This window comes from Gopherus flavomarginatus, chromosome 6, assembly GCF_025201925.1.
Source record: "Gopherus flavomarginatus isolate rGopFla2 chromosome 6, rGopFla2.mat.asm, whole genome shotgun sequence".
In the NCBI taxonomy this organism is placed as follows: Eukaryota; Metazoa; Chordata; order Testudines; family Testudinidae; genus Gopherus; species Gopherus flavomarginatus.
In genome coordinates, this window is record NC_066622.1 from 9,014,390 (window position 1) to 9,249,557 (window position 235,168).

The following is a 235,168-nucleotide window of genomic DNA, read 5'->3' on the forward strand; positions in this document are numbered from 1 at the left end:
AGAGACTCTGGTTCAATCCCCTGCTCTACCGCAGGCTTCCTGTGTGACCATGGGCAAGTCAGTTCAGCCTCTCTGTGCCTTGGTTTGCCGTGAGGTCGCCCATCCGCAGAATGGGGACAATAGCAGCCCTTTACTTCACAGGGATGTTGTGAGGGTAAAACCCATTAAAGAGTGTGAGAAGCTCAGATACCATGGTAAAGAGGACCACATAGGTATCTAAGGGCTCGTCCATACGGTGAGTTAGTGCTGACTTGCCATGTAGACAAGCCCTCCGATACGTTATTCAGACCATCTCGGAGGTCTATCTGAGCTTGAAAAGCTCCTGAGAGCTTCCTCCTATGAGGTGCACTGCTGAGTGTCCTCATATCCCAGGGGGTCCCAAGTCAATGGGAGCTGAGTAACCTCAGCCCATCTTCCAGCTCTCTCATTAATACAGTTGAGCAACCCAGCACGTCACCTCCTTTGTGGCAGGGGCAGCTCTAGGTATTTTGACACCCCAAGCACGGCAGGCAGGCTGCCTTTGAGGGCATGCCTGCGGGAGGTCCTCCGGTTCCGCAGCTTTGGCATACCTGCCACTGAATTCCTGCCGAAACCGCAGGACTGGTGGACCTGCTTGCCCCCTCCTCACAGCAACTGGCAGGACACCCCCCATGGCTTGCCGCCCCAGGCATAGGCTTGGCATGCTGGTGCCTGGATCTGCCCCTGCTCTGTGGGCAAACACCCCAGTAGCTTACAGGTGTTGTATCCCTATTTTCTGGGTCTCCAGCCAATCAGGGTAGCATGCAGCCTTCCCAAAGCAGCAACCCAGCTCAGGTATGATACAGCGATAAAACTTCTTTGTGTGGCTCAGGCCATGGTAATTTAAGGTGATTTTTTAGAACTAACAAAGGGCTAGGCCGTGACCTTACAACCCACCTGGAGTATGAGGGACGGCAGGTCACTGCACTGCCCTGGGAGCAGATCAGGGAATGTGACTCAGAGTCACAACTTCTCCCAACCCCACTCCCTGTGCTCTGGGAAGGGAATTATCTCACCCTTTTCCAGGAGTAGCTTGCTTGCCTGTGTGAGAGGGGGTAGGGAGAAGACCCAGGTGGGGGAACATCAAATGTGTAGCCCACGCTGGAGTGAGAGTGTGGGGGGGAAATTACTCCCTGTTATTCCCCTGTGCAGCCATCCAGGGGCTATGACAGCAGAATCTAAATACAGTGCTGCTCATAGTGTGTGACTCTACCCTGCTGTGACTAGCTACAGATTCAGCAGCGCTGTGACCCACGCGAGGGGGGAGCCACAGTTCCCCTGGCTCCTGTGGAGAGCAAAGAATGCACTCTGCCATTCAAGTGTCATCTTTGCACTCGCAGTGCATTCCCAGCGGCTGCCAGCTCAGCACACGCTATGAAAATCAAACAGGGGTGCATTGCAGTCTCCGGTTTCACCGGGCCTCTTTCCTGCTCAGCCCCATGCACGCACCCAGTCTGTGTGTTGCTGCCCTCAGACCTGCTACCCTCCCTGTCACACCCGCTGGCGGCTGGACTCCTCCTTTTCCAGCTCTCACAGGTCCAAGCTCTACCCAGCTCCTGTTGCTTTCTGCTCTGTCACATATGTAATGCCCACCCACACCTTCCTGGCTTCCCACCCATCAGGAGCACTATAACCTCCTCCCACCCTACCTGCCTGCCTCTCACCTCCCTCCAGGCCCTTCAGCCCAAGGTAGCTAACACTCAGTGGCTCAAATTACCCCCCTTTTCCTTGGCTTTGACTGTGTGTCCCCCTCCTCTTCTTTCCCAGGACCCCAACCTCGCTACCCCCCAGTGGGAGTCATTTCCATTGATTTCAATGGCTGCAGGATCAGATCCCAAGTTTCTTCACTGTCTCTTCGTGCACCAAGTTCACTCCTCTCATGCTCAGTTTTAAGGTTCTGCAAATTTCTGTTCTATTTCCATCTCCCTGTGCCTCCGTTCCCCATCTGTAGGACAGGGATAATAATACTTCCCTGCTCTCCTCCTTTCTCAGTTCTGTCTGTTTATGCTGTAAGCTGTTTGGGACAGGGACTGTCTCCCACTATGTGTCTGTACAGCACCTAGCACAGTGGGGTCCCAGACCTGATTTGGAGATCTACAGGAATTCACATAATTTAATCTTTTCTGTATTGTCTGTAAATAACCATGTTTAAAGGGTGAGATCTTGTCAGTCTACCCCTTCCCCCATACACTGAGTAGCTCCTTATGCTGCCAAGAATTATCAGTGTCATTAGTTGTGGAGTAAGGCGCTATTCAACCAGAGTAAGTGTGTCAGAATGTGACCCATAAACAACTTGGAAGAGGCTTTGCAGAGCTTTCTTTCTCTTTATGTTAATCCAGTATGTGGAGCTAGAGTGACGTCTCCTAGTAGTCCATGCTAGTGTAAATTCCCAGCAATTGCAGGTTTATTAGCAGATAATGATTTCCTCGCTACATACTAGTTATTAGCGAAGACCCTCCGCTCGCGTGGTCTGAAGTACCACCAGGGTTCTAAGTCTACTCCACTTGTCCTTGGAAGAATTTACACTGTAACCAGGACAGCTGCATTACCACATCCAATTACACCCTGAAAAGACAAAGTGCCATGTGTCCACACATCACACTGGAATTAGAAGTCAAGGGAGAACTTAAAAGCGAGAGGCTCGTAATTAAGCAATGCCAATTCCCTTTCATAGAAAGCCTACAATTTTAATTTTAACACACTCACAGTGAGACCATTAGGTCAAATCGTTTCCTCGTCCTGTAAACTTCAGGGCTGGCGATCACAGACGCACCACAATAATTTCTGCCACCCTGCACCATGATTCTGTTTAGAGGCCCTTCATAGTCACTTGGTTTCCATTTCTTTAATTAGAAGAAAGGAAAATGTTGTTGTGACTTCGTCGGATGTCAGTTCTAATCCAACTACAATCCATCACATGTTGTGCAAGTGTGTGGCAGGCCTTTTTAATAAAGGATTATGGACTGCACCTGCTGAGGCTGAAAACATTATCTTTTCCCCTAGCACTGGGACGCCTGCATTATGTCACGTTCGACTCAAACATTTATTACCAGTAAGCCCTAGAATTAGAAACACAACAGCAAAGCAGGTTGATTTCAATTTCCCAGGAAGCTATTGCATTGTTCCATGAAACAAAAGAAGTGCTCATTTGAAGGTAAGCTTCGAACGTGTACCTCTTTCCTTGTCTTAGACAACAAATTTCTCCATTCCTGGATATTATCAGATAATGACTTTTATGCCAACAAGTTAATTACAAACCCAAACTACTGCAGGAATATCAAATTATAGTCACATATTTTATATAATTGCTTCAAATGTAATTGAATTAAAAACAGTGCTTTTGGGGGGAAGATTGCAATATGGAATAAAACAACATTCCTCGGCCAGTTCTTGGTGCAAATGTCACCCAGCTCACCAGTTTCTTAACACATACCCTTCCATGGCATTGGGTTTAGGCAACTGTGGTCTGATCCTGCTCTCATGCAATGGTGTAACTCCTACTGAGCTCAATGTTGCAGAATCAAGCCCTCGATGCAGCAATGTCTATTTATTTGAAACAATATGAAGCGTGGACCAGAATGAAGCAGGTGATGGCAAAGAGGAATGTGGGTTGAATTACTGTAACATTTTAAAAAATACCTATGTCCCATTTTCAAAAGTCACTTAGGCACTCCGGGCCAGATTTTTAAAGGTGGTTAGGTACTTAAAGTTGCAGATAAGTGCCTCCTGGGATTTTCATCACGTTAGACATTTGAAGAAATACATAAACATTTTGTAAATACCTATTAACAGTGTAACTGGAAAAGTGGCTATTCTGGATTATACAATCAACTATACAGCCAGGATTCAGGAAAGAACTTTGCAAGTGCTTTAACTTTAAGCCTGTGCTTAACTCTCCTTGACTACAGGGGGACTTAAGTGCATGTTTTCCTGAAGAAAGATGCTTTCCTGAATCTTATACAGGGATAGCTGTCTTGTTATCCAAGTTCCCCAGCATGTGAACTTTTAACAAAGTAGTTCTGAAGAAATTATTCTGACACTAGTTTCATTGTGTTTCCTGTATCTGAGGACATTTTAGGGGTCGAGTAGCAGTAGTAGGCATCCCTAAGTCTCAAGGGACCATGGGTATGCGCCCCTGAGAAGTAAAGAATTTACTCCGTTGGTTTTATGGCAGCCATGAACGTGGCTGAAGAGACCCACTGAAGAGAGACAATCTCTGCCACATGTTGCATTTAAAGGTGATGTTTTGACCCTTTGGGCTCTGCCTTGTGCCAGCTCTTTTCTCCTCTGCTAAGCTGGACTGCTTCTTCTCATAACTCCCGAGACCTTTGTTACGCTCTTCTTTCCAAAGGCTGCAGTACTGAGTGTGATCGTCCCAGTTGTCCACATCCATGCCCATGTCTTTGAGCTCTTGCTTGCACACATCCTTGAAACATGATTTGGGGCATCCTTTGAGTCTTCTTCCAGATGCCAATTCGCCATAGAGGGTGTCCTTTGGGATGCGCCTATCGTTCGTTCAGCACACATGCTGAAGCCAGTGGAGGCCTCTCTGTTTGAGGGGTAGAGAACTCACAATTCCCAATATGGGAGTTATTGGCACACTTTCATATATAGCCCCATTCTACAAAAGAAGAGTTAATGGGACTATTTTAGGGGTGTTCTCAATGTAAGGGTTGTGAGGTTAGACCCAAAGAATATTAAAATAATAATAGAGATATAACTACCCCCTAGAACTGGAAGGGACCCTGAAGGGTCACTGAGTCCAGCTCCCTGCCTTCACTAGCAGGACCAAGTACTGATTTTGACCCAGATCCCTAAGTGGCCCCCTCAAGGGCTGAACTCACAAGCTGGGGTTTAGCAGGCCAATGCTCAAACCACTGAGCTACCACTCCCCCCATATGCAGGCCTGTTGCAGACATACACATTTTTGGGAATGTTAACATGCTCCCTCTGAATAAATCTCATGTTAGTTTGTAGCTCATAGGTGCTAATGTGTACAAGAATATTCACTGCACCCATGCTATAGTATGCTAATAGAACAGGAAGACATACTAGAAATAGATACAATAGTGACAAGTGCAGATGGAGCTACTACCCATCTTTAAAATAATTCTATCACCACAAAATGATCTGCAGGGCCAAAGAAGAGACTCAATCTTGTGGTGCAAAAATGATGAAGTGAAAGAAAGCACACCTCGGCCTTTCCAGTTCAATGGACTCTATATTTTTAGGAGAGGAAGGTTTCCTAATTTAATAACTTTTGCAAATTTAACACATTCCCCCCTTGACTATTTAGTAAAGAGATGGGACCAAAGGTTCTGGCAGCTGAACATGTCTGAAATGTGTATTAACCTTCCGTGAATAGCCTTCTAATCCTACACCAGGATATCGAGCAAATTTAGGGACAGATTGTGGCTGTGCACGGCTGCAAGGAATGTTAAGATCCTGCCCAGCATGGTCTGCTTTCTCCACTGCAGGCATTTTGGGGAGAACAGGACTTGTGTATTCAGTACTTCCCTGCCTGCAAATGAGGGCAGCATGTGGGGAAAACTTGGCTCTGCCTCTTACCCTAATCAGGGGCGGCTCTATGTATTTTGCCACCCCAAGCACAGCAGTCAGGTGACTTTCAGTGGCATGCCTGCAGGAGGTCCACTGGTCCCGTGGCTTCGGCGTACCTGCCGCCGAATTGCCGCCAAATCCGCGGGACTGGCAGACCTCCCACAGGCATGCCCCCGAAGACTCCCTGACTGCCACCCCCCACAGCAACCAGCAGGCAGCCCTCTCTCCCCCCGGCTTGCCACCCCAGGCACTCACTTGGTGCGCTGGTGCTGCCCCGATCCCAATGTATCAACCAGGTGGCCAAGCCATCAGCGGTTTAGGGCCAGTAGTAGATTGGAAGAAGCACGCACAACCCCTCCATGTGACCTACATTCTACTCCTGGGCTAGTTGGTTAGGACTAATCTCTCCATTAAGCACCCCAGGACCACTGACACAAACCAGACCTACAGAGGAGGGAACAGGACTATTCATTGGAGAGCAATATCATAAATTATATTGCACTATTCACACCGCAGGGTAAAATATAAAAAATCTTTGCAGGTTCAAAAACTAAAATCCTGTTAATGACATAATGACTTGATGTGATGACAGAGAAATGGACACATTAGAGCAATACCAGTGACGTAGCAGCCTCACGTATATTGTACTTTCAGGAGACCTATGTCACATCTATATCAGATATGAATTCAGCAGCCAAACAGCAGGCAAGCCTTACACTGATACTTTATCTGATATAATGCCTCAACAGCTGTTTTGAAGAATCAAGCACTCTTCTGAATGGTTTTCTCCAATGCGCATTCTTTTTAATATATTTGAATAACAAAATGCATTATTTGTAAAATTTAGGGTTGGAAGGGACCACAACAGGTCATCTAGTCCAATACCCTGCTCAAAGCAGGACCAATCCCCAGACAGATTTTTGCTGCAGATCCCTAAATGGCCCCTCGTGTGAACTCACAACTCTGGGTTTAGCAGGCCAGTGCTCAAACCACTGAGCTCTCACTCTGCCACAGTAGGAGTCAAGAGGCTTTTAAATTCCTTGGCTGTCATGAGCAATAAAACAAAGAATCCAGTTGCTTGTAAACACTAATTGAACCCCTACGTGCGTGATCATTCAGGCAGAGTTTACATTTGGTAAGCATTAAGGGGACAGAAAGTGTGTGGTTAAAGCCCAGGACTAGGACTCAAGTGATCTGTTGGTTGTTGCCGTAGACCCTTTTGTGACCTGGGGCAAACATCTGTTGTTCAGTTTCTCCACCTGTAAAATTAGGATAATAATCATTTCCTACCTCATAGGGTGTTGGGTGGCTAATTAATCTTTATAAAGCAATCTGAGATCATCCAATATAAAATATAATTGCAGCATTATTAATACATCATTTGCCATATTTAAGGGTCTGCTTCCATTTATGTAATCACGTTGCAATTTTCAGAGGGCTGTAATTTTAACTATACAAACAAACCATACAACTTAATCTCAAACTCAGCCTCAAGCACAGGACTGTGGCTACTCTTAGGAAAAAATCCAGCATTTTTCTCAGGTGAGACACTCTGGTGGATGAAACTCTCTGTTCCATTTCTCTGATTAGAAACCAGCATCAATTTGGCTAGATAGTAGCATTGGTCCTGTGAGGGGATCATAGTTGCTAGGTGGGGACTAGGAGCTATGAAATGAACATTGGGTTAAAATTAGCTGCTTTCTGAAATGACATTACAAACCTCAAACTAGGAGGGATTTGAAAATAGTCTACAGCTTCATAAAAACTTGGTATTGGGTCAGTTTAAAAACCTATGGTTACTTTAAAAATAGAATTGATGGTTTCCTGGAGATATACTCCCTCACAGAATTTTTTAAAATGAAATGTAACAAGCAGTTACCCCGTAACGTAGACCAGAAAAATTGTCCCTATTTGGGACAAAAACATAAAGAGAGATTTTCATTTAAAAAAAGCATTCTTATGGCAGATGTGGATTCAGAGCATCAAATGCAGTCACACCTAAGTAGTGTAGCTGACGATCTAGTCAGAAGCCCATGCACTGTGATGGGGTAGGGGAGGAGGGGGAAGGTATTTTATTTAAAAGAGGAAAGAATTTGGTCTAGCAATGCCCAGGTGAGAATTGACGAGCTACTCACCCATCAGAAAGAACATCTTAGGTGGGCTGAGCAAGGATTTGCGTGTCATGATTGGCATTGCCCCATAAAAACCTCTGGAGTCTCCAAAGAAGTTCTTCAGGTTCAAGCCTGCCCAGGGAAAAGATCGTTGAAGAGCGTGGATAATTTGGCTTGACACAATTGCAGAGTTTTTCTGACAGGACTTTATTCCAAATATTTGTGGAACATCAGATCAATGAACCGGGAATTTAACTGCCTTGAAATATTCTTAATGCAGTGGACATTAGTGGCTTGGAATGAGGCCAGAGGGTCTATCCCATCAATGCACCTGCAGTGATTAAATGGACTGCAGCATCGGTAAACTAGCCCTCAGCCCATTAAGCCACAGATCCACAAATGGACATCCCTCTAGAAGAGAAGCAGGCTCCGGAATAACTTGACAGACTGTAATGGCACCAGCAGAGCTGTTAACTAAAGCCACATCAGAGGCTCTGAAAGAGGTCTTAGACTTGGAGATGTGTTGAAACGCTCCACTCCTCTTACTTACTGTGAATTCAGGCTCCAGTGGGGTGTTTGACAGCACTAGACAACAAAGTTGCTCATTCACAGAATGGGCAGCAACAGTGCAGCCTCCCTCCGCTGCCCAGCTGACGTTCCTGAATCACGGCGTGAGGCAGCACATCAAGAGGTAGAATGTAGTCCAGACTCTGAGCCCGTTACATCCTGGACTCACCTACACAGACACACCGTTGTGGGGGGTGATGTTTCTCATGTGGCCGTCCCCTAAGCCACGGGCCAAGGAGCTGCCACTCAAGTGTTAAGAAATCTCTAGTTTTTCAACAGCCTGTCAGTGAACTATTGTATCTTTCAACAGCTTCCACTTCAATCCCTCTGCCTCAAACATCTGTGCTTCCCCCTCCCCCACGCACACCCCTGTGCTGTCCCTGGTATGCTGAGGAAAGGGTAGACTATGCCGTGAGCAGCTGGGAGAAGGGAGTGATTAGGGATATGGGGCAATTGGGAGAAGTGTGATGGAGGCTGTGGGCCTGCCTCAGTGCACTGGGCCCATAAAATGCTTTTGCCTTGCATTTTTTCCAGTCTATTCACATTTATAGAGTTTTCTTCACCACTATGAAGGCTAGAAACATCTTTGGTTTGTGTTGCATTGGCTTGCTAAACTCAGGGTTATGAGTTCAATCCTTGAGGGAGCCACTTGGGGATCTGAGGCAAAAATCAGTACTTGGTCCTGCTAGTGAAGGCAGGGGGCTGGACTCAACGACCTTTCAAGGTCCCTTCCACTTCTAGGAGATTGGTATATCTCTGATTATTAATAGGTATATCTTGAGGCCTCCATCTGAGATCAAATTTATTGGAAGATATACATGGCAGTGTAGACAGAAAGGGGCATGATAAACGCTATCAATAGATTAAAACATTATCTGATGAAAAAATTTAAAAGGTAGCCTCTGTCTCAGATGATGCTAGTGTCAAAAGGAGTTTCATTTTTAAATCAGAAAAATTAAGATTTGTTGGTTGCTGCTAGAAAAACCCAAAAATCTATGAGACTCACTAAAGATATTTCTTAAGGTTCCCATGTGATAACCATTATTTATAATCTAATTAACAAGCTTACTTCTCACAAAGTTCCTTCTCTTCACAAAGGGTAAGTGCTATAAATCTGGAGAGGGTATACTAAATTATTCATCCATAAGAAAAGAGATGTAATCCCTGCTTTAACTACAAAACTTGATGCAAGCCTAATTACAGAGCCATTCCTCACTGCAAAATTCTGTGTGCTAAAGTGATTCTGAGATTGTTCCCTTTCATGGAATCAGAGCCAGAGTGTTAATAAGAAAATCTAACGCTTTTTGTGAGGAGACAGCAAGCATGAAATGAATAACACGAAAGATGCAGTATCTGACATGACTTCATGCAAATAGCCTATGAATCTTTATACAACCAGCCATTAGAACAGTGCACTGTATCATGGGAACAGGGAGACTGGCTTTGTTGTCATTCACAGCCAAAAATCAATGCTAAGTAGCCTTTTCTGCATGATCCTGTTACAATTCATAAATTGTTAATCCTGGTCTTTTGTAAAAAGTTCCTGTTTACAAGGTTACTCTGTAAGTTAAAATGTTTGTTTCCCCTCAGATCGCTATTGGAAAGCATCTGTGGGTAGATTTACATGATGAATTTGATAGATCTGTATTTTGACAGCGCATCTGTCATCTTCACTTTGTATGTCAAGAGATCAGGTGTGCATTTGGTATTATCAGGTAGGCCATTCATGTTTTGAGGGATATACTAAGTTCTGTTTTGCTTTATTTAAACTTACTAAAAAAAAAATCTTGCAAGGCAACATTGCAAGAATTTGCATCTCCTTTGCAATGATTTGCATTTGACTACTGTAAAAGAATAACCACAATATTACCATTTTCCAAATATATACCAATATATATATCCATAAATACAAAAACCTTATAGGAAAGTAAATTTTTCCCCCTGAATTTTATAAAGTAAATACACAGAATTTTCTCAAGTCCTATTTGAAGTTCTTAACGTGACCTGAATTCCATATTTGCACCTGTCCACCACTTGTGATATAACAGTTCCATCTTTCGGACAGTGCATTTTTTTTCAAATATTACAAATGAGCAACAGGCCTTGCAAACAAAGCATCAGTTCATTGTTAACCTGTTGCTAGTAGACACTTGTGCTCTGCAGCCTACAGGGCCTGATCCAAAACCTATTGAAAGGAATGGGAAGACTACGAGTGACCTAGCAGGCTTTGGATGCGGCCCTAAATAGAACAGAAGTGCCGTATTCCTGTAAACCTGTCCATGAAGCTTTTGTACAATGTTCCTAATGGACCTGATAATGCATTCCACTGTGTGAGATGTCTTCATAAACACACAGTAGGACAAATCATTCTGCCTTCACGTGAACCTGACTCTGAAGGGTTTGTGCAAGTCTAACTGAGGGTGGAGGGTAGCCCTGTGAATGTTAACATTATTTCACAAAGTTCCTACTTTATTTTGCTGGGACTTAGAGTAATGTATTTTACATTGATTTTACCCCTACAAAGTAGATTACTTTGAAGGACACAATTTAAAGAGTAAGCAATGAGCAGTCTATTTTGCTTGCAAATCAGTTGCTCTAGGGAATATTAAAGAGAAATGTTCATTGTAAAATGTAGCAAATAAAAAAAAACACAAGTTTTCTAAACTGGAAATTCATTGGAGGTATGCATTGGGATGCATAGATATGCAGCTGGGGAGAAGAGATATAATGTATAAAGGAACTATGTTCCTAATTTTCACACCTTACACTTGGGATGACTTTCCACTTGTTGCAAGGCTCTTCAGCACTCCTTCTTGGTGATGTTCACATGGGTAGGTTAGTTGCTTCTGGAAAATGAACGATAATTATTGCTCTAGTTATGCAGCTTTGAAGATCACCAGAGTCTTGGGTACCCAGTTACTCTATATGATCACTATAGTTGGATAGACTATCAAAGGAACATCCCACTGGATAATTACTATGGGCTAAATCATGAGCTCAGGCAGAGTACACAAAGGACAAAGTTAGGCAGAAAGATCTGTGCTCCTGAGGCCATGTAGTTTCTTGAGGCCGAATCATTCCACCAACACCTCCTTACTGCTCCTCCACCTCTCCTCCCATCCAGCTGCCATGCTCCTATCAGTTCCTTATCCATGCTTGTGCCAAACCCTTCAGAGAACATTTCTGTAAGGAAATTCCCTGCTGGTTCAGCGTGGAGACTCCCTCTCCTCCCTCTACCAGCAACTTCAGAGAACACACATGGTGTCTTCTGTGCAGCCAATAAGAGAAGGGGGTGGGGGACCAGTGTGTAGGTTACTGATCCTTCCCCCACTTCATAGATCAAAGCACAGAGGGGATAATCGGTCCCTGTCATTGGTCACATTCTGCCTTCTAGTAACTTGTGCCACCTCAGTCATGTCAACAGAGTCACGACCACAAGCATGACCATGGATTGACCAAAATCTATAATGAAACAAACCTCCCATGAGATGGGAAGCCACGTGCCTTGTTGTTCCACTGTTAACATGGCCCCCACACATTCCTTCCAGCATGTCTGAGATCAGGAGTAGAAAGCTCTAGGATATTCCCCTGGATGAGAGTTTAACACTTTTGCCTTTTCACCCTGAGCTGAATGAAGAAGTCGCAGTGCTAGTGTTGGATCCTGCATTATAACCTCTCGTCAGGCAATGTATTAGTTAAATGTGTTTTATCATAAAAACACACACCCATAGGACTGTGCAGGTATAGGGCTGAGCAAGCTTCAGCCATGCAGAGAGAGCACGCCCTATCCTCCCTCCTCCACCCACTGACCAGATGGGCTGGAAGGGGGTAGTAACAGATGTAGCGGCTAGAGCCTTGTCACCCCCACACACACACACATCCACTCCCACTATGCCACTGAGCCAATGTGAAGTGGGAAGTAACTTGCACCCAATAAAAGGATGTAATACCTGACTTCTCTGCAGGAACACAATTCCCTCCTGGCATTCTCTAGCACTAACACTTGCCCAGGGCTTGGCCTAGAAGCTCAATGTAGCCCATAGTGATTTCTCTGGCGAGATTTCGTTGAATATCATTTTGTGTCATGTGCTGTAATCACGTGATTACATTACTAAACTGTTTTCCTTTCAAGTGCACAGAATTTCCATTAGCATTAACGAGAGTCTCACAGAACAGCCCCTGAAAGGTTCTAACAGTAATTAATTTCTTCTTGTGGGTGACTTTGCCTTCATAGCAACAATAGAGCCATAGGGTTTTATAAAATGCAAAACGTCTCTTGCACGTTAATGAGGCTTTTATTCTAAACCATTACCTATGTGAATTTCCATCCAAATGAGTAAAATTGGGAGCTGACACCTATATTCATGGAACTGGATTAAGGGGACTAGCTTGTGAAAAGATCATTTTAAAATGTTGGGTGCGACTTTCAATAGTGCACGAGTGTGTCTCTTCACTGCAAATAAAAGAGATGCTTGGGTTAGCTAATTTGGGTTCATTAGCAGGCCTTTAACTCACTTAGGCAGGTTACCCTACAGATTTTAACTCATGCTGCTCATCCAAGTTTAAAAGCCAAGTTGCTGTGCTTCCCTGCTATTTTAACCTCAGGTAGGTAACACGGGTTAGTTAACATGATTTAAGAACACCCCTTTTTTTTTGCAGTGTACACATACCCTATGGAGCTCAAGTTCCATTGAAAATCAGTGGAACATGTGCTCCTAAGTCACTTAGGGTAGGTCTGCACTGCAATAAAAGGGCTGTGGCATTGCCCCGGCAGGCCAGAGTCAGCTGACTCAGACTCATAGGGATCGGACAGTGAGTGTAGACATTGCAGTATAGACATTTAGGCTTAGGCTGGAGCCCAGGCTCTGAGACCCTCCTCCCTTGCAGGGTCTCAGAGTCCGGGCTCCAGCCTGAGCTTGAATATCTACACTGCTATTCCTAGCCATACAAGCCCGAGCCCCACAAGGCCAAGTCAACTGACCTGGGGTCAGAGACTCAGTGCCGTGGGTTTTTTTTTAACAACAGCATAGACATGCACTTAGCTACTTTGGGCATCCTACCATTTATTCTTATTTATATTATGGCAATGCCCAAAAGCTACAATATTGTAATGGGGTCCTGATCCCTCAGCTAAAATGTTAATACAGATCAAGTGGAACTCAATATATACTGCAAGCATCACAAATGGATTGTAGATCTCAGCAACCTTGCTTCCACTGTAGTCAAATCTCCAACGTTAGGCAGAGTAGGTCTGGGTCTCTACTTGGACAAGAGACCTCTTGGGATACGACTACACTGCAAGAAAAGATCAGCAGCACAGCCACCACTGGCCTTGGTTAGCTGACTCGGCCCAGACTTTGAGGCTCCACAAGAAGGGGATGATCTCAGAATCCAGGCTCTAGCCCCAAGCTCGAATATCTACACTGCAATTTTACAGCCCTGTAGCCCGAGCTCCATGAGCCCGTCAGCTGGCTCGAGCTCTGCAACTCAATGGCACTTTTTCTATTGCAGTGTAGACCTACCTTAAGCCCAGGCTCTGACTCAAGTTTGAGCCCAAGCTCCCCTTCTGTCCACCTATAAATCAGTTTGACTCAGGTCAGACCCAGACCCTGCTACGGAAGGTGGATCAGAGCACCACTGTGACTCAAGTCCAACCCCTGTCATTGTGCAGTGTGGACCCAGGTCAAGCTACAGAATCAAGTCAGAAGGTCTGCACAGCGCAGCATGGACATACATGGCTGTGAGACAGGGGTCCAGCAATTGTAAACCAAGGTTTACAATGTAGTATGTATGCTTAAGCATGAGCTTGGAATGACCAAGCTCACAAGCCCAGAGCCTACAGACCTGGCTTTACAATGCAGTGTAGACATACCCGAAGTCAAGTGCTACAAGAATTAGATAAGCACTCTTTTCTTTTCTCTGAGTCTATCCAGAATCAGTGCCGCTGCCTGGTGCTTAAGAATGCTGCTGCAGGTACTGTCTTTCACATGAGCTGTTTGGTTTGTGGACATTAATTATATCATTAAGGATTTTGAAAGAATACATACGCTAATACCAATGTCTCTCTTAATTCCAATTTAAGCAACTGCATTGTGTGTACCCAAAAGCTCCGTTTAGTTTCTGCTGGCTAGAATATTCCTCATTTCAAGTCCTAAATGGTTCCGTAGTGTTGATGTGCACTACCAAACTGTTCAAAAGTTTTGCGGAGAAGTTGCTGTATTTCAGTAGTGACTGAAGTGATTCCTATTATTATAGTGAGAGTCACCAGGTGGTACTATTACACATAGTCTTACAGATATATATATATTTTTTTCTTAGTGTGTGAGCAAGGCTTTAGTCTTTGAAGAAATTCTGTATTATTCTATGTTTTTATATGCTGTGGTCCTTTTGAGAGATGCAGCAGCAGATACCAGAGAGTTTCTCTCTCTCCATTATTCTCTGTATTTGGAGACAATTCTTAGGATAGAGTAGCTTCCTAGGAGCCAAGCATTGGGGTCTGGTCTGAGATTTCTGGAAGAGAGGATCGCCTGCATGATGTTTGTGATCATCTCTGTTCCAGGATTGGTGTATATAGGTAAATAAAGCAAGTTACATTTAGAACATACCCAGGCTCTGCACTATAGATTTCTCCTCCACTAGGAAGCTGACTTGTAAGGCCCTAGAATTCTACCACTCAGCAGAGGGCTGATGCTGATGTCGGAAATGGGACACTGGTGTTAGAAGAAGGGGCAGCACCATACCTAAAGCTAGATAGATTACAGTATGTGCAATGAATCCAGAAAGCTGAGATCTGCTCTGTAAATATAAAATCACTATCATAGGAGGGAGGATGTTCTAGGAAAGCAAGCTGTACATTGCATAACCTGTGTTACTGAACTTATGTCATTGTTTTCTTCCTCTTTAGTGACTCTGAAAATGTATCTTCAGTATGTCTGAGTCTAGATACGTAAGGCGCTGTCTTTCCTTTATTCCATCCATGGGTAAGACAAATGGCCTTGTGGTTACTGGCACACAGAACGCCTGAGTTTCATTCTCAACTCTGCTACTGACTGACCATGTGTGATCTTGGGCAAGTCACTTAGGGCTAGATCCATAATAGACGTTCGGCATCAACATTGCAGTGCCTGACTCTTTGGCTATGTCAGCACTGCACACCACGGGCAGCGGCATGTAGTGTACGTATAGCTACACACCACAGTGAAAAGCAGGCTGTGTCCACACAGCCGCGTGCAGCTACACCTGTCAGTGAAAGGTCCTGGCAAAGACTCCTGGAGCCAGAAAGTAGCAGGACACTGCTCCTGGGAGGTGGGAAACATGCATTTAAGTCTCTGCTCCAAATCAGGCATAGTGGAGATTCAGCCTAAATTCCATTGTGGAATGGGGATAACAACCACTTCTTTCTACCAGCCCTTGTCTGCCTTGTCTATTTCGAATCTAAACTCTCTTGAATAGGGACAGTGTTTTATTCTGTGTATGTTCAGTGCCTACCACAATAGATAAATAATTATTAAGCCTAGGCTAGCAAGACATAAAGTAACAACAATCTTCACTTAAAACTATATCACTGGGCATGTGTGCATCCAAATAGTTTAAATCCTTTAGACGATTCTTTAAATTTAGTCTTAAATTACAATGAAAAAAAGATCAAAATGTTGAGTCCATTAGAGGGGCAAAGGCTGTTAGGTGGAATAACTATGCAGCTTTCAAAACACGTAGCAGAAAAATTCTCATTTACTTATTAACAAATACAATGGCCACCACGGTCCCAGCGGTGATCAAAGTACATAATTAAAAATGAGAAACCAAAATCAAAATAGAGGGCCTTCTCTTCCTCCCATGGGAATCAAAAGGGAGTTTTGCCATTGATTTCAATGGGAGTAAGATTGGATCAATATTTATACTCACTGCAACAAAACAAACTAAACAGCTTCACATTGTTGATGGTATTTTTCCCGTAAGCTAGAAAGCTTGTGCACAGCAAACTAAATTAGTGCAACAGTCTCAATTTTTTGGCATTTCTGGATATATAAAAAACCAGTTGTATATTAGGACTGTAATATTTACATAAAGCATAACAATGTATTCAGTAGCTGGGTTAGCAGTTAATCTGCATGATATCTGTCTGCGTCATTGCATTTACTTCTATTCCAATGCATCTTGAGCCATAAAATGATGTAACCATGAAACGACTGGCTGCAATTGCACTTCCTCTTACGGTTCTATTTATGAAGTCTGATGACAAAATAAAAGTGTAACAGTCAGGCAAGTAAGAAAAACAGAATGAGATACATCGAAAATAATATGGAACAATTATGTGTCACAAAGTGTATCAGATTGAAAATTTAGTCTGTCAAGGAACTGGACACTTAATTATTATAATCATTATAAACTAGAGCTAAATGAAAGTGAAGATCCTTTTTATATCTAGGACTTATGAATTTTAAGTAAGTTACTTATTAGAATATAGCCAACGCTATGAAAATCTAAACAAATTACCCTTCTTCCAGTAAGCTTTTCTTATGCAGTCCTAGTTTCCTCTCTTGTTTTGAAGCATCTGAATAAATATTTCTAGCTAATGGCTAAATTCTCTTTCATATCTGGAATCAAAGAGGCAAGGAATATTTACACTTTGTTATTCCCTTACAGAACGGATTTATTTAGGGCAATAAAATCTACATCTATTTTCAGGTTTAGTCTCTTCCCCGCATTCCCTCACTGCCACTTATGAATGTAAAATTTGAAATACCTGGAACTATCTAAGGAAATAAATATAATTGCACAGATTGTAAAAAAGTATGGCATACACTAAATGCTACTGATTTACGAGAGTCATTTTTTCACCTTCATACAGTATTAATATTTACTAAATCACAGCTGAAAATGCACTGAGACATGGTTTATTACCACTATCCCTTATGTTCATTTAGCTTTTAGATTAGCTTTATATTGGTCCATTGTACTGCATGATAGATGGTACCTTCTAATGAATTTATGCCAGTTCTTTCTAATGTAACCATTTTTCCCCAAGCTGCTTGAAAGATCTAAAATCGTTTAAATGATTTCACAGCCTTCAGTGCAGTAAATAAAGTCTTATAGTTGATGTGCTTCAGAAGCACAGGTCTGCGTTTCTATGAATTGCTTGCAGGTGTAGGATCCTGGAGAATTCAAGGTGTATTTTCAGTGGAGTCGTAATTATTTTTTTTTTTAATTAAAAGTCTACAGTTCTGTATGGGAAAACCCTGCATCAAGAAGTGCCACCACAGTCAAAAAGAGAAGTATTGTCCTTCTTGCTCACTAATTTTGTAAGTTTGAAGCGTAAAGTCTACAGTATTCTCAGAAAAAAACAGGACTGTGTAAAACAGACAAGCAACACAGCTGCAAATCCCATTGTTCCAGCAAGGACACATAGGTTTATCCTTTGCTACCGTGTTACCTATAAAAGGAGAGAGAGAGAGAGAGAGTTACATACATAGAAACTATCACAGCAATGGTGGTAAAACTGTTTTGTTCCTGCAAAGGAATTGTTTAGATGAACACACGTTAAATGATTAAATTACATTCAGCATATCTATGTATTGCTTATCACCAGAAGTCATAGAAACTAGTGTAAAGTACAATGCTATTTGGTACAGAAGGAAAGATTTACAAAAGCACATATTTACAGTTAGATTCTTAAGTCCCTTTTCCTGAGAATAAGATGCCTGTGTGCCATTTGTGTCTTTGAAAACCTCCCCCACCGGCATTATCTTGAATAGCACTTTTCTTTAAAATGATATCCCAGAATGCTTTACAAAGCCAGACAACATGCAGCACAGTTAAAAACTGAAAGCACAACTAGAGCCAACCTAGTGGTTTCAAGGAGAAAAGTTGTATTTTCAGATAAATGTGGAAAACAGATGGAGAGTCATTGACACAGAGAGATTCAGGAAGGTGGCTCCAGAAGGCATGAGCTGCAGAGCTGAAGGCACTTGCACCACCAAAGTGATCACGTGTAAGGGCTCAGAGAGGCAGCGGGTGCTATGTGAGTAAGGCCAATGGAGCAAGTCTATGTGCAGTTTCATAAATAAGGAGGGTCATTTTGAACTGGATTCTGGACATGGGCAATGGAAACTGGTCAAGTTTAAGGATTCAGTATCTTCATAAATAATTTGGATAATGGCACAGAGAGATACACTTATAATGTTTGCAGATGATACCAGCTGGACGAGGTTGCAAGCACTTTGGAGGACAGGATTACATTTTAAAATGATCTTGACAAACTGAAGAAATGGTCAGAAATGAATAGGATGAAATTCAATTGAGGCAAATGCAAAGTCTGACACTTAGGAAGGAATAATCAGTTGCACAAATACAAAATGGGAAATGATTGCCTAGCAAGGAGTACTGCAGAAAAGGATCTGGGGGTTATAGCAGATCACAAACTAAATATGAGTCAGCAATGTAATATTGCTGCAAAAAAAGCAAACATTATTCTGGGATGTATTAGCAGGAATGTTGTGAGCAAGACACAAGAAGTAATTCTTCCGCTCTACTCAGCACTAATAAGGCCTCAACTGGAGTATTGTGTCCAGTTCTGGGCAGCACTCTTTGGGAATGATGTGGACAAATTGGAAAAAGTCCAGAAGAGGCATCAAAAAATATTTAAAAATGAGGAAAGATTGAAAAAAATGAGTTTAGTCTGGAGAAGAAAAATCTGAGGGCGGACGTGATAACAGTCTTCAAGTACATAAGAGGGAGGATGATAAATTGTTCTCCTTAACCACAGAGGATAGGACAAGAAGTAATGAGCTTAAATTGCTGCACGGGCGATTTAGGTTGGACATTAGGAAGAGCTTCCTAATTGTAAGGATAGTTAAGCACTGGAACAAATTGCCTAGAAAGATTGCGGAATCTCCATCATTGGAGGTTTTAAGAACATGTTAGACAAACACCAGTCAGGGATGGTCTAGCCAATACTTAGCCCTGCCTCAGTGCAGGGGACTGGACTAGATGACCTTTCAAGATCCCTTCCAGTCCTACATTTCTATGATTCTGTGAGTCAGTGTGGGCATGCTCCTATATCTGTGTGAGAAGATGGGCAGCAGCTTTCTCCAGGGCTGGAGAGCGGCAACTTGAGAAGGCCCTGGAGAAAGGAGTTGAAATAGTCCAGACTAGAAGATGGAAGCATTGAGGAGGTCAGAGGAGTTGGAGCTAAGGCAATGGCAAACACAGACAGTGTTTTCAGAGAGGAAGATGGGCAGATTTGCAGACACAGGAGTTCAAGGAATCCTCAGACTCATGCATGATACTGAGATGATGGACAGTGGGGGCAAAGGGGATGCCTGAGTTCAGAGGAGATGAAGCCTTGCTCAAGAATGCTACTTCTGCCAAGGCAAGTGTTTCTGTCTTTACATGCAGTGCTTGTAGTTTAACACATGTATATTAAAGCACTCACTGTTAAGTTTCCCAGCAATTTTTCAATTGATAGCTGGTCAGCAATTAAGCACATCAAATATCTAGTTTCTAACCACAACTAGAATGTATTTTAAAACAGCTCTGTTGGTCTGCTTTCCTTCATAAATATAAACACGTGCAGAAAGTATTCCATGCATTTTTATTTGGCTTCACAAGACAATCGCTCCAAGAAGGAAGCATTTACTTGTTTCACTGTCCCTGATTAGTCATTGTAACTACATCTATAAATACACAGTAAATATATGAGTGTCTCAGACTGCACGTCTGACTACTGTTTTGATGAAATTGAAAGTCAACATAAAAAGTGATCAAAGGAACTTTCTTTCTGCAATGCATAAATAGCCTGTGGAACTCCCTGCCACCAATTATCATTGAGGCCAAGATTTTATAGGCTTCAAAAAGGAATGAAACATGTAAATAGATTAAATCATCCGTTTTTTTTATTTGAAATGTATTTAAACCTTCACAGCTTGAGACATAAGCCAATCACTAAACTGTAGGCATTAAGAAGAAACTTCTCCTTCAGGCAGGTCATTCTAGAGCTGTCTATCTAGAGGTTTCTTGTACTTTTCCCTTGGAAACATTCAGCCAGCTACTGTGACTGGATCACCCGGACAATGGTCTAATTAGATATGGCTATTCCTATGTTCTTCTATTTTATATCAACTAGCGTCCAGTTTCAGTACCACTCGCCTAACGGAGAAATCAAGATCTCTGTCCATGGAGGTGCTATTTTTGTCAATTCTACTAAACTCATTTTAAAAAAAAAAATCCTGATCTCTGATTACAGCATACATAATTCTTCTCCCACAGGGCAGTAATGATTGTAAAATTAACCTGTTTATTTTACTGTAAAATCTTCTACTGTACACAGTTATTTAGAAACTGCAGTGTCAGACTTCATAATTTTTTGTAACAGCTCTATACAATAGCTGGAAGCAGTTATACAAATGGATTTACTATATATGCATAAGATTAATAAAGGACATAAAATGTTTTATACCTTTCCAGTCAGTCTTGGTTGGACTAATAAAGTTTTATTTGAGAATTATTCTCAAGTGGCAGAATCCTAACAACTAGTGATAGTATCATGATGGCTTGGGAAACAGAGCGTAAGTAGTAATTTGTCTGCATTGTCTGCATGCAAAATACATTAAACAAAATAACCACAAAGCAGCAATGTTCTACCAGAGTTCATACTAAAAAATGTGCATTGCTGGGCAGCTGATTGGGTGGCCTTCCTTCCGAAGAAGCTATTGGCTTGCGCCCAGAAGGAAGTGCTGCCTATCACTGGTTCAAGACGATCCCAAGCTTACGTGCCATTGAAACATAATGCTTGTTATTGTTCATCTTTGTATTTATATTAAAGCAGTGCCCAAAGCCCTGAGTCAGAATTAGGGGCCCCATTGTGCCGGATGCTAGACATACACCTATAGAAAAGCAGTCCCTGTCCCGAAGAGTTTACCATCCAAAAGGTGGAGGCGGGGGAGGAATTCCAAAGGGAGAGGGAAAGGGGAAAGCATGCACGCAGCATAGTCAGAGCGATAATTCCAGCCTACCTATATCTCTGTATTTCTATCTATAGCTATTTGCCAATGTATGAATTCAGCCATTTGCCCATTTAAGAAAACAATTTTTCCCTCACTGCATTTTACAATGAACATTTCTCATATTTAAAATATGCCAGAACAAGTGACGTGCACCTGTTACCTGCATGCTCTTTCCCTTAAATGTCCCTCCAAAGTGGTCTGCTCCAGTGGGGAACGTACTCGACGCCCCAGCAAAGGAAAGGAGGGGCTTCACAGAACTACACTAGCTTTCTCAGGGACAAACTCTGTCCTCAGCTGGACCCCAACAGGTTTGGGTAGGTCTAGAAATTCCCACAGGTCTAACTGAAAGCAGAACAATTTGCCTCACTCTGCCTTTCTGAAGACATCCCCATGGCCATCACAATGCATTAGCCTATTCTTTGGTTTGACGATTGCAGGGTGTTTTACTATAATAATATAATAATATTTATAATAATATAAATGACATCTGCTGCATTTGCCCCAGGCCAAGCTTGTCATTATTTATGGGCCAGGCCCTTCAAACATTCACAAACATGAGCAGTTTCACTCACATGCGTGGTCAGTGCCACGGAAATCGACGGGAGCAAAGGAAACCAAATGCATTAAAGTGCTTGCAGCACCAGCCCTGATGTTATTAATCCTAGCAATGTTCCTAGTGGCCTTTTAACCCTTTCCTTTGTTCATTGTTAAAGCCACTGAGTATATCTAACCCATGCCTAATTTTTAAAAATGATTTTAACTTGCCTTTTTCTACATACATAGCGCTAGATTCCTCACTCACGTCAACGGGAGTAGCTCTACTACTTCCTATATATAATTTCTACTTTCTCCAGCTCACTCCTTTGTTTGAAGTCATCTCTCCTCATTCCATGTCTGACTCAGTGCCTGACCCCGTGAGGGCACTCCACTGCTACTGACTTTAACACAGGTGGAAGATAATCAGCAGTTTGCAGTAGGTGCTTAGCAACTCACAGGTATGGACCCATTCCCCTCCCAAATCCTGCAATTGACAATGCACTGTGCATGTGGACTGTCAGTTGCAAGACCAGGAGCAGAGTCTGTAAGCTGCAGGAGGCAGGGGTATGGCATGATTTAACCACGGCTATAGCATTACACAAATATTCATTTTGAACCATTATTCTAATCTTGAAAACAGCAGTGGTGTTTTTCAGACTATGAAGTGTATCTCTCTGCTTGGGTATTTAGTTAGCCCATCATCATGGGATCTGGGTTGTTAACCCCCAGATAATGATTACTCACAGTATCACATAACAATTGGCCGATACATTTAATTTTTTCTGATCTAATATAGAATGTATTATATCCTTTCACTACTGTGTGACACAGTCATTATCAAATGGAATCTGGCAGCAACATTTGCTTATTAATTCATAAACAGCTGAATCCATTCTCAATTTGAAGTGGTGTAGGGAGGAGTCGGAGGAGTCAGAGGCTATCTTTACAGGTTGTTGTCTGCTATTTTCACAATGTATTTAGACACACAGTCCACTATGAGTTGCCAAATCTTAGATCCTTTAATTAATTTTAGCTTGTTAAATAGTCAGAGGGATGAGATATTTGCCTCATATTCAGTGGTCATTAGTTATGAATCTGGGCTTCATAATGAAGACCTTGGCCAAGACATTAAAAAATGGGCAGCTAAAGCCCATAATTACTCTCCTAAGTCAGTGGGCAGACCTTCAATGCTGCAGAGAGCTTTATGGCTCCTATCAGAAATCCGTGCAGATTCTTCACACCTTCAAAAGTCAGGTCACTTGTTTTGGTCTCTCACCACAGAGTCAGGAATCAAACTTTAGTCAGTCACTTGTGAAAATCTTGGCCCTGCATTGTCATTTTGCAAATCAAGGTCATTATCCTGCTATCAATACAAGTAAGCTGTCCTTCCTCACACAAACAGGCTGATCAAAGGCTGAAGTGTTGGGCCCAAAATGAATTTAGTGGGCTTGCCTGACTGATTATTTGCCTGTGACAATGACCCTCTGTGCTGACAGGCACAATAAAGCATGCTCGGCAATCTGTCCTTGGGACAGGCCAAGCTCTGCTGGAAGGGGCAAATCCTCCTCCTGCTGTAGGGCACTGGTGAAGTCCTGCTGAAAAGGGATGAGAGGGAAGGATTTTGCTGAGACAGTGCAGGAGATGCTAACCCCATGCGGTGCAAAACTCAGCTCTCTGGGAAGACTGGAGTTTGAGGCAGAGCTAGCTATGTGATAACCCACTATAAGGATCCTAACCCTTCTCCCATTGAGATGGGATGTGCAGGCCCTAACTCTGCCCTCCACTGGATCACACTAGCACCCAACTAATTTAATCGAGCTAGGTACTGGAGAGAGGAGTATTCACTCCTCTGCTCCCAGTGAAGACATTGCTGGATCTAAGCTATCACACACATCACTGTTTAAAAAACAAACCGACCCCAAAATGTTTAAGATGGTGAGGTTGATGCTAACACCAGCAGAGCAGGGTCAACGGAAACGAGCGCACATTGTCACTAGACTGTGACCTTTAAATCTAGAGAGACAAGGTGGGTGAACCCATTTCTGTTGGTGAGAGAGACACAGTTTGAGGTGACACAGATCAGAGCTCTATGTAAGCTCGGAAGCTTGTCTCTCTCACCTGGTTCAATACAAGATATCACCTCACCTACCTTGTTTCTCTAATATCCTGGGACCAACACGGCTACAACAACACTGCATATCTTTTAAATACACACTCTCTCTATACTTACCTTTGTGGTTTTGACTTTATTTCCACTGCTGCAAGACCAGCCTGAATAGTCTGGTAGCACTTTGCAGTCCTCTCCATCTAGACAAGGGTTCATGTGACACCACCACTTCTGGATGACAATGGAGGCTAGAAACAGAAACAGAACACAGACTTTTGATAAAATTATGTGTGAGCCATTTATTTGTTTAAAAATTATCGTGTCCTGTTCATTTTATATTTAATCTAGTGTTTACCCATTAGGCAGAAAATATATTCACCGTGATTAACCAGTCTGCAAAGACCTGATTCTAAAACCGTTACTCACACGAGTACCACAGTCCACGGAATTCACTGAGTTGAATGATTTATGCTATTCAGTGAACGTTTAAGTTGCTCTGGCTTCTTGCCTATGTATGTTAGTACTTACAAGCTTGTCTACACAGTGCAGTAATGCACTACCGGTGGGGTCAATTCTAATGTGCACCAAAACTAGTATTATGTTAACAGGCACTAGGGACATTTTTGTAAACACCATCACGGTCTATACAGGCTGGTTAGTGCGCAGCACATTGGTGTGCATTAGGAGTCACACCCCACTGCTGAGCATTACTGCAATGTGTAGCCAAGCACTTGTGTAGCCAAGTACTTGCCCATGACTGCTGCATCTATGTCTCAGGATAGGCAGGATATTGGCTCCAGGATGCTAGTATGGAGATGGATGCTTAGATATCATGGTGATAGACTACCTTAGCTAGATAAACAGGTGTCAGAATGGCAGCAGGGATCATAGCTAGGCTTCAGTCCTCGTACCCTGCAGCTGACATGGTCAGGAGGAGGTTGGAGCATGAAGTAGTACCATCTCTTTCTCATTGTGATGGACTAGAAAGCACTGTAGAGACGGGAATGGCTCAAAGAACTATCATCCCAAGCAGGACGTGCAGGGACTGGGAAGAATTCTAGTAATTACTTCCTTATGACCACACCAATCTGGTCTGAACTGTTAATGAAATGGATTTCCAAGGGAGCCCTGAGTCCAGCCACAGCTGATAGGTCCAAAAACCTAGTGACAAGGTGGAGGGTGAATGTCACAAGCAGATGATGCTCACATCAATGTAATACAATCAATAAATAAGAACAGCAGCAGCTAATGAGGACAACACACCTGCTTGCTATGAACAGTTACACTCAAATGGAGTTGATCGGTTGAATGCAGGATAGTAAATGTTTAACCTGGATGTATGTGCTAGGCTGGAAGTGGTTCTGTCAGCGGGTAAGAAAATATAATGGCTCAGACCTACACGAGTTCTATCAGAGACTCACGTAGAGAACAAAGACCCAGGAGTGGGGAATCTATTGTAATACCATTGGGGAAAAAAACAAAAACATATGAATAGATAACTAAGAATCTACTTTCAATTGCATCCTGTCACTCTTACAGTAGACTTAATAATTTTCTACTCTTAACACAATTTGTCTCCGACTATGCTTTTTAGTTTTACAGATGTAGTCGTAACTTCTTACTAATGCAGACAACAACAGATATATTTTGCCACAAAATGTTACAAACTTTTGCAATGCATTCCTGATTTAACATTAGTACTGTGGGTACGATCAGTCAAATCACAGAAAACAATTTGGAAGAGATGGGTCTGCAATTTTACATAATCTAAAGTGGAGTGCAAAATACAATATGGCTACAAATGTTGATTTAATTCCTCTGCACTTTTTTACTATGTGCACAAAATACTGAACTTTATACTTAACAAGGTGCCTTGTTCTAAAGTGATGTACAAAAATAACACAGCTTACTTTATGTAAAGATAAACAATTTTTCATTAGTTCAAAGGTACTTTCCTACTACTGCAACCTTCAAATTAGATTAACTAACGGCAAGCTGACACTGGAAGATTCAGTTGCTGAAATGCTGATTCAATTACTTATTTTCCAGGGTATCCTCTCAGTCTAGGTGGCATTTAGAGGCATCCATGGATTGAAAAATACCTTTTTGGAATAACAGTTTGATTTCAGATACTCTCCATTCAACCTACTGGAGTTATAAATGAACACATGGTTCTTGTCACCAAGCATTTGCTTCTACTCCAGCCAGGGCCGGCACGTCGCGGGGGGCGCTCTGCTGCTCGCCGGTCCCGCGGCTCCGGTGGACCTCCCGCAGACGTGGCTGCGGAGGGTCCGCTAGTCCCGCGGCTCCAGTGGACCTCCCGCAGGCGTGCCTGAGGATGCTCCACTGGAGGCGCAGGACCAGCGGACCCTGCACAGGCACGCCTGAGGGAGGTCCATCGAAGCTGCATGCCCGCCCTCCCGGCATGCCGCCCCAAGCACTTGCTTGGCATGCTGGGGCCTGAAGCCAGCCCTGACTCCAGCTGATCGATTACTGATTGACTAATTTGAATAAAACTTAATTGTGCATCATGGCACTTTAGAGATCATTTCCATTCTGAGTTTATTACCACCTGAGCAGTTTGTTTTATATCTTTGCTATCTGCCAAAATTCTGATTTGTTTTGCATGCTACGTGTATTTAGGTAAACATGTATTCCTAATCACAAAGTTCTTTCATTAACTGAGCACAGATTCTCTCTATTAACATCCCAGTCTCCATGTATACATGCAATTATTTATTTTCTTTCCTTTTTCTATCCAGTTTCTTTTTTGTACTGAGAGCAACCATTATAATTAATTGGTCATGATATGTTTTGAGCCTAACAAACACTGGGCATCACTAAATGTGAGGCAATTTTCATTTGTGTTCTCAACCTACATCCTCCTCTCAACCCATTTCCAACACCTGATTGAATATCCCTTTCAAAGAAATACTTCAAGAATGAATCTCCAGTGCCAGTTGAATAATGCTGCAATATAGGACTTGATTCACCCCTGCACTATTAGAGTTTTACGTCCGAGTACCTCCGCTGATTTCAAATGGTGTAAAATCAGAATAAATAGGACAGTGAATCAGGCCCATAATTTCCAGAAGCACCCTATTCCATAAAAAGCCAGCACAGCCATTAACTGAAAGCACCAAAGAGTAAATCAGGCATTGGACCTGCAAGCTCTTAAATGGCATGAATATTTCAACTTCAGCTCTTTTCTAGTTGTGATTTTTTTCAATGATATTCCAATTTCTTTCTTTGGCTGGTTTCTGCTCTGTGTTGATACCTTTCTTCAGAATAAGTGAAACCCTTTCTTGATATACTTAATATATTTTGTTCTGTTTGATGTAGGAAACCACCAATTCTTTGCTGTAGTATAGCACCAATTCTTATGTCAATTTATGCCAGGATGTCCATAATGTCTATTTTGTAGTGCCGTATTTCTTAGCTCTCTGGGCACATTTGCTCATTTGAAAAATGCTTTCTGTATTCCTATACTAGGAAAGTTCTCGGGCTGGATTTTAGACTAAACTCTTCTTCATAGAAATAGTTACTAAACTTCTGCTGTCCCTATCACCGTTTGAATCATGGAGTGATTTAAAATATCTCCTCCCTTTATCAAATTGAAGAGTTCTTGGAGAGGTTTCAGTAACTACTTTTTCAAATACAATCATAGAAATGTAGGGCTGGAAGGGACCTTGAGAGGTCATCTAGTCCAGCCCCCTGTACTGAGGCAAGATCACATATACTTAGACCATCCCTGACAGGGGTTCGTCTCACCTGTTCTTAAGAACTTTCAATGATGGGGATTCCACAACCACCCTTGGAGTCCTATTCCAGAGCTTAACTATTCTTACAGATAGAAAGTTTTTCCTAATATCTAACCTAAATGTTCCTTGCTGCAGATTATGCTACCTACCTTATGCCTTGTCCTACCATTAGCGGACATAGAGAACAATTGATCACCGTCCTCGCTGAGTATACCAATCTCATATTCTACCAACATCTTGAGGGAATACAAGAATACTTTGGCGCGACATCTACCAACCGACTGTGGATTGCCCTACCTGGAATAAATCTTCTGCTGACACAGCTCCACAGGGAAGTAATAGTAGATTCCATTACTAGTAAATAGTATATTGCCCTGGGTGGGGGATAGTTCAGCTTGTGATGATTTACTTAGAGATACGTTTAACACGCTTAGGAAAGGTAGCTTCACCACAGACAAGAATTTTTAATGCTTTATCCTCTTGGTAGTGGCTGTCAGCCTAGCTTTAGGTACTTACTCAAGGATGTTTATTTCTAAAGAGGAAACAGGAGAAAACTAAATGTCATAATGATCACTTTGAATTTAAGTGTTTACCATTTGTTCATAGCACAAGGAGTTGACCTTTACTAAACCAAATTTTCTATGGCTCTGATCACAACTTACAGCTGCAATGCTAGGCAGTTATTCAGGCTTTCTTATTTTTTTTATTCACTGATTATGATAAGTTCTTCCTTTCATATTCTGTGCTCTGTTCTGAGCTTGGCAGCTTAATTTATCTACAGTAGTGTTTCTCAAAGCATGTGGCTGGCCTGTCTTCGGAGGCTCAAAGAACCCAAGGGAAATGAGGCTGGGGGGAAGAGATTGAGGGGGGAGAAAGAAATAGTCTTGCTTTTTTTTGCTCAAAACTTGAAAAAAACAAAAATCTAGTCAATAGCGTTCAGTACTAAAATATCTACCTCTGTATATACAGTACGCACACATAGATAGATGGTTCCTTGTTTGTGGCACTCTAAGTGCAATGACCTTAGTGAGAAAAAATGTAACGAGTGGGCTATCATGAACATGGAATAAAAATATACAGACCAAATGCCTTATTTTAAGAAAAATACCTTTTGCCCCTGCACCCTATTTTAAGAGTACTTCTGCCAAGGAATACCAGTGGACTTTTCTGCGATTGGCAGGAAAATGCAATGGAAAATCCTGCTCTATTGCTTTTCACCTTTTCACTTTTCATTTTAGACAGCTATTTTGACTTCTGCTACAACCAACATTTTCAGTTCCCTGGTGAAAGACTGTAGAAGTGCAAAGCATTTTACAAATACTAATTAAGCCTCACAACACAGATAATATTACTAGACTCATTTTACAAATGAGATCGGGTAAAATGAATGAGGATTTAAGGCTCGATTTCTTACATTCAAGGCACTTAAGGCTTTCAGTCCAGTGCATTCTCAGGATTGAATTAATGTTGCATTCCTTTCTGTAGCACATGGTTAGCTGCTAACAATCTTCTGACCAACTTTCGCCTCTCTAGGCATATTCCAGATGAAGGTGTTTTCCAATTAGTCCCATATTGTTAGAATTCCTCACCTCGCCAGATTTGTTTGGCTAATTTTAATTTCTACGTAACGGTTAGGGGCAGATCCCCAGCAGGAGTAAGTTGACGTAGCTTCATTATGGCACTCTGTATCCCCTGATACACTGGGAGTGTGGATGGATTGACCATGTATGGACCTCTGCATGCCCTGGGCTCTGTAAAAAGGGGTTTTGTGCTTGCCAAAACCAGGCAAAGGCACATGGGTAGCTAGAGCTGAGCTGAATAAAGAGCCAGAGCATCCGTGACTATGTATATCCAGAGGTTCTAATGCACGACAGAGGGTACACTGAGCAGCGGTAGACACTATTCCAGCCTATGGGTATGAGTATTTGTTGTGGATAGGCTGCATTGTGGCATTGCATTTTGCTCACTCCCAGTGTGCCCCCCCCCCACAACCTCATTTCTATATTTATGCAGGTAGGGTGATTGCCACACTCATTGACCAGAGAAGCACCAAGTTTCCATGCCTAACTCTGTAGTGATACTATATTCTAGAGCAGGGATAGGCAACCTATGGCATGGGTGCTGAAGGCAGCACTCAAGCTGATTTTCAGTGGCACTCACACCGCCCAGGTCCAGGCCACCGGTCTGGGGGGCTCTGCATTTTAATTTAATTTTAAATGAAGCTTCTTCAACATTTTAAAAACCTTATTTACTTTACATACAACAATAGTTTAGTATATATTATAGACTTATAGAACTTTTGCAACGTTCTAAGAACGTTAAAATGTATTACTGGCATGCGAAACCTTAAATTAGAGCGAATAAATGAAGACTCGGCATAGCACTTCTAAAAGGTTGCCGACCCCTGTTCTAGAGTGCCCATGCAGTATCCAGGTCTACATGAAATGCGCATGGGCACTCACCTGACCGCATAACCCTATGTTTACAGGCATGCCTGCCCATTATGAATTAGCACAAAACTGAGGCCTCGCTGAAAAATTGGCCCTACATGCCCCCATGTTTGTTTGAAAGTATTTTGAAGTCTGACCCATTAGTTCACTACATTGTACCCTATTGCTGGGGTAAGACTGCTGCTTTAATTCGACCTTCTGGAATATTCTTTAACATCTGTCCAAGCTATTTTAAAATCCAAATTACCCAGCTGAGCTGATTCTACTCAAAACGCCATCATCCTTATTTTTTAAAATACCTATTTCATGGCCTACTTACACCAAAAGCCATAACACACAGTACTTAGCAACTTCGGGCCCAATCCATATCTCACTGAAGTCAATGAAAAGGCTCCCATTTACTTCAATGGGAGCTGGGTCAAGAAACAAGTTAATGAAACATGAGAAAGACCAAACCAAAAAACAGCTCCACCCAGGAACCAGGATAATTTCACAATTTGCTGAAAAGCCAAGAAAGTCTCACTGCTGCTGGCAGCTGTGCAACTGACAAGAAAGTTAATTTCAGCCATCTGCTGCCCCAGGGCTTCCAGACTCCCAGGCCAGTTCAGGAATTGGTAGCAATTGGCCAAGTAGTCTGAAGCCCTGGAAACACACTGCAGAAACTCCAGGGTCCTGGTTCCACGGCTGGGAACCTGGAAACCCCACAAGCCCTGGCATGGCAGGACTGTCCCAGAGCTGTGTGTAGGCCTTACTTGGTATGAGTGGGCCCCAGTAGCCAAGGGCAGGGAAAGAGAGAAGCTATGTAAAAACAGGGGCAAGAAATAATTGTGTCAGAAGCAATGGCTACAAATAGGTAGAAGGGAGATAAGCACGCAAAATACAAGGAGAGAACAAACAAAATACAAGGAGGGAACTTATAAAACGGGCTGTGTACCTGTGGCATGTGAACAAGGAATGATATGTACAGGAATTGATCCTGAAAATAATCTGGCCAATCGTAAAGTTCACAATATGATGTAGAATGGAAGACACGTGTCAGTATGGTGTTTCATTTGTATATAAAGTAACCAATATTTGTACTCTTTGGATTTGTGGTATGCCCTGTACCCACCCCTACCCGTGAGTCTGATCTGCTCTGTGTAGTTTGATTGTATGCCAACAATGAAACCTGGAGTCGAGTTGAGTTCTTGGGAACCTGAGAGAAATCCCAACACAACAGAAATAGAAACCCTGGGATACACGTGGCAGGCCTTCACCAGAGCCACAGACCCTGGAAGCCTGGGATATCTGGCCCTAGGGCAGTCTGTATGAAATTATGTCCATCACAAAGACTGCTAACTATAGACTGGGACTCAGGAGAACTGGGTTCTATTCCTGGCTCTGATACTGTTTTGCTGGGTGGCCCTGGACAAGCCACTTCACCTCCCTGAGTCTCACCATCCCCATCTGTAAAATGGGGATAATGATGCTGACCTCCTTTGTAAAGTGCTTTGAGATTTATAGATGAAAAGCACTAGATAGGAGAGAGGGATTATTAAAGGTATTTTTACCAAGGGCTGCCTATTCTTCCTTAATGATTTTTCCATTCTGGCCTCATAATTCTTCCTGAACTAATACCATTTGTATCGCCCTTGTTTACGCAATGGTACATGAACTGATGTGAGTAGCACCACTGAAATCAATAGGACTAATCATGTGGAAAGTATTCATCAAGGTGAACAAGTGTTTCATGTTCTGGCATAATATGGAGACCTAGTCCTGGACCTGGACCCCCATCATGAAATTGTGTGTAAAGTCTTTTGTATTTCACTTTTCTCCTACTATAGCTGTACAGATTGTAAAGAATTTGGGGGCAAGGACCTTCTTTTCAGTATTATTATTACATGGTGTATGCGGAATGCTTGACACCAAGGGAAGTGTGCTACCTGAATATAAATAATATTAGCTAAGCTTAAAAGAAGATACCTTAAAAAGCCACTCAGAATAAGTGCTCTCAAGTACACTTTGTTTCAGTTAGAATGTAACCAGTAATACCGCGCTTTCAACAAGACCTTTAACTCTCATGTTACGAATGTGCGGAATGTGGTCCAATTAAATCTTCTTGACCTTGGTAAAATCTCTGGGAAAAGAATAATGAATCTCTTTCATTATATTTAAAATAATTAGTTATTCAAGTCAGGCCATGTTAAATATTATCTCTTTCTGGCTTGTGCACTGTTGAGGCTTACAGAAGTCTGTGAATATAGTGAAAAATATAATTTTGAGCCTGTGAACAGATAGTTATGGGTTCTGTGCAACAGCTGAGGAATAAAATGTCATTGAGTCCAGATCTAAATGCTTACAGAAATACATAAAGTATATTAAAACATCACCTTAAGGTGGGAAAAAACCAAGAGCTTCTCCTTTCATAACTAAAAATCTTGCATTCTAAATGTTTTGTCTTATTTAATCTCAAGCACACTTGAAGGAAAAGAAGCCATTAAATTGTTTCAGCAAGTGTTTGCTTTGACAAAATAAATTAGACTTCCACTGCACTTCATTCTGTCGTGAAAGCATAGAGTGTTACCTTTGTAATACTAAAGTATATTTCAATAAATGTCTAGACTTTATTATCCACCATAAAGAACAGTAAAACTGAGGCATGGTATGTTGCATAAAAGGTACAGGTACTGCATATGATTCTACAGGAAAAATTATTCAGTAAACTGAAAAATTAAGGTTGAATTGTGCCCCTGCATTACAAGATATTTCAGACATCAAGCCAAATCTAATTCCTAAATAAAACAACAGGGTCTCAGAAATAGAAAACATATAAATAGGTTAAGTAAGTACTAAAATCAGACAGTTACATTTATTTGTAGGATTTTTCCTGAAGTGAAACATTATAGAAAGTCAGAGAAACCGAGGGTGTTTTATATTTAACTTTTAAAGGTCATGATTTTGTGAGAAAAGCAATGAAAACAGAAGATAAATATCTTACTTGTGGATTAACAAAAATGTAGGGCAGTGATTTCTGTGTCAATATTAATTAGCAGTAAGCTACTAAAATTTTTCTGCTTTATTTCAATTTAAATGTAAATTTCACAGACTTATATGTAAAGATCCTTTTAATTCTTACTGACAAATAAGCTAATGAAGACTTATATTAGCCATTTCCTAACATAAAAGCATCCCATGGCCAGAAGCAGCATATGTGTTCGGAGACAAACAATGAAATATTTAGAGAGATTTCAGTCTTCGGGAGTAGATATTTCAGCTACACAAATTCATTATAAGATCTGGCTGCATTATAAGATCTCAACTCAAGAGAAAATGTCTTAGTTTATAACTTTTTAATTTATATCAGTCAAGTGTTATAAAAAGTGATATTTACCAGTGCCAACAAACTGAAGACCGTAAATGGATCTTTAAACTGTGCCATTGTGCCTATGGATTGTAAAGCTCTTCAAACTAACCGAAGGCAAGGGTGATGGACTAGATCAGTTTGTACTATGCTTTTGCATTTATTAGAACATCATAACAATGCCACCTATTGTTTGGGGCATCAATTCAATGGTACATAATCAACTCCTTTGGGATTTTTCACATGCCATCTCATTTGGGTTAGAGTGCACGCAAAGCTGAATGGATGTAGGGCAGAGGAGACACAAGGGGGGTCCAGTGCAGATGCATATTATCAATATAGGGTGCTGGATTATGCCAGCCTAGAGGAGAGTTCACACAAACCAGATGTCTCAGTACTAATCTGCTTGCCCGTGGCTACGAAGTACTGGATCGATGACCTGTCAGTGGTTTCTCTATGTCCCAATGATTCCATGGCCATGATGCTATGGCTAGAGGCAGCTGGATGGGTTAATGATTAAACTCACAATGTCTTGGCTTGTGTAGTTTTGAGGCTAGTTTAAAGTACAATTTTTAATGTGGAAAAACTAAGAAGTTTTATTGGCACAGACATGAAATGAACAAGAACATACATTAAGGGGATTAATTACACCAAGATTTATGCACACTCATTATCATCAATGAACAGAGATGTTTCCAAAACTAACAAAAGGAAGGATTATGCTTTCTAGACAGCAGGAAGTCAAACAATCAAGAGTCAAACGTCTCGGAGAGCCAAAGAGCAGTAGGAGTGAGTGGGAGATTGCTTACCTTCCACGCAAGAGGGCTGTGCCCTTGTTGTTCCAGCCACCTGCCCCGGGAAGCAAGAGCACTTGACTGTTTGCGACCGTTCTTCAATTCGGTTCTTATTGCAGCAACGATGCACTGCGACGACTTCACACGTCCCTTGCTTGACTTGGTAGTGGCCTAATAATCAGAGAGGTAGAAGTGTTGGGGGGGGGATATTACTGTTATGGTGCCAAAAGAGAATCAATGCAGGGAAAATGTAGCAATTTACTGCGGTGAGAGTGCACACAGTCCTGCAAGACACTGAGCCACTTTGAGTCTCACTGGAGCCCCTGGAGGGGAAGGCACCAAGCGCCCCCTGCAGGACCAGGCACATTACTTGCACTTCACATGTTATATTTAATTCAGATTAGTTCATCATAACAGTGCTTGGTTTTTCTATCTGCCTCTATCCACCAATTATCCAGCCCTTATAAATGCATAGAGAGAATGACAAGTTTGCTAAAAAGACTAGACAGGCAAATGATATAGACAGAAAGATCTACAAATCCATCCATCTCCAGCTTAAAAACTTCCACTGGCTTCCTGTCTCTTATCACATCAAAATCAAGCTCCTTGCCTTCATCTATGAAGTTCTAGATAATGTTGCCTTGCTCTCCTTTCTCCCTGCTCATCCTCCATTTCCTCTCACTTTTACTCTCCCCCATCCCATCTTCACGCCTCCTGTCAAGTCCCTCACTATGCATGGAAGGATTTCCTTCTCCCTATCTGCCAAGCACTCTCTCTTCCCAACTTCCAACCCCTCCCCAGTACCACCACTTCAAACAATCCCTCTCCCCGTCTCATCATTAATTACCTCCACACTCTTAATCTCCTGAGTTATTGACAAGTGCCTCGCCTTGTGTTTGTCTTGTCTTATTTAGATTACAGGGTCTTCAAGGCATTGGATGGGTCTTATCTATGTTTGTAAAGCACTCTGTCCATTACCAATGCCATATAAAAGATTTTTTTTAATGAGTTAGCTAGACACAAAGATGAGGCAGAGAATCATAAAGTATTCGCCATCAAAGCAGTTCTGGGGCTTTGTCTGAAAAGAATGCGAGGTACACACATAAGCCTCGGTAGGTGCATACTATCAAAGGCCTGGTTAAATAAAAAGGAAGTGAAACGTAGAAGAATACTGTTCAAAACAGTACATAGGATACATCAAAAAAGCTGAGAACTTTACGACGACAAGCCCTGGAGAATGATTCTGTTCTCCTACTCACAGAAAACCTCAGGACTGCGGGGGGAGAAAGCAGGTGCACAAGTCTGTAGCAGTAATGAACTGAAGCATGGACATTTCCTAGCAGCTAATGACCAGCTGGGCCAAGATGAATTAGCTCCCCAATTAACTGCCAAGTAATTCACTCCCCATTGTCCACTAGTACTCAGTGACAATATGTTTGATTATTAAGTGATCATGACGTGCCAGCAAATTAAAAAAAAACAAACAATGTCCACAATGGGAAAAATATGCTCTGGTGCATTTTAACTACACCACAAGGCTGCTCCAAGGAACTTGTCATATTAAGACATTGCCTTTTAGTGAACTGCATAAAAGATGAAGTGCCAGGAATCTGTGCTGTGCTTGTTAGAAGGCATCTCCAGGGACTGCTCTACCCTACAGCATGGTTCTGGCCACAACCATCTGACCCCTGAATCACCCCTTATTGGAGACTGTGTAGGAGAGACACATAGGCACTGACTTTAACAGGACTACCAGAAGGTAATATTCAATGTGAGTGATTGGATCAGAATCAGGCCTTTAGTGCCTGTCCCTTATTTCTAATATCAATTGAACCAAAATCACTGATCTGAACACCCCTACATTTAGGGAAAGTGAACTTTGCAGTTTTGACCGATCTCTAGTTAACGCATGAAGACAGCAGTGCACAAAGCAGACGTGCATTCTCTATAAACATGCATCAGCAAATATCAGTGAGCTAAATCCTGCTCTGCTCACTCACACAAAAACATTCCATTGAAGTGAATGGAATTTCTCCACTTGCGTGTGTAAAATGAACAGGATCTAGCCCAGAGTTTGCTAAACAGAAAGCCACCAAAAATGGCAGCGGAGCTGGGAGTATTATAATTAAGCTTCTAAGCAGGTTTTTCACACATGGAGCATATAAAAAAATTAAACTGTTTTTTTTTTTATTAGATTGGCTTCCCAGTGTCTCTTTTGTGTGTGTGTGTGTTGCTTTCACAAGTATTTCAAACCCAGCTGGAGATGTGTCTGATCTCTGCTGTCAAATTGGTATGTAGAACAATCTTAATGGACAGAAAACTAGATATCTATAATACAGAAAAAGGAAATTTACTCTTCCATTTAAGCACTAAAATGTAATATATATAAATTATTTTTTCCAGAGGGGGAAAAACACACACACACACAACTGTTTTAAGCAAAATATGCAATAGTAGGAAAATACATAAGGCATTTTATAGAATGAAAAATGTTGAACACAGCATAAAAGTTTCTCTCTTATAGTTACCACATTAGATTTATTGGCAGGCTGTGTATTTTTATGCAAGTCCCTAACAGTCATATAAGAAATAATAATAAATAAAAGCCCTGCTTCTAAGACAGTAGATGTTCCATAAGTCAGCATATATAATAAAAAATGAAACTGGCCACGCCACTTTATTCCAAATGATTGTTCTACACAATTTCTCTGTGTGGTAATTTTTAGCCACAATAAACAGAAGCCTGAAGATCTGCGAGATTTTATAAAAGCTTGTTTTTAGTTCAAAGAGCTTTTATTTATTTATTGTTAACTAGAATCAAACCAAGGCCCTGAGCCAATGCCCAGTAAAATCAGTGTAAAAACTCCCATTGCCTGCAGTAGCAGCAGACCGGATTCAATAGCTGAGGTGGTCCCTTCCAGTCTTCTGTTCTATAGGTACTAAGAAATTGATCCTACGCTCATTGAAGTCAAAGACAAGACTCCTAATGTCTTTAATTGAGCAAGATCAGGGCCTAGGTTGGGCCCAAAAAGATGACACCTTAAAAGGGAGTGAGGAAAAAAATCAAGAATTGGTACAAATACATTACATAAATGTACATATTTGAATCTGTGATATACTATATATGAAAGAGCAACTCTTAGCATCTGGTGTCCAGCAATTAATAACTAAGAAAAGATACTAACCTGTTATGCTGAGAGATGCAAACCCTCAAAGATTTGTATATCGTACAGACCAAATATATCCAACAATAAATGTGTAGCTGAATGAACGTACATTTTAAATGCCAAATCCTGTCTGTTTTACATGAGTAGTCCTGTTAAATCAATGAGACTATTCATCTAATTAAGACACAGGATTCAGCCTTAGGCATGCAGCCTGAAAAATAAGACCTGTTTTGAAATGAGTGTGTGTGTGGAGTTTCCAGCCATGACACCATGTCAGCAAAGTGCAGGGTTTAGGCCATGCTGGTGCTCAGTGACAATAGGACACTTGCAGAAAACAAAACGGAATTTTGTACCTTGTCTTGGTAGCGACTGTCACACTGTTTGGAGTAGCTCACAAGTGTGAGTGCCTACCTCAGGGCAGACTGTCAGAAAACAGGGCAGACACCCCAAACTGGTGGTATGTTCTACAATTAGATTTCACCCAAGCAGCACGAAATGTGAACTCCTGGATCATTATACTAGTCTTACCATGGAGTCACAGACAGACCCCCTTAGACAAACTGGACTTTATGATAAAAGCTCACTTAAGCCAAATATCACATCACATCAGGGTGTTCCCAGTCCTAAGAGACCAGTCACTTACCCCAGATCAAATCAGTACTCCAGATCTTACACAAAAAGACAATGCTGGTAGCCAATTCTATAGTAAACTAACTAAAGGTTTATTAGCTAAGAAAATGAAATGAGAGTTGTAGAGAAGTTAAAGCAGGTAAAATATATACACAGGTGTGTCACACTCTATAATTCCACAGGGTAGCAGAGATGTAATAATCTGTCAGTTTCCCAAAAGTCTCTCAGGGCTACGCAGAATAATTCTGGGGATCTCCATCTTCTCGTTCAGTTATTCTGCCCTGTTAACCAAACAGTCCAGAGAGACAGCTGACAAAGTAGGTATTCACCCATGAAAGCTTATGCTCCAATATGTCTGTTAGTCTATAAGGGGCCACAGGACTCTATTGCTTTTTACAGATCCAGACTAACACAGCTACCCCTCTGATACTAGTCCAGAGATAAAGGATCTTTCTTTGGATCCAGTCTTATAGCCTCTTCTCCTAGAAAACAAGCTGACAGTGTCACTACCTACGTGGGCTTTTCCTTTGATGAGTGAGTGAGGAATGACCTCCAATCATCACACATAATGACCACCTGCTTTTGGATTAGCGCTCTTCTGTTAAAGTTCTTAATTTGCATTCCACGAGGCTTCTTCCACATTTGGTGGGTTATTTAGTTACAGGGGTACGCACAATGCAAATACTTGCTATGACATTATAACAAGATACAGATAAGTGAAAACAATGCAGGTAACAACCTATTAGTTTTCATGACGTTTAAACACTAAATACACTCATACATTTAACCATTACTTTGACCTGTACTAATACACAAGCACATTGACCTGGGGCTTCAGCATGAGCTGGCACCTGCTCAGCCAGCATCACAGCTACATTATTATTCCATTTTTCATACTTCCAGACTGCTCAAGAGGGTTAGGAAACCTTCCTCAAATTGTCCTCTTGGTAAAGGTAGGGTGCTCAGCTTTGAGAGTGCTACTCTTTTCCAGTGGAATAAAAGACCTTCTTGATTGCCCCTTCTCTTCTTAGTGCAGCTCTTAAGTTCATTGGGGGTAAAGCCACTACTCCCACTCAGCAGTGGAAGTTACTGAAAAGCCAGAAGATGTCTGCTATGTGCATCATCTGCATTCACTGCATTGCCCTTGTAATGGATTTTCTCCATCCTCATGGTCATGCCTACTTTTGCTCATCCATGCACATCTCTAAGGGTATTTACTCTGATTTCTGAGCACCGCGCAAATTTCTCCTACCTGTAAGGAAATTTCTCCTACCTGTGAACAGGTGCTGAGCGAATGCTGAGCACTCAGCGTTAGCTTGCTGGCTTTCCACACCCCACTCCTCAGAGCTCAGCAGCCTGGAGCATCGAGTCTTTAGCTTGTGGTGCAGCTTTTAGAGTTAACAAAACCCACAAAACTAACCACCAACTCAAACAGACTATTCTTCTGCCTAGATCTATTGAAACATATTGCACCCGCCCAAAGGCAGAGAACCCCATGAAGGAGGAACTTAAGAATGGGGATTCCACTTTTCTGCACATTTTAATTTCCATCTTGCATTGAATAACAAACCTTCCTGTCATGCTTTTAAGGCGCAGCTTAGAGCATAAGGATAGAACAGCTCATGAATAGCCTTGAAATATCTTGTAATCAATCCACTCTCGGGAAAGCAACACGATAGAGAAGCAGTGATTAAAGAATTTTAAAAGAGTGAAGATCATAGGAAGTGAACTCTGTGCCAGAAGACTCAGGAAAGCCATTACAGAGTGAACTGCAAAGAGGGGTAGAGGAAGGTGATCTCTAGAGAGTCAGACTCTGAAGAGCAAAGCCGCTATGGGCTCTCTTATACAAATGCTCCACGTTCACAGTTGTTCCCCTATTAAGAACAGATAGCCAAGAGCTGCAATCCAAATTCTGCCCTTAGTTACACCCTGGCATGCCAACAGGGAAAATAGCCAAGCAGGGATACATTCTGCTGGTAACAGATCAAGAGCAAGGTTCTCCTCAGGGAGTTTCTTTGGCCACCTCCATGCAGGGAGGAGGGCATTCATCACTGGCAGAGAAGATAAGGTGTGAAACCCTGTGCAACCCTAGTTTCCATCCCCACAGAAACTGGGTACCAATGCAGTTCACCAAATACCTATTGCGTCCCTAGGATGGGAGGAAAGCACTGCACCCAGAGTAATTACTGAATTAGCCGTCAGGACCAGCCTTAGGGATGGGAAACCTCGGCAACCACCCAGGCCGCTGTGGTCGGGGAGGCACGTGGGGGTCAGGCCAGGAGGGGGGGCCTGGGCCTGGGATCTGGCCGGAATATGGGCGCAGCAGCACAGGGTGATAGGAAGGCCAGCATGTGGCCGGCATACACAAAAAGAGCGGGGCGCCGCAGTTATGGACACCCAATGCCCCCCGGAGCAGGGTGAGGAGTCCAGCCCGAGTGACTGTGCGACAAGCCAATGGGAGGTCCGCAGGCTGGGTTCTGACCGATCTGTAAAAGGACTAAAGCAGAGAGTCTCTATTAATGATCGCCTCTGCATTTGCAGCCTAACTGTGCCCAGTTGCACTTGTCAGGACTATGAAGTTGATGAGAGCCAGTGTAAAATTCTCAGGATGCTATTCTCAAAGAAGGACTCTGGAGCACCTTGAAACAAGAGATCAGAATGAGCCCAAGTCCAGTTGCTTTCAGGGTAAATATGTAACAATGACCTGGACACAATGAGCAAAAGATGACCTGGTGCAAAAAATGTGTACTAGGCAATAGTGGCCATTCCAGACAGCCAGGAGCCAAGTTTGTTATTCCTTCTTCTTGTGCTCCTTAAATACATAGCTGCTGCCCAGCTATTCTGCCACGATTATTGGTGCCCTAAAATTGTCTACAGTACAAAGCAAGCAAGCAAAGATGTGCTGCACTCCTAATTTATAAAACTGATTTCAAAGCCTAAGAACTTCTGAGTCCCAAAGCATTCATGTTGTTAACCCTTTTGCCTTGAGCTGCTAGTCAAAAGTTTGGGGTAACGCAGGTTGTTTCCACTATGAAGAGAAATTGATGATAGAACCAAGTATTTTCTTTGATGCAGTCTTATTTATTTACAAGAATTGTGTACAAAGTCTAGTTTCCCTGAACACAGTAGAAAATCAAATAGCAGGAGACACTTCCTTTGCTCACTCTTCCATACCTGCCTTTCCAGCCAGCTCCCCATGTCCCAAATCTTCCTCTCTTAGCCTCCTCTCAGGGCCACATTACCCAGTGCTCTTGTTACTGTTTGCTTAGCTTTCTGGCCACTCGGTCTCTGTTCTCTATCTGGGGTACATATTCAGTTTCCTGTAGGCTGTAATACTTTGGGTTGTTGGGTTTAGAGTGCAGGTGCTCGGTGGTGTTTGGTGGCCAGATAGATGATCTGGTGGTCCGTTCTGGCATTAAACTCTAAGGCAGTGGAAGTCACTTCTCTCACATGCTCTCACACAGAAACAGCTCCACCAAACCAAACCCCTGCATTTGAAGCCCCTTGGGCCCCCCACTTCAGCTTCTTCTCAAGCCTTCCACATGCCTGGGTTTTATATGCAACTGTTATTGTTTCAGCCAGTTCATTACATTTATCCTGAATGAAAGGCAGCAGCCCATAACACCAAGATTTAACCCAAACCACAACGTGAATAAGACACAAAACCTTAAAGCCTTCATTCCCTCAAATACATTTGCACTCCCGGGTCATGCAGGGTAAATGATACAAGCACATGCAAAGAACAACAAGCCAGCATTGCAAAATTCCAGCTGGAGAATGAACGTTCATTTTGGGCTAGAAGTGATGAGTTGAGGCAACGACCCCCTTCAAACAAGCAACTTATTTGTGTGGAATCCTAAGGTACAATAAATCTAGAAATGTATTGGAAAATCAGGTGTGCTCTCTCAAACCCTCATAACGAGAGACCCAAGTAGTTAACCAAATCAAAAGCACAACCTCTCAGACGTGCAGGTGAGTGGACGTGCTGATAAAGCTGGAGTGAATCATGTAGTACAGTGAATTCTTTGGCCGGTGTCAGAGGGCACATCCATATGGAGATTAAAGTCCTCTAGAATAAGTAGTGTAGGTGACCTTAGATCAGAAATGAGCTCCAAGATTTCACCGAGGAACAAAGTATTAAATCTGAGGGGTCGATAAATCAAAACAACTGTGACAGAGTAGGTGTTACAAATGGGAAAAAAAAAAGTTGCTGCACAAAAAAGGACAGTGGTTGGAGAGTGACCTGGAAGCAAATGAAGAATTAGAAGATGAACCACCCCTGCATGCTTTGGTGGTGAGCTAAACTTAATGAATACAGATTTCCCTCACCGAGGTATCGGTAATCAGTCTGGCTCAAACGTGTGTCGTTTGTATCAATGGAATCTAAAGTGTCTTGCACCTCAGAGTACACAGGTGCTAATTGTTTCTTGTCTGGAGCTTGACATCATAAACCAATTCTGTTCAGTTCTGTGAACATGTGGTTCTGAAAGAATGCAGGGAAAAGACTGCATTTTCCAGCCTTTCTTGTAGCAAATAAGCAACATTCTTCCCTACACTGCATGAATATTCCCCCATGTCCCATTAACATTCACTCTCACTAGCATATATCTAGGCAGTCCTCTTCCTGTTATTTGCCCCTTCTTTCACACTTTTATCATGAGTAAAGGGGAGAGGGAATGTGGATAGGTCCCTGAAGGGCTCTTCAGCTCCTGGGGTAAGGCACCCACTTTGATGAAAGTGGCTACTTACTATCCACAGAACACAGTATATAGGTCCTAATTTAGTCAGTTACTTAAACAGAGTCCTAACTTTAAGTGCATGAGTAGTCTCATTGGATTCAGTGCTTAAGTACCATGATAGATCCAGTCTATAATCCCTTAATTCACCTGTTAGTGAAAATTAATGCTAGGATGACAATATTAATATAATTAAGTGGACAATGCTGCTAATGTACAGATACAAGCAATATCCTACTAGAGCAGGAAAGCCGTCCCTTCATATAAAAGCACAGATCCTGTTCCTTGGGTCTGGTTCACTACCAAATTACTCCACATTTATGCCAGTGTAACACTACTGAAATTAAACATAGAACTGCAGTGAGGCAGATGGAAAGGCTTAGAAATATATTTGCTCTTTTCCATCATCAAATAGATTTCCCGTATTTTTCTATCATAGTCTCACCCATCCCACCAGTCAGCCTCAGAGACATCCTTGACTTTTATTTTATTCTTGTAATGGTCTCAGAGTGTCCTGGGAATTTTGTATCATTCAAAGATACAGTAGAGAATTCTTTTAAAATATGCTTTTATATACGTATATAATGCGAGCTTGCCCCTTTTTTGATGTAGTATTCATAATTTATTTCTAAACATAACCACTCATCCATTTCCAGGTCAGATCATATATATAGTAGCTGAGCATTATGTTATTCATAATCACGTGTCTCTTGCATACCGGTTATTTCCTTTGTGAAACACATGGCTCTTTGAAACTCAAAAAGGAAATGAAGTTCTTTTAACCAAACACATTTTGAGGATCAAGCCTTTTGGATACCCCATCACTTGCGATATCAAATGACCAGTTTGAGCCTAATTGCATTCAACAATTAATCCAGTTAATTCAAATTGTATCATCCTCCAGGTGAGCGTGGAGAATGTGAAATAGCAATTTTTAGCTCAGAAGTTATTGCTTTAGCTACCTGTAGATTAAGTAAGTGTCATGTGCTAGAAAACAGAACACATTTGGAAAGAAACATTTCCTTAATTTTAAATGAAAATCAGCCCTGTAGCCTCCGAATACAAGGAGTGAAACTCAGAGAGCCAGCACACGGCATATGAGCTAATTAAATCCCCATTAAGGACTCAAAATAGTATTTAAATGGGACTATAGCAGTGCAAAGACCTTGTGCTGGTCCTTTGCACAAGAGTGTATTTCACCTATTAAATAAAATCAGTTTGCCAAATTCAGACACAGTCTTATTAACTGAGAGATCCGCTACAGAAAAGTAGATAAATAATTACTCACTATTTAGCCATCATTTGAGATTCTGCTCATGAAAGATCTAAGAACAATGTTTGTCTTTAAAAGGTGGGGTTGTATAAAGGTTTTTCTTTTCCCGTTTCTCCTTTTATTCTTATTTTAAAAGAACAGCTTCAACAGTTATTCCCAATTGGTTTGTGTTCATTATAAATCATGTGACAATATGTGATGCCACTAACAAAACTGGTTCCTGGAAAAGCAAGAGCCGGTGGAGGTTACTGTGAATGAAAATGATACATTTGGCAGGGAAATGACATTTTAAAATGACAGTCACATATTTCAATATAAGGTGATTGGAATGTCAAGAGATGTTACAAGAAATCAGATTGGCTAACGTACTGGGTAGTGGGCCACCAACTACTTTTCAGCTGGTCATTAATCTCTGGGAAAGACCCTATGCCTTGATCATTGTTGCTTAATGATGTTCAGAGTTTGCCTCATTTTACAACGAGCTTTATATGGCTGTCACGGTTGTCGTGGGTGTATTTTGATGAAACAGACAAGCAGGGTATTGGAATTTTCCAAGTTGAAGATTCAGTTGCCAGGTAAGCAATAATAGGTCATGAAATTAAACAGCACAAACACATTTTTAATTCTGAGCGGCATGAGAACATTTTAAAAGGTTTTATCATGTACCAGCACTTCCATTTTGGTTATATAACTATTTGGACTTGGGATATTTTAGCAATTACATTTTTTTAGTGCAAAGCACAAGTGAAATTTCAAACTCACTGAAGAAAGAAACAGCCATTTTTTATTGTCACCTTTTATTTTTAACCCCTCCCCCCGCTGTATTTGCATACTATTTTATGCCACTCTGCAACTGTGAAAGAGAGAGTATATATAAAAATAAATCCCTCAAGGAGCTGCAGAGCTCTTGATCCTCTCAACCTGCCTGTTCTTTAAATAAAGGTGTAATTCCTGAAAATTTCAACGCTTCAGCTCAGTTTCAGCCCAAAGTCCGAGAGGTTGCTCAGAAGAGGAAGAATGATGTTGTAGCCCAGGCACTGGACTCAGGAGATCTAGGTTTAATACCTGGCTGTGTGTGTATGTACATGAGCCCTGATCTCAGTTGGAGCCTCTGTGTTGGGTGAGAGAGGGACATGCTCAGGTTTATTAATTCAAACTTTATTTTAAGCAAGAGCATTCCTTGAGATTATAATTACTATTAAAGTAAGAAATGACAGATGTACAGAAAAAAGAAATTTACCATTCTCCTGCAGAGCACGCAGGTAGTGATAGGTTTGTTCTAGGATGTTCCACCAGCCCTTACAATCTCTCTCTCATATTTATACATATCCAAATTATATAGTTATTATCATACTATTGAATATTATGAATATTAAGTATCTTATGTAACTCAAACAACATGCATGAGTTAACTTTATGTTTTTGCTGTCAAAGCTATTTTCATGCTGTTATTCAATTATGCATATTTGCACAAGGTTAGCAAGGTCATTTTGACCAGTTTCTCAGCAGTGGGACTTTTTGAAAATGTCCAGTCCTTCTCCACTTGTCTTCCCTCCAACCCCCCAGTTACTTCAGGCAGAACATTTTACAGATATGTTAAGCATGCCCTGTTTTAAAAACCATCACCCTTATTCCACATAGCAACTTATAAACACACCATCATCCAGGCCAAACAAAGGCTAAGCCAATAGTCAGCCTGTCAGCACATGTCCAAATTTATGCATTAAAAATGACTCTTAAAACAATTCAAAATATAGGTACTATTGTAATACAAATAATTAATTACTCTATATTCCCCTTATTCATCGGTGATCCCTCGAGGTCGAGGATGATCTTTCACAGTTTTTTTTCCCATGAGTCCTTTGGTGACTGAGGAGTCCGATCCTTGAGCCACAAGCTCGTTGGCAGACATCGCAGTTGGTGTTGGAAGACAGGGTTGTGCCCCGATTGCTGCCTGACAATTGTCTTTCCTTTCTATTCTGGCCTTTTCTTTTCCTGGTCGCCGAAAAACGCCCCACTCCCCTGATTATTCCCCGTTAACCAGAGTTCTGCACAGATTAGACCAATAACTGCATTTCTATTTTCCACTGCAAAAACCTGCCATCACTAACGACACTGCACATTGTATCCTAATTTCATTGTTTTCTCATTTGGCAAGTTGCAGTAATGAATATTTCTTGAAGTTATATTTATGTATCAGATATTTTCCCAGGCTGATAATATGACGAGTTAATACAACTTTCTATGAAGAAGGTACCATTTAAAATGACATACAAGCGTGTGTGTGCGCACGTGTGTAATTCTTGCGGTCAGATGTCAGTAGTTACTTATAGATCCCACTTGGAACACAAGAGACTTTGCCGGAACATTGATAGGTCAAAATTCTAAGCCATCTGACCTCTCTAACTCTCAGGTCCTGCACCAAGAACACTTCAGTCAGACCTCAGCATTGAGGCCTTCATGTTCAATCTCCTAATCGAAATGGACCATGACCAACAATGAGTTATTCGCATGCGCGCTTCCTCTCTGGCCCAGTGACTATTCCACTATGGATAAATACTACAACGGTCATTGGATCAGAGAAAGAGAGAGGGAGACTGGGAATGGTCAGTGCTTAGGACGCCCACCTAGGAGATAGAAGACCCCAGGTCCAGTCCCCCTGTTCCAACAACCCTTTCATTATCCAGAGTGCAACAGCTTCAACATGAGATGCCCCACATCAGAATATCCCATAGTTGAGAGATCAGAGCACTTTCCTGAGAGTAGTAGACCCCTCTTCAAATTCTTTCTCCCACTCCAGTAGAGAAGGGGGAATTGAACCGGGGGTCTCCCACATCTCCCACTGGGCTAGAAGTAAGACCTTCTCCTTGCCCACCTCTTTTGTGTTGAGTAAGGCAGGTGCCTAGTTCCCTCTCTCAAAAGCCAGCTTAGGCTCTGAAGCCTTCTGACTTGAGGCTGCAGGTTCTTGTTTGTGGATCACTAAGCTGACAGAGGCGCCTATCTCTGAGAGCGAGGCAGGGCTTAGCACACACCCCTCTGGGCAGCATCTCCCATGGGTTGGCATGCTAGGTGGCTGCCCACCTAAGTTAGCTGTTGTGGATCACATCCTTAGCTGCCTGTCTCCCCTGCCCTTCCCCCCATTCATTGCACAAGGTGCCAGGGCACCTAACTCAGCCTTAGGGATCACAAAATTGTTCCTGTGATTTTCTAGGAACCTGAGCAATAGACACTCAGCACTGCAATACTTACATCCCTTTATGGATCCCACCCTAACTACATAGTCACCCGGGCAACTCCATAATCCATGCAACAAGAACAGACTGTGGAAAGTTTCACTACCCTGTGCCTTTATGCCTGTGCTGGAGAAAGCACTTCTGGGGAAAGCCAGTATGGCATTTCACTGGCTATTCAATCCTTATTCTCTTTGCTAAAAGCACCACCAAGACGGACAACTATTGCAAATTGTGATATTTAGGAGGGATATTTTCCCCCCATAATGTGGAAATCCACTGCTGTGAACTGAGCTGAAGCAGCCAAATTCATTTCAGAAGCCAAATAGCTGTGATTACTTCTACCTACATGTGTAACAGGAAGCAATGACAGTACAACAGTAGCCAGCAGGTCAGTTGTTACCACAGCAATAGCATCTACAGGTGCAGTGGTTAAGACAAAATTTTTGAATGTCCAGATCTTGGTGTCCATTGAAATACAATGGAGTAGGAGAGTTTTCTGGAGGGAGTGTGTGAAAAACAGGAAATGGCCAGCTGAAGAAAACACAGCTGGCTCCTTCTAAGCAGAAAACACAAGGCATATGGGGGGCAGAGGCAGGAAAAATAGCAAGGAAATGGCATTTTCAAAGCACACCGTTGAGCTTCTCAGCTCTGAAGAACTTTTATTTTTCAAGAAAACAATGGGCTTCCTCACTAGGTGAATGTTCCTCGAATCCTAATGAGACTATCAGCAAGTGCAGAAATGAATTAGAATAGTCATTAAGAAGGCAAAGCATAAAAAATGAGCCACAGGAAAGGTCAGAGCAATGAGGGCAAACGAAGAGGAGCATGTGCTTTGTCACAGTCACTGCAGATGTGAGGGAAACAACTAGGAGAGAGAAGCAGATGTCACTTCTAAAGCAGTTGCACATCCAATGGCTGCTTTCAAGGAGAACGTAGCAGCCACAGGTGGCGTGAGAGGGCACACCATTAACTTCTGCGGTGCTGTTCATACTCCCCCAAGAGCCGTTGACTTTAACAACCATGCCCTGCCATCTCCCCTTTTTGAATAAGATTAAAGGTGACCTCGTTCAGTGGTCATTAGTTCCACTATCTTTCAACAAAGATGGTCCTCTAATTAGAACGGTCATTTTCCATTGTAATTTGTGCACATTACAAAAAAAAAAAAAAAGCTCTCAAAATGTTCCCTTTGGTCAGATTCTCAAAAGACGAGTTAAACTGCTCCCATTTTGTTTTCCTTTTGTTTTAATCCCTGTTACTTGTGTCTCATTAAGAAATATCAAGTTCTTGTTAACATGGCTGGGACACTTCTTCCTGATCTTAAACTGGGTATCACCTTATTTGCAAGCCAAGTGATACTAATTATAAACAAGTTCTTAGAGCCATAGGCATCTTAAGAATGTACTAGGCCTCTCTGGTACCTTATCCAGTTCAATGCACCAAAGGATAGAGTTTGGATTAAGTGAGTAGATGAGGGGGTAATGATCATGGGATATGGAGTCCTTCATTTTCACTGCTGAAGTAGGGCTGACATGGGAAGTGAGCAAAAGGCCCTGCTCCTGACAGATGTGCCGTGGTGTAATAGATGGCAGAAAGCAAGGGGTCTCTGCAAGACATCTGGTTTGCAGGTGCCTGAGATGCGCATGAAGTGCAGTTTAATTGCGCTGAATCATGACAGCAGGTGCAATCAGGGTCAACTTTGTTAACTATTTCATCGCTGATCAAAATCTGCAAGAAAGATGGAGGTTCATATTGTGAAGATCTACACACACTGCTCTGAATGAAGCTTGTTTTGGCATCTCGAGTGGGCAAGGTGGTGTTTATAGGTGAGGCTTCCCCAAGAGTACCATTCCTCCTCCTGCATCCATTTAACCCCTTCCTCCTCCAGAGCCTTCACGTTGCTACAGAGTGGTGGGGCACTTCCACCACTCTCTGTATCTAGCAGCCTCTACTTAATGGACCTTCCCCCATGAATTGCTTCACTTCCTTCCCCTTCCTCCAGTCATCACCTTTCCAAGCAGCAGTAGCAGCAGCCGCCACAGAAAAGTAACACTGATTCTAGACGGTTCTTGCCAGCTGCCCTCAAGGTTCTGAACAGCAGCAGTGAAACTGTCCAGAATCTTGTTAATTTCACACAGCTGCTTGCCAAAATTATGAGCAGCAAAAGTACTGTGTCCTGCACAGGTCAAAGGGTAGTTCCCAGTCTATCTGCACTCATCCCAGAACCTCCCTGAAGAGACTGCCAAAAAGAAAGCCCCTGTGATGGTGACTTTTCCAATGGGGCTATCTATTCACTAACAGTACTGAGAACTTCAGCTCATTTCACACCAAACACCTGTCAGAAGGCACTCGCAGTCCCTCCAATCAGATCTGGATTAGAAACAGTGATCTTGAGGTGAAAGGTTCTGTATCTCTTATTAATGCCCATCCAGTCCCCTTGCAACTGCATTTGTGATTATATAAACACTCCTCTGAGCACAGGAAATTAGAAGACTTGCTGTTGGGGGAAATCAGTTTAATTTTTGGAGTGCACACTACCAGTCACTGGAGATTAAATAATGGAATTGACACAGTGGGAGATATTGTACCATCGATTTTTAAGCAGTACTCTCCACTGTGACCAAATTAATGGCACTTATGGCCCAATATTATTTAAAACACATGTAAATAGAGACTTCAAGGAAATAATACAGATCTCTATAATGCCTAACTGTATTTTAAAAAAATCCCAGCAATTTAATATCACTGTGTAAAAAAAATCTAATAGCTTATTAAATAAGAACCTCAATTACTATTAGGCAACTGGCAAAACATTCAGCATAAAACTGCTGACAAAGTAATGGCTTTGCAAAAGCTTTTTATCTGATTTGTCATCTTATATATAGATGATATATGGCCTCAAAACTTCCCGCTGACATATTGTTAGCCCACTCATTCGTAGTAGATATAAAGTGGAAGAAAATTTTGACGTAGGTTTCCGTCTTCTTAATTCTAAAGGCATAAATATTACAACATAGAAGTCAAAGTACAATTTCCCCCGTCGTGGTTCTCCCCACCTTTGGGGGCGGAGATTGAGAGAGAAGAACAGGGTGAAAGATTCTGACACAGATAAAAACCAGTCATTGGATTTAAAACAATAAAATACAATGCAGGGTATACAATATTGTGAGTCCTTTGCTGTGATGAGGCTCTGTTTATGATGAATATTTTTGCTCATTCTGAGATCAGTGGCAGATCAGTCGGTGGCTTGGGGTTATCATAAATATGTAAGGACTGGCAGTGGACTTTGTTGAAAAGCATTCACAAGACAGCTGCATTCCACAACAGTAGCACAGAAATGGTTGATTTTTAAGCAGTTTTTTCACCCCATACAAAGTGTCCCAAACATACTGTATTTTGGAGAATCTAGAAAATAACGATCTACATTTAAGCTCAACCACCTGAAACTACATAACAGGCTCAAATTAAAAAGGCTACATATTGATGCATTTAGGGCTCAATTGGTGAAGTGCTGAACATACACAGAGCTCCTGTTGGCTTAAAGTGTAGGTTTAAGATCGTCAGCACCTTATAGAATTGGGCCTTTGGGCATGGTCTATAAAAATGAAGTTTGCCTATGTACTTCACTTCAATTATTTTGTTTACACTAAGAAGAATTAAAATTACTACCTCCCTGAGAATGGGTCAGAATCCAAACCTGTCCCTAGCAGTTACAAATTCTTGTCCTGGGATATCTGAGCTATGGTCAGCTATATAGAATCATTGTAGCTTCATCCATTGCACCCCTGCTTGTCAGTTTTAATGCGAATACATTCCAGGAGTGAGAACATAAAAATGGCATTGTCACTAAACGCAATGACAATGATAATCCACAAAGCAATCCACTCATTGGGGGACCTACATCCACCACCAGATCCTGGGCCACATCCCCCTCCTTTTGCACTGATGGATGGTGCAAGGGAGCAGAAAACAGACAAGTCCCCAACTAAGCCAGCGTTACTGGCTACTGTGGTGTACTTCATGCCCCATGCAGAACAGGAAGCATGGCCAGATGACAATGTGCTCTGGTGGTCCTCAGCTGGCAGACAGCCCCTTCTGGGGCCATGGCTCACCAATACAATTTAGAGCAGCCCATAGGCCTGGCTTCTGAACTGGCCCTGAAATCAAGGACCTGAGGATCTGGCACAAGGTTTAGTGCACACTTAACCTCCTCCCTGGGGTTTAGATATTTGTTAGCTCAAATAGCAATCATGAAAATCTCAGGCTAACTTTTCTTCCTAAGCTTGGCTGTTTCTAGGGTTTCCCCTTCAGAGACTTCTCTAGTTCCCTTTAACCCGACAGCCACTCCCATCTCCTTTATTTCCAGGGCAGTTTAAGAAGCCCCATTCAGTGCAAAGATTCAGTGAGATTCAATCACATTTCCTTGCTGGATTCCAGCATTCCCCACAGAGAACGTTGGTGGGCTGGGGGGAGCCATTTGAACTCATATTGGTGCCCCACTATTTTGGAGGGAGAGGAGGTTAGATACTGGGCTGCTTGTAGATGCCCAGCTAGTTGCTGTAGCAAAATGCACTTTTTCCATTTGTGTCGGGCAAGACATGTGTGGGCCGCTCTCTCCAACGTGAACCTTGCCACAAGAATCCACTCTTTTGTCACTCAAGATCAGATTGCCCGAATGAGCTCTACATGGGGCTAAGCCTGGGGATGGAATGCTACAGCCGCTTACTCAGGAGTTACACATTGGGAGCACGTTAAGCCCTCAGTAATCTGCACTGGCTTCCCACATGCTTCCAGGTGGAGTTCAAAATGCTAGGTTTAACCAATACATCCTTACGTGGTTTGGAACCTGGTTACCCAAGAGGCATTTCTCTCCCTGCGATATACTGTGCAGTCTGAGATCAGCAGAGGCAGTTGTACAAATGAGAGGAAGCTCTGGGCAGAGTATTCTCCGAAAAGGGTCCTTGGTTCCTAGATTCCTAGAATTGTAGGCCAGAAGGGGCCATTAGAATCATCTAGTCTGACCTCCTGCATAGCAGAACCACACCCAGTAATTTTTGCATCAAAGCCATAATGTCTATTTCAGCTCCGCCAGGTGTTTTAGAAAGACAACCAGTCTTGATTTAAAGACTTCAGAGATGGAGAATCCATCCACAGACCTTTGCCAAGTTATTCCACTGGTCAGTTACCCTCACTGTTGAACAACTGAGCCTTCTTTCTAATCTAAGTTTGACCAGCCTCAGCTTCCAACCACTGGATCTCATTAAGCCTTTTTCTGCTAGATTAGTGAGGCTTCTAGCAACAGAAATACCTTACCCATGGAAGTACTTGTAGACCATGATCAAATCACCTCTTAACTTTCACTTGGATAAACTAAATTGAGCTTTGTTAGTCTCTCACAAAAAGGCAGGTTTTCAAGACCTTGAATCATTCTTGTAGCTCTTTTCTGAACCCGGTTTTGGAATTCCCTCCCTGCCTTAGTCCAGATTTCTTAACCTTCTGGACAGCTACAAAGTCTATCTTCCCTCTCCCGTCCCCCTTCTCTAAGGTGGCCGAGGAGTGTCTGGGTTGAGGTGGATTTATTTATGGGTAGACTTTTGTTTATGTTCCTGTTATGATTTTTGTGGTTGTTGTTTTAATTTATGGAAGGGACACCAACAGGGGTATTTCACAAAACTGAATGAATACATAAAACAAACAACAAAGTGGGTCAAAAAACAACCCAGCAACCCTCCTACTGGGAGCCACCACAGTCTGCAATATGTATTCATTAAATTTCCCTAACTACAAGACACTGAATCAGAGATGCTATTCAGCAACAAATTTGACAGTTACTTTCAATGTACTCGAAAAAATAGTGTCATTTACCCCCTGCAGGAAAACTTCTTGTATTCTGCAATTAAAAAGTACACAGCATCTGTAAAGCGTGAGTTGGGTTGGTTTTTTTTAATTATTTAAAATCATTGAAATTTCTCATCAGGAATGCTTTGTAATATAGAGCTGGAAAAGACATGGAAATTAGGTAAAAGGAGACTGAAATTGATAATTTTTTAAACACTCTTGACAGTTTCAACCAGAGGTCGGTCTTTTCTTTAAATAAACTTTTAAAGTGTCTGTCAATTCAAAGCAGCAATTCAGCCCAAAAGCAAAAAGGATTAGTCTCTAAGGTGCCACAAGCACTCCTCTTTTTTGTTTTTTAAGAGATATAACTTCTAATCTAAACCATGTAAAGCATGAGAGTACTTTGGTGAAACACCGGAACATATCTGCCCTTGAATTATCTTGTCAAAGTGAAACTGTCTTCTCTTATAGGATTTCCTCACTCTTCCTTGATAATAGTAGCAACCATGATGTGACCGATTATGATTCGCAGCTTGAAGAACAGGTAAGGTCCAGAATAAGGATACATGGCAATATATTAGAATGAATATAACCTATGTCATAGATTCAACGGGTTAGCAGTCCAGCACCTTACTTAAGAGCATATAAAGGGTAATTTAAAGCATTTGAGGAGGGGTGGACTATTGGCTTGCTTATGTTTCAAGGGACGCAGAGAATCAATTAGCTTAACATTAGAAACAGAAAATATCTTTGCTCATAAGGTTCTCCATACAGCTCCACGAAATACATTCACCGTGCCTAACTGACTTCTCGACAGAGAATCCAAACAAAGGAAATGCATCTCAACCTCAGTTTCAGGCTATGGAACAGCAAGAAGAGTTTGATGAGGCACCAGTACCAGGAAAAATGAGTATTTTACAGTAACTGGCAGAAGAAACATTGCCTTACCTTCACCCAGTAAGAAGCCAGGAGACCAGATACAATTTGGTTTATATTGTGCCTTGCCCGTTCACCAGCACTGAGCAGAGACAAGCAATTGTCATACGCCACTGAGCTCGGTATGATAATTTTTGTTGTTGTTTACTATCCATTATGCTCTAGCAGGCGCTCAACAGAAACTATGAAGTCCTTTCCTAGAGGTCTTTGCCTTGCCCACAATTCACTGCAATCAAGACACAAGATCACTGCTGCAATTTTAATCCATTAAGCTACCTTGTGCCCCGTTATACAGCAAAACTTAAATAACTCTGTTTAGTATAAAGAAAAAAATCTTCCCTTCTTCCCTCGCAAGAAGAGCTACACCTCTTAGGGCCGAGTCTGAGCTCTCTGAAGTCAGTCATAAAATATCCAGTGATGTCACTAGTGCAGGGTAATGCCTTAACTTTTAAAAATGTAACATTCTAAATTATTTGATGCACATATTTAGTTCATAAGCACTAAGCGCTTTATGTGTGACCATTCAACAGTGAATACATATAATTACTGTGCAATTAGCTAATTTCATTCTAACTGCTTTGGAAAAGAGCAGAAAGACATCGACAGCTTGAAACCATGGTCAGCAACTGACACGTATTTTGCTTCTATCTGAAGGAATTGCTGTCAAATCAATCACTTAAAAAAGGTATCGGAGAGGTTTTTACAGTAACTCAGGGATAAAGACTAGCTAACAGAAAGCTTTCCATGAGTATTAGTTCTTGCTGTATTATCAAGATCTATAACAATGAAATGAAAAATATAGGACTGCCTTTGCTTATGGCAGGTATTGACAAATTTGGAAAGCTACTTATTTATATGTGACTAGTATTTTAAGAGATAAAAAAGCCATTTGAGAATATCAATTGCCAAAAACAGAGACGCAAATCTCGACTTTTTCAGCAATATTCACTAAATATTTAATAAGGTGTCCTGGAGCTCAGAAAGGTTTAAGACAATATGTTAGGATATTGAACTAACAAGCTCCTCCAGTAACCCTCTAAATACATATAGTTAAACACTATCTTGCTTATTTTAATTATTTAAATACCGAGACTGAAGGAGGTTAATATGACCCAGTGGACTTGTTTATGCTGAAAACTAATGCCTCCTCTTACTCAGCTATCTGCATACTGCATCATACCATAGTGTTACAAGGGAGAGATACTGAATAAGAATGTACGGCAATTTGCTAACATCCTAATGGTAGTGTTTACACCCACTCTGCATTAATGTAAACAACTACACAAGGTACCGGCTTGACCCGGGAAAGCACTTAAGCACATGCTTAACTTTAAGCAGGTAACTGTCATGCTCAGTGATCACTCAGTCCCAGATCCTCAAACAGATGAGTTAAGTGTGAGCTTAATGGCTTTCCTGGATCTGGATCGGGGCCTTCATCTTCAAAAGGTGATTTTCCCCTTTTGTCCACCTATGAACTGACAAATCATTAGTACGGGCCCTTGGCCACTCTCCGCTACTAAGCCAGTCTATCCTTCCTTTTTGTCTTTAGCCTCTTCCTCTGGTTAGGATGGTGGGACACGTGACTTCCATTAATGAAGCCTGTAGCTGCCACCCCCAAAACTAGTGCAAAAATAAACCCAGTTAATAAAACATATAGGACTCAAAGTAAAGCACAAAATTAAAAGGGAAAGCATTCCTAAGTCCATTTACAGTATGGCTGACAAAGGATGACATCCAAAATAGAAAGAAAGAGAAAGAGAGAAAGAAAAATCATTGTAAAAGAATCATTGCAGAACTAGACCCACAAGGGAAGGAAAGAAATCTAGCAGCATAACCTAAAATCCTTCCTGAAATATCAATTATATTAATCATAGTTTCAGATAATGCCAGCTGAGCCCCGCGTGTCCACTTGAACATCTTTCTTCCTTAACAATATTACACCAACTGCTGAGTCTTCAGCTGAGAGGGAAGGGTTTGATATTCATTTTAACTGATAGTTAATGAAATCTTGTTCAGTGATACAGCAACCACCTTGCATTCTTTTTCATTTGTCATACTATACAGCCTGCAGGCCTTGTGGAGAAGCTCTCTGCAAAACCAGTGCTTACGTTGAGTTCCACTGGCCTGCTGCTCTGTAGATACAGAACAAAACTCAAGCCATGCAAATGTTGGCATATGCCAAGGAAAAGTACAGCTTACCTCTGGCCCCGCTGAATATTTGGGAAAAACAGCCAGGATTTTCATTTTAAGTGCTGCAATCTTGTACTTATTCCACAAACAGCTGTTGATTTAAAAACTCAGGGCTAACATATCAGAGTGGCAATCCCACTGTTTCCTATGCAGTCCTGTGACTTACGATATGTCTACACTTGGAGCTGGAGTCATGATCCCCAGCTGGAGGAGACGTACTTGCACTACTTCTCATTGAGCTAGCATGCTAAAAATATCAGAGGGGTAGCCGTGTTAGTCTGGATCTGTAAAAGCAGCAAAGAATCCTGTGGCACCTTATAAACTAACAGACGTTTTGGAGCATGAGCTTTCGTGGGTGAAAGGATGAAAGCCCACAAAAGCTCATGCTCCAAAACGTCTGTTAGTCTATAAGGTGCCACAGGATTCTTTGCTGCTTTTATGCTAAAAGTAGTAGCATTGTACAGGCAGGGCATGGGCTAGCAACCCACATAAGTACGCCCGGGGTCTGGGCTTGTACTCAGGGTGGCTAACCTTGCCCACCGCCTGTTGCTACCCGCGCTACTGCAGCTACACTACTATTTTTAGCATGTTGGCTCAATGAGAGCTAGCACGAGTATGTCCCTTTGAGCTGGGAATCAAACCCCCAACTCCAAATGTTGACTACCCTTAGGGGTTCAGTTGGCAAAACAATACCATATAGTCGAGTGCTTTCATGTTGTGAAGCATTTAGTGCAATAACTTTATTTGTTCACAATGTAACAAATAATGGAGATTTCACATGTGACTTTCACAGGAACTAAGAATTTTTCATGACAGATAAAAGATCAATAAATCAATCTGGATCAATGCACCTTTGTGCATTCCTTCAAAATACTATGGGCCATATTCTCAGCCAAAGGAGCTCTGCTGATTCACACTAGCTGAGGCTCTGGCCCTAAATAAAACCAGGCGTGTAAGCACTCATAGGATTGTCTTAAAATGCTTAAGACCTCAGAGATTGTGAGATTAGTAGGAGAGAAGCAAAGGGAGAAAGCTGCCAATATTAGAGCTTGGTGCAAAATGTTTTTCTTGTCCCACACGGAGAGGAAACCAAGAACTTACTGATATGTTTCTAGAGTAAATATGAGGAACAGCCCCAGTGCAGTGGTTAGGACATGGGGACTTGAATCTGGATCTCCCATATCAGGGCCCTAACCACTGGACTACAGTCAGTCTCTTTCTTGCTTTGACATGGCGTTTTCAAAACAATTAGTATTCAATTGTTTTCATCTGCGAATAAGTCTGAGTGGTGCCAGAGATTTTTTTCTTCCCAGTTCTAAATAAAAATAATTTTCATGGGTATTTTTCCTTCCTTCCCTAACTTTCACGACTGTTTTCCCCCTAAAGCCCTCTCAAGGCTCCCTTACATGTTCTGAGAGCTTTTTAAAGGAAAAGAGCTTTCTCACATGACATCTTTTTCCAGCCTCTCTGAGCTCTAATTACATGGTAACGATTAAAAAGACTTACGAATTTTATCATCACATCCTTGGCCTTTCAGAAGGAACAAACAAAACAAAATGAAAACAGTTGAGCTTCCAATCTTTGGTAAACTGTTGAAGTCAGCAGCTCATAGTGAAGCAAAGAGATAAAATGCAATTTACGGGGAATTTCATTATAAAGCTCACATGCCTTGTGGCAGTCTTGCTTTAAGTATGAAGTTGTGCAGCATGCAGGTGACATAATTAGGTCACCAGGGGCAAGACTGCTTAGAACTGTTACATAAATAAATCTATAAGACTTCGCAAATAAGCCTCCGTCAGGTTTCAAGGGTAGACTTTTCCTTTCTGCCTGCTGGGATTCAAAAGTGAGACTGAGATATGAAAGTGCATCTCCTCTCTAGCAGCGTATTGCACTGCAGTCATCTGATTTGGCTAACTAAATACTTGTTTTCCAATCTTACTTTATTACCATCTTGAAATTCTTTATGGTATATTGTTAAATACACTTTATAGCTTTGGCACTGAACATGATGAACAAGATGTGATAGGCAAGTTGCCATCAGTGTTGCCCTGTCATTTTGGAATGAAAAGTGACATTACTAATACAATCAAAGCAGCTAACGGGGCAGATTTAGGGCTGGTCCACACTGGGTGGGGAGTCGATGTAAGATACGCAACTTCAGCTATGAGAATAGCGTAGCTGAAGTCGATGTATCTTACTTCAGCTTACCTCCCATCCTCATGGCGTGGGATCAACGGCCGCGGCTCCCCTGTCGACTCCACTTCCGCCTCTCGCCCTGGTGGAGTTCCGGAGTCAACGGGGAGCGCAACAGGGGTCAATTTATTGCATCTAGAAGTGACATGATAAATCAATCCCCGATAGATTGATTGCTACCCGCTGATCCAGCGGGTAGCGTGGCCGTACCCTTAAACAACTGGGATTTCAGAAGCATCTAAGTCATTTCTCAACTAGGGCTCTGGGGACGCTTGGGGGACTGCGAGCAGGTTTCAGGCAGGGCCGCCAAGGAGGGCTGGCATTAGACTTGCTGGGGCGCAGGGCTGAAAGAAGCCCCGTCACATGAGGCTGATGCCCAGGGCCCTGAGTTCCACCACCCCGGGATGAAGCCAAAGCCTGAGCAACGTAGCTTCGTGGGGCCCTGTGTGGAGTGGGGCCCCAGACAATTGCCCTGCTCGCTATCCCCTAACACTGGCCCTGGCTTTTATACGCAGAAAAACAGTGGTGGCACAGGTGGGCCGTGGAGTTTTTATAGCACTCGAATAAGTTATCTGAGCAGAAATCAAGAGATCTGATAAGTCAGCCACTCAGGTATTCATTACAAAGGCTTAAATTACAGAGCAGTCATAGCGGCTTCAGCTAGCTTTCCATTGCCAGTCTGAGTCCTAAACCTGTGCCGATGTCCCCAAAAGGAAGCCAACCTTTCTGGTGTTAAATATGCCCCATCTCATCTAGCTTGGGTAACACTCAGAAAAAGGGTTTATAATTTATGAGGTTTTGAAAATGGATTCTTCACATTTTTTGGAAAACAGCCTTAAATTTTTGCTTGCCCAAATACTGATACCTCCCCTCCTCCCACAAATGACAAGCCCCTGCTCTCAGTTTTGCTCTGCAACAGACCCATTTGGTCTGATGGGCAAACACTCAAGGTCCCTCCTGAATTCGTCAGATTGTTCTAGCCATTAAATCACCTGAGAAGAAATATCATCCTACATCAGAATGAACTGTAATGGAACATGTCAGCCAGACACTGGAAGCAAACAGCTCTTTTATGATAGCAACCAAAAGAGTGTCCTTCCCAAGCTCCAACCATTCCTGCTGCACAGCATATGACACCAACATAGGGAGCCTACTTAATAGCAACCTGTTCACATAACTATTTCAACTACATTAATCATCTCTTTAGAAGTGCTACTGCATCCTCTTCAAGCAAACGTACCAGGGGAATCCCAGTAGACAGCTATGTTGTGCCCTTAAAACTCCCAAGTTTTAAGCACATGCATGCCTGTGAGCAAAATAGACTCCAACTATCCTCTCCCTGGACCTTAAAACATGTGATTTCATTCTCATCAGCTATCTGGGGCATTCAGCAGCAACATTCCCACAGGGTCAATCTCAGGGCTAGATTAATACGGATAACCAGTTACCTTAGCTGGCTGACACCATTAACCCTAATTAAGAGATCTCTTTATTCCTAGAAATCCTTCTTCAAAGAGATTTTTACCTTTGGGTTTTTAAACTAACCAGAGGACCCAAACCGCTCTGACAATTTTATAAGCCTGGCAGCCGCGATTTCCATAGCACAGTACAGGATAATTTATGTAGCCGATGTATGCAGCTACCACACACACCAATAAATTCCACAAAGGTTTTTATCTCCATCTCTCCAAGCAGGTTTGGAGATAGGTTGCAAAGAATGTGTTTTGTCATGAAATTAAGGGCCAAATACAAGGTCAAACCTGTACCTTGTATAGGCCTAAAAGAGAAAAAACTCATAACATCCCCTCATTTCACTATCTATACCAGAGGTGGGCAAACTGCGGCCCACGGGCCACATCCAGCCCGCGGGACCATCCTGCCTGGCCCTTGAGCTCCCGGCCGGGGAGGCTAGCCCCCAGCCCCTCCCTTACTGTCTCCCCACCCCATAGCCTCAGTTTACCGTGCTGCCAGCACTCTAGGAGGCAGGGCTGCGAGCTCCTGCCAGGCAGCACGGCTGCGAGAGCCGCCAGCCTGTCCTGGTACTCTAGACTGCGCAGCGGTGTGACTGGCTCTGGCAGGGCAGCAGAGCTGCCAGTCCTGGTGCTCTGAGTGGCATGGTAAGGGGGCAGGGAGCAGAGTGGTTAGATAAGGGGCAGGGGGCCCCAGGGGGCAGTCAGGGGACAGGGAGCAGGGGGCAGTTGGATAGGCATGGGAGTCCCGGGGGGCCTGTCAGGGGTTAGGGGGTGGATAGGGGTTGGGACAGTCAGGGGACAGGGGGGTTGGATAGGGGGTGGGGTCCCAGGAGGGCAGTTAGGGGCAGGGGGTCCTGGGAGGGAGCAGTCAGGGGACAAGGAGTAAGGGGGGTTGGATGGGTCAGGGATTCTGAAGGGGGCAGTCGGGGGGGTGGATGCCAGGTTGTTTGGGGAGGCACAACCTTCTCTATCCAGCCCTCCATACAGTTTTGGAACTCCGGTGTGGCCCTCAGGCCAAAAAGTTTGCCCACCCCTGATCTATACACACTCGCCTCAGGTACCCTCTGGCTGGGATTCCTAACTATCCTTCTAGACTGCTACTGTAGAAACCTACCACTCTGAAACCTGTAGAATTGCAGTGAACTCTCCATTCCCTGCTGCACAGCATGGAGGCCCTGCTGCCTGTGGCGGGAAAAAAGCATGTGATTCCAACTTGTATTCCCTGCTTGGAAATATACAGCCCTACCTATATACTCTATCCACTGGACCCTTTCATACCATTTTCAGATGCCTCAGAAAATAAGATCACTTCTTCTTAATCTAGAAACCAATGCCAGAGATAGAGAGTATGATATTCATATGAACATGAATTGAAATTGACCACAGCTATTACAAAGTAATCAAGAATATGGGAGAACACATTGTCACCAGACCCACAGATGTCAGGAGACTAGAAATCAAAGGATAAGAAAATTCTCATTCTGTTGATTTAGGGTCACCCCAAAATGTTGACCTTCTCAGAAATCTCACCTTCGTGAACCTGGAGACTTCAAATCTGTCACACTGCAGAGAGCGCCTTTACTACATGAATCTCTCTCCTCCTGCTGCATGGATTGTGCAAACAAATAGACTGAAAATACACCACCAACACTGGTGTCAGCTTCCCATACTTTCATTCTAATGGATTGTTAACTTCAGAGACTATCTGGCCACCATTTAAATGCTAACACTGAAATGAAGGAGGGTGTGCACAAAATTACAGCATAAAACCTTGATGTTTAGCTATGAAACATTTTATGCTACAAATGTGTAATGCAACACAAAATTTTGTTACAGATTTTTAGTAAAGTATATTGCTTTTTTAAATCACCACATACATGCTGAAGCTGCTCTAAACAATAATGAGACTTTTGAAGGGCAAATATATTTACAAAACCAGCTAAGATCATTTTTAAAACAGTGATAAATTAAATTATTTGTCTGGGCTATTTGGAAGTAAATTCCTGCATATTTTAATTGCTTTTGATATAGCCTAATAAAAACCAGAGGGGAAATGTTCATATTCAGTGCCAGTTATCTTTCCAGGTAAAATTCTGACCTGAATGTTCAGTGGTCTGGACTGTTCATTGCTGCAGTATGACCCATGAAATTCACCCTGGTACATCTCTAACGTACTGTGTATTTACTCAGCCACCTGGGTCTTTTAACAAGCAGTACAGGATTTTTTTTTTCTTCAGATACAACAGAGGAAATTAAATAGTTGTCACTCTGAATCCGTGAGACACAACAAAGTATAGAAGATTAAATAGGAACAAAATCTCCTTAAAACTGGGGGGATATGTTCTAAATTGGACAGCTCTATATGTTATCCAGCCAAGAAGCTGAAAATAACATGTTGCTATATTCCTGTACTGCCTCCTAGCGGTGAAGATGAATTTTTTAAAATCAGTTGAGTAAAGATGGCTGACCACTATAAGGTAGGGGATGTGGGTTCTTGTTATATGCTTTGCGGAAGTTTATTGTGCATCTTGCCATCAATGCTCTGCAAAGCTGTCATTTTCAGAGGAATAAAAAACAAATCAGCCCCTAAAGAATCCTAATGAGATACAATTGCGCTTGTCTGGTGTTATTGTGTTATGATGGAAGAAGTACTTTGCTCCTCTGGCACGAGTGCGACATTGCCTGTGAGAGTCGCTCTGCTGATTCTTTCCATTTTAATCCCATGTGTTTTTCAGCTGTGATAAGATATTGGAGCTCAAAGCAGGAAATGCTGGGCAAAGTCCTATGCCCTGTATTATACAGGAGATCAGCCTATAACATAGTAATGATCCTTTCTGGCCTAAACAGATGGATAGAATTTAAAAGATGAAGTGGAAGAAAAGGCGGTTTTCTACATTAATCTATGTACCAGTGTGAGGCCTCCCAAAGAACCTGTAAGAAATACTGGGATTTATATATTTTTCCCCTGAATGAGAATGAAAAGCCTCTGTCCTAAGTACCATATCTTCGTAAAGCACCTAAATTCAAGAAGTGAAAATATCAGATTCTGAGCACTAAGGGCCAGTTTTACAACACTATTTAGGCACCTTTAGGGACTTAGGATTTTGTAAATATCTAAATACCCCTAGGTGCCTATCCGCATTTTCAGGCGCCTAAATACCTTTGCAAATCTGGTCCTAAATTCCTGTCTCTGCCTTGTTGTAATACTTGGAAGCTCCATGGCTCTGAAATACAGAGCTGAATAAAATACTAAACCTGATTCTCTGTTCTCTACTTAACACCCCATGGTAGGCAACTGAAGGCCTCTGCACTGATAAATGACAGCTTTACATTTTCATCATCCACATCATTACTGGTGAATAATGAAACAGGGACCGTGATAATTTAAACCCAAGACAAGTTTCCAGAGAACAATCTATGAAAAAGGTAAATTCCTGGTGTTAATGGGCCTTTGCAACAAGGCATCAACATGTGGGAATTCCTGCAGCAAATCATATGAAAGTGGAGGGTGAGGAGGGCTTATGTTTAGTACATGAGGATTAATTTGTCAGACCTTATCATCAGCATGGTTTTGCCAGTAAAACACTGTTGCATCTGTGTGTTATTCTCCCAGCCCTATGCTTTGTATACTTTCATAAAATGTGTTATGGAAATGCAACAGATTTAAAATTATCATTGCATCCAGTGAACCACGTCTTGGGACATTCCCGCCTCCATTTGTTCTTGTCATGGTTGGAACTTTCCCAAACAAATAGCCAGCAATCAAGATTCTCTTGGTAGTGGATCCCAAATGCCCGCTGACCCCTTAACTTCCCAGCTCCTCACCCTCACATGCTCATTGGACTTTCAGCCCACGAACAACCTTCCGCTCACCATGGTGCAAAGGTGCTATAAAGCCAGCTTATCTGGTCACACCAGATTTCCTCCTGCTTAAGGACAAGTCCCAAGCAATGTAAAGCCAGCACAGTGATTCTATGCTTCCCTCCCCTTGAAGCAGTTGGTATAGGGAGCATTCCCGGAGATGTGGAAACACAACCAGAGTGACTCTACTCTCCAGCAACTCCTAGCTTCTAGGATATTCCCTTGGGCTCATGGGCAGCTAAGCATAATTTAGAGCAGCCCGAGGCTGCCGGAAACCAAACTAGACCTTGGTCAGCCACAAGACAGGGATCTGAAAGTGTGGCCTATCGCTGCCTTTACCCCACCAGTTCTGTGTTCAGTGTCGCTTGAACTGAGCAGAAAATTGTGCCCAAGGTTGTGCTTAATTCTAACAGCACTACGGTCGAGTTAGTTTATATTTCTGAAGAGCTTTTCAATTTATTGTCAGTAAACAAATATCTTGGATTTTACCACTGAAGCTGTAGTTTATAAAAAAAACCTCTCAGAAATAAATGTTAACAAGATGGCTCTGTAATAGCAACGTCCCGGTAATTAATAAATGCATATAAACATTATACAGACAAGATTGCTACAGTGTGTAACATGAAAAATAATCTTTTCCTTGGCACGTTTTCAGTGGGTTAGTGCTTAAAATTGTTTTGGATTCCAACACTTGTTTGAAAACAGGAAAATGGAATTAACTGAAGAAGTGCAATATATTATTTAATCTCTGATTCTAGTCAAGAGGGATGTAATCACTAGAGCAGACCTATTTATCTCCATCTCATTTCATCACCCAGTAATTTAAATCTGATTTCTGATCCTCAATCCGCTTATCAAGCGCTAAACAACATCATGAGACCCTGTCTCCACTGAAAATGATTTTTTGCTTTTCTTCCCCCTTGCGGACTGTCATGTCTTGCTCACTTTATCAATCAACTTGACATTATCTCTCTTTCACAGAGTGGATAGTTTATGTCATCAGATTTATGCAAAAAAAAACACACACACAAGTAGCTCTCATAGCACAAGAGAGCTCTTTGGAACTGGATGACACTCTTTATACACCCATCCTCCTCTCAAAGTTCAGTGTTTATCCCGGTGTGTGTCATATCCCCTGGTCTTTCATTTTCATCCATTTTTTTCCCTTTACACTTTATTTACAACATGTTACAGCACCACTGACAATTTTTTTAAGTTTATTACTTATCAATTTTTAATCAGATACAGAGGAGAATAAAACCCCAAAGGGTGGAGAGAAGTGACAGTCTGATATTTAAGAAACACATTACAAGAGAATGCTCTGAAATAAGATTTGCAATGAATACATGCGAATTGCAGCCCAAAGCTCATCTCATGACACACAAAACTCTATGATAAATGCACGAGCAGCAGGAGGATTAGATCTGTGCACTTCCTTGCTTTTATACCTTTTGCCCACTACAATATCTACCACCATGGACAGAAAATACCTTCTCCTGTAAACTTGCCTCCCATTCCCCGGCCAAAGCAAAGAAGGGTGTCAGACTTAAAAACAGATTATTGGCTTTTTTAGAGCATCTGAACCAGAATCTAATTGAACCTAACTCTGCTTTCGGACCCAATTTTAAGGCACTGACTCCTGCATTAGGAGCAGTGGGGAACTGCACTGCCCCTGAAGGTGCTCTGGGAGGCAATATGCTCACCTTTCATAGATTAATAGATGCCAAGGCCACCAAGGACCATTGTGATTTTCTACTCTGACTTCTTATATGACACAGACCATAAGACGCCCTCACAATAATTCCCAGCACAGATCTTTTAGAAAAACATCCAATCTTGATTTTAAAATGGCCAGTAACAGAGAATCCACCATGCCCCTTGGTAAATTGGTCCAATCATTAATTACCCTCTCAGTTAAAAATTTACACTTTATCTCCATTCTGATTTTGTCTGGCTTCAACTTCAAGCCATTGGATCATGCTTTCTCTGCTAGATTGAAAAGTCCATTATCAAATATTTGCTCCCCATGCAGGTACTTATAGACTGTGCCCAAGTCATCCCTTAACCGTCTCTTTGTTAAACTAAATAGATTCTTGAGTCTATCACTCTAAGGCATGTTTTCCAATCATTCTCATGGCTCTTCTCTGAACCCTCACCAATTTATCAACACCCATCTTGAGCTGAGGACACTAGAACTGAACACAGCATTTCAGCAGCGGTTGCACCACAGATACAAAAGACAGAGGTAAAATTACCTCTGTTCCCACTTGAGATTCTTCTGGTCATTCATTCAAGGATCTCATTAGCCCTTTTGGCCACAGTGTTGCACTTGAAGGGGTACAGTGGGCACTAACTAACATTTCTGCTGGGCGGTAAGGTGGGCAGTCTGGATCACGGCCCCGCCTCTGCCCTGCTCTTCTGGAGCTGGCTTGCTCTGCTGTGGGCAGTAATGAGGAGCAATGCTGACAGGCATGAGGATGAAATCACCCCTCTGCAGGGGGCCAGCACAAGCACCCTTTCAGTACTATTGTGAATGGGGCTTAAGTGACGGATGGCCTTGTAGAGGCCCTCTGCACAAGGTGTAGAATCTCAGCAGCTGTGCCTATCCCAGCAACGGAAGAGTAAGAGAAGCTGAGCCACTTTGCTTCCTTCTCTCCCACACACTCCCATCCTGGGCAAACCATAGTCTGGCCCTTAATGAAGATGGTATTATCAGGGAAATTAGTGATGTCCGCTTTCTTACCACAACCATCTGCTAGAGCCGCACCAAAAACATGTTGTTGGTTTTCTCCTCCCCTACCCTGTTGTCTGTTCCCGGCTTGATTTCACCATTTCACAATCCAGTTTTTCCTTGATCGGGCATAAAATAACCTTGCTAATACTATTTACTAGGTCACAAAACTCTTGTCTCAGAGTCCCCCTGTCACATTCCATGATAAAATACAGTGAGCAAAATGTAGTCGACTGTAAACATCAAATAGTTAGCATTCACTGCAAAATGCTAATATTTCAAGAATGCCATTTCTGTTCATGGCCTTTTGGCCAACTTAGCTAATGGACTGAGGCCAAGGAAATATTGAAAATAATTTCAGTCAGCACTTACCAATCATTTGTCAGTCTGGAATTTTGTACAGCTTTGGAGCAGCTAGCCAGGAAAGTGCACTGGAGCTATCAAAAACTAGTTTGGTGATGTTATTTAAGCAATCAGTCTATGCACGTTGCATAAACACGAGCTAAGCTGCAAAGTCCAAGACAAGGCAAACTAAAAATAAGGAGGGGAGGAGTTGAGGAGGTAAAGTGAGAGTTACAGAGGGTGCAGCAGCAGCTTGGTAAAGAGGTTTCCACTTTAAAGTCTTGTTGAAGTTTGACTGATACAAACACAAGTGTTTACTCAGATCATGTTTAAAACAGGAACATTTTACCGGTATGGCATTATCAGAAAAGTGTTCCTACCACTTCTACCAGAATAAGCTTTTTCCACCATCCCCAAGTGAAACAAACTATACTGGCAAAAGTAAGTTGGTATAACTGCACTGGGGACTTTTTACCAGCACAGCTGTGTTAGTAGGGATCATACCTCTTCACATCCTGGACCGACGTTGCTATGCCAGCAGATGTCTGTGCTGCACACACATCCTTAGATTGTAAGCTCTTTGGAGTAAGGACAACTTTTTGTTTCTGTGTTTGAACGGCACATAACAAAATGGGATCCCAGTCCAGGACTGGGGCTCCAAGGAGCGTTTACATTGTAAACAAGGAATACTAAGCATTTTGCATGATTGGGGCCAAGCTGAATATGCCACCCCAAATGTTTCTCTCTAGAACTGAGCATTTAGGCAGTACCATCCCTAGGCACTGAAATAAGTGGTCTGATTCTCAAAAGGTACTGAGCACCTAAATCTAGTCCATTAGGAGCCACTGAGTGCTCAGCACCTCTGAATGTCAACCCATTTATTAGGAGCCTAAATATGGTGCTGTACTTTAGGCATTCATGGCTAAATGTTGGCCTGGGAGCTCATCCTCCAATGGTGGGTGCATGTATGTGTTGCATTTTATTTTCTTCAGTTCAGAACACTGTTTTGAAACTTAGAAAATGTGTCAAGAAGCCCATGTTTCAGTCTGTGAAGTACTGTAGCCCCTGCACTTTATGCTGCCTAATACGGTCACTGCTAGAAATGGACAAAAAAATGGACTGGTTTTGCAAAACCAAAACCAGGTCTGGTTCTGATCCAGGTCCCAGCTAATCCAAATCCTCACATTTTGTGGGAGTTGGATAAATGCTTCTGGTTTTTGTCCCACCTATAGTCACTGTTCCGCTATTTAGGTAGAGTCTTCCCACTGGAGGAGGGCATGCTTTCATAGTAAACTATAGATCTCTGTTTAGTTTGGCACAAACTACGATGCAATTCAGTCAGATAAAAGGGATGTTTCTTGACACCAGCATAGCGGAGTTATTCATATGTTGCAGACTAATTATCTTGGCTCTTCATTTGGGGACTGAGGCATCACTTGGAGTAAACTGCATTTTGCTGATGCCAGCATTTTCACACTGTTTCAACAGAATGTCTGCCTTTGGGGGCTTTTTTTTGCATTTCCAATGGAAATAAGAAAAAAAAATCACACCCCTGTCATGGTATTACCAACAGAAATACCGCACAACTACTTTCTTCTGTAGTTCAGACACAGAAACATAGCATGGGGGCAGGCTGGTAAAAATTACAGTACTCTCTCTCTCTCTTCTTTGCCCAGTTCCATGAAATGATAAAAATCAAAGAGGTGAGCACAATGCAAGGAAGTCATTAAAATCTCCAAAAGAGAGGGCATTCCCAAACTCAGACAGCTCATCCTGACATGCAGCCACGCTGGGGAAATCTCTAAAAGGAAACTTCCAGCACAAATCAAGATATTGTTTTTTTAAGCAAGATAGTCTTAGAAATGTTGAAAAAATATTGAAAGGAACAATCACTCCGGGCAATGTGAACTTTCAGAAATCTAGCAACACCAACTCCAAATAGAACAGACTCTGAAGCCAGCAGGTTCCACTCTGTACAGCCACAACAGTTGGGATGAGAAACTCTCTGAATAATTTGAATTCTTTTGTTACAGCTAGATGAATTAGCAACAGAAAGATACATCCATATCTAGGTACACACACTTTGGGCCAGATACTCAGCTAGTGTAAATCACTGGTGCAATGTGATGTCAGTTGCACTATGCCAAATTAGTCTCTGCCTTTTTATTTCTTTAATTCTCAAAAAGAAGTAGGTTTTTTTGTTTGTTTGTTTTTTGGTTTTTTTGTTTTGGTTTGGTTTTTTTGGAGGGGGAGGAGGGAGAAAGGTATCTGAAAAGGACAACAAATGCCAGTGAGGATATATGGTGCATCTCATCTGAAGAGGGCCCCACCACTTCAAAAATGTCAAGTTTTCGAAGGAAACCCATCACCTCCATTGGTGACATTTACTCTATCATTTAAAAAAGCACAAATCAGAATGTTCCCAAAGTTACTGTTCATGTGAACTGTAATCACACGAGTCCAAACACTCCTGTGTTTTCAGATGGTGTCTAGTGTACCAACTGGACTTTGCAGAGGACATCTTTCAAGGGAACAAAGAAAGCCACAACACCTTCTGTGTGTGTGTGTGTGTGTGACATTGTAAAACAGTGGGGAATGGGTGTACAAAGCGGGGGCTGATTTACAAGAGGCAAGGTCTTTGCTCTTTCAAAGGTGTCCTGCAGTAGGTTCAATTGTATCTGCCACTGTCTGACATCCAACAAAGACCTCGTAGGACTCGATTTCTGGCTCTTCAGCAACACCTGGCACTAGGAAGGGCAAGGATGTAGCTGGGCTCTTTCTGGGGAGGCTAACATTGGAGCCTGAGTCCTCGTGTTCATTTCTTTACGCTGCCTCCAGCCACTGCCCGGGGCAGGAGGCATGAGGAAGGCTCATTGTGCTCTCTACATCCTGTGAAAAGCTAGACATAGCTGAGCCAATATTCTTCTGAAAAAAAGGGACTTGAGTTATTGGGGGGGGATATTTAGGCTGCAAAAATATTCCGAATCTAAGAGATGCACTAGGCCTGTCACTTCAGTGCAGAACTGAAAATGGGGTTCCCAGTCTCACCATTGTCCAACCTTTGAGCATGTCAGAAACTCACCACAGAGCTTCCCTTGAGATGCGTGAGACTACATTAGCAAGGGTGTAGGTGGAGTAGATGGCATATGGGAGTTTGCACAATGCAGGCTTTGAGTCCGTGCTGTTAGCTGATCATCTTCATGTGCAAAAGGTTACATTAAGTCTTTTAAATAAGATGATTTTTGCCAAGCGGGTCTTCAAGCAAACATAACAGGAGACAAAATCAAATGCAAAAACATAATGAAAATACCTTACGATGAGGATTGAGCCATTCCATACCAGAAGCCTTACCTGTGACCTACTTTATATACTAGTGACTTTCGTCATCACTCAAAGCAAAAAATAAAAGCAGGATATGTATTTCCATAGCTCTTATGAGGTCTCCTGCTGCCCTTTGAGAAGGCAGCCTTTAGGATTATGGGGAGAGATGCTGATGAAATAATGCAAAAGGTACATAAAAACTCAAGAAAATCTTCCCCCTACTTCTCAGACAACTCTTTCTTAAAATTCTAATATAACCATGACAGCAATGGACATCATTGGATCCACTGATATGTGGATGATGCCCCTGCAGGAAAATGAAAGTGGAAATCCCCAAAGGAAGATGTGTCAGATACCAGGTAATAGAAATGTTGATCCTGGAGTTAGTTGCCTGCTCATAATTTTTTTTTTCCTAGCGAGTACTGTTAAAGATTGCTATCCAGGAAGATAATGAATGTTGAGTGTGGCATCCATTCTTGTGCTGATGGATATCATTTCCAGTCTGATGAGAAGATTACCCTGCTGAACCCAACAATACATGCTTAATCTCCCCATTTAGAATCCACTGTCCTCCAGGGGTTGTCACTTTTCTGAAAGAATGCAAGATTACTGCAGCAAACTAAAAACGGACAGCTGCATTTCACTTCTAAAAGCAGCACTTGGGAGAGGCTCTTTGACCAAAAGCAAAATGCCAAGGAAATCTGTTGACAGCTTCACCCGCTATCAATTAGGTATTCTTTGGTTTACAGAAATAGATGTCAGGGCTAGAAATATTCAGACAGTTGCAAAGAGCCTGATCCAAGCCCACTGAAGTCAGTGGAAAGAGTCTTATTGATTTCCATGGATTTTGGATCAGACTATAGGCTAGTATTTGTTAAGGGGGAAATTCATCCCTGTGCCGCACAAGGCCTATGCAACACTTAAGTGCCACTTGAAATTGAAGTTCATTCTAAGGCCCTTATTCAATATCCAGTGGGCTACGCATGTAAGTGCTACTCATGAGTATTGGTACCCAAATCAGGCGCTCCACAGCGATTTCCATCCTTCCACACAGCAGTGATTTGCAGAACACTGCACTACGAGTCATAGGCGCCAACTCTGTGGGTGCTCTGGGCTGAGCACCCACTGGCAACCCCCCTGATGAGCTCCTCCCTCTCCCCCAGCACCTCCCGCACACTGCGATCAGCTGTTCCATGGCATGCAGGAGGGAGGGGGAGAAGTGAGGGTGGGGGCACACTCAGGAGAGGGGATGGAATGGGGTGGGGTGGAGCAGGGGCAGGAAGAGGCAGGTGGAGTGGGGGTGGGGCCTGGGCAGAGCCGGGGTCGAGCACCCCCTGACATATTAGAAAGTTGGCACCTCTGCTACAAATTCCATAACAATGACTGGTCCCCTCATCAGTAAAGGTCGTATTGTAAAATCTAACTTTTTCTGCTGCGTGGTGTTGTCCCAAATATTCTGGGTTGTACGAACTTCAGCGAGAGGTGTCAGACAGACAGCTCTGGAGGGTGAAGTCCTCTATCCACAGAAGAGCTGCAACATGGGCACTGGCAATACAAAGCTTCTCTCTTCACCCCATAACGTGGTCAGCACTGAAGAGATCTGCCCTACAGATTCACTCTCCTTTCCACCGAGAAGCCAAGGACTGAGTAGAGACTAGCTACTCTCTATTCCTGGGGGAAGAGAGAGAGAGAGTGTGTGTGTGTGTGTGTGTGTGTGTGTGTGTGTGTGTGTGTGTGTGTGTGTCCTTTTCCTTCTCCATCTTATTTCGTCTCTTTCCTATCCTTCTCCTTTGGCCTTCAGTCTAATCAAAGACTGGCTTAGCTGATCAAGGCTGTATATTTTGCAATGCTTCTCTGAGTCGGTGACCAGAGAGGCCACTAAAAGGAATGTCCAAAACAGCCCAATGCTGGTAGAAGTTTGCCAGGTCTCGGAGTGGCTGATGAGATTCTATGTAGTGCCTGTGGTTTTCCAGCCGTGAGGTTGCAGGTGACACTCAATACCAGAGATAGAAAATGTAGCTTCTATCTTCACTGTTATTTTCTTTCCCCCTTTGTGTGTGTGTCTTGTTTTATCTTCCAGGAAGCGGAATCAGACTTCAACAATATGAGCTCCAGCTCATCCCAACTCACTTCTCCTTTCCCCAGAAAGGACAGGAATTACCATCTCAAAGACTGTCAAGCCATTTTTCCTTACAAAACCTCTCTCCAGTTAAAGGGAAAGGAAACCTAGGATGTGGTTTAAACAAAAGCCTAAATTCATACTTTATATTTGAAATGCGTCAATGCTTTTTCCATCTTTTCTGTATCTTTAATAAATGGTATTTTTGCTATGGTACTAAGCAGACCTGAGGTCTCAGTATATCAAACCCTGAACCTTGATTTAATGCTGGACAGTGCAGGGTCATGTTAAAACTTTTGACCTTTTGGGTCAAATTAAAATAAAACAACAGGTCACCTGGGAAGCCTGTAGCAGAGCCAGGAATCAAATCGGAATTGTCTGAGTTCCAGTCCAAGGCCCCCAAACCTTCCTCCCTCCCCAGAACTGTCTTCACTAGAAATACTGGGCACATTAATGACTGGGTGACTCCAGCGGCACACCTCACAAGGGTGTCACGGGTGCCAACCACCATCCACGAAGTAAAACCTGCTCCCCATCATGTTTCATTGCTACCATGCTCAGTTCATTCAGATGAATGCTGAAGATGAGCTTCCTTTCCATTCTGGCCGAAGATTTAACTTATCAAGCAGGTCCAGGCTCCAGCCACACCAGCCTTCTAGTGCAACAGAAGAAACTGCTTACATCCCCTTCATATTTGCATGAGCCTGCTGTTTTTGAGTTTTTGGGTTTTTTTTAAAAGGAAAAAGCTGTAAAGGTTATAAAAAATAGATCAGGCAAAGAGGAAACAACCCTGCTTGGTTAGGACTTTGGTCAATGAGATGTGAGGCTGTATCATTTATTGCAGATAGCTCACTTATAAAAAATGACGCTGTCAATGGAAAATGAATAAAATAAGTCTGTATTTTCACAAGCTTTTCCCAACGGCTTTAGAAGAAGGTCACCTTGATATTGTGGGAAAGAGCATGATTTCAGCCTCGTGCTACACAGACTGATACACTGTCATTGGCCATTTGTATGTTAAATGAGATTCAGTCATTCAGAACGCCTCCCTTCCTTTGAGAAAGAACAGGTTTGGGTTTTTTTCGGATCCTGAAACACGATATGCAAAAGCTACGCATTAATCAGTTAATCTGTAATTTCTTCTGGCTCCCAACAATACACAAGTCTATTCACATACAATCACATTCCACAACGCGAAAGTGCACATTTGTGGAAAACTACACCAGAGGCTATATTTCACATTATAAAAAGACCAAATTAATGTTGAATTACTCCCTAGTGGTAGCACACCCACGCATCCAAAGTGAAGTCTTTGTCAAACTCTAGCCTACGTGTACTAAGCGCCTATTGTTATTTAAAATGAATAAACACTACAGAAAATAGGAACAAGGTTTTTTCCTCCCATTTCTGCTCATAAAAAAAATTTCCAGCAGAGAACTCTGTCTTTGTAAAGGGATCCTATTGTTAAATGGAGTTTCCTTTCGCACCTTAGTACTTAGAGAGCCAGGACTTCACATTGTGGCTACATTTCTATTTGGTAGCAGTGTAATAAAACACAAACAACACTGAATAAAACATTAAGACATAGGAGGAGCTAAGTGGAACAAAGGGCTAAAGCATATTGTGCACTAACTATGTCTGACTCATGGAAATACAAAGGGCTCACAATTCTAATTAGTAAAATGCACAGTTATGACTTAGATCATTAGACAGAGCCTCCTGCCTGTCTGCTAGTCTGTATTATCAGAGCTGGTTTTTAGCATTGCAGGGCCCTCTGGTGGAACTGAAAGGCTGCTGGCATGTACGCTTTGACTAAAGCACCTCCAGCTTGGAAGGTTTTGAGATGGTAATTCCTGTCCTTTCTGGGGAAAGGAGAAGTGAGCTGGGATGAGCTGGAGCTCATATTGTTAAAGTCTCATTCCGTTTCCTGGAAGATAAAACAAGACACACACACACAAAAGGGGAAAGAAAAGAACAGTGAAGATAGAAGCTACATTTTCTATCTCTGATGTTGAGTTTCACCTGCAACCTCACTGCTGGAAAACCACAGGCACTGCACAGGGTCTTATCAGCCACTCCGAGACCTAGCAAACTTGTAGCAGCATTCAGCTGTTTCGGGCATTGCTTTTAGTGGCCTCTCTGGTCACCAACTCAGAGAAGCATTGCAAAATATACAGCCTTGATCAGCTAAGCAGTAGGGTTCTTGCCAGAAATCTGCATTATTGGTGGCATTGCATTGCATTGCATTGCATGGCTGCATTTTTTGGAATCTAAGGTGTTGTTCAAACAAACACACAGGGTGAAGTCCAGGCGCCAGTGAAGTCAAATGAGAGTTTTGCCACTGACTTCAACAAGAGCAGGATTTCACCCATGAAGTTGACAGTCCTCATGGCTGTGAAAAGCCGTGACTGCGCTGAACCGTTGTCTTGAGTCTGCAGCAAGAAAGTCTGAAACAAAAATGTGATCAAGAGAGGAGAACGTCCCTCACTGATCTTACTAGGAAGATAAATTTAAATTTCAGTTTTAGTGACAATGACATTCCAATTTCATAGGAACGAGAAGGAATCTTGGCATAGCAAACACTGTTAGACGTATGCACTGAAACACAACTTGCAGTTTTGTACCTAAGGAATGACCCTTTCTGTTTTTTGCCCTTCTGGTTACAAAGATTTCATTTGTTCTGCAGGCTGCCACTCGGCTCCCTAATCTACCCCACCATCATCCAGTCCCTGACACACACACACACACACACACACACACACACACACACACACACACTTCACTCTCAGCCTCTTACTGTGCTGCTACACTACTCTTGTCCCTGCTTCTGATCAGATTCCCAATACCATACCCCACTTTACTTATGTAATATTTCCCCACCACAACACACACACACACACCCATTAACTCCTCACAGCAGTTAGGCTGTCAGCCGTAGGCTGTTATCCTGTACTCAACTAACTACTAGAGAGGGGGACTGTAGTGAGGCAGTGTGGCTCCCCTCCGCCCCAGAGGAGAAAGAGCCCAGCCGGAGGTCAGAGTGGGCGGAGCTAGGGAGCTCTGAGCCCACCCCTCAAAAGGTCAGGCGGCGACCCGGAACTATAAAGGCCGGTCCTCAGCGCTCAGTAGGGCCCCAGCCGCCGGAGAGAGCAGACGTCCCGAGGGGAGCTCGAGACTGGGAGGCTCCTGTGGCCCAAGGCAGCCGCCCAGACTGGCCAGAGCTACCCAGCGCCTGCTACCCGGAGGAGCTGCTGGAGTTACCCAGCGCCCGCCACCCAGAGGAGCTGCCGGAGCTACCCGGCGCCCGCCACCCAGAGGAGCTGCCGGAGCTACCTGGCGCCCGCCACCCAGAGGAGCTGCCGGAGCTACCCCGGCGCCCGCCACCCGGAGGAGCTGCCGGAGCTACCCCGGCGCCCGCCACCCAGAGGAGCTGCCGGAGTTACCCAGCGCCCGCTACCCGGAGGAGCTGCCGGAGTTACCCAGCGCCCGCCACCCAGAGGAGCTGCCGGAGCTACCCAGTGCCCGCCACCCAGAGGAGCTGCCGGAGTTACCCAGCGCCCGCCACCCAGAGGAGCTGCCGGAGTTACCCAGCGCCCGCCACCCAGAGGAGCTGCCGGAGTTACCCGGCGCCCGCTACCCGGAGGAGCTGCTGGAGCTACCCCACGCCCGCTACCCGGAGGAGCTGCCGGAGCTACCCCGGCGCCCGCTACCCGGAGGAGCTGCCGGAGCTACCCCGGCGCCCGCTACCCGGAGGAGCTGCCGGAGTTACCCAGCGCCCGCCACCCAGAGGAGCTGCCGGAGCTACCCCGGCGCCCGCTACCCGGCACCCGCTACCCGGAGGAGCTGCTGGAGCTGCCAACCAGCCCATGCTCCTGGACCCTGCAGAAGCCGACGTCAGGACCCAGTAGGGTCCGGGGGGAGTACGGAAGTAGCCTGGGGGCAGCTGACCCCAGGCTGGCTGCAGCATTACCGGAGCCTATGTCAGTGTGTTGCAGCCAGGATCCCCACTGACTAAGCAGCGCATCTTCAGGGCTGGGACGCAATGGAGTGGAAGGGCCTGCGTCCCCCCTGCCACCCAACTCCGAGGTGGCAGACTCCCCTTCTCCCTGGCCTGAGGAGGCCAAAGCCTATCATTACTGCTCAGCCCTGCCTGAGGGCCTGAGCCTCCTGACCCAGTGTTTGTTGCCCTGCCCTGACCTAGGGCCGGGCTCATAACTGTTGTTACGGCTCAGCCCTGCCTGAGGGCCTGAGCCTCCTGACCCGGCAGGGAAGCCGGGGCCAGACATAACCACAGTGCAGCCGACTACCGCAAGGGCTACCGAGGGAGATCCCAGCCGGACTATTTTCCCAGACCCCTCGGTGTGTAGTGAGCAGGCGTGGCTCCCCTCCACCCTGGAGAGGGTCGAGCCCTGGTGAACTCTTGTCCAGGGACAGTACATACTTTACTGGTGTATTTCACTAGCTTTTGCCAGGCTGATGACAGTTTCTTCAGCTTTCGTTTGTGGAACAGAAAGAGGCAGAGCCGCCCGGGGTGGGGGCAAGTGGGGCAATTTGCCCCAGGCCCCGCAAGCCCTGGCCCAGCAGCAGTCCAGGTCTTCGGCAGCATTTTGGCGGCAGGGGGCCCTTCAATCGCTCCGTGTCTTCGGCGGTGGGGGGGCGTTCAGTGCTACCGAAGACCAGGAGCGACTGAAGGGCCCCCCACCGCCGAAATGCCGAAGACCTGGACCGCCGCCGGCTGAGTACAAGCACCACAGCCCCGCTTTGCCCCATGTCCCCTGAATCCTCTGGGCAACCCTGGAAAAAGGGTCCATTAAAGATAGGATTTTCCAAACATTCTCTTCTGGTGCTGCAGACAGTCTGCAAGTCCACCAACGGTAACTCTTCACTTCCTGCCCATACACATACAACACTTGCACACAATAAATGACAGGAGATTTCCCCAGATGGCGGACGATGGACTTAATTTGATGGTCCCACTGCTAGGCGGAGCTAACAACGCCCAGGAAAGCACTGTGAGAAGGGGCGAGGGAAAGCATGTTTGAAAAAGACACTTCTTTCCCTAAGCCCAGCAAGCAAGGAGGGAGAGCAGCAGCAGGGAAAGTCTTTGTTTTCGATGTGAAATGCACTCCTGTATTATTCATTAAGATTGTTTTTATACAAACCGAGCCGGTACATAGATCTGTCTTCCCTATTCAAGCATCGCTTAAAGAATGCACAGTAGAACAGTGGTGGAATCCCGGAAAATGGTCATCAATATGGGTGCAATCCTGCCCCGTCAGAGTTTGCAAATGAAAGGTGGCCCTTGCATTCACTATAAATCGTGGTTCTTATGTAAACCATACAGAGCAGGGCGCTGCTTTAAGGAGTCGCTAGAGAAGGTTGTGGGCTTCAAAGCACGGATTTTTCTGTTGCCCTCTGAGGGGATGTCACCAAGTAAGAGGGTTGGAACTGACAATATAGGAGGGTTTTCATCCACATCATCATTCTGAGCCACTGCTTTCCACTCTTGAGCCCACTCCCCAACCTGCAGAGCCGTGCATGTACCACACTTCCATAGCTGAAAGGTCAGTACCCTGAGTACTCAATAGCAGACTCTTGAGAGGGAGTGAACTCTATCTAAGGTGCAGAAGTCATTCTTACCATAGGCATGGACTCCGTGGGTGCTCCGGGGCTGGAGCACCCATGGGGAAAAATTGACAGGTGCTCTGCACCCACCGGCAGTGCCATGCCCCGCCACAACTCACCTCCGTCTCCTCCCTGAGCGCGCCACTGCATCCTGCTTCTCCCCCCTCTCTCTCAGCACTTGCACTGCGAAACCCCTGTTTCGCGCGCCAAGCTTAGGAGGGAGAGTGGAGGAGGAGGAATGCAGCGCGCTTGCGGGAGGAGGCAGGGCCGGGTGGGGATTTGCGGGGGGTCCAATGGGGCAGGGAGGTATGGAGTTAGGGCGGGGACTTTGGGGCAAGGGTGAAGTGGAAGCGGGGCCGGGGACGCAAGCACCTACCAGTGCAGAAAAAAGTTGATGCCTGTGATTCTGACCATCCCTTCATGTGATGGCAAGAACCAGGAGGCCCTGAGCACCCCAGTATGTCATTGACCAGGGATCCAGCAAGGCACCAACTTATCCCTACCAACCGCTGCCTTCCCCTGTGTTGTACTGCATCTATGCAGTGGTAGCGAGGCATCCAGGCCAACAGTCAAGTTCTTGTTTAAAATCACAAAGAGCTGAGCAGATTCAAACCCAATATAGGAGCTGGGGCAAAGCAGCAAGATTCAGTCAGATTTTCACCCTGTTCTAAATAACAAGGATTTGGTTTGGTGCATTATAAATAGGGCCCTTTGCAAAACTTGGATCCAGATTCAAAGTCACACATCCTCCTTGCCCAGATCTGTGGGTCTGATCCTGATCCATCTCTAGACAAAATCTCTTTCACATTCTGTAACCAAACCAGTATCCAGTCACCTGTCATTCCAAAAATCCAATTTTGGGGGGGTGGGAGTAGGTGTGGCGGGGGGGGAGAGAAAGAGATGGAAGAAGAACCGCAGCCCTTTCCCCTCTTGTGGGGTGGGGTGAACAGACATAGCAGTCCCTTTGCCCGTCCTGAATACAGAGGCTGCAGTTATTCCTAGCCATGGTGCAGGGCAGGAAAGGCAAGCCACAAAGGTGTGAAACAAGTGTAACAGAGTGGAGAATCCAGCCCAACAACTACTTTCGGGAGGCTTGTTTGGGGGATATAAACTATCCAACGAGAGTGCTACTAAAAATTATGTCATTCAGGGATGGTCTAGGTCCACTGGGTCCTCTTCTTACCAAATCTGTGTGGCTATTCCTTATAACCCTATTCTCCTCTAGGTGCTTACAAATTGATTACTGCAACAAATTACAAAACAGCTTTGCAGAAGCAGCAGTGGCAGGTGACCCTGTTCCTAACAAGTGGCTCAAACTATGAACCCTTCTCTCTGGCATTCACAACCCAATAGATTCTAAATGGGTATTAAATACATGCATTTGGCTTGTTCTTACCCAGTCAAGTATTATTTAGTCACAGTATCCAACCACTTGCAAACAGACCCAGGTTGGGAGCATTTCAGGTAGCTACCGTAGCAAAGGAATAAGGCATAGCGTGAAGAAAGCCAAACCTACTCAGTTGGCTTGTGACAGAGGCAGCACACAAAAAAATAAACAAATAATTGACCTGCAAATCTTGCCTATAAATTAGCTGTTACCTGAAAAAATATTTATTCTACACATCCTAACTTGTCATCTATGACCGCTAAACAAAGATGGAAATGAGACTTTACTTGTACTAAAAGTGGCCCCACCCCATTCCAGCACAGTATAGGAATGATATTTCTTCCTGTTCAGTGCTTATTTATCTCTGTTTTAAAGCACGTTTTCGAAATGTATGTCAACCAGATTACACTATTTTAATTACAAATGAGCCCAAGCCTCTATACTGGGGTCAAGATCAGGATCTCAGATCTCAAGTTTGAATGCACTGTATCTTGACAGTCTGTTCTGTGTTGCTGCCTTCCAGCAGCGAAGGATGTTTTGCAAAACAAAGGGAGACAGAGAAGTGGGGTAGTACAGAAAGTGCAAAGATTAACCCTTAGCTTTTCTAGTCTTTGTATTACTGTAGTGTCTACATCCTTTCTCTCAGACAAGATGTTTCAGGGCACCTCCACTTTGACAGCATTCCGTCCATCAGAAGCCAGCAATCAGCAGAGTCACTCCTGCAAGAGCTGTATTGGTGAAACAGCTGCAGAACTTTGTATTCTTTATGGCCCAGACCAACACCAGTGAGATCAATGGGAGTCTCTCCTTGCATCAGGGTCTTAAAAGAGAAAAAAAACTATCGGGGTTTTCCAGTTTGAATCCTACCAGCCCCTGGCATTAGGGGTTAATCAACTTCCTTAGTAATAATACTGGTATTTGGATCTATGTTTTCACAAGTGATCAGTGCTTTGGGGACTTGAGATACCTTAAGGGGCCTGATTTTCAGCGGTGGAAGCTCAGCACTTTCTGAAAATCAGGCCCTTTTAAGGTATTTCAAACTGGGCACCCCAAACCACTAGTCTCTTTTGAAAAGCTAGACCCCTAGGGGATACTATGAACATGTTGTATTGCTACCTGTTTAGTGGGCATAAGCATTTATCAGAATGTGTGCAACCTCTCCTTCTTGGAGTCTACCAAGACCAAGCTCTATGGACTCCTGTTAAAGTGAGACTATTGTTAAAGGGATACTGTGAACATTACTACCTACTTGCAAAAGGTTCCTCTTACACTATCACTTCTAAAAAACACTGGTGCTGTTTTGGGGCTGGAGGGAGAAGGTACAAACTCCTCAGAAGTTGCTGAAACTAAAGAAAAGTTCTTTGGGAGCAGAATGTGGGGAAGGAAGGTCTAATCTGTGAGTCTCTCATCGTTGATCATTCCTGGTGAACAGTGAACCTGAACACAAAACACTGATGGTGTCCAGTTAATAAGCAAAACAGTGCCATTTTAATGTTGGCTCAGATTTCCATTGTAATGTCACTAGTAGTGAGACATATTTCTTATCTCCCCATGTCAACGACACACTGCAGCTGTTTGACTGAGGGAGGAAGGAAGATTTCTGCATTGAGATGAAAGTTTGAATTTGTTCTTACGTCCTCTGAGTGCCTCCAGGGTTAACACTTTCTCCCAGCCACTTTGAAAGCGACATGCTGACAGCAGGAGATGTTTTCCTAGATCTCCACCCAAGAACTGGGTCATTAATTCTGTACTAAGAGATAAGTTTAATCACTTAAATATACAACTTTATATAAAACAAAGGTCAAATTCCAGTTGAATGGGAGCTCTGCCTGAGTACGCACCACAGATTTTGGCCTAATTTATCATAAGAAGCAAAAGTTTAAGAGTCTATTAGTTGTATGTGTCTTGGATCTACCTAGGAGTGATCTACTTAAGCAGATTTACGCAATTTTCAAGTAGGTTGCTTAAACTCTACAATAGCTGCTTGATACAGAGAGTTTTTTTGTCAACTCAGAATATGCAATTAAGTATTCTGACATGTAAAGTGAAAAGAATACCATCATTTGCACTGTTTCATAAACACCCATCATGCATACACATAATAGATGTTCTCTTCCTGTCACAGATATTTCCCTTGGGATTGTATGTAAAGTGCAGTTTAAAAGGCATGAAAAAACTAATTTTTACAAGGCTGTGATTGAATTCTTGGTTGAATGACAACGTCTATAGAAGCGTGTTTTCCAACTGCTAATTTTGTTGCATTCAAGAAAGAAAATCCAACTATGGTGTCAGATCAGGAACCCGCTGCTCAGGAATGACCGTTTTCAGGAAGGGCCTCGCTCAATTGTCTGCATCCAATCCTTCCTCGGTCAACATGCAATTGTCTGTAACCAATCTTTCCCCTGTAAGGTGTGACTCGGGCCATTTCCACGGAGGAAGAAAAGGACTATCTAGGAGACAAGGGTAGCACTAGATCATCCTCTGATGTTCAATTAACTGGAGTAGTGCTGAAACTTTTTAGCCATGTGCAGAACGTTTTACAGTGTATCTTACCTAATTAGAATGTCATCTATCAGCTGGTGCAAGCAGCAGCAACCAAGCTCCTCCAGCACATGTACTAAGCTATCACTTCCGTTTCAGATCAGATTTACATCAAACTATAAATATTAGGCCACAGCTTCAGCTAGTATAAATCAGTTCATTCCTACTGATGTGACTGGAGCTATGTCAGTTTTCCCCAGCAAATATCTGTCCTAAAATAACTAATGTTTACCGTTTCTTTGCTGTTTAATTTCCCATAAATCCTACTACTCAAAGCATCAAAGTGAGCCTGAGACCTTTTCTGTACAACAGAAAGGTTAAATTGCAATAGCTCATGAATCAATCAGTGTGCTCAATGTTTTCAAGTTGCAAAAGCAGTGCCAGGTAACACATAGCAGCCTGATAAAGATGATTCACAATGTTGGAGAGCCCCAAGTGATAACTGAGTGGCGGCTGAATGTTCGTTATTTATAGTACAAATCCAAGTTAGTGCTTTGTGCAACTCTTCAAGATGCAACAATGCTGATTAGCATGAGCATGTCAACAAATACAGCAGCTGTACGGAGTTCATATGGGACCCCGGTTGATGGAACTTGTTTTAAATAGTTTGGCAAGACCATAGGGATCCTTTAGCTTTCACCTGGACAAGTCACGGGAAGAGGCAAGGTAGAACATCAACATATTGTTTCACCTGAAAGATAGAACCTCTAACAAATGAAGCTCTGCTTTCTAGTACTGAACAGCAGAGTTAGCTAGGGTGACCAGATGTCCCGATTTTATAGGGACACTCCTGATATTTGGGGCTTTTTCTTATATAGACTCCTATTACCTCCCAACCCCCTGTCCCGATTTTCACACTTGCTGTCTGGTCACCCTCGTGTTAGCACTGGGAATGAGTCCAAGTCTGGGCATCAGGCTTGAGCCAGACTTGAGGTTCTCATCTAGAGAGAAGAGTGCTACCATCTAACATCTCAAGAAAGCAACTTCCTCTTCTGATTCAATCATATCTTTTCACTGTTTGCCTCAACATCCATGCTAGAGAAATGGCTAATATACAGTAAGGATTAATTTAACAAGAAGGGTATGGGTAATTTAATGGAAGGACTGACTCGGGTAGCACTAAGGGCCTGATCCAATGGGAATCTTTCCATTAATAAGGGCCTACATTAACAGGAAGAAGAAGTTAAAGCTATGTTTCAGAACAGAAACTATATGTACAACTGGTTAAGATTTAAAAAAGAAAAGGAAAAGGATAAGAACAAGTACCAAAAATCCTAGCAGCTGTGAAATTGCTCCAAAACTGCCTTGTGAACGGCACTGCATAAAATTACAACTCTTCTTTTCGCTGTTATTTTAACCTTTCACACTGATTATAACCATTGTCAACAGCTTCATCAATTATCCATGGCTAAAAAGTGGACTCTAACATTCTGCAAGTGTTATTAATTGGTCTCAGTGGCATGTAATGAGTTTAAAAGCTCCTACCTGTGTGCCCTCGGGGATGGTGGCTAGAGGCGGACAACAATTTACAGCACACCATTAACACATAGACCAGAAAGAGCCAGTGAGATAGAAGCATCGATTTGGCACAGAATCTCATCCTGTAGGCAGAAAAGAAAGCAGCTGAGTGAAAGAACAATATAACTAGGGAACAGTGTAAAAATGCTGCTAAAAAGAGGAAAGCTGAAAAGAGGCTGACGAGTGACTGAAATGGTTTATTACCAGGTAATACTGACAAAAATCAAATTCACACTTGGGCTGGGATCAATTCCTTGCCAACTGTGGTTCATAATTAGAAGCGCTGCAGTGGTGATTGACACACCCATGCATGTTCTTATGTGACTTCATTAGGTTCTGTGAATCTGAGGTTTAAAAGTAAGACCCTTGCACGTTCACATACTCAAAGCAACATTCAATTTAAATATATACAGACTGAATCTTACTTTGAGCGGGTAAGGGTCTTAAACTGGACCCAGGTCAGATTCAGCAACAGAACAGGAAAATCCCTCTAATAATTTTCAGGACAGATTTTCAAAACAAAGCTCAGCTCCTGTTTAGGCACCTAAGTTTTTACAACGGCTCAGCACCGAGAATAATGGGGGCTGCTGGGGGCTGAGCCCGGGTGGAAATCTGGCCGCAATCTGCTTTGCGAGCATTGCCTACCACATCAAGGTTGGGGAACTGCTCCTCCCAGCACTGCTGCAATATAAAGGGCAGATTCCCGTATTCTCATTCATGCTGAGTAGCAACTCATTCCATTCCACAGCTCATTCCGTGGAAATCAATGGGACTATTAGAGGAGTAAGAAACATTGCCACGTAAGGGTGGCAGAATCAGGCCCAGTGGAAGGCAGTGTTAGAGCTCAGGTCTTCTCGGCTTTCGTTCCTCTGCCATGGCTTCCACAGTAGCATTCATCATGTGGAAAGGTAATGTGATCATTTTCTTAAATTGAATTATGATGATGTATTATTTATACAAAGTACCCAAGAGTGCGCTTTGCACTTGTACCCTTAGATTCCATCTTTTCAGCAAATGCTGTACGCAAGAAAGTCTCAAATAAAAATAGTTTATGGATGTGCATAAATTTGAACTAAATACTGTTTTCATAGCAGCGACTCCTGATCTGCAGTTAACCAGCATGCTAGGATTTGGAAAAGTCTACCTTGAGCATTCTTACTGATACCAAAAAACGAACAAAAACAAAACTATATGGCATTTTTTTATTTTTTTTGTTGTTGTTGTTGTTGCAGATTTCAGTTCAGCTTTCCCGATGCAATTGCAAGGGAGCTCGCTTGCTTGATTATGAAGTACCTCAAACTGTTAGGCTAATCAGATCGTGCAAGTGGGTGAACATTCTGAACGTTTACAAAAAATATAAAGAGGAAACCTCACAAAATGTTCACCTCTACTGTAACGGCTTCAGGAAGCATTTCCATTTGATTTTAAAAACATTTAAAATACATACACCATCAAAAACCAGATCTCATGTTTTCTCATCTAGAACGGCTTGCCTCTCTTTCCTTTCCTGCATTATAAAGTACTTTCCTTCTCCGCTTGTTCATTAGTGGCAATATTGGTACTGCCCAAACAGCTCACAGGAGCACTTTGTAATATCACAAATTATCAGGCTAAGATCCTGTTGTAAATATATTTTAGCAACACCCATTATCTTATGATTGAGGAAAAAAATACATTGGTGAAGAAAACAGCAACACTGGCACATGTTCAGCTGTCCTTGCAGTGTCTTCCTCTCCCTGTAAATTTATTTTATAAAGCATCTTTGTTGTACGGTGACTATTTAAAAAGTAAATGGTGTCTATTGATTTGAGAAAATAGTGCTGTACTTAAAGCAGCCAGACAAGATTTTTAAATCTTCTTTAAAGGAAAAGAGATATCTGCCTATCACAAGCAACTACCTGCCTCTAGAAGCTGGTGTGTGATTATGCAGTGCAAACAAAGCTGTAATGGGGGAAAACACACAGGGCCTGAATCCCATTTACACTAAGCCCCTTTTACACTCTTACAATGGTGTAAAGGAGTCTTGGTGTAAATGAGGATCAGACCCGCAAAATGGAGGTTCACATTGGGCCATGCGCTGGAAGCACTCCACATGAGGAACTCATTCAGGACTGGGCCAGCTGTTAACTTGGAGGAGCTCCATTTCAGCAGATCAGTCTCAGCTCGAGTCACCTCTCATTTAAACCAGTCCGAAATCCAGCAACTCCATTAAAGTGAATCTGTTGTAAGTGGGACTATCAATGTTTTCGGCTAGGGCCTGGTCCTGGTTGAAGTCTATGGCAATCAGGGGGAAAAAAAATAATAGTAACCTACCCAGCTAGGCTTTGGAATCTGTTTACCTCTGCCAAGATGACTATGGGCCAGATCCTCCTCTCATTTATCCCCATTGTCTTCAAAGGGGAATCACGGCCTAACCGAGAGCAGAATTTCACCTTAATACTTCCCTTGCTTCACATGCCCCTGAATGCACGATCTGGAGCCCATGATTAACACGGAGTTTAGTAATGCACATAAAATATGCAGCTTGGATATATGCTGTTATTCTTGTCATCAACATCATTCAATTGTTCTGAGCATAAATGTTGGAAACAGACCAAACTATCTGCTGCGAACCCAATTCAGACCTCAGTTTCCCTGGTGTAAATCTGAAGGAACGCTACTGAAGCCAGTGGTGTTCCTTTAGATACACAGCAGTGAAATTAAAAGCAGAGTTAGACCTTTAGAATTTAAACATTTGGAGCCTGATTTTCAGAACTGCTGGGCCTCCACAACTCCAGGCAAAGTTAAGGGGAGCCTCCAACATCTGAAAATTGGGCACAAGGAGGCAGATTTTTGAAAAATTTTAATACCTCGCTTGGACAGCTAAATAATGTTCAAAAGTGCTCTGGGCCCAGCAGCTCCCTTTGTTCTCACTGAGGGAGGAGGCCAATTCTCCATTGTTCTCAATAGAAGCTGCCGGGTGCTGAGCGTTTTTGAAAATCTAGCCCTTATTTAGGTGCTTAAATGGAAGTTGAGCTCTTTTAAAAATCTGGCTCCAATTAGGAGAGCTGGACTCTGCTGAAAATCTGACCCCAGCAACCTGCCACATTTTCGGCAGTGCAGGGAGGAGCAGTTTGCTTCCCATGGTATCGTGCAATTGTCCTCTAAAAAAGGCAACAGTTCTTAAACGTACTGATCTATAGGGAGGAGCCTGGGCTGTAGACATGAATATGGTCAGAGGAGTGAATCCAGGATTTCAGTTCAAGGCCCTCTCATAATAAATAATAATAATTGGAGATATACCTATCACCTAGAACTGGAAGGGACCTTGAAAGATTATCGAGTCCAGCCCCTGCCTTCACTAGCAGGACCAATATTAGACAAACTCATTCACTAAGGCCTGGCCTACACATAGGGTATGTCTATACCACCTGCCAGATCAGCGGCTAGCGTTCGATGTATCAGGGATCGATTTATCACGTCTCATCTGGATGCGATAAATCGATACACTAATCGACACCCGTACTCCACCTCGGCAGGAGGAGTAAGTGGAGTCAACGGGGGAGCTGTGGCAGTCAACTCGCTGCCATGAGGACGGCCAGGTAAGTCGAACTAAGATACTTCAACTTCAGCTACGCGAATAGCATAGCTGAAGTTGTGTATCTTAGTTCAAACCCCCTGCTAGTGTAGCCCAGGCCATAGTTTTTGTACAAGTATAACTATTTTGTTTAGGGAGTTCATCTTTTACTAATATAGTTGTGCTGGTACAACCCGTATTATGGATGCAATTATACTGGTATTAAAGACACCGTATACCAGAATAGCTTATTCCTATTATCATATAGAAACAGCTGTACCAATAGAAAGCACCTTTATACTGGTATAAATGCATTGACACTAGGAGGTGTTGTACCAATTTAACTATAACTGTGTAGTTAAAGCACTACAACCTTTGCATGAAGAAGAAAATGATTAAGGTGGTGTCTACAACTCACTAGTGTAAAGACAGCAATGTTTTTCTTTTAAAAGAGAGAGAAAACTGAAGTTAGATGGACACTATGTGATAGGAGGTGAGCATTTCCCCACATTTAGCAGCAGGTGATATCAGCAGGATAACACTCTCAGAAATATTATATTTGCACACATTCATTCGCCTGTTCCCTCGGACAGATTCAAATGGACATTACTGCTAACCAGAATGGCAAATCTTCATTGCCAATTCCAAAGATAAAAAGTTGTCTTACCTTGGGGACTTTGCAAGAATTTTGTTCCAGTCAAACACAATTATTTCAGTGCGATTTTCACAGTTATTCCAAATTCCCATTTGCAGCTACAAACAAGCATTTCTGCATTTCAGAAATTTTCCTTTGCTCTGGGGACCTGCAGAGGAAACCAGATTAAACAGCAATTAGAGTTTGCAATGGTGATGTTTAATAGATTTCTGTCAACAAAATCATTGTTTTACAGTGCCATCTACAGTGCAATGAGTGTCACAAGGCAGCAAAGTATTGGAGAGCTAGTTAAACTGTTTTCAAGTATACAGAGAAAACATCACAAGGCAGTTTTGAAAGATCATTGGATTAACTCTATGCAGAGATCATTCCATTCAAAAATAATAAATGTGGTGAATACAGTATTTGATCATATATGTAGTGACTTATATCCATAAGGCTGCCCAGCCACTAAGCAAGTTCTAGGGATTGAGAATGGCTCCATACCCTACTGGGACCTAGGAATGGCATTATCATCCCATGATCACATGAAACTCATAGACTCATAGACTCATAGGTCAGAAGGGACCAATCTGATCATCTAGTCTGACCTCCTGCACAAGGCAGGCCACAGAAGCCCACCCATCCAATTTTATACAACTCCTATCCCAGGACCGAGTTATTGAAATCCTCAAAAATGGTTTGAAGACCTCAAGCTGCAGAGACACCACCAGCAAGCGACCCGTGCCCCACGCTGCAGGGGAAGGCGAAAAACCTCCAGGGCACCTGCCAATCCGCCCTGGAGGAAAATTCCTTCCCGACCCCAAATATGGCGATCAGCTAAACCCTGAGCATGTGGGCAAGAGTCACCAGCCAGCACCCAAGAAGGAGTTCTCCGCAGCAACTCAGTACCCATCGCATGCAACATCTCCCCGCAGACCACTGAGCAGACCTGTCTGGTGGTAATTCAAGATCAATTGCCCAAATTAACGATCCTATCATAACATCCCCTCCATATACTTATCAAGCTTTGTCTTAAAGCCAGGAAAGTCTTTTGCCCCTACTACTTCCCTCGGAAGGCTATTCCAGAACTTCACTCCCCTAATGGTCAGAAACCTTCGTCTAATTTCAAGTCTAAACTTCCTAATATCCAGTTTATACCCATTCGTCCTCGTGGCTACATTAGTACTAAGCTTAAATAATTCCTCTCCCTCCCTAACGTTAACCCCCTTGATATATTTATATAGTGCGAGCATATCCCCCCTCAGCCTTCTTTTGGCCAGGCTAAACAAGCCAAGCTCTTTGAGTCTCCTTTCATAAGGCAGTTTTTCCATTCCTCGGATCATCCTCGTAGCCCGTCTCTGAACCTGTTCCAGTTTGAATTCATCCTTCTTGAACATGGGACACCAGAACTGCACACAGTATTCCAGATGGGGTCTCACCAACGCCGTATACAACGGTACTAACACCTCCTTATCCTTGCAGGAAATACCCCGCCTGATGCATCCCAAAATCGCATTTGCTTTTTTAACAGCCGTATCACATTGGCGACTCATAGTCATCCTGCTATCAACCAGTACCCCAAGGTCCTTCTCCTCCTCCGTCGCTTCCAACTGATGCGCCCCCAACGTATATCCAAAATTCTTATTATTAATTCCTAAATGCATGACCTTGCACTTTTCACTGTTGTATTTCATCCTATTCCTATTACTCCAGTTTACAAGGTGGTTCAGATCTTCTTGAATAGTATCCCTGTCCTTCTCCGTGTTAGCAATACCCCCCAGCTTCGTGTCATCCGCGAACTTTATTAGCACATTCCCGCTCTTTGTGCCAAGGTCAGTAATAAAAAGGTTAAATAAGATCGGTCCCAAAACCGATCCTTGAGGGACTCCACTGGTGACCTCCTTCCAGTCCGACAGTTCACCTTTCAATACGACCCTCTGGAGTCTCCCCTTTAACCAGTTCCTTATCCACCTTACAACTTTCATATTCACTCCCAGCTTTTCCAATTTAACTAACAGCTCCCCGTGCGGAACCGTGTCGAACGCCTTACTGAAATCTAGGTAAATTATATCTACCGCATTTCCTTTATCTAAGTAATCCGTCACCTTCTCAAAGAAGGAGATCAGATTGGTTTGGCACGATCTACCTTTAGTAAATCCATGTTGCAATTCGTCCCAATTACCATTGACCTCTATGTCCTTAACTACTTTCTCCCTTAAAATTTTTTCCAAGACCTTACATACTACAGACGTCAAGCTAACAGGCCTATAATTACCCGGATCACTCTTATTCCCTTTCTTAAAAATAGGAACTACATTAGCAATCCTCCAGTCATACGGCACAACACCCGAGATAATCGATTGCTTAAAAATTCTCGCTAACGGGCTCGCAATTTCACGCGCCAGTTCCTTTAATATCCTCGGGTGGAGATTATCCGGGCCCTCCGACTTCGACCCATCAAGTTGTTCAAGTACGGCCTCTACCTCAGTTGCAGTAATATCCACTTCCATATCCACATTCCCGTTTATCATCCCTCCATCATCGCAAGGTTCCTCACTAGTCTTATTAAAAACCGAGGCAAAGTACTTGTTTAGATGCTGGGCCATGCCTAGGTTATCCTTAACCTCCATTCCATCCTCAGTGTATAGCGGCCCCACTTCTTCTTTCTTTGTTTTCTTCTTATTTATGTGGCTGTAGAACCTTTTACTATTGGTTTTGATTCCCTTCGCAAGTTCCAGTTCAATGCGGCTTTTAGCCTTCCTCACTTTATCCCTACATGTTCTGACCTCAGCAAGGTAGCTTTCTTTACTGATCCTGCCTTCCTTCCACTCCCTGTAAGCTTTCTGCTTTTGTCTAATCCCCTCTCTGAGTTGCTTGCTCATCCAGTTTGGCCTGCAACTCCTGCCCATGGTTCTTTTCCCCTTTCTCGGGATGCAGGCTTCCGACAGTCTCCGCAGCTGCGACTTAAAGTAATTCCAGGCCTCCTCCACATTTAAATCCACTAATTCCTCCGTCCAATCCACTTCCCTAACTAATTTCCTTAACTCTTTAAAATTAGCCCTTGAGAAGTCAAAAACCCTAATCGCAGATCTACATTTGTTTATCCTTCCATCTAGTTTGAACTGAATCAGCTCATGATCACTCGAACCAAGGTTGTCCCCTACCACCATTTCTTCTACGAGGTCCTCACTGCTCACCAACACCAAGTCTAAAATGGCATCCCCTCTCGTAGGTGCTTCAACTACTTGATGAAGAAATCCATCCGCTATCACATCCAGAAAAATCTGACCCCTATTGTTCGTGCAAGTACTCGTCCTCCAGTCTATATCCGGGAAGTTGAAGTCCCCCATAATCACACAATTCCCCTTTGTGTTTACTTCATTAAAGACATTAAAGAGGTCTCTATCCATATCCCAATCCGATCCCGGCGGTCTGTAGCACACCCCAAGCACTATCTCAGGGGAAGCTCTAGTTGCATTGTTTGTTCCTGTCCTGCCAATAAGGTTTGGATCAGGCCCTTTGACTTCAGTCTTTTATTCCATCAGGTAAACACCAAGGGGCAGATTTGCCATCCCACCTAAGCATTGCAGAGAGCCATTTGTTCTCTCCCTGTTCCTCAGCCACCTGGCCCCAGTGCAAGATTACAGCTGCATGGAGCATCACTACTTATATGCAGGCATAACAGAGCTCCATTCTGCTGGGCCACCTCCCCGCCCACCCATTGTCATGCCCGCTCCTCCCGCTTACAATGTGGGTGGGGCCGGTGCAGGATGCAGAAAAGACTTCCCCAGTACAGGGGGAATTCTCCCTGGGCTTCTGGAGCCCCACACGTTCAGATGCATTTCAGGAATTACCCAAACCACTGGTGCCTGCAGAATTGGGCTGGAAATCTCATTAAAAAGGCTTTCTTGGAAAATTTTCTGGTGCATTTGGTGTCCAGTTGAAACAGAAATACCACGAGAACTCCGGCATTTCCACATCTGGCGAAATCCCAGCTGTTCAGAAACAGCATCACATGTCCACACCCCTACCCTGGTTCAGTTTCAGGTTGGGGAGTGGTAAGAGATGGGTGGGAAGTAAGCACCCTCCATTTACTGAAACCAAGTTGCAATTATGACAACCTTGCACATTCCCAGTTTGAATTAGTAGTGTCACCCTGGATCTAAAGAACAGAGGTTCCGCAGGATCACATATAGTTGCATTTTGACAATGGATCACATTATTCGCCAGGTCTGCTATCAGGACTAGTCGCTGACAGTCACCAGATCTCATGCTGATAAGTGTGTGTTTTTCCAGAAACTGCATTTTCAAGAAATTGTTCTGCAGAGAAACTCTAATAGCTTTATTGACATGTGTTCCATAAAATAATGAGCTGAAAATTTCATCTCATAAAAATTCAAGTCCCTTTGCTTTTATTGTTTATATTTGTTCTCTCTCCTACCCCGGGCTCAACTTGACCTTCCACTATCAGAAATATGACACACAGTGTAATTTGTCAGTGCTCATAATAATGGGCTCTTTGCCTACTGAGTGATCAAAATGACCTTTTCTTATTTTCTACCACCAATTTTGTTATTTTGCTATGCAATGGGAACAATTAGAAATTTGCTTTTAAGAAATACAAAATTACACCCTTCCTTTGGAGGGCATAGCATCTCTGGGGTCATTAAAGCATGTTAGCAGGTGCCTTTCACTGGCTGATGCTCGGAGCAAGAAACCCTGGTTTGCAATGCTTATCTTTTCCTGTTCAGTTTGCAGAGAGAAAAAACAGAGAAATCCTTGGACTTAAAGTAATATCAGGATAACAAGCTACAAATGAATCATTTTCTTCCTCTCCCTTGTTTGACCAACATGGAGAGTATTAGCATGTGCCTGCATCCATACAATATAGCAACTCTGTTCAAAACAAGATTTTAGTGGCATCTGAAGACAAAGATCTGTTGTCTTTATTAATAAATTTCTTTTATAAATATGAGTGAAGAAAAAACAACATCTCAAAGCTTTATTTAAAAAGAAATTCAAGGATTTTTTTTTAAATACAAGAGAGAATGACTGACATGTTTTGTGTCCAATACATGTCTGTCCATTTCAGATTAGACAGTTATTTTTACATTGCCCTTTCAGAAATCAATACAACACTATACTACTTAGTTTTTAGGTCATACCTGTTTCCTACTCAAATTTACTATCTTTATTTTATATATCCTGAAGGTTTGTCTAGAAGCAAATACAATTTTTATTGTAACCTGCTCTGTGTTTACTTTACTGATTAAAGAAAAACAAAGTATGGATTATTCCAATTTGCAGTCACTAGATAGAGAAAGACCGATGACACTGCCACTAGCATAATTCAAGGCTTCCCCATGCTATCTGGATTCAAAACTTCTTGAAAGAATGGGGTTGTTTGTGGGGACGGGATTGTCACAATCCAATCACGGCGCTGAGACAAGCTGCTTCATGTCAATAAGAGAAAGAGAATAGGAAAAAAAAATCTCTCACCTGATTATGTTAAAAGAAATTCCAAGATTTTAGTCCTGAAACTGGGTTTTGTGCCGGTTTTCCATAAAAGTAATGTTCCCCTGGGCAGATTTTAATGCTGGTTCTTGCATCACCCAGCGGGTGTGGCAATACTTTCAGCAGCAGAACAATTACTTGTTTACAGATTGCACAAACAATACAATCACTCCTGACTGTCTGAGTCAAGATATCTCCTGGGGAAGTCTGGATTTCTCATGCAGCCAGTCCCCAGTGCCAGGGGCAGGTAACAATACTCTCATTGGTCAGTTACAAGCTCAGAGCCTGATCCTGGAAGGTAGTGAGCTGCTTAACAGCAACTGGCCTCAATGGGCGAGACCCTTTACTTCACTGGAGATGTGCTTCACAATAACTGGCCCATGGGCATTGTGGGTGCTCAGTACCAGTAGGTGGCACTCTGCAAGATTGGCCCCATAATAACAGGGACCCTGATACTGCAAACCTTACTTATGCAAGTAACCCTGAAGGGCTCTCTAGGGACCCCAATTCTGCCATACCTGGGCACCCTTTCAATGGGGTTTTCAGACACATATGTAATGCAAGATTATGCCCTTATTCATTAACTTAATATGGAGACCACAAAGCTCTCTCTCATGTTACATGGAAAATGAGAAGTCCATTTAATCTCTGTCTCCTCATGCTCTGTAATGGTACTACAGACCCTAATGACACCTCCCTGTTCTGAACAACATAACACAATTCATTCTTTTTTAGCCTACCCAGTAAAATGAAGGTGGTTTGTTGTTTTCTGCACAGAGTACGTATTCCATCCATCAATTAAGTGAATCAAGAATTTGACAAGCAACCTTTTTTTCTTAGATGCATATTGACAGCAATTTAAATATTGTTTCACAGAACGTAAGGTTTTTACTTCCATGTATGTTATTGTCATGTTAATAAATACTTACATAAGAACACAAGAAAGGCCATCCCAGGTCAGACCAATGGTCCATCTAGCCGGTATCCTGTCTTCCAATAATGGCCAATGCCAGATGCTTCAGAGGGAATGAACAGAACAGGGCAATCATCAAATGATCCACCCCCTGTTGGCCATTCCCAGCATTTGGCAGTCAGAGGCTTAGGGACACCAGAGCAAGGGATTGTATCCTTTACCATCTTGGCTAATAGCCATTGATGTACCTATCCTACAGGAACTTATGTAATTCTTATATTAAGCTTCCATTTCTAATGGCGTTGAAACAGATTACACAACTGTTATTCATGCTGGTGAGCACTTACTTACATGAGTAGTTCCCCTGAAGTTAACAGGACTGTTCACATGAGCAAAAGCTCACCAGCCTGAGCAAAGGCTTTGTGGGTAGGGTGCTACTCTAGGACTTGGGAGATGGGTCAAGTCCCAGCTCCACTACAGACTCTGGCAAGCCGCTTAGCCTCTCTGGGCCTCAAATTCCATAACTGAAAAACACCGCCCTGCTTCGCAGCGGGAGGATGCAAGGATAAATAGAGTCAAAGATTGTGAGGTGCTCAGACACTAATGGTGATGGGGGAGGCAGATAAATAAACAGAAGTACAAACTTGTATAATATTTTATAGTGGGGTCTTTTCCTGCCAATAGTTTTATAGCTCATTTTAACATCTGTGAAGAAGTTATTACCAGTGCATTTTATAACATCCTTTATAATGAACTATTAAAAGAATAAAAGCATGTCCAAGAATTTATAAATAGAATCTTAATTTGATATGTACCCAATATGTCCTCAATTTGTAAAAAAGAAAGGGGGAGGGAGGAAGAGAGAGACAGCGACAGAGACAGATGGCCCATCTCTTAAGAGGCTCTTCTTATGTAAAATAATTTGCATAAGTGAAATAAATTCACATGTCATATATTGTACAAGGAGATTTGTCAGCATGAGAGCTGGGAAATTCCTTAAAAGCTACTGAAGGTCTTTATTTAACCATTTGGAACCATTACATTTCAGTAAATGAAGCGCAGGAAGGGGGGGAATTAAGATCCATGTTTTACTGACCACACATTTCAAAACCATCAGTGCTCAGTGCTAAGGTCTGATTGGAAAACAGCTGATGTGACATTAAAAGAAGTGCTAAAACAAAATGTCCAAATTGTCCTAAAGAGAGACCACCCATTTCTAGAGCGAAACAAATGTGACCAGTAGTGGATATTTAGCTATTAATCTCCAAAGGTCTAATTATCTTTACTGGAGAAAAGTAAGAGAGAGAGAGAGAGAGAGAGTGTGTGAGTGTGAGTGTGAGTGTGTTTTAATTAGTCCAGGTTATTTAATTGGACTTTGTCCCTCATCTCTAATTCTTCATGTAATCTAAAGAGACTGTCAAAGATGCAATGCTCAAAATGATCCCAAACCTAATTTATTCTTCAGGAAATGTTTCCACCAGTTAAAACCACCTGATTCAGTGAACGGATTTTAAATGCAGCAAGCATTCCTTATGACTCTGATGACAGGCAATGTTGTAGCGGCTAACACACTCCCCAAGGAGTCCCAAAACCAGCATTCGAATCCCAGCTCTGCTATTAACCTGTTGGGTGACCTCGGACAAGTCATTTCACCCCTTTGTGCCTCCGCTTCCCCATCTGCAAAATGTGGCTAAGGACACTGACCTCCTTCGTAAAGCCCTTTGCGATCTACTGATGAAAAGCATCTATATAAGAGCCACATATTTAAGAGCTGATCATGAATGGTGCAGAGTGCCTCCTTGTGGAGTCAATGGGAACTGAGGGAATGCAGCATCTTGCATGGGGGAGGGCGGGAGGTCCTCATACATAAGAGATATGTCTATGAAACAGTGTGACTGACAACATTTTGCTATGAACAGAAGTAAACCAACATGCAGCATTTATTTCTGAAATACATCAAAACTCATACAAAGGTAGGTGCAATCTATTCTTCTCTCCCGCTGTATTTAAGATCATTTGGTCAGACATGTCTGCAATTGTTTAATGCCATCCACATAGATGTTATTTCCTTTTAACGTATAGTAAACAAAGTTTTTTTAAGGCAACAGATAATACGATCACTTCTCTTTCAAACCATCCTGGGGCAAAGTTCAGACTAAAAGGATAAAAGCAGGTTAAAAAACAGAGTCTGAAAATACCTTGCAGATATTTCACAACGTTCAGCCTTCCTTTAGTGTGACATGGGTGCCCCCTAGTGGGCTAGAAACATATTGCCCAAAGAATGATGTGCCAGCAAAGCCACTTGACTCTTCCATTCGCTGTAATTACAGCTGTGTTTTAAGGTATCGGAAACGGCTGAAATGGAATTCACTGCAATTTTATAGCAAAAATTAAGTTGTCCCAGGCTGATGCAAATTAAGGCAGCGCCCTGGACTGTGTATACATAATTTAGCAAAGCGATATTAAACCGTTCCAACTTTCGACATTACTGGAAAATCTCATTAACTCATCTATAGAATACACAGCAACTGTGCCTTCTGAAACCTCACTCCTTATTGTTCTAACTCAGAACTAGCCTCTTCCTTGGAGAAATCCCCTCAATGTCTCCTGCTTGCTGCAAAGCCTCTCATTTGAGAGTTCTCCTTTGTCTTCGAATGAGCCGTCCGTGCAAATTAAGTTTTGTCATTAATCATATTAATGTGCTGGTGTCAGACTCCTCCAGTCATTCTCCACCATCTGCCCCCCCCCCACACACACACACACACACCAAACAAATCTTGTCAGCACTGTTTCTCTGCCACAAGTAAGATCCACTCTGTCAATTCAGTCCTGAATGGCAGGGAGGTCAGTCACATATTCTCAGGAATGGTATGCCCCACCACCACCAGTGTGTCCTCACATGCATGGTGATGCAAGGTCACACTGGCAGGGGTGGAGCGACACATTCCATTTTGTTTCAGTACTGGACAGGAGACAAACCATCCAAAAGGAGGACTTCCCAGTTTAAAACTGGACAAATGACCCACCTCAGTGCAGGCCTTCTTGCATAGCTGGCTGTCTCTGAAGACTCTGCCCAAGACCTTGGCCTGTATACTTGTGCAGTGGCAGAAAGTGGATCAAGACCCCTGTCCCTTATCCTCCTGGATTTGGCTATGCAGGATCTGTGCATCTCGTACTCCCTGACCCTCACAGCAGGAGCCTGGGGAGCGGGTGAAGAGAGGGTAGGCAGAGCCGAGGCTGGGCATGGCAAAGGGGTCATGATTTTCAGCTAATATAGATGACTGGAGAAGTATTTACTACCCTGAGCTGGCCCTAGATCAAATGGCGCCGCAGGCAAGGAACGTCTCCAGTGCCTCTCCCCTCCACTTGTTAAACTTTTTAATACCTTAATTTTTTACTGCATTTGTAGCCTATTTCATGATGTTGAGGAACAATCTGCATGCATGATTTATCCCAGTCATATAAGACGATACAGATCCTAGCGCGCAAATGTAAGTCTGTATTTATGCAGGACATATATAAGCAAATAAAAAATATTGTTTCCTCTAAGCTTATAGAAGTTTTTTTAATTTCAAGAAAGTCTGGAAGGTTTCATGAGATTCTAGAAAGGTCCAGGACGTTCTAGGAGGTTAGTGAAAAATGAACCCACATACAGAATACCAGAAACATTTTACTTCAAAAGTTCTCTTCTTCCTTTTGTCGCTAAAACAAAAAAAGAGCACCCCAAGCCCGGCGCCACCAAGCAGTCACCTGGGTTGCCTGGCCCTAAATCCAGCCCTGTTACTACCTTCTACCCAGGAACAAGGGTGAAACAGGCAGAGGACTATGGCTCCTATTCTTTCCTTGTTATACTCCTTTCCTGAGGCCATGTTCTTGTGACACAATCTAGCCCCCTGTAGCCACCTCAACCACATTTCATAGACTTTTAAGGCCAGAAGGTGCCATCTAGTCTGACCTCCTGCAGAATTCCAGCCTCACCTGATGATTCCTGCAACAGGCCCATAACTTCTGTTAGAGCTAGAGCACAGCATTTAGAAAGACAGCCATGTGACGCCCGTAGAGGAGAGCTAGGTAGTCTATTATGATTATTGATTTAAAGACTTGAAGTGAAGGAGAATTCACCACATCCTTCGATGAGTCGTTCCTGTGGTTAATCAACCTCACTCTGAAAAATTTGCACCCTTTTCTAGGCTCAATTTGTCTAGCCCCAACTTCCACCCAGTGGATCTCATTATGCCCTGTTCTGAAAGATTAAAGAGCCCTCCCCTACCAGAAATCTTCCCCCGAACCACCACCACGTCAGTACTTACAGATGGGAATCAAGTCACTGCTTAATCTTCTTTTTCACAAACTTTAGTCTCTCCCTGTCAGGCAGGTTTTCCAGGCCACAAAACATCTTATACCTCTTTTCTGAAACCTTTCCAACATCCTTTTTGAAGGGTGGACTCCAGAACTGGCCATAGCATTCCAGTAAGCATGTCACTAATGCCATATATGGCAGTAATACCACCTCCCTGTTCCTGCGTCATATTCCCCATCTCCTGTGTCCTCTTAGCTACAGCATTGCTCTAGGAGCTCATGTTGAATTGGTTTCCTATCATGACCCCTAAGTCCTTTGCAGATGGTGCTATAATACTCTTTAAAGAAAAACGGAAATGACTCTGCTTCAGGTGATGTCTCCTTAGTTGAGCTCTAAGACATTCCCCCAATACCTCATCACTGTAAAAAGCAAACCCTTTAAAGGGACAGATTCTGCCAATGAGACTCTCACTGAGTAGTATCTTACTACATGTGTAGTCTTGTGTAATAAGACACTACTCCACATGAGTGAGGCTGGCAGGGTTGTGCCTTTAATACTGAGATTATTTCAAGATTGTGTGTGCAAGAGGACAAAAGAGCGCTGCACCCTTCATACAATCCTCTTCTCATTTTACACCAGGTAACTATTGACTTCACTACAGATACTCCTTATTTACACTGAGTACAGGAAAGTCAGGCCTCATCACTTCCAACTGCCTAGTTACATCTGACTGAAGGAAGAAAGCTCTTCAGACTACAGGAAAGTGAGGTAATACAAGCTACAAATGTTAGCATTAACAGAAAAACAAAACAAAAAACTAGGCACACAGCCTAAAATTCAGTTCCACAGAGAGATTGCAGACAGTTCCCAGCACCTTTCAGACTTCTGCAGGCACACAACAGGCTTTACCAGCAATTTTTAAAACATCTAAGCAAAACAAACCCTCTCAAAGTGCTTTTTTATGACGTCACATTCCACTCTCTGCTGGCAGCTTTTCAACCTGTCACAGCTAGTCAGTCCTTTCCACTGGAATATTTCAAAGCCTCGTTTGATGACGACTGGGGGAAAGAAACAAGACAATACTGATGAGACCTAACTAAAATAAAGCCATCCAGCCCATCAGTGCATACTACACATAGAATATGGGATTATCTATATATAGCCCTGAGGTGTTCATCCCTGTGGCATTTGGGCTGTTCACACATAATATACGCCATCTCAAACTTCATTGCAAAATTACTACACAACCCCAGGAGCGGGGACTGGGGCCTGAGCCTTAGGCTTCAGCTTCAACCCCAGACAGTGGGGCTTGGGCTTGGGCTTCGGCCCTGGGCCCCAGCAAGTCTAACGCCAGTCCTGGCAACTCCATTAAAACAGGGTCACGACCCACAGTTTGAAAACTGCTGCGCTATCTTATACCACGTGCTTGTGTGGAAAGACCTGCTCTTGTCTTCGCTGACATCTGATGTTCTCTCTCAGGAAGACTCTCTCAAGATTAGGGAAGGGGGAGTGGGTGATAGACACCTGAGCTGCCTTAATCTCCTCCTAGTCACTACCAGATGCCTCTGGTATGTGTCTGTAGTTAGTTCTGCAACCCAGACAGTTATTTGTTAGCTGGAAAATGGTCTCTGTGAATTCATGTTGGGGGAACCAGAATTGAGCACAAGGATGCTTAGCTCTAATCAATCCCCTTTTTGCCCATTTTCTCCAGGGCGCAATACTGGCAGGTGTATAGAGCAGGGCAGGAGCACTGACACTGTGTGCACAGAATACAGAGTAAATACCCTGCATCTGGCGTGCCTCTGTGTGTCTTTTTTGCTGAGTATCCAGCCCCAACATAGACCAACACCGCTTCAGACTCTGAAGACACAAAGATGCCCCCAAGGGCAGGCAAGGCAACAGCTAATACAGTTAAACAACTCCTGGAACCATTAGCATGGCTACAGAAAAAGGTCTGCTAGCATTTACCCTCCCACTCAAGAGTTTTATAACATCAAAGACCTGTACTCAAAGCAGATGTGTGGGCAGCTCCTGGTGTCGCCCTTACTCACGCTGAGTAGGACTTTACTCCTCAGGCAGTCCTGTGAAAATTGATGGGACTAGTGATGCAGTAAGGTACTACACCCAGTGAAGCAACAATGGCAGCAGTAGTCTATGGAGTATTCTGATTGCTTTTGTGGAGACAGAACAAATGAGTATGGGGCTGGGCATGCTACAGCCCTGGGAGATAGAAGACTGTTTTGTGTTATTCAACGTGGACTCCTTCTAAAAGATGAAGGAGCAATTCTAACACGCGTGAAGGGGATTCTGTGTACGTGTCAGCTAGAACGGCGCTACACAGGCCCACAGAGGGGTTAAGAGAAGGAGCAAAGGGCACAGAGATGACAACTCTCTTCTCCACACCAAGGCAAAGGAGTTGCTGAGCACCTGGAAATACATTCAGAGAAAGCTTCCTAACAATTTTTAAAGAGTCAGATTACTGCCCAAGTCTACCAGGAAAAAAAATGAGACAACAGGGCTATTCCAATCTATCTGGATTACCACATGGCAGACCAAAATGGCTTCTAACAAGCCAGGATCGTGTATTTAACCCAAATTAACTGAGTGACTGGATCAGCTTATTTTACGAGTGTTGCATATATTAGAAAGCACTTATGACCAGTATGGTCCTTGTGGAATGGGGAGAAGGACAAAAAGTCTTTGCCATCTGGCACGCCCCACACAAGGGCCGCTCACAATCACAGCTCCCAGCTACACACACGCACACACACACACACACACACACAGAGCGTAAGGACGCTCAAGAAAACAGGCCACACCATCATGAGAGTCCTGCAATATATCAGGCCAATCAGGATTTGATTGTGCCACCTAGCGGCCCCTATGGTTGGTGCAAGTCCACTCCCAACATGAGCCAGTGACTAAACAACACAACAGGGCTCTTAGGAGGGGTCGTTTCTGTGCTATGAATGTCCCTAGGAGCAATGAAGCCAAGGGGACTGAACATGAGCCTGGGGCACCTTGAATTTTTAATCCCATCTCTACAAATGCCTCATGGCATAGCCTTGGTCAAGTCACTTGTGCTACTTCTGAAAACTCTGGCCCCAGTCTTGTCATTTGGGGCCCGATTTTCCTAAGCACTGACCTGATGCAGTTTAAACCAGTGGGAGTTGTGGGATGCTCAGTACCACTAGAAATCAGGCCCATGCAGTCTCAAGGTGAGCACTCACAAATGGAAGGCCCCAAAGATGAAAACATTGTTTTTGCCCTCTGCAAAGACTCCCCAACTGAAAACTGGGGATAATAATACTTACCAACTTCACAGCAGCATTGCAAGGATCAGCTAATATCTGTGCATCCTTTGGGAAATACAGCACCGTTTTCATTGCTTTAAAACTGCAGAAGTGGAATGCAGAGACAGAATCAGGGGCTAAAGAGTGAGGCTGGGACTCAAAAGTTGTGGGGCTGTTGGAACTGGCCTAGCAAGAGCTGAGCAGGTACGTGTTTTCTGTGTACACATCATTAAGAAATTTCTATTATTCGCTCGAAGGGCTTAGTCTCTCTGTATGATGGATGCAACAGAAGGCCTTCTAACTGAAGTATAATCCCTAAACAAACTCATCCATAAGGTCAAAAACCTACCTCTTCCAGCTTGTAAATCATGGATTTAGGCAAATCAAGTAATACAGATATTATATTGACTGCCCAGTTACTCAGCAAGTCATCAATCAGCAGTTACAGCCTGTCAAAAATATTATAGACTCATGGATTTGCCTGGGGAGAAATCCTTCTCCTGTGTCCAATGGTGCAGAGAGCCGGTGAGGTTTCACCTAAAGGAGCATAGCAGATTTTGGAAGGGGAGGGCTGTGCTAGGCACACATATGCCCTGTATTCCCTTGCTCCGTGGGTGCTAACTGTGTGTGGTCATGCAAGACACTGGAGCAGGTAAAGGTTGGGGCTTGAGGGCCTACCACAATATAAATGCATCAGCCATCATCCCTTGCAGCATGACCACATTAGACCTGGAGGAGCCACTCTGCAGCCCAGATGAAGAGGATTCCTTCCCCCTTTTCCCTGCAAAGATCCACAAACAGCCAAACTTCTCAAGCCGGGTACAAAAAATGTAAGGCCTGATTCTACCACCTCAGATCTTGTGGAATAGCCTTTACTCCATGAGTCATCCCATGAAGATCAACAGCACGACTCATACAATAAAGTGCAATTCAGCATGAGGATGGGAGTCAGAATAAGGCTCCTAATTCATATAGTGTTATTTATTATTCATCGCCATCCTACCCGAGAGGTAAACATTGATAGCACAGTTCCATTGGGAAGGCTACAGAGCCAGAAATCACCAAAGGCAGAGAATCTCTCATCATTAGAGTCCAAGGTTTTAAGTCTTTCATTGACATCTATTAGGGAGATTTTTTTTTTCACTGCAGAGAGCCAAGCAAAGCTATTTCTGCAGTCTCACGCTCCTGAGCTGTGCTCCCATCCAATCACACGAGCGAGCAAGGCTTGGGTAGGAGGTGTTACAGGAAAACATAGGTGCCGCAGGAAGTGACATGGGTGATCCAACGGGAGATGCATTTCCCTCCAGATTGGTGCAGAGTCTAAGCCAAGAATATATTATCTCACAGGAAATCCCAGGAGGGATTCAGGGAATCAGACTGTAATTACACTGAGTCAGCAGGATTAACACTAACTCTCTAAGGGTAATGAAAAGTGAAGCATGCCATTAAAGTATAAATACAGCCCCCAGCTCCCACAGGAGATCTGTCAGGAGACCTGGCCATTACACAGCGAGAAAGGGCTCAGAAACCCTTCCCCACTCCCCAGTTGTAGGGCCCACAAAAGGACTGTGCAGAAACACAGTCTCTGCATTCAGAGAAGCACAGGGACTGCTTCGCTCCTACACCTAGAGACGGCAGAAAGGAGGCAGGGCCAGGGCCCATCCCACTCCACACTGAACTCAGGGCAGGACTGGTGCACAAGGAAACACAGGCGTGCTCAGGGGCGCTGGAACAATTTGTATAGTAGAGGTGCTAAGAGCCACTGAACCAAACTGTAAACCCTGTATAGGATGGAAACTGCTTCAAGCCAGAGGGTGCAGAAGCCCCACATACACACCCCAAGTTCCAGCACCTGTGGGGATGCTCCCTCTGCACATTAAAGAGGAGCTCTGCTTCCCTCAGCCAGAATGCCTCCTGGTGCTCCCCTTTGCCCCTACTATGGGCTCTGCCCAGCAGGCATGACGTAGCCCACAGTCAGCAGCTTTTGCAGTCATCACTCAGGTTTAAAAGGATGAGCCGGTTCATATCCATTGTTTGGAAGTGATGCCAGTGAGATTCCCCCTGCCTTGCTCTGCAGCTAGACATGCAAGGCAGAGTGGATGGGCTGCAGGGCAAGCTGCATGCAGCCCTCCTCAGCAGCTGCTTGGGGGCTGCTAGAACAAGCCATGGCTCAAGGAGTGAAGGTCTTCCAGTGGCTTCCTCCCAGCAATGCCCATCACAAACAAGATGTGGATGGTCACTGGCTACAAATAAGCTGAAGGGCAAGCACTAAATCCTAAAGCCAAGAGGAGGGGAAAGATGGCCCCATGGAAACCCCAGCAAGGGTACATAGAGGAATGGAACTGGAATTAGACTGTAGAGGCTGGGTGAATGGCCAGTGTACAAGACGTCTGTGTTACAGACAGGGGCATGATTTGGGTGTATTTGGGCCTCTTTTAATGCTTCTCTGGTGGCCAGATCTGGCCAGTTGAAAATTCCCTTGATGGAAGGAAACTCTCTGATGTCACATTGCCAACACACCTACTCCTGTGCAAGCCCCCAAACCAGCCCCATTTCAGGAGAGAAGAGTGTCGGGCAGGGAGGTGTTTGCCACAGGCATGGCTCTCCCACAGGCTGCTGTATCATACACTGGGGCCAGGACCAGGGCTCCTGATGGCCTCTTTCATTCAGCAGCCCCAAGTGGAGTCTCAATTCAGCACAGAACCTGGGCCAATGTTTCTCATTTTGTCCCAAGTTCTTAAAACTTTACACAAGGAGCAAAAAGCCCAGCAATAGCTACGGTTCGAGGTGCACATGCCGCAGCGAATGCATGCATCCATTCTGAGCAACAGTCTGACTGACTGAGAGCCTCTGCAGCGGAAGGGTAATCATGCCACCTGGGACTCATTAGCTAATGGTTACAAAAATGTAATGAAAAACATTTCAGAAATGCAGTGCTAAACTTCCAGAAATGTCATTATAGGCTGAAGACACATTTCTGGCAGCCATGTTATCATGCACATGGCCAGCAGCTGAACATCTCATTGCTCCAGCTCCGCTCCACAGCCGATTGCATCACCTAACGCACCACTACCAATAATCTATAACAATCCAGGACATTTTCAGCAAACCCGTTTCTGCACATGCACCTGACAACAAAAATGTCGGTTGAGCTAATTAGTGCGTCCAGCTAGGGCAGCTGGGCACCCAACCACATGATCTGCATGCATGAAGGACCCTATTTGCTGCACTGGATTCAGCGGAAGTTTTGCCAAAGTACATTTCAAGTAAGGAATGCAGGACCTGGTCCAAAGCAGATGCTCAGCCACATCTCTGTGCACAGCAGATATTGAAATGATATCAGTTTGGAACTAGCTGAAATTTCATCCCATAAAGCACCATGTATATCTTTGGCTGTATAAAACAAACAAATAATAATGAGAAATGTAATATGCAGAAGTCAGGGAAGCATGGAGTCAAATGGCTATACCTTCAACCCTCATCATCCTAATAGCATTCCGTCTAGAAATCCTTTACAATGGTTCTTTTGGCGGAACAGTAGTGCCCCCAAATGGAAAAACCAGGCCAGGCCTAAAAGAAACTGCTCCCTTAACCTAAGGAAGCATGTCCATAAAATGATTCTGATGGGGAAAAGTTTTTTAAAAAGTGTATTCACTCATTTCACAAGGAACACCCATGTTTCCCTCCCTTTACAGATTTTGCAGTTCAACAACTATTCCTGAAAAGGGTTTCGTTAAATACCACTCCTCATTGTTCAATAATCACTGACTGAAAGCAAAATACTGCTAATAAGTTAGCAAGGCATTCCTGTTAGTGAGATGAGTCAAAGTGAGATCAATAAATAATTGCATTTGAAGAATTATCCCAATCCTGTCCAATCATCTTCCTAGTTAAAAGGCTGAAAGTACACCCAGACAGGGCTTCTTACAGATCTTGATTTATTTATGGATTACCAGCATCACACCGGATAATAATGTCTAACATTATACAGGTGCTTTTAAAACCGCTGACTTACCTTAAAAAGGTGACTTGTCTTTAATCCTGAAGAAAGGGTGGGCAAACAGCGACTGTGAATAGCTGATGTAACGTGGAGATTGGGCATTCGGGATGAATACTGGACTTGACTCAGTGCCCACTTCAATTAACATTGTACAAGGCCATAGTTGCACCATGTTCATGCCATACTGTTCTGTCACTGGAAGCCTCAGAAGGTTTCCTAGTGGTGAGTGACAGTCTGCTGACAAGTCAGATATGGTGTATGGAGAATGGCAGCATGACTGGAAAGGTGAGTGATGGATTTAAGGATATAACCCCCCAAGCCAGCCACCAACACTGCCCTGCCAAAAGCATTGCCATTTTCCACCCCACTAGTGAGATTCAGGACATGTCCTAGGAGACACCCCCTCCACCCCACGGAGTCCTGCAAATTCCATACTGTTTCCTCCCCAATAAAAATAAAATCTCCCTCCCTTTCTTACTTCTCTGTGCAAATCCCTCGATCCTTCTATCCCTCCCCTCCATCTCCCTAACTTTCCTCTCGTTGGAGCCTCATGGAGCCTCCATGCAGCTCACCTACCTAGCAGCTGTTCCTCATGGTGAGTGCCCTACCATCAGTGGGATGGCTGGGAAGCAAGCCCCCCGTGGCAGTCAGCAGGTGAACAGTCATCTATTCTGGGGAAGGCGAGTATCCTTTGACTGTAGGCGGTCATCCCTAGCCAGCCTTGGCGGTCAGGTGGAAAAAGAGGGGTGGAACAACTAGGTGGTGAAGGACCAGTGGTGAGGAGGGTTTCCAGGCTTGCTCCCGGTACTGACTTTTCTAGCCCTTGGCTGGGGAATGGCGGGCAGGCAGGCAGGCACTGGCAGGGGGAGGCTGGCTGCTGCCACTACAGGACTCCCACTCAGTGCTGTAGCAAATTGGCACCATCTCCATTTCTCCTGTGCTCAGATGATGCCACAGCACCCGCTGAAGGAGGGAGTTTACAGGGACTATATAGCACTGTGATGAGGCCATACTCTATCCCCATCGTCTGATGCCCCAGAAACGGCTCAGATCCATCTTCTTTAGTATTCAGTCTGTATTTTATTCCAGAACATTCCACCACCACCAGTACAGTGCGACAGCACAGTTTTTAAACCAGACTTCTTTGAGTCCCTCTTCACCCAGGACTGTAGGAGGAAAAGAGAGCTCCTTGCCTTGGGCACGCTGGGCTCAGCTCGCCCTGTCCTCCCTCCTTTGTAACACTGCCTTCCTTGCTTTTATCAGGCTAGCCAGCTAAGGGCTTGTTAATTCCTTACCTCCCTAGCCTCTCCTTCTGATTAGTTAATTACGCAATCAGCTATCACTGGGGAAACTGAGGCTACAGCCATCAGAGAGCTGAGCCCACCCTACTCTGTCACAGGCACATTCCCCATGTGATCCTAAGAAGACAGGGGAAGCAAAAGCAGCTTTCTCCTTGCAGCAGTGACTGTAGCTGCAGCCGTGGTGGGTGCAACCCTGGCGTAGCAGATGTCTGAGGGTCTGAGCAAGCTCCCATTACTGCTGTGAGAGTGAAACCAGACCCTGAGTGAGTGGCAGTCAGATGCGTCCAAGGCTCAGAGAGGGCTAAAATTTTAAGCCAAGCCAGGCCTAATAGTTTTGAGTGAGCCTGAGTGAATTCCCCCACAAATGCATACACCCCATAGCTAATTTCATGATCACAGCTAGGCACAGGATTAGCCCAAAGATGGGGTGAAGAGTCAGCGAGAGGATTATTTGGTATACGAAGTATTGCAACCCTCAGCATTCAAAACCCATGAGTCAAGACTCTCAAAAACCAAGAGACTGCCTTAAAAAACCATGACATTTTAAAAAATGTAATTGTGGGCTCTGTTTGTTCGCTTTCTGGTTCTGAGGCTGCATTTGGGTCATGTTTTCAAGCTTGTCTCCACCATCAGGAGGACTAAACTCTTACTTTTTCTGTTGTAATTAAATTTGAGAGTCTCATCCAACCATATGCCTCCAGGAGGTGGGGCTTTATGACAAACAATAGAATGGTGAGGCTCATGAAAAGATCGTGAGCGCTGGCAACTAGCTTTCTTAGTTCTTTCACCATGGGCACTCCTGCAAACAAACAGTATGAACAGGGGAGAGAGTGATCCTTCACTCGCTCATTTTATATTGAAGACTGGGCTACACAGGGAGTTACTACAGGACAAGCCAGGACACAATTCTGCAGTGCACCAGCTTGCCGCGCAATACCATCCCATGCGGACACAGCCACAGTACAGTGAAAATCCCGTGTACGCAAGCACGTGTTGAGGCAGCGGGGGGGAAAGATGCAGCTTTAGGCCCCAGTGCCCAGCCTCCAGCTACAGCAGCAGAGTCCAGCTTCTTGTTCCTTTCAGCCCTAGCTGTCAAGCTGCGTGGGTTTCTCTCTTCAAGGCTCTCTTCACAAGAGAAAAGGCTAGAAATTTACCTTTTGGGCTTTTTTAAATAAAAGCTGAGCGATTCTCTTTTGTGGGGCCCAGACGCCTGGCTCTGTTAATGAGGAGCTTGTGCAAGTCCCCCTCCGCCTGCCAGTGCAATGAGAGACCTACCTCAGGCCTGTAATCCAGAGTGACTCTGCTTCCCTGCCACAGGCCTCTGTGGTACTCACTTCACCTCCGATTTCCAGTAGCACGCTCCTCTCGCTGCAGCCTCCGGAATTAGCACTGCACCAGCAGGATCCCGCTCTTCCATCCCTACTCTTGTTTGTTTGCAGTAGTGCCCATGATGAAGGAGTTAATAAAGCGAGTACAAATTTCTCAACTGGGACTGCATTTCCAGAGCCCTTTCCAAGGGAGCTACATTAAGGAGCACTGATTAATGACAAATATTTCCAAAGCGCTCAGGCTGATAGCTACTACCTGGGCTATCAGTCAATTTAAAAGAAACCACTGGAGCCATTCAAATCCCTAATCTTAATCTAAGCGTTCACTGACTCTCTTCTTTCAGAAACCTGTCTAATCCCATGCTATCATTTGACATCACTTGATGGGTTAACTGTGCATTCTAACTCAAGGGAACCCACACGCATGTGGTACACAGAGCAGCACAAATTGTTCACATTAGAATTTGTGATGGGCACAAAACCTTCAAGGTTCCCTAAGTACGCAAGCCTTCTGAGCTTACCCAACAGGACAGCCTTCTCCCACCTGGTCCCCCGCCAGTCATCCTGTGAAAATCCTCCACCCCATTCCTTATCCACTTCCACCCTGCTCTTACACCCATCCAGCCCCATACACTGGATATCCCTGACGCTCATCTATAAGCAAATGAGATCTGGTAACTGCACTATTCACAGCTCCCCAAAGAGGCAGTAGCATCCTGGAACTAATCTCTAACAGGTATTTGGTCTCTGGGCAGCCCAGGTCCTATAGAGGTGCAGGCCAGCCAATGCACTGCTTTTGACAGGAGGTCACAAGAAAAGGGTGTGTGTCTAGCTGAGATTGTGATGTGGAGGTTCTCATAAGAACAGCCATGCTGGGTCAGACCAAAGGTCCATCTACCCCAGTAGCCTGTCTCACAGCAGCCAATGCCAGGTGCTCCAGAGGGAATGAACAGAACAGGTAATCATCAAGTGATCCATCCCCTGTCACCCATTCCCAGCTTCTGGCAAACAGGTTTTGTTGGTGTTACTAGCCTCTTTCTCCAAACCCAAAAAGATGCCCTCCTGGAAGGCATGTGTTACTCAAACACATGTTAGTGGGCTCAAATAGAAATTTAATGTTCTGTGAAAAACTGGTCAGACTAGATGATCTAATGGACAGGTGTGGGTTTGAGTTAATTAATCACTCCCTAGTTAGGACCCTAATGTATGGATGTTTGTCTGTTGTTTTTAATTTGGCATTGGAGATTAATTTAAACTCTCTTTCAAAAAAATGATTCTTCTTGTAAATCAATCAGTTTTAGGCCCATTTGACCTGCCAGTGTCTCTTTAATGATTGATGAGCTGGAACACAAAAATGAAACCCTCTCGCTTTAACTGCTCCCATCTGAATTTCCTTCACTGTACAAGTTCCACGAGAGACATTTTTTAAAAGGCATTTTGAGTTTCTGTCACTGATTCAAATTCTAGGTTTATAGCATGCCGCACTTTCATAGCATTATAATATGCAGAGCAGACATACAAATGGAGAATGGGCCATTAGTAAGAAATGTAACAGGACTATTTAATGAAAACATGCTCTTATTAGAAATGCACCACGTCTCAGGGACCACAGCAGGAATTTGTTAGGGTCCTTCAGTTTACTAGTGGCTACTAATTAAATGCAAAATAGCAATATTGATGCAAAAAGCTATGAGGAAAATAGTTTATTAGATTCTTTCCCTCCCCCCTCTCCAAATGAAAGCATCCCCTTACAACTGACATGCTTCTTGGCCAAGATTATCAAGAAGACAGCCTTCAGATAATGAAATCTTCACTCAGCAGAGCGTGTCACTGCATTCAAAAATGGAGGGGAAGGGTTTAGTTCAGAACTGTCATCAGCCTCCTCCAATATGCCGTTGGCATGAGTTCACATGGTAACCAGTAGGTTTTCCATATCTCCCACTCCTTAACGAAAGAGCCTTGCTTGCCACCCATACAACTAAGCACCCCAACAGTTGTCAAACCCTATTCCACTCGCTCCTTATCCCTTCCAGTGGAGGTTGCATGCAATGCCCATGCAGCTCACTTTCTATCGTATGCCTTTGTTTCTTGTTGCCTTTTCTTCACTAGAAGGTTAGTCTCAAATAATGTCAACAGACCTCTGTAAGTCACTGTACACAGCAGAACAAAGCTTCCATTTTAATCTCTCTGGACGTACAAAGTCTCCTTTTCCACATTACTGCAAGGGCTGTTCTTTTAAGCCTTCTGAGAAAATCAAACCCCTCCCTGAGGGCATGCCCTGACAGTGTGATGCACCAATGGCACGAATCAAAGGGAGATGCTACCTCAGGACCATTGAAAGAGGTTCAGCAGAGGACTGTGATGTTTATGTACAGAAAATGTTTGCACTATTATAAACTCTGAGTGCACGCCTGCTCCTTCACACTTTGCTAATCAAAAGTACACAGTATCAGATGACCCTGAGAACAGACGGATTCTGCTTATGTCAAATAGAGCTGTATTATCTCAATATTGAATCCTATTATAAGAAAAGAGGTTTTTTGTTTTGTTTTTTTTGGGAAAGGGGCGTTAGAATACAAACCAAAGACATCGGTGCGTCTTGGAAAAGCCAGCTGTAACTCCTGTCCATATTCTACCATTTTGAGGACCTGCATATGCAAGTATGAAATATTTGCTAGCTTCTACAGGTCAGAAGATGCAGTTCACACTGGGAGATATGGATGTGGTTTATGATCTTGGCTTATTTTGGTTACCCACAACAAATATGTTCATTTTCCCAACCCAGACTTTTGCGTTGTTTAATTTTGCCTTTCAAATACATAAGGAACTTCCTGATTATTTCTCCATTGGCAATAGAACTGATCAACTTAATACCTTTGAATAGCAGCATCTCATGAATAGTCAATATTCTTTTGATCCTCCAAGGTCCCCACAGCTAATCTTGAAGATTATGAAAAGTCTCTGGCTCGGTAACGGAATATCCAGTGAAAGTGAACACAGTACTACTAGGAAAAAGAGCAACTTCTGCTCCATGCCATCTTCTTTCCATTCAGGGAGTTTGGCACAATCCTGTCAGGGCAGCTAATGGCAGCACATCTTCTAGGGCAGTGGTTCTCAACCAGAGGCCACAAGCAGTTTTTAGGGAGGCTGCCAAACAGGACCAGCATCAGACTCACTGGGGCCCAGGGCAGAAAAAAACCGAAGCCCCACAGCACAGGGCAGAAGCCCAGAGCCCTGCCATGTGGAGCTGAAGCAGAAGCCTGAGAAACTTAGCTTCTAGGTGCCCCTGGTGGCTTGGGGCCCAGGGCAATTGCCCTGCTTGCTACCCCTTAATGCCAGCCCTGGTTTTTATATGCAGAAAACCAGATGTTGTGGCATAGATGGGCCGGGAGATTTTATAGCATGTCTAGGGCACCTCAGAAAGAAAAAGGTTGAAAACCTCTGTTCTAGAGGAGATACCTTGGGATGGGGTCTTGACATAGTGTAGAGATCTTGGGATCCCTTATATTGAAGCTTCTTTTCCCCATAGATCCGTGGGCTCCATATGTTTTGAGGACAACACCCCCTCGGCACCTCTACACAGTCACAAGTAACTCGACCACTAAGGAGAGTATTCAACGGAAACCTGTCAGCATGAAGCTTACAAAGATCTGGGGCCTCTTCTCTCAGTGCAATAAGGCCCCAAAACAATATGAAAAGTTGAGCGTAAATCAAAGTGGGAACATCTGAAGGAAATACAAGTCCCAGCTTGTTGCTTGCTGAATTCTCACAATTCAGCAAGTTTTTTATTTAAACACTGATAAGATCTTCTGAACACCATTTAATAATGATACAATAAGACAGACCAGACTTGACAGGTTTGCAATTAATTTTCATCAGCTCTTATTTACCTCTTTGATTCTGGCAGTTTTCCTCTTCTGAATTAGGAACACTAGCTCCCATTTTGTTATTTCGAATGTAGCAAAATCTCTAGTGCTGCTGGTGTTTAAACATAATATCTGTGTGGATGAAATGAGTAATAATCAAAAATTTAAGTTCTGAGATGAACCAATAAAAAGTGGGAAAAATCAAAGTGGAGTCTGAGTCAACACTCGTTCTGTTACACTTAAATAGCTAGCCAGTAATACTTGTGGAGAGAGTTCTCTCTGCACCCTACAGAGAGTAATTGGGATGCATTGCCTCCAACTCCATAGGATATGGGGATGTTCTTCTGGGATAGGGGGATTTAGGAGGTTGTGGACTGTTTGCTCCTAACAAGACCAACAGAAAAACTGGCAGAGATTTACCACCAACTGGAACTTCACAGCTCCTCCATCCTGGAGGAATCACCTTAAAAGATGGTCCTGGGTTTTAATGGAGTGAAAAGAAACCCTGATGACATGACCACCTATAAGGTGTGGGAAGACCAAGCCAGGCACCCTAGGAAAACACTAAAAAAGGGATCCTCCCATAGTTCTCTGCAGCCCAGACCCTCTCCTGCAGATATTTTCCTAGAAAGGGAAGAAATATTCCATGTCATCCGCTGAGACCATTTTTTTTAACTTCCTGAAGAAGTGTAAAGCTATCAAAGGTCAAATCCTGCCCACCATCAGCCAATAGCTCCAGTGGCCCTAAACTTATTACTCAACTGTTGTAGTGGTTCATTACCACCGCTAGGCAAACTAGTGCTAGCACTTTTCCTCAAGCTTTTTTATGAATGGTACTCTAGGGTCCCTCTGCTATTGTAATTATGACCCTCTCTGCCTGGTCTTGAGATGCCCCCACTTCCAGTTGGCTGGGCTTGAGTTGCTGCAAACATAGCAGCTGAGAGACTGGTGTCAGGAGAAGCCAAAGCTCAATTCCAAGCACAACTGGATAAGCAGCAGTGGGAGCCAGCTGAGGTCTCATTCTAGAAAAGCAATAGATTTGTCTGGAGAGGATGAAAACCACTGAACTGCAACACTGCTTTTGGACACTGCTACAACAACAGAGGCAGTGACCCACAAACCTGAAGTAGAAGGCATTAAACTGTTCTAGTCTCGATCTTCATATATAGCTACATCCTAGTCTCATTAATAGGATATTCTTCCTTGAAAACCGCCATGACCTGGGAGTTTCTTGATAAATTGTTGTCTTATATGACCTTGGGCAAGTCACTTAGCCTCAGTTGTAAAATGTCACTTTCCTACCTCACAGGGGTATTGTGAGGATACACGCAGTAAAGACTGAACCACTTTGAGATCTGCTGATGAAAAGGACTAAATAAGAGCTAGATATTGTTACTCTCAGTAAGAAGCACTGCAGTGTTTCTACAGGATCTGGCTCGAAGGCCAAACTCAAATATTAATTACACCCTAAGTTAAACTACTGCATAAGCAATGGCATGGCATACTATTGCAAACAGCAGAACAAGCAGCAAATGAAACACCTCTAGTACACAAAAGAATATTTCACAGAAAACACTATAAAGTTGTGCTGTAAATTAAAGAAAATCAGAAATATTCCATACACTACTCTGGGTTATGTTATAGCATGTTTACATGCTTAACAAAAATAAAAACAGCTAATACATCTTAGTACTTTCCACTGATAAACATGTAGATGAAGATAAGTGACTTAATTAAAAAATTAAGAGAGTCTAGATCTACCATTATTCAGTTCTTAAAAATTTATATATCAGTGTTGTCCTGATTTACTACAGCTCAAACAGATTAGCAATATTAGCTAAGGTAAGAGTCAGAGAACAAATAATTCATTAGTGTTATTAACAAACCCTAATAAAATGCTGTTGAGCAGATGTCACAAGAAGAGTGAATTATGCATTATTTGTACATAATATGTACATGATGAACATATATGATGGAGTTTTAGAACAAGGATGATTATTTGAGAAAGGTAAAGAAGAGATGGGGGAAGTATTCATTAAAAGTTTTAAATTAAATGTTTACAAATTTTATTGTAAAACAGTACGATTCTGTATTATAAAACCCATCATTAAAGCTTGATAAATTAAGAGACTAAATCTAATCTATAGTATTGGCTGGAAGTTAGAATCTTATTTTCCCTGTACTATATATAGTTTGAAATATTTGCACATCAAAACAGACTCTGCTTTCACACTTGGGATCCCAAAGCTTTGTAAAAGAAACTGTGAAAAGAGTAAACTTTGAATCTCAATTTCTTCAGGAAGCCAAGTTTTTCTAGTCACCGTAAGTGTCCTTTTCTTCTCAGGGTGACCTTAACTTTCAGATGTGTAAAATGGTTTCCCTTTGAGTTCAGTTCTACTGTGTAATACATTTTAAAAATAACTATTTATCTTCCTCAATATATTAGTCAAATATACCAGGAGAAGCCTCTTTGGGTATTTTTGTTCTGAAGTTTGCCCAAGCTTAAGTCACTGCTGATTTAGAAGAAATGATACATTTAGTAACAAGCAAACAATCACGAATATATTTGCTGGAATGCCAGCTCTGCATTCGCCTATGTCAGCATATTTAAGTGTATCACTTGTAACTATATATCTATGTATATCTACACAGAGCAAGACATAACCTAATATAATTTGAAAAGAATGTTTTACACAACACATATTACACTGTTGCCAGCCTGATTCATTGATATTATGAAAACACATAGGCCTGAGTTTCTGAAAAATGTAAATGAACTGCAAATTGACAAAGCTGTTTTTAAGTTAAGTCAGGTTTATTTGTGAAATGCAGGAATCAATACATTACTCAAAAGGGTGTATCTGTGCAAAAGTTTTAATATTAAACAGATTTCAATGCTTTTAGATTTTGCACTGCTAATCATCATGATCTCAGCTACTTCCACTTTGTAATGACAATAATGAATAAACATGCTGTAATGAAGGACTCAGACCTAACAAGCTGATCAATTGTTAATTCTATAAAATGACTAGAACGTGTCCTTACTATCAATATCTAAATAAACATCTATTTGTGAAACTAATGTGACTAATGTATATCCTCCAGCTAGTCTGGCCCTTCTCCTTAATAATGTTATTATCATTTTGGTCATATTTAAGGAGAACTTGAACAGAATTATTTTCTTGTGCTTTTAAAAAAAAAGTAGCAGCAAAAATTGGTTTGACATTTAAAAAACAAATTGCATATGTATTACATGGACAGTGCAGTTTTACTGATAGCACTCCAATTAGAAATACAGAAAGATCCATTCAAAAACCCATTTTATAATGTTATTCTTAAATCTTATTGTTCATAACCAAACAGCAATTTTAGTAAAGTATAACTTATTACATCTTTTGCTTTAACCCTTGGTGTAGCAAAAGAAAAAAAGATTTTAAATAAAAGACTGCAGTACATGATAACTGTAGCAGAGCATGTTATCTGTAGATAAAAATGTACTTACACCAACATTACAAATTGGTTTATTTAGTACGGTGTTTTTAGCAAAGAGGAGAACCAAATTGGTAACAATCAATTTTGCAGCAAAATTAAATTATATATATTCTAAATACAAATAGCTACAAAATTATTACATATAGCTGCCATCATTTGCTGCAGTCCTAAACAAGATTTAACATTAATAGCTTATTCATTGCTAAAAGTCCAATTCAATGAGAAATATGTTCAGCTTCCACACTGCAAAAGCCTACCAGTGCTAAAAACATTGATTTTCCTCTGGCTTTCATGGCCTTTTGCAAAGAGACTAGTTAAATGCTGGTCCCCTTAAGCCTCCCAACAAAACAACAAACAGAAAGCTGGAGAATAGACTGTGACTAGAGAACAAATGTGATCTGCAGTTTCTGAAGTATATTAACATTATCTGAAAAATACTCAAATTTAGATACAACTTCTTAACATAAAGCAATTATGTTTCACCTTTACTCATGCGAGTAAGTCCCATTGCAGAATCCAATTCTGGTTGCAGGGTTCTGTAGACAGAAGCAGGGTCAGAATTCTTTTGTCCTTATGCATACATAACTGCTGCTAAAGTCTGTGAGAGTACTGGATACTGTACCTAGGGGATGCAGGATTATACCTTAATTTAACTATTTAAATCCTAAACAATTGTATTGCCCTTTTAATTGGTTTGTTTCTCTCTATACTGCATGGGGTAAATGGAATAATGCAAATTAAATCAGCTTTTGAGCCCCATTTCAAGTATCAGATGCAGAAACTGGGGCATTTCTGGATGCATTATTGGTTGGCTTGGAGCCCATGCAAAATTGTTAAGAACTGAAACTCATGTAACAAGTCATTGGAAGGAATATTTCCCCTACATTTGCAATAAGCTCTCACATTTTGACTAATAACTTTGATGTTATTTGTCAGGGTTTTGGCTGGGGGAGGCAGTAGAACAGATATGCTTCTGCACAGGATGGACATAAAGGGATCTTCTGGGGATTTTTCCAGGTTGGTGGGGGACAGGGAGTTAGTTTATTTATTGGCTGGCTGAGGTAAATTATCTCCATTGAATTATTTAATGCTGCAGGCAGGCTGAGTTAATCTATGTCTACGTTAGCATTTAACGTTGCTGGGTAGTTATCATTGTTATGGTAAGCTTAATTATTTTTGAGGTGCTCAAAGCTTCTCCATGGTCTTTTTATTGTTAAATCTAAATAAATGAATGTCCTGAACTATTAATGACATGCACAGGGAGACAAAAGTAGATTTTTTGGTAGAAGTGCTTTTAATTTACGAGGATATGCTGAATGCCATTCATTTGGGATCCATTCCTCTGATGCAGCATTCCATTAATCCTTCCATAAAATAAACCATCCCTCCCTGCATTCATCTGTGTCAGGTAGATCTAGAAATTGGAGGAGATTCCTCCTCAAATAAGACTCTCCTAAACAGGAGACTCACTGCAGATTTTTAAAGATATGTGTTTGTGAAGATATTTGGATTATGTTAATACCTACTCATTTATGCTAAAACATTTAAAACTAATAAATCATCCAGCCACTGTTAGATTAAAACTCAGTTTTTCCCATTTCTTTCCCTTTTTGCCCAGAATCAAGCAAACCCTGCAGTTGGTAAACATTTTCCCAGTAACCCACTGCAAATAAATTTCAGCTTCAGCCATGCAAGTTTCAAATGCTTTCTCATCCCATTCCTCAGAATAATGCATGTTCACCTGAAGTTTCAGAAATGCTGCTTAATGAACTGAAATAATGGAAGTGAATCCATCTGTTGAACCCCCTTACAGAAATTCTTCAATATTCCAACAAGTTATGAAACCATTTTCAGATTCAATTGCCCAAGTACTTTTATACACAAATGGGCTTGTACCGATATTTTGTTTAAATTGTATTGCATCAGTCTTAGATTCTAGGTGCTTCACAGGAATTAAGCAGACAATATTTGGTACAAAAATTAATATATCAAACAGCCCATATTCTGTTAACGCAAGCGCAGCAGATAATCATCATGGGTCCTCTACACCTGTGTTCATGCTGCATGGCTCCTCCCTCCATGAGTAGTTCCACTGAAATCAGTGCGGCTACACCAGGGAGTAAGGCACTATGCCACAGGACTAAAGGCAAAAAAGTCAGGCCCAGCAACAACAACTCTGAGTTAATCCTCATCTATCCACCATGCAGCCTGGTCACCCACCTCCTCCCACCACACCTATGAAAAGAAGTGGGGTGACTGTGGCCACAGAGCTCAGTCTCATAGGGAGGCCCTGCCAGTCACAAAGATCTCCTAAGCAGTTCTATGGACCACTTCAAATCCAGAAACAGCAACTGTTTGTCTGTTGTTAAACCACAGCTCCTCTAACAAGCAGCTAGTGGAGCCTCCAGCAACAGGCGCAAGGTATGCAGTTAGCTGCACATGGAGACCAGCAAAGCCAACCACCCCACTTTTTCTGTTCATTAGCAGAGAGCAGAAGGAACTTCCTGGAGGAACGGCTCAGTCAATTTCCTCCACCAGCCTGAGTGCCTGGTGGGTACAGGGCAACAGCAGAAAGGAGCCAAGTCCACAAAGATTTTTTTTCCAGGACTCTTCATTCCCAATGGCTGGGAGCAGGAGAGGGGGGTGAATGGAAAGGATTTGTGGGGTACCCACTAAATGTGCCCTAGGATCTTCTATTTTTTTTGGAAGCAGGGGGGATTAGGGAGATCCAAAAACTAATTTTACTAGGATGGATCCGCTATGTCATGGCTTGGATCCTCAAGGGTTATTGGTGCTGAAGATCCAAACCAAGGTTTCTTTTGTTTTAAAAAAATTATAGTTAGTCTCAGCAGGCTGAATGAATTTTACCAGGAAAAATAATTAATGATGCTTTTTTCTGAAGTTGGAAACTTGCTGTCTCCAATGTTATTAGCATGTTATAGTGATTTAAATTAAAAAGGAAACATTTATTTTATCACCTTGATTTCATCTCAGTGCAATATAACATTCTAGAAACAGGAAAATATTACAGCTCAGCATCCTAAATTCACTACTGTAACAAGATAAATCCATCCTTAGTAATGAAAACTTCTGCACTTCACTACATAAATACATCTGCAATGTACTTCTATTCACTGATCAAACTACCAGGAACACACAGACTTTTCATTGACTAATGGGAACACCACAGACATCCTAAGGTAACTAGACTCAACCAGTCATACATATCCTGATCCTAAAATACCACAACCTCAACAATGTTAAGCTGAACAATACAGCAAACAATATGGGATTCCATTCACTCACCAATAACTTATGCTAAGGTTTTAATTCCTAATACATCCATGTCTCTTGCACACCCATGGAAGAACAGAATCCTGCTATTTAATTGCTATATCATATTTTCAAGCTATCACAATTTTCTGTGCATTGCAATGTTTGCCACTGAAAGGCATCTCAATACAAAAACCAAAACTTAATTTTGCAAAGAATTACTAAACATTCAGTGCCATTCCGTCTGCTTCGAGATCTGGATTTGGCCCTCACTCTTACTAAAGCTACTGAACAAAGGGCCAAATTCTCCACAGACTTAAATAATTAATAACCCTTGAAATCTGTGTCCAAGGAGAATGTGATGCATAGTTTGTAAAATGCAAGCATAGATTCAGATATCCTGAACTGTACAAACACGAGCCAGAGGTTTGCAATTCATTTAAAAATTGTTAAAAGATCTTCTGTTAATTGTTTTATCCAAGCTTAGGGCTTGCTCTGACAACCAGAATTAGGTTTTCTTTCTTCTTGATACAGCGCGGGAAAAATTGCTTATTGCCATTTTAGAACCAAATTGTTGGTGTCCCAATCTACCTTTACCAGGTGTAAGTTGTTCCCACAATCAGAATGGCCAGGCTTAGCCCAACTGAAAACACACACCTCTTATCAGCAGGACTTTAACAACATAATTAAACATGTACTGCAGGTAGCGGTTCAGAAAACAAAGGCAGCAAAGCCCAAACCTTTTTTTTTTTAAATAAAGTACATTAACCAAACTCTGTTACCTGTAGTACTGCATGCAAAGCATGGTTTATAAATACTGTTGCTCCTAGTCTCCCAGAACACAGGAGCTGTCATTTCAAACAAGAAAAAGAGACGTTCTTTGTGTGGGCACTTTGTTGAGGAGAATATCCTACAAGACAGACCTGACCATGAAGGTTCTATTGTCAAAGCTCTCCCTTCCGCTGTGTTTCAATTACTATTACATTTTACAAAAATTAGTAGCACCACCATGAAATTTGGTTCTACTTTCCTTTATTTGGGCTGTCCACTGGCATAATTCCATTGACTCCAATAGAGTAAGTTCTAGCAAGAGAGGAATCAGGGCCATGGCATAAAGGAGTTACAAAGCAATCACTTAAAAAGTGTTCCATTTCAGTGATGTGGCTTGTGGAAATCTGCATTAACCTGCTGGTTCCTATTGGCTTTCCTGGGATTCTTTAGAGCAGCACAGATACTCTGCTTACAGTGGCACAACCCCAAAGTAAATTCCCCTGGTTTGCAAGCGCTCAGCATGCATTACAGCTGAAAGCACCATCCAGCCAATGCAGGAATGTTAGCTGGCTCTATGAACATATGCTGTGGAGAGTCTAGCATTCCTTGCTCCTGGAAATTTCTTTAATACACTGGCTTAGGCACGGACACGTACGCTGCAGGAGAAGGATGAAATGTTTGCTTTGCAGCATCCAGATGTTATTAACTATACTCTCCCCTTACAGTAAAATAAAATAAAATTAAGCATAGTTGTAAATGAAGTACTTGATCCTGCAATGGCTTTACAGCAGGAAGAACACCCATTAATGTCAAAGGAAGTCCCAAGTGTGGAGCACTTTCAAGATTTTATAGGGACCTTTCTTCAAGGAGAACCTGAAAATTGTTTACTGTCATTAACTACGTCAGCCAAACACCTCATTATTGTTTACCTGCACATACACATTTTTAGATCAGAAGCAGTGTCGGACAGCTCCAGTCCTTCTTACTCAGGCACAACCATCCTGAGAGCTTCAGTCTTTACCGTGGCAAAATGGGAGTTTTGACTGACTGAGTGAGGACTGCAAGAGTTGGCCATAGCTAAATAAAAATGATTGCAGAGGGGAATCAAGGAAGACAGCATACACATTTTCACTATTACTGATCACCAGTTCAAATCCAACCCATGTCTGCAGCTGCAGTGGGAAATCACTACCATGTCATACCTCAGGCATTCTCAGACTTTTGTACTGGTGACCCCTTTCACACAGCAAGCCTCTGAGTGCGACCCCCCCCCCTTATTCATTAAAAACACTTTTTTATATATTTAACACTATTATAAATGCTGGAGGCAAAGCAGGGTTTGGGGTGGAGGGTGACAGCTCATGACACCACCCTCCCCCCGTGTAGTAACACTGTGACCCCCTGAGGGGTCCCGACCCCCAGTTTGAGAACCCCTGCATTATCTGTTTGGTTTATGCGATGTGCAGAACTGCCTGCTGAGGGCGTGATCCAAAACTCGTTGAAAAGACTCCATCGATATCAATGAGCTGTGGAGGAAGCCCTAAGACTGTCATTTCAGTTCACATACATCACCACAGTGACCTAAACAGAGGCCAAAGATTGAATGGGGCTAGGGACAGAGCTACTATCTCATTTCTAGAAGGCAGAGGACCCCTCAGAAAGGACTGAAGCCCATTATCACGCTTGCTTTAGCACTGCTGAAGCTGATCTTGTTCTCTAATTAGGGGATTTCAACCTTCAGGCTGTCCACCCAACACCCTTCACAAGCACTAAATTCACTCAAAATAACAAATTGTATTAAATTTAAAACGGCAAAGCAAAAACTCTGCAATAGTGTCAACTAAAAAACATTACAAAAATTACATTTCACACAGATGAAAATCATTACAATTCTCCAGAGACTTCCCCTCTCTGCAGTAACCCATGTCACTTCCTAGCTAGTAAAAAACATGCCACAAGATATCAAAAGACTGTAACGTTCTTCTAATTTTAATATTCCTCTAATCAAATAATGAGTTGTTTACTATCTTCTAATTTAAAAGTAATTCATTAATTGTATTCTGTCACGTCTTACGGGTAGCCAAGGCATGAGAACAACACACACTCCTGGGGAACAACACGGGCAGTGTGGGAATACTTCATGCGGTTCACAGAAATGTAATGCTTCCTACATATATTATCACTTCAATTTGAATATATTATTTAATAATTGCAAAGAAACAATATAAATGAAACACCCCAGTGACTGAACTTGGTGCTCAAAATATTTTTAAATAGGCTCAAAAGTGTAAATTCTAGGGAATGTGAAAAAATAGTGGAGGAATGTATACCAGTTACAAGCAGACAATATTTGGTATATCCACAAGTGGGTTTGATTCAGCTTCCACTGAAGTCAATCAAAATCTTTTCATTGGATCAGGCCCAAAATGATAATGTAACAATAACGTTTAATTGAGTGTCATGAAGTGGAAGAGAACAGACTGTACGTAGATATTATGTGCATTGCAAAAGTTGGGTCAGATTCAGTAATATCGGCCCAATACTGCAAAAGCTATGGAAAGTTATTGTTTGTTTGTTTTTATTGGGATGTAGCAAGGTAGTAAAAACATAGGGGCCAGGTCTGCCACCCTTCCTGGCTACTCATGTAAAGGTTGCAGTAGGATCACATCCAAAGTACTAATGGTATTTGGTGCCTGCAGATATATGATATATATAAACATGATTGTTCAGATGACAACTCATGGTCTGGATAGAGAACTCATCAGGTTGGGTGTTTTTTTTTTTAAATAATCAGGCAGCAGCACACTGTACTAGTGTCTGGTTTATTGAAAACTAAGGTATCAACATTCAACCCATCTCTTAACCAGAAATCTTTGAAAAATTCAACTTCTTTGGGGGCAGGGGGCAGGCAATCCAAACTTGTTAAGAATTGGTCCATTCTGTCAACACTTGCCCTATTCATCAGAAGCAGCAATACAGAATCACTAAATCCGTTTTAGATTACAGTTTAGGTCAATGTGTGTCCAAAGCAGTCACCTGATTGGCTGTTGGTGATGTCATACCCCAGTGACTGCAGTTTTAACGTCATGCATATTACCCCAATCATCTACATAGCAAGTATCATCAGCGTAAGTGCTACAGTAAATCACTGGAACAGAGACTAAAGCTACTTGTTGAAAGGGAGTGAAAGAGATCGGGTGCTTTAAAATGGTTATCTTCAGGTTTTATTTTCGCAGTGGAATGGGGTCAGCAAAGAATGCCTGTTTCATTGAAAGCAATGGGGACTGTAATATCCCTAGCTAAAATAAAGTGTGTGTGTTCAAAAGGTCCCGTTTGAAAATGTTAAGAGGTTGCCAGTGGTGAGACAACAATTGGTCCAGGAAATAAAAACTATTTCAGGAACCATAATGTTTGGCAAAATGAAGTCAAATCCATTTCTCAGGAACAAATATGTAACCGTGACATTTTCACAGGTAGAAGAGCCATGAAAGTACGTTGTTTACATGAAATATTGATACTCTCTTAGTACTGTAAATTGACGTGCTGGTACTTTCTTAGGGGGGTGGCAAGGCAAGTCAAATCTGAAGGCAGATGTACTTAAAAAAAACCACTGTAAAATGCTACGTCTACCAATGGAGGTCCTGCTTGGTAAATTGATGCACATGTGAAAGGCAGCTTGCCCATACGCAGCTGGTCACTCTGGGAACAGACAAGTCATTATTTATCCATGATTCGGATAACTAATCCATGAAGTGACTTATATTCATGAACGCAAACCGTACCATTATCTGTCTGAAGAATAAATGTTGCACTTCGCTAATCATTTAGTGTAAAAGTGTTATTAACAAAGTGCAAATTCCTATTGCTCCCTTTAAATATACAGAGCAATTATAATTACAGACCATGCAAATATGCGCTGAGTGCATGCTATGAAACACGGTGTCAGAAAAGCACACATGTCAAAGCAATTCCGCAACGCATCTGTGCTCAGGCTGTGATGCGGTGATTCAGCACACACCTTGGAGGATTCTCAGCGGCACCCGAGGAGTGTGCTGTCAGGAGTTAGCTATTCCCTACCGCTGAGGAATCCGTGGGAAAGAGTCAAACTCTAATTTAAATTGGCGACACAAAAAAAATCCTATGAACCTTCTTCTTATTTTGAGTATTTTCAGCACACACAGCCGGGCAAAACGGGGCGCAGCTGACAGCGGACCCGCTCGGGACAGTTCAGCGCGGCGCTCGGTGAGTGTCCCGGAATCAGAGCAGTAACTCCGGCTAAACAAACCCAGCCGTGCTTAGAAGCGAGGGAGGCTCATTTGCGGGAAGGCTCGGCTCTGCAGCCCTTCGGACACAAGCGATCCCAAGGAAACGCAAAGCTCCCGACACTAGCCGGCCCTGGTCACCCGCGCAGCCGGAGTGGGGGGAAGAGGACTCCGGGGAACCACATTGAACTCGGGGGGCTGACGGGACCGAAACTTTGTTCAGCCCCTTCCCTGCCTTGCATCTCGAGCGCTCGGGGGAAGAAAAGAGGCGGAGCAGAGGGGCGAGGAGAGCCCGGCTAACCAGCGCTGCGCTCCGGGCCAGGAGGAGGATGGATCGCGGCTGTCCCAGGACCCGGGGGTCGAAGCAGTTGTCTCCCCGCGAAATGTCACGCTTTATTGATGAGCCACCCGCTGTGATTAAACCGGGACCTCAGGAGCGCTTCCTCGGCGGGCCCGGCTGCGGGGAGTCAATAGGCAGGAGGAGGGAGGGGACTCTCCTCCTGCACCCCACAGACCAGGCACATCTCTGCCCTCCCCCCAGCAGATCCGTTCGGCACCAGCTGCACTCGGGCAGCTCCCCCCGGCCGCCGCTGCTGCCCCGCTAGCCGCAGCAGCTGCCAGCCACGGGGGAGTCCTGGGGCAGAGCCGCCCTCCCGCCGTGAGCAGCCTCTTCGCCAGATCGCCCCCGGGCACAGCACTAGCCATCGCCGCCCCCGGCTCGCCCGGCAGCCACTGGCCCGGGCTCCGGGCTCCGGGCTCGAGCTCACCCCAGGTCTCCCGGGCTCTCCCCGGAGGGAGGGTGACGGGGTGACCCGCACTGGGGCTCTCCCCCTGCTCGGGGCCGCTCACCCACGCACCTCGGGGTCCCCCGAGAAGCGGGGAGCCGGCACCGAGCAGCCCCGCCGCCGCGGGATACCGGGGGACAAGCGCTCCCGGGTCCTTTCGGAACAAGCCCCTTCCCCGGAATTAGGGGTCCCCGGCCCCCGCAAGGAACCAAAGGGGGGGCCCGGGGCTGGCGAGCCGCTCGCTCCCTCCTCCCCGAAAGTTGGGAGACCCAGCCCGGGCCCGGGGCTCACCTGCAGCCGCTCTGTCTGCTCCAGCGACTGACGGACGGAGCCAGCCCTCTCCAGACCCGCCGTCAGCCGTGCGCCGGGGGCCGCCGGGCGCTCGCCATGTGGCCGAGAGGCCGAGCCCCCGCGCCCGGCTCCGGGGCGCAGCTGCAGCCGCTGGGTCCCGGCGGCCACTCACCCAGGCTCATCGCCCATGGCCCGGGCAGAGCCGCCGGCCGGAGCCCGCCAGGGAGGGAAGAAGGAAGTTCCGAAGCGGCCGGATCGGTGGGGCGGGTCGCGCCCCCGCACCCCGGACTCCCCCCGCGGCCAGCTGCGTCCAACTCCGGGGCGAGCCCCAGCGCGGCGAGGGGAGACTCAGCCGGGGAGGCTGCAGCTCTGGTTAGAAACTCGAGTGGCCCAGAAAGCCACCCCCCTGCCCATGGCAGCCGGCCCTGATTGGCCAGCCCCGCTCCCTCCCCCGCCGCTGGCTGCGGGGGGGGGGCAGCCGGCCCCCAGGTCTCCCCGCCCCTCCCCGTGCTTTCCGGGCGGCCCCGCTGGAACCCCGCGATCGCCGCCTGAGTCCCAGAAGGGGAAGGTTTCCGAGCCTTCATAACGGGGCTGGGGGAGGGAGATTTCAGAGGGAGCTGAGTCCTGAGACCTACCCGCGCCCGCTGTCCCCCATCCCCTGCAAATACTGGGCGGGCTTGGGGTAACCAAGACTGCGGATGCTGCCAGCCTTGGACCAGGGCAGTCTGCGCGAACAGCATAAGCCGCGGGGGCTAAGGAACCACCTGGGAGCGATTGCAAACTCATTGATCTCGTACGCGGACAGAGACCCAGGAACCCACATTGGCGGGGAGCAGACCTCGGACATCATCTTCTCCCCTCTCCCATCCCCTTGTTTATGTATCTGCCTTCCAGTTACTGTTCCTTACCCAGTAAGTATCAGAGGGGTAGCTGTGCTAGTCTGTAGCCACCAAAAAAAGGAGGAGTCTGATGGCACCTTAAAGATCACCAGGTTTATCTGGGCACAAGCTTTCCTGGGTAAAAAAACCCACTTCTTCAAATGCATGGAGTGATACAGATACAAATTACAGACACAGGCATAGATAGATATTGTTTCCCTCACCCCACAGGAGGACCATGGCCACATTTTGACAGGCGGTCACATTCTCCATTACCCGGTCCCTGCAACATAAAGAGGGATGCCAGAGTGCAAATGCTCCTCAGCACAGATTTCTCCACTTTCAGTCTGGCAAACAATTCCCAGGTCAGCCAGGGATGTGGGAACTCTGAAGACTCAGAGCTCAGATTATCATCCTGGAAGATGGATGCGCCTCAGCTGACCCCACAAAGGCTCCAAGCAACCTTCCCAAATACACTAACCCTTCCTTTAAACAGAACTCGGGTCCCTCTGCCTGCTACCTCTTCAGAGGGAGGGAGGAAGCACAGTACTTGTTGTTCTTTCTTTAGCATCTTCCTACAGCACCCCATTCTCTTTCTTTCCCCCTCTTTCTGCTCCATAAGGTTCCCAATTCCTCTTGTCCCTGTCATCACATGACAGCACATAGTAAAAGTGGAGACGCCTTTTGTTTCTGGGAATTCTATGCCTGCTGCATCCCCAGAGCCCTGCAAGGGAGGAAACACAAGTTGTTTGCAGTGCAAGATCTTGATGTTTTTCCCAGGTTGCATGGCACACGCTGCTCTCCCACTCAGCCCAAGCTTTTAGCTGTCTAGCAGAGCCACTGCTAGGATCAGAGACCTGGGCGTGCCCTAGCTGGGGGAAGAGGACAAAGCCAATTCCCAAGCAAAGGGGTTGGTCTGCAAATCCAATCAGCATCTTCTTTTGAAAACACTGGCAACTTGGCAGGCGTGATAGCACGCCAGAGGCTTGACCTGCCAACCTTCCTCTGGTCACAAGTCTGGTCAGTAATATGCTGCATCCATAAGAAAATGGACTGTCAAATTTAGGAATTAAAATTCAATGACATTTAGTGAAAAATGTTTTACTGGCAGTTTTCTAGTGGTTGGATGCAGGGGTCCCTGGGTGACCTTGGGCAAATTCACTGCTCACTTTCCTCTCTCCCCCTTTGACTGCCTTGTCTATTTAGACTCCAGATTCTTTAGGAAGGATTTGTCTCTTACTGTGTGAATGTATTGTGCATAGTACAATGACACTCTGATTGTGGCTGGGGCCTTTAAGTGCTATTGCAGTAGCAGCTATCATCAGCATGTAATGCGAAGAGATAGTGGATAAACGGAATGGACCACCACAGGTGTTCTGAGCAAAGCTGAAAAGGTTATTCGTATTGTGGATTTCAACCAGGTATCGTCCTTCAAATTGACTTTTGCCTAACTTTTCCAGCATTACTGTATGCAAGACCTTAAAAATCACTGTACCTTCTCTAGCGCAATCTGTTGTATTATTAAATTTACAGTGGCAACTGCAACCCATTTAGGTAATTTTGTTGAGAATGAGAGAGAGGGGCCCACAAAATCCAGTTCCACCAACAGATCCCATGCCTCTGCTCTTCCTTACGGCCCAATCCTACTCCTAGGAAGGAGGGGGAATCAATGGTAGTTTTAACGGTCACTTAAACTGGAGCAGGATAAAGCCCTTAGTATCAGATTTCATTTCTTCCTCCAGGCTGCCCTTTATGAATGGGACTCCATGCTTAGCTTAGTGCCTCCACTCTCTTTTTTTCAATCCTGCCTCCAGATTTTTGTGAAGCCTTCGGACAATAGCATCAAGAAAAAAGCCCTTATTCACCCATTGTACATATTTTAAAAGATTTGAGATAAAGCCAGAGGAAGGCTCTATCTGGGTGGTTTGTGTTGTCCTCCTGCTTCAGTTGTCAGCTCTTCAGGGCTGGGGCCACATCTTTTCCTCTGGCTCATACAGTGCCAACTGCACTGGCAGCATATGACAAATAATCATTATTGTAATGGGGTTGCACATCAGTGCACAATTCCACATATCCGGGCTGGGGAGTGGTAAGAGCGTTTATTGTGTTATCACTGTATTCTAGGTGAACTGTTTTATATAGAAAGAATTTACATCTTCTGTTTAAACTTTTTTCCTGCTTTTCCAACAGACAACAATGACATGCCATTTATGGTTTGGTCAGTGCAACCGCACTTTGCACCTAATTGCAAGTTACTTTTTAAACACACACACACGCACCATCCAATATCTTACACAGCTACGATGATTGGTGCACTGGATATAAACTGACACACCTAAATTTTCAAATGCAGCTAACGGTCTTGGTTATAACAATTTTTGGGTGCCTACCTTGAGGTCGATTCAAGGGTCTGCTTTTTAAAAGTGCTAACCACCCACCTTCTGAAAATCAGGTCTTTGTGAAAGGTATTTTACATTGGTGACTCGAAAATGGTGGCACTCAAAATCACTAGGCATTTTTGAAAATTTAGGCTCAGACAGTCTGTTTTTCTTCTCTTGGCTGCAGAGGTGCTATTGTGGTGTCCTTACTATCCTCTTAAGGTGAAATTCACCCCTGCCCAGAGGAAAAGCACACACCCATGCATTGCTTACATTCCATGTAGGCCTTGTGCTGAATTTCACTCCGAGTGTGAGGCAGCCATATGGACAATTGATGACTGCTCAGAGCTACAATTTCATTTATTTACAGCTAGGCTGTGTGCGATTTACTATTTAGTCTTCATCTCATTGCTACTTCACCCTGCATAAGTCTGTACTGCTTCAGACCTATCTACTCTATGCAAAGTATTAGAGTACTAGGTTATACACAACATTTATGTGAGAGGCGCTTTAAGCATGATACAGGCCTGAGAACTCACCCCAGCTCTGACGAAGTCTCTGTCTTTGAACAAATCTCTCACCCCAACTCAGTTTCCCCATCTATACAATGGGAATATCAATACCTATCCCATAGGGGTGCTGTTCAGCTAAATTAGGTAATGGCTGTAAAGCATTTTCAACGCACAAATGCTGAACAGATGCTCACTATTTTTAGTGTATTGAGAGCATTTTTCAAATACCATCTAACTGAATCTTTGAAACACCCCTGCGAGGGGAATTATAATTCCCATTTTACAGATGAAAAACTCAGCAAAGGGATTAAGGTCTTAATCCGGCACCATTTAAATCAATGGGAGAGTCCCTGCTGGCTCTAGCCCTACGTGATTTGCCCAATGTGAGCAAGACAGTAAACCTATAGGAAAGGGTTAGAACTCAGTAGTCCTGGTCCCCAGTCCTGTGATCAAACCCCTTCCTCTTTCACAAGCCCCAATCCTCACAGCTGGAGGCCAGGCCAACAATATTCACGCTGCCAATCATCTTTTAGCTTTGCAGTTACCGGGATCCACTGCTTCCCTTCAACAGAAGTAGGCTTGTACCTTTTGACACCTCACCGGACTCTGTGACTGTCTCACCAAGATGAGCTAGAATAAGTCCTGGATACGTTTTAAGTCTTTTGATGATTAGAATAGTTAAAAGGCTCATTATTTCTAAATATGTTTAACCATTTTCTTCTATTTCTGCTTGCAAAATTAGCTGATGCACGTTTTAAATAAACAGCTATTGTGCAGTTAAACAATGATTAAAGAAGAGTTCCATTTAAATTATTAAGTGGTTAGATAAAAATCCTCCCTTCTCTTTTGTACACTACTTTATTCAGAAGTCAAACTTCTTTAGTCTCAGGGAATGCTAATGAACAGCATAATAATGCACAAGGGCAAGAGCAGGCTGATTAATTAAAAACAGAAGCCAGAAATCAAAGGTCTTAAAATAGGCTTACAAAAAAATTCAATTATATGTTATGAACCTAGGATAACCAAGACACGTCCCACACTTTCATTCATCATTATACCCCATTTTAATATCTAAACTGGCTTGCTTGTACATGGGAAGTAGTGCTAATTGGGTCTTTCAGGTGTGAAGCTTACATAACGAGACAAAAGCAACCTGACGCTCACGTCCAATTTTCATCATTCTGTACCTTGAAAATGGCTACAGTTGACTGAGTGTATTCTCAGTTTAACTGATTTACTAATCTATTTACTAAACTGATTTACTTGAACTGGTTTACTAAACTATTTTTAGTTGTGACCCATTTCTGCAGTTGTTGAACAGTCCATTGCACTATCACTTTACAAATTAGTTAATTAAAAGCTCCACACCCATAACGTTAGCCTCATCCCAAATCCACCTCTGGTCTCTCTACTTGGTTTCACCTCTTCCTACAGCTCTGCATCTTCTTTCTTTACACCCTTCCCCAGGCCTATGTGTTGGTCTTGTGAGCAGGATCTTCCTCTTTTTTTTTTCTTTTTTTTTTTTGGAGTTTGCATTACTTCACATATCCACAAGGTCCTTCATATTCAGTTTTTATTTTCTTTAAAATTTCCCAGAAGTATATCAGTTTTTGTTACTAAAATTTAAAAAATGATGAAAATCAGTGCAAAAAATGTACTTCACTGTTTTCTGGCTACATGTTGGGGTTAATATTAGGGTACAGGAGGACAGAAAAAAAATCAACAAATAGAGAAAAGTAAGTATACTGAAAGTAAAAGCAATTTAAAGCTGTAGTTCATTTCATGAACTGTTCATTAACAGTTCATGCACACATATGTGTGTGTGTGTGTGTATATATCTTCCACTACACTGCCTTACTTTAACAGAAAGCCTTCCATTTACACTTGGACTATAGATGAACATAACCACATCTACCTACTGTAATGTATTGCATTTTGTTAACAATCAGTATTTTCATGTAATTGAGTGGTCCAAAATTTGGGCAAAAAAATCAATAAAAATAATAGTTTTTGTAAAATCCAGGCATTTTTCACTGAAAAAAAATTTGCAAAAACTGCAAACAAAGGACCGTAAGCACAAGAAAGCTGTGTCTAGCAATGGTGTAAATCAGGTCATTAATAAAGTATCTTATCCTGGTGGGGCAGTTCCGGGAGCATCTGAGGTCTTGAGGCAATGCAGTAATTTAACCAGAAAAGCATCATGTCGCCTGTGGTAGGAGATGGCTGTTCTGTTAGTAGGATGAAATTCTCCCTTGTCAGAGGTCCAGCAGCAAAGCCAATGCACCTTTTAAATCCTCAGAATAGTGCTTGAGTGGGATTTAGGTGGTGCACAGAGAGAAAACAAAGGAAGAAGACAGCAGGCTACCACCTGGACTTGGAACAGAGTGAAAGAGCCTCAAGTAAAAGCTTTGACAGCAAACACTATCTAAAGAGGGAAAGGGCTGTTAGGTAGCAAGAATGGATTAGGTTGTCATTGCAAAGAGAGGCATATTCTTTAGGGGTGGGAGAAGGGGGAAAGAATATGAGGAAGGCTAATCATAGGTGACATGAATCAAGCTGCACAAATCAGTGAGAGTTGGATCAGGCTCTAAGTTAGTGCAAAGCTGGAGCCTGGGGACTGACGTAGGTTGCCAGTATAGATTAAAATAAATAAGGGAAAGCTATGAAGAAAAGCTCTGGGTGGCTCAAACGCTCGTCTCTCTTACCAATGGAAGTGGGTCCACTATAAGATATTACCTCCCCCACCTTGTCTCTCTAAGGAAAAGACAGACATTCTGACTCTGTTTGGAGGGCCAAAACCGAACCCACGTGGGTATGCCTAGCACACTGTTGGTGCAATAAATAATAATAATAACAACAACAACAACGTGTAGTCCCAAAAGAGGCCATCAGCCACTCCAGGGACACCACTGCAGGTGACACAATAAAGAGGCAGCATGCCCTCTCATCACTAGTGTCATAAACAGATGGTTAAGGGTTAATGTCTCTTTTACCTGTAAAGGGTTAAGAAGCTCAGTAAACCTGGCTGACACCTGACCAGAAGACCAATAGGGGGACAAGATAATTTCAAATCTTAGTGGAGGGAAGTCTTTGTTTGTGCTTTTTGTGTAGTTCGTTCTTGGGGCTAAGAGGGACCAGATGTACACCCAGGCTTTCCCAATCTTTCTGAATCAGTCTTTCATGTTTCAAAACTGTAAGTAATAGCCAGGCAAGGCGGATTAGTCTTATGTTTGTTTTCTTAACTTGTAAATGTGTCTTTTTGCCGGAAGGATTTTTATCTCTGTTTGCTGTAACTTTGTATCTAAGGCTAGTGGAGGGGTCCCTCTGAGCTATATGAATCTGAGTATCCTGTAAAGCATTTTCAATCCTGATTTTACAGAGATAACTTTTACTTTTTTTCTTTCTTTAATTAAAAGCTTTCTTTTTAAGAACCTGATTGATTTTTCCTTGTTTTAAAATCCAAGGGATTGAGTCTGAACTCACCAGGGATTGGTGGGGGGAAAGGAGGGGGCATGGTTAATTCCTCCTTGTTTTAAGATGCAAGGAGTCTGGATCGGTGTGAAGCCTCTCAAAGCAACCCAGGGAGGGGAAAGTCTGGGGGGGAAAGAAGGGGGATGGTTAATTTCTCCTTGTTTTAAGACCCAAGGGGTTTGGGTCTGGGTTCCCCAGGGAAGGTTTTGGGGGAACAGAAAGTGTGCCAGACACTAAATTCTGGCTGGTGGCAGCGTACCAGATTTAAGCTAGTAATTAAGCTTAAAAGTGTTCATGCAGGTCCCCACTTTTTGTACCCTAAAGTTCAAAGTGGGGGAAAACCTTGACAACTAGCAACAAAGTCAAAGGAGGAGGTAAGACAGGAAGCTGTTTACCTAAGAGTGTCTACCATTGGATCCCCAATCGATCATCCATCAAGCACTATGAAACAACAGAGGAAGTGAGAACAGACCTATATCATTAATGAGAATGGTGCTGTTCAAAAAGTTTGCAGGTACACAAGCAGTTTACCATTTTGGGCACATAATTATGGCAGCTTCAGACAGAAATGGGTATGAATACCTGTGTACACGCACCATTTTGTTAATTGTGTATCAAACCTCAACTTTCTGAAAATCAATCTCCATCTTATTTGGAATCTTACAGATTTATGGCCACAAAAACTCTAATGAGCATGAAAGTTGAGAAAAGTTCCCCTGTATCTCACAGACAAAGAATAGACTATGTCAGCACAGGGCAAAACTGAGTCAAACAATCATAACCCCAAGAACCGCAGGGTCAGGTTTTCCCAAACTGCACAACTCACTTAAAATAAAACTTATGACTTTAAAAGATGGGTTCCAATTAGTAATGTCATTTCAGGGCTATTCTCAAGATTCAGTGCATCTGCAATTTTCAAAACCCTCTATGTTAAAAGATATGACTTCAGTGACTTTAAGATCTCAGGAAACCTGAATTTTTAAATTTTCGTCCACTGTAAGACAGCCCTTATGCTACTTCCAAAAGTTAGGCTCTAGAATTAGTTTATCTTCTAAAAATAAAAGACCTGTCTCACTTGCAACAAAATGTGAATCTTTTCAAAAAATCTTGATCTACAGCAGCATCCTGCAAAAGGAAAGTGGGGACATGTATACATCTGATGAGCAGACATTTAACAACACGCGGTGGGGCTGAAGCAGGAGTCCCTCAAGTTTCATTTTCCTGTAGGGGAGCTTTCAAAAGCTCAGGAAACACCCAGCTATAATCTAATGTTATTGATTTTCCAATGGAAGGAAAAATATCCAAGCACAGAAAAAATCTGAGTCCCCTACTTTCTACGTTCTGTCATCAAGTTCTGTGATGAAATGCACTAGGAGCTATGCAAGTGACATCCTTTTGAACAGTCAAGTGCAGTTAACTAAAACAGTGTAAGTCAGTCATAATGAACATCTTTCCTCAACATGGATCAGGTCTCTCTCACTTTACTAACATTGTATGGTCCCTCAACTTCAGTGGGACCACTCACAGAAGTAGGGCAAGCAGCTGTGGCCTCTTATATCCATCTGGCTTCAACCATATCCTAACAACTGGTGAATGAATTACATTTTCTTAAACATATAATTAATTATATAGCAGGGGTCGGCAACCTTTCAGAAGTGGTGTGCCAAGTCTTCATTTATTCACTCTGATTTAAGGTTTCATGTGCCAGTAATACATTTTAACATTTTTAGAAGGTCTCTTTCTAGAAGTCTATAATATATAACTAAACTATTGTTGTATGTAAAGTAAATAAGGTTTTTAAAATGTTTAGGAAGCTTCATTTAAAATTAAATTAAAATGCAGAGCTCCCCACACTGGTGGCCAGGACCCAGGCAGTGTGAGTGCCACTGAAAATCAGCCCGTATGCCGCCTTTGGCATACGTGCCATAGGTTGCCTACCCCTGTTATATAGGTTAGATCAGCAGTTCTCAAACTGTGGGTTGAGACCATAAAGTGGGTCACAACCCCATTTTAATGGAGTCACCAGGGTTGGCGTTAGATTTGCTGAGTCCGAGGGCTTCAGCCCTGGGTGGTGGGGCTCAGGTTACAGGCTCTGCTGCCTGGGACTGAAGCCCGTGGAGCTTGGGCTTTACCTCCCGCACCCAGGGTGGTGGGGCTTGGGCGACCTCAGGCTTTGGTCCCCCGTCCTGAGGTCATGTAGTAATTTTTGTGTCAGAAGGGGTCCACAGTGCAATGAAGTTTGAGAACCCCTGGGTTAGATCGTATGAGTGAAACCACAGAATAACTCCAGTGAAGCAACTGTGGAGTTATCTTCTGATTTACACAGATGTGAGCTCAAAATATGGCCCTACAAGTTAATGTCCCACCATTTGACAGATTTGAGTAAGCGGTGTTACTTCTCCTGACTCAACCTCTATAGCAAGACAGTTGAATATTCTCTCTAGGAGCAGCATCTTATCTTAATATTCTGTCTATCAGTAAATAATGACTCTCAAATGAGAAGAAAAGATGGCAGCCATACAGCTTTCATTCAGTTCAATTTTGATAAGCAACCTGGCACATTGGAAAGGATTACATATGTCTGTATATTTAATTCATGACTAAATGCAATGCTTAGTATCCTTTTGCACTTGGGAGTTCATTATCTAACAAGCAAATGAAATACAATCTAACGGTGATATTTTCTGTACTCTGGATGCGTGAGTGACATTCGTGCACCTCACTCATGTCAACATTGGATGCTGAGGTCTGTACTTAATTTTCTCAGTAAGAAATTAATCAGAATCCATCTGTTTCCTCCTCATTCTGGAAAATTTCATTACAACTAAACCAAAGATTATAGGATTCTCATGTGGTGGTTTGTTTCTCCCACAACACACACCAGTTTTGGTGCTGTCCAAACTGAATGATTAAAGCTGCTTAGTTTAAGTAAGATTGGAAACAATCTTTCTTTCTCGATGGAAAGGCATAATGACAGCAAGCAGGGGCTAAAGTCTGCTCTGTTACACTACTATAAATCTGGAGCAACTCCACAGAAGTGGATGCAGTTCATTCAGATTTATTCCAGAGAAGCTGAGGGAAGAATCTGGACCTTAGTCTTTCAGTACGTGCTTCTGATCCAGCGATAGGCTACATAACGGTTCAAAAACTATCACTCTGCAAGTCTTTATTATTTATCTTCTACATGTGTACAGGTGTCTAGCACAATGGGACCCAGATATTTAATTAGGGCCTCTGGGTGCTACCCCAATATAAATTAACCTGAAATTCTCCCCTATATTCAAATATCCAGCCAAATCTGTTTCTCAAATGCTTTAACTAATTATTCACTCCTTCCTGGATCTTCTAGTGGATTGCAAGGGGAAAACTGGACTTTAAGATTCCCTGAAGTTAATCTATTTGTAATGACAGCTGTCACATACTAATGGATGTGCTTGCTTCAAGAGCAGTGATGGGGAAAATGGAAAAAATTATTTGGGTACGAAACACAAGGCATGAAAAACAAAAAGCGAAATGTCAATAAGAATCTGCTACTGGACGGTTGGGTGACAGCTACAGCCAAACAAGATTCCAAGAGGCTCCTAAATGACATAGAAGCTAAATCTACAATCCAGAAAGTAGATGCTTCTACCACAGAAGCCATCCTGGCTTTCTCCCTGATAGTGGAACAATGAGAGACTCGGGGAAGTTTAGTAACAGGGGACATGAGCTCGTACAAGGAATGATTTCACAGACAGCTGCAACACCATGGTACTAATGCCAAGAAGGCAAAAAATCTGGGAAATTAGGAAATCTGGAGCCCTATCCTATTGCTGTTGTACGCACTGAAATAAATAGGAATCTCACGTGTACTTTTTGGTAAACGGGGTGCAAGCAAACAACATGTCTTTAATGAGGCTAATTGTAAATGTATACATCTGGGAACAAAGAATGGCAGCCATACTTACAGGATGGGGGACTCTATCCTGGGAAGCAGTGACTTTGAAAAATATTTGGGGAACATGGTGGATAATCAGCTGACTCATGAGCTCCCAATGTGACGTTGTGACCAAAAGAGCTAATGAGATCCTGGGATGCATAAACAGGAATCTTGAGTAGGAGGTTACTTTACCTCCATATTTGGCACTGCTGAGACTGAAGCTGGAATATTGTGTCCAGCTCTGGTGCCCAAGATGCAGGAAGGATGTTGATAAATTGGCGAGAGTTCAGAGAAGAGCCATGAGAGTGATCGGAGGATTAGAAAACATGTTGTATAGTGATAGACTCAAAGAGCTCACTCAACTTAGCTCAACAAAGGGGAAGTCAAGGGGTGACTTGATTACAGTCTGTAAGTATCTACATGCAGAACAAATATTTAATAATGGGCTCTTCAATCTAGCAGACAAGGTGTAACATGATCCAACGGCTGGATGCTGAAGCTAGACAAATTCAGACTGGAAATAAGAGGTACATTTTTAACAGTGAGGGTAATTAACTATTGGAACTATTTACAAGGGTTGTGGTGGAGACTCTATCACTGACAATTTATAAATTAAGATCAGATATTTTTCTAAAAGGTCTGCATAAGGGTCATTCTATCACCCATGTTATATGGGAGGTCAAACTAGATGATCACAGTGGTCCCTTCTGGCCTTGGAATCAATGAATTCCACACAAGACCATGAGTCTTTGTCCCCATTTTGTCTGGTTGAAATTAGAGGATAAGAGCCTACTAAATCTGCCAACTAATGGAGTTACTCCATTAGCTCAATCAGTGGAAGCTGATGCTTATAGCCCTAGACCCTAATTCAGCAAGTTACTTACGCATGCGAGTTGTTCCATTGACTTTGGCTGCACACCCGTGATGCCACTTCCTCTGTGTGAATGGACCTCTCACTAGGAATGGTGACAGCAGGGATCACTCTCTATCAGTGAAACAAGGGCAGCAGCATGGGGTCTCATTTCCATCCTAGGAGTTATAACAGCCCTCCCACCCCCACATACACACACACAGGACATGCTCAGTATTTACCCAGCAGCCAGGGTATATCTGCTTGGAAAGGTGAGTAGGCCTACTGCAGTTTTTTCCTCTTGTCACACACAGTGTCCTTTGCTGGTGAAGCCCTGGATTTAAGACCCCATCCAGATGCATGGTACAGTTCACGCTTTTCATAGCTATTGTTTCAGGTTGTTTGCAGACTCAGGCAAACATCTTGGCTTCAGTTTGCACTCCAGTCCTGTTCTCATGCCTTTCTTTTCAGTCATGAAGGCTAAAGAATTACTTTTTTTTTCTTCAACAAGAGCTGAGATTGTGATGTACTCACATGATGCAGGACCTGAGGCTCAAAATCCTACAGTGCATATGCCTTAATTTGGCCCTGGTGCAACCACACCTTGTGCATTGCATTGAATTCTGGATACCTGATTGCCAGGAAGATATTGACACGTTAAAGGAGGTTAAAAGAAGAGAAGACATTTGCATAAATTAACTAGGGATATTTATAGAAACTCCAAATGAAATAATATAGCAGCAGTCTATCCAGGGGACCATCTGCTAATCCATGTCCCATGGCAATTAAGGTCTACAAGGGTGGACCTGTTTCATATCTTCTCTGTCGAGGGCTGAGATTATGCTTCCACATAAACTAGAGCATGCATCTGTGGTATTTTATATTTCTGTCTAGATTTTCATAACATGGATACCACAGGGACAGGCAGATTGCCTTCCATAAGCAGGGCAGGATCCCAAACTATTTGGATTTGTTATCTTGGGGATGGGAGAGGGTGAAAAAAGGTTATATCAATTTAGTTAACTGGTTCTTGGTGATTCTTCTGTTTTAGCAGTTATACTGCTTTTGTTAGTATAGTTTTGTTTTAGGGATCTGTGGTGCTGTGGGGTCAACCCAGACCTGTAAGGTGTTCTGTCACCACCTGCCCTGTAACCTTGGGGGACTCTGTGCTGTGCCACTTTGGCTCAGAGCCCTGAAAGTCTGGGACCAAACAAAAGGAGAAACAGGTTTCCTGTCAGGAGGGAAGAAAATGTAAATTAAACACTGTGAAACCAAAATAACAGGCGCCCCTTTGATAGGTGCAACTTTCTGATGTGCCAGAGGGTGCTCGACCCCTGGCCCTGCCTCTTCCTGTCCCATTCCATCCCCTCCCCTGAGCACACCACCTCCTCTCTTTCCCTTGCTACTCCCTAGAGCCTACTGCACATCTCAAAACACCTGATCATGGCAGGTGGGAGGCACGGAGAGGAAGGGGGAGGCGCTGATAGGTGGGATTCAACTGTTGGTGGGAGGCACTGGGGGAGACAGGCTGATGTGGATGCTGCTGGTGGATGCTCAATACCCACTATTTTCCCCCCAGGGGTGCTCCAGCCCCGGAGCACCCACAAGTGGGCACCTATGGCCCTATTTACATACAAGTCAAGAGGGGAATGAGAAGCCAGCAGCTTAGTGAGCACAGCAGGGATAGTCTGCACCTCCTTTAGGAGTCTCCCTGGCTGAGTCAGAGACCAAGGACTTTGAGTAATATGGGGGAGCCAAAAAACCTTTAAGTCATCCTGCACCTGAGGAGACAAGGCCAACACGCACTTTGGACTCTGTGTGGGAGCCTGGCTAAGGACTGGCCAGCCCTGCTGGAAGAATGACTGGGGTGAGAATACTACTTTGAACAAGAGCCTCTAGTTTGTTAAATTAGCTTTTAGTCTTGGAAATCTATTTCCTCTTTTGGTTGCAGGTAACCGTTCCTATCCCAATTCTTCTAATTGGTATCACTTAAACCTCTGTTCCTTGTTAATTCACTTACTCTTGTTTTACGCCACAACCCTCTCGACGCTGCATTTCAAAGTGAAGAGCGAATTCCTCCGGCACACTAGCAGGCGGGTGCTGCGTTCTGTCTCTCTAAAGGAGCAGCACACTGGATAATGCTTTGCGAGGATTCCAGTGAAAGGCACTGGACATGGCAGGGCTGACAGTTTGGGGGAGACTCAGGACTGGAAGGGCTGTTGGTGTCACCCTGCCAGGAATAACCAGGATGAGGGAAGCCAGTGTGAGGCCATTGTGCTGCCGTGGTTTCAGGGCTCAGAGCCAAAGCTGCACAACATGGAGGGACCCAGGGTTACAGGGCAGGTGGTGCAGAACCCCTTACTGAGTTGACCCCCAGAGTGTCACAATAATTATTCGTATTTATATTATAGGAAAAACACATGATGACTCCTATAGCTAAGGTTGCCTCATGCCCCCGGTTAATATATTACATAGACTTACAGACACACACACACACACACACAAACACTTTTATGGCCTATGTTTTCAAAAGTGACTAGTAATTCTGGAGGCTTTCATTTTTAGGCATCCAATCCCAATCTGAGACACTTTAAAGGGCCTGATTTTCAAAAACTGTTGAGCAGCCGCCCTCTGAAAATCAACACCCATTAAAGTGTCTCAGATTGGATGTCCAAAAACTAAGTCCCCCAAACTTTAGTTCCTTTCAAAACTCTCTCTCTCTCTCACAGACACACATATGCAAATAATTCATATTTAACTTTATTTTAGATACCAGTGGGATTTGCAAAAGTAACTTAGGAGCACAATTCCTATTAACTTTCATTATATTGTTTTATATATTAATTTACAATGGCACCATAATTGTGGCCTCTCCATTCATCACAGTTAGTAACAAGAATGAATACGTCTCAGAAAAGGTGAAGAAGATACAGAGTTTTAGATTAAAGGAAGGGTTGGCTGGAAAGACAGACAGATGTTGGCATAGAAAGTACGCTTATTAAGTTTGCGGACGATACCAAACTGGGAGAGATTGCAACTGCTTTGGAGGACAGGGTCAAAATTCAAAATGATCTGGACAAATTGGAGAAATGGTCTGAGGTAAACAGGATGAAGTTCAATGAAGATAAATGCAAAGTGCTCCACTTAGGAAGGAACAATCAGTTTCACACATACAGAATGGGAGGAGACTTTCTAGGAAGGAGTATGGCAGAAAGAGATCTAGGGGTCATAGTGGACTACAAGCTTAATATGAGTCAACAGTGTGATACTGTTGCAAAAAAAAGCTAACGTGATTCTGGGATGCATTAACAGGTGTGTTGTAAACAAGACACGAGAAGTCATTCTTCCGCTTTACTCTGCGCTGGTTAGGCCTCAACTGGAGTATTGTGTCCAGTTCTGGGCACCGCATTTCAAGAAAGATGTGGAGAAATTGGAGAGGGTCCAGAGAAGAGCAACAAGAATGATTAAAGATCTTGAGAACATGACCTATGAAGGAAGGCTGAAGGAATTGGGTTTGTTTAGTTTGGAAAAGAGAAGACTGAGAGGGGACATGATAGCAGTTTTCAGGTATCTAAAAGGGTGTCATCAGGAGGAGGGAGAAAACTTGTTCACCTTAGCCTCCAATGATAGAACAAGAAGCAATGGGCTTAAACTGCAGCAAGGGAGATTTAGGTTGGACATTAGGAAAAAGTTCCTAACTGTCAGGGTAGTTAAACACTGGAATAGATTGCCTAGGGAAGTTGTGGAATCTCCATCTCTGGAGATATTTAAGAGTAGGTTAGATAAATGTCTATTAGGGATGGTCTAGACAGTATTTGGTCCTGCCATGAGGGCAGGGGACTGGACTCGATGACCTCTCGAGGTCCCTTCCAGTCCTAGAGTCTATGAGTCTATGAGTCTACAACAGTATGCTCTGAAAGTGATGAAACTTGTGCTGACAAAGCATCAGAAATACAGGTTCTCATGGACAGGAAACTTAGACAGAGCCATACATTACATGTGGCCCAATACATTTGGTTAATTAAAAAAAAACTAGTTATCGTTATTCTTCATTTTAAACTAGTATGCAGATCAATGACATAAATAATTTCACTTCAATTAACTGGGGATGGATCACTTGATTATCTGTTCTGTTCATTCCCCTTGGGGAACCTGGCATTGGCCACTGTTGGAAGACAGGATACTGGGCTAGATGGACCTTTGGTCTGACCTATGGCCGTTCTTATGTTCTTAACTCTTCCTCAAGGAATTCTCTACCTTTTGCCATGAGCTGATGTCACTGATAACAAGAGGAGGGTTTTGTTTGTTTGTTTGTTTGTTTAGCAGAAATGTAACAGAACATCTATTATAATCTGGAAATCTGGTCATAGAGACCACAGGTTTGTATCAATTTATTGCTTACTCCAGGGCAGAGATCTCCAGTGTTAAATCCTGTGGATCACTGTGTACAAATAAGGTGTTCTAGAGACTCACACTTCCCCTCCTGACATTCCCAATCTCTTCCTCCACTATGTAAGTCTCAGAATGGCTTCCTGAGAAGGGGTATGTGGCCCCATCAGTAATCCACAGGCCATAATCTGAGAACCTGGGATCGAGAGTTGAATTCCTACCACAATAAACATTCCCTGGAAGATCTAAACTAGCTGCTCCAAACCTAATGGCTATTATGCAAAGTCCTAGAAGAAAAAGTGTTTTAGTACCTTCCTTCACTACCTAAAAAGATACAATAAATCATTCCTGGCTATGGATATAACATATACAGAGTGTACTGTTGTATAAAGCTAAGCATTTGCGGAAAGTTTTTAAAGCTGTTGCTGTCCATTTTTGCACATTAAACCCCACAAAGAGATTTATTTACAACATTAAATCATTTCTTTGCTCTCTGGGTAGGTTTTTAACTATTAAAAATTCATCACACACCTCAGCGCCAACTGTTTTTTAAAACAACCCTTTAAAGGAATAGTGTCTTTAAAAATACCTGCAGCTGCAGCTGTCTGTCTTAAAAGCGTGAAAAGAGCATGCTGTAAAATATCAAAGGGCTAAACAAGACATTAGTCACTGCAGAGAATGATCAGGAGATCCACTCATTAAAACAGACATTTATCACAGCTGTTCCAAATAGGGGGATTCTATGAAACAAACATTTTAGCAGAGCACTAGAGAACTTTTTTTGGAAGCTTAAAAGCACAGCTCTTCCAGGCTGATACAGGTCGATATAAGTTCCAATTTTCAACAATCCTGAATAATTGTTTTTACTGCAAAATGTACATATATGCCAAGAAACCCCCATTAAATTTGCCCTGGACCCATGCAGATGTTCAGGGTGTAAACAGCTGGCACCCAAAGTTACTAGTCACTTCCAAAATTCCAGCCCATGTTGGTCACCTTCTTATTGAAACAACTGGTTACTGTGTCCATAATCTCTGACCCTCCTGCAGGTGTAGCTAACCTTTTCCTTGCACAAAGTTAGACTTCCTTTTTTTTCCTTCCTCTTCCCATGTAGGAAGAGCTAGGACTCTGAGAACTAGGTCAGAAGCTGCATAAGAGAATGGTTGCTTTTATCAGCTACTCAGATATTTCCTCTTTAAGGCTCTCTAGCTACTGAAACTCCAAGTCAGCAGTTTCAGGCAGTTTCACACACAATTTTGTTCCATTGTGTTGTCTAGTTTCTATGTTCAAAGAGCTTTATTTCACACAGATTTTGCCTTCACCACACTTAAATGGACACACAGGAAAGGTCTCTTGTTTATTATACATGATATGTTTGTAAATTACAAGGTATGTGTTTATACCAAGTTTTTCCCCCCCCCCCATGGAAATGCTGAGTGTGTTGCATTATAGGCATCACGTTCAGTGAAAAAGGATGAGTAAATATTTATTTATAGGGAACTCCAATGACTTTCTTTTGGGCATGACACTTCCTTTATGTGATCATCTGCATGTGTATCAGTTAATACCAACCTCCTAGAACCTGAAAATCCTATAGCACAGAAGCACCACAGAGTGGGCATAATCAAAAGCTAGTGCAGTTAGTAAAAAGAACAGGAGTACTTGTGGCACCTTAGAGACTAACGGCTGCTACTCTGAAAAGTGCAGATGGTGTCTTTTCTAGGTGTAATCTGGATTGCTGCTGTATGCTATCATTTCATGAATAACAGTCAGTGCAGTAGAACTAGAATTCAGTACTCCGGTCTTATAATGCTGATTTGTTTGAGTGACTGCCACAGCACTTTGTATGCTGGGTGAAATTCACCTTCACACAGGGGGCCTATGTACAATGAGAGGCAATGTGCAGATTGCTGTGTATATATATATCTCCAGTGTTAGATTTACTTGTTTTTCCTCCTGTGTGGAGCATGATGTGTGGCACTTCGGTTCTAATTTAGTTCTAATTCAGATTGTGGTAGATAACAATTCTGAGGGAGGAAGTTTGTTTACATAAGGGATTGACTTAGGCAGATATATCAATTTCTCACAATACCCTGGACTAACCATAGTAAATTAAATTAAACCTTACTGAATTAAGTTTAAGTTTAGTATTTTTACAAGCTCATTGTATTAAAAGTGCAAATATTTATGCATTTTTGTGGGCCAGGGATTGTCTGCAAATCCATGGGGAGGGGGAACACAGTCCTCCAGGAACTAAGAACAGTGGGGAGTGATTAGGCAAATTCACTCAGATTGTAACACCTCTAGAGAGGTGTCACCACCAGGGAAAGACTTGCATCTACTGGTTCAAACTGGATTCTCTAGAGACCAGCATACAAAGAAAAGGGCTTTTGAATAAATAGCCTGAGTTTAAATTGACTCAGGGCCCACTTTCTGATCACATATATGGACAGCATCTTCAGTCCAAAGGCGGGGGCAGTTCTTCCTGGGAAGGGTTGGAAGGACTTGGCCCTCTCTGTGCGCTAGTTCTGAGCAAAGGCTCAACTTGTGACTAAAGGAGAAACCCTTGCGCGGGGTTTGAGGCCTTGCTGGCATGGGGGGGTGGGGATTGCTGGTAAACTCATTAGCAGCCCTCTAGCTTCTTTTGTTTTTAAAAGGTTTTCTCTGTAATGCTTTTACCTTAAGAATAAATGTGCTTGCTTAGGAAGGTAGTAACTTAACTGTGGCAATTGCACTGTTTACCATCACTGAGGAAAAAAATTACACAGGCCAGCTTCAGGCATCTGACTTTGCTGGGGAGTTCATAGTGTAGGCAGGGAGCTGTGCAGCCTGAAATTACCCAGGCCAGGAGAGAGAGGGTTTTTTTTGTTTTGCATCCCCCTTTTAGGTTTGTTTGGTTTCGTTCTTTGGGGTTTTTAATGGGTTTTTGGAAGCAGGGAGCTTGTTTGTGTGCTCCCTGCTTGATCTTGATCAGCAGATTCGCTCCTTATTTTCGAGTTTAGCTGAATTGTCGAGTGAACCCATTCCTTTCTCCCTTCCTCCCCCTTCGGCCTCTCGCAACCTGCAAAGGAATCTTTCACTCCACACTCACTCCTTCAACCCTTCCCAAAATCCTTTTCACTGCATCTACAAGCATTAGCAATATACAATGTGGGTGCTTACCCAGGGGATCTCATGGGGTTAAATCTGACCTTGACAATGACAAGAAGGAAGACAGTGAACGCTGAAGAACCAGAGCCTACACTGGGTGCCCTTGCAGGACTATAGAGGGGGAAATAATGGTGCAATTGCCCTGAACTTTAATAGCTCCAATAGGGCAAAGACTGCCTGTGATAAAACTGATGGAAAAGGAGTAGTCCCACTGAAGTCAATTGAACCACAAGAAGCATGTAAAGTTAAAAATGTGCAAAAGTCTTTGCAGGATAGGCCTGTAGGGTGCAAGGGGTCAGGGTCATCTTTGGGGTCAGGGCCATCTTTTCAAGATGTGAATGCACAGTGCCCAGCACAAAGAGTGTCCCAGACGCTGATGGGGCTTCTCCATATTGCGATACAAATATATAATAAATAAATATTTCCCAGGACAAATATTTTTACATCTTTTTTTTCCCCATAGCAAACCTTCCAAGTCTTTCCTCACAGGCATGACAGCTCAGCATCACCCAGGGCAAAAGACTTTCTGCTAGTGAAGTCCTGCCAAACTCTTTCTTTGTGGCACACTCAAAGGAAAATTAGAACTGAGGGGCCACACTTCATACTCTATATGTAAAAAAGGTAAAACTCTCACTGGAGAGATGTACATACTCAGCCAATCTGCATGGCTGGGGGAGACACATTAAAAAGTCTGTCAAAAGTTAAGTTGTCTTAATTGAGAGATTTTTTTTTTAAATCAGCAGGCGAACCGAGATCCTCCAGTGTCTTTGTATTGACTTCAGTGGGAGTAGGACCAAGCCCTTAATGGTCAGCAAAATGCTCGAGTCCACAGGGTCAGCTGTGGGGGGTTTTGTGCTAGTGACTATGTTCAATTTAAAATGGCTAAGGGCCTTCCTTTTCAGTCTAGATTTATTCTCCCCGCCTCCACTTTAATGGATTCTGTAAACAGTAGGCAAACAGAACGGCCTGTTGTATCTGATTCCTAATTGCTTTATTAATCCCTATTCTTTTTGCCCCTTGCATAAAGAAGATTATTCCAGGAAAACCAATGGCAGGAATTCCTTTATAATCCCCTTAGTCTAACCTCACTAACTGATACAGTAGAACGTCAGCAAAGTGAGGAGAGCTTGCATTGTATCTATTACAAATTAACACCAAATATTCTCTCTTCCTCAGACCTTTTCACTACTAACAGATGAACTTCTATAAACAGCACATGCCAGAAAACATGGACGCTTAATACACGGGTGCCCAAAAGAATGAAGGTATCTAAGACAAAATATATAGCAGTTTTATTAAAAAACAAAAACCAAAAAAAAAAAATGCACATGCCTACCTCAAAGTGACAATACACATAAACAGGCACACTCTGCCATATCCAGCAGCATGTTCAGAGTACGATAGGAATTGGTTTCCTAGCAAACAAAATATTATTGAGAAATATTTCAACAAATGCTCGGGGGGAGAAATTTCATTTAAAATGATCTGGCATGACTATAGAGGTATTTGCTATAGATTTGTTAAGCACACTGCAGTAGACGGCATTCTTCCTATCGACTGATTGGTAAATAATTTATACTACTACAAGTGTCATTACATCTTCAGCCTCTCTGTCCTTTGTGCTGCCGTGGAGAGGTTGGGGAATAAATTCTCCCCACAATTGATATGGTTTCAGTGAATGGCTAGAACTTTACTAAACTCCAATGCACAGAAAAACTCACTACCCACAACCAGGTCAGGGCGGTCCCATCCTTTAGTGAGTTGCCATCATGCCTTAGAGTCCCAAACACTGAAATTCAGTCCTGAACTGAAGTATCCCAACCAGCCCTTTCTCAGTGGAGAGAAAGATGGGAGACAGGTCAAATCATAACTACAGTTGGGCAATGAAAGTATCAGTAGTATCAGACAGCAATGTATAGTGTCAAGAAGATAATAAAGTTCAATTTTTTGGGGGGAGAGATGGGGCTACAAATGAGTATGGTGACAACTTTTGAAAGGGGGAATTAAAAAAAATAAGGAAGCAAGTCAAAAAATCCTTAAGGGCAAAATTGAGTAAATTAAAACCCTTAGACTCAGCACTGAGCTCTGTAAAAGGAAATTTTTTTATACACAGAATACACTCTGGAATTCTTTGAGTGTATCCCCAAATAGTGGTTAAGGAGAAGTGGTAGATATAAATTATGTGGACTTTCAAAAAGTCTTCAACAAAGTCCCTCACAAGTGGCCATTGGTACATGCTGTTTCATAGCCAATGGACAATAGTACCCTTACATGCTTTCTTTCCCCTGCATCACACATGGTATGTGAAAACAGAATTAGCCCTGCAAAAAACTCAAGCTAATAGTATATCATTTTAATGCTTTTCTTCTGCCTGGCTTTTTCTTTCTGGTACATGGGGCACTCATTTGATTTCCTTGCCTTCTCTGAGTAGACAAAAGTGACTTTTGTTGACAGTGCTTCGAGTTCTGAAACCCATCTGGCTGAGATGTCAGCCACTAGAAATGTCATTTTAATAGACTGGAAATACCACACCGAATAGCAGCTTGTAGATTTAGGTTCAATTTCCAAGTTGGAAATTTGTAATGCACAAGAGGCTTGAGAATCAAAGCAGTGCTCTTGCATCTCAGAGTGTGAAGAGATGTAGTTCAATACCATAGAGGATGGTGTTGGAGGTCTCACACCTGGCTGCTTAAACCTCGTCTACACTACAATAATGAACCATTGCTGAAAATGATCAAACATTTTAAATGTGAATTGCAGAGCAAACAAAATTAATTTTAACACCGTTTCAAAATGAAGGCTTAAGGCAAGCCTCCAGTACATTTCTGTGAAACTATTAAAATGGATGTGTGCTTTAGTCTGAAGCCTCGCATACAGTGGGAAATTCTAGAAAAAAATACCACCAGTCCTAATACAGGTTTCAGGTGGTGTTAGGCTAATTAACACAATTTCTACAGTTTCTAACATAGAAAAGGTCTTATGCTTAAGCCAAAACTGGAAGTGGCTTAGGAGGAAATGTTGCTGAAAAGAATTTCTAGCAAAGGATCGATTTTCCAGTGTAAGCAAGAGTTTATGGCAGAGGCTACTAAATCCATGGACGTATCCATCCTACAGAAATCCCAAAATCTTGGCAGGTCAGATTGGCAGTGACCCGAGGGATTTTTTGCCTTCCTCTGCAGCCTGTGGATCTGGGTTGCTTGGCAGGATTATCTGGATATATCTCCTGTAATAATTTCCCTTCCACTGGGGAGGGACTCAGATACTGGTGCACCTTGGTGCCTCAACTTCTCTGCTTGTGGCACATAATAGTGAAGTCTCCTATGGGCTGTAATACGCTGGTCTCATTTCGGTTGTTGGGTTTAGCGCCCTGTGTGATGTTGATGGCCTCTGATATACAGGTCCCAGACTAGATGATTTACTGATCCCTTCTGGCCTTAAACTTCCTGGCTCTATGACATTTCAAAGCGGATTTTTGTATTGAAAAAACCTGGCTAATTTGAGAAGGTGAGGAATACTGGTTATGCAAACAGTATAGATGTGTTGCTAGATAATAAAAAGAGAAAGATCCTGAACATGTAAACACTGGACTATCAAGATGGGGCTATTCACAAAAGCCCTAAAAAAAGAAAATCATTATCTAATGTTTGCATTACAGAAAAAAATAAGGAAAAGATGATGTCTGGTGGACAGCTGAGTCAGTGGAATTTGAGAAATGCTCAAATACTACCATAAGTCTCTTCTGTAGAAAGATCAAGCTTCTGGGATATACCGGGATTTTGTATTTTCTACTGTTGTTTCTAAGGAGAGAACAATATTCTGATCTGCCGTCATTGCATGGCACTAATATCAAATACTGTTTGAAATCTGATCAATAAAACACGCTTTACATCAAATGCCCAGAAAGCTGTCAAGGTTTTAAAATCCCTATTTCTCTCCTGGGTTCTTGATTTCAGAAAGAAAGCACTAAGGTTACTTTGTAAGTAATGACTGATTTACTACATAACATTCAGAAATGTTTTCTTTGAAGCATGAATTAAAAGGTCTATTGTTCCTAATTTTTTTTCCACAGGATTGAATGTTAAAAATGCTGAATAATATCAAAGGCAATATTGTAACCAAGGGCACTGGAAGGAGATTTGGAGCACAGGTGTTACTCTCGGTTTACTTAGCAGTATTTTAATGAAATCTTTAATATTCTGCAGTTCTCTCTTGTCAGGAAAAAGACATAGGGTGAACAATTAAGATCCACTTTGAAGATTCCATAACCTGTTACACACACGTCGCACAGAGTTTTCATGTAAAGCTTCAAGAAAAAACACAAAACAAATGCCCGCATTTGGCATTCATTCACGCACTATACTCACTAAACAAATAGATTACTCACCACAATTCAAATTATGGCACTGCTCTCAGTCCTCAAGATGTGCTGATGCATTTTTCAGCAGCAATTTTTTCTGTTGACAGCTATTATCCAAATTAGTAATTAACAACATCAGAGATTACTCTGTATTCCAACAATGCCTTCCATCAGAGGATTCCACTGCACTTTACAAACATGAACGCATTTTGCTTCAAACCACTCCTGTGGTAAGTCTTCCCCATTTCACAGATTGAGAAACAAAGGCACAGAAAGGTTTAATTTGACCAAAAGTGCAGGGTTTGATTTTGACCAAGAAAGTCTCCAACAGAGCCAGTAATATAGAAACCAGGTCTCCTGATTCCCACTCTTGTGCGTTCACCACTAACCCATTCCATCCTCTCTCTTGTAGAGGAACATTTGGGCTCTGATTCAGCATGTGCTTAAGTCAATCCCTATTCAACACAGCACTTGCACTCCTACGTAAAGTTAAGCACATGTTTAAGTGCTCTGCTGACCATACTTCAGCACCGGAGGTAGCCTCATGCAAGGCCCACTGCTCTTCCTCCAGGTTTTTTTTAAAAAGTTCTCAAAAGCCTATACTGATGCCTGATTACTGTAAGGTGATGTGAGGTGGAGGGGGGGCCGGAAACTGGGTTGACAAATTCAAGAAAGAGGGATTTACTAACCATCACCACTTGTCACCTGTTGAAATGTTTTTTACATAATTATGCAAATTACCGAACAACATTAAGCTACTGGGGGGAAATTAGCTTTAAAAAGTCAAGTAGAATCCATGCTTCTTAAATAATGAATTATGATGCATCAAAGGATGTATATGCTAGAGGGCAGACAGGAAAGATGAAATACTTCAAAGTAACTTGACACCATGATAAATAAATTATGAGAGAGGCTGAATACAACTCTTCATGTAAAGGTGGCTAGGGAGGTGAAATCACTACACACCTTCCCCAGCTCTGAGTGAGCTTGGGATTCACCCTTTCACCAATGTTCTTCAACATAACGTTTTCATCTAGGCTTGGACACCTTCATTTAGCAACATCTGTCCCGATTCTCTGTCTCAGACCCTTCCACAGGCGTAATTGTTTGTTATTTTTCTTATGCTGCTCAAGTTCTTTCAATTATGACAAACTGAGAATGTACGGTCAGTTTGACAAAGATAAAATGAGAGGTAAAAGGCATATTTCATTGTATTATCAGGCTTTGGCATGGTAAGTGGTGGAAAAAAACAATTCAGAGCAGTCAACTCAATAAACATGCCTTTTCATTGACCGACACGCTACATTCTTGATGGAATAATGAATGATGTCCAATGACAATCATTGTCATGCACACACCTTGCTCCTTTATCACCTAACAGATGGTAGTTCCCTGCTCACGGATAAGCCCCATGAAATGAATCCGTGGGCAGCAGCACAGTGCAGGAGAAGGAGGCTGCATCTTTATTAGTATGTTTCAACATTAAAGATAATTCAATCCATCCTGCAATTATCTTTAGACCCCAAAACAGGGACCTCCACCTAAGGCCTCCACCAAAGCTGCAAATGAATGTTAATCAAACCCAAATACAAATGGATTAATCATCAAGGCTAGTCCCTCACTTGATAGGTAGGTGCAGTTCCATGGATATCAGTAGAAATATGTTATTCACCTGGTGAGAAGCTGCTCAAGGTAGCCTTCCTATTTCATGCCAAGTTCCACCGCTTTCAGATCTAACTCTTGTAATCACCAGGAGAAAACATGCTCCCAGAGTGTCTTGAGGAGCATACCCTACGCACAAAAATATACTGCTGCCACTGTGCCCTGGGGAAAGGGACGGCTCTAGACATTTCGCAGCCCCAAGCAGGGCGGCATGCCGCAGGGGGAGGCACTCTGCCAGTCGCCGGGAGGGCGGCAGGCAGCTCCAGTGGACCTCCCGCAGGCGAGCCTGCGGAGGGTCCGCTGGTCCGGTGGCTTTGGTGTACCTCCCACGGCATGCCGCCCCAAGCATGCGCTTGGCGTGCTGGGGCCTGGAGCCACCCCTGCCTGGGGAAATGACCCTCCCTGCGGCACACAAGCCAATGTTTGATCTCCTTGCCCCCTATAAATTAGCAAACAATGCAATTAACCTACCCCCCAAAAGCTCAGAGTTATGATAATCAAAGAGCAAGCACATCTTAAGCAAAGAACTCTGGCCCACAGCATTCAGCATTCAAACTAAATAATCCAAATCAATGACCAGCTAGGTAGCCCCCCAAATGAACTCTGCCTGCCTCCTGTTGCTACTGGCAAAGTAGGCAGTGGGGAGGCTGGCAATAAATCCACTTCCAGTCAGTGTGTTGCATCCAAACACCTGTTGGACTACAGCAGCCAAGAAAGAACGATATTAAGGTTACTGTCCTCACTGGATGAAAAGTGACCGACTCATATCATGCTAAATTTCTTCATGAACACGACGCAAAAATACATTTTTTTTAACTGTACTCTGTCTTTTACGTATAAGTGCAGATTGCTCTTTCTGCATATCGGTGATCCCTCCACACTTTCTGCATATATCCCTAAGGTGTAGTATTTGTATTACTGACAAGGGAATAGATGAATGCCTCACTCCCTTAGGCTGTCTTTGGAAATCTCAGCGCAGGTGCCTGATGTCACCCTATCTGTGAACGTTTTGGCCATAACATCTACCTCCTAACAATACTTACACCGTATTATGAAAGCCACCTACCTTTAGTTTTGGCCCATCTTGCCTTGGATTACTCTCTTGTCTTTCATTATTTTTATTTCGCTCAGCTAAAGAAAGTACTGAGCTTGATCTAACCAAGTGCTGAGATATCTCAGCTTCCAATGACTTTTATAAACAATATGTGGGAGTTGTGAACATTCCGCACCGCCCAGGAGGTAATCAGCACCTTAAAGGGTCAAGATGCATGTGTTAATTTTACTTCAATTCTTTTCCTTCCTACTGCAGGTTACCTATACCCAAGCTTCTCTGAAAAAGAGCACAAATCCATCCAAGTATCTTTCTTCAAATATGAATCCACTCAGTTACCACTGCCTCATAATAAAACCAGCACACAGGTGAGAGTTCCGTCCTGCAGTGTTTTCACTCTGATTTGTGAGCGTCAGTCGGCTCTCGTTTCTAAACGCAACCAAGCCAAGTGCACATTCATCAAGCAGAACCCCTACCGAATTAAGTGGCAGAGATGAGTATGTAGTTGATGATACATAATGGATCATGCAACCTAGGTAATGCTGTGGTGTAAATGGAAATTAGGCCTCCAAGCCGAACAGGAAATGTGTTAAGTGCTAAAAAGTGATGGTTTAGTATTAAATGCCCTTTCACAAGAAAATAAAGGAGTGCTAGAAAGTTCATTGAAAATTGTTTTCTAAGCACAGCTAAGTTTTTTCATAAAAGCATCATGAAAAAAATTCAGATGTTACAGCACCTGAGGAACCCCAACCCCCACTTACATCTGAAGACTGTCCAGATTATTTTTTCAGACAATTTGTCCTTACAAATAGGAAGAGGGGAAAACAAAATCATCATCTATAGGAGTAGCATTATTGTACTTGCCTCTGAGCCAATTCTTTGCATTTATAATGAGATTCCATTTAAAGAGCCACAATGGTATGAGACATTTTGAAAGCGCTCTAGTGCCATCTAGTGCTGCCGTGCATACTGAAGCAAGCACTCTCCTCTGGAACTATATGGAAATCAAAAGTCTGCTTGAGGATAAAAGTAAAATAGATTTATAATGAGTGCGGGTCAGCAGGATTACTGCAGACTTCTGAAAATCTCACCTACTTGCTTAAAGCAAAAATGTTACAACATTCATTATTTGGAGTAATGCGTTGTTTCAAAAATTAAAACAGTTTGAACACAAACATAATAAAATGAATAGAATCTACGAATGGAAAACTAGATCACAGAATATTAAAACTGGATCACTGGTACTCTACAGCAATAACAACTCAAAAGATCATGGAATATTATGATGACAGAACACATATCAACTTCAAAAACAGGTGACTTTTCACACTACCCTCGCAACAACCCATTAAATCATTTGTTTATAACAGAGATGGGCAAACTACGGCCCATGGGCCCATCCTGCCCGGCTCCTGAGCTCCTGGCCAGGGAGGCTAGCTCCCTTCCCCTGCAGCCCCACCAGCACTCCGGCTTGCCGCTCCTGCCTGGCAGCGTGGGCGGCATGGCTGACTCCGGCTGGGTGGCGAGCTCCTGCTGCTCTGAGCAGAATGGTAAGGGGGCAGGAAGAAGGGGTTGGATAAGTGGCAGGGCGTCCTGGGGGACAGACAGGGAGCAGGGGGCGGTTGGACAGGGCGGAGATTTAAGGGGGTAGTCAGGGGACTGGGAGCGGGGGGGTTGGATAGGGGGTATGGTCCAGGGGAGCAGTTAGGGGTGGGGGCATGGATAGGGGTCAGGGCAGTCAGGGGACAGGGAGCAGGGAGGGTTGGATAGGGGGTGGGGTTCTGGGGGGCAGGGGTCCCAGAAGGGGGAAGTCAGGAGACAAGGAGCAGGGGGGGTTGGTTGGGTCGGGGGTTCTGAGGGGGGACAGTCAAGGGGCAGGGGCAGATAGGGAGTGGGGGCCAGGCTGTTTGGGGAGGCACAGCCTTCCCTACCCAACCATCCATACAGTTTCATAATGCCAATGTGGCCCTTGGGCCAAAAAGTTTGCCCACCCCTGGTCTATAATATTCTGGTCTCAAACTGATCTTATTAATTCTCCTGCCCAAAGATAGAGCTGGGGAAAAAATAAAAAAATTCAAAATGATTTTCATACCATAAGTTTTGGAAAAAAATGTATTAATTTTTTTCATGAACATTTCATTTTTAAAAAAATCAAGTTTTCATTTTTGGGGGGGTCTCATTTGTGCTCCCCTTCTTTCCTCCCTCCAACCTCATACTCTGCCCCCATACTGCCACTGAAAAGAGGAGAAAAGGAAAAAAGGGTGGGAGAACAAAAAAAATCAATACCTATTATTTTGTTTTGTTTCATCCAAACCCATGGAAAATTGAAATTTAACAAGTGTGTATATTTTCATCATTAAAAAAAAGACTTTCTACAAAACATTTGAAAATTTTCAGAGCATTCTACCAAAATACTGTAGGCAGCCTTTTTAGAGAGAAGGGTAACAAGGTCCATTCTGACCATTGTCCATGCCTCTCCCCCATTCTTTATTCTACCATTGATTTTAAAATCTGCTACCTATTGTCCACTTCCAGTCCCTCCACCTCATTCCCCATTTGGTGACTGATCTCTGTTGCACCTACCTTGTCCTCCTCTTCTGGCTCTACTTCCTCTGTGCACAAACATTATCTAATTTCTCCCATCCTCAGAAATCCACCCATGCACCCTTTTACTCTTGACACAATAGCTCCTTGCATATATCATCTTCTCCTTTCCTCCCACTCCTGGATCCACAGAGCAACATGCTCATCAAGGCCTCACACATCCTCTCTTCCTAGCTAAGGCTTGATGCCTTTACTGTTCTCATTCTCTTTGATCTTTCCACAGCCTTCAAACTCTATCACTCCTTCCTCCTTGAGACTTTACCCTCCCTTGGGTTTTATGGCCCTGTCTTTTCTGTTCTTGTTTGAGTGGAATTAATGGGTGCATCTCACCCAAGCTAGAATGTCAAGTATCAGAGGGGGTAGCCGTGTTAGTCTGGATCTGTAAAAAGTGACAAAGAGACTCGTGGCACCTTATAGACTAACAGACATATTGGAGCATGAGCTTTTGTGGGTGAATACTCACTTCGCCAGATGCATGACGAAGCGAGTATTCACCCACAAAAGCTTATGCTCAAATATGTCTGTAAGGTGTAATAGGTCTGTAAGGTGCCACAGGACTCTTTGTCCCAAGATAGAATGACACTTTCCAGCTGCTGTGTAGCTGTACCCTGAGAGTATTCCCATTGACTTCACAGGCACTACTTGCAATGCATAAAATTAAGCATAGGCTTAACCTTTGCAGGATCACGGCTTTATGCAGTATACCCGGATGTTCTCTGACAATCATCAAAGGTCAGACCTTGGACCTGTCAATCCAAGCACATGCACCATCCAGGAATAAACTAGGTATAATTATGTAAGTATGAAAGGGGGTCAATTTTCAGGAATTTGCCGCAGTCCAGTTAGATTTGAAAGACGAAATCTAACCACCTCGGTTTGCCAACTGGGTAAGTGCTGTAGTCAATATAGAATGGAACTTAATAGGATTACCCCCTTTATGTTGAGTCTAGGACATTAGCTTACTAATTTGAAAGCTGGGTTCTTTTCAGGTCAATTTTAACTTGAACAATGTTTCTCAAATCAGGACACTTGTTCATTCTTAACAACCAACAATTTATTAATTCACCCAGAACCACATTAGTATACAATCAATCAACCCTTCAACATTTAGGTGTAGACACAACCAGATACTGAAATTGGCCAATCATGGCAGAGCTCAGCAAGTCACCTGGCTTTCGTCACAGTAAGAAAAGGCACTATATAGACAGCTAGATACACGAAATACCTCCTCCTCAGGCCCAGGCAAAACAGTGATTAATTCTTTCTTTTTGCAATGCATTGTGCTTTTTATATAAAATTCTTGCTTTATCAAATATATCTGTGCACATTTCATAGTTAATGTTTTTCTTAGTCTTACAATATTTTAAATTTTCAGTACACATTTACTAGCTTATATTTCTTTTATACATTTTTCTTTTTTTAAAAAATGAGGTAAAACACACAAATGCAAGAACTCTATTTCTCAGATATTTGTATTTTAAAAGGCATTTTTCATGTCAAGAAGTGCAATTTTGCTTATACAGTTCCTTTAAAGTGAAACAGCTTTATCTGTCAGTTCCCCAATATCCTACTCGAGGAACTGAACCAAATACCTTAATGCATTCTGTTTTAGATCTCTAGCTCTCCTATACACTGTTTAAGGTCATGGGAGATCTTTAGGCAAGTTATACTTACAGTAATTTATATTTACCATTATAGACAGGACAGTAAATATGCCTACTCTCTGTGAAATTGCCTATGATTGTTACAGAATGGAAGTCAATAATATCAAATTATACCACTCAAGTGTTTACACTTAACGTAACACGTTCTTGCTTTTGCATACAAATATATCTTCTGCCTCAGGCAACTGAGGCACTGTACCATTATAATGCAGGAATATCATGGAATTCATTCTCAAAAATCTACAGTATATATAACATGGAACTCTGCCCTTCGTCTTCTTGAACTCAATCTTCAGGTATTTAGACAAGTCTTTTACACATCATCCTGGCGTTACTGAAGTCAATGAGAGGGTTCCCACTGAAGTCAACAGGGTCAGGATTTCACCCCTAGAGTGGAATTTTCGAACATACTCAGCACGGGCCTAACTCTGCCTTTGTTGAAGTCAATGGCAAAGCTCTGACTGACTTTAATGAGAGCTGAGTTAGACCAAAACAGAGCACTTTTGAAACGCCCATCCACAGGGCCTGATCCTATTGAAGTCAGTCTCACTGTGGATCAGGCTCTTATTGCCTAAAACAACAATGTTCCTTTCATGATTTAGTTATATCTCAATTCAGTTGAGAGGCCTACATCATCCTATCATTTTTGCCAGAAAAAAACAGTCAATTCCTTTAAACCTCCTCAAAGAGAGTATATATAATACTGTTTAGACTGTCAAGATTTCTGCCACAGAAGAGCTGCATTTGTGAAAAAATTAGAAAATACTTGGAATTATCTGAACTACCTCAATAAATGATTAAGAAAGATTTCTTACATAGACCTGACCTAACCCAAACAGGGGCCTTTGTCAGAGCTGGTGCTTTTTATAATTGTAACCTAATTTTTTTTTGGAGGAGTGGGGAGAGCCACAGGATTAACACAAAGTATTGCTGACTTTGGAAGGTTTAGGTTTTTATCTTAAAAATGCAAGGTTTTTATCTGTAGCTGGAAAATGCCTCCAAGTTTAAAATATAACCTTTAGGGTATACACTGTATCAAACAGAAAATGCTTTGTATGGATAATAGGTGCTTTAAAACGCAATAGCTTAAAATCTAAAGATAGGAACTCAATTCCTACCCAAATATTTTATTTACAACACGTACAGTACTGCAGCATAGAAGCTTCAAGACCAAAGACTAGAGGAGGGACGGGAGAACTGTTTCCCTTATTACACTTCAATACATAGGTCATTCATACCATGACCAACTTGAGAAATAGCTCTGTATTAATCCTTCCATACCCCAAACAACCCAACTCATCCCACCCCTCCTCTCTCCAGTTGTGCACAGCTTGCTACAAGAGGACAATTTATACATGGGACAAATATAACATGAAATGGATGGACAAAACTTTATACAAAATAGTCAAGTAGTGAGAATTAGCAATGCAAACAACTAGTGCAAAAAATAATCTTGATAAATAGAAGTGACCAACAAAAGACTCCTAGAATAAAATTTAGAACTGAAGAGAGAATATGAAAATACAGTAAAAAGCTATGGGAGTGTTTTTGATAGAGGGATCTTTTTTCCTCCTAGAAGTTTGCAAGTTTTATACCAGCATGGATTTTTATCTATTTTAACAAATTTTAAAGAAATGTTGCTTAAAATCATTTTTAAACCTGAAATTTGGCCTAGAATTCATCATGTTTTACCCTAAATGGCCACTTGGAATGTTGTGATACATGATCGGCAGCCAAAAGCACAAGGTACATAAATTCTTCCACATCAAATGAGTAGTTAGTAAACTTTGGGTGTTCTCCTAGTGTTGGGTGGTGTCCCTGGAAAAATGAAACAGGTTTATGCAAACAAATAAGGCACTTCTTTCATTTGAAAAACAAGTAGACAACTGCCTGATCACCATTTTAATTTATAATCTCCAAATCCACTCATCTCCCCTCAAGGAACAGTGCAAGTAAGTAACTGTGTAACAGCAGTGTTATTGACAACTTGAATTAATGGTCAATTAATGTAATTTCTCTCCCAGCTATTAATATAAAATGACTTCTTAATCAGAGCAGGGAAGTTAATTTGGGCTAAAGCACAGAAATCATATTTCATGTACAATAATCGAGAGGAGTAAACACAAATCTACCTTTAAACAATTAAAAATGAGAAAAAATGATGTCCTCCCCGGCCCACAACTCAACGTTACCTGATCTTGAGGGAACACTTTGTTCTTTTTTTGCCAGGTAATGTAACGGATGCCTCGCAGCCTTGCTAAATCTAGGTAGCAGCGTTCATCCTCACAGTTGTATCTGGGGACATGCAGCATCACTGTCATTTTATAGCAGATATTTACCCACAACGACTGCCCTGCAGTCTATCAAGATGGAAAAAGTTTACAGTGTGCACATTCGTTGTCAGTGCATAAAACCGAAAGACCACGGGCAATGGGCCAAATGCTACTGTGACTTATAACCAAGGTGACTCCATTGATTTTAAAACAGGATTGCCCAGGGTGGAAATAAATGTTCTTAATAAAATGCAGTATGTTTGTCGTTTGTTTTTAAAGCAAGGGCGTCAAAAAAAAACACAATACTTTGCAGCAAAAAATATATTTAAGTGGAACTACCAGAGAAATGTAGGTAGGACGGAATGCAAATAACTGAGCTGGAATGCAAGTCAGGATGCTGGCACTAACATCTTCACTCCTGCAGCAACAGAATCTTTAAGGGTTAGGACTTCCATTTCCCATCTCACCTAACTGACTCACCTGGTCACCACCATGCCCCCCCATACTCCACAGTACTGCTCCCACACTGACTCATAGGAAAGAATTCAACTAATACCCCTCCTCTCTTTGGAGTTTCCCCATCCATTGACTGAGTAGGCTGCTCCCTGCTTAGCCATGAGCTCTGTTGAAGTCACAGGTTAAGGTGGTAAGACTGTCATATAACAGATCACACATACATACCTTGCTCATGCTGCAAAAAGATAACTACCCTTAGCAAGAGTCTAGGCCTAAAATGTTTCAGCCCCAAAAAATGAAAGTTATGAGCAACTGAAGTAGGGCCTTTATAATGGAAGCACACAGGCAGCCCTATAGCTGCTGCTTTAAATGCTAAAAATACAAACAAGGGAGTGACCCTAAAGAACATTTCAAGTTATAGACTTAAAAAAGAAAAAACACACTTACAGTTCAAACACAACAGCCCAGTCTGGCAGAAAGAGTAAATGGGTAAGTCCAGCTCCATGCATTCCAATGAATATATCAGAGTTATGCGTGATTTTCAATTGCGCTGAAAATTCAAGGTCCCTGCAGACAACATAGTGTTTGGGTCTCCAGCATGCTCATCCATCTTAGCATGAATAAACTACATTCAGATAATGCAAAAATAACTTAGGGATAATTCTGGAAAAAGGAACACTGTAAGCACTGATCTATTTTAAACAATCTTCTAACTTGTAACTATTCAGCCCAGAACCAATTCAGCATGGAATTACACAGATGGGGGATTTCAGAACTTCATTCTAGTAAGACTCTGTTACAGACTTGCAGTTTTTTCAGGTAGGTTATGACACTTAATTATGTTCCAATAATGATTCTTTGATCTTTTGTTACATTCAGACACTTACTTTATTGGTGTCAAGTATCAGAGGGGTAGCCGTGTTAGTCTGGATCTGTAAAAGCAGCGAAGAGTCCTGTGGCACCTTATAGACTAACAGACGTTTTGGAGCATGAGCTTTCGTGGGTGAATACCCGTGAATACACTCACGAAAGCTCATGCTCCAATACGTCTGTTAGTCTATAAGGTGCCACAGGACTCTTCGCTGCTTTGACTTTATTGGCTAGACCTTCTTATAACAAGAGTTATACAGGAGACAAGTCAAACAAATAAAAAATAATATTTTAAAATGGACATTATTTAAGTGCACGACTCCCTGCTGGGGGGGGTGTGTGTGTGCAGATATTGAGCTTCAGCTCACAGGTGTAGCGTGCAGAGGATTAGACCGGGTGTCAGGAGATGGATTCAACTCTTGGGTCTGCCACCGACCTGCTGAGTGATCTTGGGCAAGTCACTTCACCCCTGAGGTCTGTTTTGTCTCTCTAGACTGTCAGTTCTCTGGGGCAGGGACTGTTTTTTATTATGTGTCTATACAATGCCTAGCAAGTGGGGCTGCAATCTCTAGGCACCATTACACACAGGTCAGACACCGGTTACTATCTAACTATTACAAAAACAAACACAAAAAAGGAAGTTACAAAATAACCTACTGGAGGGGCGTGGAGGTAACTGACCTTTGGCCTCAGAGGTCCACTGAGATGTGCAGCTAGCAGTGATCATCAGCAAAATGCAGAAGCACAGTGGACACAATGATTTTGAGAGATTTCAAAATGTATTATTCTTAACAGGGAGCTCGGTCTGGGTCCTGTCAAACCTTGACATACATTTTTTTAATAGCACATTGTGAAAAGGGGTGGGGACAGTTTAACTAGTTCACACTAATTCCTCAGTAACAGGATTACTTGTTAAATGGATGGTTCTTTCATTTTCTAAAAGCAGCTAAACATAGGTAGGACTCTTCATAGGTGGGTGGGTGAGGGCAGACTGCAGTTCCCCCATTTGTTACTGGATTATTATCAAGCGCAGCCAATAACACAGACACTATTATGATTTTCTACCAATATACCTACTTGTACTTGTAATCTACTACTTTGACCTCAAACGCCGATACTGTTTTCAAAGCATTCACAAGCTAGGAAGGAAAGAGGAAAATTTAATGTGGTACTTGTTTTACGTCCTTTCCCCAGCCGCTTTCTACCTTCTCCACACACCCACAAGGAATTATATTGGAGATGACAGCACATACTCTCACTGCTATATAAAGTATTTTTTTCCTCAATCTCATCATTGCAGGTACCAGCACAGAGCTTCCTTCATATCTTCCTACCTGCAGTTAGGTATCTTCCTTCTTGCAGAGAGATTAAATGGGCTATTGAGTCTCTGAAGCTGCAGAAGATCTGATTTAATTATCTTCTGCACAGGCCCTTCAGACCTGATTCGGTATCACTAAAGCCAGTGGTTATTTTGTCATTGTCATGAATGGGGGCAGGCCTGGACTCTTAGGGACAGATTTTAAAAGATGCAGATAGGCACCTGTTGGGATTTCCATAAGCTGCTAGGCAGGATAGATGCCTAACGCAATGGGAAATTACATTAAAACAATGAAAATTTGACTCCTGGCTTAATTAGGAGTTTTGGAAACCACCACCAAGGGCCTCTCTGCATGCTTAGGTACTCTTGAAAATCTAGCTCCTAGTTCTCAGAGACAGATTCTGGGCTCAGTCATGCCAGTATAAATCCAGTGAGCCTCAATTTGTCTTTGCTTAATCCAGTTTTACACTGGAGTGACTGTTTACCATCAATCTAATTACTTCCAGTTTGTGCTAGGAACTAACATGCGAATTTGGCCCACAGTGCTCAGTATAGGGATTAAGGCCCCAATTCAGCAGAGGTGTTGAGGCTCACTGAACTCAATAGGCCATCTCACATGCTTGAAGCTAGGGCACTTGCTTTAGTACCTTGCTGAATCAGGGCTTTAGCACCTAATGCCAGGCACTGTGATTAAACTCTACCCTGCCAGCCAACAGACAGTAACAGCAGCTCTTGTTAGTTCAAGGCCTGACACCAAAGATGCTTTCTAAACGTCATCTGCCACAATGCCTAGTAGTTACTCAGTCTCTACAAGAGAAAGTCACAAAGATTTTCTGTACTTATAACCAAGTACAGCTCACCCACTTATTACAGGAAACGTGAACAGTAAGGTCAATAGGTTACAAAAGACACTACTAGCTTTACAAGCTACTCAGCAGACATATTTTGCCATTGGCTAGAACAGGTGCAATTCTGGGCTTTTATGGACATTATTATTACTGCTTTTGAAAAAAAACATGACGACGGAGGAAAGACAGGGTCAAGAGCATTTTTTCCCCTATAATAGTATTGTCAAGAAAAGATGCTATCCTCTCTTGTCTCGGGGTGTGTCCATTATAAGAAAGCACACTGTATAGCGCAACACAACGGAGACAAAGTAGTCCAGTGGATAGGGCATAGGACTAGGAATCTGGAGATCTGGGTTCTATTCCTGGCTCTGCCACTGACTTGCTTGTGGTCTTAACCATTTCTACGTCTCAGTTTCCCCATCTGTAAAATGGGGATAATAATGCTTACTCCAGCTTTGTAAAGCACTTTAAGAACTAGGAACAAAAAGTGCTATACAAATGCTACATGTTGTCATTGTTATTATACGACTATGTCATTGCAAACATTCTTATGTGATTTGAAAATGCAGTGCAGGATGCAAGTGCATATACTTAGATATGAGCACCTGCAGTTTGGTCTGTCCACATAAAATAAAACATTTCATTAGTCTTCTGGTTTTCAGCATTGGTCTGCCAAAAAAATAAAAAAACAACCCAAAAACTAAGTGGGGTGTGCAGAGAGAATTTAAAGAACAACATTCAGCCAAAGAGAATTTAGCTTTACAATCATATTACAGGCATAGTGGAAGGGGGAAGCTTTAGACATGATATATCTTGATTTTAGTCAGGCCTTGACACAGTCCCACATAACATTTTCAAAACAAACTAGGGAAATGAAGTCTAGATAAACTTACTATAAGGTCAGTGCAAAGCTGCTTGAAAGACCATTTTCAAAGAGTAGTTATCAATGGTTTGCTGTCAAATTGGAAGAGCATATCTAGTGGGGTTCCACAGGGGTCAGTTCTGGGTTCGGTACCATTCAATATTTTTGTTAATCACTTGGATAATGGAGTGGAGAGTATGCTTATAAAATTTGCAGATAACCCCAAAATGAGAGTGATTGCAAGCGCTTTGGAGGACAGGACTAGAATTCAGAACAACCGTGACAAATTGGAGAATTGGTCTGAATTCAATAGATGAAATTCAAAAAAATCTTTTACTTGGGAAGGAAAAAATCAAATGCACAACTACAAAATAGGGAATACCTGGCTAGGTGGTAGCACTACTGAAAAGGAACTGGTCATTATTGAAGATCAAAAATTGAATTAGTCAACAACGTGATGCAGTTGCAAAAAAGGCTAATATTCTGGGGTGTCGTACGTAAGACACAGGAGATAACTGTCACATTCTGTTTGGCACTGGCAAGGCCCCAACTGGACAATGTGTCCAATTCTGGGCACCACACTTTAGAAAAGATATGGACAAATTGGACAGAGTCCAGAGGAGAGCAACAAAAATGATCAAAGGCTTAGAAAACCTGACCTATGAGGAAAAGTTAAAAAAAGGGGGGCGGAGGGCATGTTTTTTCTTGAGAAAAGATTGAAGAGGCACCCGATAACAGTTTTCCAATAGGTTATGGTCTGTTATAAAGATGACTCTGATCAATTGTTCTCCATGTCCACTGAAGGTAGGACAAGAAATAATGGGCTTAATCTGCACCAAGGGAGATTTAAGTTAGATATTAGGAAAACATTTCTAACTATAAGGGTAGTTAAGCTCTGGAACAGGCTTCCAAGGGAGTTTGTGGAATCCCCATTACCAGAGAGATTTAAGAACTGTTGGACAATGACTTGTCTGGGATGATAGAGGCTTACTTGGTCCTGCTTCTGTGCAGGAGGGGCTGCACTACATGATGTCTCAAGGTCTCTTCCAGCCCTACTTTTCTATAATTGTGGGTTTGTTGTTTTTTTTTGTTTTTAAAAGACAGGCATTTCTGATCTGTCAGCACTACTTGCTGTTCTCTGCCAATCTCCATAAGGAAATCCACAAAAGCTACAAGGCTCGCAGCAGATATAGAAATGGATACAGGCTAGAATGTCTGTCAGATTAATGTAGTGTTACCACTGAGCCTGTTCAAGATTTACCATTAGATAATATATTGGTTTTATCTGAAAATCCTAACACATCATGCACAATATACCAGATTGGTAAAAATTAAAAAAACTTTTCTTTTTTTAATAAAGTAAAATAATCCAACCTCATTCTGGTTCAGTATTTTCCGGTAGTCTGTACTGCGTGCAAGTATTGTGACACGAATTTTTCCATCCTAAAAAGACGGAGGAGAGAAACTGTAATGCTATATACCCATCTGCAGGGCCTGACGGACCAAAAATACTCAGTAAAACTGCCATGAAATTTTTAAATGAAACAATTACTTGAGTATTAAACATCTTCTCCTGGCCTGGGTAGAAATTAAGTGTTATATACAGGAGTAGCCTCCATACTCGAGAGGAAACTTGGCGAGCTAAAGACAAAGGGCTGCATCGCTGTAGTGCTTTAGTGAAGATGCTACTATGCCAACAGGAGAGTTTCTGCTGTCAGTGTAGTTCATTCACCTCCCCGAGAGGTGGTAGCTATGTCAATGGGAGAAGATCTACTGTCAACACAGCACTGTCTACACAGTGGGTTAGATCGGTGTAACTATGTCGCTTTTGAGCATTTTTCACACCCCTGAGCGATGTAGTTATACCGATATAACCCTCCAAAATGAGCAAAAATTGAGATTTCCAACATATAAACATGTTATATATTTTGCATAATTCTTGACCCTAACAACAATGGAATGGTTTAAAAGCTTGTATACTTTTATTGAGTATAAAAGAATCACTGCATTGGCCATTACAGGCATATCTGAAAGCAGGAAAGAAACAGAGGACGATTTGTGCACAAGACCTGCAGAAAAAAGTTATTTTGTCTGTGTAGCAGTTCCCCCTCCCTCACCTTTTAAAATCAGTTGGACCCTTAGGGGTAAATTTTCCAAGTGAAGCCCACAGATTTAGCTGCATGAGTTCCATTAATGTCAGTGGGAGATGTACAGCTAAATGCTTGTGCTTTAAAAGTGTCTCTCTTAGTGATAACATGTAGGCTACTCTCCGGCAAATACTTCAGAAAATCAAAAGCTGATGTATCCATCAATGCAGCCACTGTAATGATCTGAAAAAATAACAAGTGTTTTAAAACTGATAAGCATAGGGCCAGCCTGATGGTACCATGCAGGGATCAGAGGGCCAGATTTGATTGCTCCTTTCTCTGCTCCCAGGTCAGCAGGGACTGTGTGGCTCTGCAGAGGCAGGACCTGAGTATTTGTAGAAAGGAAGTGCACCGTGCATGGCTTTGTGGTGTTCTCTCAGCTGTTCAAGTGCAGCACTTGATAACCACTCCAGAAGGAGCGGCACATCCAGCTCTCCTGGCCTGGAAGAACATTTGTCATAATGCAGGTCCTTGGGGACAGACAGGCTGAAATGGGGAAGAGGTGTGTAAGGCCTTCTCCAGTGGGAACAGGACCTGGAGCAGCCTTTTACAAATACGTGCAGATATTTGCCAAAAGAACTTTATGAAACAGATTGGCAAACAAAAGGTGGACTCAAAACATCAGTACAAGGGACCAAAAAATAGTAATATTTGCCACTATTTTCTGCAGGACATTCACAGCTACTTCTGCTTACTGGGGTAAGAACTATGATCGCTTAAAGAAAAGAAATGCAAGCTTCATACCACGATTGAATCAGTCATACCTTGGGTCCTTCTTGTGTGATATTTAATCTGTGTAACACATGCTGGGAAAATGCTCTAAATAATCCTGTACCATGACAGCCAGAGATCTGAAATCAGAGAGGCAATTTATATTATAATCAGATGCTTCACTTACAGTTTATATTACAATTTATATACTTGTGATAACTCAAGTAGGTTTTTCCAGCATTTGTTTGCAGAAAGTTCAATGCTGATCCAAACATAGGTGTCTAGTTTTCACATTAATAGGAGAAAAAGGACTCACCAGTGGTGTATTGTAAAATAAGCCATATCGCATTCGAGGCAATAATGAAAACATTGCTTCTTTAAAGCATACCTGTAAGGGAAGATCATTAAAGTTATAGTTGTACTCTAATATACAGCTAAAGGGGCACATTTCATGCTTGCTCACTGCAGATATTGTTTATATTGGGGCAGCAACTAAATGCACCAATCAAGGATCGTAGCGCCATTACATTAGGCACTTTGCAAACTAACAGAACAAAGGGTATCTCTATAATGCAATCACAAACTGGGACTGCAGCTTGAGTAGACATACCTGAGCTAGCTGTAATCTAGATAGCTCAGGTCCTGGAGCAACCTGGAACCCCAGGTAATTGTACTCATAGGGCTAGCCAGGGATGAAGCGCATGCTGCTGCAGTTTCACCGCTCTGGGACCTAAGCAAACTAGATTAAAACTAACTCAGGTGTGTCTACTCAAGCTGGAGTCACACCTTGCGAGTACAGTATAGACATCCCCAAAGAGAGCTGCTGTTCAGAGAACTCCGTCTAGGGTTTTGACAAGATTCAACAGGTGGAAAAAGACAAAAAAAGGAGTAGAGTAGGATGGTGAACAAGGGAATATTTGCAGTTTCATGGATCAATAATCACAGGTGTCCATCTACCTAAGCAGACGGCAGCAACCTAGAGGCATTGTGGAAGAGGCAGGTTTCAAAGGAGAGATTTAAGAGAGGATAAGATGAACTCCTGCTGAAGGCAGATAGATTTTTGAGAACAAAAATCTAGGACAGACTATATCCCACAGTCTTCATATTTTGGAGGCAGAGCTGAAGGGGGAGGGGAAGAAATATCATAATAGATCATGAATATCAAACATAAAAGCTATATCAAGACACAGATGAGAGACATAACTCAATGAAAACTAGAAGATTCAGAACAAACGATACCACAATAAACCCTTAGGGGTTGTCTATATGGCAAGTCAGTGCGTGGCAAGCCAGGGTGTGAGTCTACAGCACAATAGCTTGCCACACAGTATCTCGCTGTGTGAATCTTGCTACGACATGCTAAAAGCTCCATAAAGTGCTCCAATGTTTGAAATAGGCATACATGCACTGCTAAAGCAAAAACCCCAATCTTTAAATATCTCCTCTCACAGAACTACAGAAGTATGGCCCTGTTTACACAACAGCTGCCACCACTTCAGGGAAGTGGGTTACAACCTTGGTCTTAAATTTGTAGGGTAACCTTGAGTCTAGCTATGCTTTGTAACCAGGGTAAGGCCTTCTTTTGAAATATTGTTTTTTGGTTTGGCTGGAAAACTCCACCATGGCACTATAGTTTAATATACAATTCCATACCCTTTTAGAGTCGTATGTTTTCAAGTGTATTATGTGATAGTCAGTAAATGCCTTCCAGGTCTCACTGAACAAATCACCATAGCCATATGAGCTCTAGGAGAAAAGAGAAAACACACAGTGAATAAGAGCTCTCAGGTAACAATCTGGATTCTATATATTAGTTCAGGTTCTTATATTGACCCCATCACCACAGTAACCAGGACAGCCTGGAGTAAACCACAGAAGTTTGCAATGTCTAAAATTGACAATTGTGTTAGCGAACTCAGATTAACTGGCAATGAATCAACTCATGTTCACACAGGAATAAATTCTAGGCTAGACAAACCTGAAGAGGTGGAGAGACCAGCCAGCAAGGGGAGGTGTCCAGCACTCCCTCTTCTCCTCAAAGACAAAATAATTAATAGTGGGTGTGAGGTGGCAGGGCAGAGGGGAGGATGGGTATGTAAAGTGGAGCTGCTGAGCTAAACAAACCCATTTGTGAATGTATGTGCAGAGCAGGCATTTGAAATAAAGAGTTATTGTAAGTCTGCTCTGGATCCACTTTGATTCTGGGACAGGCTCCTGGATCTAGAAACACCCTCTGCACATGTCTACCTGCTTGAGTGACACAGAGTGGCTACTTGATTCAGCCCGTGTGCCTTTGATGGAAATACTTTTATTTGCTGGATGAAACAACAGGCACATTTGTGATGAAATTCAGCACTACCTGTAACAACTTGTATCTCATAACACAATGGGTAAGAATGCTTCTAGTGGCTGGATCATATAAAGATGGAAACCTGCTACTGCCTTCAAGCCAGTAAGGTCACATCTACTCTACAAACTTTGTTTGATGCAAGTTATGCCAGTGTACGGTCACTGAAGCTAGCATATCAGTCAGGCAGACTTAGCTGCTTGTGTTGGTGCCGCACACCCCCACCAGGAGTCCTTGCATTCCTACGAAGTATGGTATGCCACAGATAGGTATCCCAGTGTGCCATGCACCACCGTCCAGCGCAACGCCTTTTAGGAAATTTTTACAGCATACTGTGGAGTAGAACTTACATCAACCTAACTTTGAAATGTAGACCGTGTGTTCAGGGAGGTGGTTTTACTGCGTCGCCATAATAGGGCCCTTACGTTGACTGCAGAAAAATCTGAGTGTAGACACATGCACAAATACGTCAACATAAATCACTGTGGGTTTGTCTATACTACCAGCCGGATTGGCAGGCAACAATCGATCCAGTGGAGGTCTACTGTGTCTAGTCTAGACGCGATAAATCAACCACCAAACACTCTCCTGTCGACTCCGGTACTCCACTGGAGAGGCACAAGCAGAGTCGATGGGAGAGCGTCAGCTGTCAACTCACCGCAGTGAAGACACCGCAGTCAGTAGATCTAAGTACGCTGACTTCAGCTACATTATTCACATAGCTGAAGTTGCGTAACTTAGATCAATCCCTCCTCCCAGTGTAGACCAGGCCTGTGTCAGCCTAACTGTCCTTTAGCTCAATCAGTAGAGGCTCATGCTGTCAGATCTAAAGGTTCTGGGTTCGATCCCTGCAGGTGACCCTACCCTATTAATAGATCACTATAATGTATGGAACAAAGAGACATCAGTGCTTTCTTTTGGACTACAGTTAGACATGCCCTCAGAAAGTTGGAATCAGACTGCTGCTTGTAGCACGTACATTTCCTTTGGATGTTGCAGCTGTTTTGTCCATCAGTCTTTAATGTGAAGTGAAAATAATTTTTAATAAAAACAGTGTTTTAAAAGAGACTAAAAAAGATTGCAAGACAGAGCAGGCAGCCAGTGAAATGTAACAGAATCTAAAGGATGGCATATTTCATTAGCTTGCCGCTTTGCTTTTTCCTCCCACTGCTGCAATGAAGTTTTAATGAATTTCAGGTTTGATGATATTCTCCAGCAGCTTGTGTTATAAGAACTGCACTTCCAGATCAGTAGCAAAGCACTGATCTTCAAAGCTCAAAGCTCTACTCCTATCGCTGCCTATTCTCCATAAAAGAACTGATTGTAGGGGAATTTATAAACGTTACTTTTTTATGTGGCTGAAGGTGGGGTGTCTGCAGATAGATGCCCAATTAGATACCCCATGTATTTCCTGTTCATTTTCTGCTTTGCTTCACCCATATCTAACGGCATTTCTGTTTAATAAGGACAGTACAGCAATTCTACAGTAGCCAAAAAGTACATGCATATCTAATTATGTTAAGAAAAAAGAGAATCAGTAATAAGCTGGAGTCTGTCTTTTAGTAACCACAGACACCTCTCAGCAAATCAAGAAGTTTCTTGGTGCCATCATCTGGTGGCAAGAAGTAATAAAATCTGTGTTAAAAGTGATCTGTTCCAGTACATAAAAAAATTGCACTTACTTTGTGTTATGCATTTGTAAGTAGTAAAAAAATGTTAAGACTCTAGTAATATAGGAACAATAGGAAAAGTATCCCTGCTGTTATTAAAAGGAAATCATCATGATGCTTTGATATATTTGATCTCTTCGAAAGAGATCATGTCACTTATAGATGCTACATGTGAAGGAAGACCCATGCTTATATTTTATATGTATTGGTTTCCAGTATATTAGAGAACCTAGAAACAGGTTTTTTTGTCTGATTTGTCCAGGAGGATTCATGTTGAAGAGCATGTTGAAGATATACCCTGCTGAGACTTGGCAATTCCAGGAAGGTTAACATTCGATGAGTTAGAACATACAGAGAATGCAGAAAATAGTTGTTAAAAATTAAATCCTGCATCAGTTTGAGACAATGTTCTAGAGAGGTGGAATTTCTGGACTGCAATGTTATTGCTAATTTTTCAACCAAGTGACTTAAAAAAAAACCAACCTGGTCCTACATCACTCAATACTGGTTAATAAACTAATCTCCCCATGCTTAACAGACACAGATTGTCAGAGTTTCAATTTAGCACGGGCAACTGAAAATTCTCAGTTAGAAGTAGTGCAGTTAGGTGGGACTAATTGATTTGTTAATAATAGTAGCACATTTGAAGGCGATCAAGAACACTGACTGCAAAAACCTGATCACGAGCTAGCCATTAAACAGCAATATTACAGTGTTCGCTTGGGGTTTTTAAATACAGGTTGCACATTTCTTTTGTGGGGAAACCATTACAAGCAGCTGTATTTCCCTGTCTCATACCTACAAATTCCATAAGACTAAATCTAACCCAAAGTTCTTAGGGGAAATTCTGACTGTGAAAGGTAGAGATCATTAGAAAGATTTTGTTATATACAATGAGAAACTAAACATTTGGCAATACAGATGGAATACAGTGGCAACGCTGAGAAAGCAGTTACTAAAATTCCAGCATGACTAGGATTACCATTCTCTCAGTGCTGTAGCAGTGTAGTGCTTACCATAGAGAATGCGAAGGACAGTGTTTCAAGTCAAGATCTTAATTAAGCAACAGCTGTGCAGGAGTTGGATGTGGTTTGGTTAACAGATCACTAGTGCAGCTGCATTGGCCAGGACAGGGTTAAACACATCAGGGAGCATCTACTTGAATTGGCCTGCAGACGGGCTCGGAAGCGTGTGCGCTCAGGGTCCAGTGATGGGTTAATTCGGCCCTTTGTCTCAGTTTTACTGGTATGAACAAGAGGTGGGTCAAAAATTCCACCCTGCTCACATGAGGTGTTTTTCAACAAAACAGTCCTTCAGCGCTGGAGCCTGATACTCCTTCCTGCAGTCAGGTAGGGAGTGTGTCACTCAGGTGGCATTCACCCTGCTGGCAAGAAGTCTCTGCAGGACAGGTGGGATTTTCAGGCCCTAGGGCTGCATATTTTAAAGATGCAAAGACTCACATGTGTCATTTAGCAGGTCTCACCAAGTGATTTGATTACAATACACAAGTTTGTATAATAAATAAGCAAAGGCTTGTTGTAGGGCAGAACTGCTGCTTTGCTAGAAGATAAGCATGGGGTGCTGTTCAAACAGCACACAATACACTGTGTGATATAACCGCTACAAGTATTTTAAAAGGAAGTCCTACTTACAGTGTCCCACATGACAATGTTAACGTCCGTGCTGAACGAATTGTTAATATGCTGAGTGATATAAAGATTGACAAAGTCACAGAAGTGATGATACATATTAACACCTGGCAGGAGAAAGAAAAGCTCTTTACTATAAAGCAGGGCACAACATTATTCATTCCCACTTTTTGCAAACATTCGTGTTTATTATTCACAAGGAAATTACTAAATACACTCTCTGTTCCTGTGTACAGAAAGGTCTGGGTTTTAAATTAGTTTTACTCTTTTTGTGACTGAGAACTTATTATATGCCTTAGAGATGCAGAGCTTCAGTAGGGATGGAATCACATGAGAAAACTATGAATTAACCAGATATTTAAAAAAAAAAAAATCCAAGGAATAGGCAGAGCAGCCAAAAGCAGTAAGAAATTAAACAACAAATTAAACTTTTTTGAAGTTACATTTGCTATTGTGATTTTCTATTGTATACTAAAACCACTACCACATTAATGGTACTGCAATGTCTAGCTACACAGAGCAAACACTAATATTAGGACTTCAACAAAATGTTTTCAGGCTTTTTGAAAAAAGGTACGGTAAACTTCACTTTGGGCTGTGGGATAAGACGCTACTCTTGCAATGTTATTCATTTAGCACCTGCTCCAAAGCCCGTTTCAAATAGACTCTTGAGCACAGTGTTTTTACCCACTCCTATTTTTTTTTAAAAAAAAAGCTTAACTCATTTGTCTAAATACCAGACTAAGTATTCTCCCCTGTTAATGACAAATCTCTAAAATGAAGAATATTAAAGCTAAGATCAATAAATTGAAGAAATGCTAAAATATTCATGATGGAAAGGACCTTCATAAGCTACTTCAAGTCTCTCATGAAATATAATCTACTGCAGGACAGCAATCACTAGGGCTCTCCCATACTGACGTAGATAAGATATTACATACTTTGCAGCTGCTTTTCACATAGTTCAAAGCTTTTAAAGAAGTCTTTTTTACTTTTGAAGTGACAAACCTGCATAAAAAGTTATTTGCTTGGGTTCTTTTCTTGAAGTACATGACTTCCACCAACCACCCCATAACCTTTACATACCTATGTATGCAGAAGCTGATTGAAGTGATATAGCCAGTAATAAATTATGTTTATTCCCATAATGTGCAAGTGAGATATTAAAATAGTCATCATCAGTCAAAGTGTAATGGAAGTAGTGTGAAACTTTTCTGGGTTTTTTTTTAAGCGTCTATTATTAGTACAAAACTTGCACTTTGTCACAATCTCACAGATTTGGTTGAACTATGAAAAGGGAGGGAAAAAGTCTTATAATCTCACTCTACCTCAAAGATCTATAAAGACCACATACACGCTCAGAGTGAATTTCATACACACACACACACACCCTAAAAATGTAATGTAAATGGACACTACATTATCACACTGTATGACGCAGAAAAACAATATCTGTTACCTGCATCTAATTTCATGAAGTAAGTTGGCTTTTCAATAATAATGTCACATTTGCCATCTTCTATGGGTCTGAAGCTTAGTGGAGTATATGTCTGGAGTTCGGCAAACCTGAAATTATTCAATAACATTTAATGAGTTTTTAAGATAATGTGCCTGAATAAAAGTACGTATTACAATTCAGAGTTTAGTGACAGTTCACCATGTACATTTCATCAAATAATGCTGCCAAAGTTTGATAAGGTTTGACAATTGAAAATAATTTTTAATTGTAACTGAAGGGTTTTAGATCATTAGCTTCAAAAGGTTAAAAACTCTGCCTTTGATCTCAGGAGCAAGCAGCATCTTTGATCTACAAATCAACCCAGCAAAGAACTGTGAAAAGAGTCTTTCCTTCCATCCATATTTCCTGGGTGCAGTTAATTTGAATACATTTCTGTCCAACTTATCGACGTGCATTTAAAAGACATTTCACTACAGACCACAATGCTTTGGCGAGATTAACGCCTGCAGGTGCAAGGTTGATTAAGTCTGAAACCAATTAGGAGGATTCATTTTGCTGGTAACCAACAGTCTGCATGTTGACAGCCATCTTTTGAAAATGGATCAGAGTTTCAGATGGCATTGAGATGACTGATCACAGTGGGGACAATGAGGTTACACATGGCCAGAGAGAGGAACCCAAGGGAACTCTAGTGAGGTCAGAGAAAGCACAAATGGAAGCGGACAAGGAGGGAAACTGAATCCTTAGATCCTACTTGATGTCTCCAATTCCACCTGCCCTAGAGATTAACCTGCAACTGTGGGTAAGTCTACCATGCAATTAAGATGGAAGGGTCCCAGAGCAAAAGAGCCTAAGCCCCGTGAGCCTGAATCAGCTGGCATGGGCCAGCCACAGGTTTTTAATTGCAGTGCTGACAAACCCTATGTGACAGCAGCACTTCAAGTGGCAACAGAGCAAGGTATCCCACACTACCTCACTCTAGGATGGAGTGTCCTCACAAAACACTGCCCTGCAACAGTCCCTGAGCCCTGTAGATAGTTGCACCCAGCCCATAATTTCAAGCACAAACTTCCTTTTGCAGGTACAGGAGTGTAAAGCACAGACATCAAGTAGGTCCCAATTCAGCAAAGCACTTATGCTCAAAGTTTAAGCACCCAGCTGACCCAGGTAATGGTGCTTTTCACCCCTAAATAGCAAACCACTGCACACGAAAGGAATTATCATTTCTGCTCATTCTATAGACGGGATAGCAGAGGTGCAGACAGCTTAAGTGCCAGTACTTAGACACACAGACAGGCAAAGATCAGAAGCCAGGTTTCTGACTCCCGGCACCGTTCTCAGTCCACTACTACTACTACACATTTTTGGTTTGTTTCAGAGACTGTTTGAAGTGGATCCCAAACAAAATGACAGTGCTGCTTTTGGGTCAAGATGGGACAATACCCTTTTCTCCAACTAACTGTTGGATCAATAGTTACTCAAACTTAACACTGTGAGACATTTACAGTCTTTTGTCCATGTCAATGTTGAAAACAGCAGTATCAAATGTATGACCACATCGGGTTCTGCTATGTGCGGGATTCAATTTGTATTCATTTCTTATTTCCGAGAGTCAGTATTTCTCAGTATGAAATACATTAGCACGAAATGCCTCACTGAGAGCTGTTGATGCCAAAGAAAGGCAGACAGAGAAAGAAGAGTAAAAACCAACTCTAACTTGGAAATAGCTATAATTCCAAATCGTACCAAGACTGCAGTGGGCTCTTGCGCTGACCTTCAGCCATGAATGCTTGACTGTCAAAGTTACAATGACCTCCGATTTCTCCTTTCTGGAGAAAGTCTTCCTTGAATCTGATGTAAAGGAATAAAAACATATTAACATAAAATACCAGGCCCCAGCATAGCAGTTCAAGAGGAACCCAGCCCAAGACAGATCAGTACTGAGGTATACCGCAGTTCTACACAGGTAAGCCTGCACAGCAGCCAGCTCAGGCCAATGCAATTAGGTGCTAGGTCAATGCAGCAAGGTACTTAAACATGTACTAAAGTTTTGGCACAAGTAGCCCCACTGACTTAAATAAGGCTATTCACATGCTTAACGTTAAGCACATACTTAAGTACCGTGCTGAACTTGGGCCTTCGTTTCACTTTCTGAGCATTATATTCACCCACAAAAATCACGTGATACAAATTATCATCTATTTTCATTTAGTACAAGAGGGTTGAAATTTACCAGGAAGTGATAGCACAGACTACAGAAAATCACTGGGATTCCTCCAACACAGAATATCCTTGAGCCAATTAATACATTTCATACTATTACAAGAGTTCAGATTGCACAGTATTTACCATTCAAAACAACATTCAAAAATACAGCAATACTGTACCTTGATCATCAATAGGGAGATTTTCCAACTACTAACATTAAATCTTTTAATTGTGTTTAAATGTCTGTGATAGTTAAAGGGACATCAGTAGCTTTTCTTTAAAGTCATGTGATCAGAGTAGAAATGTTTTCTATAACAACAAGTAACATCTAAGATTAACAGAAAAGATCCCCAAATTTTTAAATGTCTTTAATTTGTGCAAGTAATGACACTGCCTATTCAATTTCAGAGTTTCCTCTTGTGCAATCAGTTAGTCCTCAGTTCTGCAGTGAGTGTGGTGTAGGTGGATCGCTGCCCCAACATGGAGCTCAGTACAGGAGATGGACATTAAGTGTTACTGTAATTATACAAACAAATGAAACTAAACAGTTAGTCATTTCTTGGTAAACAGGTGATAAAAGCATGTTACAGACACGGATAGCATGTGTAATCTTGTTATAAGCATGCTGATAGGTGCTCTAAGGAACTGTTAAAAGCAATCTCATGATCTGTCAGATTCTAAGGATTTATTAAAATACATAATAATAAATTAACCCTTTAAAAAACTATTGATAAATGTAGCCTCACTAGTAAATGTGACCAAGCACTTCATACAGCAATAGAGGCAAGAAAGATATATACATTTTTAAATAGGAAAATGTGTTTGTGAACCCAAGAAATATTACAGGGGGTCAGGGGAGCTGTAGCAACAAACTATCTTGAACTCACTTTTTAAAATTTGTCTAGATTTTAAGTTAACTGCAGCCCTTTAAAATGATGTGCACTCTAAACATGCTTAATTGGTTACACTGCTTTTGCCAATGGTCAGATTTGTTACTTAAAATAGGGGAGCTACACATTCCCCAAAATCAAATTGCTCCCAAGAGGAAAAAAAACAGATGTGGGTGGTCCTACAGTTTCTTTCCTTGAGAATTTCAATGAATGGTGCTGCCATACATGGTAAATGCAACTCTCCAAAACTCGCCTTCCTGAAGTCTACCCTTGTGATTGATATTCAATGTCCAGATCCTGCAAAGACTTGCATTGTTTCACAAGTCATCCTACTGATTTCAGCGGGGACTACTCACCATGTGTAAAGCACATGCTTAAGTCTCAGCAGGATCAGGGCCCAAGTCTCCCCAGTAAGCTGTCTGGTTTGCACCAGTGTAAATGCGGGCAGAACCTAGCACAATTAGTCTTTGATTCTATAGGTTTTGAAACCCAGGTACCATGACGACATATGCACTAGATAACTGCAGAGAGGGAGATTTGTGAAATATGCATTTTGAAGTGTATTTTCCCTGATGTTTCCTGGTATTGCTGGAATGTAAGTAATTCAGAGACCTGTCATGGTTTCGCTTTGTGGTTCTTAAATCAATGTACAAGTTTGTCGCTCTACAATGCTGGAGGTACTGTGAGCAGGCCAGAGATGAATCACCCTGTGCAAAAAGAATAAGTAGGGATTGATTAAAATAAAATAATACTAGGAGCAGAAGAACATAAGAATAGCCACACCAGTAGTCCATCTAGCCCAGTATCCTGTATTCCAACAGTGGCTGGTGCCAGATGATTCAGAGGGAACGAACAGAACAGGGCAATTACCAGTGATCCATTTGTTATCCTCCTCTCCCAGCTTCTGCAAGTCAGAGGCTTAGGGACACCCACAGCATGGAGATGTGTCCTTGACCCTCTTGACTAATAGCCATTAATAGACCTATCCTCCATTAACTTATCTAATTCTTTTTTGAACCCAGTTATACTTTTGGCCTTCACAACATCCCCTGGCAATGAGATCCACAGGTTGACTCTGCATTGTGTGAATTACTTCCCTTTTTTTGTTTTAAATGTGCTACTTATTAATTTCATCAGGTGACCTCTGGTTCTTGTGTTATGTGAAGGGGTAAATAACACTTCCCTATTAACTTTCTCCACCCCATTCATGATTTTATAGTATCCCCGCCTTGGTCATCTTTTCCAAGCTGAACAGTCCCAGTCTTTTTAAACTCTCATCATACAGAGGCTGTTCCATACCCTTAACATTTTTATTGCCCTTCTCTGTACTTTTTCCAATTCTGAAAGATCTTTTTGAGTTAGGGCGACCAAAAGTGCACACAGTATTCCAGGTGCGGGTGTACCATGGACTTACGTAGTGGCATTATGTTTAAAAACTTATGAAGACTGCATTGCTTATCTTATAAGTATAACAAAACACCTACCTTTGCTATAGGCTTGCAGTGGGTTTTCATTTCATCTAGCCTTTCTTTAACATAACCAAAGTCAGCTTGTTTCCAGAATATCTGCTGAGCTGTCTCAATGTCATTAGCCCTGATGCATGAAAAAAATTCAAGGACCTTCATTTAATGCATTTTAGCTTTTTGAAGAGGCTCTTTAATTCAAACGGCAGGAGGATGCCTGAGAAATTAGTTTTATTTATCCTCATCTTCTGAGAGATCTCCAAACTAGCCAGGCAAATTAGACTGGCAATAAGGTGACAGTAATTAGCCATTGGAACAATCTGCCAAGGGTCACGGTGGATTCTCCATCACTGACAATCTTTAAATCAAGATTGGATGTTTTTCTAAAAGATATACTCAAGGAATTATTTGGGGGGATTTCTATGGCCTGCGTTATGGTGATCACAACAGGGCCTTTATGAAAGCAGAGCTACAAAAAGCAGTATCTAAGCCTCTTGTAACCAATGCAATTGGTGGTTAATGGAAGGTTACTTTATGTTTTTAATTCCCACAATAGACAATCTCAGAATAGACAGAATAAAAATAGGACAGTAAAAATGGGAGATACACAAAAAGGACACAAAGTAAATGGAAAGAATGTTAGTTATGATGCCACAGATCCTGCAAAACGATCCCTGCTGTATGGATCCAGCACTGAGAAGGACAAACAACGTCCTCAGGCCAAATTTCAACAGAAATGAAAACTGCGGGTTTTGTCCTTAGACTGTGCATCATAGAGACTGGGTGGGGACCATGGTACATAACTGAAAATATAATTCCCCTAACCACAGAAGGAGTCTGACAACCATCTTATAGAGTAGGCTCTCTCTCCTCACAAGCTGAAGTTATTAATACATAAACCAGAACAGAAGAGCCAGCCAGTGTATTGTTTTCATCTCCATTCAGTTTCAAAACAGGAAACAAATCAGCTGGACACAGACAAAAAAATCAAGTTCTTTTTTCTTTTTTTAAACCTGAAAAAGATACTTGAATTTAAAGCTGTATTATAACAAAGTAGCCCAGGGGTCGGCAACCTTTGGCACACAACCCATCATGGTAATCCACTGGGGGACCGCAAGACGTTTTGTTTACGCAGCTCCCATTGGCTGGGAACAGCAAACCTTGGCCACTTGGAGCTGCGGGAGGGCAGGCCTGCAGATGGTCAATGTAAACAAAATGTCTCACAGCCAGCCAGCGGATTACCGTGATGGGATGCATGCCAAAGGTTGATGACCCCTGAACTAGCCAGTCTGCATAAATATCATGACATGAAGTACTTCAAATAACACTTTTTTTTACTGAAAAAGTTCAGTGTTATGCAGGTTTCCATGAAGAGACAATCACAATATCCTCCTTTAGACAACACTGCACTATGCCTTGAAACAAGTAAGTTAACTCAATATCCAGAATAAACATCAGTGTCGTACGTTAGGGACATGCTGAACTTCTATACATTTAAAATGGAAACTTACCATCCCGTTTCAACATAATCACACACCGGGTAACCAAACCTGTATTCCGGCTTGCAGGATCTCTCATAGCCCCAGCAGGATTTTAGATTCTTCAAGTATTTCTGTAACACAGGAGATTCCCATTGAGAACTGTTGGCTTATTAGGTTATATTTCAGCAAATTAGTTTTGCATAAAAAGCTTTCAATTTTATGTTTTCTCACACCACATTATCACAAGGAACTGCTTAGATTACCTGTTTACATCTTGAGCCCCAGTCTTGCAAACACAAACACACTTTTATGCACAAGTATTATTCCCATGGACTTCAATAGGACTATATGCATGATTTGGACACGTACATAGTGCTTGTAAGATTAAAGCTTTAGCACTTGAAATTTCAATACACCTGACATAAGTCTGGAGGTGACAAGCAGACTACACCAGCCTAGTAGCAAGTCTAGAAACTTTCTAATAACTGTATTTAGTATACAGAGTTTCTTTCACATGTCTGAACCTGCTGTTCAGTGTACACAAGCCTGTTTCTCTTTTGGCTATATGGTAATTGTGATGGGGATTTCTGGGTGGGGAACGATTTGGGTTGGGGTTGAGTACTTAGGCTCCCAACCATCCTCCTTTTTCCCAAGGGCAAAAAGGGATTCCCCCTTTTGTGCCCCTTCTTCTGTGGCTTGTGCTTATTGGACATCTCGGCTTGCTCAAAAGGGATCAGCCAGAGTTGGCATTTCTAATACAGATTTTAAAGATTTATCCCACATGCTACTCCTTACACCTTTCGTTCATATACTCAAGAAATGTTCCTGAGCAAAGAGATCAAGCAGTTAGTCATAATCCTCAGCCCCCTTCCCTTCTACCCATTTTGTCCTGAGGTCATACATCTTATAAGCATATTCACTATGACTCATGCCAGCACTCTTTTTAAGATTTCTAAATTTCAAACTATACACATCTGGAGTAATTTGAAGTGTTTGTAAAATGGCTCTCTTACATTCAAAGAATTCCAAAGCTTCCTGTATTGGCATTTCATTAAATACATTTAAAGCTTTACCACACAGTTTTGTAATCACTGTGGAGACTTTCTTGTCCCCAAGACTATATGAACCTCACATAGCTTTAGAAAAGTGGTAAGGTATTCCTCAATGCAGTCTCACAGGACACAACTTGTCAAAGCTGAGGGTTCCTTCATTGGAGAGAAATGTTGGTAACTCTCGGATCTGTCCATGTTCTTCTATCAGGTCCTGACTATATTTCCTCTCCTTTTCCTTCTTCTTCAGCCTCTGTCTTTCAGCTCCACGGCTTTTATGAGCTTCAGTTTCTTGTAGTCTCAGCTCCATGGCTCGCCTGTGGGCAGCTTCCAGTCTCATTTCTGCCTGCCATTTCTGGTATTCGCTGTTGTGCTCCCTTTCTTCTGCCTCCAATCTGGCTAATTGTAGCTTTGCAGTTGTTTCAGTGATGCTCATTTTTATGCTTTACTGTTTCTATTTCAATTACCCGAAATAGTTTATTTTGTTTGTTTATCTTTGACTGTTCCCAGCCATACCTGAGACTCACTTAAAATTGCTATACCAGTGCTTATAGTGTAAACCTCATTTGAAATAACGAGCTATGCACATACCCTGCTTGCTGCGCCACTGACATACCCAGGGTACAATCTGGGCTGATAAACAGCTGTGTCACCTCTGCTCTCTAAGCTAAAGTGCCTTTTATACTGCACCGCTGTGAGAACTACCACTCCTGGTCTGCTCACACACAGCCTCCAGCCTGCAAGTTACTCCTAGTTATACTGCAAATGCTGCAGCCAGCCACTCTTGAATTACACTGCAGAGCTACACTAGCAAACTCCCAGTTCCATACTTTCCCCAGAAATGTACATCTTGTGCTGCCCAGCTCTCTCCTGGGTAACACAAGTTCATATATAGTCCATTATTTTATTAATAGAAAATGATATGCACAAATCTGGTTATCCCAAATGGAGTTTCTCCAAACACATCAAGTCAAACACACTGGTTTAGATAAAGACAAGTTTCTTAACTACAAACGGATAGATTTTAAGTGAACATAAGTAATGAGGCATAAAAGTCAGAATTAGTTACAAGGAAAATAAACGTAAAATGCAACTAATACCTAACTAGAATGAATTCAAAGTACGGTCTCTCTCACAACGTTTCAGCAGTCCTACTGGCGGAACTTCTTTCAGACAGGATCCCTCCCCCAGTCCAAAGCTGCTTCCTTTGTTCTTCAGGTGTCATGGATTCCATGGGCAGAGGGAAACGGAGGAATGATTTGGGGCATCTGCCCTCGCTGCACATAGTTCTAGAATTCCCTTCTTCGAAAAGCACCTCCAGCTGAGGTTCAGGAGACACAAAGTCTGTGAGGATGGGAACCCCGAGCTGTTTCTTTGTAAGAGGTAGATTTTTCGCCCATGTCCCTTTTCCTGCCAACGAATAGCCACTTAAGCAGGTGATGGCTCATTTGACCTTGCTGACATCTGGCTGAGGTGTCATCTTGTCTTTTTGTCTCTGAGAAACTGGTTTGGCTGCTTTCCAGATTTGGAATATGTCTTAGTAACACCATACTGTGGAGTTCTATAACTTTATATACAATGTTGCCACACACATTTTATCAGGACAATATTGACCAAAGAGATATGAGTTTTCAAATGATACCTCACAAGGCATAGCTGTACAAAGAGTATTATAATAGCGTGCAAGGAGTGAATACAGACCATCACAGTAATTAACAAAAAATTCTGTATACATCAAATCCTTCCCCCCACGTCCCCCCCTCCATTCTCGTGATGGTATGAGAGTCAGGAAAGAGCACTGCTTAGTAATTTTAAGGAAAAGCTGTTCTAACCCCAGAAATGACCAACCCATTGGCAAACAGACCAACTTATTACCATCTTTAACTTCTATGATTCTAAGAATAAGCAACCCCAAAATTACATTTGAGTAAACATAGAAATACCTACTTTATATGGGCAATGAGAGTCCTGCTTACAGATTGTGGCAATATGCCGATTGTTGTGCAGAAAATATGGAATATGCTCTTCCGGTACATTGATACTTTTGTAGCTATATAATGGCACTTCTGGAATGTTTTTGATTTCAATAAGATTTTCATCTTGGGCATTAGCCAGGATTTCTTGAAGCAGCACTCCAAACGCAAGCAACATTAGCATGGCAGCCAACTAGTCCTGCAGTTAAGAAAGAAAGACAGTAAAATAACATATCTATTGGTCAATATTCTGTCAAATAAATACATTTTCAGTATTTTGTCTTGGACCATGCAGATTTTCCCTAGGCGGGGCAAAGCTGCACTGAGATTAATTCATATAGTCTCTGATTTGTCTGAAAAATGAATCATTAGTCATGAAGGGTTATTAAGCACTGCCAACTCAAATTCAATGTGAAATGGGTGTGTTGCCTTTCACTGAGTCCCAAGGAATCCTAAGTGTCCAAATCAGGAAACTATATATAGACTATATTGTATATGGACTGTAGGAAGAACTTGTTTTATAAAACTGCCTACATTTTTTAAGATTATAAATAATAAACTTTTAAAAAAGAGAGATGCTGGAAAATACAAATTGTTTCCTTGCAAAAAGTGGGAATGCATCAGCCAGTTGAATGGCAATATATACAATCTCTGAAACATTACAAGCAATCTCAATATGGCATCTAAGTTTCTGAATTCATGAGTCTGGTTATGTTTTATTAACATTACACACTTTTTCCCAAGGTGTATATTATAACAATGTAATATACATCTATCCAGTCTTCAGATCAAGAGTGGATGCATTTCTAGAAGATACATTTTAATGGTCAAACAAGTTATCAGGCTCAATACAGGAGTAACTGGAGGAAATCCTGTGGCCTGCATTACACAGAAGGTCAGACTAGATGATATAATGGCCCCTTCTGGTCTTAAAATAAATGTATCTGTAAACCGCTAAAGCTATTAGCAATATTCCAATGATGCAGTCAGCCTTGCCCATCTATTCAAGGAGAACTGCTCTAGATTTTCGAGCTACAGGGAAGAATTAAATACATTTTGCATAGAAAATCTCACATACAAAATCACGAACCTTGAGAATATTCAATACGCAGAATTGTCAGTACATTATTAATCATACACCTGTAGCTGTTAAAACTGTGCACACAGCCCTATCTATAGCTTTAAACATTGCCCTTCCCAGCCTCTCCGAGTCATACTCCTATTGCTGAAAAGCTTTCAGTTAGGCGATCTTCCTCTTTCCTACAGAATTTATTACCATGGTTATCTAAGGGTCTTCAGAAAACCAACGAAAAACCAAGAGTCAGCATTAGTACGAGCACCCTTTTCCTCCTCAGAGATCTTCAAACACAAAACCAGCTCCCTACTCTCTACATCAGAGATGAACTCTCTAACCACAGCTCCCTTTTCTACAGTTACAAGTCTCCAATGGATCAATACAACTACATTTTGAGGGACATTCAATTCTAAGCCTGGAATTTGCTCCTATAATCATAATCGGTGATCACAGGCTACGTCTACACTACAGGATAAATTCAAATTAGCTTAAACCGATTTTATAAAACAGATATTATAAAGTCGATTGTGCACGTCCACACTAGGCACATTAATTCGGTGGTGTGCGCCCATGGTCTGAGGCTAGCGTCGATTTCTGGAGCGGGTGCACTGTGGGTAGCTACTGTAAAATAATGAGGCCAATAACGTCGATTTGCGTCCACACTAACCCTAATCCGATATAGTAATATCAATTTTAGCGTTACTCCTCTCGTTCTGTAGGAGTACAGAAATCGATTTAAAGAGCCCTTTAAATCAATATAAAGAGCAGTGTAGTGTGGACGGGTGCAGCGTTAAATCGATTTAACACTGTTAAAATCGGTTTAACAGCATAGCGTAGACCAGGCCCAAGTAACTCATTCTCACAAATGAATGACAAAATGTAGATTGCAAACTGCCTGCAGTAGAACAGCTTCGTTCTGTAACAAGCACATTAGTTAACTGTGAGGCAAAATTAAATGCTGCTCTTAAAAATGAGGCCGGTCTTTCAGCACAGAAGGGTTTGGGACTCTGTAACCAGATAAGACACAAGGAAAATAATTTTGAAGCTACCTGTTGCTAAATTCAAGCTATCAGAAGTGGAAAATGTGGTTAGCACAGCTCCATGCAAACTCAGGAGTCTTTTCAGGCAGATAAATGCGTAGGCAATATAAATTCATGGAGCCTTTCACAGAGTACAGATTACATGTCCTGAGCTAAGGCATGGGCAGCTTTGCAAGATGCCAAGTGCCTTAGATAGTTGTAGAACCCAACTGCCTCTATGACAAATTTGATGTTCAGGAAAGTAATGGGAAGCTAGTGTGTGAAAAAATGGTACTTCCTCTCAACTGCCACAAACCCAGAGGGGAGGAAATTCAAATAGCCCTGTCACGCTAGCTGATGCTTTAACTGAGTCAAGGTTTACATCCTCCAACTGCTTTAATCCCTCCTCCCCCTAGAGCTGGATGAACAAAGACCTGGAAGGCCACTTTACAGCCCTTTCTTTTACACCGGGGCAGGTCCGGGCTGAGACCGGGGCAGGTCCGGTGCGGCAAAGGGAGAATGGAAGAGGATTCTCCAGCTTTTCCTCTGAACGGGCTCCAGCTTTGCTACGAGGTTAATGCTCTGCAGAGACCAATTGGATAACAGAAAAAGCAGTCCTTAGGGTAGAAGGGGACGGTAGATAACACAGCCCTTACAAATACACAATAGCCAATACAATTTCAATAACATCCTCCCCAAACTCTGAGAGGAAGATGCCAAGTGCCAGACCCCCAAGTTGGGCCAGTTCCTCTTACACATACACTTCCAGTAAGGGGCGGGGAGGGAACTGTGTGTGCATCCAGCCTGCAGCGGGGGAGGAGTGAGGGTGGCAGAGCAGCACCCAGCCCCCAGTGAAAGAGGAGACAAGAATACCCCAAATCAGCCACCCTGTGCCCCCCCCCCACCCTGAGACAGGCACCAGGGTACACCGAGCAGCCCTCTCCCAGCTCCGGCTGGAACACACAAAGCAGCGACCCCCTGAGAAGTAGGCACCAGCCCCCCCGAGGGGGCACCGAGCAACACTCTCCCACCCCCAGTAGCAGGTAACTGCCCTGGGGGGGGGACACCGAGCAACCCCCACCCATCCCCAAGCAGCAGGCACCAGCCCCGGGAGGGGGTGCACCGAGCAGCCTCCCCAGCAGCAGGGCCCGGGAAGGGGGAGCACCAGGAAGCCCCCCCAGCAGCAGGAACCAGGAGAGAGAAACACCGAGCAGCCCCCCCCCGCGAGCAGAAGGTCCCGGGATGGGGGGGGGGGGGCACCGAGCAGCCCCTCCCAGCAGACACCAGACCGGGGGAGTACCGAGCACCCCCCCCCAGTAGCACGTACCAGCCTGGGGGGGTGGAAGGGGGCACCGAGCAACCCCCTCCCATCTCCAAGCAGCAGGCACCAGCCCCGGGAGGGGGAGCACCGAGCAGCCCCCTCCCCAGCAGCAGGCCCTGGAAGGGGGAGCACCGAGCAGCCCCCCCCAGCAGGCACCAGCCCGGGGGAGCACCGAGCAGCCCCCCCCCCCCCAGTAGCAGGTACCAGCCCCCCCGGGAGGGGGGACGCCCCCGGCTCTCCCACCTGGAGCTGGACGGTGCCGCTGCCCAGCCCGGCCGCTCCGCCTGGGCTCCCTGCCGCAGCCGGCGCCGCACGGGGAGCGGAGGGCGGAGCCCTGCCCGGCTGGCTCAGCTCGCCGGAAACCAGCCCCGGGGAGGGGCGGCGAGGAGGCCAGACGGGCCCGAGGTGGAGCCGCCCCTCACCCGGGCCTCTGGCCGCCCGGCACCCCGCCCAGCGCCGCCAGGGGGCGCGCGGAGAGCGGGGCAGCCTGCAGGATCGGGGCCCCAGTGGACTGAGTCTAAAGCCCGACGCGGCCTTACCTGCCGCACGCTCCCGCGGAGCCGGGCTCTCGCCTAGCAAATCGGACTGACTCCGAATCCTGCACCTGGGACACCGCCGGGATGGGCTGTAGTCACAGCGCTGCTGTCACCCGGCACGGGCAGGGCTCATGCTTTTGAAGGACAGGGCCACTTCACTTGTTAATGTTGCTGCGGGAGTGGCCTGGGACACCCCCTGGGCCTGGCTGCGGTTAGCAAGGCCTTGTCCAAACCATAAATGGTCCCACTAAGTATACTCTGTACAGCATTAAATCCCTGCCACCTGCATGCAGTCATACATCGCTCTCCAGACAGCAGCCTTGAAAGGAGAGTTTTAAAAAGGTCCGGGGAGGTAGGAGAGGAAGCAGTCCAGCTCAGCAGAGGAGAAAGGAGCTGGCAGAAGGCAGAGCCCGGAGGGGTGTAACATCACTTCTAAATGTGATGGATGTGGCAGAGATTGGTCTCTCTTGTTCACATCTGCCGTAAAATCAACGCAGTAAATGCTTTACCTCTCAGGACACATACCCATGGTCTCTCCAGGCTAGGGTGACCAGACAGCAAATGTGAAAAATTGGGACCAGGGTTGGGGGGTAATAGGAGCCTATATAAGAAAAAGCCCCAAAAATCGGGACTGTCCCTATAAAATCGACATCTGGTCACACTACTCGAGACTGAAGGATGCCTGTTACTACCTATGAGAAAGGGAATAAACTGTACTTGAATAAGGTACCTTAATATTGCTTGAACTCGGGTGGGCAAACTTTTGGGCGCAAGGGCCACATCGGCATTGCAAAACTGTATGGAGGGCCGGGTAGGGAAAGCTGTGCCTCCCCAAACAGCCTGCCCCCCCCCCACTTCCCATCCCTGACTGCCCCCCTCAGAATGCCCAACCCATCCAACCCCCCCCCGCTCCTTGTCCCCCAACTTCCCCCTCCTGGGACCCCCAGCCCCTCACCCCTGCTCCCTGACTGCCCTGACCCCTATCCACATTCCCTCTCCCTGAGAGCCCTCCCTGGGATTCCCACACCTATCCAACCCCCTCATTCCCCATCCCAACTGCCCTGACCCCTATCCACACCCCTGCCCCCAGACAGGCACCCCAGGACTCCCATGCCTACCCAACCACCCATTCCTAGTCCTGATTGCCCCCCCCAACCTCTGCCCCCCCCCAACCACCCCTTGCTCCCCATCCTCTGACTCCTGGGACCCCCTCCCCCTTATTCAGCCCCCCTCCCTTACCATACTGCCCCGAGCAGCAGGAGATCACAGCCCCACCACCCACACTGCCCAACAGGAGTGGCGGGCCAGAGCACTGCAGCTGCGGGGGGACAGTGGGGGAGGGGCCAGGGGCTAGCCTCCCCGGCCGGGAGCTCAGGGGCTGGGCAGGACAGTCCCGTGGGCCATAGTTTGCCCACTTCTGCTCTAACTGCAGCCATGTTAGTTGTTGTACAAGTATAACTGTCAGTATAAATTCACAACCCTAACATAGCTGTACCAATACAAAGTGCAGTATATAAAGCAGGCTTTTTCTGTACACTTTATCAGCTCTTGGAGCTTGTTTGCAGTTGTCATGCTCAAGCCCCATGAGGATCAGATTAATGCATTGGAGAATAGGAGCATAAGCAACTTTTTTGGGGGGGGCGGGCCCGGGGGAAGGGGGAGAGCCTAGAGTTAAAAATATTTATTGAACAGCACTTTAATGAATACTTTTGTACCATGACTAAATTTGTGCACCTTTAAACAAAGTGAGATAAATAAGTTTCTGTTCTAGACTCAGTGTCTTATTTATTAATGCATTCACTACATTTTGAAGGGAGCTTCAACTCCTCCCGTTATCTGCACACATGATTAAGGTTTACTTTGTTATTTTTGATAAATGTCAAGTAACTATACACCACCTCATTTGTCTCATCTACCCACTGTCTTTTTTAGCTCTTTACCATGTTTGCATAGCATCTAGTCCACTGGGGCCCTGACCTTCTTGACAGCTAGATGCTACTGCAATATAAATGTTAAATGATTTTTAAAATCTGTTTATATTTCAGATCTTCCAATTATCTTCCCTTTACCTATGTACAAAGCAGAACATAAATGAAGTACTAGAACAGAGCTATTCTCCTGGTGTGCTTAGGATAAGGGTGGTCTTTTCAGTATGTACCGGAAAAGGGCCTTTCCTATCATGGTCCAACAGGAAACATACCCATTTAAAACACCATTGTTTTATTTCCTTCAATCTTGAACTTATTTCCCTACTTAGATACAGCTTCTGCTTTAGTCAAAGGGCAAACTCCCATTAACTTTAATATGCATAGCATTTCAGTGGCCAAAATGCAACCTTTTTATTTTCAAAAGCCATTCTAATTACCACAGGGTAGGGCTGGATTTTGAGGCAGGCAACTGCCTGGGGTGCTGGGCTTAGGGGGCACCATGTTTGGGGTGCTGTTTTTGTTGCTAGTGACAAAAAAGAAAATAGAATATTGCTACCAAAGAAATGGCAGAAAACTTAGGATTTGAGCCTGTCTTCAAGGAAACTCATATTCATCAGAAGAGGAGACGGGTTGGTTACGAGGACAGAGATAAAGTGATGGGAAACTTAGAAGAAAAATTCAAGAGGGAGGTTTTTTGCTTGCTTGTTGACACTGCTCAAGTGTCCATCAAAGAAAGTTTTGGACAAATAAAGCACCATAAAAAGACCTAGTTTTTTTTGTATGACCTTAGTAAGCTACTGGCAGACAGGAAAACACTCAAACAATTGTGTGGATTTTCACTGGAGGCTGATGCATGGGGAATGTTAGGATGTCAATGATAAAGACCTCAGTGTTGAATTGGACAACATCTGTTACATTTTGCAATGTGGGAAGCGCTCTCCACTCCAAGTTCTCCCATTCATTCATGATGCAGAGCTGAAGGCCACTTTTCCTAATGTGTGGATAGCTTTGGGGATTCTGCTCACGCTGCCGTTCACAGTAGCAAGTGGTGAGCACAACTTTTCGAAACTCGGGCTAATTAAAACATACCTGGGTGGTTGACAATGGCTGAGAGAATGACATCACTTGCTATTTTATTGCTTGAAAATGCCATTGGCCAGTCTTCGGATCTCTCTGATACTGTGCTTCAGTTTGGAAGGGCAAAGGCAAGAAAAGGGACTTTTGGAACAAAAGGACTAGGCTTAACATTCTAAGTCACCTACAGTAACATTATTTAATACTGGTCCACCCAATGTTGGTGCACAGTTCAATTTACTGATGTTAGCACATTTCAGTTATTCTTTAAAAAGTTTCTATAAGTTTAGAGGAAACAAAATTCCCATAGGAGCTGAGCCCCTCAAATCTTTTAAATATAAATCGTTGCAAGACCCCTGTGAGGTAAAAAAGTGCTATTATCCCCATTTTACAGATGAGGTACTGAGACAAAACCATTGATTTGTTCAAGGTCACACGGGAAATCTGTGGCACCACAGGGAACCCCGAATCCAGCTCCCCCAAGTCACAGGCTAGCACCCTAACCACCGGACCATCTCTCTTCCATCTCTATTCAGCAAAACACTTAAGCACAAATTTCAGTCCCATTAATTTTAATAAGCTATTTGATAGATATTTTACATTTACAGCCTAAAGGGAAGTTAGTCCAAACCCTGCATTATCTTAATCCTAGAACAGCATTAAATTCAGAACTACATTTGGTAAGCCATCCTATTGTGCCTAGATATTGGTGCACAAACAAAAAGTGCAAGACCTACCAGTGTTCTGAAACCCTGGTTCAATTCAATGTTCATTTTTTGAGGGCTGCTTATTTAAATTACCTAAGACATTTTCTTTGCAGGCTGCCATGTTGATATTTGCAAAGAATCACCTATCTTCAATTAGTTTTCAGTCTTCAGTCATTATAGAAGACTAGGAACACGCTATTAGCTTCAATTTTTATTTTACCCAGCCCCTTTTTTATACAGGTTATTTACATTATTTTACAATCAGAATTCAAATGTTCGATTTTCATAGTATATTAATCCATTTTCGGTCTTATATTCAAGATAGTTGTAGCCCTTTACAAAACATACATAACCATAACAAAAACAGTGTCATAACAGGACAAATTAACTTTTCTGTAGTGAAAATAAAAATTATTACACATATACAGGTAGATAGCATTTGGAACATCTACTCTGGTTGTTCATTAAGGATGCAATGCAATGCTCATTAAATTAAATGAGTGTTGGACTGAATCTTAATTTCTCCCTACTAAACCAGGAGTAGTCCTTGACTTGTCTACTAAGAATAAATCACTATTAATTGATCTTCATTTTTAGATACTTATTCATTCTTTTTACTAGATGAGTTTTGTCTCATTTGTAATGGGAAACTGCTATATGAAAACAATTCTTAACTGGTGCCCGCCCTAAACTAAGTTTAATTCTACTAGAACATTGGTTCCATTACAAATGGCTCAATTTTTAAATATTTACACCTCGGAATTTAAAATGATTCAATCAACCCGTAGATGATTCACCTTCCGCAAAATAAGCTTAGATAAAATTTTTAGTCTACATTTTGTATTTACCAGCAATTGAATGTCATTTTAAGAAAGCAAAATCTTAGTTTGTCTTTTAATATAAGAACTATTAGTTTCCAAGATGAAATCAACTATAAGGGTTCACTATCCACAAGAATACAAGTTCCTTTATTTGACCAAAACCGCTATTTTAAATTGTTTAAAAGTTACTATAACAGATGCAGGCCTTTATAACTTTTAGCATCCTTACAATTCTCTATTGCTTTATTAGAATCCTCTGAATATTTCACTCTAAACCTTGCTGCTAACGTTGGAGATTTTTTGCTGCTGTGCAAATCTCCAGAGATGTTATCTGTTTGAAAGCATAAATTGCACCAGTGCAATCGTTGTTTTATACACGTGTAGCTACATCAGTGCAGAAATACTTAATGCAGGCAGACCCTGAGAAGGAAAGCCCTACTACAGAATTCTCTCTCTAGAAGAGCCTGATTCCTCAGGGCTTGTCTACACTTAGCACTTCAGTGAAGATGCAACCTATGCCAACAGAAGGGCTTTTCCCGTCACGTCGGTAATCCACCTCCCCAAGAGGCAGTAGCTATGTCAAGAAGCCCTCTCATTGACATAGCGCTGTCTACACAGGGAGGTAGATCAGTATAACTGTGTCGCTCAGAGGTATGGATTTTCCACACCCCTAAGTGACGTAGTTATAGCCAATACAAGTTTCTAGTGTAGACCAAGCCTCAGTCAAGTCTCCATGTCCCATTAAGTCCAACTAATGCTAAGCTGTAACACATTAGGGACTATTCTCTGACACTTAATATGCATTTGTAACATAACAGAAAGAGAGAAATCTGTCAGATTGCAGGCAGTGGTATGATAAGCAGTGAATTTCATATGCAGCATAGTTCACACTGTAAGTATCCATCACTGCTACAAATCTGAGATGTAATGAACTATTTGCTGTCTGGAATGCAAACAGGAAGAAGGCAAGCTAATTCTCAGCACTCCCAAGGGTCTGATTCAGAAATTCCCTCTGACACATGACCCCAAATGTAGCTCTTCATACAGTAAGCTATGTAGATGTTATCTGATTCCTAGCCAATGCCTGTCCTAAATGGGAAATTGGAGATCTTAAAAATACTACATCAGAATCCACTTTTACAAATATATAAAGATAGACAGACCAAGAATGGCTACAGAAGAGCAGCAGCAAATGTTTTGTGTCAAGAGAATTTTATAGATCTGTTTTTGTTGGGGTTTCGTTGTTAAATAGTACTGTTAAAAAGCAGGACCCAAAACTACAAGAACCAAAAGAACTGTCTTGCTTATTGCAGTTGAAGTTAGTTCCATTTAGAGTTACAGGCTAAATGGCCCCATTATGCGTCAGGAATGCAGCACAAAGAGTATTCAAGATGGAGCAGTAGGTTAAAGAACAAGAGTAGTAGTCTTGAGTCAATCTCCTTGCTTTAGGGAGTGAAGATAAAAGATATTATATAAAGATAAAATTTTGTCTATGAACATGAAATTGTTACTCTTGTATGTTCAAGATCTCCAAAATACAAATCAGAAATTTTCACTTAGTAAAAAAAAGCTAAGCCTGAAATATCTACCCGCTTTAGTTTCATACTGCAAGTCACTGCTATTTATAATCATGTTAAAAAATATTATTTGTACTATCAAATTATAGAAAAAATGTTGATATTAAAAAAAATCATCCAACAAACTCTGATCTGTACCCATGAAAGTGTGTAAAACAGTAATCTGAAAATGATCAGGGGCTGTTCTAATTAAGCCTCATGCTACAGTATCCTTACACCTTCCAGTGCTGTATGGTTAGGTAATATTACATGAGTCAAATAATCTCTGTGCTACTGTCTGTACATAATGGTCCACCTTTTGGTTAAACTTAAATAAAGAGAAGGATGGTTTTATTTAAACACATTTTAAATAATGCACAAATAATTTAACTGCCAACAGTACTAAACACTGTTAAAGTGTAATGATTTTTTCCCCCACATAAGAACTCTACAATATAATCCCATTTTTATAGTACATTTTTTACAAGGCATTTGAATTCTGTATTTACATAAACACCACTCTTTACAGTTTAAAGTAATTGTTGGAAAGTTACGGTTTCAGCACAAATTAGTTGTGTCTTTGTCTTAAAAGTTCATCTATTTGAGTCTTGTACATATTTTTCACATCTTCAAGATCCAGTCGAAGCTCTTCGGCCTCTTCTGCTTTCTCTCCATACATCTGAAGAATAGTATTGTATCTTTGATCCAAATCCTAGAATAACATGGGCTTTTGGTTATTTGGCTGTTTCTCCAATTTAAAAACAATGCCACATATTTGTTTTCATTATTTGTCTAAACACATTGCCTACAGTGCTTTAAGTATTAAAAAAACTGAAAAAGTTAAACTAATGCTAACCGATATAAACACATCCTGCATTGTGCCCTGAATATTGCTAAATGTGTGCTCTTGGGAACTGTGAAAGGAAGCAAATTCCAAAGGCAGGATTTTTAACTACAAAGAGCAATAGCATAAATCTTCAAATCAGTTTCAGCTGCTGTGGTAGGGTATAGGGTATGGGCGTAAAATTTTCATAAGTGACTCTAGCTTTAATGCCCAAGTCTCTATAGAAAATAGGCACTTTTTGCAAGTTTTCCCTGATATATCAGATAACAGGCCCCAGACCACTAAGGGTTTTACAGAAGACCACTAAGATCTTGAAATACAACTGAAGGCTTAAACACAGAGGTTGGCTGCTCATAGCATTCCATTCAGCAGGTGGGCAGCTGTAGTTTCTATATGAATTTCAAAGTAAAATAATCTGGAAAGGTCCACAAACTATCATCTAATGAAAGGGCATCTACCAATTCAAAAGATTTCCATGCGTTATTTCTCTCTTAAAAAAAAGACCCAAGAAGTTAAGTAATAAGAGTGGATTAAAATCTGTAATATTTATGTTATTAATTCAACCAGTATCATAAACCTTTTCTGTGATAGGCTATGTTTTGCTAAACTCATAAGAATTGGAGTATTCTATATGCTGGCTCTCAAGGCTTCCCATTCACTCAAAAATTATGGGCTCTAGGCCAGATGTTTGGAATGCTCTGAGCACAAAAATATGCACACCTAATTTTTGTATACAATTATGCGTACAATTATGACAACTGTGTGTGCAAGTGACTATATGCCTATGAAGTGGTCATTTACACATGCAGTTACACAAATGATGTGGCATATTTTAGTATTCCTGACAGTGGGCAGAATTCTGAAAATATGACTCTCTCTGCAGCTCACAATTCCTGACTCTTAACGTAGATTCTTTCATCGGTATGCACACTCACACAACTGTATGTATGTTTACAAGCATAACAATTTGAAAATCAATTTGGGAAGTAACTGATAATTGCCATGCAATACAGCAAAGCCTGCTGACAAAACCCATCCATCTCTAAGCTGCATCCTATAAAGTTACAAAACAATTTATGTTTTACTGTAAAAAGAGCACTTAATTTTCAAGTCTAAAATTGTATTCCTTTGAGTTATTTTTCCACTGCCTAACTTTTAATAATTCAATGTACACTTTGTGATTCTTATCACATTTTCAACTTTAAGGAAAGAAGAGATTTTGAATTAAGTATCACTATGGCCACCTACAGGGTTACATATCTATTTATGAATGATTAATTTAGTAAAAAGAGTTTTCATAAATCACTTGTCAATCTCTCACCTGATTTATATAAATGAAAGCCACCTACCCTTAGCTGTGCACGTAGTTTTGGTATCTCCTTCACCTTTTCTTCAAATTCATCATTTTGGTTTGTTAATTTAACTAGTTCTTCTGCCATTATTGATCGAGTTCTTTCAAGGTTTCCAATTTCCAGCTAAGGTAACAGGCATTTAACAGTTATTAGAGCTTTGTGCTGAGAGTGACCTACTGAGTTACTAACTTTGTTTTTCATTAAAAAAAATCAGAATGATTGATCTTGGAAGTCAATTTATTACACAGACCAGTGATACTCAACCTCAATGGTTCAGGAACCAAAATAGCGATCAACATTACCCAAAACAGACATAGTGCTGCAAAGAGCCACAGGAGATGCATTAAAAATCCACTTGCAGCTCACAAACCTCGGTCTGAGTATCACTGATATAGACAGTACCAAGTGGATGTCAGATTTATAAAGAAAGAAAATAATATAGTATAGGTAAGACAGTATTTGCTGTGGGGTAAGGTGTCAATTTAAAGAGTTCTTTCATACATAAAAATTGAAGCTCAAGGTTAATTTGCTAAACTGAGTGCATACATCTTAAACATGCAAAAACACATTATTCAAGTTTAAGACAGGTTTACAATGACACACAACTACGGGCTTGGCTACACTAGAGAGTTGCAGCGCTGGTGAGGGGGTTACAGCGCTGCAACTTAGGATGTGGCCACACTTGCAAAGCACAGCCAGCGCTGCAACTCCCTGGTTGCAGCACTGGCTGTATACCCGGTCGAGCCTCGGGTGTAGGGATTCCAGTGCTGGTGATCCAGCGCTGGTCAGCAAGTGTGGACGCCCACCAGCGCTTTTATTGACCTCCGGGGTATAAGGAGGTATCCCAGCATACCTTAGAAGCCTCTCTGGTAATCATGCACACTCCACTGCCCTGGGCTCAGCTGACCCCTCCTTTAAATGCCCCGGGAATTTTAAAAATCCCCTTCCTGTTTGTTTAAGTGGTTTCTTTATTTTCCAACCTGCATGTCACAAGTTCACATCAGTATTCCTTACACTTAAACTACAGTTAAGTCTTGGGGATTTTCACTCCCAGATCAGCAGAAACTAGAAGCAATCAAACCAGGTGAACAGAGATAGACAGGGGGAGGAATTTTGATATACTGCCTTTAAAGCATCTTCAATTAAGTACCCTATGAAACAGCATTCCACAAACTCCTCACCTTTTTCTTCACCTTTCCCTGGAACCCTGATCAGTGTCGAGATAGCCAGGTAGAGTCTACTTGATCCACCTCATCCAAAACCTAGGTAATGAATGCTTACATCTCTTGTGATGGCCCATCATGACTTTAACAGAACTGCCCGGGGGATGGGTGGGGAGGAGTGTCCCTACACCAGTGCAAGACAAAACCATTGTTTGCACATCCAGACCCTACACAGCTATCAGTAAAATAAACTTTGTAAAACAAAGCCAGTAAAGTAAAATCACATTCATCTTTCTACTTATGACACACACAATAAACTCAAAGTGATTCTCACAGTACCTGTAGGTGAGAAATCTCTCCTTCCTTCAGTTTTAACTGCGACTGCAGGTTTTCAATTATACTTGACCCTGCTCCCATCCTTACAGCATCATAAAGATTGCTCCCACTTGTAGACACTGACCCAAATGAATGATCATGAGGATCATCCTACAAATAAAAAGTTAACCAACCGTAAGATCGGACACTGAGAGACTTTAGCACTAAAAGCAAGAGCCTACTGATTCAATATGAACAGCAAAGGAAGACCATCATCATTAGAGTCAAAAGTTTCAATGCTTCAAATATATTCCTTCCAAACAAAAGCTCATTTTGAACAGCTAAACAAAGTTTAAGATAACTCCTTATTTGCTTGCTGTCATGTCACCTTTACCACTTTCATCTGGCTAGCATAGATCTCTATATTCTCACAGATAAATTCATCAGAAGCAACAGCCTTTTCACAGACTGCATCGAGACAGTGGCAGTGTTACATGGGTGAGTGGTGCACTAAAACTAGAATCACTGGATTAACAGTCAGCCAAGTCAACTTTAGATTTAGTGTCCAATTATTTTATAAAGCACCTTGGAATGGATTACACGAATAGCACCTGAAGTTTATATTCTCCACATTACTGTTCTACTTTTTTTTTTTTTTAATGTACTCTCAGGCACCCTCCTTCAAATGCCATGCAAACCTAGACATTTTGGAGGTATGTTTAAGAAATCAGAATAGCTGAAATCACTTTTTTCATTGCAGTTATTAGCTAGAGAAAATTAACATGCCAATAAAACTATTTGAAGACACCAACATGATTCACTGCAAACACACACAAGATAGCAAAATGGTTGATCAAAAAACATCAACTGATAAATGGTACATTACCTGGGAGAGGAAGGATGCCTGAAGCCCTGCCATATCAACTCCACTTATAGAGCTTGAGCGTGACAGTGTTGGAGTACTCGAAACGGTTTCCATTGTTGATGAGGTAAATGACTTACGCTCCTTTGAAAAATACAACAGTTAGTTAAGAGAAAGTGAATACAAGGAACAAAGACAGTTGAGGAAGAGGATGATGATAAACAGACCTTTTCATATACAAGGGGGTCTCCTTTTTCACTCCCAAATGTATAGCACAAATTCATTTTTTCTGTGTATTAATTGAAGTTTAAACTGACGTGGATTTAACAGTATCACTAGTACATCTAGCCCAAGTTCAACTCCTTCGGAAAGCCTAAGGAAATGGTGGGAAACCTGCGGCCTGTCAGGGTAATCTGCTGGTGGGCCACGGGACAGTTTGTTTACATTGACCAGCCCGCAGTTCCCATTGGCCGGAAACAGCAAACCATGCCACTGGGAGCTGCGGGTGGCCATGCCTGCAGATGGTCAACGTAAACTAACTGTCCTGCGGCCTGCCAGCAGATTACCCTGACAGGCTGCAGGTTTCCCACCATTGCCTTAGCCTTTCCTGGCTATGCAGAAACAGAAGTTACTACCTACTGCATAGGGAAGTGTTCTTTCAGTAGCTACACTGCATAATGCTGACCTAAGACCACAAAAGTATGTGAGCCCTAGAGACAATTAAGAGTTTTGCTAAGCTCATGTGCCTCACAGGAATGACACCCTGAACAAAAAGGTAGGTTCTTCCCTGGATGAAGGACAGTGAAGAGATTTTTTTAAAAGTGTTACAATGCCCAAATTCAGGATCTCTGAGGCTAAACTCTGTTACTGATGAGTTTTTCTAAATAGGCTGATGTCCTCTGCAGTCAGCAACTGAAGACATCCTGGCTTCAGAAGGATGAAGTAAATAGCTTTAAACAGGACTTGGATTTCAGAAGAACAGCAGGTAGGAGATTAACAGTGAGGACAGAACTGTGTTAGAATATCAACTGGTGACTGATGGGCATTTGGTAACCTATGCTAAACAAAGTGGAGTCCGGGCCTATAGATCAGTATCCATACCACACAGACATCACAACTGGAATTAACCAGCACCCTGCTGGTAGTCTCAGCAGAGGTAAGAATTTTCAGTGTCCCCAGACACCGAATGTCATGCCCCTCAAGGTAAGGACAAAGGCATACTGGTGCAACAGTGTGGATCAACCTATGCTACCACTGTCCACGTTTCATTTATTCCGTGGCTAAGCAGAAGAATTATTCAGGACTGTCAATACAGCACCTTTCACACAAGCATTGAATTCACAGGAAAAGAAAGATATGGAGAAGTCCCAGATACTTAGTTTCATGGTATTGCCATGCTAGATCCTTGTAATTCTTGTTTGTTGTTTATGAGACATTTTAGCGTTCGAGACTTGCTCGGTCATCCTGTGACCTAATAAGATTTTTAAAATACATGAATAAACATTAAAGCAAATTTCAATACCTTTTCCTTTGCTGCTTCTTGTACAAAAATTGCTCTCTTTTTTTCTTGTTCAACTTTCATTTTCTCCATTTCTAATTGAGTAGCTAACAGCGTCTAGAAGGAGGAAATGAGGATTTTTAATCCCTTGCAAACTCAAAATTTTATGATGAAGCAGTGCAATATCGAATTAACCAATACCTTTTCTTTTTTTGTTTCATCAAGAGTTTTCACATACTCCTCTTTCAGGTTTTCTAATTCAACCTCATACCTATATTGAAAAGAGAGAAAGGTAATGTAATTTTATTGAAGACAATTGTCTCTTCATGTTTCTATTTTAGGTTCACAAAGAAAAATAATTTACTGAAACTGACACAAGCATAATGCACTATATTTGCTTTCTGTACAAATATATATATCTAAGCTTAATATCTAACTGCATCAAGAACAGAATTGTTCTGTATTACCAAATAGAGAACTACAACTATTTCTCTATGATGTTAGAAAAATACCCTCACACTGACTTGTAAGCCGTATGTGGCTACTTGAATGTTTGCAAATCTTAAGAATCCCTGTTGAACTACTACTTATATTTCCATGCAATATCCTCTTAAGCGTCATTAGTTGTGTGCATGCTGCTTTAATATTCTGGATACTTGGTCTATCATTGCATGAACCAGTAACACATTAACCTTAAAGATAAGTTACTGAAAGTTGATTTAACTATTTCTCATACAAAAACAGTGTAAGCATACTACAGAAGTGGGCATATGACTCTTCAAATTAACACAATGAAACCCAGAAGACAAAACTATCCCAGGTGTCAGAATTTCTTTGGACTGATAGATTGTCTGAGAAGAAACTGCAGTTGCCTAGACAGGATGAAGTCCACTGAAAGATCAACAAAGTATTTTGATCCTCCCAGTGTACCACCAGGATGCTGAAAAGGGAACTTCCTGATATGAACAGGAATCACAATGCAAGAAAGCACACCTCCCTCCAGGAACAGCCCAGGGGATTAAAAAGGAAACAAACACAGACTTTGTCAGAGACACAGTTAAGTGGAAGAATTTCACAAGGATAATTCATAGTTAATGTTTCTGCTACTGACTTCAGGGTTGCGTCTACAATAGTTTCTGTGCTGAGGCAGAGGTGGGAGGCCTGGACTGGACGTTGGTGGAAATGCATCAGGGCAGACGTTCAGAAGGTCGTGGCAGGGAGCCACCAAAAAGCATTAGTCTTCAAAGGACATGTTTTCTTGTCTTTCTATTATTAAAAGTGGGAATTTGTTTAAGAAAATAGTCGTTGTCACAGTTCAACTTCTTAGCACTTGATAATTATTTGATTTAATTTCTTTTGGGAGATGTTGGATGCTTTCTAATGTCCCAATCCTGCAAGCTGCTCTGTGCAGATGGACCCTTATGCCAGCATGCAGGCGCACGGACTGCAACTGCACAAAGCAGCTTGCAAGAGTAAGGCCAAAGAGAACATGATCATGGGTGGCGCGTGAACAGCTGGCTGGGGGAGGCTAGCCCTCAGCCCCGCCCCTTCTGCGTCCCTCCCCCAACCACAGCAGGCCCCAGGCCCAGAGCACCGGGAGGGTGGGCGGCATGCGTGGATACAGCCCCAGCCATGGCTAGCACTGGCTAGGGGACTGGAGCTCCGCATGAAGAGCGCGGAAAGCAGGAGGGTGAGGGAGCTGGAGGAAAAGCCACATCTGGCTGTTTGGGAAGACATAGCCTCCCCAAGCCTATGGTACCTGCCGCCCATGAACATTATCGAATATTCTTGTCAAAAGCAAATAAAGTAGGTGAGAGTGACTGGTCATGGGTGAGGTGAGAGATTTAAGGCTCAATGCATCAGAAGTGCCATTAGGAGAACCCTAAGTGTACAATGACAGCCCCGAAGAGCTGAAGTGACCTGGAAATAGTAGGTATCAGACAAACAAAAGGATCTCTGTCTGTCTTCTTTCATAAAACCTGTCCAGCAACACCAACAGTATTTTATATGGCAGTTATCAAATTAATACAAAAGAGCAAGTCTTCCTATTCAAACACAAACACCTGATTGTTCCTTTCATTTCCACATGAATCTGACTAAAGAAACATGAGCAAGCCAAGAACTTGACCCAATTCACCTATTGTTTTCATTTTCCAGTTTCTTGAGTCTGGCTCTCTCTGCTTCTAGCTGAGCCTGAAGGCGACTGTTTTCCTGCCTCAAGAGGCTATTCTGTGATTCAGTGGAAGACACCTGGATTTTATTGGAAAGAAGTTCTTCTGTAGCAGCACGTTCTCTCTCAGCTGCTGCTGCCAGGAGGGCTTGAGATTCACCTAATTCCCAAGAAAGAGTAAATATACAATCCATTATAAAAAACAAAACAACTATTAGCTGACTTTTACACCAAAATAGTCAGTCCTCCATAACTTAAGACAATTATTTAGATGTTTAACTGAAATGTTTGTCATATTTGCCAAATGTTTTAAAAAATATCTGAATTGAATCTAACATTGTAAAGGTTTATTCTTATACTATTTCCAGGCTTCAAGAGAAATGTAGTCTTTTCAACAGCATTTAAAATGTGGTAAGCAATTGCATCTTGGCATTAGCCATCAGAAGCATGTAATAGCAGGACTAGTAGATACAGCACTGTTTGAGAACTGGTTGGTGGCAGTATGCCTGCCCTCAAACAAGAACATGCAATTGGAAGTAGAGAGGATTGTTGGGCAAGGAGGATTTGAGATTCTAGTCTTAAAGAGTAAATCATTAAAGGACTGAAACAGTAAGCTCCAGGAAACATTTACATACTCTGCCTGTGGCTTTGGACATTTTATTCCATTGTCATTTTGTTCATCCAAGGGGCAATGGTTTTTCATTACAACCCTCAACCCAGCTGAAATATATTTGTTTTACAGCCTTGGATAGTGTCACAGTAGATAAGCCCAGGTCATGGAATCCAAAAACCATATCTGACAATTCAAGATGTTTACCCATTTCCACTCCTGCCCCTCTCCCAGGCCCACTCCCTTTTTAAAATGCTATATATACACAGAGTGCTTTTCACTTATATAAATCACTACCACCATACAATCTCAATTCTTTTACAAATTCAGTAAATCATGCCACACAGCACCCTTGCAACACACCTAAGTATCATCCTATATTACAGATACACATTTGAACCCAGATCTCCCAACTCACAGTCTTAAGCTTCAGACACAAGTCTATGCCCTTCTCATTACATTACTGCCATCTAGTGTCTCCCCCACATTCATACTGTACATTAAAGTCTTCAAGCTAGACTTACCAAGTCTGTCAGAAAGGTTCTTCTCTAACTTTTCCCATGAGGAGGTTTGTGCTCCCAGTGTTGCTTGTAGATTTTCGATCTGCCGAAGAAGTGGCCTGGTGGCAGATGTAACACTTTGACTCAGTTCTTGGTTCCGATTCTCTGCTTCTTGGAGTCTCTGAATTATGAATTAGTTAAATGCCATTAAACCTTAACACGGCATGACCAGTTTAAATGTTACCACAAAATTCCGCTAAAAATGTAACTACAATCCTTATATGTTCTACAATAACTACTGTTTAAACTGTACCTTTTTTTTTTTTTTTTAAAGTGAAGTCAGAGGAGAATAATACATCATCAAGAGCTGGAGTGACATCTTTAGACAAGTCATTAGGAAACAGGTCTGGTGTTTAAATTCAAACAGTAGAAGATGATTTAATTGCCAAGAACCCTTTTTCTGATGGTAGTGTTGTGTTAGTATATAAATGGAGTTTCCAGTATTAAGCAGAAGACAAGTCTCATCTAGCAGGCCCTAATTCTGAGCTGACAGCATATTATGGCTTCAATTTTAAAAATGCCATTGCTTGAGAAGAAAGAGGAGGTCTCCATTCTGCGGCCCAAAAATTGAAGTTTTGAGTTTTGCCTCTACTAACCACTTCACACCTGAACAGGATCTGCTAGCAAGCCTACATTTCCCTCCTCATGCTAACATATTCATTTGCCAATACTCTCTCCACAGGCCCCAGGAAGATGCCACATTTAGACTAATCTCTGGGCTATTCCTAAAAGGAAAGGATGAAGAAGTAATCCACTCTTCCTAGGAAGGGATTTAAGTGTCCATTTGCTGGAAGTTTTACAGCATAATCACAATCTTAATGGCTAAATTTTGCTTCATGCTAAATTTTGCTTCATACTAAAAAGATCCGTCATGCTTAAAAAGCTGGCATAATGGTTTTCAAAGAAATATATTGGCTGAAAATCAAACCACCACCAAAGGTTTTTCCTAACATTTGTTTCTAATATTCTTCGCCATTAGATGTGGCCGAAAAGGTATCAACCCAAACAATTATCTTGTGGCCTATGAACTTTGAAGTCATTTGAGCATTTTGTATTCTGCTTTTAGAAGTCCCTCCCCTAAACAAATGACTTAGCATAATCCTATGTATGTAGTGTAGTTGTAGCCTTAGCGGTCCAGACACAGGTTGGGGGGAGATCAATATCTTTTATTGGACCAATTTCTGTTGGTGAGTGACAAGTTATCGAGCCACATAGAACCCTTCTTTTTTTTTTTTTTTTTTTTTTTTTTGAGGGGAATAGGCACTCCCAGGGTCACAACAAAATGTAAGCTGGAATGGTTTGTTTAGCATATGCAGTTAGCACATATGGTAAGGGACCATTTGAGGTTGAGTGGCTCGTTAACACCTCTGCAGACATTAGGACAAAAAAGGTGGGGGGGGGGCTAGTGGATTACAGATTGTTTTAATAAACCATATATCCAGTATCTTGGTTCACATTTAGTGTATCACAGAGTAATGAATTTAAGTTCCCAGGCTCGTCTTTTGAAAGCGTTGTGCAGGTTTCCTTCAAGGACGAGGACTGATCGATCACTCTATATCTGACCTATTTGTGAAAAGTGTACATCCCACAGGTGATAGGGTGTTTTTGTCTTGTATCATTTTCCTTTGAGAGCGCAGTGGTTGTCTGATTTCACCCACACAGTTATTGGTGCATTTACTGCACTGAATGAGGTATACCATATGTGATAGGCATGTGTAGGACCCATGGCTCTTGAAAGGTGTGTTATGGGGGATGTTGATCACTGTAGCATATCTGCAGGTTTTCCATCTGTTGGTCTGGCAGGGCCTGGTACCACTTTGAGGAGTTGTGTCCTGGTCTATGGAGTCTTGCTTCTGATCAGGAGCTTGGAGAGGCTGGGGGATTGTTTGAAGGCCAGAAGTGGGGGTTCAGAAGAGACATTGGATTTATGGCTTGTTACAACAATCTGTAACCCACTAATCCTCTCTTTTTGTCCTATGACAACAGAGGTGGAAAGGGGCCCCTCTACCTTGAATGGTCCCTTACAATATATGCTAATTACTATGCTAAACAATTTGTTCCACCTTGCATTTTGCTGTGACGCTGGGAGCTCCTTTCCCAGACCCGAAGAAGAGCTCCGTGTGGCTTGGAAGCTTGTCTCTCTCACCAACAAACAGGCATAAGAAGATTAAGCACTTGCTTAGGGCCCCGAACAGCTCAAAGGGGCCCTCTATTTGCTTTTTTAGTATGCATTGTGGGGGCGGGGGGGGGACATTCCTTCTTCGTGCCCCCAATGGGTTAGCACTGTCACTGCCAACCGAAGTTGGTCCAATAAAAGATATCGTCTCACCCACCTTGTCTCTCTCAGTATAATCTTTGCATTTTTTATTTTCATAGAATCATAGAATATCAGGGTTGGAAGGGACCTCAGGAGGTCATCTAGTCCAACCCCCTGCTCAAAGCAGGACCAATCCCCAGACAGATTTTTGCCCCAGATTCCTAAATGGCCCCCTCAAGGAAGCGGCTCACAACCCTAGGTTTAGCAGGCCAATGCTCAAACCACTGAGCTACTCCACCCCACCTCACCCCACACACACATTTTGAACCAAATGAACATGGAGCAGCTAGAAATATCAATGAAACAATTGTTACTGCACCTGTTGTAGTTCACTGATTTCTTGGCGCAAATAGTCCTCCTTTCTTGCTGCTTGCTGCTCGGCTCGTTGTAGTGCCAGTCTCAAGTCTGCCACCTGTATCAGCAGGAAGCAGACAATTACTATATTTCATTAATTCCTAATGAAGAATTAGTTTCCACTTGTTACTGCTACAGCCACGTGTATTTGCATCAGTGATGTTGTACCGGGGGCTCCAGTTTAGGAGTTTTACAGGTCAGCTCTGTACATCCACATACACCATGTGCATAACAGTTTCACTGGTTTACCCACCCACTGACTAGTTATATAGTGTCCAGTTCAAGGAAGTAACATTTAGCATCACAATAAGAGAATGGCACACGCATGAACTATGGCTTACCACCAAAATTATAACCATGAATTTAGACAAGATAAACACATTTAAAATTACAACTTTGGACACATGGTTTAGTGCAATATGACTTTTCTCCTCCTATGTATTGTTAATTGAATTTATGACTTATCTGGTGTTCACACTATTTTCTGTTTACTAGGTTACAAAACAGTTGTGCTAGATTTGTTAAGTATTTTTTCCAAGCTGTTTTTGGCAAACTTTTTTTTTTTTTTTCCTCCCCTGGAAGAACATAGGAGAATTTTGACATCCAGCTTGCGCAAAGCCTGGTTGCCTTCAATAGTGCACATCATCCACTAGCCCAAAGTACACTCTCAAATTAGAAGAGAAAGCTTTAATCCCCACGCTTAAAGCTCACCTGAATTGCTAAAGCTTCTTGCTGCTGGCGGGCTTCGTCTTGGGCCTTCTCCAGAGCTAATCCAAGTTCTTCCTTAGCTTTCATTTCACGACTTAATGCTGCTTCTTGTGCTTCGCTATCCTTTGTAGCATTAGCTTTGTGAAGATCAGCAAGTTCCCTACAAACCAAGAATTAAAGGCATTGGAATTTTATATCATAAAATTCAAATTAAGTAGAAAAACTACAGTGATCCTCACAGTTTATACCATGTCAAGATGACTTACCAAGTAATTTTTTACTACATATTATAAACATTTCTCAGGCACTACATACAGGAGTTTCTAAACGTAAATTTCTTGATTTTTGCATGCAATTATCTGCTTACTTGTATGCGCTATCAAGTGCTGCTTGAACACTTCGGTTCTGTTCTTCAAGCTCTTCCATGTCAACCTGAAGTCTGCTGAGATCCTTTTCTTGTCGCTCTACCACACTGTTCAGCTGTTTAATGTTCTCTCGATGCTGCTTTTCAACCTCCTCCTTGCCATCAAGCACCTATTAGAGTGAAAATGAATTAAAAGTCCACCAAAATAACTGAAAAACCCCTTCCAAATTTAAGATGGAGGATTTTATAAGTCTTCCTGGATTAAATTTCATTAAAACCTGAAACCTCAGATTCAATTAAGACAACAACATTTTGCACTTGAATGGTTACAGCATACCTGTGAGTCAATACAGACATAGGCCTGTTTAGTGACACTTACTTCCAGGCATGGGCATAGGCAACTGGCGGCAATCAAGTTCAGGGCCAACAGAAAGCCCTGCTGAGCACTAACGTAAGTTTTAGTGAGAGTGAAATATCAAGAGCCTGAATAAGACTTACTAAGACCGCTGAATAGTCTTTAAATTACCTTTGGTGAGTGAAAGCCTAGAATGTAAGATTCCTGGAATGGCGCTTTCACTAAAGTTGAAGAAAAAAGGGAAAGGTCTATGATGCTGGGATGCCTACTGAGATAAGGAAACTACCACCATGGGCGTCTTGTGAACCTCTGGCTGGGGGAGGCTATCTTCCAGCCCTGTCCCTTCCGCCAGAGGCTTCACCCCTTCCATGCACCTCAGAACCCAGAGCCACCCAACCACCGTTGTCAGCCCTCACCCCAGGCTGGCTAGTGCCCGCAGCCCACCTCAGCCCTGGAGCGCCAGGAGGAAGATCACACAGTGGTGCCGCTGCTCTACCCCTGGAGCCAAGTGGCACCACCAAAGTGGGACCCTAGGGGCAGAGTGTGGGCGGGGCCATGCCTGACTGTTTGGGGAGGCTCAGCCTCCCCAGCCTCCCCAACCCACCGCCCAGGACTACCACCGTTCATTAGGTGGCCACTGTGACACTGACAGACCAGGTGCCAGCATATGCCAAGGCTCCCAGGTCTCAGCTGAACACTGATAAATACATAGTTGGAACCAGTCTGGCTCACCTATGCATTAGTATTGTTAATATAAGTATTACAGTTATAAAAATGTGTTTTGTATTTAGACTTTGTGAAATTCCCGTCAGTTGCTGCCTGCATTAATCTCACTTATAATACCTGTATCCATGTTATAAGGTAATATTTACGTGTTTGCTCTGTAACAGTAAATTACCAGACAGGACAAAAGCATTAACACGTGTGAAATACTAGCTTTGTCTACACTAGCACTTTTGTTGGTAAAACCTTTGATGGTTAGGGGCACAAGCACTGACTTTGTCCTTTTGGGGTGGGGGGGGAGGCTGTGCTTGACCCCTGCTCCACCCCAAGCCACCCCACCGCTTCCCGCCCTTGCCTGCCCCCTACCTCGAGGGCACCTCGCCCACCCGCCCTCCCCCCCGAGCGCCTCCTGCTAAACAGTTGACCTGAGGCAGGTGGAAAGTGCTGGGGCTGCCAGTGGGTGCTGAGCACCCACCATTTTTTGACACATTGGTGCTCCAGCCTCGAAGCACTCGCAGAGTTGGTGCCTATGGTTAGGCGCGCGAGAGTGTGTGTGTGTGGGGGGGGAACACCCCTTGACCAACAAAAGCACCAGCGTAGACAGCACTATGTCGGCAGGAGAGCATCTCCCACTGACATAGCTACTGCTGCTTGTTGGGCGTGGTTTAATTATGCCAGCGGGAGAACTCTCTTGCCAGCATACACAGAAGACCTTATAGCAGCACAACTGCAGCAATAAGGCTATACCTGTAGCGTAGACATAGCCTTAGTCTCCAACAAAAGCCGGCCAATCCAACACCAGATGTACCACTGTGGAACATCAGAAGACAATAGGTTTTGTGGATTGTTTCTCCCCACCCCAAGAAGAGGGGTCGTGCATCTGAATTCTTCCCAACAGCTGAATTTACAACTTGAAGCAGAAGGCAGAAAGGAATAAAAAGCCCTAAGAAGGTGAAACTGTATCTTTTATGCTGCTTGGACTCTGAAGAGAGAGGATTACTAAGCATAAGCAAAAGATCCTAAGTGCTTGGCTTGGGTTAGTCATAAAGGACATACAGAGCTTGCTTATTATACATGCTTCTATTACCATTTGAAATTTAAGACTAACCATTTGTGTGTGCATATGTTTACCTGCTTTAACCTTGTAAATAACTGTTATTTCCTTTTCCTAGTTAATAAGTCTTGAGATAGTTTATTAGAGGACTGATGTGAGATCTAAGGTGCAACTGAGGTGGGGTACGTGACTGGTCCTTTGGGCTCGGAGTATTCTGAACATTCTTATAATTCTTGGTGTAAGGGACCATTGATCACTAAGGCAAGCTGAGAAGATAGATCAGAGTACCCCAAGGGAATGTCTGTGACTCCATGATTACACTGCCTGAGGAATTTACATTTTAGACTTGGTTGATGAAATCTAAATATATAGCTCTGTCACTTTGGGGTTTGTGCCCTGTTTCCTGACAGTCAGCCCTGAGGTTGGTTATCATGCTATTGAGCCACTGCAGGAACACTTGACAGCAACATCAACAAAGAATTATAATAATAATATCAAAAACTTCTCTGGTTGCTCTAATATATCTCCACTCCAAGGTATGAGATTCAATAATGTCTGTGATGCATATGACGAACTAAAAAGAGCCCTTCACAGGAGTACCACAAAGCTGGGTCTGGAAAGCTAAACTGGGAATTCCACATCTGATCACCCAGGTTAAACTAGCTACTGTTATGGCAGCCAAGAAGCTATTAAGCCTCTGAAAACATGAAGTGACATTTGTGTCCTGAACTTTCACAGAAAATCGCAATAAAATAAACTAAGTCTGACCCTTGTAAGCCGGTATTTCAGATGGGCATTGTTCATTCACGATAACATCTGCAATCACTGATGTATTTCAACACCTCAGCTAATGCAATAGTGAAACACTAATAAAAAAATTATTTTAAGTAAAAGTTTTCTAGAAAGACATCCATAATTAACTGTATAAAAAAACCTAACTAAAGCTACCTAAAGTTACCCCCAAAGGAAAACTGAGAAAGAGTGTAAACTATGAGGAACTACAGAATTAGAAACAAATGATGAAGAATAGTTAATGTACTGAGCAAAAGCATCCAGAAACCACATGCCCCAAACTACTGAGAATCAGAAGAGGGACCACAATCTCCAAACCACAACGAAGTACAAGGGAACAAAAGCTATTATGAAACCTCTCAAAAAGACGATCTTGTATAGTCAGAGTTAAAGGAACCAATATCAGAATAAAGTGATTTACAGAATGTGACTGCAAATATATCTAACCTGTTTTAAATGCTGCAACTCCTCTTCTAACTCCTTAATCTTTTTGCTCTGTTTTGTATTAGTATTTTCATTTTCCTTCTCTTTCATTCTTAACTTCTTAATGATGTTGGAATTGTGTAACTGCTGTTTTGAAAGCTTTTCTCCTTTAAAAGAAAAAAGTGTATGAAGTTCAGTATTAATTAGCATGCCCTCCCATCATCCAATATAGTGCAAGATTTGTTTTCTCTAAGGTGTAACAGTATCACCAAGAAATATGATTTACACTGACTCCTCTATAGTGTTTAATTTCAAACATTAGGGCACTGTATAGCACCTATTGCCATAGTATCTAGATGCTTACGCTGTGCTATATTAAGGATAATTAATGCAACTGCCGCATGGACTACATTATTTACTATAAAAAGACATTGGAATCAACATAAATCATCTATTATTCCAATATTAAGCTAATAGTGAATCAGTGCTAAAACTGCTTATTTTCTCCTCTCCCAATCACTTCAGCCTATAGTATTTGTACACTGATACTGACATGGCAGCCTTATAACATTTTCTATTGTCAGTTGATTCTGGCCATCTTAAATGTATAGTCGTCATTTCTCCAATCCCATTGAAACAGGCATAGTGATGTCACAATGCCTGAAAACTTCCTTCGTAAGGTATGTCCACAGTACAAAATTATGCTGACCTAAGTTATGACGACATACAGTCACCACAGTAATTAAATTCCTTTTGCATGTCCACACTACACTCCCTCTGTCAGCGGTGCGCATCCTCACCAGGAGCTCTTGCAGCAATTTAACTGTCAGGGTGGGACAACTTCTGAAAGGCAGCAAGAGTCAATGTAAGCAATGCAGTGTCTACACTGACAATGTGTTGACTTAACTACACTTACATTGACTCTACCCCTCTTGCGGAAGTGGAGTTAAGTTGGTGTACTGCGTGAGTTATATCGGCAGCAGCAACATTTTAGTGTAGACACTTAGCCTAGGTCTACGCTAGCAGGGGGGGTCGACCTAAGATACGCAACTTCAGCTACGAATCAGTGTATCTTAGGTTGACTTACCTGGCCGTGAGGACAGCGGCGAGTCAACCGCTGCCGCTCTCCAGTCAACTCTGCTTCCGCCTCTCATAAGTTGGAGTTCTGGAGTCGACGTGGAGCGCGATCAGGGAATCGATTTTATCCAGTCTACACTAGACGCGATAAATCAATCCCTTATAGATCAATCACTATCTGCCAATCTGGAAGTTGGGCACCGAACCTGCTTAGGTAATTTTGAGAATCCATCTAAGCACCTATATGCATCTTTGGGCACCGAAATACCTCTGACAATCTGGCCAATGTTGAATAATTGTTTCCTATCACTTTACTATCTATAGTTAATACTTGTTTGTTCAATAAATCAGTTTTAAATTCAAAACATGTTTTGATGAACTTGTTTTTCCTTCTTATGCACCCAGAACAGTAAGGTAATTTCATTTAATCAATAAAAGCGGTTTTAAAATAGTGTTTATTATTCATTTAATTGAATTCCAATTTCAATCCAAATGCAGCCTGACATAAATCTCAAGTAAAAAAATCACCTAATAAAGAAGAAATGCATGTCATCATTTTCTAACAATAAAAAATGTAAAAAGGAACAATCTAAATAAACATATGTTAAGCTATATAACTGCTTAAATAAATGTGTATAGACGGATCCTCCTGGCTTCTCCAGATTTAGTGAAAAGGCTGCATCTGGTTGCAATTCAACAAGTTCTAATAGTTGTACCAACTAACGAGAATTAAACTTTAACAAAAACTAAAAAGTACAAATGCAAAACAATATTTAAATCAAGGTTTCCTGCTTACTGATTTATATCATGATTAAACTTCGTGATTTAAACCACTAATCTAAATCAATCTACACTGGCAGGTGGGGACAGGTGAGTAATTACATCCATGCTGCCAGCAGCAGCAAGAGGTGGTTCCTGGCAGAAGGCCAGTAACTTTTCAGGAGAAGGCACTTCACCAGCATTGCAAATGGCTCTTTACAAGCAGCTCCATTCAGCTCTCAGCCTACCTTTTGTGTCTCTTGCCCTAAGTCACTAAAAATGGCTTCTTTGGACCCCATTGAGGGCTGTGAAAGACTAACAGTGAACCTGACAGAGACCAACACACATTCAAGCAAAAGGTACTAGACATTTTTCTTGAATACTGTTTCAGGAGATCTGGAGGACAGAGAATTTGACACCTGCTGTGAAAAACCTTATTTTCCTAATGTAGATGAATGTGTCCTGTGCTGCTGATTTAATTTTGTTTGTGACAGAGCAAAATATTTACGGTATCTACCTGTACAAAGCTTCTACACTCAGAGTTCCCTGTCAAATCAGAAAGTGGAGACAAGGGATGGAAATTCCCATGTTCTTCTATCAAATTCTTCCACTATACCCACATTTTGCTGTTTAAAAAAGTATGGATAGGAGTGAGACTCACTGCTTAAACATTTTCCACATGTAGAAGATACTTGAAATAACATGACATTTTCATGCAAGATCTAAAATAAGACAGAACGCATTAAAGGACACTTAAAATATCTTTACTATAACATGTTTACCAACTTTACCTTCTTGCATTAGCCCTTTGATTTGTTCATCCTTCTCCTTCAATAGTTCAGCTGTTTCATTACAATTTAGTCTAGTTGCCAATTCTTCTTTAACATTCTTTACTTCCTAAAAAGGAGGAAATATTCTTAGTATTATTTATAAATAATGTTAACCTTTTTTAAAAATACATATGTTAAGTTACATGGAGCTTTTATCCACTGGAAAAATGGATATGGCCCCAAATATAGCATAGTTTCTCAGATTCCTAAAAAGACTTTAGACCAGTGGTTTTCAACCTTTTTTCATTTGCAAACCCCTAAAAAAAAAATTGAGAATGGAAGCGCAGACCCTTTTGGAAATCTCAGACATAGTTTGCAGACTCCCAAGGGTCCGCCGGCCTTAGACTGAAAATCACTGCTTTAGACTTCATATTTTAGAATAAACCAGCAGTTAAAAGAATGAAAACAAATTGTTCTGCAAGAAATAGGCAATAACTGTATGAACACAAAGATGTAGAAGGTGATAACTAGCCTTAAGTGTATATTTTTTAAGTTCACTGACACCCCTATTATTTTTCAGGAGTTCTAAAGCCTGTATTAAGCAGGAGGTTGGACCAGACAATCAGAGTGGTCCCTTCTGGACTTGGAATCTATGAATACCACTATTTTCTCTTTTCAACCAGAATTTTCTTTTGGCTTTACCTCATCCTATTTTAAACCTTTATGATGTAGCAAAAGAAACCCAGAACTATTTAATTCAGGCAAGTGAATATCAGATAACATGGGATTCTACTTCCTCCTAAAGAGAAGTACAGCCCCAGCTGCTCCAACACACGTTTAGAGGGGCACTGACAAAACAACTCTGTTTTACAATAAAGCATTTTTTAAAATCTGACATTTTTAAGAATATTTTTTAATTATGCTGTTTACTTTACTTTTTGCAGAATGACTATGAACAGACCACGCTAAGCAAAATGCTTTAGTGTTTGAGCCGTGAGCGTTTAAATCCCAAAACCCTTTTCTTTTTTATAAAATCATGAAAATATCTATCAGATCTTGTGGAGTCCAGTCCCCAGAAAAACCCCAAAACCTTTATATTGATATCTAAGTTACTTCACAGGGGCTCCTGTAAATGTCATGTTTTCCTAAACTCAGTTTTTATGATTTGCTCCTCAGGGAAGCTGAGACTATTTAGTGTTATAAATACTAATTCAGCTAGGAAGCTGATTACCTTTTTAGCTGCATCTCTCTCTTTGCATGCTAGCTGGACCTTCTTTTCAGCATCTGCTATTCGCTGAGTAAACTCCTCTTTAAGAGACGAAATGCTACTGCTCTCTTCTTTCACTCTAAACATTTCACTAGATTTAAGACATTTTAGAATAGTCCAATGGTTATGTTGACATTTCAAACTGCATTCAACAAGCTGTTATAATAAACTTTAACTAGCCAAGACAAAACATTGACACTCAGAAACACAGGTATTTAGAAGATCTTCACTGATTTAGTTAAGTAGTATAACATAAGGTTGGCCTTACAATGTCATCTAAAACATATTATTCACTAATCAAGCTCTGCTAACGAATGGGTAAACATATAGCATCAGTACAACAAGAAGAGTTCCACTATGTAAAAGACAACTGTAGTTTATTAAGTTATTGAATAAACAAAAAATCATGACTACTTCACACTAATATCAGGCTGATTTCACAAAACAGTTATTTGAACACTAACAAAAAATATTTATTTTATTGTATCACACACCTATGTAGCCTCCATTTTTGTTGTAATAAGTCACAATTTAGCACTTCTAAGCAGAACCCTTCCGTTCAGAACTGGCGCTATTTTGATACTCACTCTTTCAGGTTATCGTAAGCTTCTTCCAGGCTTGCCTTCTCTTTACTAACACTCAATAATTGTGTTTCTCTCTTCTCCAGCTTCTCAGTCAACAAATCAATCATCTGAATAACATTTTAGACATGATGATCAAAACCAGTGAAATGATGGAAATTGCATGGTTTTTTCTTTAGCTGGGTTTTGAGGCTGGAATTCTTTTGGTACTTTTAGGAACTTTTATTTTAAAGTCCATGAAGAATAGCAAGCCTCATGGTAAGCTTTTACATCTAATTATACCAGAGACAGAATCTGGACCTTCTGAATCGATTTAGTTTTCTAAACTTTTAACAAAAGGAATTCCTGACTCAGCCAAAGTTCCCATTAAATTCAATAGTAGTTCTGTCTGAGTAAAGAGTGCTAAATAGGGCCCTGAGTCTCCATTTTTTTTATCTGTTTATTTTGTCAGATATCTTTGCAGATGACAGAGTTTACAATTGTGGCATCTGACTTAATTTTGAATCTTTTTCACGTTTCTAAGAGATAAAGATGTTATGTAAGTGCAAGAGTAATTGCTTCCAAAATGCTTCATTTGTAACAACTGTTAAGTTTTCACAATAGGGAGCAGAAGTTTCATTTTACAACTATTGGCCATAAGTACTAAACAGAAACTCAAGACATTCATCAGCATGAAGGTAAGCAACAAGAAAAACAAGGCTCTATACTTTTTAGATTTTTAATAAATAAATGTGCATGATTAAGAACTCCTTTATACTTCTCATTCCACTGTTCTGTGGCACTTTATCACAGAAGAGGCATGACAAAATACAAATGGAGTCTACAAATTACATGTAACAAATGTAAGTCAAGTCAAATCTCCAACAACAGGTAAAGTATGTGCATCAAACATGTACCACAATCTAATCAGGGCAAATGTAACTGAAAAATCTGCTATATTTTATGAACAATAACAGATTTCTTAACCAAAAAGAGTCTTCTCTATTCAATTTTATACAATTATCTAATTAAACATAATTATGTACCAGCCCATGACTGTATACTTTTCTGCAACATTTACATCATAATTCTGTACAATTTAACACAGACATTAAAAAGGAACACGCTTATTAATTTTCTTTCAAAAGTGGATTAACTAAAGGTGTTTCATAAACCCAGACACACACTTTTCCCATTGCTATTATTAATAGTAATATTACTGCTATGCTTACAGGCCCAAACCAAGATTGGGGCCCAGCTGTGCTAGGCACTGCAGAAACAGATTATCCAGGACAAGCTGACAATTTAAAACAGACAAAGGCCGGGAGGGGAAAGAGGCACAAAGAAGGAAAGTGCCTTGCACAAGGTCACACAGCAGGTCAGTGGCAGAACTGGGAATAGAACCCAAGTCTCTGAAGTTCCAGTCCAATACCCTATCTACATTGCTCCTTTTTATACAATTCAGTTAGCTATCCAATTTATACTTATTTTAGTCAATACTCGCTAACCCATTTCTCTTCTTGGCCTTAAAAATCTAGTTTACCTAGTCTTCCTAAAGTATCTGCTAGTGACAAAAACTAGGTCATTTGACTCTTTTGGGTGTAACATCTCTAGGAGAGGCAGTGGCATTGGAACATTTTTTTTATGGGGGGGGGTGAAAGTCAGCACAAAACTGTTGCCAGACTTTACACCTGTTCCCTCCACCCACTAGAGCTGGGGCCAGGAGCAAGGCTGTGGCTTCAGGAAGGGAGGAATATGGACAGGAATAAGGGAGCAGAGCCTGGGGCCACAACTTGGGGTGGATGTGGAGCGCTGGGAACTCACATGCGGGGCTGGAAGCGGAGTTCCGTGTAACATCTGGGGGTGCTGCAGCACCCCCACAGTTCCCCTGCCTATGAGGAGAGGTCTTTACAACTGAAATAATGCTGATGTACTGTGTAAATTAAGCTACTGTATAATGCCGAAAAAATGTTTTCAGCATGATTTCTGGTTAATCAAAGTTGTTTCCCATTTCTGAAAACAAGTTAACACTAAATCTATACATTACAAACCCAAATGTACACAAGCCTAATAAAGTGTTAAAAATATTTTCAAGCTGATTCTACATGTAATCGGTTTTACACAGCTTGCATATCTGTATCTGCAAATTGTTTGACTACTGTTGAATTGTTAATGGTTACTGATAATTCCTGATAATTTTATATCACAAAATTTTCAAGGGGCTCCTTTCACTGTTTCTCTCATAATCAGTCAACTTTACAACAAAACAGCTAGAAGTATGTACACTTGACAAAAATATTTATTGGCGGCTTGTCTACACATACAGCACTACAGCGGTACAGCTGCACTGTAGCACTTTAGTGACGCTGCTACTATGACAACAGGAGAGCTTTTCCCGTTAGTGTAACTAGTCCACCTCCATGAGAGGTGGCAGCTATGTTAGTGGGAGAAGCTCTCCCATCAACATAGCACAAGGGGCTAGAGGTCAATATAACTATGTTGCTCAGGGCTCTAGATTTTTCACATTCCTGAGTGACATAGTTATACTGTAAAAGCAGCAGAGAGTCCTGTGGCACCTTATAGACTAATAGACGTTTTGGAGCATGAGCTTTCGTGGGTGAATACCCACTTCGTCGGATGCATGTAGATGTATCCGACAAAGTAGGTATTCACCCACGAAAGCTCATGCTCCAAAACGTCTGTTAGTCTATAAGGTGCAACAGGACTCTCTGCGGCTTTTACAGATCCAGACTAACACGGCTACTCCTCTGGTAGTTATACTGATATAAGTCTGTAGTGTGTATACCTAGCCTGAGTCAGATTCTTGCTAGTAGGCCTCAAGACAATGCACTGAAAATAGCAGTATGGACAATGAGGCTCAGGCTCTCAAGCCTAGGGGACAGATGGGTTTGAGATTCCAAGTCGCAATGTTCAGACTATTGTTTTTAGCATGCTAGCTCAAGCCCCACTAGCAGGAATGTCTACCTAGGCTGGGAGGCTCACTCCCAACTGCAGTGTAGACATACCCATTAAGGCCCCAGTCTTGCAGTCAGGTCCACACAGACTGATGCTTGCACCCATGCAGAGCTCTAATGATTTCACTGGGCTTCTGAACAGATGAAGCCTTACATTGCAGGATCAAAGAACTTTCCATTAGTACAGAATGATGCAGTATGGCCTTAATTGGTCAAGGTATAAGTCACTGCCTAGGAGTCAAGATCAATGGAGCTTCACTCACTTATAACTGGGATGAATTCAGCCCACAGAATGCATGTTGTGTGTTTACATAACATATTCTGTAGTTACCTTGCAAAGCTCTTCCTTTTCACAATTCACTTTTGGCAACTTTTCAGCACCTTGCTGCTGCATCACCACATCCTCTTTAGCCATTTGTCCTTCATCTGTTTGCACAGCAGCAACCAAAACATCTGGTTGCTCCGAGTTAACAGGGGTCGCACTTCTCCCACTTTCCTCCATTTCAGTTTCGTCTGTGTGTACAAGTGTCTCATTCAATTCTTTAGATTTATTTTTCATGCGGTCAACCATCTCAGTCTTCGGTGTTAAAGGGCTGATTGTGAGAGATGCTGACGCATAACCTCTGCCTGATAATTCATCATCTGAATTGATTTCACTTACACTTCGGCTGTCTAACGACTGCACACTAAATGAGTCAATTCTTTCAAAAGCATCAGAGGAGCTGCAACTCTCAGTCAGTTTCTGAAAGTCATCTAAGCGATTATACTCAGCACAGGCAGATGTTGATAAGAGCTGAAAGGAAGTTTGCATCAAATGAAGACTGGATTTTGAATCTGTAGCCTCTTGTCTTGAACTTACCGAGCTCTCACTTATTACACTTTCATGGTCCAAAACTTCAATATCACTAGTTGTGGATGTCCCCGAGGAGAAAGTGCTAACAGGAGGTGAAGGTGTGTTGCTTTGTCTGTCCTCATTTTTTTGTTCCTTACTTTCCAAACCCAGGTCCTTTGTCTCTGCAGTAAGAGATTGTGCAGGGCTGTCAGGAGCACTTCCTGATCCATCGTTTCCTGCATTAGATTTCACATTAACAACAACTTCAGGTACTTTGAGATCTGGAGTGGCCACCTTATCAATAGTGCCTTTGTTTGTATTCTCTTCATGTTTAGCATCAGTTTCAAGTACAGAACTTTCTTCTAGTTTTTCCTGGGGAACATCAAGGTTTTTCAAGTCCACTAGCACAGATGCAGAGGAATCTTTTGCTTCTGTCTCAGTTTCTACTAGCGTTTCTGGATGACTGCTGCATAGAGATTCCTCTAAAGCACTTTTCACTTCTTCTTTGGGTCGTTGTGATTTGGTTGGAGGTTTAGACACCACGGGATTCTGCTGCAGACTCTGAATATCTGGTGGAGAGAGAAAGGCACTGAAGAAATTCTCAGATTCATCCACCACTGTCCTCCTAACTGGTTTGGTGATTGCTGCTGGTGAGGATATTGGTTGACTTTGAGGCTCTATATTTGAGTTTAATCCCCAAGTAGAAGTATCCCATCCTCCACTTGTAAGGGAATTTGGCCCTAAAACAAGAAGAAAAGATAATCAGCCATATGAAAAGCATCTAAAATATAAAAGTTACGGTTTTGCAGTACTGGCATTGTGAGATGCAACAATACAGAAAATGAACAAAGTAAGTTATATGATGTTGAATATACAGCATGAAAGATATATAGATAGCTATAGTACCTTTAATTGTTACTGCCACCTTACATTTTACAAGTAATTGTCAAAGTTTAAAGGAGCCATAATGATTCAATGTACAGAAGGAACTCCAGAAAGGTAGAGCAACATGGATGAAAATGACTTTTCTTCTTCCCAGCAACTGTGGAACATCAGTGGGGGATAGGAAGGCAGACAAGAGTTATACCAAGATCTGAGAAGCAGCTGAAAAAGGTGGCTATGAGTATTAGAGAGAGAGTGAAATAAGCCCATACAGAGTTTTGAAAACCATAAAGGACAATTTCTAAGATGGAAAGGAAACCAGTGAAGGGGACAGTGGACAGGGAATATAACTGGCTTTCTGTAGTGAGAGTAGGCTAGTCCCAGTGATCTGGACACGCTGAAGTTTAGAGCATTAGGCAGATCAGAAAAGAACAAATTGCAGTTATCGGGGTTTTAAAAAAAATTACCTGTCATTGACAAGTGGAACACCAATTCTAACAACTGAGATAGTCTCAGCTTTCAATTTTTGAAGAATTTAGGACTAAAAGGTTCTGGCCTTTATGGCTGTGACAATAAACTTCCAAAACACAAACCAGTGGAACAAACTTTTTGAGGCAGCTGACAAACAACTCCAGTGCCTTGGGGGCTGTTCTCAGACAGAGTAAAATCAAGAAATTCCTTGGTTTTCACGGTTGCTATGCCCAGCCTTGTGGGGCAACAGTAAAACTAACAACAATCCAGTTAGCTTCACTCTGCTCCTCAGTGCTGTCCCACAGCAGCAAACAGGGTACTGCAACTGTTTGCCTTGGACTCCAGTAGCATCCCTCCCAGCCTCATCTCTCATATTAACCTCTGGACGGTTTTGTTCTCTGGCTAGTATATGTTGGGTAGGATGTGAAGAATTTCATTGTCAGATTTTAGTAGTGTTGTATATGCAGTAACTGACAGGACAATATGGAACAGATAACATTTGGGGTTCAAGAATAATTTCCAGGATACTTCCCACATGTAGTCAAAGCACTGGGTATCTAACTACTTATTTCAGACTTATGTAAAAAGAGATTTGTCCCAATAAAAACTTAGTTATGGCATACAATAGTAAACTAATATGAAATCTGTAAGTTATAACACTCAATATCAATTGTTGCACTAGTACATTATTGAGTACATCATACTTAGTAACATCAACACTTGAAGTTTGGGTAAGACACTAATGGCTTCATTGCCAAAAGTGCTGAGCACTAAAAACTTTTACTGCCTTTCATGTGAAATGCATGGGATTCAGAGCATCTGAAAGTCTGGCAACAGTTTGACAACACATATGCTTATTTTTAAAAAAATAAGCTGAAATCACTAAAATGTGGTTTTATCTGGTCCACACGGAGTTTGCTCATGACCTCTGAATTACCTCTACTGATGTCCTTATGAATTTCACATTGTTATCACAAAAAACTTAAATACAATTGACATTTTAAAATGATTTGGTATAGTACTAAAAGAAGCAGGGATTGAGTTTTGTGTAACCGTTGTTCACACAAAACCTTCACTATTTAACTTATATGACATTGAAGCCATCTGATAGGTGGATACTGCTTTTTACTAGAAATGTTTATATATTAAACTTTGTTTATACTTCACTATCACCCTGGAAAATGTTCTCCAACTGTCCTTTATTAGAGATTCAAGTTTACTCTGCCTGGTAAACACACTGTTATCTCCATTTTACAGCTATATTATGCTCAAGATATACACAACATTTGTATTAAGGACAATGATTGGCTACCATTACAGCTTCCTGAGTCTCTTCATCCTGCAGCCCTAATTTTAAAATAGTGTCCCATATCAGGACTTCTTCACCTTGAACATATAGCCTAGAAAGAAACTCAATACTGTAATTTAAGATGAATTTTTCTTTCAAGTTCTGTATTAATGCTGTGCCTTACATAAATAACAGACATCACCTCATCATATTTAGACTATCGCAAACTTTCTAGAATCTAATTTGTTTAATAAACATTTGCATGCAGGAAGTTGCAGTAGTTTATTCTGCCATAACTTCCGCATGAAACTCCACTGAATTTCTATGAACTTGGAGAGGGATTAATGCAGCAGACACTGATAGTAGAGGAGATGCCTGTATCAGAATTAGCCGAAGAAGTGGTGGAGAAATCATATTACTTAGACATTTCTCTCTTCACACCAGTCACCCTCATTGAGCAACAATGAATTAACAAGTTTCTTGAGTAGATGAATTAAAAGTTTATCCTCAAGGCATAAGCATATTAACATTATTCAAAACTGGGAGTATTACTGTCAGTCATCAAGTGGAGCAGAGGAAAAAGGACTAATATCAGATCCAGCAATTCCTCATTTTACATCTTTGGGGAAAGCACTAGGCTTCTTTATGACTCATTTTCCTTCACCTATAATATGGTAAACATATTAGGAAACGTAAATAATTGTTTGCAAAGAGCTCTGAATACCTTCAATGGAGCTATATAATTGTAAAGTATTAAAAAAAAATACAGACTAAGTTGTGAAAGAGGCAGAAAAAACCTTGTTTTCAAGGTAGCCTCCTCAGCACCTCCACAATAAATATGACAGCAGATTAGGGTGACCAGATGTCCCGATTTTACAGGGACAGCTCCAATTTTGGGGTCTTTTTCTTATATAGGCTCCTATTATCCCCAACCCCTCGTCCCGATTTTTTCACACTTGCTGTCTGGTCACCCTACAGCAGAAGGCTCTGCCAGAGGGTCACATTCTGTCCTCAAACACCACTCACTATGTGTGCAAACACTAGTAGGCAGAACCTGGCCTTCACACAGCACCAGCCTCTTGCTGCTGCATAGATCAGCGGTTTTTAACTATTTTTTTTCCTCCATTCCCGAAAAATTTTGAATGGAAGTGCAGACCTTTTGGAAATCTTCGACATAGTCTAGAGATTGAAAACCCCTGTTCTATGGTAACGACAGACCCATTAGACCTGGTTTGCAGACCCCCAGGGGTCCACGGACCACAGGTTGAAAACCACTGACCTAGACTGTACGCACGGCAGAGCAGAGACCACCTCATTTTCTGTGTCTCCTACAGCACCAGGCCCCTTGCGAGCAACCATGAGCTCAGCAGCGCCTGGGTACAAGGGGAAATGCGGGACATTGACCCAGAGCACTCAGACAGGGTTCCCCACATTGCCTGCCCACTTCAGATACCAAGGTGATGAGCACAAAAGCATATGGGTATCGGGGCCAGTGTATCACCACCGTGTAGTCAGACAAGATACCCCACCCCACCAAGGTGAGGAGCGCAGAACTGAATGGATACTGGGACTCAATGTGTTACCCCAGGGGACTCAGAGAGGCTGCCCCATGCTGTCTGCCCAGTTCAGACACCCTAGTGAAGGGCACAACAGAATGGGGGACCAGGGAAGCAGGGTTACCCCAGGGCACTCAGAGAGGGCGCCCCATGCTGCCTCCCCAGTTCGGACTCCCCGGCGATGGGCACAGCACAGCACGATACCAGGTGACAACAGGGTTACCCCAGGGCATTCTGGGAGTGTACCCCATGCTCTCTGCCCAGTTCAGATACCCCGGTGATGGGCACAGCAGAGCAGGGGTGCCAGGGGACAGCAGCCTTACCCCAGGGCGCTCAGACAGCGTTCCCCGTGCTCCCTGCCCAATCCAGACACCCCGGTGAGAGACACGGCACAGCGAGGGGGACCCCAGGGTGCGGCTCAGACGCCCCGGTGAGGCCCCCAGAGCGCGGTTCAGACACCCGGGGGGACCCCAGAGCGCAGCCCAGACGCCCGTGAGGGGCGCGGCACAGCGGGGGGGGGAACCCCAGGGCGCAGCCCAGACACCCCGGTGAGGGGCACGGCCCAGCGGGGGGGAACCCCCAGGGCGCAGCCCAGACGCCCCGGTGAGGGGCGCGGCCCAGCGGGGGGGGACCCCCAGGGCGCAGCCGCTCGCACACCTACCGTCGCCGTGCTCGGGGGTGACGGCCTCGGCCCAGGGGCTCTCCTCGGCCTGGATGTCCAGCACCCTGTCGATGGATTTCTGGGCCTGCGACAGCGCCTGCTTGGCGAAGCTCGAGAGCTGGGAGGCGTTGAACCAGCTCATCCCCCCGCCCGGCTCGGGCCCGGGGACTCCGCGCCCAGGCGGGGAACGTAGCGCGGGCGTGCGCGGGCCGCCACAGTCACGGGAGTAAGGCCTCCCCCACCCCCAGCCCGAGGGAAGGCCCCGCACATGCGCACGTCACACACCTCCACGTCGCACACTCGCCAACACACCCAGCGCAGGCTCACTCGGCGCGTCAACCCGCGGATAGTCATGTGACTGCTAGTCTTTCCGCCGCCATAGTTACCGCGGCAGAACACAGCTACCTAGCGCAGCTCGCGTGACTTCCGCCTCGGTATATGTCATGGCGGACAGAAGGTCGCGGCTTCGCTCTCACGCGAGACATCTCCACTCCGGATTTCGGCTCAGTTCCGGCTTGGTCCCGGGCAGGACGAACCGCCACAGCTCTCGCTATGATGGGCGTTGTCTTATAGATGCAATTAGTCCCCCGCATCTCCCGCACTGAGAAATAAAGTGTCCTGATTTTTCACACTTGCTCTCTGGTCACCCTATCTTCCAGGACCCGGCCCCATGCAGTGACTGGGCAATTGCAGATTCTGGGATGGGGCAGGCAGCAGTGAGGAGCCCAAGATACTAATCGCACCCTTGGGTGTGTTTCTTCCAGCCGCCTTCCTATAGGCGTGATTACGCTCCCTTTCATTCTTTATAAAGGGCAAATTTCTAGTACACATGCTTCCAACGGGGGGGGGGAGGGGGGAGAGAGGAGTAAATAAATAGCTAAACCCAGTGTATGCTACAGGTACAAAATGCCAAAAGGCAATTTAAAAAAAAAAAAGAATGGTTTTTGCAGCCTGACTGCTGATGTCTGAATGCTTGGAATTAGCTATACAGCTCCAGAGGGCCAGGAAAATTGAGCCTGGCTCTTTGATTATTTTGATAGGGAATACAGAAAGGCCATTTTTTTAACATGAGGGTAATCAGCCTTTATCTATTCACTACAAGAATCATAAAAGCAGGAAAGCTAGGCCTACTCCTTATTTAGAAAGGTGCGTCAATTTTTAGAGTGTCAGTTCTAAGAATGACAAGTACTATTGGAAGTAATTTACTCAAATAGCTAAAAGTAGTTTTCTCTCTCTTTTGGCTACACCTTGTCAAAACTGGTAAAGATTTATTAATTTTTTTCATCTAAGTTCCATATTTAAAAATATTTCAGCCAGCTTTAATTTTAATGTTTAAAATGGTGGTAAATGCAACCAAATTTTGCAAGACATGTTCATGTCACTGTTTTCGGTGTGTATGGTCTTCAAGTTCTTTCTACTTATACATCTCTAAAAGCTGGGATGGGAGATTTAAGAAGAGAAAGGGAGGTATGTACCAAATAAAACAGATTTCAGATCCACTTGAGTTAATTTGTGCACAAATGACTCTCTCTCACACCTTTTGTACCTGTTATGGTAACAGAAACAGCTCTTTTAATTGACAAAGTGATACCATGTAATCTTATGTTTTTGTCTCTCTTTCTTCTGGTCACATATTGTCCTGAATTCCCATTGACATACTGCAGAACAAGTTATCTTTATATTTTTATTAATAAATACCTTGAGAGCATCAATGATAACCAAACATAACTCACCAATCCTGAACATCAGTGGGCTTCTGACTGAACTATTGTGCATAGTAACCGCTAATCTACTGCAAATATAAACATGAAAAATACTTTGTTTACATGCATAGATGTTCATTTAATTTAATTACACTGTCTTTCCATATTTTGTAAACAAAGTTAATTAACCCTCTGCAATACTTAATATCCGTTTAGCAGGTCAATAAAAATGAATATTAAATAAAGGAGGAAACATACAATGCTTATTTTACTCTACTGCCCGCAAGTTTTAATATAAGATTCAGCAAATGTATATGGGTTCTAAAATTTAATTTAAAATCATCATGGTCCTCCTTAAAGGATATTCTTTTGTAGATGTGGGTGTTCAAATGCAAGCAGAGAACAACTCCTTTGACCACCAAAAAATGTCCAAGTGTAGGAAGGAGTGTTGGCATTATTTTAACATCAACACATAAACCGAAAAAAATTACCACTGTACATCAAGTTCTGTACATTAATGAGTATTTATACAAATACCATCCACCAAATATTGGCTTCTAAGGACAGTTCTAAAATAAGAGTGATTCACCTGGGATAATCTAACTTCCAGCAAGGCTAGTACTTAAAAGGGACATTTTAGGTTACTCTGAACATCCACATAGAGCACATGTTTTACATGGTGTGCAGAATTCTCTCACTGTATGTGCAGATTAATGAGGCTTAAATTAAGTAGTAAAATGAAGCTTGAACAACATAGTCTGTGGTGTAGTTACATCAGCAACTGCAAGTTCCTGACCATCCACGAGCCCCAACTCTGAAATATGAAAAAAAAAAAAAAGTTGTATGCAATAGATCTAGGCTTAATTTAAAAAAAAAAAAAAAAAAAAAAAAAAAAAAACACACCAGACCGAGTTACAGTTCTACAAAGGCTTAAACAAAACTATCAGAATTCAGTTATATGTAATTCATTAGCTATAACAACCTCACTGTTAATTCAACCAAGATGACTAGCAGAAGATATTTGTCAAGAACAAAGAAAAAGTAAGTTTCACAGCATCCTTTGCTGACTCAAATATTTTTTTCTAATGACATCTACCCAAATAATGAATGCTGTCAAAGGAGTTAGTGCTCATCCCCAAAATAATTTTAAGGACATGGCTGACTGTATGAAAAGGAGTTAACCATATTCTACTGCAGGAAATAGTGAGTGAGGAGATGGGTTATAACCCTCTTATAGGTATATAGTATCAGTGTTTGTGAATTAGAAGAGAATAGAAAATGAAGAGCAGCGTAACAGGAAGAGTGGAGGGAATGTAACGAGAGGAGGTAACTGAGAAAAATTCTCTACTCCCTCCGTCTTCTGCAATTTGGTTTTTCTTTCCATAGAAGCAGATAGCAAACTGCTCTGAAAATCCTGTTCTGTAGTAGGTAATCCCTACAGTTCCTCCTCCAAAAAAATCCCAGTTAGGGGAGAGGAATGGGGAATAATAATCCCAGATACAAATAAATCCATTTGTTTTATGACAATCCAGCAATCTACATATTTGCACATATCTTAAAATGACTTCATCAGATACAAACCTAGTTCTCTAAAATTAGTCACATACTCATTTTATAGAATTTATATATAATTTAAAGATTTGTTGCTTCAAATGCTCCTATTATTGCAAAATGTGCAATACGTTCTGCAGAGGCATTAAACAAAACAGCACTAAAACTGAGTAATCATCTCTCTGATTTATATGTATGTCTTGATATTCTGTGTGACTCAATTAGGCAGTACCTTTCAGTGTCTTAGAAAGATTTGGCCTTGTTCGTTCTTCAATTGAAGCTACTGTCTGTAAAATAAAACATGTTTTTAAATTAAACCAAGCCAAACTTAAATGAAAAATAAGTTAACTAAGCAAAAACAAACAGGTACTGATTACCTGTAAATAGAGTGTTTTATTCCCCCCATACACAGTTGCTGTGATTGCTGGAGATTTCATTTGCCTGTATGAAAAACATGAAAGTAAAATATGAGAGCTATCAGGATAAAATGCAGTTTGAAAAATCAAATTTTAACATGCTGCAAACTTCAAATTTCTAAAAACTAATCAAAGAAATCAGAATAGTTGAACACATACAATGAAGCATTATTTGTCAAATAATCCAAGACCTCCTGCAGTTTTGCTGATGAAGGGAACTCTATATTTTGAGGGAGTTGGCTGCAGGCGGGACAATTCTCCTACCAAAAAAAAAAAAAAAAAAAAAAAAAAAAAGTGTAATAATCAAACTTATACTAATAGACTTTTTCAAATATACTTATATCAGTACCAGTAATGATTCAAAATGTATATCTTCTCTATTACAATTATTTGCAAAATTTATAAACGCGTGGATCTAGCAAAATTAATACTTCTGTGAAGATTAAGTACCCAATCCAATGCTCTGTGAAGTCAATGGGAACCTTTTCATCAACTTCAAAGGGCTTTGAATCAGATTGTTAGTCACTAATGTACAACAATATATATATCAAAAGGTACAGTCAGTCTGTATTCTGTTTGGTTTAAAGTTTAGGGTTAATCCTGTATGTTACTGAATGAACTATGTTGTCCTAACCTCTTAATGCCAACAGTTGCTGTTGTGTCCTTAAGGCTATGTACTTTGTTCTGTGAATTATGATTCTTGATGTCAGAGGGTTAATATTTCCTTGATCCTGCTTTCCAGGCTCAGCTACTGTTTTCCTCCAGCTATATTAGCAAAAGCAATTGCCAGAGTTAGGGATTTAGTCACCTGGCTCACCTTTCTAGACAGGGATTGCTACTTTAAACACTGGATGCAGCAACATCGCTAACACAAATAGCTGGTGGAGAATCCTTCCTGCATGTGGAACTTCTTCCCCCAGTCATTGAAAAAATTTAGCCCAACATATATAAATATTTCTTAAATAAGGCATCAGTATTTAGTATTTATTTTATGATGGGCATTGGTAATTTGGTGTGTGACAGGTGGATCCCAGGCCTACTCCAACTATCAAATGCTTCTCTTTCTAATGCAGTTGTTGCCTGGCTGCTTGGCGCCAGCAAAGTAACATCTGGAGACCAATGGAAAGATTTTTTCCCCACAGTAACAGCACAGTGCCCAGGGTTGTCTAGTACACTTGCCGTATCCCAGACATCTGATGTACCCCCAGATCAGCAACAACTGACCTTAATTTATTCCCTTGGAAAGCTGAAGTCTAGCTGCTCTCTATGGATCTAGCACATCACTGCCTACGAGGCCAACCCTCCCCCAAAAAATATCCTGTATACTCATCAGGCTACTCCTCCATGGGAAAGAAGTCAGACATACTGTTACTTCTATTTTTAAATAGAACTTGGGAGATATTTCGATACTACAGTGGTGGGGACCAGACATTGAATTTTCAGTTCAGCAAATAAGTAAGTCGCTGCTATTGCAACAGGTGCTATAAAAATCAGGAAACAACCCAGCTAGCCCAAGAGGTTCTTCTGTAATAGGACTAACCTTTCTTTCAGCTTCAAATGTATATGTATATAATCCATCTACATCATTGAACACCAAGTAGTTATTAAGAGGAATGTATGCACTGCAATGAGAAATGTGTTAGTGTTTATACAAACAAGTTTGTTGAAAATATTTATATTAAAAACAACAAATTACCTTGTTGCTATTTTGAAAACTTCAGTGGCGCATACAGCTGGAAAAGAGAAAAAAAACAGTTGCTTTGTTCTCAATCTCAGAACATACACAACCACACAATCAAAATGCCTACAGATTGAAAGGTTTCTCAGAGTCTTAGCTGGTAGTACTACACACTAATATGTGGTGGACTCGGTACTCATCTGAGACAGTCTTGGAGATCTGCACAGTACTTTTTAATCTCTACATTTTTGAGGTGTCAGTGCAACCTCCAAAACTTTTGCTTACTCTCAAGTCACAGAAAGTACTCAGAATTATGCAAGATCATGTGTAGCTGCCATGTAGAGAAAATGGGATAATAAAAGGAAAAGTTAGCTAACTCGAAAACCCCTACACTACCCACTCTCACCCTCCAGTCTTCTACTGCTACCTCATGAAAAAGCTCACTACCCCTAATGGACGGGCAAAGTGAGGGAAACTTGTACTCAGATGCCTGGGAACCTTCTAATGAAAGCCAAAGATTTTCCTTTCAGCATTACTGTACCTGCAATGACTGCATTTGTAGAAGCGACAGCTGGAATGATCCGCTTAACAACCCCTACAAAGACAAGACATACAACATTAAGCCTTTTCCAAAAGTTTCCCCATATAAAGGGCTGTGTTACCCAAAATTTTGGTTGTTTTGACTGCAGCACATTATACCCTACATCACTTTACACACTTTCCTATATTGTGCATTTCTATAGCGCCTATCACTGTAGTATCTAAATGCTGTTGAAGTACCTTGGTATTTTTCTTGGTATTTATTGTTGCCATTTGCAAGAGGTTACTGTCCACACACACTCAATAAAATGTCAACTACTGCTCTTTCTTACCTTGAGTAAGTCTGTATGTAACACCCTTAATATTGAACTGTGATGCTCTTTCTAAAGATTGTTGGTAAATCCATTGTATATGATCAGGGTCATCTCCATCCAAAGGAACACTCTCTACAGGAAAATTAAAGATATACAGACAAGTTTATCTAAATTCATAATGACTCTTCAACATCTACTTTTTTTGTCTTAATCCACTAGTCTTGGTGAGAATTAGCACGGTTTTGGAGGTGGTGTTGGCAAAACAATTTAGATGTTAAAACTGATTTCCATACATTTTATGAGCACTGATGCATAACTTATAAAATCTGCAAGGTGATGACATTGATGGCCATGACAGGGTGCATAAGGGAGTCATGGGCAGGGAACTACATTGTGGGGTGGGAGGAGAATAGAACAGGGAAGGCTGGAGTGAACAGAAAGGGGAAAAACACCTATGTAGGAAGAGGGATCTGGTCTGGGGAGGATAAGGAATCCATTTACTGGCCTGGAGAGAAATCTCTCAATCCAGTCTATTCTATATGGCCAATTCTCGCCAAGGCATTGCCAGGAGACAGTGTATCTTGTTGTGGGGGCGGGGGGGACGGTGTACGTCTGGTAGTTACATTAGATTGCTTCTCAATGATGGGCATTACATGAAGATAAGATTGTCTGATTTTTGTTTATTCTGTGGATAGCGGCCAGGGGGCACAGTTAGTGTTAACTAAACTTAATTGCACATTTTCATACTCCCTAATATTAATTTTTAAGTAAAACTAACTTTAAATGTACAGTTTTGTTGCTGGAGGGGAAAAAAACCTGCATGTTCTAAAGAGTTGAGACCATATATATGTTTAAGGGTGATGTTAAGATTAGTAGACCAAATATTAGAACTATTTTTTTCCTTAAATAATTACATGGAATTTGCAAGATTTGCATCTCTCTTCAAAGCCCCTGAAAGTCTCAATACTTTTTTTTTCCCCCCAAGAAGTATGCAAATATCAGCAATCATAATCAAACATAGCAGCAACGTTATAGGTCTACACAAGGGAAACAAAAGTTCAGCAAAAATATTTAAGCTTTCAAGGATTTATTATGAATGGTAAATAAGAGCCTGTTTTAAAAATTATGAGATACTCTTAACTGTGATATAGTATTAAACTCATTAAAATAATCTAAATAACCATTCAAAGTCAGTAAACCACTGTCACAAACTAAGTTTACTATTACTGTAATAAGCAGTGAAAACCATAACAAGCTACCATAACATGAATCAGTACTGTATCAATTATTCAGCATAATAAAAGGGCCTCTCTCAATGGAACCATTCACACAACAGACAAATTCAGTCTGAAATTATACATCTGTATATTTCTATATTAGCAATAGACAGTTTCATTACTGGTTTCTAACAATCACATCTGTTCTTTTTTCTGCTGATGACAGTTGTGGATTAGTAAAAAAGAGAATAAGCAATGTATGATGAACAAGAGATCAATAACTGTTTATTCAACATGGTCAATCTATTGTTTTCTTTCTAATGCAGTTGTAAAATATTTGCTTCAGGCTGTAAACTGACATGTAGGATTTTAACCCAAGAGTGAAGTTTGGCCAGTGGTTGTTGATAAGATAAAGTGCAAAATTAAAACAAAATGTTTAGTGAATGAAAGTATGATTTTACTTTGCAGCAAGTGTTTTGATTATTTAAAAGTCACATTAGTTCATTGACTAAAAAAATAAAATAAAATGCAGTGTACTGATTACCTCCAAAAGGATGTTCCTTGGGCCACTGCAATATCCTGACATATTCAATACAATGTTCCGGCAGCCTGGGCATAGATGCAATAGTACACATGGGAAAATTGATCTGATGAGGAAACATAAAATGATTTAATATATATTCTGTGAGGGAGAGGAGATGAAGAAGAATGGAGAAGTGGCAGAAATGGAATACACAGGGAAAAAAAATCTATGATTTTAGTTACCTGAGGCGGATAAAGTTCAAGTGTGCATTCAATACAAGCTGTCATTCCAGGAATAATCACACGAGCGTTTCCTTTAAAACCTTCTGTTCCTCCATCTATCAAAGGTATGATGGAACTTGGATCTAACATGCCATCTTCATAGTTTAAAAATGACATCTGTTAAAATTACAAGTTTGTACAAGTTGCATAAAAAATTATACCAGATCCAAAAAGTTCCTTTGAAATCATCTATTACTTAAAGATATAACACAATGTGGCATGCTAAGAAATATTCAGTATTGTAATTATAATAATCTATACATCCTCCCACTTTCATATTTGTTATTAGATATATAAGACTTAAATCTCAAATTCATTTCTCTTAGAATGTTGTTCCTACAGTCAAGTAGAACGGCAATGTTGTTCAACCTGCAGAAATTTAAAAAAAATACACCCACCATTATGTCTGACCAAAATACAAACTAGCCTGTTATTTATGCTTAGATATAAATATGTCATATGTACTGTATACTGTACAGACATCAAGGGAATATACAGACCAAGATTCCTTATAAGTCCCATCAACTGTATTATGCCTAAATATTTAGCACTTTACATCTGCAAGGTGCAATAAAACATTAGCCAGCCTACCCTCTCAAAACATATGCGGAGGTAGGTACATAACCTATCACCCTATCATACAGATGAGGAAACCGTCATAGAAAGCTTACATATGGTAGGTGACTGAGCCATTTTAAGATTAAACATAACAGCCAAGCATTTCTAGTATTATTTGTTTCTGAGACAGTTCACTGTTTGTTCACAATTCAATCTGATTTGATTAAGTAGGTATAGGATGCCCACACACTGAATTCTCTCCATTACTGTCAAGATCCATAGAATCACAGGCCTTTTTAAGCAAGTGCTGTTTAATAAAGAAGATGGCTATAACTAGGAGCACAAACAGGCTTTCACCTACAACAGTTCCAGTTTTGTCACCTTTGTTTACAAGGAACCACACTCTGCTCAGAAGTCTATATTGCAGACATCTAGAAGGATACACTGCAAATTCACATAATGCAATTTTATCAGTTGACTAGTTGTTGCTCAGCTCCCTATTTTCCAACTCCTCACAAGCCAAACATCCATCAACAGTACAATGTCCAGCATCTATTCAAGGATCCTGCTGAAGCCGTGAAGTACATGCAAGGATCACATATGTAAACTTGGTATCCTCTCAGATTACATGGACATTTTCAGGAGTGTTATTCATAATGCTATATTACAATCTGCTGCTGGAAAAATCAGTTTCAGACATTTGAGCAAGAACCCTTGGCTTTCTCAGGACGTTGCATCCTCATTCATGCCTAGCTCAGATTGCTGCCATCTTTTATTGATCGAGAAATATTTTTGGACCATGACATGTCCAATCACTTGTGAAACAGGGTTGTGCAGGAAACCAGCGATGAAGAACAGTGGCTAGAACACCTCTAATGAAGGAGACGTGTGTGTGAGTGTCTTTCTCTCAGGAGCTCATACCACCGCACAAGTTCCAATCCACTCACAGAGAAATCCATTTTCCTCATGGAAGCCGGCAACTGCGGGCAACCATTGCTCACTTGGACACGTGGGATTTGGAAAGCCCACAAAAGGGGGCCTGTGTGCTGAAGGTGTGTATCACAGAAGATAAGTTTTAATGGGGAATGTGATCAGCATAAATGTTCCCAAAATAATTTCTTAAGATAGCTTTCACTGACTGCATTAGAGCTATAGATGGCACCATTCTGTGCCCACTCAAGCAATGTAAGAGGATACTGACTGAAAAAAGCTACTGTCCTCATAGTAACACAAGCCCTGGTGGATCATACAAACATATTGTTCAGCATTAGGCTGGCCTGACAAAGTATGATTGAGCTAATTTTGAAGAATTCTAGACTGCTCTGGAATGTACAAAAATCCAATCTTTTTGCCCTACACCACAGACCATAATCGTGGCTAGCTTATGAAAGCTTACCATGATTACTACATAGTGACAGGTGTTACTTCAACTACTTGGTTCAGCAAAGCCAGAATGGCTGCAGCCTTAAGGCAAGATGGAAACACCTTCTGAAGAGAAATTACACTGCTACTGAGGCCACGTCCACACTACAGAGTAAAATCGAAATAAAATCGATTTTATAAAACAGATTTTATAAAATCGATTTTACGCGTCCACACTAGGGCACATTACTTCGGTGGTGTGTGTCCATGGTCCCAGGCTACCATCGATTTCCAGAGCAGTGCACTCTGGGTAGCTCAGTAAAAGAATGGGACCAATAACTTCGATTTCCGTCCACACTAATCCTAAATCGATGTAGTAATATCGATTTTAGGGTTACTCCTCTCGTTGAGCAGGAGTACAGAAATCGATTTTAAGACCCCTTAAAATCAATTTTAAGTGCCTTGTAGTGTGGACGGGTACAGCGTTAAATCGATTTAACGCTGTTTAAATCGATTTAACGCTGTAGTGTGGACCAGGCCTGATTAGGTCATCTGCTCACTTATTTTGCATTTATGAAAGCAAAAGGGAAATGTTCACTAGTGAGTGGATAGAGCAGGCAGATGCAGATTTGGCATTTCACCAGCCAGACCCGGATGCTTTGGTTAAGGATATCATATACGCTGCCAGTAAGCAACATGCTAATATTAGGGATGCCCTCTGTGAGTATTTTGCAAATGGGAATGACAGTGCTGCTAGTTATAATCACAGTCAATTTACTTCTTACACTAGTAAGAGTTATTCAATGCTTTTTGATGGTGAGCTTTATAGAGGATAACACCACTAAATCACTTGTACGTGAAACAAAATCATCTCACACAATATGTATTTTAAAACAGGTTTTATTCAACTATAAAAACTGAACAAGTGCAAGGGAAAAGACATCAATCATGTGTTTGCACAGTGTCCAAGGTCAGACATCACAACAGCAAATACGGGTGGGAAGAAGGAAGTGGGCAGGTAATAGACCTACAGATACTGATGCTGGAGATTGGCTGAGGTCTACGCTGTCACAGCTGTCCTGTTGGAAGGCAAGCCAGGAAGAGAGAAACTGAGAGTAGGCATTCCAGGGCAAGGGGAACACTCATGAAAGGATCAATGCTAGAAGGGCATCTGCTGGAACAAGCCTGGTGAGAGAGACAGTCAGGCTGAGAATGTTAGGCATTCATTTTTTTAAAAGGCTCACCCTATTCTGCATCATCTGCTACATTGCCATGGAATGTTACTCTATCTCCAGCCAGTTTATTTCCTTTTCATGTTCCATATAGTTTTGCAGTCTCTGATCCTTCTCCTACACTGTCAGATTTCTGCACTCTAAGCTGTTCTCAATAAACAGCTAAATTTGTCAAGCTCACTTCTTCTGTTATCTCCTCTTCTTGGGCTCCAGCAATCAGGCTCCTTCTGTAACTCAGGGAAGCTATCAATCCTTGATCTCTTCTTATGAAGGTTGTTGAACTGATCTTAACATTACACTCCTTTGTTCTTGCTAATGTATGCTGTCTCCTCCCCCTTCTAATAGCAACTTTTGAAAAAGAAATGAAAAGCAGCAGGGTTAACAGGGATATTTAATTTCTCTTAATCTGTCTCACTTGCAGCTGTCCACCACTAACAGGGAGAACTAAAATTTGAAATAAGCGTCCTTATTGCAAGAATAGAGGTAACTTTGCCACTTTTGTGAGAATAAGGGGGTGTTCAGTTTAGCATAAGGTCTTACACACATTTACTGTTAAATATGCTGGTGAACACTGTAGTTCTGTAGATTCTGAAATCAAAGGCCCTAGGTTACCTCAATACAATTTGTATTTGTTTTTCAAGTTATCTGTGCCGAGACCCTGGTTTAGGGAGGGGTCATGAAAGGCTAGTTTGCTAACAACCTCATTGCTGAGCTGCAGGAGCGAACAACCAAGCATTTCACTACTCTAACACCCAGAGATTGGGAAAAAAAAACTGTAGCTAAGATAAACTGTTATCAGCACTAGTTACATGATCTGGTCCTATTGAACAGAGATTTGACTGATCCACTCAGGTCACTGATGTCTACTAGCTACAAAGTACAGTAAGTGGATTTGGCTTTAATACCATCAATGGGTATTTGAAACTTTTACGTTTTAATATCTTTTTCATGCTGCGTTAGTGCTATTATATGGGGCACAGTACTCAGTGGGAAGCATGGGGTCACTGGAATTTCTATGCTTAAAGGTGGCCAATCTGACAACATAAGATGGAGTTGTTGTAGCCATGTTGGTCCCAGGATATTAGAGAGACAAGGCAGGTGAGGTAATATCTTATTAAACCAAATTCTTGGTCCAATAAAAGATATTACTTCAACCAACTTGTTTCTCTACCAGCAGAAAGAAAGGCAGGCTCTGGCTATGAGAATGATGGTGGGGGAGGGAACTGTGAAGAGTAGCATGCACCATCACATTGGGGGGGGGGGGAAGAAGGGAAGAAAAATATTGATCGTTTGGCCAAACAGCACTCATAGGAGGGGCTGAATACTCTGCTCACTTGCTCCCCATGGCTGTGGAAAGAGTGAAGACTTCCAGCCCTAATGGCCGCAGCATCCGTCTGCACAACAGCAATGAACTTCTAACATATGGACCTCATTTCTCTCAATTCAAGCATACAGTTAAGTTATAAATAAACACTACACCTTACCTGGAGAGTCTGCTCCTTCCTCTATTCCAACAGTTAGCTGTGATCTACAACAGCAGATCCATAAAGTCCAGGTTCATGACCTGCCAGTCCAATTTCTGCTTATCAATTCACTTCTCCTGCCCAACCAGGATGCCTCTCTGTTGTTCAATGACATGGGAGGCTCAGTGAATGCCTTGACCCAAGACTACGTTTTTAACGTGTTGTAGATGGGGAAAGGTTTGCCTTCCTTCCATAGACATTCGTGTGTTGTTCTGGATCCAAATGAACCACACTTTCACGCTCTTAATTTTATCCCAGTACTGCTTTGCATTATGCCTTATTCCAAGCTTGACCAGATGCTGTGACATGTGGCATAAACAAAAGTGCCCTGGAATGAGAATCAGCTCAGAATGGATCCCCTCATCACTCCAGATACTGAGAACAGCCCTAACACATTTGGCTCAGTCACACAATCATAGGAAACTGGTGCTGAAAGACTTTCCAAACCAAATGCAGAAGCTAGCACAAGAACACAGTGATTGCACAGAAGTGAATGATTACAAAATTCATGTTTTGTTATGGCAGGTGAATGAAGAACACTATATACAAGTATAAAACTTCATGTAGGATTGCCATGGTATGCACTGAGCATGGGACACAAATGCCAAGGAGTCCTTGTCTAGAGAATGAGCAAGAGCACTGTGGAATTGTGTTGGGAAGACTGATTAACTAGTGCAGGTGTAAACATCTCAGGTTTACACATGCAATGAAATGGTGCTGTTAAAGGCTCATATAATGCACTGGAGATGGTGCTATTAGCCTCATACTGGGATAGGTTGCTAAATTCTAAGAGGTGTGGCTGCAGACACACTGTTATACATTTGCCAACTGCCATAATTTGTTCTGAGGTCTGGAGAGGTTAAGTGAGTTATCAAAATGTTACACAGCAAGTCAGTGGTAGAGGCAGGACTGAAATTTAGGAAACCTTGGTTCCCAGTCCCATGCTCAAGTCCACTAGACCTTGCTGCCTCCTGTCAGAGTATTATCTTAACTCAAAAGAGTCCCATATTAACAAAGAATTAGCTTTTTGGGACCAAATCCTGCTTGCTGTACACAACTGTGATAAGTTGTGTTTACAAAGAGCAGGAAGTGCCCTTAGTGTATTATTTTTACCTGGTACCACTAAAATGGCATTGGAAAAAATCACAGTTGTCTCACTCGTACTATTA

General features: G+C 42.3%; 4 protein-coding genes across 13 annotated transcripts in view; all 4 read right to left on the reverse strand.

The window, feature by feature from the left end:
• Window positions 1-15,968: 15,968 nt before the first annotated feature.
• On the reverse strand, window positions 15,969-124,987 carry TAFA4 (TAFA chemokine like family member 4). Of its 2 annotated transcripts, XM_050957586.1 has the most exons (6): window positions 124,944-124,987; window positions 87,585-87,720; window positions 83,329-83,444; window positions 34,267-34,422; window positions 24,027-24,151; window positions 17,579-17,688 (listed from the first exon to the last, which is right to left on the reverse strand). In XM_050957586.1, the coding sequence occupies exons 2-6, from the start codon at window positions 87,662-87,664 to the stop codon at window positions 17,677-17,679; spliced, it is 489 nt and encodes a 162-aa protein (XP_050813543.1). In that variant the 5' UTR covers window positions 87,665-87,720; window positions 124,944-124,987; the 3' UTR covers window positions 17,579-17,676. The 2 variants fall into 2 exon arrangements, with proteins under 2 accessions (XP_050813542.1, XP_050813543.1); XM_050957585.1 differs by lacking the exon at window positions 24,027-24,151 and having other exon boundaries at window positions 15,969-17,688.
• A 30,213-nt stretch (window positions 124,988-155,200) lies between these two features.
• On the reverse strand, window positions 155,201-185,514 carry EOGT (EGF domain specific O-linked N-acetylglucosamine transferase). 5 transcript variants are annotated; one of them, XM_050957446.1, is made up of 17 exons: window positions 185,457-185,473; window positions 184,031-184,178; window positions 181,477-181,701; window positions 178,511-178,611; window positions 177,021-177,129; window positions 176,149-176,243; window positions 174,185-174,289; window positions 172,439-172,545; window positions 170,983-171,086; window positions 166,967-167,059; window positions 165,630-165,701; window positions 165,367-165,453; window positions 163,830-163,898; window positions 160,505-160,566; window positions 159,005-159,124; window positions 158,021-158,123; window positions 155,201-157,646 (listed from the first exon to the last, which is right to left on the reverse strand). In XM_050957446.1, the coding sequence occupies exons 3-17, from the start codon at window positions 181,684-181,686 to the stop codon at window positions 157,500-157,502; spliced, it is 1,584 nt and encodes a 527-aa protein (XP_050813403.1). In that variant the 5' UTR covers window positions 181,687-181,701; window positions 184,031-184,178; window positions 185,457-185,473; the 3' UTR covers window positions 155,201-157,499. The 5 variants fall into 5 exon arrangements, with proteins under 5 accessions (XP_050813403.1, XP_050813404.1, XP_050813406.1 ...); XM_050957447.1 differs by lacking the exon at window positions 185,457-185,473 and adding an exon at window positions 185,161-185,224; XM_050957449.1 differs by lacking the exon at window positions 184,031-184,178 and having other exon boundaries at window positions 185,457-185,514.
• Window positions 185,515-189,703: 4,189 nt separating this feature from the next.
• TMF1 (TATA element modulatory factor 1) lies at window positions 189,704-221,317 on the reverse strand. Of its 2 annotated transcripts, XM_050957309.1 has the most exons (17): window positions 221,102-221,317; window positions 215,743-216,983; window positions 212,464-212,567; window positions 211,841-211,967; window positions 210,631-210,736; window positions 208,028-208,170; window positions 204,660-204,826; window positions 204,296-204,452; window positions 203,550-203,642; window positions 200,878-201,034; window positions 199,711-199,903; window positions 197,775-197,844; window positions 197,598-197,690; window positions 196,100-196,219; window positions 195,238-195,384; window positions 193,733-193,858; window positions 189,704-192,251 (listed from the first exon to the last, which is right to left on the reverse strand). In XM_050957309.1, the coding sequence occupies exons 1-17, from the start codon at window positions 221,241-221,243 to the stop codon at window positions 192,108-192,110; spliced, it is 3,330 nt and encodes a 1,109-aa protein (XP_050813266.1). In that variant the 5' UTR covers window positions 221,244-221,317; the 3' UTR covers window positions 189,704-192,107. The 2 variants fall into 2 exon arrangements, with proteins under 2 accessions (XP_050813266.1, XP_050813265.1); XM_050957308.1 differs by lacking the exon at window positions 193,733-193,858 and having other exon boundaries at window positions 221,102-221,297.
• A 1,399-nt stretch (window positions 221,318-222,716) lies between these two features.
• The window catches only part of UBA3 (ubiquitin like modifier activating enzyme 3), a 25,244-nt gene continuing 12,792 nt past the window's right edge, over window positions 222,717-235,168 (reverse strand). For 3 of the 4 annotated variants that reach the window (XM_050957481.1, XM_050957482.1, XM_050957483.1), the window contains 10 exons: window positions 229,286-229,441; window positions 229,065-229,167; window positions 227,322-227,435; window positions 226,991-227,044; window positions 226,468-226,504; window positions 226,312-226,393; window positions 224,931-225,031; window positions 224,733-224,796; window positions 224,588-224,642; window positions 222,772-223,618 (listed from right to left, as the gene is read on the reverse strand). In XM_050957481.1, the coding sequence (XP_050813438.1) occupies window positions 223,530-223,618; window positions 224,588-224,642; window positions 224,733-224,796; window positions 224,931-225,031; window positions 226,312-226,393; window positions 226,468-226,504; window positions 226,991-227,044; window positions 227,322-227,435; window positions 229,065-229,167; window positions 229,286-229,441 (855 nt within the window). In that variant the 3' untranslated portion in view covers window positions 222,772-223,529. Of the gene's footprint in view, window positions 223,619-224,587; window positions 224,643-224,732; window positions 224,797-224,930; window positions 225,032-226,311; window positions 226,394-226,467; window positions 226,505-226,990; window positions 227,045-227,321; window positions 227,436-229,064; window positions 229,168-229,285; window positions 229,442-235,168 lie in introns of all 4 variants that reach the window. The other variant, XR_007774963.1, reaches the window with a different exon arrangement.

Bases quoted from the DNA above. Each gene is read 5' to 3' on its own strand.
- TAFA4 (XM_050957585.1), bottom strand. From the start codon at position 87,664: ATGGGAATTTGGAATAACTGTGAAAATCGCACTGAAATAATTGTGTTT. The intron at 83,445-87,584 runs GTAAGACAACTT...TTCTGCCTACAG, and splicing joins ATTCTTGCAAAGTCCCCAAG to GATGAGATTCTGTGCCAAAT. The intron at 34,423-83,328 runs GTAGGAGCTTTT...TCTGATTATTAG, and splicing joins CCATCCCCGAGGGCACACAG to GCCACTACCAAGTCAAGCAA.
- EOGT (XM_050957449.1), bottom strand. From the start codon at position 181,686: ATGCTAATGTTGCTTGCGTTTGGAGTGCTGCTTCAAGAAATCCTGGCT. The intron at 178,612-181,476 runs GTAGGTATTTCT...CCTGTGTTACAG, and splicing joins ACTCTCATTGCCCATATAAA to AAATACTTGAAGAATCTAAA. The intron at 157,647-158,020 runs GTAACGTTGAGT...TCATTTTTCCAG, and splicing joins AAGTGTTCCCTCAAGATCAG to GGACACCACCCAACACTAGG.
- TMF1 (XM_050957309.1), bottom strand. From the start codon at position 221,243: ATGAGCTGGTTCAACGCCTCCCAGCTCTCGAGCTTCGCCAAGCAGGCG. The intron at 204,827-208,027 runs GTTAGATATATT...TCACTCTAATAG, and splicing joins AGTTGCAGCATTTAAAACAG to GTGCTTGATGGCAAGGAGGA. The intron at 204,453-204,659 runs GTAAGCAGATAA...CTTGGTTTGTAG, and splicing joins GCACTTGATAGCGCATACAA to GGAACTTGCTGATCTTCACA.